Source organism: Haliotis cracherodii, unplaced genomic scaffold (assembly GCF_022045235.1).
Source record: "Haliotis cracherodii isolate W230 unplaced genomic scaffold, xgHalCrac1.p SCAF_4, whole genome shotgun sequence".
NCBI classification, from domain to species: domain Eukaryota; kingdom Metazoa; phylum Mollusca; class Gastropoda; order Lepetellida; family Haliotidae; genus Haliotis; species Haliotis cracherodii.
The window spans coordinates 41172634-41460991 of NW_027266297.1; the positions used below are offsets into that span (position 1 = coordinate 41172634).

General features: G+C 38.6%; 9 protein-coding genes across 9 annotated transcripts; 7 read left to right on the forward strand and 2 right to left on the reverse strand.

The window, feature by feature from the left end:
* The first annotated feature begins 22956 nt into the window (after window positions 1–22956).
* Window positions 22957–24838, forward strand: LOC139479421 (uncharacterized). Its single transcript, XM_071262273.1, has 2 exons — window positions 22957–23385; window positions 24623–24838. The coding sequence occupies exons 1-2, from the start codon at window positions 22957–22959 to the stop codon at window positions 24836–24838; spliced, it is 645 nt and encodes a 214-aa protein (XP_071118374.1).
* Window positions 24839–25703: 865 nt separating this feature from the next.
* LOC139479422 (uncharacterized protein F54H12.2-like) lies at window positions 25704–27086 on the forward strand. The gene has a single exon (XM_071262274.1). The coding sequence runs from the start codon at window positions 25704–25706 to the stop codon at window positions 27084–27086; it is 1383 nt and encodes a 460-aa protein (XP_071118375.1).
* Window positions 27087–60133: 33047 nt separating this feature from the next.
* Window positions 60134–126423, forward strand: LOC139480090 (general transcription factor 3C polypeptide 3-like). Its single transcript, XM_071263102.1, has 26 exons — window positions 60134–60251; window positions 60813–60978; window positions 62438–62692; window positions 63482–63561; window positions 64503–64629; window positions 65069–65145; window positions 66281–66395; window positions 67653–67819; window positions 70131–70218; window positions 71211–71269; window positions 72015–72127; window positions 72761–72848; window positions 74506–74652; window positions 75266–75446; window positions 77166–77321; window positions 78723–78803; window positions 81384–81463; window positions 82485–82589; window positions 83168–83254; window positions 84440–84538; window positions 85891–85966; window positions 87272–87396; window positions 88390–88477; window positions 91584–91654; window positions 92067–92178; window positions 124218–126423. The coding sequence occupies exons 1-25, from the start codon at window positions 60135–60137 to the stop codon at window positions 92175–92177; spliced, it is 2859 nt and encodes a 952-aa protein (XP_071119203.1). The 5' UTR covers window position 60134; the 3' UTR covers window position 92178; window positions 124218–126423.
* LOC139479423 (serine-aspartate repeat-containing protein I-like) lies at window positions 116509–116950 on the forward strand. Its single transcript, XM_071262276.1, has 2 exons — window positions 116509–116693; window positions 116740–116950. Exons 1-2 carry the CDS (start codon window positions 116509–116511, stop codon window positions 116948–116950), a joined length of 396 nt encoding a protein of 131 aa, XP_071118377.1.
* A 1019-nt stretch (window positions 126424–127442) lies between the features above and the next one.
* Window positions 127443–151914, reverse strand: LOC139479107 (protein DEK-like). The gene is made up of 12 exons (XM_071261872.1): window positions 151823–151914; window positions 150179–150413; window positions 147386–147541; window positions 146916–146992; window positions 146081–146175; window positions 144293–144435; window positions 142714–142940; window positions 140210–140351; window positions 138316–138386; window positions 137860–137943; window positions 136205–136273; window positions 127443–129221 (listed from the first exon to the last, which is right to left on the reverse strand). Exons 1-12 carry the CDS (start codon window positions 151862–151864, stop codon window positions 129210–129212), a joined length of 1353 nt encoding a protein of 450 aa, XP_071117973.1. The 5' UTR covers window positions 151865–151914; the 3' UTR covers window positions 127443–129209.
* Window positions 151915–152136: 222 nt separating this feature from the next.
* LOC139478455 (probable E3 ubiquitin-protein ligase RNF144A) lies at window positions 152137–203053 on the forward strand. The gene is made up of 9 exons (XM_071260917.1): window positions 152137–152262; window positions 177499–177657; window positions 186546–186650; window positions 189688–189748; window positions 190038–190165; window positions 190722–190816; window positions 192221–192365; window positions 194026–194115; window positions 194718–203053. The coding sequence occupies exons 2-9, from the start codon at window positions 177517–177519 to the stop codon at window positions 194859–194861; spliced, it is 909 nt and encodes a 302-aa protein (XP_071117018.1). The 5' UTR covers window positions 152137–152262; window positions 177499–177516; the 3' UTR covers window positions 194862–203053.
* Window positions 203054–205066: 2013 nt separating this feature from the next.
* LOC139478821 (ribonucleoside-diphosphate reductase small chain-like) lies at window positions 205067–209249 on the reverse strand. Its single transcript, XM_071261481.1, has 8 exons — window positions 209060–209249; window positions 208553–208615; window positions 207814–207843; window positions 207363–207647; window positions 206864–206997; window positions 206428–206656; window positions 205847–206065; window positions 205067–205507 (listed from the first exon to the last, which is right to left on the reverse strand). Exons 1-8 carry the CDS (start codon window positions 209153–209155, stop codon window positions 205352–205354), a joined length of 1212 nt encoding a protein of 403 aa, XP_071117582.1. The 5' UTR covers window positions 209156–209249; the 3' UTR covers window positions 205067–205351.
* A 551-nt stretch (window positions 209250–209800) lies between these two features.
* LOC139479801 (O(6)-methylguanine-induced apoptosis 2-like) lies at window positions 209801–218034 on the forward strand. The gene is made up of 9 exons (XM_071262680.1): window positions 209801–209903; window positions 210857–210978; window positions 212234–212332; window positions 212915–213094; window positions 214234–214348; window positions 214823–214926; window positions 215598–215662; window positions 215921–216117; window positions 216692–218034. The coding sequence occupies exons 1-9, from the start codon at window positions 209804–209806 to the stop codon at window positions 216757–216759; spliced, it is 1050 nt and encodes a 349-aa protein (XP_071118781.1). The 5' UTR covers window positions 209801–209803; the 3' UTR covers window positions 216760–218034.
* Window positions 218035–223880: 5846 nt separating this feature from the next.
* LOC139480240 (micronuclear linker histone polyprotein-like) lies at window positions 223881–225512 on the forward strand. Its single transcript, XM_071263279.1, has one exon. It carries the CDS (start codon window positions 224340–224342, stop codon window positions 225510–225512), a length of 1173 nt encoding a protein of 390 aa, XP_071119380.1. The 5' UTR covers window positions 223881–224339.
* Window positions 225513–288358: the final 62846 nt, after the last annotated feature.

A 288358-nucleotide genomic window follows, 5' to 3' on the forward strand; every position in this document is an offset into this window, starting at 1 on the left:
AAAAGTGAAAGCAATCCTTCAAATGCCTACACCTACAGATGTTCAAGGTGTCCAACGTGTGATTGGGATGGTTACATATCTATCCAAGTTCCTCAGAGACTTGTCAGATCTGTGCGAACCGATACAACAATTGACAAAGAAAGGAATCCTTTGGAATTGGACACACGAAAATGATGCTGCATTAGACTCTATCAAGCGAGCTGTCACTCAAGCGCCTGTTCTCAAGTACTTCAACAGTCGTGAAGAAGTCTTTCTTCAAAGTGACGCATCAGAAACAGGACTTGGAGCTACTCTACTTCAAGAGGGACAACCAGTAGCATATGCTAGCAGAGCTCTTACTCCCACAGAAAGAAACTATGCTCAAATTGAGAAAGAGTTCCTGAGCATCCTGTTCGGATTCACTAGATTCCACCAGTATCTCTATGGACGCAAAGTACAAATCGAAAGTGACCATAAGCCTTTAGAGACTATACACAAGAAACCTCTGGTCACAGCTCCCAAGCGTCTTCAACGCATGCTTCTCACCTTGCAGAAGTATGACTATACCATCACATACAAGAAAGGCAAGGAAATGTATCTTGCCGACACCCTGTCTCGCGCATACATGACAGAGACAGAAGAAGCTGTGGATGTAGAGTTGGAAACAGAACAAATCAACATGTTAGACTACCTGCCTGTGTCTAATGAAAGACTCACTGAAATCCAACGTGCAACCGCTCTGGATGAAACCCACCAGGTTGTAGCCAAGATGGTACAAGTAGGATGGCCCGAGACAAAGAGTGACATACCTAATCTTGCAACACCATATTTCCATGTGAGGGATGAACTTAGTGTTCAAGATGGAATTCTGTTTCGTGGAAACAGATGTGTTGTACCAATAGCATTCCGATCTGACATTCTCAAACGTCTACATAATGCTCACACTGGCATAGAATCAACCAGGCAGAGGGCCCGTGAATGTGTTTATTGGCCTAATATGAATGCTGAAATCAAAGACTTCATATCCAAATGTGAAGTTTGCCGGATCTATGATTCCAAGCAAGCCAAGAAACATCTGTTGCCATTGTATGAAGGCGACCAAGTGCGCATTCAACCAATCAGACTAGGTGATCATGAATGGAAAAAAGGCACAGTAAACAAACAAGTTAACATCAGATCATATGAAGTTAACCTTGATGATGGTCAAACACTAAGGAGAAATAGACGTCACTTGAGACCAGAACCTTTTACACCTCATGAACCTGAACCAGCATCTCAACATTCTCAAGCACCAGCCATTATACAAGCACCAGAGCCAGGTACAGACCAGTCACTGAAACAACCGTCTCCCAAGAAATTTAAACAGTCACAGACGCAGCCATCGGTGACAACAACAAGAAGTAACAACAGCTCATCACCGAGAATCACGAGAAGTGGTAGAGTTTCAAGACCACCTGCACACTTGAAAGACTTTAACATGAAAGTGTGAACATGACTTAAATTTTGTGTATCTATTAAGTGCTGGGTGCACATCAATTTAATTTCATGGACTTTAATCTTATTTACAGGCATATGTTTCTTTATTTCATCAGTGACTTTAATAGGAACAGTGACATTAATGTGAACAGTTTCACACTCCCTATTATCTCATTGACTTTAATTGTTTTCTAAAAAAGGGAGATGTTACGATATGCAATATTCATCTCGTGCATCACGTCCCCAAATACGTCAATGGGACATCACGTGATTCCATGTACCGACTTCCGGAGTAAAACCAACCTCAAGCAGACGCCTCCTGTGATCCTTAAGTTATGCATCATTCTCGAATACAACAAAACGCATAACGAAACAACAAACAACTATCCACAAGCCTGTACGACAAAAGGGATGACTTCCCCTTCCATAGATAAATTTAAGGGAGAAGAAGTTCAAATACAGTTAGGTTGTGGTGAGTATTTTAGGTTTAGTGATGTTACTGTACATCGGTAAGGTCAGGTTTCTGGAATAGCTGGGCCTTGTGTCATGGCCACAATGGTTTATTGCCTATTAATAAACATCAAAAGATCAGATGGGTTGTGGTCTACATATCAATATGTGTACTTCCTGAAAACTTGAAATTCGGATCAACAGACTCATAAAACATCTTATCCACCTAAATAGAAAAGGTCATGTCCTACTTGAGTCAATCAAACCCACCTGAGACGAGTGAAGATCGAGGGGAGAATAGGTCTTCAGCAACCCATACTCGCCGTATAAGACGACTATGCTTGCCCTAAGAGGCAACTAACGGGATCGGGTGGTCCGGCTCGCTGACTTGGTTGATACATGTCATTGATCCCTATTGCGTAGGTCGATGCTCATGATGTCAATCACTGGATTGTCTGGTCCAGGCTCGATTATTTACAGACCACCGTCATATAGCTGGAATATTGCTGAGCGCGGCGTTAAACAACAACACATAAACAAACAAACCCATCTGAAAAGCAAAGAATTGAGGACCATGATTCCGCAAAACCCACCTGAACAAAGGAGTGTGGTGTGACTCCACGTCAGATTTCCAAGGCAAGTTGTGTTGGCGGTCACTTCATCAGTGGAAATGTCCAGGTAACCATGGATACATGTGTATGTCCTGACACTTCCAACGAGCTTCAGACCATCACTGACGTTGGCGTTCCCGACAGATGGAGGTGCACGGGGACAACTCGGTGTAACTGCAACTTTTGCTGGAATGTATATCAACTCCACTTCATGGGGATTTAATTTTACGTTGAGTTTAGTTTTGGATTGTGATCGGGAGGTGTGAGTAACGCATTACTGATTCAATCCAAAATGTTTTTGGAGCTTAAGTTTTGCTCATACCAAGGTCATACTTTCTGAATAGTAAATAGGAGCCCTACTTTAAGGTTCAATCCTACTTGACGAGTAACAAATACCTTTAGAGTATTCGACCCGTGGATCGATGCTCATGATATCAATCACTGGATTGTCTGGTCCGATTATTTACAGACCGCCGTCATATAGCTGGAATATTGGTGAATGCGTCGTGAAACAACCAACCAACCAACCAACTTAAGAGTATCCGGGTACGACTTCTTTAAGTGGCATTTAGAAGTTGGTGTGATGAAGTAAGACGAGTTCTATGGATGAACAACTTCTTTATTGTAGATCCTAACACCTAACACCTTTATCAAGCAAGTGATCATCACTTGCTTTATAAAGGTGTTAGGATCTACACCGAAACGTCGCACTAATTGTAATAAAGAAGTTGTTCATCCATAGAACTCGTCTTACTTTATCCGGGTACGGCTCCTCTACCCAGGAACAAATTATCCCAAGAGTAACGTATTATTTGCATGCTGAACAACTGTAAGAACAATTACAACAGCGACACTCTTTAAAATTCGGACTAATACTTGGTCTCTCACACCACGCACTTAGCAATTAACATTTTTGATATATATATATATATATATATATATATATATATATATATATATATATATACGTGCTGACATGTTTACAAAAGGCGGGATTAATGTACGAAAAAAAACCAAACAATATCATGACCATCATGACTACGATATTTGCTGGCAACTTGGGACTATGGAGACTTACAATATTTTTGAATGGACCGCAACATCACCCTTTTAATGTTGGCGATTGTTACAAGTTTAGCTACCGATTTAAAAAACATATAACTCTTTACATCAAAATCTATGATTTTTTTCTGTAACTTTCAAAAAGTTAATGATTAAAGGTGAATTAACATTGCTAAAATTGTCCTTGTTTTTACACTGAAATATACTCAACAATAAAAGTTCCTGTGACACCAATATTTTATTGTATTTTTCAAACAAGTAAAGTTTTGTTTTCAATATTGTAGTACATGTATGGAATCAAGTCACAAAAACGCCACTGCTACAGAAAAGCATGCATTTCTATGCAAAAGTTGACTTTTATGCAAACCCCATGCATTTCACTACCCAAGAATTGGTAGAAAAACATGCATTGTTTAGCATCATGCTGACAACAACCACTCAGAAAAACAACAAAATTACGCAATTATTCAACATTACGAAATGCAACGCCTATCCAAAAATGAGCGCCTGCGAGCCATTGGTATGCCTGAAACAGGATCGAGTCAACGTGATGTTGCAAGACAATTTAACGTCCACAGAAACACCATTTGGTATTTGTGGTAACGTTGGCAACAGACAAATGCAGTCGGAGACCATCCTCGGAGCGGCAGGCCACGCAAAACCAATAATCGACAAGACAACAGGATTCGAACAACACACCTACGAAATCGATTCTAGCCAGCAACAGTAACTGCAAGACGCATCCCTGGCCTTCGACGAATAGCTTCACAAACCGTACGTCGTCGCCTCAGATGTGCAGGGGTTGTCGCCAGAAGACCCGCCAGACGTCCCATTTTGACAGGAAACCAGCGTCAAGCACGTCTACAGTTGTTTAGACAGCGTCTACGCTGGACGGCCATGCAGTGGGGACAAGCTCTGTTCACTCACGAGTATCGTTTTCACCTAAGCCACAGCGATGGGCGGATTCGAGTGTACCGACGTCGAGGTGAACGTTACGTCAATCATTGTGCCATGGAAGAAGATCGGTTCGGGGGCGGCAGCGTTATGGTATGGGGTGGGATTAAGCAAGACAGAGGTCCCGTTTGATAGTGCTACCGCGACGAGATCATAGGCCCTATTGTTTTGCCGTTTTGGCGTCGTCATGGCCCAGGCATTACCTTTCAACATGACAACGCCCGGCCTCATTCATATTGCTCGACGTCTTCAGGAATCTCTTCAACAAAACAACGTGAATGTCATCTCCTGGCCGGCTCGCTCCCCTGATCTCTCACCAATCGAGCATATGTGGGATGAGATGGATCGACGTCAACCACGTGTTCCACGGACACTCCAGGAACTTCGAAACATGCTCCAACAGATATGGACAGATATCACACAGGACCTTGTGCGACGCCTGATCCATTCCATGAGACGAAGATGTGTAGCTTGCATCGCAACCAGAGGTGGACACACACGCTATTGATTTGTAAATTGACATTTTGGCATGTTCATGTTTTTGTTATGAAATCACGCATTTTCTGAAGTCAGGTTGGCAAATTAAACCATTTGAACACTTACATGAGTCTTTTATCTGTTGCAAACCGAAATTGTTTCAGCTTTGATAAAAAAAACATATCTTTGCATTAAATCTTATTCAATGTCACAGGAACGTTTGTTGTTCAGTATATTTATCCCTTGTAATGGAAAAACAATATAGTCAAGAATGACATGCCTGACTGTGATTCTTTCATCACAAGGGAAACAAAACAGAGGATCCGCATGTTTCAATTAATATTAATGAGTATATGAGCTGTTGCCAATACGAAATCGTTGCATAATGACCTCATCAAATCTGGACTGACAACCCAAGTAGGTGTAACCAATAGTGGTTTTAATTTCATGTAATTTGTTATTGTTTACATGGGTTTAAGGATTGGCCTCTGCAGTGAAAATAGAGCTATTGTCTGATACTCTAGCCTGTATTATTTTTGAACAAAAGATAGTGGTACTTGCTTCTTTGTCCCCGTTCTTTCCCCCATCAGTAAAGTTTGAACAGTGAGTGCCGTATTTATTTCTTAATTATACATATTCTTTTTGATATACTGTTGATTTGTGTCAGATTTTATAATACGTAACAGGGAAATGTCTACTTCTTGCCTATTCAAGTGCTAGGGAGGAATAGAGTGAATGAGTTAGTTGGGTTTAACGCCGCTTTTAACAGTATTCAGTACTGACGGATATCAAAGTTATCTGATTTTTTCACGTATGTTTCTTGTAAACTAAATGATAATGGTTTAAAATCTTGTGGTCATAACTGAAGATCACGAATCTGCAATTGAATGGATCTGCTCATGGAAGTATACAACAGAGGGCATTAAGCGTGTGGAGGGGCCATTCCCATGCTCTGGGAGGGTAGGAGAGACACGGGTTGTGGAAGAAGAGGGCGTCTCGAGATGCGGAAGTGCCCTGCCCTATCTTCTTTTGACAGATTGATGTCTCTTTACACATTCCACTAAAGGTGAACCTTCTCTGAGTCTAGTGACCTATCTAACCACACAGATACGTTGGATGCCCTGGGAGACAGCAAATGGTTACGTTTGAAAGGACTTCTGTCCTCAGCTTCAATAACCAAGCATATTGGCCTTGAATCGGAAACTACTGGAGAAAGATGTCTTTTTTATAAGCTTTTGCAGAACCAGAGTGTAAGGTATGAGCCATGATAGAGTAATGGGTTTCAGCAACCCTTCACCCCACCCGCCACCAAGTATCCACAAGGACAAACACTGAGTGAGTTGGGTTTAACGCCGCTTTTAACAGTATTCCAGTTATATCGCTGCGTGTCAGCTAAATGCGGAAGGAAAGCCTGAGGTTATGCAGGTCTCAGATGTTTAGCACTTCGGTGAAACCCACGAGCACGGTTCTGGTGCTGACAAACCAAGAAACACAATCGGGGCAAACCGGGATTCGAACCAACAACCACAAGTTTCTGGCGTGCCCAAGGGACGCAACTCTGCACGGCGAATCGCGGCGCCTTAGACGAATAGGCCACCCGTGCCCCCACAAGGACAAACAAACCAGCCTGCAACACCAGGGCTACAGGGGTGGTATACTCCACAAACATAGACTTGGATAGCAAAGAGATCTGAAAGAAGTTCCAGACTGGTTCGACCTATGCTATTTTTTCTTGAAAAAAAACAAGAATTCAGAGGTCCACATCACCAGGTTGGCCCATGAACCACCGTGAAGTAAGGGTCGAAGTGGTGTGTTGGGCAAACGGAACACATGTCCCTGGTTCCAGTGTCCTCAGCCACCAGACTTCCGTCCTCCACCAACACAGGGGCGCACCCCACGGCAAACAGGTTGCCCAATTCGGTCGCCTTTCACGAATGACAATCCGGTGCTGGTGACACATCTAACCTCGGGTCCCTACGGGGCTTGTACCTAAGAATATAGTCAAGAATTTAGTGATATACAGTATCACAATGAATGAGGGAAATCCATTTGTCTAAATTGTTTTTAAATTTGTGTCTCAGGAAGAAAATGACTTTGAAGTTTCCACTTTTTCTTTGAATATCTTTTAAGAATACGTTTTTCTAACATATGCCACTAATTATAACAGAATATAGACTTCCATGTTGCAGATAGGATTTGTGATCTTAACAATCATCGGATGTGATGTGTTGAGAGGATCTCATTTGGGTTCGTGATTTTTTTACAATTGATCAATGACCATACTGAGCATTGGTGCTTGGTGGTTCCAAAGTTAACAGTTTATTATTAGAGGAAACTGGCAGTGAATACTTGTGAACATCATTTAGATAGGATTTCTTTAGGATTTAATTCTTTTTTTCTCTGGGGAAGTCATTCAACCAGTTCATGCATTGTATGCCAAAACCGACCAGACTTCGTTAGAATCCGTGTTTATCTGTGGACTTCACAAGTGACGATGGATAATATTAATTGTATTATAGTTTGTCAATTTGTAAATAAAATTGTCAAATATGTTGTTCATGTATTCAATGTGTGGAAGAGTCCATGTGGGGAAATGTATTAGGAAGAATGTATTATGTTTTCACGTCAACATGTTAGTTAAGTCCTAACTTTAATAAAACATGAATTTATTTGTCATGTGTGTCCTCACTGAACGTGATAATGCACATGTTGATCATGTCATATTCAGTTTCCTTTTTTGATGAGCGGTGTTTGCAAAGCGCTCACATAATATAATTAATGGGCGATCTTTTTGTTCCAAAGGACAATAACTCTCCTTTTGAAACGGTCCAACCTGTCTCTACCGTCTGGTTCACGGATCAATGTGTGCTGCGACAACTAGTTACATGTAGAGACGGAGTCAAGCTAAAACGTTACCTTCTTGCACCGTCATCAAAACAAATCCGTTCATTTCTGAATTTGTTTCAAAAACACATATTTCAAGTGATTATAAGTTTACAGTAGAAACATTTGTTTACCAGTCTGGGATAACATCACGTCGGTGAAATTATGCAAACTCATTCTATTTATCAGCTTTTGTGTTATTTTTCACACAACTGCTGCAGCATTGAAATATAACAAATACCTTCCATTCTACCGTGGACTTCAAAGTAATAAAATTTGAGATACGCCTACATTTGCAGCACACGGACATTTTTGACAGGTCTTTACCATGGATCTATAATTATTATACATCCGTGCCTTTATAAATAATTATAAAATAGATATGGTTCAAAATAAATCAAATGGTTTTCAATGTCACTTTTATATCAACATTTTGTTTTTCATCTAATTGCATGGTATATTATTTATTTTGACAATATTTTCTAGGAATATACCAAATGAAAAGCTACCATGCATCAAACCACCAGTCAGTTAGTCAAAGGGACTTTTTCGTTCATATATTCAGACACAGCCTCTTCAACCAGCTTGGCATATAAGATGGAAATCATTCTGGCTGCATTCTTACCATGTCGTTAATTCAACTGGAATGTCAACTTGAAAGTAACACTATATTGTCAGTGCTCACGAATTGAATAATTCACCACCTGCCTGTTCACAGAGGTAATAAAATATGTTTCACCTGTAATCGTTAAATCAAGACTGGCAGCGATGGTGGTACAGATGGGGAGTCCTGTTCTGGATACCGTGCACTCTTCATCTTCACCACACGTCACTCCTGAACAGGAGCCGAGGATTGACTAAAGCGGACAAAAACACCGAAACTGTAGGATTGACACTTGTAATTTCGACCCGTGAAGATCCAGGGTAGAATAGGTCTTCAGCAACACATGCTTGCCGTAAAAGGCGACTAACGGGTTGGGTGGTCAGGCTCGCTGACTTGGTTGATGCATGTCATTGATCCCAATTGCGTGGATCGATGCTCATGATGTCAAACACTGTCTGGTCAAGACTCGATTATTTTACAGACCGCCGTCATATAGCTGGAATATTGCTGAGTGCGGCGTTAAACAACAAACAACCAAACAGTGATGACATCGGGGGTTCCAAACACGACAACGCTTGTCCGACTCAATTTTCAGACTCAGTCAAAGCAATGAGGTGTGAAAACTCAGAGTAAAGCTCATAGCATGGGATTTTATCACGCATCTGGTTCACAAATGACTTGTCATGTGTAGTACATTCCTCTCAGTATCAACCATGAAGGTCTTTGATGGTGAAACCTTGAATAAAAAACATAGTTGTTTGCAAAATCGGTCTTCAATGAGAAATGCAATACTCAAAGGTACCTACATGCCTAATACCCCATTCACATGCACACTACACCCGTGAAGATCCGGGGTCTTTAGCAACCCTTGCTTGCCGTAAAATACGACTATGCTTGTAAGAGTCGATTAACGGGATCGGGTGGTCAGGCTCGCTGACTTCGTTGATGCATGTCATCGTATCCCAATGCTCATGACATCAATCACTGGATTGCAGGTCCAAACTGAATTATTTACAGACCGCTGTCATACAGCTGGAATATTACTGAGTGCGGCGTTAAACAACAAACAAACAACAATTGTTTGAGTGTAAGGGACATGTACTGCAAAAACAACTCGTCATGAAATGTCACTCCTCTAACATCTTGACATCAAGCCATGCAAGTATAAATGTGAAGTAAATCCTTTGAAATTCAGTATTTGTGTGTAATTACAGACCACCCTTGTGTAGCTGAAATATTACTGAGTGCGGCGTTAAACAACAAACAAAAGCTAAAATATTACTGAGTGCGGCGTTAAACAACACACAAAAGCTGAAATATTACTGAGTGCGGCGTTAAACAACACAAAAAAGCTGAAATATTACTTAGGGCGGCGTTAAACAACACACAAAAGCTGAAATATTACTGAGGGCGGCGTTAAACAACACACAAAAGCTGAAATATTACTCAGTGCCGCAAACAACAAACAAAAGCTGAAATATTACTCAGTGCCGCAAACAACAAACAAAAGCTGAAATATTACTGAGTGCGGCGTTAAACAACAAACAAACAAAAGGATGTTAAACCTACCAGTTTTATATAAATACTACAGCTGCGTCATAAAACGAGAATACTAATTTCGTGAAACCAACCTAGAAATATAACCGGAACGAAGCGGGATTTGCAAAAACAGAGACTGCATTTACTATTGAATCTCTTATTAATGTTCACAACTTACACCAGTGACAAAAGCAGCTCGATAATGTGATGTGTGAAAATTTCTTCTCTTCTGGTGAAGCATAGCTATTTTTGTCAAGCACTTATTAGGACGTCTATTATTTTTGGTAAGATCCCAGGCCCCAAACGAATATCAAATGGTCGGTCCCTTACTGCCTTAATATGTGTTATTTACCACGCATGCTACATATGTAATATCTAAAATAACTGTCATCACCGCTTAAATATTATTTCAGTTGTACTTACCCTATATGTCTCAGTCGTTTACCACTGTGCTGATATGCATGTGCATAGCTATGGTGCTGACAAACAAAGGATCGATATCAAATTTTGATGACAGACTGCAAGGGCGGTCGGGTAGCCTAGTGGGTAAAGCGTTCGCTCGTCACACCGAAAACCCGGGTTCGATTCTCGACATGGGTACAGTGTGTGAAGCCCATTTCTGGTGTTCCCTGCCGCGGTATTGCTGGAATATTGCTAAAAGCGGCTTAAAACCATACTAACTCACTCACTGATAGACTGCATCTATCTTAGAGATGAAATAAAAGCGACAAAACTCTTTTCCATATTCAAAAGAAATCTCTGCCAAAACAGAGTTGATGTACGATTCCGATTGTATCATGAGCATGTTTCTATGAATCACTATCAAATGGTGATGTTACAAGGAGATCGCGAAGGTTAGCGTTTCCTGTCCCACCGATGGTACCCGTCACAAACATATGCAAAGGTAAGTCGATTTTTCACCTGAAAAACACGGGAACATATCCTTCACATTTCTACAATAAGCAACACTTAGTCTGAATAGTTAAGTAGTCTCCAAGTAAAGCGCATCTCACAATGACGACTCATAAAATTCTGAACTCAGTGTTAAGTGGTCTTAACTATACGTTACCTCAGGCCACATGCTGATGTCACTGTGGATCCACCCGGGGCTGGAGACGAGATCCCCGGGGGCAGAGCTGCTGTTGTGGTTGTGACGATGACATTCCAGAGATTGAGGTTCGAACCCGACGGACTGACAGCGAGAGTGAGCGTGGCATGTTGCCACACACTCCATCAGTGAGGGGGCGGATTTGACGTCGTACACATGGTTGACGAGGTACGTGTCTTGGACGTTCGCATTGTGAACACACAGCGTTAGAATCTGTTTACAATATATAACAAATATCAACACAGATTTGACCTCCCTACCCAACATGATGTCTCAAACTAACTCAAGTACTCAAGGGCGGTTTTATCCAGAACAGATGAGAATGTGCGTCATTGAAAGCCTGGTGGAAAGTTTGGCTGTACATCATTTAATAGTACTCAGTTTCAGCTCCTATTGACATCTCTGTGTTCATTATTCAGACGTTAAGGTAATACAAGAAGATATCATTATTTGGAAAATAAATACTTAATGTTAAGGGAGACCAGATAAAGAGTGCTGGAATCGACAAAATGAGCTCGGATAATCATGTGGGATCTGTAAGGATGCCCTCTGACAATAACAAACTGTAACCATTTTCATCACGATATTGTAAATAAAAGCTTCAGTTACACTTCTGGGCCAAATTACCTTGTTTTGACTTTGCCAACCATAGCAGAAATTCCGATTTATATGCATACAGAAACAGATCAGTAAGTGTGAGTGAGTTGGGTTTAACGCCGCTTTTAACAGTATTCAAGTAACAGTATCACGGCGTGTCAGTTGAATGTGGGAGGAAAACCCACTTCGGTGAAACCAACTAGCAAGGATATGGTGCTGACATACCTAGAAACATAATCGGGGCAACCCGGGATTCGAACCCACAATCATAGGTTTCTGGTGTGCCCAAGGGACGCAACTATGCACCGCGAATCGCGGCGCCTTAGACGACTGGGCCACCCGTGCCACAAAACCAACTAATGTATACACCTACATGGGTTGCAGATTTGAAGAGGTCATATGACGATGACGATGTTTTGGCCACAGTAGATATACACATGAATATTTGTTGAAAGTTTAGGATGTTCCATTCAGAATCTCTTGAGATTAAAGATTCAGTGGACTTTAAGTGCTTTTTGAATGCATTGATTTTTCCATCACAAGGCATAAATATTTATGTGTCGTCACATTTTAACACTTTCTCACTCAGATTCCAGTCCCGTCGTGCGGAACACCATGGTTGGTTGTCTGTTGTTTAACGCCTCACTCGGCAATATTCCAGCTATATGGTGGCGGTTTGTAAATAATCGAGTCTGGACCAGACAATCCAGTAATTGACTTCATGAGCATCGATCCAAGCAATGGGACACGATGACATGCATTAACCAATTCAGCGAGCCTGACCACCTGATCCCGTTAGTCGACTCTTACGACAAGCATAGTCGCCTTTTACGGAAAGCATGGGTTGCTGAAGACCTATTCTACCCCGGATCCTTCAGGTTCCATATGTGTCCCAGGCTCAGGATGATATGACATGCACTTGCAGTATGCCGCATATGCATTTGACCGGATAGTCAGGCTCGCTGACTTTTTTGATGCATGCCATCGTATCCTAATTGCGTGGATCGATGCTCATGATGTCAAACACTGGATTGTCTGGTCCAGACTCGATTATTTACAGACAGCCGTCTGGAATATTGCTGATTGCGGCGTTAAACAAACAAACAAACAAACCTTGAACGATACTATTCCTTGCAAATTTGCGTAGCATTCATCCAATGTCCGTATATGAAAAAAAATCGCATTTTTGGATTTGGTTTGTTGTTCCAGCTATATGACGGCTCTCGGTAAATAATCAAGTCTTGACCAGACAACCCACGCAATTGGGATCGATGACATGCATCAACCAAGTCAGCGAGCCTGATCACCCGATCCCGTTAGTCGCCTTTTACGACAAGCATAGTCGCCTTTTACGGCAAGCATGGATTGCTGAAGAGCTATTCTACCCCGGCTCTTCACGGGTCGTATTTATGGAACAGATTCTGAAAAACCCGATGAATACATAATGTCAGCGGGTAGTCTGCTGGGACATATCATCCACTAGTCGACTTGGATTACTGGCGCAATATTCCAGATTTATGACGGCAGTCGAGTGTGGACAAGACTATTCAGTGATTGACATCATGAGCATCGATCCACGCAATTGGGATTTGATGACATGCATCAACCAAGTCAGCGAGCCCGACCACCCGATCCCGACCCCGTTAGTCGCCTCTTTCGACACGCATTGTCGCCTTTAACGGTAAGCATGGGTCACTGAGACCTATTCTAGCCCGGATCTTCACGGGTCTACGATCATCATAGGGTTTATTTCTTTTTTGAGTAACACTAATAAAAATAGCAGTATTAGTATCGCTATTATCATTACTGTTACTCCACTGCGCGACATTGGTGCTACTTATTTTCTTTAAAACATATGTTCTTGAGAAAAGTACAGTGGAAATGTCAATCACTTGATTGGTTGGTCCAGACTCGATTATTTACACACCGCCGTCATATAGCTTAAAAAAAACAACTGCTGAGTGCCGCGTTAAACAACAAACACGCCTCGGAGGCGGTTCACTGTTAGTGAAATGTGCACCGAGACAACAATCTGAAAATCTCTTGAAATGAAAGCAGTTTGTGAATACACCAGTTGTTGTCTCAGTGCAAAAGACAGTGAACTCCTGCAGAGGCAGAGTAAGAGACAGAGCTCGTTGTCTTTCTTACATGAGTGAGGAGGAAATTGCAGCTGAGCTGAAAAATCAAGGAACAACTGCTGTGAATCGATTTGCCAAAAAGAAAGATGATGGCACTATCTCAAAACTGAACACATACCTATTTACATTTGCACTCTCTTCTATTACAAAGAGTATAAAAGCTGGATACTTCAACATCGGAGTGGAGGTATACGTACCAAATCCACTCCGATGCGACAAATGTGAACAGTTTGGTCACAGGGCCAAGCTTTGCCGTTACGACACGGTTAGTGTCCCATGAGCTCATGAGGGCTCTGAGTGCTCCAACAGCATCAAGAGGGCTAACTGCCTCATCAAAATCCTCTCCCTCATACTATTGTGAAACAAAAAAATTAAAAATCAAACACACTACCAATATTTCATACTTTGAAGCTTGAAAAGATGGTGCCTCTTCCTACTAATTCAACTTTAACATATTCAGCTGTAGACAGATATTGTAACACCTGCAGTTGATCCATCACCACCAGAAATTGTCCCTGAAAAAAAAATGCAATTGAAAAAAAGGCCAGGGCCATCCAGCATTTGGAGGTGCCTTCAAGTCAGTCATCATATATAAAGGTTCACAATCAGTTTGAACCTTTGTAGATGGAGGTCAGTCCTTCACTCCCGGAATATAGCCATAGATTCTAGGGAAATCTGCCCCATTTCTCATGCAAAGCAGCAGTCAATTCATTGAGCGTATGGACAGAAGGGTCTCTTTGTCGAACACGACGGCCTAAAATGGGACAGAATGGGATAGAATTCCTCAGAATTAAATCCAGAGATTGTTCCAAAGAATGAGGAAGCGTCTTGAAGAAGTTGTTCAGGTTCAGGGAGGTTAAACAAGATACTGATGGAAAGTCAATATTTGGACTTGCAGGATATAGTTCTTCAATTCCTTGAAGCAGAAGTGTGCATGGTACTAACAGTTAAGTCTGTGCAACAAAAGTGACATTCGTAATGTTTTGGATGAAATTAATTCATTTTCCAAATCTGTAACATCTAAAAACATACACATTATTTCATGGTAATCTTGGCTATGTTCCTCCTCAACCCTTTCTTTCACTAAATAATTTATTTGGCATGGAAATCCTTTACACATTTCATGCACTAGTTCATTAAAGTTGCTCAGTCTGAGAATATACGGTTGTTGCTAAACTAATTTCCATGTGCATATTTTAATGAGCAAGATCAACTTGTTATAAGACAATATAATTCATATAATTTCTTCTCTCAAAAGCTACTGGAAGGTCTTGAATCTGAGTGAAGCAGGGCGTGATCCACAGCCCTGTTCCTCTGATTACTCCACTACAAGCTGTTGCTCATTTGTGACCAACTCGTGTTATTCCGGGACAAGCTTCCTGCAGGTTACGGAAAGGGGCGAGTGGTGACGAATGGTTGTTGCTGTCTGTGTGACCTTGCACATTGTGTTTACTTTGTGCTCTGTCTATATTCCTCCGATTTCTTCTCTACAGCATGTTGATTTCGAGGCCCTCTACCTACGCCTTGCATCATCATGGGTGATTTAAATGGACACAAAAGAAAACTATTAATTATGAATCAGAAAATGGGGAATTCGAGATTGTAATGAAATATGTTCTTTTCATGAGCAGTAGTAGATATTTAAGATGTATCCATCCTCACATCCTCATTTGATGACGTCACAGGTGCACCTACTAACCTCACGTGACTGATGACGTCACATAACCTTGACCTTGTGTGTGTCTGTGTGTGTGGGGGGGGGGGTTGTGTGTGATCAATGACCTCATGTAACCTTGACCAATAACCTCGTATAACAGTTGTACCAACTTGTATAAACACACGATAGTTTTGAAAGGAAACACTTAAATCAAGGAGCGCGTATTTGAAACGTCTCCAGTTACTCAGATTATTTTTTATCAGTTGTATCAACAAGGCATTCCCGGACAGTTGAAAGGAAAAACACTTGTGTAAACATGAGGGTGTTTTGAAAGGAAATACTTAAATCAAAGAGCGCGTATTTGAAACGTCTCCAGTTACTGTTAGTCGAGTGAGTGAAGCTACAGATTATTTTTTATCAGTTGTATCAACAAGGCATTCCCGGACAGTTGAAAGGAAAAGCACTTGTGTAAACACGAGGCTGTTTTGAAAGGAAATACTTAAATCAACGAGGGTGTGTTAGAAACGTCACCAGTTACTGTTATTCGAATGAAGCTACAGATTATTTTTTATCAGTTGTATCAACAAGGCATTCCCGGACAGTTGAAAGGAAAAACACTTGTGTAAACACGAGGCTGTTTTGAAAGGAAATACTTAAATCAACGAGGGCGTGTTAGAAAGGTCTCCAGTTACTGTTATTCGAGTGAACCTGCAGATTATTTTTTATCACTTGTATCAACAAGGCATTCCCGGACAGTTGAAAGGAAAAAACACTTGTGTAAACACGATGCTGTTTTGAAAAGGGAACTACTCATATCAACAAGGCCGTCTCCAGTTAATGTTTGAGAAAGGTCACATGTATATGAAGACAAATATATGAATAAATGCAGGAGTTGGTGATAGTTTTTTTCATTTACCATGGAGGAGTCAGCAATACACACATCCATGCCTCGTTCCACCTCAGCCGACTCATGGAAGCTCTTTGGGAAAAGAATACCCAAAACAGAAGCTGTCATGTGGACCGCATTGCTCAGTTCACATACTACCTAACCCAAAAATCAAATCTAAAAAAGAGCCACCCTTAACCCGCATGTGTCATATGAATAAACAAGCCAGTGCTTTTCATTTTATTACAGTTGAGCGTTTTAGACACACAGAACAAGTTAAATATTTTTTTCCCTGCTGTTGAGATGGATGACTGATTCCCTCCCCAGCACAGTTGAAAGGAAACACTTGTGTAAACACGACTGTTGTGAAAGTAAATACTTGAAAAACAAGTGCGTTTCTGAGACCGTCTCTAGTTACCGCTTCTCGAGCCCTACTGTAATTTGAATACACCTGGGTTTTTTACCCTATAAATAACAGTGTTGTGACCTAAAATACTGCATTTGGTCTCTCTTGGTTCATGAATGAACATTGTGCTTATTCTCCATACCAAAGGACTTTTTGGTCTCAATTTGGGGGAGATATATTTTCTGTGTGAAGGTAAGACTTTAATTCTTTTATTAATAGACCATATCTTTTTGTAAATGTATTTTAATAAAACGTTTTAGGTTATTACAAGCATTTCATATGATTGTTTCAATTTTTTTTAAAAACATTATCTTAGGATGTGTTATAATTGTGAAATCATCATGTTGTCTTCATTAGTCTACACAGACATACCAATCTATTTTTATTTATTTTTTATTATTTATTTCAGAAAGATAAAAAGTATTCCAAGAACATTGTTTGCTAGACTTTATGTAAAAACAAAATAATGTCTACCCCATTTAAAACACATGTGTATACATGTGTTTTGTCAAAATTCCTACAGCAACAAACAGAACATTGTTAGACATCAGAGAGATTGTGGCCCAGCTTCCAAACATTTTGATTGTCAAATATGTTCCAAATCATTCAACCGTAGTGACAACTTACAAAGACACATAAAAAGTCAACACAAAAATCCACAACCATCTACTTCTACTTCTACCTTTACTTTTACTTGTCATACATGTTCGACCACTTTCCCATCAGTGAAAAATCTCACTAAACACAGGAGACAAACCCATTCAAATCAACAAAGTGGTGGAGGGGCTGCAGCTAAACGTAGGAAAACTAATGTAGATAATCAACAGTCATGTTCCAGACAAGCAATAAATGAAAATGTCAGGGAATTTGATTTTATTCCTCAGGGCCAAGAGGGAAATGATCCCTACTATTATTTTGTGAAAATTCAACCTGACATGATTCATCACTTGAAAACAGAAATTGAAACAAAACATAGTATCAAGTGGGGACTTTGTACCCAATTTAGATTCAGCAAAACAAACTCAGATGGTCTGACTACATTTAGTGAGCCTTACTTTAGAACCAAAATGTCTCCAGCCACCCAAGCTGAAGATTTGGATGGGTTGTACACTGAAGTCATAAATACAATCATGAAACTAATGGACAATTACGAAGGAGATAGTTCAAACTTAAACTTTGAAACTGTGTTGAGCGTGAAATTATCCGTGGTTAAATTTCAACCCTTTCGCGGAAGTTCATATCTTCCCCTCCCCCCTTTGTTAGAGAAAAAGCGCTGCCTGTTAGACATTAAAAATGTGGACAACAATTTCTGTTTTGCCTATTGCGTTTTGGCTCATCTGTTCCCCGTTCAGTCTCAACTGGTCAGAGAACAAGTGAGTCACTACAAGGACAAACTACATGAGTTAGATTTGAAAGGGTGTGAATTTCCTATGAGCCTCAGTCATATTTCAAAATTTGAAAAAACAAACAATGTAAGTATCAATGTCTATGGTTTTGACGAAGATGAGAATCAACAGCATGTCATCTTTCCTTTACGAATCAGTTCAGTAACTTCCGAAGTACCCAAAGATCGTCACATCGATCTCCTCCTGTTAACTCAAGAAGTAGAGGAGGAAGACGAACCGCCGCTGTCTCATTATGTTCTGATCTCAAGTTTGTCAGCTTTGGTCAGAAAAGCTGGCGATAGTAACAACAAATTCATTTGTCGAAAATGTTTGTGGTCTTTCACAACTGAAGACAGGCTACAAAAGCATACCCCCTACTGTTATCACAAAGCACAGTGAATTAAAATGCCGGAACCAAACAAAGCTTTTCGAACATTTGGGTTGGGCCACTATGCCAAAACAGTCAAAGTCCCTTTTGTGATCTACTGCGATTTTGAATCCGTGTTGTCACCTTTAGAACATAATGAGACATCGGGGAGGAGAGGAAGTCACCACATCCATGAGCACATTCCTTGCGGTTACAGTTATCAAATTGTAGGTCGGGAACCGACATGAACACATTTCCATTGAGAACCTATAGCGGGGAACAGGCTTCAGAGCATTTCATAACGCATCTTTTGGACATGCGTCATGGACATCTTAAATCATCCCGTGCCCATGACATTAACAGATGAGGAAAAGTTAGCTTTTGTTTCGAAAACCCATTGCTATCTTTGCGGGGAGAAAGTACAGCAGAATGAGCGACACATCGATCACGATCATTTGACGGGTCGAGTCAGGGGTCTTTGTCACAATTACTGCAACGTCAACTACAACGAAGCCAAATTTGTCAATGTCATTTGTCACAATGCTTCGAGGTATGACAATCATTTGATTCTTCAAGCAGCAGAACTGTTTGCCGATCGAAAGTTGACGTGCATAGGTCAAAATTCGGAACACTTCATCATGTTTCAAATAGACCAACTTCGTTTCTTGGACAGTTTCAAATTTTTAAACACCAGCTTACAAAATTTGGCCAACAATTTGAGAAGCAAAGGAGAAGAAGAATTTGTCTATTTGGCAAAGAACTTTCCCGAACATGTGGCATTGCTGACTCGAAAGTTACCCTACTTTTATGAGTATGTGGACAGTTTTGAAAAATTAGATCGAACAGAATTTCCGAGTCTTGACGACTTTTATTCTTCTTTATCGGAAGACACCATTTCTGAACGAGACTATGCCTTCGCCTGTCACATTTGGGAGACTTTCAAAATTACATCGGTGAAACAGTTCTTTGAATTGTACGTTGCCGTAGACACTTTGATTTTGACCGAAGTGTTCGAAGCATTCCGTGACATGTGTCTGAGCTACTACAGATTGGACCTGTGTCAGTACTTTACTCTCCCGGGGATGGCCATGGATGCTTGTCTTTTGATGATGGGGGTGAGCTTAGATCTTATGACTGATCCAGATATGTACAACTTTGTCTCAAACGCAGTGAGAGGAGGCGTGGCGAGTATCAAACATCGCCACGCTCAAGCCAATAACAAACACATGTCCGATTTCGACCCGTCCAAACCCAAATCTCACCTGATGTACTTTGACATTAACAATTTGTATGGTGCAGCCATGAGTTGTCCTTTACCTCAAGGTCATTTTGACTGGGTAGACGAAACAGAAATAGAGTCTATTGATTGGTTGCAACTCGACCCCAAAGGTAGCGTGGGTTACATTGTAGAGTGTGATTTGGAATATCAACGTCACCTTCATTCTGTCCATCAGTCTCTGCCCCTCGCTCCCACCAAAGAAAGCATTCCCTTTGAAGATATGTCCCCCTATCATAGAAAATTGCTCGCAGAGCTTGGTATCAAAGGGGTGAAAGCCACGGGAACCAAACTTTTTGGCACATTGAAAGACAAAGAAAATTATATCATTTACTTTGCTACTTTGCAGCAATATTTACAATTGGGTTTGAAACTGAAAAAAGTACACAAAGTTTTGAAATTTACTCAGTCCAAATGGATGAAGCCCTACATTGACTTTAACACTCAGAAACGAAAAGAAGCCACGGATGACTTTTCGAAAGATTTGTTTAAACTGCTCTCAAATGCCGTGTATGGGAAACAGTTGCAAAATGTAAGAAATTACAAACAAATTGAATTGATTGCAACCGAGGAAAGACTGCGAAGGTTTTTATCAAAATCCAATTTCAAAAGTGTAAACATCTTTTCGGAAAATTTGGTCGTGGTATGCATGGAAAAGGTGTCTGTGACTTTGAACCAACCCGTCGCCGTGGGCTTCACCATTTTGGAACACGCAAAAAGACTTCTTTATGACTTTCACTACAATGTCATGTTGAAGGAATACGATAGTGACAATGTCAGGGTCCTCATGACAGACACGGGTAGCTTGTTTTATCAAATCTGGTCCCCCGTGGGTACTCCTGTCTGCGATCCTCAAGACTTTATGTCAGCTAACGCCCACCTCTTTGACACCTCAAACTATCCCGTAGACCACCCACTTCATTCCATGGAAAGACACAAAGTCATCGGTTTGATGAAAGATGAAGTGGGTGGCAAAACCATCAGAGAGTTTGTCGGACTTCGTCCCAAAAACTATAGTTTTATTTTTGACAAAACTCCCGGTGAAAGGGTAGAGAAATGCACTGCTAAAGGTGTGCAGAAAGCTTTTGTCCGAAACCATCTGCGTCACCGGATGTTTAAAGATTGTCTTTTTAAACACCAACAAAACATGGCAACATTTCATCAAACTCGATCCATTCATAACACACTCTTGACAGTCAAAGTGACCAAATTGGGTTTAACTCCTCAAGATGATAAGCGATACTTGCTGGCAGATGGCATCGAATCTCGACCCTATGGATTCAACCCTATTTAGAACTTTGTAACTAACATTCCCCATTCCAAGAAAATTAAAAAAATGAGATCGTCTAGCAAACAATGACCACATCCACGAAATGATGAAACCTCTGGAGTGTTCCTCGATACGTGAAAGGTAGTAAACACATTTCATTTTTGTTGTTTTTAAAATACTTTTGGAAAAATATGTTGTGAAATAAATTTTAAAAAACCAGTTAGTAACGAAAGCTAGAAAAATAATGGCAGAAACAAAATAGGTTTGACATCAACACATAGAAAAAAATTGGTTTGACATAAAACTGAAAATAGATTTTATCAAATGAAAAAAAACAAAAAAAAACCAAACAAATAAAATAAAACACTAGAAATATGTTTGAGAGTAACAAAATATGTTTGATAAAAAAAATCAAAACTCATACAGAAAAAAAAAGGTCCAGGATATAAAGTTTAAAAAAAATTAAAAAATGTGTTTTCTATAAACAGGATGAGTGGACGAGCAACGTCCTACCACTACAGGGTGAGAGGGGGAAGAGGAGAACTTATCCGAGATGGGGCACAATCGAGACGATCTCTCCTTGCTGCTTATCTTGCTGGACGTCGATCTCTGGAGAGAACCCTGAGAACTCATCGTCAACGGAATAGCACATCAGTGGATATATTAACAGGACCTTTCACTATTAGCGTTCGGGAAGTGAGTATTCCCGAACCAAATCATAATCTTCGATCAAACAGAGAACAATTTGAAATGGTCCTTGAAAAGCTTTACTTGGACCGCCTACGTGTCAAAGTGAATGAATTGTGCAATAGTAATTGTTATTGGTGTGGTGAGATAAATCACCCATCGCAACGCAATCATCAGTGTTTGATGATGGAGCCGGATGAACGTGTGATGATGTACTTTGACGATGCTTTAGAAGCTGTGTCCCATGGCAACATCCTCGAAGAGGCGAGGACACAAAAGAATTCTTCTGGAGTTGACTTCCTGGACATTCAAAACCTGCCTTATGAGAATGTTGATGACTTGAACAGACATTTTTTAACTTCTAGTAGGAAGGAACAATTGGAGGCCAAATTGATTGAGATCATATGATGAGATCATGAAAGTATTCATTTACGTATCATAAATTGATGAAATAATGCATAGTCAGTAAATTGATTTGATATATTGTAAATAAATAATATGTCTGTTACTCAGTGTGATAAAAGTTAGAATAAAAGAATAATGTGTTCTTTTCATGCGTGTTTGTCTCTCTTTGTCGAATGGATTATGAACAAGAGATAACAGAATGGTTATCAGAGAGAGTTTGAATAGTATTCAACCCATAAATATACTACATAAACACCCACTCAACAACCAATGAAATGTTTTTTTCATGTAGATCCAATCATCAAAGGTTTTCATGAACACGTGATCAACAAACTAACCAACCAACCAATGAATATGAAATAATAGAATAGTGTCATGCTCGTCATTGCACTTAAATCACACGCATTTCATCCTGTACCTTCAGAGACTCGAGTTGTGTCAGAAAAAACACGGTTACTGTATCATGGCACCAAGGTTAGTGTTCACTCCATTTTGATTTACAATTAACATAGCTAATGTCTTTTAAGTTGTTAATCATAGTTTTAGTGTTCACTCGACATAGCTATTGCCTTTTAATTTGTTAATGCTGGTATTTGTCACTTTTTGGTTTTTAAAGAAAAAAAAGAAAAAAATAAATAACAGAGCTGTCACAGAAATTCTAAATTCGGTCATTCTATCTTTAAACAGAGTGGGAAGAAAAGACAAATCTACTTTCTATTGCTGGAAGCAGGTCGTGAAAATGCCACACACCCTAAACGAGGCAGTCATTCGTCAATCTCACAAATGGTTTCCAAGTCAAGACGAATGCGTGAAGGATGCCAAGCGCAAGTTTGAAGACGAATTCAACATCACGAAGCGAGTCATCATCAAGAAATCTTGCTGGGCACTGTCCGCGGACGAGGTTGCTATGGCGGAGAAGATGAAACTCGTGGAAAACCTATTGACTCTATGCTACTGTATTCAAGTCACCAAGATAATCAAACGACTGTCTCGTGAACTGTGTTTCGGGTGCATGTTCGATGCGGAAGGTGAACGGGACCACACCTGCAACATGTCTGAACAACAACTGGTGGAGAAATACTTTAACATGACATCATCCGACGTAGACGATGGAGAGGTGCACGAAAGCTGTAGAAAACTGCTGCTAGAAGACCCGAGTTTTCCAGATGTGAGGGACTTTAACTTGGTCCCGTATCTATGCAAGGACTATCGTGACTCTCAATTTAAAACGTCTCAATGGAAGGAGGGATTGAAAGAACACGTCGAGAAAATGTAAAAGTTAGACAAAAGAATGTGAATGTACATTTTTTTTAAAATAACCTTTTGACAACTGTATGGTGAGATGTTTTCTCGAACGTTATGTTTGTTTGTTTATTTCAATTATGATATTGAAAATAAAAATCAATGTTGAAAATTTGTTTTGTTTTGTATTTCATCTTCAGACACGCATAGATGACAATGATATAAAACGAAACATCATCCATTATATTCTATCATTACACGATGAGCTCGAGAGAGATAACTTCTGACAAAGTACTGGAAGATTATTATTTCACTCCCAGAAATCCGGGGGCGTTTTGGGGTCCGAGTAAACTCAAAAAGGTGTTGAAAGGTCAGTTGAAAGGTCAGTTGAAAGTTCCAGCGAGGGGTGTCAGACGGTTTGTCAACAATCAAGATGCTTACAGTTTACACAAACCCGTCAGATACCGTTTCAAACGAATGAAAGTCAGAGTGAATTCTATCCATGAAATGTTTGACGTGGATTTGGCCGACCTGTCTAGGTTTACGAAGTGGAACGATGGTGTGAGATACTTGCTGGTGGCCATCGACATATTGAGCCGCTTTGCATTCGCCCTTCCGTTAAACAATAAGAAACCAGAAACCGTCTTGAAAGCTTTCAAACAAATCCTCGAGCAGCAACGTCCCGAGAAAGTGAGAGTAGATGGTGGAAGCGAATTTAAGGGCGCGTTCAAGACGTTTTTACAAAAACCAAAGATAAAACTCACCATAGCTCGCAACGAAAACATCAAAAGTAATTACGTGGAACGTTTCAACAGAACACTGAAATCGCTGATCACCAGATACATGACCCACAATAACACCAAACATTATCTGGACGTTCTGGCGGATTTAGTATCCAATTATAATCATACCCTACATTCGTCTCTAGCCCGTCTCTCTCCAGCAGATGTCGATAAAACCAACGAAGTGAAAGTGTGGAATCACATCTATCTGGAAAACCTCTGAGAAAAGTCAAACCCGTCATCAAGAAATACTTATTTAAATTGGGCGACCTGGTTCGCATCTCATACCTCAGGAAACCTTTCAGCAAGGAACTCGATCTCAAGTGGACGGAAGAACTGTTTAAAGTGGCCTAACGTTACAAGAAACAAACCTTCCCTCAGTACAAGCTGAAAGATTTTCACGACGAACCCCTGGAAGGCAGCTTTTACGCGAGCGAACTGCAGAAGGTCGACAAAACTGCGGATGTCTTGTGGCAGGTGGAGAAAATTCTGAAGAGAAAAAAGGTGAAAGGGAAAACCTACGCTCTCGTACGTTGGCTCGGCTGGCCTTCGTCTTTTGATTCCTACGTAGAAGAGAGCGAACTGAAAGACCTCTAAAAACAAAACAAAAAAAACAATGGAAAAGTACATCTTTCTGAAAAGCACAGATTCCAATACGACAGCCTTTCCGGAGAATTCCCCTTACCACTTCCGCGTCAAATTAAATCAAAGGTTAACCTTCGACGGATTCTGGACGGTGTCTTTGGTCGAGCTCAATTTTGGAAAGCTGAATCTGACAAATATCGCCGGTGGCGACCCCTATGTGGACGTGTTATGCAACTTAGGCAACAGTTCGTTGGTGGGGGAAACTCAACTGGCCTTATTGAGATGCATCGATCTGAGACAGGGACCTACGTACACTTTTGGTACCGAATTTAACATTCGTATCAAATTGAAAGAAACCGACAATATCGAGTTGTATTTAAAGTCGGCAAATACCTCCATGCCTTCATTCTTAACGGAGGAGACCTATGCCACACTTCATTTGAGACGTTATCCTTTCGTGGAGTAGCAGTAGTACTGTGACCATGGATTCGTCTTCACGTCCGCTGTACTTTCCCGACTACGCCAAGTTTAAACATTACTTTGACAAAAAGAGGTCGTCTAGACTAGTCAATGGGAAATTACAAAGGATGGTGATCCAACCCCATCGACCGACAGCAGCAGCAGCAGCACAAACAGCACAACGGTCAGATACATCTAAGATGGCCGTTCAAATGACTTCCGAATCCCAGAGCGAGGTTGACAGGGCAGAGCCTCAAGACAAGAGGGTGAAGGCTTTAAAACGAAAGGCAGGAGTCAAATGCGTCACTACGAAGAAAATTCGTCGAACTGACAACATCAACGCCACACCTTCCAAGACGGCGAAAGTGCCCAAGTGTACCCCGGTGAAAGAAGACGATATCTTTAGTTAAAAGTAATCATGGCTCTGTTGAACGATAAAGAATCCGAAGAGCTGGTGCCAGAAACTTTGAACCTCTTCACTCTACCCCCTTATCAGACTAGCGTTCAGAAACATTACTTCGTCAACGTGCGCCCTTTGAGTCAAATCAACGATTCAACGCCTTTGGAATTTCACGTGTCCAATTCCGGAGGCGACTACGTCGATCTGAAGCGCACCCGTCTGCACCTCAAAGTCAAAGTCACTCAAACGGACAGTACAGCTTTGGCAGAAGATGAAAATGTGGCCCCCGTGAATCTGTTTTTGCAGTCACTTTTTTCTCAAGTGACGGTCTACCTGCAGAATCAGCTGGTGTCTTCCACCAACAACCATTACGCTTACAAAAGTATGATGAAGACCCTGTTGGAGTATGAACATGAGGCCAAGAGCACTCAGTTGACCACGCAGCTGTTCTACAAGGACGTAGCCGAACAAAACTCTGACCTGGAGAGCAGCAACGTCACCGGATCTATCAACGGCGGAATGTCATCGAGAGCCTCCTACATAGCGGACAGCAAAGTACTGACCATGTCGGGACCCATCTACGAAGATATCTTCGACGTTAACCGGTACAGATTGGATCCTAAATTCTGCTTGATGAGCAACGTGACCGAGCACGAATTCAAAGTTCAGATCTTGGACGCCTACCTGCAGGTGTGCAAAGTCAAAGTCAACCCCGCCCTGATCTTGGCTCACAACGAACTCTTCGTAAAGTCCAACGCCCTCTACCCATACACCAAAACCGAGGTCAAGGTCACCAGCATCCCCACCAGCCAGCAGACGCACTCCATCGACAACGTGTCCAACCCGGTGGCCAACAGATACATCGTGGGACTGGTGGAGAGCGCCAGTTTGAACGGGTCGTATACCAGAAACCCCTTTAATTTCAAGTCCTCCATGCTAAAAAAAGTGACCCTGTACGTCGACGGCATCAGTGTGCCGAGTCAACCCACAGAGGCGGACGATGTCGAGTCTTACGTCAACATGCTCGACGGCATGGATCTCTGGAAGAAGGACGAAGGAAACGCCATCACCAGAAGCGACTTTCTCTTGGGGAGCGCCTTGTTCGTCTTCGACCTGGACAAGATGTGCGAAGATTCGGAGTACCTGAACCTGGTGAAATCGGGCACAGTCAGGCTGGAACTGGAATTTAAATCGGCACTGATCAATCCTCTCAGTTGCGTTGTCTTGACGTGTTCGTCAAGTAAGCGAGGCGATGAAGGCTTCTCAGTGGATGTGCGCCATACAGTGCGACTCGAGCTTACAGAGACACGTGTTAGGCGTTTATGCAAAAGATACTTTACCCGTGCTCCCCCCTTCTTTGCTGAAAAAGGGAGTCGGTCTCATCGTCAATACAGATGTTAGACAAAACAGAGGTCGCCACTGGATTGCTGTGTATCTCCGAGGAAACAACAGAGCAGAACTGTTTGACAGTTTGGCAGAACCAGTTGACGTTGTATTCGATCATTATTTAAAGTCCTACGTCGGTTCTTACACTCGCAATATTCCACAGTTACAATCTACAGATTCCAAGGGGTGTGGGCTTTACTGCTTGAATTTTTTACTGTGTATATTTAAAGATCATTTAAGATTGAACCAGATTGTCCATCAGTTTGATGTCAATGAATTACAATGGAATGACGCCTTTGTCACTAGTATCATTTGTAACTACTTCAAATACTGCACTCATGTGAGCACTCCTTGTATTGATTTTTAAAAATATTACTGTGCTTGTAAAAAAATAAAAAAAATAAAAAGTGGTTCAATTCCAATCATATCTTTGTTGTGTATAAATAACTTTGACCGGTAGCCATTCAGATCAGTTCTGAGGTCGACAGCGGTAGCGATAACATGGAAGAAAAGAAGTGCCTGATACCTTTTCACACACCAGCTACCATATCAGTGTTAGGTGGAACTTCAAGCGGGAAAAACGTTTTGGACCGCTCGACTCTTAAAACAAGCCGATACCACGTTTGATCCGCCGCCCAACCTGATTATTTACTGTTACGCCGTCTGGCAAGATGTCTACAATGACATGGAAAGAACCATTCCAAATATTCGATTTCAAGATTCACTACCTACAGAAGACCAGCTAAAATCTTATTCATCAGAGTCGGGCAAACGATGTCTTCTCGTGACAGATGACTTCATGCAGCAAGTTTGCAAAAATCAGTTGTTTTTACATCTTTACACCACGCTATCGCATCATCTGGGGATTTCCGTCATCAACATGCAACAATCCGCCTATCCCAAAGGAGAATGCAACAGAACCATGTCTCTGAACACCCATTACTTCGTTCTGCTATCCAACCCGCGTTCAGCGCACGAATACAAAATTTTGGCATCGCAAATATTTCCGGGACAGGCAAAATATTTTGCGGAATCCTTTCAAGATGCCGTTGGGGGGGAAAATTATGGGTATCTCGTTTTGGATGTTTCGCCTTGTACTGATCTGCAGTATGGTCGTTTGCGCACTGGAATATTTCCCGATGAAGTGTGTACGGTGTACTTGCCCCAGTGATGTTACTAAACAACAACAAAAAAGGTGATTTTGCACCGGAGTTCCAACATTTCACTTTCAACCCTCGAAGCGAGCAGACCTTTTTCGTCGTCGTCGTCATTATGGATGTATGTGGAAGATTTGACGACGTAGTTCCAGACTGCGCCAAAGCAGACCTCTGTACTGAGGTGTATGGACAAAAGTTTAGTGACAGACTAAAGACTTTTGACAAGTGGCCACTGCAGATGAAGCAGTCACCAACATCCATGGCTAAGGCCGGATTTATATACACTGGGCAATCTGATAAAGCCTACTGTTTCAAGTGCAAGCTACGCGTTCATCGTTGGATACCAGAAGATGATCCGATGACCGAACATTTCCGACTCTCTCCTCACTGTAGCTATATCCACATGGTGGACAAGCCCCAAAGTCAACAAGAAAGGTTAGACCAAACAAAAATGCTATAAAACGACATCGGTCAACGCACGCTGGAACATTTGTGAGCGACCATCTCAACATGAGTGAGCTACTAGAAAAACACGTGACTTTTCTTCTGATGTTGAACCAAGCTAATGCCGGACAAAGAAAAGCTTTGTTGAAACACGCGTAGGGCGACCAGTTTATGGCAGTGATAACTCTGATATTTAACATTCTGAGAGGAAACATACACTTACCGGATGAGGATAAAATACGACTGTCGCAACACAAGAAGTACATTCGTATCTTGACCATCAAGACGATCGGCCGACGCGTCAAACGGGAGTTGTTAATCACGCATCATTCGATTCTACCCATTTGCATAAGATCCTATCGATCCCACCTCTCAACCCTTCATGATGAGCAAGCCGATGATTCTTCTGACAAGGGATACCTACCAGAGACTGATGTCCGAAAGGAAGAAGAACAAAAGAAGAAGAAGAAGATGATGATGATGACAGCCAATTGGATAGCGAATCAAAATCATCGGACACCGGCACCTCCTCAGACAGCAAATGAATCGGAGGACGACAACACATCGACAAGGGATGGTCGAGATGAAAACCAACCCGTTAACAACAATGACTTTTTGTTGCGAGTTCCCGATCATCTTCTCAAAAACATTAGTTCTAAAAGAACTATAGGAAAACTAATGTCTTTGTTTCTATTTCTCAAACATAAAATTGTCACGGGTCACTTAACAGTGACGGGTAATCTGGAAATTGTGTTGCCAAATGGAAACGTGTTAAAAGATTCAAACCTCACGAAGCTGATTCGTTATTACACTCTAGACCCTTCTTCCGAGTCAAAAAGACCAACGGGTTACAAGGAGTTTCGCAAATTGCTACTCAGTTTAGGTGTACCGAAGAAGCATCTTGTGAGGAGAAATCACCATAGAAACCCAGAAAACAAGCGTGTGAAAAGACTGTACATAAAACGCAAATCTGTGCTTGGCGTGCCCGGAGGAGACTTTAGAAAATTGGAATCTTTGTAAAACTGTTTAGGGTTAAATATCATTGTTTAATCACGTTTGTATTCATGCATCGAATAAATATTCTTGATGCGAATGTATTGCCATTTTGTTTTGTTTTTTAACATATACCAAAACCTGATACAAAACAGTCGATTAAACCTTGTGATATTTGCTGCAAGAGGTTGTGAGTTAAAAGGTGATGAACACTTCGATGTGACATGGTGAAATAATTGAAAAAATATACAATAATTGGTATCAATAAACTCTTGATTTGGTAAAATATAATGTATGTCACTTAGCATGGATTATTTAAATTTTCCAACTCGCAGACGAACTCGCATTATTATTTTCGTTCAAAATCAAAATGGATGTATTTAATAAATCCCAAATAGTATGTACGGATGTTAATCAGGTGCTATTCGATAACTAAACTACGGAAAGGTACATATGAAAATCATGCACACATTGCTGAGATGATCTTCTGACTTCTACATCTATTTTGGAAGATATTAGACATAAACATAACAATTAATGAAAATTATTCTTATAACTGCAAAGGAATACGAATATATACACTAGCTCATACTGTAAGTATGGTCAAGGGTCAAATGCATTCGGGCAGTGTTTGAAGTAAAATGCTCGAATTCCAACTCGTGAAATAGTCGTTCACTGGTTTCTCCAGTAATTACAAATACTCTGAATGAAGCATAATAGACACATACTTGGGAAGACATCCTCTCTCCGAATTTAATTTCTCGTGCAAAACGTTGTATTCTCCCACCGAATATCATGTTTCCCACTTGATTTTGTTATAACGCACAGAGGCGAGGTTTCCAGCAAACACCCCTGAAATTAATGCTAGGCGTCTTATAGTGAGGGTAATACGGCCTTTGTTTACTCGGTTGTGCGGCTCCACGTGCTCTCATCGAGGTGAGGTGAGGTGAAATGGGATTTAACGCCGCGTCCAAGATTATTGCACTTATATAGCGACGTGCATGTACGTGTGTGTGTTTGTGTGGCTGCTTGTACTAGTCCGGACTGATGCCGATTTATAGTGCTAGCTCACTGAAATACCATGCCGCAGTTTAACATGAATACCCCACTCAGACACAGTATACTGACTCCGAGCCGACCAGTCCTTGTTTTAGCCCCTTAATGCCGAGCGCCAGACAGGGTAACAACAAGTACCATCTTTTAACGTATTTTGGTATGACGCGGCCGGGGATTGAACCCCGGACCTTTCGCTCTCCGGGCGGACGCTCTACCACTAGACCACGGAGGCGGTCTGCTCTCATCGAAGCCCAACGGAGAGCTAGCGATACGGTCGCTTTGGTGTATAAATAGATATATATTGTCATGGAACTCACTGTCGCAGGTGCAGTAGCATATCTATATACTTATGCAAAACAATATGTAAAGCGCACCCTCCGATTAGTTGCATTAGTCAGTTCTGTACTGATTTCTGATGCCTGTAAGAAGCGGTGTTATGCTGACTCACCACTGTGCCGCAGTGTGAGCGATGATCTGTTGATAAAACTCTTCCCCTTACCGCTATTTAAAATGAACATTTAATTACAGTTGTATTTGTAATGGTATTCTTTTCTAATGTTTGATGCTTTCAATAACTAAAATTTTAAAAAAGAAGATTATTGAATCAGATTTTAGTGACATAAATGTATAAGAATTGCGTTGATGTAAGTTCACTCAACATATATGTTTGGTTCATATAAAAACACTTGTTTGAAGGAAAGTATTATCTCAAAAGTCGTGTCGTACAATGAAAATAGACACGAGAAACGTTGTTTGTTTGTTTTTGTGTGGTTCAAATGGCTTAGCAACGGCATCGGATTATCCCACAATAGTCTAATAAACTTCTATAGTAAGCAGCTAAGATTTTGTTTGTATAATTGAACAATAAAATGTTTTACCTTCATCTCATGGTGAAAATCCCGCTCTCCAAATATGATGTGACACTTTTAAGTCCCTGGATCCATCATATGTTTCCCATAATGTTCTATAAATGTCGGTTGCTGCTGATGTTGTTTATTTAAATATGTCTAAAACTTTCAATTAAAAATAAAAGAGTGAAAACCAAAATGCTTGTCGAAGAAAAAAAGATTACTTAAATGACAATTTGTAAGCTTTCAAGTATGATCTACTTGGTGTTTCCCGTCTTGAAAGAAAGACAAATAAAAAAAATACATCACATTATTGTCGAGGTAGTCTTGAATTTTCTTCTATAGAAATATTATTAAATGGAGGAACAATTGCCACGGGTTTGTTTGAATTTTGATTAATAATTCGATTGGTTCCTTCGTTACTGTCTATAAGATATTTACAAATTTCATTAGTTCGAAAGTCAGATGCGATCATTGATTTTTCCAGTACACGTTCACCTTCTAAATAGTGCCCATGTCCTCTTCCCATTACTCGTCGAATCAAATCGTTATCGACACGGAAACTCATATCATTTTTGAATTTATCAATTCTTTTTTGGGGTACACCAAGCAAATCGTACTTAGAAATGATCTCCCTTTCAGCCATGTTTTCAAACAAAATGTATTAAGATATAATCAAAAATTATTTCAACAAACTTAATGAAATTTTAAAAAATAAACACAATAAAAATGATAAACAACAACAGATTTGACTCCAAGGACGCAAGTTCACGAAGTAATGTTTCTGAACTGAGAATGAATATGCTGGTTACAAACCCCAGTCTTGTACGATCCTTTGGAAAATAAACACACGCACACACATACACCGTTTTTGCTGAAATATCTGTGGCCTCTCTATTTAAATAAAATAAAAGTTCAAGTTTTGATGAACGTCTTGAAAAACGACCACACACACACACACACGCAGAGAGAGAGAGAGAGAGAGAGGGGCACGCCATGATTATATCACAGGATGAATAAGTGAAAACGTTATATTATACTTTCTTTGTGAAAAACAACTCTTGCAATGCTTAGGAAAGCATTCTGTTCCTAAAATCGCAAATTTAATACGCTCTCTGCAATGAGTTTGCTGAGTGTCCCACGCCTATTGTATATACATATGTATACACCACATGTTTGACATTCGCCAACTACCGTATTTTCCTCAATATCAGAAGCCGGTCTGTATTAGAGTTCTATTGTAAGTAATAGTTGGGTTTTTTTGGCTTTTAGTTTTTCTTCAGCTGTTCAGAGCTTCAAATAGAGGAAATACGGTAAGCTGCAGCTTTCGAGAGCCGTATAGAATATCGGGAGACATTGCACTGCAGCGTATATGTCATATGTTTTGTTTTGTTTTTTGTTGGTTGTTTTTTGGGGTGTTTATAGCTATATTGGGTATACTGTTTCAAACCTATGTGTTCGTGTAAATAAACGTCTGATGTGTTTTCCGAAATGTTGCGAATTGGAAGCTCATTGTTGCTCCCTACCGACGAAATGATCTTGACATTGCATCCACATCCCTAGAACTTGAGACCAGCAAAACTTTACATCTGTACATCTCATATATTTGAGATGGGTGGCGACAAAGTGCATTTCTTCTCGACACATGCATAATAATACGTTTTGCGTATATATTAAATAAAATTTAGGGAATTTTCTTTGAAAAGAGGGAATTTGCGAATTATGGCGTTCACACTAATCTTTCATGATACTACATCGAATTTCAGGTTTCAAATTGGGAATGATCCTCGAGGTCTGAGTAATCAGATTTTAGACTTTAATGTATCTCGTCCAGTGAAGGATATTTTCATCTACTTCCTGTCCGAAATTGACAGTTTCCAACAGAAAAGTTTCTCCATGGCATACAACGCCCAATTATCACTCGCCATCGATGACACGTTATTCATTTGTGACAGGCAAATGAAAACACTATCTGTTCAAACCACGGGATATAACCATGTCGCTCTGTTGGATGTTAGGGAGCGACCATTTGATTTCTATGGGGGGGGGCGGAAGTATTTACAAATGAATAGTTTGTTGGAGATAATCAGTAAAATAAATAGAATGTTTACTACTGTGAGAAAAATGAATAGTTTGTTTCCAGATATAATTTTGCATGTCATTGCAACATTTATCTATTAAATTAAAGAATTATTCCAGCATTATAAACGTAAAAAATTTCCGCCGCCTTCGGCGCAACATCACTATTACTTTAATCTTATTTGTTGCTATTTCTGTATATGAAGTTAATGGCTTCAGTTCAGCACATTTTGCTATTTAAATGCATGTACAAATATTCAGGCGTCCAATTTAACAATTTCCAAAAAGAAATAACCAAGCTACAATGTTGTAAAAGAACACTGATAAATGTTGAACATATTTATATTGTGGTTTGTTTGAGGAATGGTTTGAAATACAAATAAACCATATGTATTAAATGAAAAGGTATCGGTATGAACAATTTTCACCAAAATCCTTCAAATAAAACTATATTATATGATCTTTGGATATGACCTGGTCATAAGTGTTTCTGTTGTGATGAAACATCTATTTGAACACGTCAATGCACACCATCATCCTTTGCTGGAGAGACACGTCTTGCTCTGTTTTTGCTGTATACATTGTCTGATTACAGTGTTCGTATGTTTCAGTTCTACTGTTCCGACATTTGTGTCTAGTGACAAAGCCTGTCCGAACATTCTCTTCAAGACTGTTCACCATTGATTCCCCACCAGTAGTGTACATAGAGATAGACAATTGTCCTCTCACCAGATACCCCAATGTTATTCAGATGAATGAACGAGTATATACATTATTTGCTTTAGTGTATGGCAATGGGGGTCATTTCGTGGGATGTGTGTGTGTGCCAGGCAAGGGTTGGTACAGTTACGATGGCTTGGAAGTATACCACCGATACGGGCCGGGACTAAAGAAACAGCTATTACCGCGTCCTCCACCAGGCTACAAACAGGACTACTGTATTTATGTCAGGGAATGAAAAAGACTATTATAACGGGTGTTCTATAGCTGTTCATGTTATAATACACCACAGGCTGCATTTGCTGAAATATGATTGCATATTTTACTCTATAATAAAATTGCAAATTTACCATCTGAAATGAATAGTTTGTTCAGCTGTATGTTACAAAAAAATAGTTTGTTAGAAATGGCTTCAGAAAAAAATAGTTTGCTGAGAAAACAACTCCCCCCCCCCCCCCCCCCCCCCCCCCCCCCCCCCCCCCCCTAGAAATCAAATGGTCGCTCCCTTAGTGATCTCAAGGAAGCCGTTGAGCAGATCATTTCAAGCGTCACAACACTCCAACTTACCGAGTTTCGCAACAGATTTTTTCATTTGAATTAAGGTAAGTTTTCAAGATTACTCCAGTTGGATTATTAAAAAACACGTTTAACACCTGATATGAAATTTCATACAGGTTTTATTTGTCAAATAACAAGTTTCGATTTCGATATAAGCTGTCTAAATAAGCTCTAAGGTTCCCAGTCTCCTGCTCAGTTCATTCACTGACTTTCAACTTGAGACAATAGACTGTTTTTTGTTTTAAGATATAGTGAGTGAGTGAGTGAGTTGGATTTTAACGCCACTTTTAACAGTATTCCAGTTATATCGCGGCGTGTCAGCTTAATGTGGGAGGAAAGCCAAGTGATGCAGGTCTCGGACGTTTACCACTTCGGTGAAACCTACGAGCTAGGGTATGGTGCCGACAAACCTAGAAACATAATCGGGGCGAACCGGGATTCGAACCCACATTTTTCTGGCGTGCCCAAGGGACGCAACTCTGCACAGCGACTGGGCCAACCGTGCCCCCCGTTTTAAGACATAAAAAACAAACAGGTCAAAGAAGATTACATAGTTCTTTAATAAAAAAAACGAACAATGACATACATTTCACTGTCATATCCCTTATCAACGTAAAGTGCATGATTTAAGATTATATAGTTTTTTCCGTCTCTCCTCGATTTACCGAGAAATCCACCTCTATTGAATACACAGTTCTATGATTACAGCTATCTTCTACTGCTAGATTCCGATAAGTTTTTTCCTGGAAGTTCACAGGGGGGATTCGTCATCTATTGAATACACAGTTCTATGATTACAGGCCTCTTCTACTGCTAACGTCTGTAAGTTTTTTCATGAAAGTTCACAGGGAAATCCTCTTTCTCTATTGAGCTGTAGATACTGGTCACTGAAAATAAAAAGAAGTAAGCAATGCATTAAATCAGTATAGAACAACAACAGAACCAACAGATAATTGTTCAAACACTCATTCTTTCAAAACAATATTTATTCTGTGATCTAATATATTATGAAACTAAGTACCTAGATTGGTATTGTATGGGCTGAATCACAAGTTCATTGCTGCGTTACTAAGCAAACTCATTAAGGGTTGTTAATGTAATCACATTAAGTTAGCTCATTTACTCAGTGATAAAACGATTGTGTGACTAACCTACATACGTCAATGCATGTATTAACTCATGGATGAGAAATTGTGATATCATGGACATGTGAACTAGTTAGGCAATCAATAATTTCTAACCTGTCCATGCACGAGTGTTCGATTTGAAAGGTAGTTATTGCTTTCAACAGTAGTCCACAAGATCAACTACAACTATGAAACTTAATCCTACATCGATGAAATATTTGTCAAATATTATACCTACATATAAAATAAAAATTCCTATTATCTTTCAATTTAATTCTTTCTTGTTAATTGTATGCACACAATTAGGTCTTGCATGAGTGGTTGACCTGCGTCATCGTAGTGTTTTGTCGTCATGGTCACAGATAGCCACGACCAAAGCTCATAGCACGCAGAGTTCTAAAATTCCATCAAATAGTTTAGCATGCGTATTATTATTATATATCACCTTTGGTTGAGAACAGTGAAACGTTGCACCATTTCGCAATATAGACATTGTCATCCATAATAGTAAATCTATCTTGACAAAGAAACATAATTCTACATTGACTATACAGAAAATTAAATACTTTTTAAATGTTAGTATAGTAACAGATGTGATTGATAATGCGTGTTGACTTAAGAGTAGAATAAAACCAGTCCATTATCATAAATAATTGAAAAATAATTCTCACCTCACTCTGACTTTGACTCTGTTCTCCCATAGAGATACGTCTGTCTTCGACGCATTTGAAGAACTTCAGGATGTTGAATTTCCTGTTGTTTTTGGAAGTACCCTGTCCTGTGAATACCATGTGAGTGGAATCTTCAAGGGCATCCAAGTATTGATGGTTCAGGAGAACATCAAATCTGTTATCACCTCCTTTCTTCTCGACAGTCGATAGAATAGTCTTGCAAACATCTTCATCGTGGATTTTGAAAGTTTCAGAGGACAAGATCTCTAACACTATGTTTTTGGGTAGATCACTCACTTTGCATCGGATTGTACATTCCTGGAGACCACCGTTATCGTCTAGCTTAGACATAAGCTCTTCCTTTGAAACAATAACGACTTCAGGTTTAAAGACCTTGTTGCTGACGATGATACCATCAACTTCTGTTGACGTCCGCTTTAGAGACTTTGCCATAATTAGAGGATGATGGTGATAGTGTTTAGGCGTGGATCAGATAGAATGTGTTGAGACTTACTTACTTACTTACTTTGGAGATTTAACGTGCGCTTTCCGACTGATGCGTATTTCGCACACGGGCCCGGCCAGGCCATTTAATGTGTTTCCGAAAGGGGCGAGGGTGGTCTGTGCAACCCAAGAGGGGGCTTTAGGGGTTGCTTATATAGAATTTGGGAATTTTGAGATTTGGAATAGATGCTGATGGGGTTGGGGAGGAGAACTAAGGGAGCTGGGTATGGTGGATGATTGTTTGTTTATGTGATTTTGATTTGGTAGGTTATTATGGTTTTAGATGCGTTTTATTAGTTCCGTTTTTATTAAGAATACGCCTAAGGCCTTGAAGTTTTCTAGTTTATTTTGTGGGTTTAGTATTGCTTCTAGAGTGAGAGCCTTGTTTAGATTGAGGGTGGTTTGTAATGCGGTTCGATGTGTTAGGTAGTGTGTGCAGTGGATGAGTGCGTGTTCTGGGGTTTCTGGTTGTTTGCAGTGTGGGCAGTTACCTGTAGTGTGTTTTTTAAATTTTTTTAGGTGGTTATTTAGGTTGGTGTGTCCTGTTTGGAGTTTAGTGATTACTCTGTCGATTTGTTTTGATGGATGGAGAATTTTTGGTTTGGTTAGTGGTTTGCTGAGCACTCTTTTGATTTTGCTATTTGAGTTTAGATATAGGTTATGCCATTTTTTTGTGATTTTTTGTTTGTTTACACTTTTAATTTCTGATTTTGAGATGGGTAAGTTTAAGCTTATTTCTGGGATTTTAAGGGATAGTTTAGCTGCTTTATCGGCGTTTTCATTACCGTATATTCCTACGTGGGCGGGTATCCACAAGAAGGTTATTTGTTTGCCTGCTTTTGTTAGGTCGTTGGAGCTTTTAAGTATTTGATTTATTAATTTAGGTCGGTTTTTGGTATTTTTGTTTTGGAGGGCTTGTAGTCCACTTAGGGAGTCAGTAAGTATTAGGATTTTTTGGTTGTTTTTGGATTCTTGATTGTGGAGGGCTGAGGCCATGCCCATTAGTTCGGCCGTGAATATTGATTGGTTATTTGGGAGTCGGAAGGATTGTGTGGTTTTAGTTGGTTGTGTGGTATGGACTCCGAAACCCGTGTGTTTGGAGGTCGGATCTGAGGATCCGTCCGTGTAAATGTGACACCAATTTGGCCAATTTTTGTGTATGTATGCTAGTGTGGTAGTTTTAGCTATGTTTGGGTCGGTTTGTTTATTTATTTGGCTAGCTAGTGTTGTGTCTATTTTGGGTATTTTAAGTTTAGGGGTGAAGATATTTGATTGTTTGCAGTTTTGTTTAAGATTTTTAATTTGGTGTTCATTTAGGTAGTTTGTTATTCTTTGGGATATTGGGGTAAGTAAGGGGTGTTTACGAGCTAGAGCTTGGTTTTTAGGGCTGATGTTTTGGTTTATTAAGTTTTGGATGAGAGGGTTTGATTGGGACGCGGCCCAGAAATTTAAGCTTAGCTGTTCCCTGCGTAGACTTAGTGGCATTTCTCCTGTTAAGGCCTGAAGTGAGGTGTAGGAGGTGCCATGTTGGGTGCGTGTAATGAGTTTGAGAGCCTGATATTGTATTGAGTCAAGTTTTTTGGATAGAGAGTTGTTTAGGGTGTTGTATATGGCGCAGCCGTAGTCTAGTTTTGATCTAATTAGGGATATGTAGAGAGAGAGGAGAGTATCTTTGGAGGCTCCCCAGTTAGAGCCAGTTAGGCATCTTAGGGTGTTTAGGTCTTTACTGCATTTAGTTGTTAGGTTTTGGATGTGAGCATCCCAGGTGAGATGTTCATCGAAAATAAGTCCTAAGAATTTGGTTTGTTTTTGAAATTTGATTGTTTGGTTGTTTAGCTGGAGGATTGGGGAGGCGGGTTTCATGTTTTTATGTTTGAATACTATTCCTGTTGTTTTTTCTGAGTTAAGGGAGAAGCCCCATTTGTCAGCCCATTGTTGTATTTTATTAAGAGATTTTTGGAGTAGATTTGTGGCCATTTTCATGCTTTTAGTGCGGATCCAGATGGCTCCATCATCCGCGAATTTTGATGTGTTTACTTTAGGGGATAGACCCTCGAATAGATCGTTTATCATTATATTGAAGAGGGTGGGGCTGAGGATACTGCCCTGTGGAGTGCCATTTTCTAGGGGACATTGGTCCGATAGAGTTTGGTCTATACACACGGTTATTTTACGATTGTTTAGGAAGTCCTGGATGTAGTTTATTATCTGACCTTTGAGTCCTATTTTTTTAAGTTTTTGTATTAGCCCATCGTGCCATACCATGTCGAAAGCTTTAGAGAAGTCTAAGAAGATGCCTGTGGTATATTGTTTATTTAGTTGTCCTGTCTTAATATCTTGTTCTAGTCGGGCGAGGTTATCTAGGGTTGAGCGGCCAGGAGTGAAACCGCTTTGATCTGGGTTTATGGTGTTATTTTGGGTTAAGTAATGTTGTAATCTATTTTTAGCCATTGATTCCATTACTTTACATAAGTTTGAAGTTAGGGATATTGGTCTATATGAGTTAGCTTGATTAGCTGGTTTATTAGGTTTAGGGATTGGTATGACTAGGGCCTGTTTCCAGGGTGTAGGAACCTGTCCGTTTAGGTAGATGAGATTGTATAGTTTGAGTAGTGCCTGGAGCAGTTTTAGGGGGAGTTTTTTAATTATTTGGTAAGAGGTTAGGTCTAATCCTGGGGCTGTGCCCTTTTTCCTGTTTTGGATTACGTAGAGGAGCTCCTCCATTGTGTAGGGTTGATTTATTTCTAGATTGTTATTGTTTGGTTCTTTTGTGGGTTTGTTTTCTGTTTTAAGTTTATCTTGGAATTTTTGGCTGAAGTTGCTGTTACTGCTAACGGCCGAAAAGTGGTTGGCGAGATTATTTGCTTTTTGGGCGGGGTTGGTTGAGTTGTTAATGTTAGGGGTTTTGTTATGTCGTTTTAAGCCTCTAATGGCGTGGATTTTGCGCCAGACCGTTCTGGCATCTGTACGGTTATTTATACCTTCGCAGAATTTTTTCCAGTCTCTACTTTTGGCTATTTGGACTAGTTTTTGAACCTGGTGGTTTAGTTCGTGGGCTATGTTTAAATATTTGTAGTCGCGTTTTGCTTTATTGAAGGCTGATTTACGTTTTCGTCTAGTCTGTTCTATTTCCTCATTCCACCATGGTACCGTCGGTTTGCCTGTCTTAGATACTTTGAAGGGGATGGAGGTTTTGGCTGCGTTTATTATATAGTCTGTTAGGTTTTTACAATAGGTTTCTGGATCATTATTTTCTATTTCGTTTAAGTTAGCTTCGTTGCAGATATCTTGGAATTGGTCCCAGTTAGCTTTGTTGTAATGGAATTTTGGTTCTTGGTTTTCTGTTTGGATTGGTACGTTTGTATTTCCTATGGTTATGTTTATGGGGAAGTGGTCGCTACCTAGCGGGACGTCGTGCACTTCCCATTGAGTGCTTTGGGCTAGATCTGCGGTGCATATGGTTAGGTCGATAGCCGACATTTTTTGGTTTATCTTATCGTACCTCGTGGGTTGGTTGCTATTAAGGAGTACTAGGTCGTTTGTTTCTATCCATTCGGAGATTAATTTGCCATGAGTATCTATTTTATCATCTATGCTCCATGTAGGATGGTGAGCGTTAAAGTCTCCTAGGAATATAGTAGATTTATCGCTTATTTTGAGTAGTTTGTTTAGATCCTCAGGTTGGACTTTTTGTTCCGCCCAGTGGTAAATATTTATGATGTTTATGTTTCGGTTATTTAATGTGATTTTAATGCCGTTGGCTTCTAGGTTTGGCGTGTCTATTTTTATTTCTTCGTAATTTATATCTTCCCTGATAAATATGATTAGTCCTCCTGCGGCTCTTCTTGTTTTCGGTTTAGCTCTGTCAGTTCTAACTGAGTTGTAGTTAGGTAGTGTGAATTTCGATTTTTTTGAGAATTTGGTTTCCTGTATACAAGCAATGTGAGGGCCTTTATTTAGTTTAAATTTAGTTTTTAGTTCATGGCCGTGGGAGGTGAGTCCGTTGGCGTTCCACTGAAAAATATTTAGTCCTTCGAATATTGGGTTCGGGTGATTGGTGATTTAGTTTTTAGTTTTTATTTTATTCGGTGAGTTCTTTTAGATGGAGGTTAAAGAGGAAGAAGGGAAGATCGGTTAATTTTAGATTGAAAGCTACTTTGTGGAAGGATTCCATACTAGCTTTTGGTGAGTTTTGACTATGCATATATGCTAGGAGTAAGGTGAGGTTATTTAGGTTTGGGGTGTTGGCTGGTTGGGAAGTTTGGTTTGTTTTAGTTGGAGTAGTGTCTATTGTTTCCTCAGTAGTGGAGAAATCTTCGTCATGGGTTGGATTAGGTTTAGCTGGTTGAGTTTCCATGGGGGAGGCATGTGATGTGGAGGGTTGTGAAGGTGTTGGCGGGATGGGTGTAGCTGATGTTTTCTTAGTGTTTGTGTTTTGTTGTTGTGCTTGCTTGTTGGAGAGCGTTGTTGCCATATGGGCTGTAGGGTGCTTGGATGAGGGTCGTGTTGTGGTGGTCATTTTGAGGTTTGTTTTGCATGCGGGGGTTGATGTTTTGGGAGGGTTCGTGGTTGGTTGAGTGGCTGCTTGTGTGTGTGAGGTGGGTGCGGTTTCTCGGTAGGGGTCCCAGACAGAGCTGTCGGTTATGGGTGTGGTGTTTGTTTGTGGGATGGTGTTTGGGTGTGGTGTAGGGAGGAGTGGTTTAGATGCAGGTGTAGCAAATTTTCGTGTTTGGATTTTAGCCGTTTCTATGTTTATGTGTTTGTTGGCCTGCTGGGTGAGTGTGTGTCTGTGTGGGCATTGGTTTGAAAGTGAAGTGTGTTGGGTGGATTTGCAGTGGATGCACCAGGGTGTGCATGTGCCTGGGCAGTCTGTTTGTGCGCATTTTTTACATTTAGTTTTAGGGTAGGTGCATTGGGAAGCAGTGTGGTTGTATTTGAGGCACTTTGAACATTGCTTAACCTGCTTTATATAGGGTTTGACTTCTAAGTTTGTGTGGGCTCCGAAGGATATGTGTTTGGGGGCTTCAGGGAATTTAGCGGTTTTTTTAAAGTTGATTATGACAATGGAGGTTGGGACCGTTTTTCCGTTTCTAGTTGAGGTTATTCTGCGCGTGCTGGTGATTAGGGGTTGAGGGTTTTGGTCTTGGTTTATGTTAGCTTCTAGAGAGTATAATTGTAAGTCCTCAGTTGTTTCCCTTGGGTTAACCCTTATTACGCCTCGGGTATATTGTTGCCAATTAGGTGTTTGTTTGATTACCGTGACGTGGAATATTTGAGTTATTTTATTTGCTGCGTTGTAAGATTCTCGGTTAGGAAAGATTATCTGGTATCCTTTGTTGGCTTTTTTAATATTGTTGTAATTTATTTTTTGTCTTTTGAACCAAAGTCCTATTTTGTCTGCCGAAAGTTCTAGTGAGAGAGTGGTGCCTGAGCCTGCTGAGAAGAAGTAGAGGGCGAAGGTGGTGAGGAAGGCGGCCGGGGAGGGTGTTGGCGATGGAGGTGGAGTGGATGTGTCGAGTTTGCGTTTTTTGGTGTTTTGTGGTGGCGAGTTAGCTGGTTTGGTTGGGGTGGTGTATGTCGTGTTTTCGCCATACTCGGTCGGGACGATGTTTTCGAGTGACCTCCCAGAAGTGTTGTGCGCTTCCGCAGGCGTGGGTGAGTAAGGAGCTGGAATGTCTGCGAGTGTGGCGTTGCGGGTGTCAGTCATATTGTTTGGGTGTTGTGTTGGAGAGCGTGTGTTGTGGTGAGTGGTGGTGGTTTTGGGGAGGTGAGTTGGTTTGTTGTTTTTACTTGGTGATTTGTGTTTAGGAGGCGGAGGAGGTTGCGGTGGTTATTTGTTGTTGGTTTTAGTAGGAGGGTTTGGGAAATGGATTATTTATTGAAGATTAAGTTTGATTCTGGAAGGCTGGGATAAGGTGAGGCAAGTGGAAAGCGGGGATTAAGAGATATTTAGTCGAAGGAGTGGAGGTATGTGAGTGGTGGGCGTGGGTGGTGAGTAGGAAAGAGCGAGCGTTGTGTTTAGGAGAAGGGGGGATTAGGTGTTTTTTGCTTTTAGGAGTTGGGTCAAAGGGTGTGTTTGAGTGGTGGGCGTGGGTGTGAGTAGAAATGAGTGCGAGCTGTGTTAGGGAGATTGGGTAGGATAAGGTGTTGGTTATTTAGTGTTGTTGTTTTTTAAGGATTTAGGGGTTTTATGATTAATTCGGTGAGAGTGATTTTAAGAGTATGTGAATAAGGATAACGTGATAATTACCGATGATGGAGTTTCCTTGGCTGGCTATCAGGCAATGCTCTGTGCTGGCTTGGGAAGTGTTGCTCGCTGGGAGTACAAACTGCAACTGATTGTCTGGCCAAGACTCGTTTATTTTCAAACCGCTGTCCTGTAGCTGGAACACTGCTAGGTTCGGCGTTAAACAACAAACAAACAAACGGTGAGAGTGATTGTAAGAGTATGTGAATAAGGCTGAAAGGATGACGTGATAATTACCGATGTTGGAGTTCTCCTTGGCTGGCTATCAGGCAATGCTCTGTGCTGGCTTGGGAGGTGTTGCTCGCTTGGGGTACAAACTGCAACTGTGTTGAGACTTGAAATATACGTTATTTATACTCTTTCTTGTTTTTGTTTTTTTTCTTCTTCCCACAGGGGTTATTTACTTGATGGGAGTGTCACAGTAGTTTCAGATACGCTGTTGTTAATATGAGCAGTTCCCTTTTCAAAACAGTCTCGTGTTTACACGAGTGTTGTTGTTTTTTTTCCTTTCAACTGTCCGTATACGTCTTGTTGATACAGCTGTTAAAATATAATCTGTAGGTTCACTCGAATAACAGTAACTAGAGACGTTACAAATACGCCCCCGTTGATTTAAGTATTTCCTTTCAAAACAATCTCGTGTTTACACAAGTGTTTTTCCTTTCAACTGTCCGGGAATGCCTTGTTGATACAACTGATAAAAAATAATCTGAGTAACTGGAGACGTTTCAAATACGCGCTCGTTGATTTAAGTATTTCCTTTCAAAACAATCGTGTGTTTATACAAGTGTTTTTCCTTTCAACTGTCCGGAAATGGCTTGTTGATACAACTGTTATACAAGGTTATTGGTCAAGGTTACACGAGCTCATTGATCGCATGACAAACCCCCACCCCCTCAAAATGTATGTACTATAACTGTCTAACTTAATTTAGTCGCAATATTCCCAAATTCTATATAAGCAACCCCTAAAGCCCCCTCTTGGGTTGCACAGACCACCCTCGCCCCTTTCGGAAACACATTAAATGGCCAGGCCGGGCCCGTGTGCGAAATACGCATCAGTCGGAAAGCGCACGTTAAATCTCCAAAGTAAGTAAGTAAGTAAGTTAGTCGCAATATGGCTGAAATATTGCCGATGTGACTTCCCCCGTAGATGGAAAGGTCACAGAGGATTTGATACCATTTACAATCACAATTTTTGGTCTGTTTACAAGAAACGATTTATCCATTTAATAACTTTTGAATTAACCGACATATTAGATCATTGAGTGAGTGAGGCTGTGTGGTATTAAAAGCGGAAAAGTCAAGAAACAAGATCCGTACAAATGAACTGGAAGTTTCAAGATTTTTGTATGTATTGTTTATCAGTGTAAGAGTGGCATCCTCGACTCCTCTCCCGGCTCTGTGGGCAAACTGACGTGGGTCAAGTGAATGTTATGTCTGTCTAAAAGGTAAATCTTTAACAATACGTTCCAGGCATTTTATAGGTATGGATGTTAAGGCAAGGTATCAGTAATTATCAACAGACGGATTTGGGAATATTTTGAAATATTGTACATGGCTTAAATTTCTTTACTTTTAATTATCATGAACTCGTCATACAACATGTAATTTAAAGCACTGCGCTTGCAGTTTAGGATTCATCCATTACATATTACAAGTATGAAAGAAATGCATCCATAACTGCACCTTCAACGCATATATTTGGATTTGATGAATATTTATATTGTTGAAAAGACAATCAAATCAAGTTAAACGGTATACAATTTAGTTATATTTTTGTGTGTGTTTAAAGCATGCGTTTTTTTAAAAACCGTAACAGCATAATATCCTCCCCAAAGCCCTACATCTCATAACCCCTTTAGCATGTAACAAAGTTCACAGCTGAGTACACAAATAATCCCTGCCTGTTACCTTTTCAATTAAATGGATTAACCGATGCAAAAAAGGCTGTGTGTGAATATTAATCATGGCAAAATAAATTGAACATTTTAATCATCAAGCACATAGATTTAACTTATTGTTTCTGCGTAAGCACATACATGTCCACAGTATGATCTTTCAATCGATTATCCAAGTTTGATTAGATGACCTACAGCATCCAAGAATTGGATGGGTGTTTCTTTTAGCCCCATGTTATTAGCAAATAATGTGAAAACAGGCATATGTGCTCTTAGCATTGGCAAAATTTGATAATTGTATAGTTATTATGACAAACTAAAATAGTATCATAAAGTTAAGATCCGGGGTATAACATCCAGCATAATCTGTGTAATGTGCGCATGTCCGAACTAAGTTGTGACGTCCTTCGACCTTGTAGCAAGGGAGATAACCAGTAATTCCTAAGCTCCTTTACTGTGCGTGAATGGGATATCGCTGTGAGGAGCTTGAATTCCTATAGAACTCGGAAAATTCTACACGATATGTGGAGTTTGAGTTAATGCACTGTATGGAGCTCATACAAGGGACCTTACTCTTGCTGGCATAAAATAACGCGATTATCTCCCTTAGACCATCAATTGCATTGATCGCGCTGCACGGCTTGCCGCCTTCACAACACAACCGCGCTCGCGGGTTAATCTTTCCATGACGTTTACATAAACGTTACTTCTATCTTGATTCATTGTTCGTTATTTACGTACGTCTATCAGGATCATACGACGATATTTTATGTAACATAAACAGGAGCGGTCGGGTAGCCTAGTGGTTAAAGCGTTCGCTCGAACGCCGAAGACCCGGGTTCGATTCCCGACATGGGTACAATGCGTGAAGCCCATTTCTGGTGTCCCTCGCCATGATATTGCTGGAATATTGCTAGAAGCGGCGTAAAAACATTCTCATAATCGCACAATCCCGTATCACATAAATGATTAGATCAGAGCTTTGAGGACACAATATATTTTTCTGTATTATGGCAGGTAATGTACAGACGACATTGTGTATATTTTATTATTTACCGATCTAAAGCCATACAGTTAGTAAAACAGTTAGGTGTTTGAAACGCAGAATATAGCTGCTACAAGATATATGGTCACACCCAGTGTCAGTACTATATAAAAAGAATGTTTAAAGGATCCTTTTATATAATACTGACAGTGGGTGTGACATATCTCTTGTACCTGCTATCTTTTGCGTTACAAGCACATTTGGTTTGTAGCAGTAGGTTGGTTGGTTGGTTTGTTGTTTAACGCCGCACTCAGCAATATTCCAGCTATATGACGGCGGTTTGTAGCAGTAGGGGAGTCTTTACTTATTTTGATGTTTCTCATCTCCAAGGTTTTCCCAGAGAGAGGCGTGCAGTCAGGAAAGGAAGAAAAATGGTTCATTTTTGCAGAATACCTTTTCAAGGCTTTGACAATTTAAACATATGGAGAGCAAGCTGAACCGAGTTTTATACATGTTGTTGAAAAAGATCTATTGATTTATTAAACATGGGATGTTGTTTTGGTGTTTTTTAATTTGAATCAGAATGTCTTGAATCTTCTTGAAATGAGACACTAATTCAAAGCACGCACTGGTGTTTATTTCCAATACTGGTAAGTGCCCGGTAAGTGTTGCAATTGGCCACCCTGTCGGTTTCGTATATATTTGTATGAAGTATGAAATGACAAAATATCGAAACGAATAGACTGAATCACTGTACATGTTACTAAGGGGATCAGGCGTATATATGTGGATGAAGGGAAGCTTGAACAGGCTGTTGGTTGGAGTCAAGCTTTTTGTGGTAAAAAGTCGCATTAACTCTCTTATCGCTGACAGAATCACCGAAGGTAGTTGTCGGGGGATTTCAAAAGAGGTAGTAATTAGTAATGTCTACATTAACGACCAACCCCGAACTTCACAAACAACAGAGGTGCATCTGTGACTGCAACTGTGGCAGGTTTTCATGCCGTGTCCATAAAGGATTGTCAAACATCAACACAGCTCCCCGCTTTTTATATGAAATATGGTGGAGGCAAATCCTATCGCGTAACACAGAAATAAAAGTGGCAAAGAGTTGCTTCCCTTTCAACTTTCAACAGTTCCCTTAAAGAACGCGTACTGTCATTTATATTCTCTTTGAAAAAGGCAGGGGATCATGAAATTAATTATAATTATGTTAATACCAAGCATTAGAACAAAGATAACATGCCATGCAAGAGCGTTTATGTCTGGAAAACTTAACACCAAAACACATCCTGTTGTTTGCACGTGCTCCACGCAATTGGGTGTCAAGGAAGGTCAATTAATCTCTGTGGACCATTATTTCTGTCTGTCCCAGTGATTCTGCTTACCAAACAGTTATGAGTTACTTGATTTTATTCATTGTTTGTGTATGAACAAGCGACGCGGTGTCTGCAAAGCGCCGAGCGTCAAAGGGCTATTGGCATGCTGGAAACTAGCAGAAGTCAGCTTGCAGTGGCCAATACGTTCAATGTTTCACGCTCAATGATTGGCAGACTCTGGAACAGCTCCCAACAAGCCCAAAATGTTGACGATCGAACACGTTCAGGGCATCCCAGGTCAACGACAAGAGCACAGGCTTCATGAAATCGAGTGAGTGAGTATGGTTTAACGCCACTTTTAGCAATATTCCAGCAATATCACGGGCTTCACACATTGTACCCATGTCGGGAATCGAACCTGGGTCTTCGGGGTGACGAGCGAACGCTTTAACCACTAGGCTTCCCATTTAATGCCAAAAGTGAAAGAATGTTTGGCAAATCGTGGCGTTATTACGCACTACTGATTAGGGCTGCAACGATACAGGAAGGTCAAGATACGATACGCATCTCGATATTCTGGTCACGATACGATACGTATCTCGATACGCAATGATAAATAAAACAAGACTTAAAGCATGTCAAGATTGAACCTTTCATGATTTTGGAACAGTCAAAATTATTTTATAATAACAAGACTACTGAAGTTGGAACTTTCTCTAACTTTCCTTAAAAACAATTCAAAGTTCAAACACCAGAAAATAATTAATGTACTCCACCGGTGATAAAACTTCAAAGAATTTTATCAGGAATAATATATTTCAATATCGTGTTACCTTAGTTGCAGCTTTTACTATATATATATATATATATATATTTCAAATTATAAGAACCACAAGTGTAGCATTTTGGCACTGGTGATTGCTGTTGCAGGATATTTTTACGTATGGAACAATTTGATCAGTCACCCTAGGGACTTCCCGTGCTACATGTATTTCGATTGTGAAAACGTTATGTTGACATATATTCGCCAAATTGCCACACACATGACTTTTAAGGAGTCAAAGTATGGCATTTTTAATATATGTATCCATTCTCTAGCAACTGAAGTTCGTTTCACTACGTCAAAAGCGGTAATCTGACCGTGGTTGCAGTATCTCTTCACACACGATTTCACATAACTTAATGAAAACAATATTAAATGAAATTTTGAATAAAATTAATAAAATATATTACAAACACAAGTCCAGATATATAATGAACACGTTTTAATAACAAGATAGTATAGTAATGGTATTTAATTGCGTACTTCAGTTCGGATTTGCTGACAGGTATTTCCGGTGTTATGTGCTTGCGGGGATCAGCTGATAATGTTTTTTGAGATGGGGAAAAACATGTCGGTGTAAAACCTGAGCTTATTAAAAATGTAAGTACGTTTTGGGGAGCCATGCGTTACCGCGCGCTATAACCAAGTTAGCGGTTTATTGAAAGGCACAATAGCGAGGAAACGCTTTACTTGAGATTTGCGTTCCGTATCGTGGCGTATCGATAAATGGGCCCACGTGTATCGTATATCGTATCGTGGGTCAAGTATCCAAGAATTGGATGGGTGTTTGTTTTAGCCCCATGTTATTAGCAAATAATGTGAAAACAGGCATATGTGCTCTTAGCATTGGCAAAATTTGATAATTGTTTAGTTATTATGACAAACTCAAATAGTATCATAAAGTTAAGATCCGGAGTATAGTCCAGCATAATCTGTGTAATGTGCACATGTCCTAACTAAGTTGTGACGTCCTTCGACCTTGTAGCAAGGGAGATAACCAGTAATTCCTAAGCTCCTTTACTGTGCGTGAATGGGATATCGCTGTGAGGAGCTTGAATTCCTATAGAACTCGGAAAATTCTACACGATATGTGGAGTTTGAGTTAATGCACTGTATGGAGCTCATACAAGGGACCTTACTCTTGCTGGCATAAAATAACGCGATTATCTCCCTTAGACCATCAATTGCATTGATCGCGCTGCACGGCTTGCCGCCTTCACAACACAACCGCGCTCGCGGGTTAATCTTTCCATGACGTTTACATAAATGTTACTTCTAACTTGATTCATTGTTCGTTATTTACGTACGTCTATCAGGATCATACGACGATATTTTATGTAACATAAACAGGAGCGGTCGGGTAGCCTAGTGGTTAAAGCGTTCGCTCGAACGCCGAAGACCCGGGTTCGATTCCCGACATGGGTACAATGCGTGAAGCCCATTTCTGGTGTCCCCTGCCATGATATTGCTGGAATATTGCTAGAAGCGGCGTAAAAACATTCTCATAATCGCACAATCCCGTATCACATTAATGATTAGATCAGAGCTTTGAGGACACAATATATTTTTCTGTATTATGGCAGGTAATGTACAGACGACATTGTGTATATTTTATTATTTACCGATCTAAAGCCATGCAGTTAGTAAAACAGGTGTTTGAAACGCAGAATATAGCAGCTACAAGATACATGGTCACACCCAGTGTCAGTACTATATAAAAAGAATGTTTAAAGGATCCTTTTATATAATACTGACACTGGGTGTGACATATCTCTTGTACCTGCTATCTTTTGCGTTACAAGCACATTTGGTTTGTAGCAGTAGGGGAGTCTTTACTTATTTTGATGTTTCTCATCTCCAAGGTTTTCCCAGAGAGAGGCGTGCAGTCAGGAAAGGAAGAAAAATGGTTCATTTTTGCAGAATACCTTTTCAAGGCTTTGACAATTTAAACATATGGAGAGCAAGCTGAACCGAGTTTTATACATGTTGTTGAAAAAGATCTGTTGATTTATTAAACATGGGATGTTGTTTTGGTGTTTTTTAATTTGAATCAGAATGTCTTGAATCTTCTTGAAATGAGACACTAATTCAAAGCACGCACTGGTGTTTATTTCCAAAACTGGTAAGTGCCCGGTAAGTGTTGCAATTGGTTTCGTATATATTTGTATGAAGTATGAAATGACAAAATATCGAAACGAATAGACTGAATCAATGTACATGTTACTAAGGGGATCAGGCGTATATATGTGGATGAAGGGAAGCTTGAACAGGCTGTTGGTTGGAGTCAAGCTTTTTGTGGTAAAAAGTCGCATTAACTCTCTTATCGCTGACAGAATCACGGAAGGTAGTTGTCGGGGGATTTCAAAAGAGGTAGTAATTAGTAATGTCTACATTAACGACCAACCCCGAACTTCACAAACAACAGAGGTGCATCTGTGACTGCAACTGTGGCAGGTTTTCATGCCGTGTCCATAAAGGTTTGTCAAACATCAACACAGCTCCCCGCTTTTTATATGAAATATGGTGGAGGCAAATCCTATCGCGTAACACAGAAATAAAAGTGGCAAAGAGTTGCTTCCCTTTCAACTTTCAACAGTTCCCTTAAAGAACGCGTACTGTCATTTATATTCTCTTTGAAAAAGGCAGGGGATCATGAAATTAATTATAATTATGTTAATACCAAGCATTAGAACAAAGATAACATGCCACGCAAGAGCGTTTATGTCTGGAAAACTTAACACCAAAACACATCCTGTTGTTTGCACGTGCTCCACGCAATTGGGTGTCGAGGAAGGTCAATTAATCTCTGTGGACCATTATTTCTGTCTGTCCCAGTGATTCTGCTTACCAAACAGTTATGAGTTACTTGATTTTATTCATTGTTTGTGTATGAACAAGCGACGCGGTGTCTGCAAAGCGCCGAGCGTCAAAGGGCTATTGGCATGCTGGAAACTAGCAGAAATCAGCTTGCAGTGGCCAATACGTTCAATGTTTCACGCTCAATGATTGGCAGACTCTGGAACAGCTCCCAACAAGCCCAAAATGTTGACGATCGAACACGTTCAGGGCATCCCAGGTCAACGACAAGAGCACAGGCTTCATGAAATCGAGTGAGTGAGTATGGTTTAACGCCACTTTTAGCAATATTCCAGCAATATCACGGGCTTCACACATTGTACCCATGTCGGGAATCGAACCTGGGTCTTCGGGGTGACGAGCGAACGCTTTAACCACTAGGCTACCCATTTAATGCCAAAAGTGAAAGAATGTTTGGCAAATCGTGGCGTTATTACGCACTACTGATTAGGGCTGCAACGATACAGGAAGGTCAAGATACGATACGCATCTCGATATTCTGGTCACGATACGATACGTATCTCGATACGCAATGATAAATAAAACAAGACTTAAAGCATGTCAAGATTGAACCTTTCATGATTTTGGAACAGTCAAAATTATTTTATAATAACAAGACTACTGAAGTTGGAACTTTCTCTAACTTTCCTTAAAAACAATTCAAAGTTCAAACACCAGAAAATAATTAATGTACTCCACCAGTGATAAAACTTCAAAGAATTTGATCAGGAATAATATATTTCAATATCGTGTTACCTTAGTTGCAGCTTTTACTATATATATATATATATATATTTCAAATTATAAGAACCACAAGTGTAGCATTTTGGCACTGGTGATTGCTGTTGCAGGATATTTTTACGTATGGAACAATTTGATCAGTCACCCTAGGGACTTCCCGTGCTACATGTATTTCGATTGTGAAAACGTTATGTTGACATATATTCGCCAAATTGCCACACACATGACTTTTAAGGAGTCAAAGTATGGCATTTTTAATATATGTATCCATTCTCTAGCAACTAAAGTTCGTTTCACTACGTCAAAAGCGGTAATCTGACCGTGGTTGCAGTATCTCTTCACACACGATTTCACATAACTTAATGAAACAATATTAAATGAAATTTTGAATAAAATTAATAAAATATATTACAAACACAAGTCCAGATATATAATGAACACGTTTTAATAACAAGATAGTATAGTAATGGTATTTAATTGCGTACTTCAGTTCGGATTTGCTGACAGGTATTTCCGGTGTTATGTGCTTGCGGGGATCAGCTGATAATGTTTTTTGAGATGGGGAAAAACATGTCGGTGTAAAACCTGAGCTTATTAAAAATGTAAGTACGTTTTGGGGAGCCATGCGTTACCGCGCGCTATAACCAAGTTAGCGGTTTATTGAAAGGCACAATAGCGAGGAAACGCTTTACTTGAGATTTGCGTTCCGTATCGTGGCGTATCGATAAATGGGCCCACGTGTATCGTATATCGTATCGTGGGTCAAGTATCCAAGAATTGGATGGGTGTTTGTTTTAGCCCCATGTTATTAGCAAATAATGTGAAAACAGGCATATGTGCTCTTAGCATTGGCAAAATTTGATAATTGTTTAGTTATTATGACAAACTCAAATAGTATCATAAAGTTAAGATCCGGGGTATAGTCCAGCATAATCTGTGTAATGTGCACATGTCCTAACTAAGTTGTGACGTCCTTCGACCTTGTAGCAAGGGAGATAACCAGTAATTCCTAAGCTCCTTTACTGTGCGTGAATGGGATATCGCTGTGAGGAGCTTGAATTCCTATAGAACTCGGAAAATTCTACACGATATGTGGAGTTTGAGTTAATGCACTGTATGGAGCTCATACAAGGGACCTTACTCTTGCTGGCATAAAATAACGCGATTATCTCCCTTAGACCATCAATTGCATTGATCGCGCTGCACGGCTTGCCGCCTTCACAACACAACCGCGCTCGCGGGTTAATCTTTCCATGACGTTTACATAAACGTTACTTCTAACTTGATTCATTGTTCGTTATTTACGTACGTCTATCAGGATCATACGACGATATTTTATGTAACATAAACAGGAGCGGTCGGGTAGCCTAGTGGTTAAAGCGTTCGCTCGAACGCCGAAGACCCGGGTTCGATTCCCGACATGGGTACAATGCGTGAAGCCCATTTCTGGTGTCCCTCGCCATGATATTGCTGGAATATTGCTAGAAGCGGCGTAAAAACATTCTCATAATCGCATAATCCCGTATCACATTAATGATTAGATCAGAGCTTTGAGGACACAATATATTTTTCTGTATTATGGCAGGTAATGTACAGACGACATTGTGTATATTTTATTATTTACCGATCTAAAGCCATGCAGTTAGTAAAACAGGTGTTTGAAACGCAGAATATAGCAGCTACAAGATACATGGTCACACCCAGTGTCAGTACTATATAAAAAGAATGTTTAAAGGATCCTTTTATATAATACTGACAGTGGGTGTGACATATCTCTTGTACCTGCTATCTTTTGCGTTACAAGCACATTTGGTTTGTAGCAGTAGGGGAGTCTTTACTTATTTTGATGTTTCTCATCTCCAAGGTTTTCCCAGAGAGAGGCGTGCAGTCAGGAAAGGAAGAAAAATGGTTCATTTTTGCAGAATACCTTTTCAAGGCTTTGACAATTTAAACATATGGAGAGCAAGCTGAACCGAGTTTTATACATGTTGTTGAAAAAGATCTGTTGATTTATTAAACATGGGATGTTGTTTTGGTGTTTTTTAATTTGAATCAGAATGTCTTGAATCTTCTTGAAATGAGACACTAATTCAAAGCACGCACTGGTGTTTATTTCCAAAACTAGTAAGTGCCCGGTAAGTGTTGCAATTGGTTTCGTATATATTTGTATGAAGTATGAAATGACAAAATATCGAAACGAATAGACTGAATCAATGTACATGTTACTAAGGGGATCAGGCGTATATATGTGGATGAAGGGAAGCTTGAACAGGCTGTTGGTTGGAGTCAAGCTTTTTGTGGTAAAAAGTCGCATTAACTCTCTTATCGCTGACAGAATCACCGAAGGTAGTTGTCGGGGGATTTCAAAAGAGGTAGTAATTAGTAATGTCTACATTAACGACCAACCCCGAACTTCACAAACAACAGAGGTGCATCTGTGACTGCAACTGTCGCAGGTTTTCATGCCGTGTCCATAAAGGTTTGTCAAACATCAACACAGCTCCCCGCTTTTTATATGAAATATGGTGGAGGCAAATCCTATCGCGTAACACAGAAATAAAAGTGGCAAAGAGTTGCTTCCCTTTCAACTTTCAACAGTTCCCTTAAAGAACGCGTACTGTCATTTATATTCTCCTTGAAAAAGGCAGGGGATCATGAAATTAATTATAATTATGTTAATACCAAGCATTAGAACAAAGATAACATGCCATGCAAGAGCGTTTATGTCTGGAAAACTTAACACCAAAACACATCCTGTTGTTTGCACGTGCTCCACGCAATTGGGTGTCAAGGAAGGTCAATTAATCTCTGTGGACCATTATTTCTGTCTGTCCCAGTGATTCTGCTTACCAAACAGTTATGAGTTACTTGATTTTATTCATTGTTTGTGTATGAACAAGCGACGCGGTGTCTGCAAAGCGCCGAGCGTCAAAGGGCTATTGGCATGCTGGAAACTAGCAGAAATCAGCTTGCAGTGGCCAATACGTTCAATGTTTCACGCTCAATGATTGGCAGACTCTGGAACAGCTCCCAACAAGCCCAAAATGTTGACGATCGAACACGTTCAGGGCATCCCAGGTCAACGACAAGAGCACAGGCTTCATGAAATCGAGTGAGTGAGTATGGTTTAACGCCACTTTTAGCAATATTCCAGCAATATCACGGGCTTCACACATTGTACCCATGTCGGGAATCGAACCTGGGTCTTCGGGGTGACGAGCGAACGCTTTAACCACTAGGCTACCCATTTAATGCCAAAAGTGAAAGAATGTTTGGCAAATCGTGGCGTTATTACGCACTACTGATTAGGGCTGCAACGATACAGGAAGGTCACGATACGATACGCATCTCGATATTCTGGTCACGATACGATACGTATCTCGATACGCAATGATAAATAAAACAAGACTTAAAGCATGTCAAGATTGAACCTTTCATGATTTTGGAACAGTCAAAATTATTTTATAATAACAAGACTACTGAAGTTGGAACTTTCTCTAACTTTCCTTAAAAACAATTCAAAGTTCAAACACCAGAAAATAATTAATGTACTCCACCGGTGATAAAACTTCAAAGAATTTGATCAGGAATAATATATTTCAATATCGTGTTACCTTAGTTGCAGCTTTTACTATATATATATATATATATATTTCAAATTATAAGAACCACAAGTGTAGCATTTTGGCACTGGTGATTGCTGTCGCAGGATATTTTTACGTATGGAACAATTTGATCAGTCACCCTAGGGACTTCCCGTGCTACATGTATTTCGATTGTGAAAACGTTATGTTGACATATATTCGCCAAATTGCCACACACATGACTTTTAAGGAGTCAAAGTATGGCATTTTTAATATATGTATCCATTCTCTAGCAACTAAAGTTCGTTTCACTACGTCAAAAGCGGTAATCTGACCGTGGTTGCAGTATCTCTTCACACACGATTTCACATAACTTAATGAAAACAATATTAAATGAAATTTTGAATAAAATTAATAAAATATATTACAAACACAAGTCCAGATATATAATGAACACGTTTTAATAACAAGATAGTATAGTAATGGTATTTAATTGCGTACTTCAGTTCGGATTTGCTGACAGGTATTTCCGGTGTTATGTGCTTGCGGGGATCAGCTGATAATGTTTTTTGAGATGGGGAAAAACATGTCGGTGTAAAACCTGAGCTTATTAAAAATGTAAGTACGTTTTGGGGAGCCATGCGTTACCGCGCGCTATAACCAAGTTAGCGGTTTATTGAAAGGCACAATAGCGAGGAAACGCTTTACTTGAGATTTGCGTTCCGTATCGTGGCGTATCGATAAATGGGCCCACGTGTATCGTATATCGTATCGTGGGTCAAGTATCCAAGAATTGGATGGGTGTTTGTTTTAGCCCCATGTTATTAGCAAATAATGTGAAAACAGGCATATGTGCTCTTAGCATTGGCAAAATTTGATAATTGTTTAGTTATTATGACAAACTCAAATAGTATCATAAAGTTAAGATCCGGGGTATAGTCCAGCATAATCTGTGTAATGTGCACATGTCCGAACTAAGTCATGACGTCCTTCGACCTTGTAGCAAGGGAGATAACCAGTAATTCCTAAGCTCCTTTACTGTGCGTGAATGGGATATCGCTGTGAGGAGCTTGAATTCCTATAGAACTCGGAAAATTCTACACGATATGTGGAGTTTGAGTTAATGCACTGTATGGAGCTCATACAAGGGACCTTACTCTTGCTGGCATAAAATAACGCGATTATCTCCCTTAGACCATCAATTGCATTGATCGCGCTGCACGGCTTGCCGCCTTCACAACACAACCGCGCTCGCGGGTTAATCTTTCCATGACGTTTACATAAATGTTACTTCTATCTTGATTCATTGTTCGTTATTTACGTACGTCTATCAGGATCATACGACGATATTTTAAGTAACATAAACAGGAGCGGTCGGGTAGCCTAGTGGTTAAAGCGTTCGCTCGAACGCCGAAGACCCGGGTTCGATTCCCGACATGGGTACAATGCGTGAAGCCCATTTCTGGTGTCCCCTGCCATGATATTGCTGGAATATTGCTAGAAGCGGCGTAAAAACATTCTCATAATCGCATAATCCCGTATCACATTAATGATTAGATCAGAGCTTTGAGGACACAATATATTTTTCTGTATTATGGCAGGTAATGTACAGACGACATTGTGTATATTTTATTATTTACCGATCTAAAGCCATGCAGTTAGTAAAACAGGTGTTTGAAACGCAGAATATAGCAGCTACAAGATACATGGTCACACCCAGTGTCAGTACTATATAAAAAGAATGTTTAAAGGATCCTTTTATATAATACTGACAGTGGGTGTGACATATCTCTTGTACCTGCTATCTTTTGCGTTACAAGCACATTTGGTTTGTAGCAGTAGGGGAGTCTTTACTTATTTTGATGTTTCTCATCTCCAAGGTTTTCCCAGAGAGAGGCGTGCAGTCAGGAAAGGAAGAAAAATGGTTCATTTTTGCAGAATACCTTTTCAAGGCTTTGACAATTTAAACATATGGAGAGCAAGCTGAACCGAGTTTTATACATGTTGTTGAAAAAGATCTGTTGATTTATTAAACATGGGATGTTGTTTTGGTGTTTTTTAATTTGAATCAGAATGTCTTGAATCTTCTTGAAATGAGACACTAATTCAAAGCACGCACTGGTGTTTATTTCCAATACTGGTAAGTACCCGGTAAGTGTTGGCCACCCTATCGGTTTCATATATATTTGTATGAAGTATGAAATGACAAAATATCGTGACTGAATCACTGTACATGTTACTAAGGGGATCAGGCGTATATATGTGGATGAAGGGAAGCTTGAACAGGCTGTTGGTTGGAGTCAAGCTTTTTGTGGTAAAAAGTCGCATTAACTCTCTTATCGCTGACAGAATCACCGAAGGTAGTTGTAGGGGGATTTCAAAAGAGGTAGTAATTAGTAATGTCTACATTAACGACCAACCCCGAACTTCACAAACAACAGAGGTGCATCTGTGACTGCAACTGTCGCAGGTTTTCATGCCGTGTCCATAAAGGTTTGTCAAACATCAACACAGCTCCCCGCTTTTTATATGAAATATGGTGGAGGCAAATCCTATCGCGTAACACAGAAATAAAAGTGGCAAAGAGTTGCTTCCCTTTCAACTTTCAACAGTTCCCTTAAACTTACTTACTTACTTACGTTTGGAGATTTAACGTGCGCTTTCCGACTGGAGTGTATTTTGCACACGGGCCCGGTCGGGCCATTTAGCGTGGTTTTGAAGGGAAAATTGGTGTGGCAACCAGAGGGGGGTTTTAGTGGTTGCTTATATAAGTTTTGGAGATTTTGAAATTTGGAATGCATGCCTAGGGGTGTGGTAGTGTAGTCCCTTAAAGAACGCGTACTGTCATTTATATTCTCTTTGAAAAAGGCAGGGGATCATGAAATTAATTATATGTTAATACCAAGCATTAGAACAAAGATAACATGCCATGCAAGAGCGTTTATGTCTGGAAAACTTAACACCAAAACACATCCTATTGTTTGCACGTGCTCCACGCAATTGGGTGTCAAGGAAGGCAATTAATCTCTGTGGACCATTATTTCTGTCTGTCCCAGTGATTCTGCTTATCAAACAGTTGTGAGTTACTTGATTTTATTCATTGTTTGTGTATGAACAAGCGACGCGGTGTCTGCAAAGCGCCGAGCGTCAAAGGACGATTGGCATGCTGGAAACTAGCAGAAGTCAGCTTGCAGTGGCCAATACGTTCAATGTTTCACGCTCAATGATTGGCAGACTATTGAACAGCTCCCAACAAGCCCAAAATGTTGACGATCGAACACGTTCAGGGCATCAGGGCATCCCAGGTCAACGACAAGAGCACAGGCTTCATGAAATCGAGTGAGTGAGTATGGTTTAACGCCACTTTTAGCAATATTCCAGCAATATCACGGCGGGGGACACCAGAAATGGGCTTCACACATTGTACCCATGTCGGGAATCGAACCTGGATCTTCGGGGTGACGAGCGAACGCTTTAACCACTAGGCTACCCATTTAATGCCAAAAGTGAAAGAATGTTTGGCAAATCGTGGCGTTATTACGCACTACTGATCCAAAAACATCAACTTTATAAATTACCCATCTCACCCCTATCGTCCTTCCGGATTGTTGGCAGTCAAAACATCTACTGTCATACCCAATTCGTTCATTATTATCATACAAGATTTACTAGAAACTAATGTCTCATAATTTTGGGAATTTTAATTGGTTTCCGCGTATCCCCAATTTTATTAAAGAGTATATATATGCGACCGACCCGTGAAGACCCGGGGTAGAATAGGTCTTCAGCAACCCATGCTTGCCGTAAAAGTCGACTATGCTTGTTGTAAGAGGCGACTAACAAAATCGGGTGATCAGACTTGCTGACTTGGTTGATGCATGTCATCGATCCCAATGGATCTATATTCCTGATATCAATCACTGGATTGTCTGTTCCAGACTCGATTATTTACAGACCGCCGTCATATAAGTGGAAACTTGATGAGTGCGGCGTTAAATTACAAACAAACAAACAATATATGCGGCCTTGGTTTTCAAACCATTGTGAAACTTGATACATTTTGCAAGAAGCGACATACGATACCGGTGCTTGGTCAATTCACTGTTACACGCGATGATCATTTAAATGACATACCATTCACTGCTTCACGAGATTATACACCATATGTCATATTAGTCTATTCACTGCGAAAATTGTTACTACCCCCAAATTCGTTTAATATGTAATGCAACACTCCTTCGTATGTACTTTATGTCACCAAGGTACAATTATTAAACAAGCGAAATATCTCTTGTGTCCTTAAGACTGCAGATCAATCCAAAGCATCTGATTTACTCGAATGATTTTATGGAGTTTTCATTTGTACATTCTCACGCGTTCTCTGGAAATTTGTGTGTGTGGTTAACGGTAAGGAATTCAAGTGAGTTACGTCCCTTGGAGTGTTTACCATCATGGCGGAGGAAGCACCTGCCGGCGCGAAAGAGAAGGAGCAAGCTGAGTTATTTCGCTACTTGCAGGGGGAAATATCGTATTCACAATATCAGAAATGGAAGGAAATGAAATTGAAAGTTTGTAGTTTCTGCATATTTAAAAGAGAAAATATGACATTCGAACAATATCTGAGTAACATGAGTAATGACTTGACAGTAAATGTTTTTTTGTATTCGTTTTGAATGAGAGTTTATGAAACATTATCTAAAGATCAGATCAGATCAGTGTCAATGTCATTTTGATAACATTCACGAAGGCCTTGATTGTAATGAGTGACCTATGTCACATTTGCTTGGACAACAATCTAACTTAAGTCATGTCCCTTTTTATGTTCACTCAAACTAGTTCATATTTTCCTTTTGAATATCCTGAGATATATATTTAGCAATATGCCTGGATGTACCTTTGAAACTCTAAATATATGTATGTCATAATCTAAGTTTCTCCAACTAGAAATAATTCTCTAATGCCAAGGCTATGGTTATTGTAGTCCCTGATGCGTTTCATTTGTTTGTTTTCGATCTGGAATGCTTATGCAAAACTAGTCCAAAAATATGCCAGCTTAATACTGATGTTGAGAAATCTAATGTCACGATTATTCACAAATTTAAACTTGAATGTCTTTCTGTTCTTGTCAGACCGGTGGATTGATAGAGGAATCAGAAGATGACATCACTATGTCTGAGCCCCAGCCTGGGACGTCATCGTGTGAGCTGCTCGACTCCCCATCAAAGATGGCTGGCAAGGAGTGGATGGATCTCTTCTCAGCAGCTGAATCTGAGCTCACTGTTCAGTATATCACTGGTACACATGTTTATTGTTTAAAGCACATGTGCTGAAGATTTAGTTTTGTTCAAGACAAGACCTGTTAATTTTCAGGAAATGTAACAGCTGAAAATATTCGAAATCATTTATCCTTCACAATATGTTATTGTTACTTTTGGATATAATGTTTGTTTGCTTAAAACTCTAATTGACTAATGTGAGTTATTAAGCATGATAAGGGTAACGCTATTTTTCAGGGCATTATCATTTGCAGAAGCCTGAGGTCTTCCATTAACTGCCTGACGAAGGAGGGCAGTTGAACAGACTTAGGGCTTCTGCAAATGAAAATGCCCTGAAAAATAGCATGACCGTTATTATTGCTAAAATGGATAGAACTTGTTATCAAATAAACAAACAATATCGGTTTTGAAACATTTTGTGCAATCAACGCGAAATTCACTGACCCACGTTTACAAAAATGGAAACGTCATAGAACAAACCAGATGACATCACTATTGAGCGTGAAAATGGCCCGTCGTCAAGCAATATGAGGGCATTATCAAGTGTCAGTGGCCCGCTTATCTCTGATAACATTCTGGCGGTTTCATGATAAATCTATCCATTTTAGCTATAATAAATGGTAATGATACCATGATTACTGTACATGCTGTTAATTCTTTTATTGTTAAGATTCTTGGGAGCCATTATCAGAGCACAGAAGAATGCATAATTTGTGTTAAATTTCTAAAACATGTAACACTATGTCACACTCTTAATATAAGGACTTAGTACCTCACTCTGGAGGGTTTAGCATAACATACAGGCTTAGAACTGTGAACAATATAACCATGTCTTTGTCATGTTTATAATCATCATCATTGTTTGCAAAGATTTGTGAGGAATGGAGAGTCCTTATTTATCATCCTCTCGGGTTAAATTACCTAAAAAAATAAGGGATATTGTATCTTATTTGTCTTGTTAAATTAAGTTTACCTACATATAAATCTATGGTTCTACAAGGTACATTTAACTTGTTACATACAAAATGAAGGTACAGTCATAGTGACAACGATCATGCTTACCAGAAAAGGATTCCTCAAGGGCTGCCACACCTGATGTGGCAATGAAAAAAATCTTGAAAAGTGTACATACATATGTATTACAGAATAGAAAGGTTTGAAATAGCGATTAAAATGTAAATACAATTGCTATTTTCTCTCTTTTCTATCACTTAATGCATTAAATGTAAACATGGTAAATAAGCATACTTGTAAATTAAGGGTAAAATCCATTAATGGTTCATCCAAGTTGTGTTACTTGTATTTAATCCTTTTCATGTAAATAAAATAAGTTTAAACTAGGCGTCTTTTTGACAGTGGTCATCCTTGGGTCCCTCCCCAGAACTCTTTCAAAGAGTCCCTTGTACTCACAGATAGACCGACCCAGGTAAACCCTAGATACACAAGAAATATGATAACGAGATATTCCTCCCTTCCAGGTAAGATTACGTTTGAAGAATTCAGCAACAAGATGGAGAACCGACAACAAGAGGCTGGGGAGGAGGATGACGACATCGAGATGACCGGAGTGTCATATGACCCCTCCAAAGTCGTAGTAAAGAAGGAGCCTGTGGAGGGAGAAGAAGAGGAGGAGGAGGAAGAAGAAGCAGTGGGAAGTGATGAGGAAATGATGTATGAAGACGACACCAATGATAAAGATTGGGTGCCTTCAGCATCAGAACACTACTCCGAGTGTGAGTGTCTGGAGGTTCTTAAGGCAGAGATGAGGCTACCAGAACATGATCATTTAGTTGTAAACAAAGATCTTCTAATGCAGATTTCCAGGCTTTTATTATTAAATTCCTTTGTTTATGGATCTGCCAACCCAAAATTTCACAAATACGAAATATAATTGAAGATCCAAGAACAGGTAGTGAGTGAGTGACAATGGTTTTACGCCGCTTTTAGCAATATTCCAGCAACATCACGGCGGGGGACACCAGAAATGGGCTTCACACATTGTACCCATGTCAGGATTCGAACCTGGGTCTTCAGCGTAACCAGCGAACGCTTTAACCACTAGGCTACCCGACTGCCCCCCAAGAACAGGGATAAGGGGAAGTGAAGGAACTTAATGAACCATATATATGGCTTTACCTGATGATGATCATGACATGTTATCCCAAGTTTTGACCAACTCCATGGTCTAGTAGATAGACGGTTTGCGGGAAAGAGGAAGGTCTGTGGTTTGATGTCCTGGCTGTGTCATACCAAAAGATATTAAAAGATGGTACTTTTTGTTTCCCTGCCTTGTGCTTGTCATAATGGGGATAAATCAAGGACTGGCCACCTTTGTTGATACACTGTGGGGTTCCCGTGTTAAATTGCAGCAAGATGTGGACAAGCAACCACGTACATGTACACGTTGATATATAAGTGCAATAATCTTAGACGTGACATTAACACCTCACACCTGTACCAAGTTTGATGCCAGGATGTTTTGGGAATTGAGCCAGATATTCAGTGATACTCTCATCTTGCAGCAAGCACTACTCCGACAACGAAAAAGGAGAAAATGAAGAAGAAGAAGAAACTACCTTTGCAAAAAGAAAAGAAAAAGAGGGTATGTGAGAAATACGCCCAAGACTACATATATGTGCCACAGGTTGAAGTCAGAATGTTCACTTTCTTTTTTGAAAGACTGTGAGAGTATTTCCTGATGCAGGCCATTACTGAAACCCAATTACAGTGTCATATCATGTGTATTATATAGTGGATAGTGTTGTCAATAAGATACACCAATCAGACAAACTTGGTATTACAACCCGATAAATATGCCGATGAGGTCGCCAATACACCAATCAATATCAGTTTATTCAGTAATCACTTGCTTAACAGTCCCTATTAGTTTTATGTGGGTTTTCCAATGTGTGGATGTGGTGAAACAAGTAGGCACTGTATTATATATTTTATTAATTATTAGAATGACATACAATAAAGAGATTGTTTAGATACCCTTGTGTGTTATATATTAGGTTTCTCACCAAGACTTGCATGATGCAATATGTTTTTAATATATGAAACACACTCAGCTTATAATCGCTGAATGTAGTGGATGCCAATTTGATAGGTGAGAAGTGGCCATATGACAGCCATGTCGACTTAGGTAAAGAATTCCATGCGTATTTTTAGCACCACCCAAATTGTTTTTGGAAATAAAGTCTTAAGTCAAGTAATCAGAAGGGAATAGGCATTAACATCTTCCTGAGGCAAGGGAGTTAACTGACTATAAAAGTTCAGTTTCCAACCTTGCCAAACTAGACTTGTAAATAGGAGGGACATAACTAATAATAGCCACTGGTGGCGCTACGATTGAACCCAGAAATTCCATTCTAGTTCGGCAAGGGTGGAAACTGGGCTTTTACAAACAGTGCCTAGGGAAACAAACAGTGCCTTTAACTCCAGTGCCTAGGGAAGATGAAGCAGTAATTGTATTTTGTGTCCTCGTGTTAAATAGGCCTATATGAGCATCACTGTGATTGGTGTGTTGGTTTCCTGTTTCAGACACGCAGAATGAGGAAGAATGAGGTGCCGAAACATCTGCAGGGCCTGATGGGAGAGGCCAACCTGAGATTTGCCCGTGGGGAGAAGGAGGAGGCCATCAAGATGTGCATGGAGATTATACGATTGGGTTCGTACGTTAAATCAATCTGTCCCAACTTGTAGTTGTCAGCCACATTGATATTGTTGTCAGCTGTATCACGGGGAGCTTTAGTAGACAGTCTTTATTGAAAAGTCCTTACATGCTGCCTTCAAAGCCTATTGAAATGTATAATGTGCCTTGAAAGGCCTTTAATGTAAAAACAAATTTGAATAGAATGGCATGAAGCATACCCCATTTTCGTATGATGGTGTTTGTGAGGTTTTTGATTATATATGTGTGGCTATGTGTGACAAATCTGCTGCCAGTCACCAAGAATGGACATCAACTGCTGTACCTATGTAGGAAATCGAATCCTGGCCTAGGCGTGATGAGCCAATGCTTGAAGTTTAACCACTAGGCTACCACACTGCCCCTGTAAACACAATGTACAACTGTGGTTAACAGGCACTTTCCGTTTTGTCTTCAGCCCCAAACGCCTACCTGCCTTTCCAGACACTGGGCATGATCTATGAGGAGATGGAGCAGCTGGAGAAGGCCATGCAGGTTGATATGAGAGCTCTGACAGTAACACATGTAGCTCTGACAGTAACACATGTAGCTCTGATAGTAACATGTAGCTCTGACAGTAACATGTAGCTCTGACAGTAACATGTAGCTTTGACAGTAACATGTAGCTCTGACAGTAACATGTAGCTTTGACAGTAACATGTAGCTCTGACAGTAACACATGTAGGTCTGACATTTACACATGTAGCTCTGACAGTAACATGTAGCTATGCCAGTAACATGTAGCTCTGACAGTAACACATGTAGCTCTGATAGTAACTTGTAGCTCTGACAGTAACGCATGTAGCTCTGACAGTAACACATGTAGCTCTGACAACAACACATGTAGCTCTGACAGTAACATGTAGCTCTGACAGTAACACATGTAGCTCTGACAGTAGCGCGTGTAGCTCTGACAACAACACATGTAGCTCTGACAGTAACACATTTAGCTCTGACAGTAACACATGTAGCTCTGGCAGAAACATGTAGCTCTGACAGTAACACATGTAGCTCAGACAGTAACATGTAGCTCTGACAGTAACGCATGTAGATCTGCCAGTAACATGTAGCTCTGCCAGTAACACATGTAGCTCTGACAGTAACATGTAGCTCTGACAGTAACATGTAGCTCTGCCAGTAACACATTTAGCTCTGACAGTAACACATTTAGCTCTGACAGTAATATAAGTAGCTCTAGCTAAAGTAACACATGTAGCTCTGACAGTAACACATGTAACTCTGACAGTAACACATGTGGTGAGTGAGTATGGTTTTATGCTGCTTTTAGCAATATTCCAGCAATATCACGGCGGTGGACCCTAGAAATGGGCTTCACACATTTTACCCATGTCGGGCGAACGCTTCAACCACCAGGCTACCCGACCGCCCAGTAACACATGTAACTCAAACAGTAGTACTGAAAGTAACATGTAGCTCTGACACTTACATTATGACAGGAACCATCTTTCACATTTAAATCCTCTTTACACCTTGGTCCAGGAATAACATCTTTATGTTAAGATCCAAGGCGACAAGTTGGATCTGACAGACAAGGCAGTAATGCCTCGTTTTAAAGTCATGAATTCATGGGTTAGTTGAAAATGTCTCATGAATGTTGTTTTGATTTAAGTTTTTCCTGATCGCTGCTCATCTGCGTCCTGACGACAGTGAAGAGTGGGTGAGACTGGCAGAACTCTCACTGGAGCAGAACAACACCAAACAGGCAGTGCTCTGCTTCAACAAGGGTGAGATGAGATGAAGGACAGACAACTGTCCTCAGGCACAACTTGGAAATAGTTTGTGTGACAAAGTAGACACAGTTTATGGATAACAACTTCTTTATTTACTGTAAAGGAGATGTTGTGGTACAGATACTTATACTGTTGTCAAGCAAACGTCGCTTTTACAATAAATACAAAAGTTGTTATCCATAAATAGATACTTATACCGTTGTGAAGCAAACATCGCTTTTATAACAGATAAAGAAAATGTTATCCATGAATAGATGCTCATACCGTTGTCAAGCAAACATCCCTTTTATAACAGATAAAGAAGTTGTTATCCATAAGTTGTGTCAACTTCTAAGTAATGCCTATCAAACAATTCAGTTTGTGTGAATGATTTCCTCTTCTCAGTGTTGAAAAGGTATACTACAGGAGTTAATAAGCAGAAATAAATTGTTTTCATAAATCACTTCCCTGTGTCATAATGTCTGACATGTTGTTTTTAGGTCCAATTCATTGCTCATGCAATCAGCTATTGGAAAAATTAAATTTGTTCGTTGTTAGTTCGTTCCTTCGTTCATTCCTTTGTTTGTTGTAAAAAAGAATGTGAAAGAATCATCCAACTTGGAATGACTGTTCAAAGAGTTATCTCCCTTCCCATATGAATCTTCAAGCTCCTTCCCAGCGCGTGACACCTTCGTTACACTCTCGGTAACATCGCTGCCACCAGTGTGGGCGCGGCCATTTCAAGAATCTTGAAATTTGCCCTCCAACCCCATATGTAGTAACGTTTATACTTTTGTTTATGTCTTTGGGAATGCCATCATATTTCAATTTGAAAAGGTTTACGACTGACCATGTTTTCCAGACGAATTTACTTTGTTGTTTTGATAATCAGATTGGTTCGAGATTGCAGACTAACGGAAAATCAACCAACTTCTTCCTTACATTCTTATTATATCAATAACACGATAGTTTTAATGAAACAGAAATTCAAACTGACAAACGAAGAAAGTAATTTAGCAGCGATAAGTGTATTCGGCGCACGTCAGTCGACACTTGTTTGTAAACATAACGGTCATTCGGTTGCGAGTTCAACTCCAAGCATGGTTGTGGCCACCTATTCACAGTGGGGAGTTTTGACTGGTGGCAGCGATAGTATAGAGAGCTCCGGGAACGTACTATCGCTGTGAGGAGCTTGATGAATCTTCAGATATGTGAACAGACTACAACACATCTGTGATGTCATTTACAACCCATGTATGTTCCTGTCTCCAGCTGTCAGGTATGCCCCAGACAACTCGGACTGCATCTGGCAGCGGAGTCACCTGTACGAACAGCTCGGGGAACACAAGAAGGCCTTGGAGGGATACCAGCTCATCCTCAAACTCCTCCCCGACGATGACGGAGAGAAGTATCTGCAGCTTGCCAGGAACATCACCAAGGTAACGGGTCCCAATTGTTGTCAGCTTTACTTCCAGGAAAAATAATACTCACCAAGTTGATTGTTATAGATTTCGGTTACAGAATAGACCAACAGGAACGACAGTTTTTTCCCCTGGCCTTTCTTCATCTATATTGAAATTATCCCCCAGGGTCACCTCTTTCTGCAGATACCATACTGTTGGGGATTTTCAATATGGGTCTTGAAGTTTAAGGGGTAACTGATAAACAGTTAAAAATCACTGAAAGTTTTGATTTTTTCATTACCTCAAACGGCTGTTTTGGGCTGTTTTTTTATTTTATTTTAGTGACTCTATCGAATGCACATTTCCAAGAGCTTTCCATGTATCTAAAACAAATGGTATGGTTTCCAAAAGGGGTCACATGACCAGCTCTTAGTGCCTTATGATCAGAAATTATGTTTGATCCTGGTTTCTATGATATAATTTAGTTTGGGTGTTGGTCAATACCAAGTAATTTTTGGTACAACTACAAAGTCATAAAAAAGAATGACTGAACTTTTCATATAGTAATTGACCATTTGCATGGTAAAGGTGGCCAAGTGGTCTCAGGTGCTGATCTGTGCAGCTCAAGGATCTGCTTGTGGGTTCGAATCCCAGGTTCACCCCGATTATGATCTCTGATTTGTCAGCACCATACTCCTTGGTTCCACCAAAGGACTTAATGTACATGTCCTGTGTCACTTAATGTTCGTGTCCTGTGTCACTTAATGTTCATGTCCTGTGTCACTTAAAGTACATGTCCTGTGTCACTTAAAGTACATGTCCTGTGTCACTTAAAATACATGTCCTGTGTCACTTAAAATACATGTCCTGTGTCACTTAAAGTACAGGTCCTGTGTCACTTAATGTACATGTCCTGTGTCACTTGATGTACATGTCCTGTGTCACTTAAAATACATGTCCTGTGTCACTTAAAGTACAGGTCCTGTGTCACTTAAAATACATGTCCTGTGTCACTTAAAGTACATGTCCTGTGTCTCTTAAAGTACATGTCCTGTGTCACTTAAAGTACATGTCCTGTGTCTCTTAAAGTACATGTCCTGTGTCTCTTAAAGTACATGTCCTGTGTCACTTAATGTACATGTCCTGTGTCACTTAAAGTACATGTCCTGTGTCACTTAAAATACATGTCCTGTGTCACTTAAAATACATGTCCTGTGTCACTTAAAGTACATGTCCTGTGTCACTTAAAATACATGTCCTGTGTCACTTAATGTACATGTCCTGTGTCACTTAAAGTACATGTCCTGTGTCACTTAAAATACATGTCCTGTGTCACTTAATGTACATGTCCTGTGTCACTTAAAATACATGTCCTGTTTCACTTAATGTACATGTCCTGTGTCACTTAAAGTACATGTCCTGTGTCACTTAAAATACTTGTCCTGTGTCACTTTAAGTACATGTCCTGTGTCACTTAAAATACATGTCCTGTGTCACTTAATGTACATGTCCTGTGTCACTTAAAATACATGTCCTGTTTCACTTAATGTACATGTCCTGTGTCACTTAAAGTACATGTCCTGTGTCACTTAAAATACATGTCCTGTGTCACTTTAAGTACATGTCCTGTGTCACTTAAAATACATGTCCTGTGTCACTTAAAGTACATCTCCTGTGTCACTTAAAGTACATGTCCTGTGTCTCTTAATGTACATGTCCTGTGTCACTTAATGTTCGTGTCCTGTGTCACTTAATGTTCATGTCCTGTGTCACTTAAAGTACATGTCCTGTGTCACTTAAAGTACATGTCCTGTGTCACTTAAAATACATGTCCTGTGTCACTTAAAATACATGTCCTGTGTCACTTAAAGTACAGGTCCTGTGTCACTTAATGTACATGTCCTGTGTCACTTGATGTACATGTCCTGTGTCACTTAAAATACATGTCCTGTGTCACTTAAAGTACAGGTCCTGTGTCGCTTAAAATACATGTCCTGTGTCACTTAAAGTACATGTCCTGTGTCTCTTAAAGTACATGTCCTGTGTCACTTAAAGTACATGTCCTGTGTCTCTTAAAGTACATGTCCTGTGTCTCTTAAAGTACATGTCCTGTGTCACTTAATGTACATGTCCTGTGTCACTTAAAGTACATGTCCTGTGTCACTTAAAATACATGTCCTGTGTCACTTAAAGTACATGTCCTGTGTCACTTGTCGTCCCTCATTAAGCTTGCTCCACGGGACACAACTGAAAAACTGTTCAAACGTGACAGTAGATCCAACTCTCTCATGTCAGAGTTTCAGTAGATTGGGCATTCTGATGCTTGTATGCTGATCGTTTCTTCCAGAGTTTCCACGAGATTGGAGAGACTATGCTGTCCATCAACACCATGAAGAATGCTCTCCACAAACACCCCAATCTCATAACATCAGAGGGTAAGTCACACCTATGTACAAATTTGTATTTGAAAATACTGTGTTCCTTAAGCTGAGAATGGTCTCAGCTATGGTGTCTCTAACAGTTTGCTCACAGAATTCTGATCTGATTTTAAACAAGGCCGCTAAGGCAGCCATATTGGAAATGTGAGTTCTGTGTGTATCAGTATGAAATTTGACATGCAGTCAGTATGATGTAAATGATGTATGTAGAAGAACATTCCCATTTTGATTATGCATATATTGATATTTTACCAAACTACGACCTCTAACCTTCAGCTACCCGGTTTATCCAATGTTAATGTAGTTTCGATACTCCCCTGTGACTTCAGGATTGATGAAGCTAAAATTCTGTGTATATGATTATCATGATTATAGCAATGGCGTCTCTAAAATATGCTCATAGAATTTTTATCCAATTTTATACATGGCAGCCATGTTGAACGTGTCATGTTTTACCTTACTTGACGCTACACAGTGCTATAGGTGTTGCGTCAGGTAGCAGCATTCCCGTTTACCGGTAATTACCAGTCTTTTATTGGTTTAATTAGACTTGGACCAGTAATTAATGTGTTTACCAGTCCCTGTGGAGTACCTTATGAATCTTTGTTGTTGAACAAAACATTGGTGATATTTGTATGAATACATTTTTCGAACAAAGTCAGCTTGTCTGTTACCATCAGGGTTTCCCCTTGTCTATTTCTAAGTTAAATTTCCATTTGTAGCGACTTTGTCTCAAAATATTTAAAAAAAAGAGAAATTTGTGACTGAAGTTTGTGTGAATGACATATAAATCAAACCAAGTTACTTCAGAGATAACGTCTTTGCACTGAACATGATGTTGAAAGAAATTTTTATGACTATAGTTAATGTGTCATGGCTGGTGGGTATTGCAACACAGCCTTCCAATTGTGGGTGTTCTCCACTTGTTTTGAGTGGTTTACATTTAATTTCACTGAGATTCAAACTACCCTGACTTGCCCTGTTTCCAGATGTCAACCTTCTGCTGGAGCTTCAGATGGCAGAAAGGTTGTTTCTGGAGTCAATAGAGGTACGTCCCCAGCATACTTAATTATGTTGCCCATTGTCATTTAACAGCCTTATTAATGAAACTGAAACATCTATAGCCAATTTTTTTTGATACAATAAATCAAATTATATAGGTCACTGGTACCTGTACATACAGAATTAGATTTTGTCAATTTATTGTCAAAAGATAAATTGGACACAAGTAGTGAAATTTACTTGATTTTCTCCCAGAAATAGCGAGGAAATGATGGTTCAACACCAAGTGGTGGAGGGATATACTGGGGTCACAGTTTTAATTTGCAAGAGCACTGTAAAGAAAAGACATTTCAGGTCAAATAGATTTTTGCACCAGCTTCCAGATTTTTTAACACATCAAACTATTCCTAGTGTGTCGTTCTGCTGGGGTAGCTAGGCATGGTCTCCATGGTAACAGGTCTGTCTTACATCAAGCTGCACTTTTCTTTGATAGAGTTATAGATTTGTAACTTTCTAAAGAAATAATAAATAATAAATAATAAATAAATTTCTCCCTCCCTACCCAGTCAGTTTTGAAAAGTTTATGAGAAATATTTTTTTTTAATTGGTGTTAAGTTGTGTTGTTAAGAAGTCTGGTGCAGAATAGATCCCAAGTACATAATACTTGTCTTTAATAGTTGTAATGTGTGACCTGCCTGCATACATTGATGCTCATGTTATCGACCACTGGTTTGACTTGCTTATTTACAGGCCACCATGAATGTCCTCACTGTATGTTGTGTTGTGTGTAGGTGTTGGTCAGTCACTGTGGTGTGGAGGTCTTGATGCCTAACACTGTTGTGTGGAACTCGGAGAGCCCAGAGACCCCTGTTGACCCTCAAGACAAAGCTAAATCACCACTCAGGTAAAACTTCACTTCTTGACATCAGCTATTTAATGGGGTGGATGTTGCTGCTTCAGGTTGGGTAAAGATGCATGGTGTTAATGGGGTACTTGCCTAGGGGTCATGGGTGGCCCATTTGTCCATGAGTCACATCGCTGTGAGAGTTGTGCCCGATACCCATGATCATTGGTTCGAGTCCCAGATTTGTTTTGGTTTGTAGGCACCAAATCAGTACTCATGGGTTTTACCAAAGTGGTAAATATCGAAGACTTGCAACTCACTCACTCACTCACTCACTCACTCACTCACTCACTCACTCACTCACTCACTCACTCACTCACTCACTCACTCACTCACTCTCACTCACTCACTCACTCACTCACTCACTCACTCACTCACTCACTCCTTGTGGTGAGAGTCAATTCACATATAATGTTGAAAATAAGACAATGATAAATTATTAACCCACCAGTGGAAGCTATTAATAGTCAGCATATTGTGTTATACTTAACAACAAATGATTTATCTTGCCATTGATGCATTGTCGTCACCTGACAATGTCAATACTTGCATCCATCATTGTACCATTGTGTTGAACTGATCCCAGCCTGACCTCTGTTGGATGAAAATCCTCACTGTTGGTTTTCTCCGCAGTTGTTTTACCCCTGACCTCCTGCCGATTGATCTCCGAGTGAAACTCATTATCTGCCTGGTCAACCTCAACTACGTCAAAGTGGCCAAGGTATGGGAATGTGTTATCACAATATGAAAAAATGTCTGACACCTTCAGGGATAATTCTTGTGTTTTAAGCCCCTAAATTTGAAAAAAGGCCCACATTTTCAAATCAATGGGGCATTTTAACATTGTGCAGTATGGGCAAGTGTGGTTGTATCTCTGAAATATTTGAAATTTTCACATACAGAGCTCATGTCACTTCCTAGAGTGAACCCTGCACCTTATGGACACGTATCGTAAGCAATCCCATGTACACTGCAGACAGTCCATGTTATTAAATTCTGACCATCTTGAAATTAGTACTGTATTTGTACATGTTGTAAGTTGGTCACCATCTCAATTTGTCCTGGTATTTTTTTGGTGTTTGAATTTCCAATCCAGTTTTGTTTTCTAGTCTTTTTAAACTTGAGCTTTATTTCCTAAAATAAACGACAAAATATTAACAGAAAGATGTTCAAAAACACTATGATATATTATTTAATTTCTTTTGAAAAAAGTTAGCAAAGGTTGAAACTTCGGGATGCATTTGAGACCTTTAGACAATTGAGTGGTGGTGCTAATAACATGTTGCTGCTGTAGGGTGTGTGTAGATGGTGTTAGTGACGTGTATGTTGCTGCTGCAGGGCGTGTGGGGATGGTGTTAGTGACGTGAATGATGCTGCTGCAGGGTGTGTGTAGATGGTGTTAGTGACGTGTATGTTGCTGCTGCAGGGTGTGTAGATGGTGTTAGTGGCGTGTATGTTGCTGCTGCAGGGTGTGTGTGGATGGTGTAAGTGACGTGAATGTTGCTGCTGCAGGGTGTGTGTAGATGGTGTTAGTGACGTGTATGTTGCTGCTGCAGGGTGTGTAGATGGTGTTAGTCAGGTGTATGTTGCTGCTGCAGGGTGTGTGTGGATGGTGTAAGTGACGTGAATGTTGCTGCTGCAGGGTGTGTGTAGATGGTGTTAGTGACGTGAATGTTGCTGCTGCAGGGTGTGTAGATGGTGTTAGTGACGTGAATGATGCTGCTGCAGGGTGTGTGTGGATGGTGTAAGTGACGTGAATGTTGCTGCTGCACGGTGTGTAGATGGTGTTAGTGACGTGTATGTTGCTGCTGCAGGGTGTGTGTAGATGGTGTTAGTGACGTGTATGTTGCTGCTGCAGGGTGTGTAGATGGTGTTAGTCAGGTGTATGTTGCTGCTGCAGGGTGTGTGTGGATGGTGTAAGTGACGTGAATGTTGCTGCTGCAGGGTGTGTGTGGATGGTGTTAGTGACGTGAATGTTGCTGCTGCAGGGTGTGTAGATGGTGTTAGTGACGTGAATGATGCTGCTGCAGGGTGTGTGTGGATGGTGTAAGTGACGTGAATGTTGCTGCTGCAGGGTGTGTAGATGGTGTTAGTGACGTGTATGTTGCTGCTGCAGGGTGTGTAGATGGTGTTAGTGACGTGTATGTTGCTGCTGTAGGGTGTGTGTAGATGGTGTTAGTGATGTGTATGTTGCTGCTGCAGGGTGTGTGTAGATGGTGTTAGTGACGTGTATGTTGCTGCTGCAGGGTGTGTGTGGATGATGTTAGTGACGTGAATGTTGCTGCTGCAGGGTGTGTATAGATGGTGTTAGTGACTTGAATGTTGCTGCTGCAGGGTGTGTGTAGATGGTGTTAATGAAGTGTATGTTGCTGCTGCAGGGCGTGTGTCATCCCCTGCTAGTCGAGGATGTAGAGGAGACTGGTGATCTCTACTTTGATGTTGCTGAAGCCTACATGGAGAACGGCCATTACACAGAAGCCAAACCAATACTGAAAACACTGGTCAGCTCAGAACACTTCAACAAGGTATGTGTGATGATATGGACACACTGTGACATGGTGGATTGTAAGCTCATTTGTAATTAAACTACAGGGCTCATGGGCAGCCTGGTGGTTTTAAGACACTTAAAGTCACTATGCAGAGTTGTATCCCTTACCTGTGCCAGGATCCCAGATTCAAAGTAGAATACATTCTCACTAAAAGCAAATCTTTGGCTCCCAAAATATCTCTTTGCCTAAAGGTCTCTTCAATTATCACCTGAGTGAACTTTGAGCACCAAGCCCAAATGAAGGATGCACGTGTTCTTCACAAATTTGATGTTAGCTTTTATTACTGTAGCCTCATGATTTGTAAATTTATTGACAAAAGAAAAACAAGCTCTGTTTCAGTGAAGATGTTATTGGCACTTCAGATAAAGAGCTTCTGTATTTTATGAAGATGCAAGTCTGTTGTTGATTATAGTCAGATATTTCAAATATGCTGCTCTGAATGCTTCGAGAACTAATGAGCCATGATTCTGATTGGCTGATCAGAAAAACTGATGATGAATAAGAAACTGATCACAGTTACTTTTTCTCTGAGCAGTCAGTCGTAGTACCCTGCATTGACTGCACAGTGCCCTGTTGTGTGTTCATGTAGGCGGCTGTGTGGCTGAAGTATGGGGAGTGCCTCAACTCCCTGGGGGAGCTGCAGGGGGCGGTGGAGGCCTACACCCAGTGTGTGGAGAAGGCACCAGGACACTTTGGGGCCAGGGTGTCTCTGTCCGCTCTGCAGCAGCAGCTGGGCAAGCATGAAGAGGCTCTCCAGGTACTCTCCAGAGGTAGGTGCCTTGTCAGATACGTCTGAAGGGGATGTGAATAGGATGAGTTAAAGTGCATACCTTGTCTAAGATCGTCAAATTCTGTCCTTGGAGACTAAATGTCCAAGGAGTAGTGTTATGATGTTCCATGGTGTACCGAGAACTACTTTGTTGTGTGTAATCTTTAAAACAAGAAAAGGTTTGCAGCAATCATTATGTTCAGCGGCAAATGTTTTTCATGGCAAAACTGAAAATGTGGTATTTCATATCTGTTACTTAACACTGAGCTGAAATCTCATTTTTAACCGGACTGAGTATTATTGTAGCATCACAGGGATAAGGGTTGTAGTGTCACCTGGCCCAGTGTTGTGACTTACAGTGTTGTAGTGACACCTGACCCAGTGTTGTAGTGACACCTGACCCAGTGTTGTAGTGACACCTGACCCAGTGTTGTAGTGACACCTGACCCAGTGTTGTAGTGACACCTGACTCAGTGTTGTAGTGACACCTGACCCAGTGTTGTAGTGACACCTGACCCAGTGTTGTAGTGACACCTGACCCAGTGTTGTAGTGACACCTGACCCAGTGTTGTGACTTACAGTGTTGTAGTGACGCCTGACTCAGTGTTGTAGTAACACCTGACCCAGTGTTGTAGTGACACCTGACCCAGTGTTGTAATGACACCTGACTCAGTGTTGTAGTGACGCCTGACTCAGTGTTGTAGTAACACCTGACCTAGTGTTGTACTGACACCTGACCCAGTGTTGTAGTGACACCTGACCCAGTGTTTTTACTTACAGTGTTGTAGTGACACCTGACTCAGTGTTGTAGTGACACCTGACCTAGTGTTGTAGTGACACCTGACCCAGTGTTGTAGTGACAGCTGACCCAGTGTTGTAGTGACACCTGACTCAGTGTTTTGACTGACAGTGTTGTGACACCCGACCCAGTGTTGTAGTGACACCTGACCCAGTGTTGTAGTGACACCTGACCCAGTGTTGTAGTGACACCTGACCCAGTGTTTTGACTTACAGTGTTGTAGTGACACCTGACTCAGTGTTGTAGTAACACCTGACCTAGTGTTGTACTGACACCTGACCCAGTGTTGTAGTGTCACCTGGCCCAGTGTTGTGACTTACAGTATTGTAGTGACACCTGACTCAGTGTTGTAGTAACACCTGACCCAGTGTTGTGGTGACACCTGACCCAGTGTTGTAGTGACACCTGACCCAGTGTTGTAGTGACACCTGACCCAGTGTTGTAGTGACACCTGACCCAGTGTTGTGACTTACAGTGTTGTAGTGACGCCTGACTCAGTGTTGTAGTAACACCTGACCTAGTGTTGTACTGACACCTGACCCAGTGTTGTAGTGACACCTGACCCAGTGTTTTGACTTACAGTGTTGTAGTGACACATGACTCAGTGTTATAGTAACACCTGACCTAGTGTTGTAGTGACACCTGACCCAGTGTTGTAGTGACAGCTGACCCAGTGTTGTAGTGACACCTGACTCAGTGTTTTGACTGACAGTGTTGTGACACCCGACCCAGTGTTGTAGTGACACCTGACCCAGTGTTGTAGTGACACCTGACCCAGTGTTGTAGTGACACCCGACCCAGTGTTGTAGTGACACCTGACCCAGTGTTGTAGTGACACCTGACCCAGTGTTGTCGTGACACCTGACCCAGTGTTGTAGTGACACCTGACTCAGTGTTTTGACTGACCTGTATGTCCCTCAGATGAGCAGGACGACCTGTCTGAGGATGACCAGATGCTGCTGTTACACAAGTGCCACCTGCTGCACTCCCAGAACAAGGTGATGGAGTTCCACACCTGCTGCCAGAAACTTCTCTTCAGCAGCTTCCTGTCCCGCTGTAACGCCAACTTCATGAAAAGTAAGTCACATGGTTAGGAGGAATAAGTCACTGTCCAGTAAGATGTTCCTGAAGAGTAAGTCACAGTCTCCTGTCTGCTGAAAGTAAGTCACAGTCTCCTGTCTGCTGAGTGTAAGTCACATGGTTAGGAGGAATAAGTCACTGTCCAGTAAGATGTCCCTAAAGAGTAGGTCACAGTCTCCTGTCTGCTGAGTGTAAGTCACAGTCTCCTGTCTGCTGAGTGTAGGTCACAGTCTCCTGTCTGCTGAGAGTAGGTCACAGTCTCCTGTCTGTCGAGTGTAAGTCACAGTCTCCTGTCTGCTGAGAGTAAGTCACAGTCTCCTGTCCGCTGAGAGTAGGTCAAGTCTCCTGTCTGCTGAGTGTAAGTCACTGTCCAGTAAGATGTTCCTAAAGAGTAAGTCACAGTCTCCTGTCTGCTGAGAGCAAGTCACAGTCTCCTGTCTGCTGAGAGTAGGTCACACTCTCCTGTCTGCTGAGTGTAAGTCACTGTCCAGTAAGATGTTCCTGAAGAGTAAGTCACAGTCTCCTGTCTGCTGAGAGTAAGTCACAGTCTCCTGTCCGCTGAGAGTAGGTCAAGTCTCCTGTCTGCTGAGTGTAAGTCACTGTCCAGTAAGATGTTCCTAAAGAGTAAGTCACAGTCTCCTGTCTGCTGAGAGTAAGTCACAGTCTCCTGTCTGCTGAGAGTAGGTCACACTCTCCTGTCTGCTGAGTGTAAGTCACTGTCCAGTAAGATGTTCCTGAAGAGTAAGTCACAGTCTCCTGTCTGCTGAGAGTAAGTCACAGTCTCCTGTCTGCTGAGAGTAGGTCACAGTCTCCTGTCTGCTGAGTGTAAGTCACTGTCCAGTAAGATGTTCCTGAAGAGTAGGTCACAGTCTCCTGTCTCCTGAGTGTAAGTCACTGTCCAGTATGATGTTCCTGAAGAGTAAGTCACAGTCTCCTGTCTGCAGAGTGTAAGTCACAGTCTCCTGTCTGCAGAGTGTAAGTCACTGTCCAGTAAGATGTTCCTGAAGAGTAAGTCACAGTCTCCTGTCTGCTGAGAGTAAGTCACAGTCTCCTGTCTGCTGAGAGTAGGTCACAGTCTCCTGTCTGCAGAGAGTAGATCACAGTCTCCTGTCTGCTGAGAGTAGATCACAGTCTCCTGTCTGCAGAGAGTAGATCACAGTCTCCTGTCTGCAGAGAGTAAGTCACATATCAGTCATGTCTGTCAAGTCCAGAAACTATGCAGTTACTCACTATGTCCTGGAAACAATATCAAGACAAATCCTTTTAAAAGCATCTGTGTCACAATCAATCACACAATGTAATAGTAAGATTAAAAAACTCTCAAAGCTACCATCTAATTCAAAATATAAGATTTCAAATAGGATATTTTTCTTTAAGTCTGACTCTCATCAATTTCAGTTGTTTTCTCTTATCGAACTCACAAGCACCGAGCTGATGCCTTGAGGACATTCATCGCATATCAGGATAAAACTGGAAAAGGTAAGTTTTCAGCGTTAGAAATTGGCACTAGTCCTATAGTCCTTGACAAACTGCCCAATGGTAGTAGAAATTTGCCCTTTTTAAGGGTTTTGCTATATGTTATCATTATAAGGACTAGTGGACGGAAACTGTTCGTTTCTAACCCTGGGTTTTTGTATCTTCAGATTGCAAGTTAATTTGCATTAATGATTTTCTTGTAACAGCTGGTAATATTCAAAAAATTTTATGTCCACCTAGTTACAGATACTGGTGCTCGGCAGTAAGGACTGTCTGGCTCAGAGTCAATATAGTATGTTTCATTGGTGTTAAACTGTGGCATGGCATCTCACTGGGCTAACATTTAAAACAGATATAAGCAGCTACACGCATGCATGGTGTACAAGGGAAATAATTCTGAATTGTTGTCTCCACAGTATGAAGGATATCTGCTGGTCAATTGTCAGATATTTAACCTTTTCTAAGACAAGTATTTGTGAAATCTAGATTATTTAATCTAACCTTGAAATTGGTAACAGGAGGTTAGTGTGTCTTTTTTTTGTGCTGGCTGTGATTATTAGCTGCCCTGTGAAATGGAGCTGCTTTGAGTCTTTGTTAAAATATGACTGCTACCGATATTTTTCTGAATACTGCAACACAAAGATTATTGACATCAGAGATTATTCTTCCAAGGACTACTTCCAAATGTCCCCAGGAAATAAGTTTTGCACATGTCAAGGTCAAGGTCATGACATAGAAAATAGTTTGTGGTTACCTTTTTGAATTTTTTTTTCTGCATTTTATAACATTAATTTTTTTAACTTATCCTGCATTACTCCGTATTGCATCTACTGCTGTCTTTTGACAGAGAGACAAACTATGTGAGATCCAGCTGCTGAAGAAAGTCATGACGTCACACCAAAACACATATCTGCTTTGTCACCTCCACGGACGGACGTACTTTGTATCCCTTGTGGAAATTAAAGCTTATTGTTTTTATATTTTGCGTGTTTCTACATTCAATCACATCTGAAGGTATGCCCACCGGCCATGCCGCCTGATAAAGATGCAATACGGAGTAATGCAGGATAAGTTAAAAAAATTAGTAAAATCTGAATATTTTTTACATTTGTATACTTATCCTGCATTACAAAGTCTAAGTGCCCTCCCTTTCGCTACGCTACCTCCCCACGAAGTTTCAGATGTTATGTTTAAAGCAGTTATGTGTTTTGGTGTGACATCATGACTTCCGGGTCACGTGCCGACTGTGAGAGGGCACTGCCTCCTGGAGTGGTTGGGACAACTTTCTTCAGCAGCTGGATCTCACACAGTTCGTCTCTCTGTCAAAGACAGCAGTAAATGCAATAGGGAGTAATGCAGGATAAGTATACAAATGTAAAAAAATATTTACATTTTACTAAACTTGGCATATGCATCTACCTTCTCTTGGATCGGGCACTGAATAGAATAGGTTTAGGCCAAGGTGAAGCTGAGCATTCAGCTTTTTGTAAAACATAGCATACGTGCATGAATCTTTACAAGTCCTACAAATTGTACGACGTTGAATTTCTATCAAAACTCATGGTCATCTTTAGTTTTTTTTGTGAAACATGGTTGTATAATTTATTGCCAGTTAGTCTTGCACATTTGCTTTTTACAATCCTGAGACTTGGGTCATTGTTGGATCTGAAGAAGTTGTCTTGATTAAGGTCAGTGTCTTGAAGTAATGTTTTTGGACTGGAAGTACATTGTGGTGCATTAAGACTTGGATAAAACATTCATTTATACGAAAACATCATCATTATCATGATTATCTAACTGGCTCCCATTTGCCCTTTGCTATTTCTATTCTTTTACCTATCAGTGCTAATTACCCCCAGCCTCCGGTTTGTCCATTGCTCCATTGCCAGTTACCAATCAGTGATAATTTAGTCCTAGCTTCCAGTTGTCCATAACTATCAGCGCTAATTACTGTAAAGTGTTGGCTAATTAGCTATTGCTAATCACCTATCAGCCCCAATTACCGGCTGGCTTCCCTTGTTAAGTTTCCACCTGTTGTTATCTTATTACTTTTGTTGTTCTTACATGTACATATATATGCTCTCTGCCTCATAGCATTCATTCACCTGATGAAGGAGTAAGCTTATACTCTGAAACATTGTGTTCCTCATAATAAGGAAGTTGAGATCCATAAATTCTCCTCCTTATGTGTATCACTTCTAAATGCCTTTCAAAGACTTGATTTCTATGTCATTGTTGGTATTTTAAAGCAAACTGGTAAAAATGTGTCTATTTACATGTATTTACCTTAATTTCAAACTTGTAGCAACTCCACTTTTCCATAAGCAATATGTGACGTGCTGTGATTTGGGAAATAAAACACATTTTATTTGCTATATACAACATTATATCTTTGATGATTTGACTTTGCAACTTTGCATATTGGCAAGAGATTGACTAGAACTATGTTGTGAAAGGATTCCCGACTCACAACAGTTGAGTTGTGCGTTGAACACAAGATCATACCAGCAGCTATCATTGACACCTGTAGTCCACCCAGAGGACCATTTATCACTGTAAGGTTGACTCTCTGATACTTCTCAGATAACATCCAAACAATGGCTGCCACCACAGAGGGCAAGAAGATGGTCAAAGTGGATGATCTCTGGGATATTTACAAGCAGGTAATCTATTGGTAGTATTAGTATGTCATATTTGACTGCCCCTGTCAGGATTCCTGGGCAGGATACGTCCACAGTACATCATGTTTGTCTAAAATGTTGACTATAATGCGGACCGAGTGTTCAGGCTCTGGAACCATGGTGTTGTGTTTCATTATACCCTGATTGTGTGGCTTGTTGCTGTCAACCACTGGATGTTCTGGCCCAGACAGTAATATGGCTGTGGAATAACTGATATGGCTGTGATGTAGCCAGAATGTAGGTGCGATGTAGGTGGAATATAGCTGTGATATACTGGTAGCTGTGATATAGCTGGAATATGGCTTGGATATGTCTGGACTATGGCTGTGATGTAGCTTGGGCTGGCTAAAATGATTGATAATCAGAATTATCGTCGATGGGAAGAAATATGAACTGTTATCGAAATGAAACTGTTGTCAGCGATAATAACTCACATAAACTATTACGATGAAATAAAGTTTAAGTGTTACCCAAATAGACTTGGCTTTGTCAATGTCTAAGAAGGAAAGCAACTGTTTCTGTTACATGTCAAATGCCCACAAAGTAATCCATGCATAAATGTGTCACTGCTCACCAGTGGCGTGAAATCTGTTGATTTCTTTCGGGACTTTCTTTCATATTTGCTTTAAGTTCCTTCTTCCTATATTTAGCGATAATTGATCAATATTTAGTTACCGATTATCGTTCTCTATGATCTATATCGATAGCCAGCCCTAGATTTACCTGTGATGTAGCTGGACTATTGCTGGTATGATTGGAATATGGTTGTGATATGATGTGAAATATACTCGGAATATAACTGTGATATAGCTGGAATATAGCTATGATATAGCTGGAATATGGGTGTAACATAGCTGTGCTATAGCTGTAATATAGCTGGAATATAGCTGGAATATAACTGTGATATTACTGGAATACAGCTGTAATGTGGCTGTGATTTATGATGGCATGCTGCTAAAGATGTATGACAGTGGGAACCAACCTGATTGCACTCTGTCCACAGCTGTTTGAGTCGCTGGTGCAACACGATAAGTACGAGAACCTGCTGGAGATCACGACCCTGGGACTGGCCTGTCCTCAGTTCATGAATGACCCAGTCAAGGTCAAGGTAGGAACACTGTCCAGCTCAATTCCAGATAAAATGTAACTAGCCCCTCTTGAAAGTTGCAGGCCTGTATTTGTGAATACATTCCTAGATGATTATTAAAGTTATTCTTGGGTTTAACATTTACAGCTTTATAATCACAAAGGTAGCTCTTGCTCTGACGTGGGGCGGTCGGGCAGCCTAGTGGTTAAAGCGTTCGCTCGCCACGCCGAAGACCCGGGTTCGACTCCCGACATGGGTACAATGTGTGAAGCCCATTTCTGGTGTCCCCCGCCATGATGTTGCTGGAATATTGCTAAAAGCGGTGTAAAACCATACTCACTCACTCACTTGCTCTGACGTTAGTAAGTTACAAATTAATGTCTGATTCAACATTGTCAGTGTAGCAATGAAATTTTCTACTGACAATCAGACAGTTGAGAATACATTTCACCTATTGTGACAGAAGTGTTACAAACCTCGGGATAGCGGGCAGGCATGTATTTCTGTCACTGGTTCAACACAGTGTTAAACTCCCTCACTTCAATGCTCCAGTGTAGCCAGTGCCATGACAATGTGTGTACAAACCATCTCTCCTGCAGGAATCTGACTTCATGTGTCTGACGGCCTGCATGTTGATGAAGAATGGACAGTTTGCCTACAACTTTGTCAAAGATGAATGTATGAAGGTGAGGTGATTGCCATGTTTCTAAAAAAATATCTTTCGTGACAGTATTTGATGTCCTTACAGTCTGTGTTGGTCCAGAAGAGCAAGTCATAGAATAACTTCTTTGATAGGCATTTAGAAGTCGGAGTACTAAGTAAGGATAAGAATTAATGGATGAACAACTTCTTTATTATTAAGAGCGACATTTTGGTGTAGGTTCTAACACCGTTATCAAGCAAGTGATATACAGAGTATGGTTGACAAGTATCTATACAGGTAGGAGGCTATGTTTATACAGTAGAGTAGATATCAGATGTAGTTATACTGAAGTGGAGAAGACTGTTATGTACACACAAGGGTAGTAACAGCAATCATCAGTGAAGTCAGTGACATAAACAGAGAATGAAGCCAGTAATATAAATAGCAGGATTATGGCAGATTGGGGTCTTTGATGAGTTGCTGGTATACCCTCGGCATACCATCAACATTGCGTCCTACCTGTATATATACTTGTCAACCATATGTCTGTATACGTTGCTCTTAATTGTATAAAGAAGTTGTTCATCCATACATTCTTATCCTTACTAAGTCATAGAATGGTTTGTGAGTAACCAATGATGGATGAGCAATAATGTTATCTGTGAGTGGTGTACAGCAGAGCCTTTCATTACGATATATTACTCATTGAATTTTAGGAACAAAAAGACTGAAATATCACCCCCTCAGCTTCAGCTGACCGATCAGAAATAGAATCACTAAAATGCTTTGTGTCTTGCCTTGCTTCTTACTTGATGAAAGTTTTAAAATAGTTATACATGACAACATTAAATAAAAAACAGGAAGCTATAACAAATTTGAGACTGCCGAAATTAACCATTCTGCATCTGTTGCATGTTGGAAATAGATTTCTCAGCTTGTGAATCACATATACTACTCAAAAGAAGTTGAGGAACACCCAATTCTTTCAAGTCACTGTTGTTGATGTATCATGGCATGAGAGATTAACTATGTTAATATGAAATAATCTGGTGTTCTTTAACTTCTTTTGATTAGTATATATTGACAGCTTATGTCCACATTTGCCTTGAAACTGTTTGTTTTAAACAAAATATAATCTAAAATCTGCTTTACATTTTTATGTATTTCTTTCCTGAAACACATTAATTTTTTGTGGCCAGACCTTATATGATGTATTATTGCATTTCAGAATTTAGAGAACAATCAGGCATGGAACCTGTTTGGCCAGGTCATGTCATTTGCAATGGATATCCGACATAATCGATTTGCCCTCAGACTCTGTCTCAAGGTGAGGACTTAATGTCATTAATCAAACTTGGAGTTTGAATGTATGGTTGAATACACCGTATCTGTTTTAGATACTGATACAGTTGATATATGTAGGGTAGTTTGCAATTAGTGCATTTGAGCTCATCTTCATCAAGAAGTCATGAAATCTGTGATAAATTTCTTTTATTTGTTAATTGTAATGAATTTCTAGGAAATGATACGGTTTAGTCTGAATGATGAAAGATCTGTTATAGTTAAGTGTCTAAAGTTGGGACCAGGAACCTGACATATATTTTTAATTTGAGTGGTGGGCTGGTTTTCTTTCAATGTCATATTTGATGACTGATGTTATTAACAATGCAATGTAATGCACCTAAAACAGTGTCTTGTTGGAGGTTTAAGGTCCCAAACATTTTGCTGGATCACTCAACACATATCATGTCAGTAACTTGGTGTCTGACCTTGTGCTATACTTATTAACATAATAAAATTATAGTCACCAAATTATACCAGTAAGATGAGTAAGTGATGTTTTCCTTCCTTTTTAAACTTCTAATTTAAGTATTGCAGCAAAATAACTCATAATTGTCTTGGCATCAGCTTTTGATTTTACTGGAACACTGTTACACAGTGAGTGAATTGTTGCGAAATATGAAGAAACTGCTGAGATGAATGGTGCGAGAGATTCCAGAAGTATACCATGAAGGAAGCTAGGTACATGCAGATGAAGCATAGAGCACTGGCACTGTGTAGTTCAAATTAATTGGTATGTGACATGTACATAAACAAAGGCAAGCCCACTATGCAAACCAGTTATGTCAGACAATTTTAGTGTCTGTTGCTGTTACAGTGTTTACTAGTAGAAACACGATGTCGTAGAGTATGGTCTAATGTCACAATTTTGTATATATATTTTTAATAACAGATTTTTGTAGGCATTTAGACGTTGCAAGAACATGAAGACTTCTTTATTGCTTGTTTCAGTGTTCCTGGGCTACCTCTTGCCCTTCTAGGGGCAGTCGGGTACCCTAGTGGTTAAAGCATTCGCTCGTCACGCCGAAGACCTGGGTTCGATTCCCGACATGGGTACAATGTGTGAAGCCCATTCCTGGTGTCCCCCGCCGTGATATTGCTGGAATATTGCTAAAAGCGGCGTAAAACCATACTCACTCACTCACTCTTACCCTTCTAGGCTGAACACACCTGATGAAGTGTCAAGAAGTTGCCCTCAAACATCACTACAAACAATAAAGTTGTTATCCATAAGATGTATGATTTTAATGCTTTTGCTTTTTTTATTTCATTCAGGATTGATCCTTAGTAAAACCAATTATCATCTTGTATTTAACCAATTCCTGTCACCACTTCCAGCATCCCGAGGTACGAGCTCTTGGCATCATCAATGGCCACAACAGTCTCATCAGTGGTACTTACAAGCACTCGCTAGGTAAGTCTACAATCTTTGCTGAACTCACAATAGGAGTCACTGAGAGAAGGGTGGTTTATTCCATCGTCAGTGGCCATGGTAGCTTGGAAAGTGATTATGCAAACAGGTGGTTGAAGGTGTGAGCATCTCAGGCTTTGTCAGAGGTTATAACTTTAGTCTCCAGATGGTAATCCTTCAAAATACTATTCAGAAGATAAACATTATATCATATGTGTTTTCAGGTTTGTGGGTATATTTAGTATTTGATATGTCCTGTGGGGATCTGTGTAAGAATATAGGTCCCCAACAACCTATGCTTGTCATAAGAGACAACTAAACGGATTGGGTGGTCAGACTGATGACTTGGTTGATTGCTTGTCATCCTATCCTAATTGCATGCATGCACAATATGCTCATAACGTTGATCACTGAGTTGTCTGGTCAACCAGAAATTTACAGACACTAGCTGGAATATGCCATGTCAGCGTTAAACAACAAATATATTCCATATTCTAATAGGTCCAAGTAACCTATGGTAGCTGTATGCAATGACTAAAATGGATGTTGTCAGACTCAAGTTACTCGGTTGTGTGTCATCGTACCCCTCATAACATCAACCACTGATTTGTCTGGCCAAGACAAGATTATTTGAGGCAGCAATATAGCATGATATAGCTGTAATATTGCTAGCTGTGGAGTAAAAGAAATTTACTCACTTCCCATTATTGGATTTGTGGGAATTTTCTTTGAGCATGTCATATGTTGATAGTATTAGGCTTACAGTTGCAATTTGTAAAACATAGATATTTAAAGCAAAAGACTTCTGTCAAGTTCAGGAGAAGTCTCTTTTGTAATGCATTGATGACGCTGCATGATCAATGGTATATTACAGTGTAGTCATGGCAACAGTGTATAAAACTGCTGATGGTTCTGTCTGCAGGGGAGTATATATGGCAGTGTTGTCAGGGTAACAGTATATCTAACTGCTGATGGTTCTGTCTGCAGGGGAGTATATGACAGTGTTGTCAGGGTAACAGTATATATAACTGTTGATGGTTCTATCTGCAGAGGAGTATATATGGCAGTGTTGTCAGGGTAACAGTATATATAACTGCTGATGGTTCTGTCTGCAGGGGAGTATATATGGCAGTGTTGTCAGGGTAACAGTATATCTAAATGCTGATGGTTCTGCCTGCAGGGGAGTATATATGGCAGTGTTGTCAGGGTAACAGTGTATATAACTGCTGATGGTTCTGTCTGCAGAGGAGTATATGGCAGTGTTGTCAGGGTAACAGTATATCTAACTGCTGATGGTTCTGTCTGCAGGGGAGTATATGGCAGTGTTCCGGCAGACTCCGAGGGATCCCCTCATCAGCCTGTGTATAGGGCTCTGCTTCATCCACATGGTGTGTCAGAAGTTCACCACCAAGAAACACTACCTCTTCACACAGGTCAGTCGACACTTACCATAGTACTTTCATTTTATCTGTTAGCTTTAGGTTTCACATGTTTAATTTCAAAAGTTCCATAACACCTGAAAATCACGTAACACATGATGCTTGTCAACGTTGTAATTACGAAACTGGTGATAATCCCTAAATTCTCTTGTTCCTGTACTCAAACAGGCATGCCATGTCTCACTCTGTAATGCAATGGTGTCATCCAACAATGGATAATAGGCATCACCACTTCTGTCTTGTTAATACATAACGCAAAGTCAAACTGTACATTGTTTCGCTTCTAGGGTTTAGTTTTTGCTTTGGGAAAAACTCATTGTCTGTGTGTATAATACGCACTGCCCTCTTTATATGTGTTTTATTTTGGAAAAGTGTGTCATACACACAAGATGTCACCCTGCCAAATACCATTGGTCAAATTTAGCACTGAGTGAACTATCGTCTTGCAAGAAAATTATTCACAGATGTTGTAATGTTCAAAACATTTCCAGCCTTCAAACCCGATTTATCAAATCAGATTACAGCACACATGCTAAACTCTCAGCTAAAAGTATCCTTTCTCCCAAACAAAAGTGTTCAATATTTACAACATGCAGTAGTATCAGAATACTGCAAGCAAATCTCCTTGTGATAGGGGCACTGATATATGGAAGTCCTTTCTAGCACAATTACTTTAAAATTACAACCCTATGACAATATCACTTAGAACTGGTCGTAAGAGGTGACCAAATAGATCAGGTGGTCAGACTCTGTGGCTTGCTTGATTGCATTTCATCATACTCCGATGACATGGATTGTAGCTCACATTATCAGTCACTGGATTGTCTGGTCCAGATTCAAGTATTTTCAGGTCGCCATCCTAAGGCTGGAAAGTGGCATTAAACAACAAACAAACAAAAAACAAATACTAGATGTCCGTTTGTTTGAATGAGAGGAGTATCTGTATCAAGAGATGGGATGTAATGTTGTGTTCTGTCTAATTGACAGGGTCTGGCGTTCCTCAACAACTATGTGGAACTTCGGGGAGAGTGCCAGGAAACCCTCTACAACCTGGGTCGGGCCATGCATCAGCTTGGTGAGTCAGTCCACTTGTCACTCAGTTTGCCAGTGTTCAAAAGTAAGGGGTCTTTGAGTCCTGGATGTTTGCACCGACAGTATTTGAGTTTAGGGACCCCTAAGGGTTAACCTTTTGACATTTGGGCCCTTGACTTCTTGCTTTCACATACCGTTTGTTGTGTTTTTTGGTTTCGTGGTGAGCTATATGTTGATATACTCATGTGATATACTCTGTGTCTGATGTACTAATGTGACCTGTGAAAACATTAGGATCGCTGACTTGGTTGAAGCATGTTATCGATCCCAATTGCATGGATCGATGCTCATGATATAAAACACTGGATTGTCTGGTCTAGACTCAATTTTTAACAGACTGCCCGAGTGCGGCGTAAAACAACAAACTAACTAACCAACCAACCAACCAGCATCTGGATCTGATATACTCCGTTTTTGATATTCTCATGTGATGTAAGCAGTGTCTGATATACTCAGGGTCAGATATACTCATGTAATGTAAGCAGTGTCAGATATACTCATGTGATGTAAGCAGTGTCAGATATACTCATGTGATGTAAGCAGTGTCAGATATACTCATGTGATGTAAGCAGTGTCAGATATAATCATGTGATGTAAGCAGTGTCAGATATACTCATGTGATGTAAGTAGTGTCAGATATACTCAAGGTCAGATATACTCATGTGATGTAAGCAGTGTCAGATATACTCATGTGATGTAAGCAGTGTATGATATACTCAGTGTCAGATATACTCAGGGTCAGATATACTCATGTGATGTAAGCAGTGTCTGATATACTCAGGGTCAGATATACTCATGTGATGTAAGCAGTGTCTGATATACTCATGTGATGTAAGCAGTGTCAGATATACTCATGTGATGTAAGCAGTGTCAGATATACTCATGTGATGTAAGCAGTGTCAGATATACTCAAGGTCAGATATACTCATGTGATGTAAGCAGTGTCAGATATACTCATGTGATGTAAGCAGTGTCTGATATACTCAGTGTCAGATATACTCAGGGTCAGATATACTCATGTGATGTAAGCAGTGTCTGATATGCTCAGGGTCAGATATAATCATGTGATGTAAGCAGTGTCAGATATACTCATGTGATGTAAGCAGTGTCTGATATACTCAAGGTCAGATATACTCATGTGATGTAAGCAGTGTCAGATATACTCATGTGATGTAAGCAGTGTCTGATATACTCAAGGTCAGATATACTCAGGGTCAGATATACTCATGTGATGTAAGCAGTGTCTGATATACTCAGTGTCAGATATACTCAGGGTCAGATATACTCATGTGATGTAAGCAGTGTCTGATATACTCAGGGTCAGATATACTCGTGTGATGTAAGCAGTGTCTGATATACTCAAGGTCAAATATACTCAGGGTCCGATATACTCATGTGATGTAAGCAGTGTCTGATATACTCAGGGTCAGATATACTCATGTGATGTAAGCAGTATCAGATATACTCATGTGATGTAAGCAGTGTCAGATATACTCATGTGATGTAAGCAGTGTCAGATATACTCATGTGATGTAAGCAGTGTCTGATATACTCAAGGTCAGATATACTCATGTGATGTAAGCAGTGTCAGATATACTCAGTGTCAGATATACTCAGGGTCAGATATACTCATGTGATGTAAGCAGTGTCTGATATACTCAGTGTCAGATATACTCAGGGTCAGATATACTCATGTGATGTAAGCAGTGTCTGATATACTCAGGGTCAGATATACTCATGATGTAAGCAGTGTCTGATATACTCAGGGTCAGATATACTCATGTGATGTAAGCAGTGTCAGATATACTCAGGGTCAGATATACTGATGATGTAAGCAGTGTCTGATATACTCAAGGTCAGATATACTTAAGGTCAGATATACTCAGGGTCAGATATACTCATGTGATGTAAGCAGGGTCAGATATACTCATGTGATGTAAGCAGTGTCTGATATACTCAGGGTCAGATATACTCATGTGATGTAAGCAGTGTCTGATATACTCAGGGTCAGATATACTTAAGGTCAGATATACTCAGGGTCAGATATACTCATGTGATGTAAGCAGGGTCAGATATACTCATGTGATGTAAGCAGTGTCTGATATATTCAGGGTCAGATATATTCATGTGATGTAAGCAGTGTCTGATATACTCATGTGATGTAAGCAGTGTCAGATATACTCATGTGATGTAAGCAGGGTCAGATATACTCATGTGATGTAAGCAGTGTCTGATATACTCATGTGATGTAAGCAGTGTCTGATATACTCATGTGATGTAAGCAGGGTCAGATATACTCATGTGATGTAAGCAGTGTCTGATATACTCAGGGTCAGATATACTCATGTGATGTAAGCAGGGTCAGATATACTCATGTGATGTAAGCAGTGTCTGATATACTCAGGGTCAGATATACTCATGTGATGTAAGCAGTGTCTGATATACTCAAGGTCAGATATAATCATGTGATGTGAGCAGTGTCTGATATACTCAAGGTCAGATATACTCATGTGATGTAAGCAGTGTCTGATATAATCAGGGTCAGATATACTTATGTGATGTAAGCAGTGTCTGATATATTCAGGGTCAGATATATTCATGTGATGTAAGCAGTGTCTGATATACTCAGTGTCAGATATACTCAGGGTCAGATATACTCATGTGATGTAAGCAGTGTCTGATATACTCAGTGTCAGATATAATCATGTGATGTAAGCAGTGTCAGATATACTCATGTGATGAAAGCAGTGTCTTATATACTCAGTGTCAGATATACTTAGGGTCAGATATAATCATGTGATGTAAGCAGTGTCTGGTATACTCAGGGTCAGATATACTCATGTGATTTAAGCAGTGTTTGATATAAACAGGGTCTTATATACCAATGCGATGTACTAAGTATCTGATATACTCAGTGTCTGATATACTTATGTGATAAATTCTGTATCTGATAAATGTCTATGATAAACTCTGTAAAGTCTTTGATAATCATTTAGAAGTTGGATGATCCTGAAGACATGAAACTTGTTATGGATACCAACTGTGCTGTTACCTCCTGGAACCCCATGTTTCACTTGCTTTGTCCACAGAGCTGAAGTATGCAGCTGTGTACTACTACAAGAAGGCTCTGGCATGTCCTCCCATCATTAAACATGATAAGGTGAGCTACAGGCAGCAATTCTGTCAACTTACCTATGTACTCAGTAATATATGACAAATATGTTGTAAATATGTTGTATATACATGTATATTTTTTCAAGATAAGATTTTTTGTAAAGCAAGTTAATAAACAGGCTGAACGTAATAAAGTAACATAATTATCTTTGACACATTATAGTATTCAGATTTGTTCATTTCTGTAAAATGGAGAAAAAAAATAATTTGTTATAAATTTTGAAAAAGTTGAACTTTGAAAATCTGTAAGAAGACCAGGAGAGATGAAGGAATTTCTGTGACTTTGATTTGTTCATGGCATAGATTTGAAAAATCTAGTTCAACTTTTAATATTGAAAAAAAGTTTTCAAATGTTTTGAATAACCAGGGACTGTCTGACTTGAATCTGTTGTTTGCAGGGCATATTTGACCTGAGCATGGAGATCGCCCACAACCTGGCACTCATCTACATGAAAAGTGGCTCTCACGACCTCGCCCGCATGGTGGTAGAGCAGTACTGCGTCATTTGAGGTGAGGGGCTTGTGTTCTCCTGACACTGTGTACCATGGAACATTGTCACATATATCTTGACACTGTACCAAGGTAATCTATGTCCTAACACTATGTATCATGGTAATATATATCCTGACACTGTGTACCATGGTAATATGTCTCCTGACACTATGTACCATGGTAATATATATCCTGACACTGTGTACCATGGAACATTGTCACATATATCTTGACACTGTACCAAGGTAATCTATGTCCTAACACTATGTATCATGGTAATATATATCCTGACACTGTGTACCATGGTAATATGTCTCCTGACACTATGTACCATGGTAATATATATCCTGACACTGTGTACCATGGAACATTGTCACATATATCTTGACACTGTACCAAGGTAATCTATGTCCTAACACTATGTATCATGGTAATATATATCCTGACACTGTGTACCATGGTAATATATATCCTGACACTGTGTACCATGGTAATATATATCCTGACACTGTGTACCAAGGTACTATATATCCTGACACTGTACCATGGTAATATATATCCTGACACTGTGTACCATGGTAATATATATCCTGACACTGTGTACATAGTAATATATATCTTGGCACTGTGTACCAAGGTAATATATATCCTGACACTGTGTACCATTGTAATATATATCCTGACACTGTGTACATAGTAATATATATCTTGACACTGTGTACCAAGGTAATATATATCCTGACATTGTGTACCATGGTAATATATATCCTGACAGTGTGTACCAAGGTAATATATATCCTGACACTGTACCATGGTAATATATATCCTGACACTGTGTACCATGGTAATATATATACTGACACTGTGTACCATGGTAATATATATCTTGACACTGTACCAAGGTAATATATATCTTGACACTGTGTACCAAGGTAATATATATCTTGACACTGTGTACCATAGTAATATATATCCTGACACTGTGTACCATGGTAATATATATCCTGACACTGTGTACCATAGTAATATATATCTTGACAATGTATACCATAGTAATATATATCCTGACACTGTGTACCAAGGTAATATATATCTTGACAATGTGTACCATAGTTATATATATCCTGACACTGTGTACCATGGTAATATATATCCTGACATTGTGTACCATGGTAATATATATCCTGACAATGTGTACCATGGTAATATATATCCTGACACTGTGTACCAAGATAATATATATCCCGACACTGTGTACCATGCTTTCTATCAATGCTTTCAGTGGTTCCAGTATTAAACTAATTAGACTCATTCACTAGATCCCACATGTGTATATGTTGCACTTTGGTTGACTAACGGTTGATTGCTCCAGGTACATAATATTTACATTGCAGAATTCAGATAGATGATGGGGTTTCAAGATCATTTCTTTGCTTCCTTTCAACTCTGTCTATGCTGCAAAATGTAGACCAACCTATTGTTAATGTCTGTGTACTGTGTGACGGCAGCTGTCTAAACAGCCAGGATCCAGTCACACAGTATGCACTTGTAAATAGCAGTGTTGTCAGGTTGATTCATCATCAGTGTTTCTGTTACTGACCAGAAATATAACTGGGACTGGCAGTTGCAGTTGGTCCTGGGACAAATATTGTTAAAATGTATATGATTATTACTAATATTCTGCCATGTAAAATAAGCACAAATTTCATGATCTTTGTTAACAATGTGAGAGGTACAACCCGCATATATGTATGACTTAATCATCCTGCACTGAATACAAAGGTCTCTTGTCATTGGCTAATAATATCTTGGGTTTTATTCTTACGACAAACTGGTTTGAGAGTATATTGCAAATGCATATGAAATGGCAGAAATATCAATGCCAACGTTGCTCTCTTCCTTTCTTAGTTGCAAAAGTATGGCAAGTTTGTAAGTGATGATACTAAGGTGTTTGATGTTCTTTTTTCAGTAATTAGAGTGTTGTAATCTGGACTGGTGAAAAGTTGCCAGGATGGGTATCTATTCTTCCAACAAAAAAAAGGGAACTGATGAAAAGATAGTGAAGGTGTAATGATGATAATGTCTACAATGAATTTTGGGTGTGTAATTAATATCTGGTGTGTCGTCCATGTTGGGCCACGTTGGTGGGTGTCAGAGATGATTGGTGACAACCTGGTGGTCTGGCGTTGTCATCTGGAGAATAGATAGACTGAGGTGGTGAAGTGAGGCGAAATGGGCCTTGACGTCGCTTTAAATATCATTAATTAGCAACATGCATGCGTCTGTCTGTCTGTCTGTTTAGGGAATGGAGACTTGGTAGTGTTCTCTGTCGCTTTTGCATGTGCCCCGTCGCGAGCTGATCTTTGCAGTGCATGTTTCACGGCTCTTTAGAATGTTTTGTCAAAGTGTAAGATTAGAGATGTGTTTTAAGTAGGGGAATATCCTCGTAGCTCTCCATTCCTGCGGGTAAGGAATGGAGAGTTACTTGGACATTCCCCTCTATGGGTTTAGTCTGCAAGAGATTTATATGCCCTTCATTCAGACCAGTCAGGCGGCATAACCCCAGCAGTGATTGATACAGAAGGAAATGTGGTTTATTGGGACACTGTCCAGGGAAGTGTTTCATTGATGGAGAGATATCCAACAACTGTTACATCTTCCTGTGGCCTGCATCATGGAGTCGGAGTCAGAGTCGAGTGAGCTCACCAATTAGACGTCATCTTTTAGAGATTATTTTGTTTAGTGATCAGGAAGCCCAATGTGGAATGTGTTGGAGAGCGCTCATGTTTCTTCTGAATGTGTCTGTAAACTAAGGTCAATTACAAGAGGGTCAATGTAGGAACGGAATCCTTACAGGGATTTATCTAGACCTGCGAAGAGGCCAAAATTCAAACCTGTCTCTGCAGCAGTTGTCAAACTTCCCAAATTGGAATTAAAGATTTCCTAATTCATCATAGTTATGCTGTTATAGTTGTAACTAATGTTATGACTTTGTAGTGGGGACTTGTATTTCACTTATAACAGGGCCAACACAGAGGAAGAGACCTAATGCTTAGTTTATTGCAGTGGATTCAAGGTTAAAATACCTCTGAATTTTAGGAAAATAAGACCCTTAAGAAATCTTTTTAAACAAGATAGCATGCGTTCCAAAAATGCCTTAAATGGCACTTAATTTAGAATTATAGATAAATCCCTGCCTTAAGTTGTGTTTTTACATGAACCCTACCCAGCTTACTGACAATATGACTTTGGTCAATATTAATTACTGGTAGGTCAATGGTCACTTAATCATGTTTATCAGAATTGGCCTGGTACTCTTGGACAAATATTGATAGACTACTGCTGGTATGGGCTTAACGTGGTTGTATGGTTGTTATCAGGTGTCCAGCCCCCAATCTAGAACAATTGCTAGAATCACAGCTATATTGATGGTAATAAGAACTGCCATTTTTTTGTCATCATGTACATCTTAAATCTATACTTTGTGAGTGAATGAATCTTGTTTGATGCTGTAGTGATTAATATTCCAGCTGTTTCCCAGCAGCTTGTAAATGATCATAAAAACCATAAATGACATAAAGCCTGAGCATTGATCCAGTCCTGATTAAGCCCTGGGGACTTATTTTAGCCCAGGTCGCTGTGGGTTCATGTGTATCTATTCTGAATGTACAGATGATATTTCAAGTGTGCATAGTGGTATGTTTACGACCAAGCAGACCCACAGAGGGTCCTAACAAAGTAGCTCTTTCATGTGGGCAAGGTAATTTCCAGAGATGGAGATGCACAGTAGGATTGAAGACAAAGATCATTATACAGAATATATTCTAATAAGTGCCCAGGCAAAGAATAGAGGACCTGCTTTTATTATTTCAAGATTACTGATAAACATAAAATATCACTATTGATAATTCTTTTTGCAGTGTAATTTTTTTCTGTTTTTGCTATGCAGTGCTTAAGGTGGATAGTGCTAAACGGGGACAATTAATCCTTGCTCTGATATTTAGACCAGGGAGAAGAAATCAGTTAAATTGAACATTTTGGAGTCCACACACAGCTGAATAGAGGCACATGATTATTTCAATTTTTAATTGCTTCAGACATAGTGCTTATTAGTGACTGGCATTTATAGGTGTCCTTGAAATGAAAACTTAATTATTATTTTTTATGTTCTGGAACAAATTGATACACACACATGCACACACATACACACACATACACACACAGGCTTACATACACACACATACACACCAGATACACTACAAACACCAGGCAGGCACACATACCACATCAGACACATATCACATCACAGACACACACACACACACACACACACACACAGATAGACACCACACCATACACATCACACACACACACACACAGAGATAAACACTACACCATACACAGATAGACACCACACCATACACATCACACAAACACACACACACACACACACAGATAGACACACACACCACAGAGAAACACTACAAACACCACACTCACACACATACTATATCAGACACACACATACCACATCACAGACACACACCACACACATAGACACACACCACAACACACACACCACACACACACACAACATACACATCTCTCTCTCACACACACACACACACACAGATAGACACACACATCTCTCTCTCTCACACACACACACACAACATACAAATCTCTTGCACACAAACACACACAACATACACATCTCTCTCTCTCACACACACACAACATACAAATCTCTTGCACACAAACACACACACACACAACATACACATCTCTCTCTCTCACACACACACACAACATACAAATCTCTTTTGCACACACACACACACCATACACATCTCTTGCACACAAACACACACCCACATACCACATCACAGACACGCACCACACACATAAACACACATCACAACACACACACACACACACACACACACACACACACACACACACACACACACACACACACACACACAGAATTTCAAATAGTCAGTCCCTTATTAGAGGCAATATGGTAGTGCAGTTGTGTAGTGGTCACATTGTGGTAATCTCTGAAATAGCTCCCTAACATCATGTGTAGCTGTGACAAAGAAGGGAGTTAATTACTCTGGCCTGTGAAGTATTGTGAGACTGCCAGACTGCCATTTCTCCTGTAAGGACAGGGGTCAGGCTGTCTGGGGCTGACAGGGACTGTGGCGGAGTGGAGTGGCTACAGGTGCCACACACAGACGGAGTGGGAGGAGGGATATGAGGCTGACAAAGACAGAGGCGAAGCTGAGGAGATAATCTTTTTGATGTATTTCGGGTTCAAGATTGTAGCTCCAGTTGACAATGAGCTCAGAGTTATCTGGGGCTATAAATGCATGATTTGATTAATGTAGCTGGATAGTGAAGGCTGTATTGATGCAAACCCAGAAAATGGATCGGAGTTGGGGTGACAATGCTGCATTCATTCTTTGTCAACCATAATAGATTAGCTTGGATGAACTTAAGAGATCCGAAGCTGTTTTCCACTGCTATAGCAAGGGATTGTGATGCCAGGCTGTAGAGGAGAAATCAGTTGTATGGAGTTAGAGATGGGTTGAAAATGGGTGGGTTGTTTGGGGGTTAACTCCGTACTCCAAACTCAATAAATTATTTTAAAACATAAAGATGGTACTTGTTGTTACCCTGCCTTGTGCTCGGCATCATGGGGATGAAACAAGGACTGGTCAGCTCGGAGTCAGTATACTGCGTGTGAGTGGAGTATCCATGTTAAAACTGTGGCATGTTATCTCAGTGGGCTAGCACTATAAAACCGTCATAAGGACAGGTACAAGCAGCCACACACAAAAATTCACAGAGAAACATGTGCATGCACATCGCTATAAATATGTAATAATTTTCAACAAGATGTTAAACCCCATTTCACCTCACCTCACAAGAAACTTGTAAGAAAGTTGGAAACAAAATCTGAAAAGCACTTTGTTTTTTATTCCATCAAAAGCAGACTTAGGTGTTGGCAAAAAATACATATTCATACAATATGTTAAGCTGCAAGACTGATGAGACTGACTTAATAAACACTGCGAACATGGTAATATATTCAGATAACGTTTGGAGCACACAACTAAAAGAGTCTGTGATGTATTCCACACACATTAGCTTTCTCACTATTGACTACAATGGTTCACAAATCTGTGAACCAAGAAAGAAGACACCTCTGACCTTATGGTCTAATTAGGAGAGTTGTTTTTCAACAATGAGTGAGGATTTCAAATAAAACAGTCCACCCTTATGAACAGTATTGGGTAAATTTCTTCTGATTTTTCCAATCTGACACCATGTAACTCTAGATATGCTGGTAGGACATGGGAACAGCCTTGAAAGTCAGTATCTAGTCTGAATGTCTCTAATAAGCAATTTATATGCTGTCTCCTTCAGCTTCTGATTGGTATCTGAAAGACACTGAGGTCAAAGGATGAGTGTCCTTCAGTGGCTCTTTAATTAGTTGTCTGGGAGACAGGATGCACTCACCTTCACAGCCCCGTGGCTAACTTCATCGGAGGTGATCACAGGAAAGGGAGAGTGAGGGCAAATTAAAATGTTTGTTGGTGGCAGTTGTGTCAATGACAGATACTACGAAATATATAGCGTCCTGTTTCGTGTGTTTATATCTATTATATTTTTTGTGAAATCCATATTTTTAGTGTCGCCGCCATGATATCGCCTGAATATTGATGTGGCGTAAAACCATACACACTCACTTTTTTCTTTTAATCTGTTAGTAATCGCATTCAATTATGGATGATGATATTTTTAATTGTATTTTGTAATTATTTAGTTGCAATGTTGTGCAGAATGATTTTCTTCAGAAGAATATGATTAAAATTTAAAAATGGCTGTCAGTAGTGTTTGCTTCTCATAAAATGTTACTTCTTTGAATGGCGAGAAATTTTGCTTTGAAAATTTAAGATTAATTGTGCCTAACTAGTTCTGATGGCTTGTCAAACAAAGGAGGGAAAGGGCAAAGAGAAACTTGAAAAAAAAACCATGATATGGTGTAATGGTGCAGGAAGTGGGATTCAATGTTCTGTTCAAGTGACTTCAAAATAAATCAATGCAGTGTGTATTCCAGGCTCTTTATTCAATGCTGATTAGGAAAGTCTGCAGCCATATTTAAATTCAAATCATTGGAGGTAGGATAATAGTTTTAAGGTTGGTTTGTCCATTGTAAAATAAAATAACATTTTCTTGTACTGTAGACATCATCTCCTGAGAAACCACTTTCCCAAAGAAGCTGAAACTTTACATTTGTTACCACCATTGATGACACCTGAATTTGTTCATAACTCCAGTGTTCTGACAAGAAACTGAACAATTGGGAAAGGGACCTCTTCAGCATAATTACTTTGGGTCATTTTCAATACTTATGGGGCCACACTCTGAGAGATCATAGGAGGCACAGGTGGCCCAGTCATCTAAGGCACCGTGATTAGCTGTGCAGAGTTGCGTCCCTTGGGCATGCCAGAAACCTATGATTGTGGGTTCGAATCCCAGTTCGCATGATTATGTTTCTAGGTTTGTCTGCATCCGTGCTCTTGGGTTTCACCAAAGTGGTAAACTTCTTCCCACATTAAGCTGACATGCCGCAATATAACTGAAATACTGTTAAAAGCGGCGTTAAATCTCACTCACTCACTAACTCACTCACTCACTCACTCACTCACTGAGCGATCATATAAAACTTATGTACCCTTAGTATGCTGGTTATGGATACAGAATCGTCGTCCACAAGTAATGTTAGCAATACAAAGAAATTTCACTGGGCATCTTTCTCAGATAATACGTATTGCAGCAACAACGTGCGATGCCATATATTTAGCCTCAACAGTTTGTTTGTAATCACTGTCTCTTCGAGGTACTCATTATTAAATATAAAATGGCTTTGTGATTCAATTAGATTTCACATGATTTATGAAATGCTGAAAACTTCTACCTTTCTCAGTTTTTCTGCCTTTCCTCAGTCTGATACCATGGTCACTCTCAGTTGTTAATGCCAGTCCAATAACCAAAACCAACCGCTGTAGACACTTTGCTTCTTTTATTCTTCCTCAGCTTACACCACTCACACAATAACAACCTGTCACGCCGGCCGGCACATGCTCACACACTTTCTCACAACACGAGATTTTCCCAGCAGCCCCACTTCCAACATGCGCAGTGGGACTAGCTTAGCAGACGACATATCAACATTCAATACATATTTTTTTTATTTTTTTTTCTTCTTCATTACTTGCGAGCACAGAAGTCAGTGTCAAACTTTATTCATAAAAATCTGTAAAGATATTATAAAATATTTTCAAATATACTTTAGGACATTTTAACTTATATTTAAAAGAATACAATGTACACAGGCATGTGAAAAGCAACTCAGGGATAGACTTCCCAGAGATCTTCCCAGAGGCCTCACTTCCGACATGCGCAGTGGGACTAGCTTAGCAGACGATATATCGACATCAGGTGAGCCATGTGACACGTTCTGTGTATCGCTAACATAACTTGTGGTCGGCGATTCTGCGATAAGCGATGAGTCAAGTTAAACAACAACAAACAAACATAATACCAGATACCTGTGGTCTCTGTCTCTGTCAATGATACAAGTTTATGATGGAAAAAAGTTTGCTATCATAATTTTTTAAAACTTATCTATGTATCTCTCAAACGATAAAGTCATGTATCATTAAAAAGAAACGTTACATAAGTATTTGCTTGTATGAGAAACGTTAAAATTTAGCGATTACAATATTGATGACAGTTTAGGTGGTGTTCCAGATGATGGATAATGGGAGCCTGAGTGGTAGTCCAGATTCTTAATGGGAGCTTGATAATAAAATGATAAAATGTTTGTCTTTTGGATTGAATACTCCTATTAAATGCATGCATACAGTCCATGGCACAACTGCAAATATAATGGTATTATTTGGTTGGTTGTTTTTTTTACGCTGCACTCAGCAATATTCCAGCTATATGACGGCGGTCTGTAAATAATCATGTCTGGACCAGACAATCCAGTGATTGACATCATGAGCATCAATCCACGCAATTGGGATCGATGACATGCATCAACCAAGTCAGCGAGCCTGACCACCCGATCCTATTAGTCGCCTCTTACAACTAGCATAGTTGCCTTTTAGGGCAAGCATGGGTTGCTGAAGACCTATTCTACTCCGGATCTTCATGGGTCGTATATTATTTGGAGTTGATTACGGTTAATACAAAACTGACAGTCTTCGGTATGAAGGGACCATTTCGACATTTAAACATTCTGATTTGTTTGAGCAATGTTGTACTGTTTTCGATTTAGCAAGGTTACCTTTACTAATAACAGGATATATACAGATGAGTACACAGTAACTTCCTCATAATTATTGTTTTATGGTAAAAAGAAAACACACAACAATGTCAGGACACATTTTCTCAATTCTATTCATACCATTCTTTGACAAGGCACTACACCGTCAATTTTAAAGCTATTCTGTTCATTTCTTTTTTATTTTGGAGGGATGACATTGTAGATTATGAATCCATTCTAAACTAAATACCAACCATGTGGTCCCTTTTGCCTTCCCCATTTGTGAAAGTCATTGATCATACTTGTATGTGGATTCAAAAGGAACTTCTTGTGCCTGAAATTGACAGTAGGCTATCAGCCCTGACATGTATATTGATAACTAGCACACCTGGTGTCTCGCATTGTGTTACACAGAATATGTTTTTAATCTAGACACTGAAATACACGCACACACCGTAGTCGATATCATACATCAATGCCATATGTTATTGTTAATATTCACATTAATTTAGACTGGTACACTCTTTTGTCTCGTCCCACATTCAATTTAAATGTTTTATCATATTTTTTACCTTATTAATCATATCTTTTTCAGTGTGTCAGGATGTTGAGCTAGCAAAGCCTATTATCCTAAGATAATATACACACAAACCTGTTGCAGAGTTTTACAAAAACCTTTCCCGGTAATACTAGCCGAAATAGTGTTTTGTCAGAGGATCATTATCACCATGTTGCGTCAAGGAAGAGTTTCCCTGATTATTAATATGACCAAAATATTCCCAATTCCACACCAGAAATAATATTCTTCAGAAACATGTTTTACACTACTCCCCATCTTTAATCCCAGAAATAAGTCAAATAGCATCTCCCTGAAAAGTGAGAAGATGAGAAAAGCTAAGCCAGTGGCGTTGTGTCAACATCAAGGGTTTCAGTGCAAGGATTAGCAACCGAAAGACAGTTTCCTACGCTGAATCATCATTCTGGTACTGGATGTAACAAAGTATCAATACTGTCGTACATGGATCTCCGTCTATCACTAGGCTCATTACCAGCAATGGGTGATAAATGGTTTAGCTGTATTGTTTGAAGGATACATTGCTGCCTCCAGCTAGCTATTTCTCAAACATATTGACCAGTTCCTGAAGCTTTGTTCCAAATTACCCCTGTATTGGATCAGTCTTGTTGCCTTTATTTTTTGATTAAGTTACAAAAGATTACCCAGCGGGTCTCTGTGCAATGGTTCTCCATAAGCTGCTACTAATCCTCTGTGATTAAAGGTATATCTGCCTGCAGTCCTTTGAATATTCTATTTGGACATGTGATGTGAGAGATTGGGTTCGGATGGAGGAAGAAAACCTATTTGGCGATTTGAGCTAATTTGGATGAAAGGACTGTTTTTTGTGAAACCTTGATGTTGGGAATATCGGTGATATTTTTAGATTTGTTTTCTCTCCTATGCTGGCATTTCGACATGATGATGGTTCTGTAGATGATGACACAGGAGGTGCTGTACTTAGTTATATTATACCTATATAGATATATTAAATGGTTTAGTTTTGTTACCTTTGTAGAAAGTTTAAATGTTTATTGACATGTGATATATGAATTATTAATTTATTTCTCTTCTAACATTTTTAATAAACTCAAGTTTTCCAATGACACGATGTTTTCCCCAATCTCAGAAAACATTATCAGCTGATAACCGCAATCACGTAACACCGGAAGGGCCTTTTGTGATATTTACTGTGCATGCTATGATATATATGCGTGTGTGCGTGCATGCTTGTGTGTGCTATTTTATTTTTATACATATATAACATATTGATATATATATTGGCACTAATATTCCGAGGATTTGCCACAGTGATGTGTTTCAGAGATGCCATGAAACATCATTTTGTCATTGGGATATTTACCATTGGCACCATGAAACAAAGACTTGTCATTGGGACAGGGCTTCGGTCCTACCCTCACTGAAGCACATGTAACACATGTGGTGTCTCCTTGTGCAAGTGACTTTGTTCAAAATATGCCTCTGTTCACCCAGCAGTGAATGGGCACCTGGTACAATGAGATGGTAATATGACTGTTAACCTTCTTGTGCCTCACAGCCAGCTTTGGTTGTATACTCCCCGGGGTGCTGAGAATGAAAATAAAGTGCACACTGATCCATTGACCAGGGCGTATAATTTTCAAATGGTGTATACAGTCATTGTGAAGCATTGGCACTATGATGTTATATGTATTTATATTATATTATACCTATATAGATATATTAAATGGTTTAGTTTTGTTACCTTTGTAGAAAGTTTAAATGTTTATTGACATGTGATATATGAATTATTAATTTATTTCTCTTCTTGGTTCTGTTACGTTGATGTTACAAGGTTAATAGAAAACAAAGGTACTGCTGAAACTGTTACATTTAAGCGATGATAGATGTTTAGCCTTACTCACTAAGGATCACCAAGCCACCCACTCACTCACAAACCCACCTACTAACTCACCCACTCATTCGCTGCAAATAAGATATATTACTTTTGATCCAAGACCTATTTGTTTATTATTTGTGAAACTAAATTAAAAGCCTATTCATGTTCTATTTGTTGCATTTAAAAAAACAACAAGAGACGATGCATGTATATTTCATTAAACTTTCAACATTGACAAGTTTAAAACATATCATTCCCATATTTGCTATCAATCACTCAGGGTTTCTCTCAAAACTTGAAGCTGTTGATAAAAACAAGAGAAATACTTTCAAATTTTGTTTCATCTTTTGTGTAAACATATGGTCAGTAGGTATTAAGAGATAAATAAATTATAATTCATTGTCGTTATGGCCAAGATCCTAAATAAGTATTTAAGCAGTTTAATATCTTAAAATAATTGTGTCAGGACATGCATGAAAACAATTTGTGATATATTTTATTGCTAAACAGGGTTTGAAGACTTCCTGGTGATTAAAAAAGCTAAAATATTTTTTTTCACTTTCCTGAGTTTTACAGTCAGCGGATCCATAAACCAATTGATTAAAGAAAAAACGCCTCTAATGATTGCTGAAATATTGTGTTTGAAAGCAGCCGTCAGGCTTAACAAAATTGATACTTTGTCAACAAAACAGGAAGTGTAATGCCTGACCACACAACCGGGGACACAAAATATCAGATGTCAGCATAATATCCAAAATAATCACAGCATGCTCCACAAATAGCTTTGATAAAACATTCTCAGCTGTTACACTAACTGACTTTAATCTCTTTGCAAATGCAAAATAAAATTAAAAAATGTAGCAAAAGTTGATAAATATGTTTGAAGTTGATTTCAAGCACTAACCACACTTTATGGTTTAAAGCTCAAACAATAATCACTTCCTTTGTAAATCATCTCCTTGGGAAAAGGTTCCTGATGCATGTCACAATCAATCCAGTCTTCTGTCACCCACATTACAGTGTTGGCCTTGTTACTCCTCTCTCCTGGTCAGCACTGTTAATTGTGGACTGAGACACAGGTCTCTCAACATGTAATAAGGTCTCATAAGCCGTGGGTTTGTAGATTTGCTTACTTGAACACTTCTACACATGCTCGTGGGTTGTGGTAGACGTACAAGTCCTGCATCACTTCAGGCTATCCTCCCACTTCAAGCTGACACACCATGATATTACTGAAATACACTTCAAAGCTGTGTTAAACTCAACTAGCTTGTCACTCATGAACGAATGAACAAATGAACGATATTTACCATTGGCCAAGGGACATAAGAATTCATGATTGTGTATACCCAACGATAGCAACTAATTTTTAGCTCACTAGTCCTTATAATTATAACATATAGTAAAACCCTTTAACAATGGCAATTGTTTAGTAGTTCTTATGATTCTTTAACCATTGGGCAGATTTCGAAGGACTGTAGGACTAGAGCCAATTTCTATCGCTGATACTAGAAGCGATATATGTTACCCTTTTGCAGGGGTCCGGAAAATACGACTTTTCACACGCATTAGAAGTTGTTACGTAAGTTATTGCGCGCTTCAGTTATAGTGTGTGGTAAAACATGGCTTCCAAAATTTACTAACATTTTTAATAAACTCAAGTTTTCCAATGACACGATGTTTTCCCCAATCTCAGAAAACATTATCAGCTGATAACCGCAATCACGTAACACCGGAAGGGCCTTTTGTGATATTTACTGTGCATGCTATGATATATATGCGTGTGTGCGTGCATGCTTGTGTGTGCTATTTTATTTTTATACATATATAACATATTGATATATATATTGGCACTAATATTCCGAGGATTTGCCACAGTGATGTGTTTCAGAGATGCCATGAAACATCATTTTGTCATTGGGATATTTACCATTGGCACCATGAAACAAAGACTTGTCATTGGGACAGGGCTTCGGTCCTACCCTCACTGAAGCACATGTAACACATGTGGTGTCTCCTTGTGCAAGTGACTTTGTTCAAAATATGCCTCTGTTCACCCAGCAGTGAATGGGCACCTGGTACAATGAGATGGTAATATGACTGTTAACCTTCTTGTGCCTCACAGCCAGCCTTGGTTGTATACTCCCCGGGGAGCTGAGAATGAAAATAAAGTGCACACTGATCCATTGACCGGGCGTATAATTTTCAAATGGTGTATACAGTCATTGTGAAGCATTGGCGCTATGATGTATATGTATTTGTCATTGTGAAATTATCATTGATGCTGGGATATGTGACCTAGGCTTTATGGAAGGGGCGGTCGGGTAGCCTAGTGGTTAAAGCGTCACGCCGAAGACCCGGGTTTGATTCCCGACATGGGTACAATGTGTGAAGCCCATTTCTGGTGTTCCCCGCCGTGATATTGCTGGGATATTGCTAAAAGCGGCGTAAAACCATACTCACTCACTCTATGGAAAGATGCAGTTTGAGTGTGAAAATGAAGTTGGCTGATAATGGTAAATATACTCCCTCCCACAAGCTGCATGGGGCTATGGTTATTGGTAAACTGGTAGCCTATGCAGTTCAGACGGTGTCCTACTTTGGGCCAGGAAAAGATTGGTTAAATACTAAAGTTGGGTGTTTTGCTTGTTGAAGAGTGTTATTTGGTGACTTGGCTATTGCAACCTCACCAGATGTTCCGTTTGATTTTGTTAGCGCATAATCATGATGCAGCAGCTGTGGGTGACTGTCACAGATTACAGACTTGGTGTTTAATTGCTTTACATTGACAAATGAGATATTTGTTTTCCACAGTTGAATGAGATATTTGTTTTCCACAGTTGAATGAGTTCTTCATTCTGTTATGTTTCTTGGTTGTTGTTTTCCATATATTGTTATGTGTTCTTTATAATCAAATTGATTGGTAGAAGAGAATTTGATTGACAGAAATCCTATTACAGATTGTAAACAATGTTTAAGCCACTGAGCAATGATGACACACAATCATCCTTCTCACAGAGGGGGCACGCGTGGCCCAGTCGTCTAAGGCGCCGCGATTCGCTGTGCAGAGTTACGTCCCTTGGACACGCCAGAAACCTATGATTGTGGGTTCGAATCCCGGTTCGCCTCGATTATGTTTCTAGGTTTTTCAGCACCATACCCGTGCTCGTGGGTTTCACCGAAGTGGTAAACGTCTGAAACCTGCATCACTTCGGGCTTTCCTCCCACATTAAGCTGACACGCCATGATATGACTGAAATACTTTTAAAAGCGGTGTTAAACCCACTCACTCACTCACTCCAACAGGCGTACGAGTCGTATTGAAAAAAGCCACTTGTGGCCATTGGACAGCCAATATCAAATTTGGCATATGTGTATGTGTAGTGGGCCTGAAGATATGTCTTCTCTTTTTCACTGCAATTTTGCCTTGATTTGACCTTTGAACTTCGACCATGCCCAAATGGCCATTACTCAGTCAGTTCTAATTTCTAATGAAATTTGATGTAAGTGTAGTTGTGAGTGGGGCTCAACATGTATCTTCCATTTTGTTTTACCTTGTTTTGACCATGGTCTTAAATCCTCTCAAAAGGCATATTTGGTTCTGTAAACTTATTCCCCACTGACATTGCCAGGCTGAGGAAGCTGAACTTAGTGGGTTTGTTTCTCCTTGTGATTATATACAGTCAAGTCCCATTAATCTGCATATGATTGTGTTGGATTAACAAGTATGTCGGATAAACGAAATTAAGTAGTATCAATGTTCATGATAAAAAAGTGGACAATTACACGATGGATAACGATACAAACACGTATTATAAAATGAAAAATGATTATTTGATTTTAATAAGATTGAGGTAATCTAAGCATGTGATTAATCCTGTTTTCTTCATTTAAAACATTAATTGTTTATTGTTAGGCAAGTTTATCTCTGCAGCTGTTGTAATATGCAGCTACCAGCCGACTCATCTCGCATCAAAACATGGGCTGTGTACTCGCGGGCAGATGACCACAGAGTACGCTGATCACTGTGTCGGTTAAACAAGACTGATTAATGAGTGATTTCGGTAATTTGTTGCAAATAAGGTGTGTCGGAGTGTGAGACTGTCGGATTAACGGGTCTAAATAGCACTGATTTAATCGGTTCCCATCATTAGTGTCAGATATAGCTGATTGTCGGAATAACGAGTGTCAGGTTAACGGGACTTGACTATATTTGGTTCAAACAATTAGATTTTAGAATCATTTATCTTTTGTAATTTGCAGGTAATACTTAAATACTTAACCGACTGCAACTTTTGTTGAGTGATTGTCTTTGTTTGTTGGCATATCGAACTGTTCACTTTATCTACAGGTGAGCTACAGTGTCATGGACCTATTTTTATAATCTAATCTTTTACCCCAAAGATAATTAGATAGAATATTGCCGCTAGCAGCTATAAGTTGGAAAATATTTGCTCTCTTCACTTCAAATTCATTATCTTCTGTTATCCACTAAGCAAATGTAAGTCATCATTTTATTATTATTCATGCACTCAATTTATCCCTACTTTTCTTTTAAGATATTAAGTGTACTGTTGTCTAACTGGGGTGAAATTTTACCCATATGGCTTTCCACAAACATTAATTTCATTTTTTAAAATAAAAATTTAAACACTTTTAAACAAAATGTAACTCAAGTTATGCTGCATGGAACATCATGTCAGCCATATATAACAACATGTAGGGAGTCAAGCCTGGGTCTTTGTCGTGATGAGCCAGTGCTTTAGCCTCTAGCAGAGGTTTATCTAAACCTGCGCAGGGGCTGAAAAGTTGGCCCAAAGTCTGAAGTTTAATTTCAAACAATGGAATAAAAAGAATTGCCATGTCGTGTTATTATAGATTATAGCAGTAACTAATGTTTATGGCTTTCCAGATGTGACTGCATTTCACTGATAACAGGACCAATAAACAGAAAGAGGTTTAATGTTTAGTTTCACTTTTTTTGCATTATTGAAATATTAAAATACCCATGAATTTCAGAAAATATGGACTGAACAAGCCAGGGGTGCTTAGTTTGGAATCATAGATAAATCCCTCACTAGGCTATCACACCAGCCCCAGAACAACATTTGAGCCCCTATAATATTAGAACATGGACATGGGTGGTAACTAATCACTCGTTCTTGATGTCGTGAATAAAATGTGTTTGGAAAAAAAAGAAAGAAATAGAAGGGATAGCTCCTCTTTTCTGAGAAAATAATTGAAGCACTGTGTCTCTAACAAAAGTCCCACATACAGCACAATTTCATTAAAAACAGATCTTTACTCCAATGCGATACCTCTTTGCATGGAGGCCTCAAAAACCTTTCATAGGAGGTTGCCTCAGGCTGAACTTTCCTATCAGCCAATCAGCATCAAGGCTTCTAAAGTGAACAAAGCAATTAGACCAGTATATCAGAAAATGAATATACATGCATGCAATATAATAAAGGCAACACTATTATTTTGGGATGCTGACTTCTGATTGGCTCAAGGACACATGCATCATTCATTTAAATTGGGCAGTCAAAGTTATCATGGTTCCCCAGACACTACCATGTATGGAGGGGTTGTCAGATCTTCACGCAGAGACTTGTCGTATCGTAGTAAAACATGTGATTTAAAATAAGATTACATAGATACATAGAGAAGCATTTGTGTTGTCATGGTGTGTCAGTTACAGTAGTAATTTCCAAACCAAAAACGTTCTTGTTTAGGAAACATATTATCAGGTCACGATGTGGAGCACGACAGTTGAAATCATGATCCAGTGTCTTGATTCACCATATACATTTGGAAATTTGGGTTCTGTAGCCTCAAGCTTTAATGGGCTGACTCTATTTCAAACTCTGACTGTCATTGCTTGTACTTACATATAAGCTATACTGGTTTCAATTCCAATGTGATATTCAGTCTTTAATAATTGCCTCTGACTGTCAAAATTCCGCAATGGAAACTACTCTGAAATAAATTAACTGTGTAGATACATGACCACATTATAAAAGACCATATTTTCATTGAGGCTCAAAACTAAATGAAGAAATGAAATGAACAATGCCGTGAGGCTTAGAATGACTGATTGCTTGTCTGTTGTTTTGTATGTGTGGTTATTGTTTTAAAGAGAAAACTAAATTGATTACATATACTAAATCTTTTCAATGAGTTTCTTTTAATTGATTGTATTCTGATCAGGCCAGATTTAAGTTGTAAATTGAATTGTATATATCCACTGGCAAGAAAAACAAAATTTATATTTAAATACTGATATATATGGGAAGCAATAAAGAGCCTCACTTTGAAGAAGTCAATTGCTGAAGAGTGAAAACACATAATAATAAGTTTTCTGTTTTCTTTCATTCCAAACATTTCCTTCTTTTCTATCATTCCTCATTTCCCCCTACAAATCTTTCAAGGGATCTTTTTTTATAGATTTGGTTTTTGTTTTAATTGTAAGCACAGTTAGGACACTGAGGTTTTGGAAACAAGATGCCTGTCTTGCTCGTTTGGTTTGTTACTATCTAGTCCGGCTCTGTTACCTTGAGTACAGAAACGCATTCATTAAATGGAAAACTCAATTGTTTGAAAACAGCACGTGTAAATACCCAATGAAGCTTTTTCAGCATGCGTACTACTGAGCTAATTTCCAAAACACAATAACGAGATAATTTACTTTCCGAGTCAAGCCAATATTTATGAACCATATACATCTAACATATTATTTCATTTTTTAATATTTTTTTAAATCTCGAAATGCTTACTCATTTTGGGAAAAACCCAATAGAATGATGAATAGATGAGTGAAAAAGTATTGGTTACCCAATGAAAATTGTAATAACCCAATTAAAATAGAAACCTTCGAGTAAAAACTCAATTGCTCAAAAAGTTATCTGGAGCTCTGCTTAAGTTTCCCCCAGTATGTACAAGGGACCAGTCAATGAAGACACTGCAACTTGCTGCACAGATTTGCATCTCGTAGGTGTACCAGTTTCTTGTGGTAGTGAGTTCCAATCCCAGCTTTGCCCTGATTCTGATTTTAAGTTTGTCAGCCCCAAACCCATGCTCAATGTGACAGGTTTCATCAAGATGGATAATGTCCAAGAGCTGGATCTCTTCGGGCTACCTTTCCACATCAGCTGAAAAGCCATGATATAACTGAAATACTGTTCACTCACTTACTCACTCAATGTTTGTTCACTGTTGTTTGGCATGTAACAGGTTGATGAGTGTTCTGCCACTTCTGAAAGTGTTGTTCTCAGACATTCTGCAACCCAGAGCCAACTCCCACTAGTATAGAAACTGTGGCAGATCGCTATAATCAGACTTGTGGCATAGACACTTGAAGATGATTTATATGTTTGCCAGCAATGTAATATAAAGCCTTATTGCCTGGCGCCAATGTCCATTTGGTTGGAGATACTGGTGGACAATGGAGCCGGCTGGTAATCACCTACGTCCCCATTGGTCCCCATTGATTAAGATGAGTAGAGACTTGGTGTGTGACTGCAGAGGGCTGTGAGTGGGACTACACTATTACAAGGAGTAGTGGCTCTGAGGACATGATGGATTGTGCAAGTTTGCCTGGCGTACAAGGTCAGTTTGGTGTGGGGATGCTTGTAGAGGAAATGTTCAATGTTGTTGATGTCAGTGTTGTATGTTGTGCTGAGAGTTGAGGATGAAGGATGTGTATGGTGCATGGTGTAGATCAGTGTCACACAGAGTTGTGCCCTTTACTTGATGCTGGTTGTGACAGTTGGCGAAATTTAGGATCTTAGTGTCGATTGATTGGGGATTTTGTATTCACTGACTGAACTGGGGAACTTATGGTCACAAACTGAATTGCAGATCTGGTAAGTTACTAAAGTGGGCATCTTGGCACAGTGGTCACCAACTAATCTGGGTTTCTTGTAACTAAATTGGGAATCTTGTAGCTAACTAAATTGGGAATCTTGTAGCTAACTAAATTGGGAATCTTGTAGCTAACTAAATTGGGAATCTTGTGAATAACTGAACTGAGGATTAATGTATTCACTCGTAATGCCAAGGCCCGGGTTTGATTCCCACATGGGTACACTATGTTACGGGATAGTACATCGACAGTTTGGGTGTTTTTAAATCACGCATGAAATATTTCCTGAGTGTGACTTTACACCTTTAGTTCATGTGTGATTCAATTCTCAAACCAAAATAAAGCACAGTACAGCAAAGTCGACAACCCCGAGCGCTGCACAGAAGAACTGGATTTAGTCATGATATTATTAAAGGCAAATTGATGTGAAAGCTTGTGTGTTTTTCTTATGTATGAGTTACAAAATACTAACTGCCAGCTTGACTGGATTAGAAGCCAGTGTTTATCAAAGCCTAGTTTACATTATAAATGCCTCAGTTGAATGAAGCCAATCACTCTCCTACCCAGAGCCAGCCTGGTACCACAATCACATCCTTCACAGTCCATTCAATATATTGCATATGTTTTTCTTCTGTTTAATTTGAGACAAGTCAAAACTATTTCCATTTGCGTATATATCCTCCACATGCTGTCATGGAAGCCCTTACGGCTAGCGATATGGTTACTTTGATGTGTAAAGCTATATTGTCAGTGACTGCACTGTTGCAGTTGTAGTAGCATATCAATATAATTATGCAAAACAATATGTAAAGCACACAGAAAGGCTTGCATTAGGCCAGTCTTTTTTATTTTAGAATAACTGTCTTTGTTTACAAACAAGAGAAAAGCCTGTTCACAAGATAAGCCTACACCCAACAGTGTGGTCACAGGAGGCAGAAACTTCTCTCGTGGAATAATCAGAGCAGAGCTGAGTAAGCTTGGAGTTTATTGGCTATTGTTTGCAAACAATGCCTTAGAATGGTCGACATACTGGCCCTTTATAGGGAAACACTGCTCCAACTTTGAAAGTATTTAAATATGGATCAGCGTTTTCGCAGAATCATAATTTGCTTATTATGGACTATAATTTTGACTGGTTTGACTTGTATAAAGGAATAATATCCTATACATCTGCAGCTGTACAGAGAAACTTGTCGACATACTGGCCCTTTATAGGGAAACACTGCTCCAACTTTGAAAGTATTCAAATATGGATCAGCGTTTTCGCAGAATCACAATTTGCTTATTATGGACTATAATTTTGACTGGTTTGACTTGTATAAAGGAATAATATCCTATACATCTGCAGCTGTACAGAGAAACTTGTCGACATACTGGCCCTTTATAGGGAAACACTGCTCCAACTTTGAAAGTATTTAAATATGGATCAGCGTTTTCGCAGAATCACAATTTGCTTATTATGGACTATAATTTTGACTGGTTTGACTTGTATAAAGGAATAATATCCTATACATCTGCAGCTGTACAGAGAAACTTGTCGACATACTGGCCCTTCATAGGGAAACAGTGCTCCAACTTTGAAAGTATTTAAATATGGATCAGCGTTTTCGCAGAATCACAATTTGCTTATTATGGACTATAATTTTGACTGGTTTGACTTGTATAAAGGAATAATATCCTATACATCTGCAGCTGTACAGAGAAACTTGTTTGATGTCACATGTCTTTGTATGAATGTACTATTTAAAATATATATTGTGTTTCAGGATATTCGTCTCACAACTGATCACATAAGTTTGTTTCAAGTGTTTTACATAGGTGTCATATGTCTCATTGGTCAGACAGCACACATTACCACTACGTTCATGATGTCCATCGTTCTTTAAATAAAGTAGCAATGAATTAACATAATATCGGCTAATCCATTGAACAAAGTATGTTGTTTTTACATGGTCACTTCATGTCCAAATATTGATGTATTCCGTTTGCTTTAGTTAACGTACATATATAACCAATTACTTTTGACATATCCACTCTGAGAGGTAACAGTCATTAATCAATCTATGTATTATCGTTTAATCCTTGGAACAATGTTTTTTGTAATTCAACTGATCATTCCTCTCTTGTTGCGCTGCTAGGTACATTTTACATAACATGTGGTATATACACCACATCAGACTTGGATTTATCACCCAATCTTAGAATGAATAATTACCCAAAACGATGAGAAATGTCAAATTCGAACCACTGACTGCTATATATCCTTGACACCCTCAGAGGCAGGGGTAAACAGAGTCTTTTTGCATTGACTTTGTAAGGTAATCTGACTGGTTCGACCACTAATTATACCTGTTATAAAGTCATCAACTGAGCACCAAGTGAATGAAGACAAAAACACAGGTGTGGGTTTATGCCAGGTAACATCATCCAATCAAACGTGAGGATTCAAGGGGATTCCCCCTTGCTGTCAAAGAGGTCCCCAAATTGCAATCTCTCTAGTCCGAAGCCCGAATTTGTAAGGAAGCTGATGCTAATTGGCAGTCAGTGATTATGGGGGCTAATTAAAATGTTGATGGCTAGGAGTTGTTTTCCTTTAAGCTCATTTCTAGCGTCCCCCGCCATGATATTTCTACAATATTGCTAAAGGTGGCATAAAACCATACTCACTCGCTCATGCACTCACTCACTGAAACCTTTTAAACCTAAGTGACACATTCACTTCTCTGAAGCCGTTGCCTTTGGTTTCCATCCAATAATGGCCAGACTCCCCAAAGTGACTGACTTCAAGGACCATCTAACCAGCCTTTTGGTCATTGTTGTTTGTTCCCCTTTCAAGTGAGGCTATAAGAATGTAGCTTATCAAGTTAAAGATGCTCAGGTGCTTTGTTAAATCCATAAATACCAAATGTTAATCTCATTGTAGTAACCATCTTCTGTAGCTTCTCATATCTCAAGGCACAAATAATCAGCCCAATAACTGTGGTGGCGAGGCCTGTAAGCGATGAAAGGCCTGACTTAATAGACATCAGAAAATGTGTCTGATTTTCATCCCAGCTCCATCCATGTGATGTTATATACTGCATTAGAAAGCTATTAATCCTAGTGAGGGACAGGATTATTCCTGCGTTGTGATTAGCCGCATTACCCCGAAGATTAGCAAACATGACCCTGAGGATGCTGATGATGAACAGAAGCCACATCAAACAAGTTAATGCACTCAGGCAAACATACTTGATGATACTTGTGAAAATGTAAATTTGCGAATTTGCCAGTAGGAGAGAAAATCTGTCCACTGTCAGAGGAAAAATGGGGAAAAGGCTGTGGTGAGCTGGTTGTGTTTCAATGTAAAAATATTCTTTAGACAGGATGGGACTCAATTTGAAGTTTTTGGGAACTTTGCCAGAGGTCTACAGTATATCAGCTAAAATATTACCTCACAATGCTTTTGGACTGGTCTTAGGGGTACATCGGTGGACTAGCGATGTTAGTGCTGTGAAAACTTAGTCACTTGGAAGTGTCAGGATCTGCTTGTGGTTTTCGAATCAGGAATTCTTGGTTTGTCAGCAGCATACACATGCTCCTGGATGGTATCCACCTACAACCTTTGTCGATTTTGCTTTCGCTCCTACATCAAGCTAAGAGATAAATCTAGTTTATCTTGCTACATTTAACTGGGGTCGATTCTGATATGGTTATGATGTATGAATCCCATTTTATAATGTTCTGCTGATATGGCTGATATATTGTTACAACAGCTAAGACTATTTACATTTACATAGTGTACTTAAACAAAGAAAAGTTTGAATAAGTCATAGGGCTGATAGTATTTGTGTATTTACCTTCAAACCATTGCAAGTCATGAAAGTTATGCTATGTATATAGCCATGCATGGTAGGATGCGGTCAAGGATGAGGTCATGGATGCAGACAAGGATGTAGTGATGACATGCAGACAAGGATGTAGTGATGACATGCAGACAAGGATGTAGTGATGACATGCAGACAAGAATGTAGTCATGGATACAGACAAGGATGTAGTGATGACATGCAGACAAGGATGTAGTGATGACATGCAGACAAGGATGTAGTGATGACATGCAGACAAGAATGTAGTCATGGATACAGACAAGGATGTAGTGATGACATGCAGACAAGGATGTAGTGATGACATGCAGACAAGGATGTAGTGATGACATGCAGACAAGGATGTAGTGATGACATGCAGACAAGGATGTAGTGATGACATGCAGACAAGGATGTAGTGATGACATGCAGACAAGAATGTAGTCATGGATACAGACAAGGATGTAGTGATGACATGCAGACAAGGATGTAGTGATGACATGCAGACAAGGATGTAGTGATGACATGCAGACAAGGATGTAGTGATGACATGCAGACAAGGATGTAGTGATGACATGCAGACAAGGATGTAGTGATGACATGCAGACAAGGATGTAGTGATGACATGCAGACAAGAATGTAGTCATGGATGCAGACAAGAATGTAGTCATGGATGCAGAAAAGGATGTAGTGATGACATGCAGACAAGGATGTAGTGATGACATGCAGACAAGGATGTAGTGATGACATGCAGACAAGAATGTAGTCATGGATACAGACAAGGATGTAGTGATGACATGCAGACAAGGATGTAGTGATGACATGCAGACAAGGATGTAGTGATGACATGCAGACAAGAATGTAGTCATGGATACAGACAAGGATGCTGACACGACTGCAGTCACGGCTGCAGACAAGGATGTAGTCAAGGATGCAGACAAGGATGCAGACAAGAATGTAGTCATGGATGCAGACAAGGATGCTGACATGACTGCAGTCACGGCTGCAGACAAGGATGTAGTCAAGGATGCAGACAAGGATGCTGACAGGGAGTGAATAAGTGAGTTAATATTTAACGTCACATCGGCAGTATTTCAGCCATATCGTGACGAGTGCTGACACAGATGCTGACATAGATGTGGTCATGGATGTAGTCATGGATGCGGACAAGGATGTAGTCATGGATGCAGACAAGGATGTAGTCATGGATGCGGACAAGGATGTAGTCATGGATGCGGACAAGGATGTAGTCATGGATGCAGACAAGGATGTAGTCATGGATGCGGACAAGGATGCTGACAGGGAGTGAGTTAATATTTAACGTCACATCGGCAGTATTTCAGCCATATTGTGACGAGTGCTGACACAGATGCCGACATAGATGTGGTCATGGATGTAGTCATGGATGCGGACAAGGATGTAGTCATGGATGCAGACAAGGATGTAGTCATGGATGCAGACAAGGATGTAGTCATGGATGCGGACAAGGATGTAGTCATGGATGCGGACAAGGATGCAGTCATGGATGCAGACAAGGATGTAGTCATGGATGCGGACAAGGATGTAGTCATGGATGCGGACAAGGATGTGGTCATGGATGCGGACAAGGATGTAGTCATGGATGCAGACAAGGATGTAGTCATGGATGCGGACAAGGATGTAGTCATGGATGCAGACAAGGATGTAGTCATGGATGCGGACAAGGTTGTAGTCATGGATGCGGACAAGGTTGTAGTCAAGGATTCAAGGATGCAGTCACGGATGCAGACAAGGATTCAGACATGAATGCAGTCAAGGATGCTATTATATAATACTATTAATGAATGAGAAATTGTGGGTTTTTTTTAATTTCATCTTCTGAATACAAATTTGGTGTCCAGGTAGCTGATGATGTGATGATTTTATTTCTTCATTTGAACTTTTTTTTCAATAAATGAAACCAAAAGGTTATATTTTAGGAAGTTATTGAGTTTGGTGTTTATAGTCGCTGGTCTGGCAATTGTTTCTTAAGATGTCGTGATATTTTCTGAGACTCACAAACGCTTGCATTAAAAGTCAAGAATATCAACCAGCAGTCTGTAAAAATCTTGTCTGGACCAGGCAAACTAGTGACTTAATACATCCGCACTGATTTTTAAAATAGTTGTTGTTGAATATAAGTTGCTCTGCCTTACACTTATGAAACGTTTTGATGAAAATCTAAAAATTAATTTTTTGTGGCAATACATATAAGGTAACAGGATTCAGGGCACCTTTTTATGGATAACAACTTCTTTTATTCTTCGTGACATTTCAGAGCTACTTCTTGGGTCTCAATAAAAGTTGTTATCTATAACAAAGAGTGTCATGTATTCATGTTCTTCGAACTTCTAAATGCCTATCAAAGACATCAGTGAGCAGGTAGGGTTAGCTTCTAATTCTGTTGGTGTCCTCAGTAGAGGTGGCCCTGACTCCAGCCAATGAATACAGGAGGGTATTGGAGGCTATTGGTTTATTGATCAGTTTGCAAGTGACGCTCGGGCGTGGATATGTTGTAGCTAGTGTTGAAGAGATGCAGGCCATGGATATCTGATAGCACCAGTTTGGTTTAAACAGGTAATTTGTTTTGTATTGATCCCGTCAATGTTAATTTGCCTGATCAAATGTTTGGCTTGATGGGCCGGTGACTGTAATGACAGAGTTGTTGTGGGATCCGATTGTGCACGCTTCCAGGACTTTAGATATCTTTTAGGTGTGGTTAGGGGCCGATCATTCATATTCTAAAGGGGATGTGATTTTTATATGTGGCAGAATATTTTTGTCAATCAGCGCTTCATAACATACAATGTTTTCACTGTATGGAGGAGCCAAATATTTTGTTAACTCACAACAAATTAGTGAAGTATTTATCCAGCCTGTCTAGTGAATGATTTGTTTTTTGGTGTAAAAGCTGTGGACAACTTATTTTTTTCTAGCATTTTAAAGATTAGCATTTAACATTTAACAGATTATTCTTTTTAACCCCCACCCCTGCAAATATCAAATGGCCTGCCCCTTATGGACAAATTTGTGATTGGGTTTAAAAAATACATTTCCATTGAATTTAAGTGTGAGGTAAGTGAATTGGAATATCATGATTGACTAGTCAATCATTGCTTTAAGTGGTAGGCCTATATCTCTGAACTGCCCGTAGGGAATTGACATTTTGGTGTTTGAATTTGATGCAGTGATTGCTTGGTGAGGTGGAACAATATGTAGCTTCCTGTCCTTCAGCCTGCAGGGCCAGTGGTTTAAGTGTACTTATAGCAGGTTAGTGTAGGTCTGTAAACTTTGGACTACTCTGAAACTGGATTTTGGGAGAGCCTGGATCTTTGATGAGATTATTGTATTTAACTCTCAAAAACATTGGGTTTTGTTTTGTTTTGTTTTGTTTTGAAATTGAGCACACAAAAAAGGTCACAATGTCCTTGTCAGAAGCATGACCAAGAAAGTTGAAGGTTTGCTGAACTTCATTTGAATGATGACTAATAGAAGATTCAGGTTTTTTCTAGGCATGGTGGCCAAGTCATCTAAAGCACCATGATTTGCTCTCCAGAGTTGCCTCTATTAGGGTGCCAGAAACCTATGATTGTGGGTCCAAATCCTAGTTTGCCCTGATATTGGTTCTAGGCCGCTGTAATGTGGCACTATATAGCCGGAATATTGCTGAGTGTGGTGTTAAGAAGAAACAAAATGTCTTTGATAAGTTGGTTTACAAAATAATTGGTCCGAAATTCAATGTATCTAGGTTGATTGTCTCTGTACACTTATTGTACAAATCGTTGCTCATAATATCAATCACTGGTTTGTCTGGTCTAGACTCAATTATTTACAGGCTGCTATCAGATAGCTGGAATATTGGTGGTTTGGGTTATTGGTGAGAGTGTCTTGAATTACATAAAGTTGCAATTATTATTATGTTGATCGACATACATGTGTCATTTACCAATTTCTGAAACTAAAGATTGTTTTTAGAAAAGTATTCACTTTCATCAAATCAATCCATCCATCAGAGTATCTCACTTGAGGCTAATCCAGGTTATCTTATCTGTATCTCCATCTGATGTTTTCCAGACAGCTGTTGTATGCCTCATGTGAACACCCTTCCTGCTGGGGGATGGGGTGTGGTGTTTTGTTTTGAATTAGATTGTCCCAGATTGGCGGTGGGGGGAATATTTGAATGAGAGTATCTGCTGGGGGGAGAACAGATGAAAGAAGAGAAATGTTCCAGCTGTTGCTGTAGGTATTTGCTGTGTCTGAACATACCAGCAGAGATGGTGTGAGATTGAAGGACAGCACAACACGTACCTGATAGTTGTGTGTGTACTGATGCAGTTTATTGTGGTTGTCTGCTCTTGTCCAGCTTTTTCACTGATTGGATTATGAGTGACAGCCTGGAGCGGTCAAGGGTTCGATTCAGGTTGGATTATGAGTGACAGTCTGGAGTGGTCAAGGTTTCGATTTAGGTTGGATTATGAGTGACAGTCTGGAGCGGTCAAGGGTTCGATTCAGGTTGGATTATGAGTGACAGTCTGGAGTGGTCAAGGTTTCGATTTAGGTTGGATTATGAGTGACAGTCTGGAGCGGTCAAGGTTTCGATTTAGGTTGGATTATGACTGACAGTCTGGAGTGGTCAAAGATTTGATTCAGGTTGGACTATGACTGACAGTCTGGAGTGGTCAAAAATTTGATTCAGGTTTGATTATGACTGACAGTCTGGAGTGGTCAAAGATTTGATTCAGGTTGGATTATGACTGACAGTCTGGAGTGGTCAAAGATTCAATTCAGGTTGGATTATGACTGACAGTCTGGAGTGGTCAAAGATTCGATTCAGGTTGGACTATGACTGACAGTCTGGAGTGGTCAAAGATTTGATTCAGGTTGGATTATGACTGACAGTCTGGAGTGGTCAAAGATTCGATTCAGGTTGGATTATGACTGACAGTCTGGAGTGGTCAAAGATTCGATTCAGGTTGGATTATGACTGACAGTCTGGAGTGGTCAAGGGTTCGATTCAGGTTGGATTATGAGTGACAGTCTGGAGTGGTCAAAGATTCGATTCAAGTTGGATTATGAGTGACAGTCTGGAGTGGTCAAAGATTCGATTCAGGTTGGATTATGACTGACAGTCTGGAGTGGTCAAAGATTCGATTCAGGTTGGATTATGACTGACAGTCTGGAGTGGTCAAAGATTCGATTCAGGTTGGATTATGACTGACAGTCTGGAGTGGTCAAAGATTTGATTCAGGTTGGATTATGACTGACAGTCTGGAGTGGTCAAAGATTCGATTCAGGTTGGATGCTGTTTAGATGGGTAGGATCTGTAATGGGTGCTGTGCGTTAATGCAATTGCTCTATGAAAGAATATATGATATATATAATATATTATGAAAGAATTGAATGTTATTTAACTTCTTTTGAGTTTGAGTTGTATAAAATAAAAATAGTATAACTAAATTTTTTGTCTGATTGCTCCATGTTTGATTGCCCTGTTAAAATAGGTCTCCATCAACCTTTACTGGTTGTAAGAGGCAACTAAATGGTTTGGGTGGCCTGGTGACTTGGTTAATTGTATATCATTGTATATTGACACGTAGATTAATGTACACAATACCAAATAGTACCGGTAGGCAAATTTAGAAACAGTTAAGTTTTTACCCTAATGATTTATCAAATTCTGTTGATGTGGGTGCTGCAAAACTCTTACTAAGATAACTTTCTGAAAGCCTTCTGAGTTTCTCAGAAGTAAATAAAAATAATAATAATAATAATCATAATAATAAACTGACAGACATAGACAAACTCATGCCAAATACAAAGAAAAAAATAGAGCTGTATGAATTTATTTCTATTTATATTGTGACTGATCCAAGCTAGTAGATGGATGCTCATGATGTCAGTCACTGGATTGTCTGGTCCAGACTTAATGATTTACAGACCACCGTCATATGGATGGAATGTTGCTGAGTGAGTCGTTAAAGTCTAAGGGTTAAACAGCAAAGAAAGAAACAAACTTTCATCGACGTTTGAACAAATTTCTCTACTGCTTGATCTCTGAAAACAAATATAACTTGTGGATAGTTTTAATAAGCACCAACCTTTGTCAATTTTCTAAGCACCAATCTTTATATGTTGGCATGGAAGCTAGGCTTGTCTTTACATTTATCGTTGTGTAGCTTAAACTATTGAATACACAAATTTGGAAGAGAAAAATAAATAGTGCTTTCTAAATATATATAGTATCCACTTTTCGCTTTGGTCAACCCACAAATATGGCTGTGGAGCTGGTAGTATGAATCATGGGTTCAAACCCAATCTGACAGTGAAACATTTCAAGCTACCTCTGATAATGAGATATATACTGCATGGAGGGAGACCACACTTTAAAGCTACTTTAGAGGGATTTTTTTATATGGATCATACAGGTTTGAGAGGCCTTGAATATAGATTCTGCCTTGAAAGTGGATGCCTTGTACTTTTCTTATTAATCACAACATCTTTTCACAGTTTGAAAAACATCTGGTTGAAATCTTTTAAGAACTTTAAAGAAAACAATTAAGATACGAGTTATGGTCAGTAACAATAGAGTTATCTCCCTTCCATTGATTGTCTGCTTTTGTTAAGTGTTGATATGTAATGTTATGATATGTTAATATGTAACAAATTAATCACAAAGCCACTGTTTTCATGTGTAAATGGTGGGATGGTCTTAATGGTAGAGGTACATGATATGCTGACATGCTATGGTATAACTGAAATACTGTTTAAAGACAGCATTCAATTCCCTCACTCATTCACTCCAGCCATAATAAGCTGGAACAGTGATGTAACTGTAATATTCAGACAAACTCATTCACTGGATGTGACCCGTGAAGATCCGGGAAAGAATAGGTCTTCAGCAACCCATGCTTGCCGTGAAAGGCGACTATGCTTGTCGTAAGAGGCAACTAACGGGATAATTTAGTCCAGCTCATTGACTAGGTTGATGCATATCATAGTATCCCAATTGCGTAGATCAGTGCTCATGATATTAATCACTGGATTGTCTGGTCGAGATTCTATTATTTAATGACCGATGTCATATAGCGGGAATATAACTGAGTGTGGCATTAAACAACAAACATTCACTGGATGTAATTTCTGAACATTTCCTACTTTTGTGAAACTTCCAATCTCTTAATAATTTGAATGAATATGTTTCCCAGGAGTGCATCAATAAACAGGATGGGTATCCTAGTCTAAATTGGCACAACTGGTCACTCACAGTTAGACCATACGAGATCTACATCACACATACAGCAAGTTTGTTATTTATCAACACACTGAGCAATATGATCGTGGCCTGGACCAGGCTTTTCAGTGATTGCTATTATTAGCAGTGAGCATAGGTTTCTGGGTACCAATTCTAACCTGGAACCTTTTGGTATTAACCTGCATTTCTTCTTACAGACCATTTAGAAGCTGCACATTCATGACGAAATGGTTAAACAATAGTCTGAAAGATGACGCTTCATATATTGTTTTTATTCAATTGTCAGAGGCTAAGGAATGAGTAAACTTTGACGGATTCTGTCTAGGGGATTACAAATAGCATTAGTTGAACTTGCTGAAGTAACATTTTTCATGAACAACAAGAAGGTCACAATGCTAGACTGGACTGTTGCTCCTGGTTCATCACTGGCCTGCCGGGTCGAGCCCCCATTATTTACCACAAGATGTGATATACCGGGTAGAGTCAGGAGGATTTTTCAGTCACTGCTTCACAAAATAAATTTTGTTCTGTGTAAGGAAGTGCCAAACAAATGATTTGAGTATTTCATCGATTAGTTTAAAATGTAAATCAAAAACGTCCCAGCCTCCCCCAACCAAGAATATATTTAAATGGTCCCAAAGTGGTTTACTGTGTATCTTTTTAGATTTTAACCCATAGGACATGATCATGGTAAAAAATACTGTATTGAAAAATATTGTAATGTTGCCAAGATTCTGGTGTCAGCTCAGGTTGAAAACAATGTGCTTGACTTGCACCAAATGAACAGCCCAAGTCAGACAGGTTTGTCAGAAGTCTAGTCTGCTCCCATCCACTTAGGTAATGAAGATTGTCATGCTGCCCGTCATGCTGCCCATTATATCTCCACATACAGACACTCCTGCCCACGCGGATCATATCAGATTTAAACTTTATTGATTACACAATTAGCAGCTGGTGGGAATGTTCTTGGTGCGTTATAATACTGAAGATATTATCCAAATATTGAATTATTTGTCTGATAGTTTTGTACATATGGTATGTAGTGCCAGATTGTATTTTCTTTTCTACATGTCTAGCTTATTTTTCAGAAAGTAAAATAAATTATTAAGGCTACTATAAATTATTATTAGATATTCATCCCCATCATGTGATGCGACATGTGAAGTGGGAGACATTTTATCGAAACAAAGTTGTCAAGGCATCTGTTTACATTAATTGTCTATGGATATGATACACTTTTGAATCATTAAGGTTTCCTTGTTTTTTTTAATCATTTACAATACTTATGTTATATTTTGTGTTTCAGGCATGACATGACAATGCTGACATTCCTTGAGTGATGGCTGTCGTGCATCAGGAGGAAAGTTAATAATGTCCCTTGAGTTTCACGGAGTCAAACAGCCAAGATCAGCTCTACACTGTCCAGCTACTGTACAGGAACATGGCTTCAGTCAAAAGATGAAAGAGATTGATTACATGCAAGACGATATCTGTAGTTTCATAGTAGTGTTGTGAACAGGAATGGAGCAAGTGAACTGATATTATCTGGATCCAGAAAATTGTTATTCAAACATGGACCAGTTTCAGAAGCACCTAACTCTCTACATTGTAGTTTCTCATGGAATCTGTGGCTTGCAAACTTTCACCAGATTGTGTGTGGGAATAAATTCATCATGAAACTACCAAGTCCAGATCTGACACTAACTGATCTATCAAAATCAAGCTTACTAAACCATACCCTCAGACCTGTGTTTCTCAACCAATCAACAATGGAATTAGTAGAACAGGGGCTGACGTCTGCTCCTTTGAACCAATCAGATCCGGTACTCAAGGGCAAGGGATCCATAGACGCACTCCTCTACATCATAATTGTGCTGAGTTTTTATGCTTTCAGCATTGTGGTGCTAATGATCAAGTATATTCGGCGTGAAAAAGAGGAAGCCAATTTACGAGAATATTACCATGAGTATGTTTCTCGGGACAAGTTTCACTCACCCAGGTTTCAGAACAGGCTGAAGATGAATGAAATGCTCAGGAATAACAATCTGTCCTTGAATTTGAGTCCTCAGAGGCCAAACGGGACCGACTTGGAAGGATCTGAGCATCCAGAAGCAGAGAGACTTCTCAACAGACGTGAAACCCCAGTTTAAGCATTTAATAATTATAATACATGTTTTGTATAATTATGTTTTGTATCAGCAGAATGTTGGTAAAATGAAATGCTACCATGTCAGTTCCTTCATTACTATAATTTCCCCAAATTCACAAGGAACTTTATCTCACCTTACATTAAAATACTACTAGCAATTAAATTCTGGAAAAATATATGTCGTATATAAACATTTCAGGCTGTCAGCATAAACCATGAAATTTACGATCTTTCAACTGTTATTTTTTCACCTAAATAATATTCTTATAAGAGCCCACTATTTCTTATTTTGAGAGCACCCTGGACGCTTATTATGTCGAATACGGTAATTAGTTTATTTAGACCTGAGGGATGTTTCATCTGAACTTTTTAACTCTTTTGGAAACCGTTTGTATCCAGAATGTTTTGGTGTGCAGTTTTCATGTTAAAATGAAACTACAGTGCTCAAGTGTTAACATGTACAGATGTGGTGTATGTGTGTATGTCTATAGATCCTGTGTCATTGTCTCAATATACATATTTAATTATGTCTGGCGTCTTCTTGTATAAGCCAAAAGGAAGAGTGTTTCAATAATTCATCATGGTTGACATTTAGAAGTTGGCAGATGTATGGATTTCAACTTATGTATTTTTGAATACATGACACTTTCAATATGGAAACTTTTATTGCAAAAACAATCAGAACTACTTCTTGTCCCTTCATCAGGAGAATACTGAGTTATATAGGGTTAAAATATATCAGTAAATATAAGATATGTTTGCACAAGGTAGGATTAATGTATAAAGATAACTCATTGGCTTCGTCATTATATTGACAACGGGAGAGAAGCCAGTTAAGTACAATGAAGGTGTGGTGATGGGGCTGACACTGTGGTAACGCTAACAATGAGGTAATTGAGATGTTTGCGATTGATGGCATGATTAAAGCACAGTGGAGTACATAATGGGTAGGTAATAAAAGAAGTCATCCATTAAATAGTGTCATGTATTCATGTTCTTCCAACTTCTAAATGCTTATCAAAGCCTTGACATATTCTTTATCATCTTCCCAAGGCAAGCGTGTCCACTAGCTCATATGAAAGCCTAGTTTCTACCCACATTTCTTGGGTCGACCCTGGCGCCACCTCGCTTAGATCATGAGTTGTGCCCCTTTTAATGAAAGATATCCAGTCAGATCGCTGTTCTTATCTCGTATAGCTTCACAAAGATAGTGACGACCTAGTCAATCAGATAACGAAAACATTGATGATTTCATTCCTGACACAAAAACCTTGGCAATCGTTGAGGGTTTAACAGATGAAAAAGACATTTGTGTCAACAAAGACAGGCAGCAGCAGATCACTTTCATAGACGTACCAGTCTTGGATGTTGATGTGAAACATTCTCTGATTGGACTATCGATTTGTGTGATTGTCCAATCATATTGAGCAAAGGAAAGTGGGCTTGATGTGGCAAGGGGGGAAACAAGACTTGGTTAAAAAGGCTAGTGGATGCTTTTGCCTCGGGAAGAAAAAGTGATTCTTTATACCCTTGGGGATACTTTTGGCCCCTTCATCAGGTGAATGATGCATTCCAAGCAGAGATGTGGGAAATGAAGCCAAGAAACATTATACATACAACTAAAAATTTTGAAATCCATACATGTTGTGTATCAATACATTCATAACTTATGACTGGGCAGGGAGTGAGTGGATCAATGGCTTTTGACAGTGTTCCACTCATATTGGTCATATATCAAAAGATTCTGTTGTGAATGTGAATGAAACCCAAAAACATTTCAAGACATGGTTCAGTCTTCAGGGATCCTGGGTTCGATAATGAACTGGGTGCTCAGGGGGCATCAGTTTTGTTTGTTTGTTGTTTAATGCTGCACTCAGCAATATTCCAGCTATATGTCAGCACTCTGTAAATAATCAAACCTCGACCAGACAGTCCAGTGATTGACATGAGCATTGATCTACTCAATTTGGATACCAACATCAACCAAGTTGGTGAACCTGACCACCCAATCCCGTTAGTCGCCTCTTACGACAAGCATGGCTTTCTGAAGACCAATTCTAACCCAGAATCTTCACGGGACTTTGGGCATCAGTGACATTGGTTGATTGTGTGTCATCATACCCCAACAGCGTGTATTGGTGCTCACAATATCAATAGAGTCATCTGGTTCAGATGCTGCTGGTTGTACCAAGGGAATTCCACATCAGCCTCTACGACTTTGTTGATAGAGTCTCATCTTACCCCGAGGACATTTCTCATAATATATCACTGGATTATCTGAAACAGCCTTGTCTATTTCCAGGCCACTGTCATACACAGGAATATGGCATTTAACAACAAACTAACAGCAAACTATCACAAACATTTCTCAAAATTTAAACCATTTTATTTCATAACATCAGAGATTTCAACATGTTGTTTCTATTTTCGTGATCATGTTTGGTCGTTAACTTTTAAAGCATTGACTTCATTTTGTAGAAAATTCCTAGCTACTTATATTTCATTTAACAGAAAATAAAATAAATATTAGACAGATACAAGAACTAGACTACAGGGGAAGCTCTTACACAATGAAGAGAATATTCAGCAAAACTCTTGATAATGACCAAGAGACAGAACCTGTTTAACAAACCGGGTATACTGTAATTAAAGCTTGGCTTCAAAGACAGCAGTAAACCATACAGACACTAAACACTACATACCAGAAAACTATACAATCAATCCCATATTGTGGCCCAACTTCAGCCTCAGATGATCCTAGTCAAACCGTACTGTGCCATCATTCACAATAATTCAACCCCTACTCAACAAGAAGATGATGATATAACTCTGATGTTGTGAGTATAAATTCCTGTTGCACTTGCCACTAAGGTATACATATGTTAAAGGTAATCATCAAGTGATGACAAAAGGCTAGAAGACTTAAAATAACATGTGACCTAAATCTGCCACAATGGAATGCCCTTTTCGCACAGGAAACTGTTTCACATTGAATACTACTCAAAAGAAGTTAAAAAAAACCACCTGATTCTTTTACACTACTAAAGTTAATCTGTCACGGCATGACAGATAACAAAAATAATAAGAAAGAATCTTCTTTTGAGTTGTATACATGAACACCTTGTGTTCTTAAAACAGCACATATTTATAAGCCTCGTTTGCGATTAAGCAGCACTTGATGGCTACCTTTAAGTGCCCTGCGTTGAACATGGTTCACTGCTAAACCAAGCATAACAAATCTAAAGAAAAGGAATTGAGCAGAACTTGTGCAGTCTAATTCTTAATTCATGGAAATACATGCTATAAAGGACCTTATGAATGATTACACCAAGGTTTGAGGTTAACCAAGTTAACCACCGTAAGCAGGTTTAGGCTTGGAACACACTGAGGCACATTTCTTATTTGTAAACTTTACAACTTGTATTGGTATATTTCTCACAGTGCTTGAAATCAACAACTGTAACAAGGTAAATGGGAAATACAAATTAACAATGTATATGAAAGATGTGATTTTGTTCATCAATCAAATCTTAACGATTAGGAATAAACCCTTTGGCTTTTAGATCATTTGTTTCATGTAAAGAATCGCACTAAAAAGATACATGAGATTCATAAAAAATAGCTTCACAAGAGTCAATTTCACACAATGAGTGTCAATTGAAGATGGAGTGTGTCAATTGCAAGCACTGTTTGTTCTCCATGAGATCGGAACAAACGACATTAACAAGACAGACACCTAGTCTCTCCCATTGCCTGGAAACGTATTAAAACCATGGGTGTGGCTGAAGCACATGATCATCATCATCATCACATATATTACAATTCCAATAAAACACATTAAAATCGACAATGGGTGATAATAGTGGCATCGATGAGAGTAAAAGCTGGAAATTCAAAATGAAGCTAAGATTGTGATGATGAAAAATAAAATCTAGGTGACATGTTCCATGATAAATGTCTATACAAGGATCTACCGAAGGCTCCAACATTCACTAGTGGTGAGTCAGTGTGGTTCGGCCCTACTCAGTTATGCAATGATTTCCAACACACTCATGGAGCTGCTGTCTTCACAGAATTGTCCGGCCCTCCTGCGTGTGTACGTTTCATTATGATTGGCTGCCATTTCACCAACGTCCTTCCTCACTGCTCTCATGATATAAGCTGAAAACAAAATCAGTTCGTTTGTGGTTGAAAATAGTTATAAAAATCGTTCAGAGTTGCAAGAATCAACAAAAGGTATTAAGAAAATGTTATTTATTTCTAATTTACTATATTTCTTTAAAGAAAATAAACAACTAGCTTTATTAATATCCTCAGTACTATTACAGTTAATTACATTACTATTACATTAATTTTGTTCATTGAAATTATTTTAAACATAGAGATTTCAATCATAAATTCAGGCAATTAGGAACATCTAGGATAATTTTGGTTTAAAATGTATTATTTAAATCACTTCCAACATGACTTTATGGTCACAATGAAAATAATTAGTAAAATCTAAATATTTTTTACATTTGTATACTTATCCTGCATTACTCCTTAATGCATTCACTGCTTACTTACGACAACTAGAAGGACAGCCTGCGAAGGTCCTGGGTGAAGAAATAAAGTTGTTGTTCTCAAGTCCCAATCAGTGGCCTTCCGTCGCTGTCCTGTGACCTTGATGACACCTAAGGTCATCTTCACATCACTGCCTGTCGCCCAAGCTCTTAGAAAAACATACTTTTGAGGTTTCTGAAGCCAAAGTGGGGAGGCAAGTCTTACGACGGGTGGGCCTTAAGCGTAGTAATGCAGGATAAGTATACAAATGTAAAAAATATTTAGATTTTACTAAATTTTTTACTTATCCTGCATTACTCCTTAATGCATCTGTATCGGACGGTTTGGAGGTGGGTAAACCTTCAGAATACAGAAACCTCAATAATTCACACCCTACAATACGACACCAGTTGGTCGATAAACCGTGAAGCGGAAAAGTTCAGAAAGGAAACAAAACGCCATTACGGTAGGGTTGTTCAAAAATCAAAAAGATTGAACATAGGAATTAAAGAGAAATTCCCTATATATACACGCAAAGTAATAAAGAAAATAATAGCTATTCAGCTAATTCTTTACTTACTACGTCATCGAGCCGTCGCTGACAAACAAGATTGTCTAATATTCTTCCACTGGCGGCGACTGAGTGACTGCACATGGAAGTTGACTGGCTCTGTATAGGGCGAGTTCATTACTTGCGTCAGGGGTTGGCAACCTACAGGATAACAACCAGAGGGCCAAACTTCAAACGTTTTCGACATCCCCGAGAGCCCCAACGCGAAGGTTATGACTAACGAAAATATGTGTCGAATCTCCAGAAATATCCTTCCGTGATTGTTCCAAAACCACAAGTGCCGTGTTGAGTCCTGGTAAGGCTGACACCTTGAGATCTTGAGGGTAATTCGCTCTCGGCGAGTTCCGTTTGGCGATCTCGTATGTCTGAAGGATTACTGCACGTAACCATAGAGATATGGTGTTTGCAATCATGCGACTAACTTCGGTCGTTGACAAAGTAAATACGGGTATCAATGACGGCTTCCTCGAACTCCTCGTCGAACTCCTAGTCTTGGAGCGTCGAATGAAAACTCGAACTGCTCGCACCGAGCCCAGGAGAACTTCACCATGTACGATTCCCACACTAGTCGATATCGGTGGGATGGTGAAGGAACGGTCGGGTTGGCCCGGTAGTAGATTTTAGCAATAAAATCCCAGCATAACCCTAGATGTCCCGTTCTAAGCGTCCCATGCTCAAAACGGATCCGGGTTGAGTCGATCACATGTAGTTCGCTCACCCGTACCGCCATTGCTAATGCCAAGAGAAACCATTGTTTCCTTGGTGATGTCCAAGCTCCTCACAGCGATAGCCCGTTCGCGGAGCTCTCTATACTATACCGAGAGTGTAACGAAGGTGTCACGCGATGGGAAGGAGCTTGAAAATGAGGATGCAATGAGGGGCTCGAAGGGGGCCCTCGCAAACCTCGAAGTACCACGTTCAAGTCCCAATCAGGTGGCTGGAACTTGGCCTTCTGATCCTCAAGCCTGAATGAGCATAATATGGCCTGTAGTTCCGTGACCTTAATCACATTGTGATTTTCCGGAAACGGCCAACACTAAGATAATTGCAGCCAATTACGTAGTAATGGTGCTACCTTCCAAGTGTTTTTGGGTACGCAATGTAGGAGGTATTCCTCTAGGAATTGTGACGCAATCGTAGGGTCTTGATTCTTTTCTTCCCTGTAAAAAGTCTCAAGTGATCCCCACTTGTCATCGTCGTCTCTGGGAGAGTAACAATGAATTAAAGCTATAGCTTTGCTGCCCGTGTCGAAATAACCCTTCGCACTTAAACGCCTTTTAAAGACGAACCATGCGTGCAGACGTTGGGTGAGGCAATTTTCTGTTGAGGGTGGATGAGTAGGTTGGACCACTGTGAGAGGGGTAGTGAATCGTTTTAGATTTTTCCGAGCTTGACGAACTACCCTCTCGCCGGTTACCAGGGTGCGACCAAAGGAGAGATCGAGATACCTTGTCTCCTTGATCCCCTGTATCACCTTGGGAAGTAAAAGTGGTGGCAGAAAAGTGTTAGTTTTTTTTTTGCCCTTCCCAAGTGATACTGAACTCGTCCACCGCCCAAGTCTGCGGATCCGGCAACGGGGAGATATACGTCATGAGTTGGTGGCCTAGGCAAGTAATAAACAAGTCAATGTTTGGTTGCCTGAATTCCTGAAGCAGTAACTGGAATGCTTCTGTGAGAAATTTCCACTCGGTGGGAGCCACCCTGTCTGGACGTGATAAAGTATCGGCCAGTCTGTTTCTACATCCGGGGATGTGCTGAACTATGAACTTTAGTCACAGCCGATCCACTAGATGGAACAAATCTGAATGTCCTTAGAAGTAAAGAGTGGGAGTGTGTTGTTCCCCGATTGCACAGGCACCACACCACAGTGCTGTTGTCTGTGGATATTGCGAGTCGGGCTAACTGTAGTTGATTCTGCCAATGTGATATAGCCAGAATTAAAGCTTCCAACTCCAAGTTGTTTGTGTGCCACTTCCATTGAGCGCCGGGCCATAGCCCTGAGTTTATCTGGTCTTGTAAGTGAAGACCCCACCCCTGAAAGGGGCCGTCCACAAACAGGTGTGTATTCGGGGAAAACCCGAATAAAGAGATTCCGCAGACATTCAACGCCACAAATTGAGGCAAGGCTCTAGCTTAGTCGGTAGAGTGATGGCCTTGAGTGGATCCTGACTCCTGATGTAAGGGTTCAGGAAAAAATTGAATTGGTCGCAGTTGTAAGCGGCCCATGCTGATTAACCCTAGCAACACTTGCCACTGGCGAAGTGTGTGTGGTTGGTGTAGAGTAGATGACAAAAGAAGTAGAAACTTGTGCCATCTGTCCCTCGGTACAGATAGGATATCCTGGTCTGTCTTGAACAGGTCTCCTATGAACTGAAGTCAATAGGAAGGAGAATACTCCCGACTTCGTCTCGTTGATTGTCTATCCCAGTTATTGACATGTGTTGATGATACAGTAGATCGCCCTACATCTACGACTCGAACCAAGTGTTCGTCACGTGTAGATAGTTATTGGCTTCATTACTCCTGTAAATAGCCATAAGTGTCACTGACATGTCAAATGGGAAATACTACCATTGGTAGTGAACCTCAATGAACTGGACCTGAAAAGTCTACGGTTGGGATGGATAGTCGAGACTGATCAAGAGTCAAACGTTCGTTGAACACAGAGATTGTGGATCATTCTCATCTTGTCTGGGTCCTTCATGAGTACCAGGTAGGTGTGAGGATAAAACCCCGGTGTAAAAACTGGGTTGTGAACCCACTCTACAGCTCTTCTTACCAACAGTATATCAATGTTGGATTTTCCCAATCAAACTGTGGTCAACGGTGGGGTTATCTCTACCCGTATACGGACACCATGATATAGTGCGATAAGTACGAAATCGTCCTTGAGACTTGTCTCTGCCACTCCCTTCTCAGTAAGGGAATGCTGGTCTTCCCTGAGAAACGCGCGTCAAGGCTTATAATTCCCTGACTTGCCAGCCCGCTTGGACTTTCCAAGCTTTTTGGGAACTTGACGTGCGTGTCTGCGATCTGTTCGTTGAACAGGGGAGTAGATGACCAAGGTTGACGTAATAGACTGCCCTTGAAACCAGCATCTCAGTTGGAAACGCTATAAAGTCTTGGGTGTAACGGTAATCTCCGTCAGAACGGTCTCAAGATGAATTTTCCTGTGGTCAAACTGACGCTGTAGGAAAAACACGATAGTTTGAAAGTGATCTATTCAGATAGGGTTATCCTCTAATAGATTCTGATCCACTGCAAACATTGACGATATTGGTCGCTTAAATGACGGAGCAAAAGTGAGTTTTGGAGAAGTCTTCCTCCAATGACCTCGTGGTGTCCCTCTTATTTACCCTGTTATCAGGGGAGGGCGTTACTGACACGAGATGGTTTGCTTCCCAATCGGGTACATGTGCTAAGCTGATCATGTGCCGGTTACGTAACCGAGTACACTGTAAGCCTTGGGCTAACGTCATTGTAGAGACCTTGATTGGTACGCAGACGCTGCGCTCAGCGCAGGTCTGGAATGTTGGAACAGCGCTAAGCTGATCGTGCGACGTTTGCGTAATAGGAGCGCATTGGGTAGCAGTCAGACGCTGCGCTCGGCGCAGGTCTATGCTGGATATGTTGGAACAGTGCTAAGCTGATCGTGCGTCGCTTGCGTGATAGGAGCGCTTGGGTAGCAGTCAGACGCTGCGCTCGGCGCATGTCTATGCTGGATATGTTGGAACAGCGCTAAGCTGATCGTGCCTCGCTTGCATAATAGAAGTGCTTGGGTTGTAGTCAAGTGCTGCGCTCGGCGCAGATAAATCAGACACAAAGCTCAAAAGTATTGACTGGATCAAGGCTTGCGTCTAATCTACCCCCATCATAGCATCTTGATACGCTGGTGCTGTCGCCGACCTCACAGATTAACATACATGTATCTGGAAGTGTCCGGCGGCTGAAAAAATAAGAGCAGTTACGATACTCACAAAATCCTCCGGTATTGTTGATTTCGGTGGATGGTGTACTTCTGCAGTCACAGGCGTCATAATACCTGCTGATAATAACAGTTGGGTGGTAATGACCGAACCATGTCATTCGCTATTCTGCGATAGTGACATTCCTCTCGTCTCACGACGGAATAACTGCAAAATATGATTGTGAGTAATCTGCTTTTATATAGTAAACTCGTTGGATTAGAGATTTACACAAAAATTACATTTTGAATTTGGGCGAGCACATCTACATGCATGCCTAGGACCGTGGATAAAGAGCTTTGGGCGAATATTCCACGACAATATGTACACCACGCAAACATAAGTTACGCAATTAAACCATTGAAGAAATGGTACTGGAAGAATGCCGTAGAATTGAACAGTAATCTATCGGCAAAAATACGAATTCCAAGGGTATACAATATTTTTATATACGCAATTCAATGTAAACCAAGGCTATTTACATTTAGAGATTGGAGAGCACATCTGCTCGCAAACCAACCAACGTGGATGATAATCTTTGTAAGGTTTTTTTCCACGACAATTAGTACAATGCTCAAAGGTATGTTACACAATTAAACCCTTGTTGATGAGACAATACTGGAAGAGTGCCGAAGAATTTGAACTCTAATCTATCGGCAAAATTATGAGTTGCAAAGGTATACAATCTTTTTGTATGCGCAACTAAATGTAAACCAAGGGTATTTATATTTTCATTTAGGGTTTGGAGAGCACATCTGCGTACAGACCAAACAACGTGGATGATAATCTTGTAAGATTTTTCCCACGACAATTAGTACCACGCTCAATCATAAGTTACACAATTACGCCATTGTTGATGAAGCGGTACTGGAATAATGCCATAGAATTGAACAATAATCTATCGGCAAAACTACAAGTTGCAAGAGTATACAATAGTTCATATACGCAACTCAATGTAAACCAAAAAGACCAACAAAAACATATTCAATTGCATAAACATAGGTACGCAATAAAAGAATTGTTGATAAAGCGGGACTGGAAGAATGCCGTAGATTCGGCAACCATATTTTTAACGAGTTGAAAAAGTATACAATAATTTGAGTATACGCAACTCACTGTTACGCCAAAGCTAGTAGTATTTAAGAACATAAGAATATGTTATACATACGTAGCTGAGAATTGTAAACAATATGACTACCTTGGCAGGCAAACGATTGTAACACAATTCAAAATGGCGGCGAACAACAATATTTTGGCGGGAAAAAAGACAAGAGTCTTTACACGCCTAATTAATTCACATAAAACTACACAACATGGTGAAAGTAATATGAAAAGAATACATCACCCATCGCAGATCAATTTTTAAGATTGTAGACAAACTGAAGGTATAAAATTAATCCAAAAGGAGAGCTCCGCTTGGACACGTCCTAGCTGTGCTGCGACAAGCAGTGATGTCAAGATGACCTTAGGTGTCATCAAGGTCACAGGACAGCGACGGAAGGCCACTGATTGGGACTTGAGAACAACAACTTTATTTCTTCACCCAGGACCTTCGCAGGCTGTCCTTCTAGTTGTCGTAAGTAAGCAGTGAATGCATTAAGGAGTAATGCAGGATAAGTAAAAAATATCATCTTTCCATTGCATTTAATTACCCAAACTCTTCAAAATCTTCGAACAAAACTTCCTCCTATCACAAGCTAAAGCAAGTGATCATAAATTGACAATTAACTGGCTGTACATGTAACCATGCTGTGTTCTAAATTAAAAATGAAAATCAAGGGGTCCTTGTGATTGCCATAATGTTAACAATTTAAGATTCAGGGGTCCATAGACACCATGATAGATACAAATACTTTTGCAGCAAGTTTCAAGGACCCCATGGACCCCCCTTCATTTTCGAACTCTGCACTGTCACTGAGTTCTAGAGGTCAATAAATAGTCAAAATTACTGACAATAAATTTTGAATTTGGTAAAAATAAATTATTTCACTTTTTCGTGTTGGCTTATTACACAGGTCATGTCGACAAAGTATCAGAGCAAGTCACAAATTGAAGTAATGGTATACCTGTTTGACTGTGTTTTTGATGAATTCTTTTTTGTCTGACAAATCAAATTCTGGATACTTTGCATAAACCTGAAAAACACCAAGGAGTTAAGGTCTTGATGAAATCTTGCAACAAAGCTCCACAGGAGCAAGGTTTCATTCATTCAGTGCCCATCTCAGGGATGGAGTGAGTAAGTGAGTATGGTTTTACGCTCCTTTTAGCAATATTCCAGCAATATCATGGCGGGGGACACAGATGGAGTGAGTGAGTGAGTTGGGTTTAACGCCGCTTTTAACATAATTCCAGTTATATCAGGGCATATCAGCATAATGTGGGAGGAAAGCCCGAAGTGATGCAGGTCTTAGATGTTTACCACCACGAGCACGGGTATGGTGCTGGAAACCTTGAAACATAATCGGGGCGAACTGGGATTCGAACCCACAATCATAGGTTTCGGTGTCCAGGGGACACAACTCTGCACAGCGAATTGCGGCGCCTTAAACAACTGGGCCACCCGTGCCTCCTGGACACAGATGGAAATTAACCAAGAACACCTACTAGCTTGAATAGTGACAACCTATAGCAATATCCTCCCAAAATTCTACTGGCCCTTAAAATACCTTTAACATGAACAAAACTGGTCGGTGCTAGCCCAGTTAGTGCTAATTTCCATCCCTGCCATATTTTGTTTGTTGGTTTGGTTGTTTGTTGTTTAACGCCGCACTCAGCAATATTCCAGCTATATGACAGCGGTCTGTGAACAAGATTCATCAGAAGATGACAAACAGTTATTGAGCTATCAAAACAATACCATGGAATTGAGATTCAGAACTTTGAATTCTATGTCAGGTACACACCACTATGAATCAGAGTCAAAATCAACAGAAAAAATATACATTAAAAGAATTCATAAATAGGAAAAGGCACCAGCTGACATCCCAGACCACGATGAAAGAGTAAGCATGTGCTCCGAAACGTTGTGTCCCTCATAACAAAGAAGTAAACATCCATAAATTTTCTTCCCTCTGGTCTTTGTGTGTGCAAAGTTTCATGAAAGAACACCTATTAGTTTTAGAGATGTGATCCAACCAAACACCACTATGGACAGAGTCAAAGTCAGGAAATCCGATGACTAAGAGTCGTATAACTCAGCACAGTGGATTTCAGCCGGCCTAACGCCCATAAATTGTCAAGTCTGATATTACAATATGAACCTCATTGAACATGTATTTTTTTCCGATTGGAACAAGATGGCGATCATTTTGAGTTAAGGTGAGGTGAAATGGGGTTTAACGTCACATCCAAGATTATTGCACTTCTATAGCAATGTGCATGTGTGTGTGTGTGTGTGTGTGTGTGTGTGTGTGTGGCTGCTTGTACTAGTACCTTAATGGAGAGCGCCAGACTGGATAACAACAAGTACCATCTTTTAACGTCTTTTGGTATGACGCGACCAGGGATCAAACCCCGGACCTTTCGTTCTCCAGGCGGACGCTCTACCACTAGACCACAAAGGCAGTCCATTTTGAGTTTAAAAACAACAGTAAACCAGTCTGGAATCAAGTCTCTTCAACTGCACAACATGACAGAATATTTGCATTCATTTTCAGTTACAACCAGCATATCTATATAAAGCTGGACACTTCCATCTGGTATACTAATCTATTTCGCTCACCTGTTTTACAACTGTTTTCATCGTCACCTCCTCCAAATTGGCACCATCTAAAATTTTCTTAACAACATCACGCAATTCATCATTCTGTAAAAAGAAAGAAAAGTATTGGAATCAAAATGGGATAAATTAGTAGATAACATACTGTGTTTTCATATAGTAGAGAAGCGTGGAGTTTCAAATTCTAAACTTGGTGTAGTTAAATCTACAGGTAAACAAGCAGTGTACTGAATACAGTATGTTACCTCCATTCTACCATGGCGAGGTGAAATGGGATTTAATGATAAAATTTTACATTGGTTGCAATGTTACAATACAATGTTAAATGCCCTTGAATTGAGAACATTTAATTCTGTTGAACAAGATAGCAATATTTTCCTAATTTGCCAGCCAAGAACACTAATTTTAGAATCCTTAATAATTCTGTGCACTAAATGTTTACTATAGAGGAAATCTCACATTTGGTGGTCCTGTTTTCTTTGAAGCTAATGTTTCGTCTTCTGAATCCTCCTCGTCCGATTCTGATTCAACTGTAAAGAAACCATACTATAATGACACTGCAGATATACACAACAACAGAACTGATCTGATTGAAACAGTGTCTCACATGTTTACCTATAACCAGCTGTGTCAACTGATAGGGCCAATGCCAAGGGAGCGCTAAGAATAGGACAATATACAAGGCCACAGTGAAATAAAGTTAGAGGGAATACAACAATAGAAAGTAACATATAGCAAAAACACTTTACAAATTTCTACTAGTCCTTATGGTACCTTAACTATTGGGCAGCTTGGCAAGGACTGTAGGACTAGTGCCAATTTCTATTGCTGGAATACACTGCCATTTCCCCAGGAAGTTGAGGGGTAGAGATTCAATGAGGAGGTGAAACCTACAATACACAAAACTAGATAGTGATGGAGAAAAGATGCAATAAATAGCTACTACTTCTGTGTACTTGAAATGATGGCAGCTGGAAGCCATGGGTTCAAGACCTCATAAAATTATGTAATACAAACAGTCAATCATAGATTTATTTGTATGATGATTGACCTTTTTAATTCTGTTGACCATAAACGCTCACGAAGTCGCCCAAAGCTTATTCAACTGTTTGCTTTGTCTTGTGAGTTGAATATCCTTACAGAAAATCTCAGTTTATGCAGGTTATAAGAAGTTTCAACTTGATGAGAATTTCTAATCTGTCTGTATACAAAAGACGTTATTGAGCAACAATACTATGGAATTGGGATTCGGAACCTTGTATTTAAGTCAGGTACACACCCATTTGGACAGAATCAAAGTAAAACCGAAATAACAAACCGAGAAAAATTAAATTCTAAAATCCCTCAATAACAAAAGGCACCAGTTGACAATCTGGTCTTTGTGTGTGCACAGTTTTAAGAAAGAGTACACAGTAGTTTTAGAGATGCATCTGGACAAACACACCACTATGAGTGAGTGAGCGAGTTGGGTTTAACACTGCTTTTAACAGTATTTCAGTTATATCACGACATAACAGCTTATATATGGGAGAAGCCCTAAGTGATGCAGGTCTCAGACGATTACCACTTCAGTGAAACCCACTTGCACGGGTATGGTGCTGACAAACTTAGAAACAAAATTGGGGCGAACGGGGATTCAAAAACCCACAATCAAACGTTTCTGGCGTGCCCAAGGTTCGCAACTCTGCACAGCGAATCGCGGTGCCTTAGACGACTGGTCCCCTTGTGTCCCCAACACCACTAAGAGAGTCACCACAGAGTCAAAGTCAAACTTGGTGCCATGGAAACAAGGAACATAAAATTTTGAAAGTTCCCTAAACAGCAAAAAGGCAACACTTCAGCCCTTGGTTAATACATGTACCAGGTTTGGATGAAAAGTCATTCATGGTTTTCAAGTTGTGCTCTAGAAACAAAATCCATCCCCCCCATTTTGAGAGTAAGTCCAAACTGTTTCCATGGAAATCAAGAAATATAAAAATGCCAAAAAGCTGTAAATGGCAAAAGGCACCACTTCAGGGTCTGTTTGATATATCTGCCAATTTATTTTTGAAAAATATGGAACAGTTTTCGAGTTGTGCTCTGGAAACGAAATGATAACTGATGGACTATAAGGGAATAGCAAGTAGGCTGTCAACTGAAGCTAGGGGAATTTGTGTTAAAATGACATTGATATGTTCAACAGATTTGAGAAAAAAAGACACTTTTAATGCAATGCTAATTGGATGGATGGACAAAGGCCTATAACATAAGCCCACAGATCCATGTTTCTACTTTCATTGGCCAAAATCAAGATGCTTTTTGCCTGGTGAAGCACACTGATCATGGTTATGGTTTTCAGTGTACACATTCTCACCTTTCTTCTTCTTTGATTCTTTCTTCTCTGCTTTCTTGGCTGCCTTCTCTTTCTTCTCCTTCTTGTCATTTTCCTTCTTCTCTCTTTTCTCTTCTTTAGGCTTTTTGGGTGTTTCCAACTTTGCCTTTTTCTTTTTAGGAACCTGAAAACAATCACAAGTAGACTGAATTAGCAGACACTGTATGATGAGTGAGTGGGCTGTAAGCAGGGATGGAAACCTAAGAATTAAATTATTATGGCTTAACATTCACTTGTATGCACTTCTTGGCAGTCATATTTGGGCAATAGAGGACCACAATTGATATAATAAAATCCTCTCAACATTAGGGATATTACATGGACCGCTTGATATCAAGCTCAATTTTGATCACTGAAAATATCAAGAGACATGAAAAATTACAATGCCATTACACATACTTGGTCTAACAGTTTTACCAGCATCTCAACAATGTGTGAATTTGATATGAGTTGTCTCCCTTAGACCAGAGTTTTTAGAGTTGAGTGGTGCAGCCAAGATTATTGCACTTATATAGCGACATGCATATCTGTATGTATGTCTGCATGTACTAGTCCGGTTTCATAGTGCTAGCCAAACTGAGATGCCATCAGACCTGTTTACACCCAACTTGCCATACCAGTAGTACTGTAAGAATCTGTCAGTAGTCTTTTTTTACCAACATGCAAAACGGGAGTATGAGGAGAGGGATGAAGAAAGTCTCCTTGCCTCAGCTGCAGCTTGCATTTCCCCAAGATAGTTTCCATGGGGTAAGATGGACACAGGTAGATTGCTGTGAAACATGTCTGACTTGTATTGACGTAGGCGATCGCATCTTATAGATAAAAGGATTGTGCTTTCTAATGAATAGTGGCTACAGTCTGGGAAACCATGCTCTGCTTTGCCACAAAGGAGCTATTACCCAGATCACTTTGTCTAGTAGAGTCCATGGCAAGAACGCTGAGGCAAACCAGCATTCCAAGCCATCAATAGGGCTTCTACTTGGTACTGGGCTTACGTAGGCTGGAAGATGGTTGTTTAGAAAAGTTGAAAAGAGATGCGATACCTGAGATGTGAGGTATCCCACAATGACGTTATACAGCTGAAGGCTTCTGGATGTAATGAACATTCTGTTGTCACTATCCACATGGTGAGCAAGGTTGTCAGATAGAATATGTCTTACTTCCATCCAACAACTGATGGAGTCTGCCAACTGCCAAGGCAAACAATCATGCAGTCTCCATCATGAATGAGCTCGACTTGCTCTCTCATTGCTTCTGTATGTAAGCTACTATTGTGGTGTTGTCCGTTGCTAAGAGGAGATAGTTGGGTTTTCCAATTCCTGGGAGCATAGAAAATTGCCCTATTTCTAGGCAGCATATGTGAAGGTTCTTTTCAAAAGTGTTCCAAAGACCTTGAACCAGGTACCCATTCCTGCTGGTGGTCAGAGGCATATTACAAAATATGTGTAACATGTGTTCAGTGAGCTTGAGCTGAGACATAAACATAACCTCGACTGACCAGGGACTGCTCCTGAGCGGACCTGGAAAAACGACCTGTTGTCTCTGGGTCCATAGCAGCTGAGATCGTTACCTGGTTATCGTGTGAACTTCTCTTGGCCTGTTCCCATTGGTGTTGCTTCAACCACTCCACCACAGTGGATAAGGTCATCAGATGAGAATCAAAATTGATTCCATCGTTGTCTTCTGTGTGTAAAAACATCTGTTCTTGAAGATCCATAGGTTGGGCCTGAATTGTCACGGATGCAGTAGGAGTTTTAGGCGTTCCCTATCCAGATAGTGTTTCAGCTGGAGTAGCAATAGAGGGTGAAAAATAACGTCTGCTATCTTCCTCCTACCCTTCTTGATGGAGTCATATAGCTTGTTGAAGGTAGGGATGTGCATGACTCACGGTGAGTCTTTACTGTGTAGAAGGTGTCTCAGAATTCCCATCAAGTCGGATGGGGATCCCCCGTAATCATGAACTTCCCTTGATTTACAGGCTGGAGGAGAGACCGAGGACACCATCTTGGACTCACACAAACACACAAGCACACACTAATATTTTCGTGAGTATCAGTTAATAATTATCTTTTCTAAAGTGTTGAATCAGTAAACAATAGATAAACAACTAATTATCTTAATTTTAATTATCTAGTGTGACTACATAACCCTATGTTCTTGAAATAAAACTCAGTTGAAAAGCTGAATCTAGCACACGGGAGAGAGTGACATGTTGATCGCAGTCCTATTGCTTGACCACTAGTAATGTGTGGTTGACAGTGAATAGGACTTCCGTTGAAAATTCTGAAGATAAGTTTTATTCAATTGCAGCCCAAATGCAGGATTTCATACAAAATGAAAATTATTTGCATTGATCTAATTAAGACATCATGTCTTTTCTTTTGTATAGCAGGGACTTTATTTAAACCCCTAACATTTTCAAAACCATTTACAGTTAAAGCAGTTAAAAGACAAACAAATAAATTCCACATTTCAACCCTAAGTACCTCTTCCTCGCTCTCTTCCTCCTCTTCTACATCCCCATCTTCATCTGCATCATCGTCATCATCCTTATCATTTTCCTCAGGCTCCTCATCATCTTCATCCTCATCCTCCTCATTCTCAGACTCCACGTCTTCTTTTGATGTTTTCTTCTTTTTCTTCTTTCCCTCTTTCTTTTCTGCTCGCTTCCGTTTCACTCCCTTGTCTCGCCTCTCCTTCGATGCCCGACCCCCTAAAACACCAATCAACATTTAGAAAACAAAGCATATAGCATCTGCTAAAACCGTTGTGTGCAAACGCTAAATGGGAGCCCACTGAGATACCATGCTAAGTTTAACATGATTACTACACCCAGACAGTCATCTTTCCGAGGCAAGCGAGTTAACTGACTATGAAAGTCCAGTTTCCACCCTTGCCAAACTAGGATGAAATTATGGAGTTACATTTTGGCTGGACTAACGAGTCTATGATTAGTCCAATCAAAATCTCGTAACAAAATCAAAATCCGGTTCATAAACTGCTGTGCAGATTTCAGTCGTTTGCAGGATTTGCGATGCATTTGTAACATAAACTTAGCGTCAATTTTTTCAAATCTTTTCATGTTTTTAATCAAGATGTTCACATGATTTGATGGACCTCGAGAAGTAAGAACTGTTTTACAACAATATAGATCTTGATTATCAATAAGATTGTCTTGACTGGGTGTTTGAAGTAAATGCAAGTGATATCAAATGTGGAATCTGAGGAGTCAGCAGGAGGGACATAGAAAGGACATAACTCGTAATAGTCACTGGTGGTGCTACGATTGAGCCCAGAAATTCAAGCCTAGTTCCGCAAGGGTGGAAACTGGGGTTTCACACAATGGGACACAGTTAGTATACTTAGCCCCTTAACGCCGAGTGCCATGCAAGGTAACTACAAGTACCATCTTTTAACGTCTTTTGGTATGACCCAGGCGGGGATCTTCTGCTCTCCGGGCAGACACTATCACTAGCCCCCGGTGGTCTGTTGGGATACGATGACATGCATCAAACCAAGTGAGCAAGCCTGACCACCCAATCCTGTTGGTCAACGCTTATGACAAGCATAGGTTGCTGAAGACCTATTCTAACACGGATCTTACTGGGTAGACAGTATGGTATTACCTGAATACCAGAATACTGCAATGTTTTTCAAACAATATTTTCAAATTATGTTTCACTTCAAAATTAAATGACAAAACAGTGGAAACATAGAAGTGATATTTCTCTCACGTTATATCCCCTGTATCCGTAATGACAGCTACTGACCGTGCTAAGTAGTTTATACTTTAGTATGTAGAAAAAAGGATCCCCACATACAAGCAGTGTCAATCACTGTCAAACACTTTGGCTCCGAATATATCACAATACATTCGTCTCGATTGCAATACAATATTCTTTGCCAATACACAACCCTAGTATATGCATCAGGTATGAGCAACAATCCATCACAAACAATTACACACAATGATAGACAGCTCTCCAACAAGCATGTGATACTGGAGATATATATTCTGTCTGACATCTCTATAGGTGTGTGCAATACAAAAATTAAGCACTGTACGTTTTTTGGGCTCCGGTACTTTCCTGCCAGAGTCTGATGGGTGCATGAGGAAGTCCATTACCCTCCCTACCACGTCGTCCTTGACCCCTGACCTCTCCAGGTCAAGCACCTCACAGATTGTCTTCAACACTGGGAGCGTTAACCTGAAACCAAACCATCACACTTGGAAAATAATCAAGGATATCTTACCCATGGAGGATAAGCCAGAGATGATTGTTAATTTGATTCTTCAAATAATATTCTTACATCTTCAGTCAAACCAATCTCTACCAGATCCTCAAATCACTTAAACACCAAAACTGTACGGACAGGAAGCAAAATCAGGGTTTACCATTTCCTTAATTTGAGAATGAGTGCATATAATTTACATTGTGAGTCCTTGGGCTGTTATTACTTGCCCGTGAAAAGATCACCTGTTTAATAAACACACTGCTGTATCACACATTGTGTAATAGCAAAGCGTGTGCTTATTTACTGCGGGAACAAGTTCCACTAACAAACACTGATCTGATTTTATTGAGAATGAGACACAACAGACGATGCATTTGATCAATTACTATGTAAACAGCTAACATGCAACTCAAAACATGTTACAGTTGTTGTTGTTTAACGCCGTACTCAGCAATATTCCAACTGTATGACAGCGGTCTGTAAATAATCGAGTCTGGACAAGACAATCCAGTGATTGATATCATGAGCATCGATCCACGCAATTGGGATATGATGACATGCATCAATCAAGTCAGCGAGCCTGACCACCCGATCCCGAGCCTCTTACGACAAGCAGAGTCGATTTTTATGGCAAGCATGGGTTGCTGAAAACCTATTCTACCCCGGATCTTCACAGGTCTACATGTTAAAGAACACCCATAATTGGAAGTTGCAATACCCACCAGCATTGACAGATTAACTTTAGTCATATGAAAAAATCAGGTGGTTCTTAACTTCTTTTGAGTAGTATAATTAGATCTACTTTATATTTGTATGATTATTGCAGTTGTATCAAATCTGTAAATCAAAAAGTAGCAAGCGTATAGTCAACGAAGTCATCTATATCCCCCATCCATTTTAACATGTTATGGTTCCAAACCAGGTAACTGACCCAACATTTCTCTTAGCCCATGTCAAAATAGCTGCAATGGAAATTATGAAATAAACATTTCTAAAACTCCTTAATATCAAATGGCATCAGTTCAGTATATGCTTTATATATAGACATGCAATGTCTGACAAGGAAATATTTAATAGTCTATTTGTTATACTCCATAAGTGAACCCACCCTATATTTAAACTTAAATCCAACTTGTTGCCATGGAAATGTAAAAAATAAAAATTTCTAAAATTCCTAAAAAGCAAAAGGCACCAGTTCAGCATGAGTTTGATAGGCATGCAAAGTTTCGTAGAGAAATATTTCACGGTTTCTGAATTATGCTCCAGAAACGATTTTGGGATGCACAGAACCTTTTCCAATATCCCCCGCCAACTTTATTAACAAGAGGATAACAAGAGGATAACAAGAGTCATCAGAAGATGACAAATCTCCCACTTCGGCTCCCACTATGGCAAAAGGCACCACTTCGGTCTCTGGTTAATACATCTGACAAGTTTTCCACGTTTTCATGATATGCTCCTGAAATGAAATACAGACAAGACGACTAGATGATGACTAAACAACCCCCCCCCCCCCCCCCGGGATAAAATGGTCACAGTGGCACCTAAACACTGCCCTGTGGCCCTCTTGAAAACAACACACATTCCAATCTCTGCACCAGTAAAAATATCTCTTACTTGCCAATGATAGCAACTCTCTTGTCATACTCCTTGTCTTCTTTTGAAAAGGAAAACCCACAAAACTGTCGCAGATTCTTTTTGACTTCCTGTGACTGAAACAAAACTGTACATCTTTAACAAAAATTTATTCAATACCTTTTTAAAATTAAGTCTAGTTTATTTTATTTAATGCCACATAAAACAATTTTTCAGCTATCATAAAAATAAAGGCCTACAAAAATTTAATCCGGGCAGAACAAAGCAGTGTTTGATAGCTTGGGACAACATTATATGCCATCAGGCTACAATGCTACATCGAATCCCAATTTTATTCAACTGTGACAACAAGAATGAAGCTCTATTCTGACTCTGAATCTCCACAGATATTTTCAATATAGTATCATAATCACTTGTTTAGGTCAAGATAACCTGTTGACAGGGCTTGTTTGATGTTTAACGCTGAACTATGCAATATTTCAGCTGTATGATTGCAATCTGTAAGTAGTGGAGTCTGGAGCAGACAGTTCAATTACTAATTTATATATATCACTATGAGCATGAATCCATGCTGCTGGGTCATGCTGACACACTATCAACCATGTCCTGATCATGACCACCTGATCCTTTGTCACGTCTTATAACAAACATAGGTTGCTGGGGACCAATTCCAATCCAGAATCCCCAAGGGGCCTATTGACAGGATTGTATTATCATAGTTACAACAGATGCTAGAATATAGCTGACAAATAAGAGGGCTGAAATGTCCGTCCTCACTGTTATTGTATACAACACCTGAGAGACATGTTTGCTTACATTTCCAGAGCAGCAAGAATGTTGCTGTAGAAATACTCACGGTTCCTTTCTTTCCAAAAACTATTCGATGTAACGTCTTCAAGTCATCTGCTTTCAAGTGTGCAATTTTGAATTCAACTGAAAAGAATACAGTAAATCTTACAGGAATTTCAGTGGAGACAAATGACATAGGACATCCTTTTGTATCGCTATCAAATTTGAAAATCATTTACAGAACAAGTTGGTTGACAATCAGTCAACACCATCAATGTCCTTGAAAATGAACCGATCAGAAACCTTGTCTTATTTAAAACATGATTATCAAACTATCGTGTATAAATTCCAACATGTCCAAACCGACTTTGTATAAATGACATCTTTACATCACATTTGAAGTAAGCAAGCATAAGTACATCATAGATCAAAATGATTTAAATTAATGAATGAGTATGTTATTACTTGATCATGTTGATGTAGGCTACACGTAAAAGTGCAATCCTATATTGAAGTTATTGAGTGTGCAGCACTTACTTCTAGGGCATTCTCCAAGCTTGGCACCACTTCCTTCAGGCACATCAACCTTCTTCCTGTGCTGAGGGGCAAAGGTCATGGTCATCGCCAACCTTTCTACTTTCTTCTTCTCTCTCTTCCCAGATTCAATCACTACAGGCCTTTCCAACAATCCCACTAGAAGCCAATCAAAAAAAATCATTTCAAGTACTTCTATCATGTTACAAGGTGAGTTGAAATGGAGTTTAACATCAAGTTTAAGGTTATTGCACTTATATAGCGACGTGTCACACAGTGTGGCGCGGTGCTGTGCGTGTGGCTAGTTTCTTGTACTAGTCCAGACTTATGCCGATTTTGAAGTGCTAGCCCACTGAGATACCATGCCACAGTTTTACATGAATACCCCACTCAGACATAGCATACTGACTCCGAGCCGACCAGTACTTGTTTCAGCCCCTTAATGCCGAACGCCAGGCAGGGTAACAACAAGTTCAATCTTTTAACATCTCATTGTATGACACGGCCAGGGATCAAATCCCCAACTTTCCCCTTTCTGGGCAGATGCTATTTCTAACAAGTTGAAACATCTCAAACAAAAATTTCAAGGTGTCATTGAGCCACTCAGCTTCCATATCCAAGGCCGAGTTTCTATGGCCTGAACAGGGATAGAAATTTGCACAAGCCCATGTCAGTTTGTCCATGTTAAAGGTATCCTGAATGCTTGTAGACCTTCAGGAGTGCCAAGATAAGATGTTATTACCATTCAAGCTCCAGTAAACTTTTCAGAATAACTTCTAAAGATGGAAGGTATAGACTGTTGTTTTAGCTAAAAACATTGTAAAATTCTGGTAATTTCTTAGTTCAGTAAGAAGAATTCACCAGCATTTTCAGTGTCTGGGTTGTAAAAATAAACCTGACTTGAATGACCTGTTAAGACTGTCAGCATGGTCAAACAAGTTAAATATTTCATTTCTGTTGTCCAATGAGTTTCCACTGAAGACAAAGGGTGGCTTAGGTATTTCAATTTCTTTCTTCTCTAAATGCGACATTTGGGTTCAGATGCTGGTACCTTTATCATGTTTATCACTTGCTTGAAAAGTACGAAGAAGTTGAAATCGTATCAACTGCATCTTCATTGAAATACAGCTTCTAATATGCCATTTAAACATGCTAAAGACAGTATTAATCTTAGTTCATGTATTCTTTTCATTGTAGTGGAGTGATAGCATGGAGTTTGGAAGGTCAAACTTCTGATTCATGTGATTAGTTTATTTGTTAGTCTTCCCTTAACAATACAAACATCCCTGGGGTGCAATTTGTTGAAAAGAATTTTGAATTGTACCTCCGGTCCAGATCCAGACTTAACAGAAATTGTCTCAACATACAAGCTTAGCACCAAGACAATCAAACCCAGTGTTTCTGGTGGCATTTTATCTGCCGGTCATGTGGGCTGCTAGTAAACCAAAATATCGGTCCTGGCTTACATTTGGTTTCAACAACAGGTGACGTCACTCGAGTGCAACGGAAGTTTATAGACGAGGCAATAGAGATCATTCTGCTGTTGAAGACATCCACTACTGGTATGAACACAAATTTAAGTTCTGATTCACTATTATCAGCAATGTCCTCTTAACTGTTTGAAAATAAGGTACAGGAGGATATTAAAATTGATATAAAAACATTGTAATGTGTTGATTCAGAGTTTTCGGGGTTTTTTTTATTTCAGAAGGAGTTAATATGCAACAGCAAGGGTATGAGAGTTGGGCTCATTGGCCTGCATATTTAATACCATCAGCTTGTCCTGACGTCTTTGATTGAGGTGTTTTGAGAGAAGCAGCATGAACACAACTCTGTAAGCAAACCCACGTTCAGTTGGTACACTGCTGACTGGAACAATGACTGAGTATGGTTTTACGACGCTTTTAGCAATATTCCAGGAATATCATGGCAGGGTACACCAGAAATGGGCTTCACACATTGTACCAATGTCGGAAATCGAACCCGGGTCTTTGGCGTGACCAGCAAACACTTTAACCACTAGGCTACCCGACCGTCTCGACTGGAACAGTGAGGGTTACGGATGCTAAAACAGTGGCGTCTGGATTTGCTCAAAACTAATAGTACCAAGGCCAGCGATAGTACTTTTGAATCTACCAAAATCATTCCTAGCGCGGTCACCATTGGTTATCTCTGTGATGTCATTATCATGTCAACCAATCACAGACATCTTCTGATGCCATTTTAACATAATGTCAAGTATGCTTTCTGATAATCTAGCTTCTATACACCAGCATATATGAAGTTATTGATGTTTGTCACTGTAGATCACATAAAAACCCAAAACATCACTGTCGCAGTGATGGACAATTATTTTATTATTGGCTCAAATTATGCATTGTTTTTAGCACCAGGATTGCTAATGGAAAGTTATAGAAAATTAAGTGATTTAATGTTTACAGTGATTAACAGGATATGACAGGCTTTTTTTAATGGAAACTTCTGCTGGACACAGGGGCCGTCAACCCTCAAATTTTCAAGCCCCAGTCAATATCCGGAATACTCCGGAGAACAGAAACACTGAAAACTCATACTTTTACACTGACTTGTGACAATCGTAGTGCTCAGATCACTATGTTGAATAGGGGCCTGGTCTATAAAAACCAGATACATTCAAATCTGGACAAGCAGATTTTAACAAATGGTTTGCCTATGAAATCTTTTCAATGTCCATGTCCCTGTGGATGCTGCAAGTTCTTAATCCCCCATTCTCACTTGTAGTTTGTAACAAAAGTGAAAAAAGGTATTATAACTTACATGGCAGTTCTTCCTCTTCTTCCTCATCTTCTTCTTCTTTTTCCACCTTTTTTCTCTTCTTTGGAGACTTCTTCGGGGATGCTTCCAATGGCTCAGGCTTTGATTCAGGTTTTTCTTCCATTTCTTCCTCTTCCTCTTCTTTCGTGTCAGCTTCTTCTAATTCTTTTGAATCTTCAAGTTCGTCCATTTCTTCTTCGTCTTTCAACTTATCGGCCTCTTCTTCTACATCTTCCTTCTGTGAAAGAGGAAACAATATGTCTCACACATAACATTCCCAAGCAAAATTCTAGTCTAGGGACAAAACCATGACAAAAATGTTTCTATATCAACTGTTGATAAACTTGAACATAGAACATAACTGGTTTCAAAGACCAACGGTCTCAGCTGGTGTGCAACTTTGTTTAAAATCTGAACATAATTACCCAAATCATTTATTATTAATGATTAAGCTAATCACTTGCAAGTCCTTGCAGTTCTCAGAAAGCAGTAATTTCCATGCGTCAGATTAACATAATCTACAATCTAAGTATAATACAAATGAAACATACTTTCATGCATCAATATACCTTTAACCCTGTCAAGCCTAACCTTAACAAACATCACAGAGCGCCATATAAGCTATGCATAACATACACAAAATAAATCACCATATCCCAGTTAATTTGTAGTCGCTTACGTGTAAATATGCATAGAAAATTTTAAAAACCAATGTTATAACACAAATGCCGAATTACTCAATGTAACCTTTTCAGATTGCATGCACTTGTCTTTAGTGATGGATTTGCATCACATATATGGTACTTACTAGCCCTTTTTATCTTGGAATACAAACTACAGTTCCCTTAAAACTCCTAATTTTTTATTAAAAATTGGCATTTTCCTGAACTAGAGGAGCTTGTCCCCTAACCTTCAATCTTTTTTAATTGTGTACCAAAATAGTGATCAACATTCCCTTCATGCAGTGTTTGTGCATTAATTGCTTACTTTTTCACACAATATTTTATACACAATCATCACATTACAATCAGATACCTACAAATAGTAAAAGCTCACAGCAAAATATTAATCTTCTCTCATAAACAACCTGTAGGAGACTGGCATGACAAAATATGAGTGTTAAAAGCATCAGCAACTTGCAAAATGGAGTTCACACCAGCTCCAAATTTTGTTCAAAGAAGTAAACAACAGACTATGTCATACTTTTATGTACAATTTTTCGAAAAGCTTGAGCGTTGTAGAAACACTTGGCGGGTTAATTGTTTCTAGATTCTAATGATATAGTGTTCGTGCATCATTCCTATGAACAATACAGATCAATTCATGTCGCTTGGTTAAAATCCTATCGACGCAAAAACAAAACAGAAAAGGCAACTTAATTCAGATCAACGCGTAATAATAACATCAAGTAATGGTTCCTCGTTTCCTGACATAGGAAACTGATCGTCTTGCTACATAAGATAACATGCGTAGTTCTCCAAAATAATGTGTTGAAAATAAAAACAACGTGTTGACGGCGTGTGGCAATGTGTCGATTTTAACTAACGATATCTCAGAAACCACCATGGCATATTATACCAAACTCGGTTTCTGTATTCACATATTTGTATAAAATAAAATGCACTTGAAGACAAGCCCATTTAATACCTCCTTTTGAGGGGCAACATCGGTTTTTTCGGTGTCAGACATTACGATTTTCGACTGAAATGGCGGCAAAATGGCGTACAAATTGAAATCAACCAATGAGCACCAAGTTTACAATTTACCCACCCTAAAGGTCAAGGTCACAGCATAATAATTTTTCTTTTATTTTACAATTATTGTTTTAAATATATATTAAATCATATTTTCCACATATCATTGTCGTAAGTCAAGGATATAAGGCGATTAGTTGCTATTTTTATGATGATATGGCATGTTTTGCCAAATCTCGCCAGAACGAGATTCCCACAGCCCAAACACTGAAAAGAAGGTGTCGAGTCCGAAGAAACGAAATGTTAACCAGGCCTAATATTGCGATATTTCAACCAACATGAGAATACAATGGAATTCTTTTTACTGGAATATATAATTTCAAGTACCTGAGGGTAAGTTGTAACATTATGACATATACGTGTATCCAAAATGTAATGGCAAATGTTATTTTCAGATGTTGATAATGTCACGAAACAGTACTTATAATTTTGTCGATGACAGTTAAGTGATCAAAGTAAGACCATGCCGGTATGATTTATTAGTATCGGTTTTGTTCAATAAAGAGATATGAAGGTATGTGTAGTATAAGATAGATTTGCTGCTCGAATTTCCACAGGTTAATGTCATGACTGGCAAACATCAAAATAATCACAACACACGTTTTAACAAAACATGCTGTCAAAAACTACTTCCAAAGGAACAAAAGTCATGTTTTAAATAACAGGGATGTAACTTTGCACTAGCTCACTAGCACAAGTCTAATGTTAAAGGTATCTGAAGAACAAATAGAAAATATTCTTTCACATATTTTGGTCTGTGTCGTACTGTCTATATATTATCACTTTTCATGATTGTAGATGTTTCAAGTTAGTTACATCTCGCATAATAGTAAAGTCTGTTTGACAAAATGTCACAGGCATAGTCGACCTAACCTTATTTTGATACTACATATTTTGAAAGAAATAAAGGCCAAAATAATAAATGTGTTTGTTTCTGTCAGTATTGCCAGTATGCATGACTTTCTTGCCCTAAGATAAAACCTTGCAAAACAAATCAGCTATGATTTTTGTTGTGATATTGAAAGTATGAACCAACATGGTCCAACTAACCTATAACATGATGTTTGCATGTGTTCAACATCAATTTGACATTTACAATTACAAACATGTTCTCCATCTCTGATTTATTGATCCATTTGTCATCATTAGTTAACATTGTTTGAGTCACATCGTGTTGTTTATTTTATGTCTGCATGAACATGATGAAGGCAAGCATTACAATCCTCTGAATAGTGAATGACAATATTTTGTTGATGTAAACAGGTTACTATACATCAATTAGCTGGCTGTAACAAATTAATCTAATGTAAATTTGTAATTTGAAGAAAATCTATACAATTTTTATCAAGTTTCGATTTTCTATGCATGCTCATAATGTAAACAATCAGGTGGTGATCATTTGGTAAACAACACTTTTTATTTGTGACAGTGACCATGGTTCTGTGGTAAGTGTTGGCTAGTAAGTTAGATTAACACATTAGCCTAGCGTCCATGTGGCCATGTGAGTTCAATCCTCCACCCAGTGCTAACTGAAATAAAAAAAAGTAAAGTGTAGTTCTTCCAAGAAAAAGAAGTTCAAACGGTGGACTTACATTTTGTCTCTGAAATAAAAACACTTTAAGATTTGTTTTCTTTAATTGTCTTTTCATGATATATGTATAATAGAAAGGAGTCCAGAAAATCTCTTCATTTTCATTCCGGAAACTGAAAATAATGTTGGATATCTTTGTTTCAAGGTGTATATGAGATATTATTCACATGGGTCAATCATGGGTCAAGCTGTCAATAAGACTTTATTCATTTGCAGTATCATCCAGTAAATCTAACAGATCTTGTCCATGTTGACAGATCACACTCAATGGCTGGCTTGTAACCAAAAATGTGTCGCACTGGTACTTAACCCACAAGAGTGAATTGCAAGATCACTAGTGTGGAAATATCATGATCATGATGTCTGACACGCTCCATGTGGTATGTTAGATTGTCAAATAGGTAAATATTCTCTTGAAACTGAAATCACAAAAATTTGAAATCCTAGTGATATACATGATATTCTGGTATTTATTTAGACAGAATACATCATAATTCCGTCATTCATCACACCCTAGTGCATTTTATTTTAGCTTATTTTTCAAAGTTGTTTTTTATGTGAAGATGTGCCACTGTTTAACATTTTACTGATATGTTTTTAGTAACACAGATATTACAAGAACCTCTATATATTGATACTACAGTTAATGTTTGTATAATGATGATGTGTGATGGTGTTACAAAAGTTTGACCTGTAACTCCATCCATGAAGCTTATTTCATTTGAAACACTGGTGTGTGGAGGTGGACATTTTAATATGTATTTGGATGTACAAATGGACCTATTCAGACAATGAAAGAAAGTAAGAATACCCTTATAACATGTATGAGTCAATGAGAAAGGACATAATTGGCATTTTAGCTTTTAAAAGTGTTATCATTGAAAAAAGGCCTTGAAACTACTAAAGGCATTCATATTGGTGGATTGGGGATGAGGAAAATCAGATCCAGACTTGCCTGACTTGCCCAACTCATTGCCTGCAATTGCTGGACAAACACAAATAACAGCTTTAGTTGTTTGTAGAGAACCTTCACAATGTGACTTGTAACATTGCTGTGGTAAATTGTGATAAATACTTGTAATAAGTACTAAATATAGTGTAAAATTGTTTGTATGACCAATCCAACCGAAGTCAGTGTACATGTATATTGTTTAATTCATTATTCCGGGAAAAAACACAGAGTTATGAAAACTGATTTATCAACATCAAAATGAAAATTGCAGGCAGTAAACAATTCACAATGACATTGCTTACTCATTCTGTTATAATGGAAAAATCATGAGGACCAGATGATTCCTGAAGTAGAATCAACAAGCCCCAAAGGGCTTCCAGAATCAGCAGATATGAGTGATTTTTTCTGACTTCATACCATGTTATACTTGATCATGTTGACATATAATTTCTGTATCGTTTTGCATAATGACCGGTATTATTCGTGGCCTCAATTTTACACATTCAGAATGGCCAGTGAATTCCTCAATATCAGCTGCAACAACAAGTGCATGATCATCATCGTCATAATGGTTTTGAATGTGATAAAGCACTATTTTCAGACAATACTCTGAACCAGTAGAATTTGCCTCTGGAAATTGAATTGTGAATTTTTACTGTTTACTTTTCCATGGACAAGTTTTAAATTGTGATCCTTCCACACACTACATATGAGTCCGAACATCTGTTCAACACATTCAAGTGTGATTTTATTTTTATGAAGTTAATTTTAACCGCAGTAATTATCTGCATGGTGTGACCTGAACATGACAAATGGACTGTTAAAATTCAGCAGTGCTCAGCATGCCTGAGCTGCCATAGATACATGATACGTCACATGATGTATCAGAATTCCAGATAAGCTGTGTAATGGCATAAAATATGCAAAACCAATCCTCATTAACCGATTAGGTTTTAAATGCTTGCATACAAATATGAACATCCCGAGGTAACCACTGTACCAACTGTTATTATAATATGAAATATGGTGTTTGTGCAGCCTGTCCTTTGCTGGACCCAGGTCCTGTTATGGGGATTTGTTTTGGTTGCACCATGTGCACATTTAGATGTAATATGTAGGTAGTCATTAAGCCTAGGGGGCACAGGTGGCTCAGTTGTCTAAGGCACCGCAATTCGCTGTGCAGAGTCGCATCCCTTAGGCACGCCAGAAACCGATGATTGTGGGCTCGAATCCCAGTTCGCCCCGATAATGTGTCTAGGTTTGTCAGCACCATACCTGCACTCATGGGTTTGACGGAATTGGTAAACATCTAAGACCTGTATCACGTCAGGCTTTCCTCCCACATTAAGCTGACACGCCGTGATAATGACTGGAATACTGTTAAAAGCAGCGTTAAATACAACTCACTCACTCCCTCCATAAAGCCTAGATGGTATGCCATACAGGTCCCTGACTGCCTGGGACATTTATCTTTAGCATAGGGCAGTGACAACATGGACAAAGATCACTTGACTTTCATGCTAAATTTCCAATACATCTCATCATACATGGGGATTTTCTATTTGGACCTGAAATTTAGGGATGGGTCACCATGTGGAAAATCTGGACTGTCACACATAATTGATTGCATATTTGGTCAGAATAGAAATCTCAGTTCTAACATGTCAACTGCAATTGAATTAGTTTCAGTGATTCAGTCGCAATCTCTCATGTCCTATAAAACATTCAGTGCAAGTTATTTGAATAAACAATATTGTGAGAAACAACACAACAAACCTTTCTCTTATGTAACAACTAGTCTTTGGCCCAAGGCTTGGGACGCAAGTTGGAAAACAATATTCTCCACATGACTGCGAAGTCGGTGTAGCTAAACATATTGCAGCTAACATACTTACGGACAATGACTTGATGGCCCTGATATATATGCTCATCACCATGTCGGTTTTTGAGGTGTACAGATGACTGTACATTAACATGTTTGTTGTGTTTTGACTGATTGCTTGTTATTTTACACTGTACTCAAATATGATGGAAGTCTGGAAATAATAAAGTCAGGACCAAACAATCCAGTGATTGACATGTGATGAGCATTGATCTACGTAATTGCAATACGATGACATGTATCAACCAAGTCGGTGAGTCTGACCACTTGATCCTGACCACCTGATCCTGTTAGTTGCCCCAAGCATAGGTTGCTGAAGACCAGATCTAACCTTGATCGTCCCAGGCAGGACATTAAAAAAAATTAAGATAATCTGAACTACAAATGTACAAAAATGATTTGGCCTAAAATTATTATGTAGTATTTGAAATCAAGGAGTCCTGTGAGTCTTAATTTTAGGGTCATGACAAGGACCTTAGACTATTATGCTTAATGTCAAACACTAATGTAACGTGTTTGACATTTTTGAGACTGATAAAAATTCCATTTATTTTTCACAAGGTCACTGATTTCTTTTGCGAATTATTCACGAATCATGTCAATGAATATGGTAATATTGTTTAAAAAGAGCAAACAGTGACAAATGGAATGAGTAAACAAACACATTCTTGTTTTGTAAATGGCTCTACCTTGGAGTGCAAGGGGTTGGAAGACACAACTTTAAAAAGTTAATGGGCCTGTTAGGATTAAACTAGGAGTTTCCAGTGAATGATAGTGATTATGTTGGCCAATAGTCAGTGATGCACTGCAATCTCATAATGATCAGTTCTTTTACTCTGATCCAATCGTTCTCTGCATGAACATCGGAGGACATCGTCATTATTTTGTCCATAGAATTTCGAGTCAGGTGAACCCTGAGGAGAACTTTGACCACCCAGTCTAAATGAAAGATGCAAGTTTTTCTTATCCAATTAGGTGTCAGCTTTCAAAAACAATTCTGCTTCATTTCTTAACTGCCTCAATTCGGAAATTTTGATTTGTACAAATGAAAACCCACAGTGAACACAAATAGTCCTTTGAGGGTTCTTCCATTTGGCTGAAGAGGTCATGGCACTCAGAAACAAAGTACAAATATCAGATGTGCTTGTCTGAATGTTTCTCTCATTCGTACCAGGAATTTAGAAGCCTTGACGCTGATTGGATGACTTGAAATTTCACCTTACGTGACCTATGGCGGTGTCCCTGATCTTCACCTAAAGAGGTATAATCTAATCAGAGTAATCTAAATTAAATGAGATTGTGGTGCTCTGAGGTTGTGGGATTGTACTTACAGTCATCTATACTCTTTACACAGTAGTAATAAATTGTCCCACTAGGCTTTCCCTAGCTGCAGGCCTGTGAAGATCCGGGTTGGACTAGGTCTTCAGTGACCCATGCTTGCTGTAAAAGGTGACTATGCTTGTCGTAAGAGGCAACTAACAGGATTGGGTGGTCAGACTCGCTGACTTGGTTGATGCATGTCATCAATCCCAATTGCGTGGATGGATGCTCATGATATTAATCACTGGATTGTCTCCTCCAGACTCAATTATTTACAGACTGCCATCATATAGCTGTAATATTGCTGAGTGCGGCGTTAAACAACAAACCAACCAACAACCAAATCTCTAGCTGCAAATGTCATTTTTGTATCACTCAATTCCGGGAAATTCAAACTTTCAGTAGTTCAGTAATGATTTCCTTTATTATGGGTGTCATCAGTTGCATGTTGAAGATAGTAAAATGGCAAACAAGACATTAACTTAAAAATACAATGAGATACATCAACATGGTGCTATAGGTGAAATGTGGGAGTGAGTTTGGTTTACTCTTTGAACAGTGTTTCAGTTATATCACAGGGAACCATCTTAATGTGGAAGTCAAGCCTTCCAGCTAAATTTAGCACTATAAGAAAGTTTACAGACTTACACTTTGTCACTTTTGGTCATAATACTTTCTGTATTACAGAAAAAGCAATGACATCAACCTTGAAGACACACCAGCACCATCTGAACATGCTGAAGGCAATATATCGACATATTTTCATGAACATGATGCCTGTTGACACTTGAATCATTTATCATCATACATATGGGTTTGGGTTTTTTTTGTAACTGAGGTTAATCTTGTACTTGTTCTAAGATAACACGGTGTATTCAGTCTTCTAGCATATCTGGAATAGCACCAGTTTCAATCAGAACAAAAAGTCAACTCTGGCATATGCAGGCGATTTTCTACATTTACATTTAATTTTCAACTCAAATAATGACATCAGAAATATTGACCGAGGCATCCTGACATGCAGAGGCTCCTGGTGTTCAACAGACATGTTCTGTAAGAGCAGTCCTGCATGAGATATTGAATATGAATGGCCATTATATAAAACAGATCACTGTGCAGTTCTGTCTGGAATCAATGCTGATGTGTTTTGTAATTATGGTAATGAGCTGCAAAGTGGGCCGCCTAAATGCATGGTGAGGTGATGGACCGATTTATCCATGTCTTCACTAGTGCTAAGATGTTGTGTTCTTCAGAGAGGAACTTCACAGACTGACATTAATCATAATTCTTTTTAGAAAGTTGGGGTTGAGTATTTCTCAACAAGACTAGTTTGGAATTAAAGTCCTTGCTCTGTTTATGCACTTGTCCAATGCAATTGTCAATTATTTGTATCTCGTTATTCAACATGGTTAAGGCAGGTGAAGACAACAAGAGTTATTTCATAGATAACAGGGGCCACGAGTGGCCCAGTCATCTAAGGCGCCGCAGTTCGCTGTGCAGAGTTGCATCCCTTGGGCATGCCAGAAACAAATGATTGTGCGTTTGAATCCCAGTTTATCACGATTGTGTTTCTAGGTTTGTCTGCACCATACCCGTGCTCGTGGGTTTCACCGAAGTGGTAAACGTCTAAGACCTGCATCACTTCAGGCTTTCCTCCCACATTAAGTTGACATGCCGTGATATTACTGGAATATTGTTAAAAGCGGCGTTAAACATAACTCACTCACAGGGAAGACTGCATCTGTTTTGTGTAACTTGATAGAAAACAAACTGGTCCTTGCCAATTTTTACTAGTCTCAAACTAGCTAGCCAGTGGTTGCTTCTAACACTGTAAGTGTCAAATATTTTATTGTCGTTTAAGCTGAGCACATAAGTTAGCATGTACCTAGTACCATTGTACTACAATGATTCTATGATTATGAAACAACATAGAGGGACAGTGGACATCTGAACTAATGGTCCCATGGTCCGTGACCAACAGAATATCAGAGGGCCAACTGTTTTCATGGTAATTTAGGCAGGAAATCTTTTTGAAAAAACAACAACCGGTAGTGGTTTCATGTTTTTTTTATCTGGAATTCCTATTCAGAGTTTGCTTAAATGAAACAAGATATACTTATTTATAGATAAATAGTTTAGGTTGAAATATGAATATTAGGTTTTTTTTATAATTGTAATTGTATTGTAACATGTGGAGCAAGATGTACATTTTTCTAGAGGCTTTGTTTGGTGTAGCTTGTAGTGGAAGAGAACAACTTATATGATAAATAAACAGCAGATAATATTAATAAATGAGCAATGAATGAAGGGATACTGATACAAAAGTTCGCAAGGTGGTACAAGAGATGTGTAAATAGTGAGTGGTTAGAATAGCGCTGCTTTGACATTTCTAAACATGCTAACAGATGCAACTCAGCACAGCACATTGTGTCACGTTCGATAATTGGGCCACATTTCCCCCAGTATGTAATGAAGATTATATATATTATGACATATATATTCATAAGCATGAAAAGGTCAACAGGAGTAAAACAACATGCCAACAAACTATCTCCTAATTGGTCTTGTCTTATGAGATATTTCAGCATGTCAAGAAACACAACAGGGAGCGATATGAACAAGTTTACACTTTCGTCAATAACAGAGAAAATCCCGGGTAACACTTGATACAGTTTCAGGCTGTTATTCGTGCCTATTTGTCTGTATAATAAGACAGCTAGGACCTTATTGATTGGGCAATCTATAAGGGAGATAGACCATGAAACAAGCTTTGCTATACATCATGATACATTGGATGGCGGGTACACCAATATGGCCGCTGCCAGTAATGGAAGAAATGTAATCTATCAAAGTGCATATTGTGCTGTTTCCTGCCATACGCTCCTCATGGCCAGTTTTGATTGACATGTCATTTACGACAGTTTGTTGAATCATGTCAGGGAGAAATGTGATAAATGTGTGTGTTTTTCACGACATTATCAATCTCAGTGAGTGATTTTGGATTGGCTTTGTTCTTTTTATGATCATGATGTAAATTATTTTTTGTATAAATTTACAGAGATTGGGAAATGTTTCAAAGATGTTATTTGATGTGTTGTTTGTTTGATTTTCACAACAAAATATTTGGGATTACCATGATTGATATGAAGATGGGAAAGAGTTAAAAAAATTCATATATGATCCACATGGCCAGATTAAAATCTGATATTGAGAGATGTTTGGGCTTGTAGACAGAATTCTTTTTTGTAAAGTTTGATTAGAAGGATAAAATGTAATCAGCAGAAAGAACTTGCAATTCCCAGAAGTGTCTATGTCTAAATACTTTATTTGCGTAAGTCATTTTACACATGGGGAAAGAAATAAAACAAATGAGAATTCTGTTGCCATTGGGATGCTTTGAAAACATTTTGCAGAGGATGCTGCATAGTTTTTATGAGCAAGTGGTGTGTGGTCGTGGTCCCTACGCACATTTCTCAATCAGCTCCTTCAAAGCCCCTCATAAACACTCCCAACACCTTCCAAAAAGCTATCATAGCGCTTCAGATGTGGAAAAGCCTGTAACTGCTATGGGGAATTGAGTTGGTTCTATATGGGATGGATCCTTTAATCGTAGTGTTTCGGGCCTGGGGCTTCGGTAATGCTTGGCATCAGGTCATGAGTGGCCAAAGCATCCGACTGCTCTTTAATTTATGTTACAGAACCATAAGAACCTGACTGATTGCAATCGGAAACCAATCATGTTACATGTAAGGCCAAGAAAAAAAGCAATTTAAGGCTGAATCATTTGCAGTGAGTTGACATGGATGAATCTTGTTTCAACTAGTTAGTTAAAACTCATTTGATGTGATGGTGAAATTTAACCTGATGCATACAATTGAATAGCCTGAATCGTGATAAAATATGGACATCCTCAAAAAGCCTTAATGTCTTCAAGCTCTCAGTCATGTGACTAGACCTTTAACATGAGTGAGTGAATATAGTTTTACTCCACTTTTAGCAATATTCCAGCAATTATCACAGCAAGGAGCACAGAAATGGGCTGCACACATTGTACATGTGAGAAATTTAACCCGTTTCTTAGGTATGACGAGTGAACGCTGTAGCCACTGGGCTTCTCCACAGTCCCTTTAACATTGGACAAACTGATGTGGACCAGCAGGTGGTATTTTGTATTTGATTGATATTTCTTCCTACTAATATTGTCTTCTTTGACCCAATACATATAAATGGTCATGAAATAAGCTAGTTTTTGTTGGATGGACATATGTTAAGGTGTTCCCACTTACAAGTTTGATTCAAACATGTTACCAGTAAACATGACAAACGCCAGGAAGTTCAGTCATCTGCATGCTTCATCTGCATGCTTCATCTGCGTTTGTGGCAGGTAAAATTATAAAATACTATGTATCCCACCTTGGAGAGAAATACAATTTTCAGCGGGAGAATGTATCCCTTATAACCCTCTACTAGCAAGACAGGTTGCACGTGGATTTCTGAGAGGGAGAATAAATCCCTTATAACCCGCTTCAAAGCAAAAAGCAGCACACTTTTTCCCTGAGTCAATATAAGTCACATGACATAGCACAAGTTAACCTCAGTTCAATCAAACAGCTGTTTTCTATCAATTTTCTATTTGTTTTAATACTTTTGTTTTACAGTGTCATATAAAAACATGACGGTAAGATAAATATGTTGTGGCAGTATCACGAGGGGTGTATGTGGTTTTGCATCCCTTGTTAGGTTTTCTACCACTCGCCTCCGGCTTGTATAAAACGTGACGTGGGACGCATTAAACTACACGTACCCCTTGTGCATGTTGTGATGTGCTACAACTTATATTTTACCATGGTATACATGGGCATATACATTATGGAGAATTTTAAAGGCAGACTGCATACAAGATTGCTGAAATGTCATTTGTGATATCTTCTAAACAATTGTCACATGATAAGGAGCATGTTTCTCTTATCACTGAACAAAGAAGAAATACATTGTAATGTTTGTGATGCAAAAGTGCTTACACTACTAAATGTTATCTTAAGTGATGCACATAATAAGGGTAAGTTTTATGTAGCAGTATATATTGTAAGTTTATTTCTGATGAATGTTAGTGGCAACAAATCAAACATAGAATGTCATTAGCCTTGGTGGCAAGGTTTTTATGTAGTAGCATGCCCACAGCAGCTTGTCATAGAGTGACATCCCCTTTTGTTATGGTCGTTTGCAGTCGCAGATTCACTTCCGGGACTGACTTGATTGTTTGGTGATATATTTTGTTTATTATTCATTGATTCTTTGTGGTTATTTATTGATTTCACGGTTTGTTCTGTACGTACTGATTCAGTTTCAACTTGGGAATCAACATGTAACAGTAAGTAGATATCGTCGGGTACCCTATTTTCGAACAGCCCTATTGAAAGCGATTTGTCACGATATAACGAGAGGTAAGACGTCATCAAGACTGTCGAAATTGAGAGTGCAAGTTCAGCCTGTCCACATTGGGTTCATGTGTAGTACTGTACACCTGTCAGAACATTCCGTCATCATTCAGAATTTTGGTGCCCGTGTCATGATGAAAAGGAAGAGTGAAATAGTGTTAACATATATTCACATTTTGGGAATAGGTTTCAAACTTTCAATTACTTTTTGAGTTTTAAAGCCAACCTCCAAGACTTTTGTTGAGAACTGTGTGCCAAAACACATGGAAACACCACCAAAATAACAAAACAATCAGACGTTCGAAAATAGGTGACGTCACTCGACTGCAGTGACGTTTTCAGACAAGGCAATGGATGTCACGTCATGGTGATTGAGGATTTATTTTCTTTCAGAAAGAATTTTATTGTTGAAGAAAACACCTACTGATATGGAGCAGAATTTGAGTTTTGATTCACTTATCCCTCAAAATATCAGCAATGCCATCTTAACGGTTTGAAAATAGGGTACGTCAGCATATATTGGTAATTTTTTATGCAACTTTCCCTCTTTTCGTCAACTTCGAATGTCAGCTAATCGACAAAGAAAACCTTTATGTGCTCCCCTATGTTTTTTTCAAACCAAACCCACTTTGCAGGACCTCATAAGCTTTGTTGAGCCGAAAAGGTGTTCAGTACAGCTTTTTGTCCCTGACACAAACTAGAAGGAAGATCTGGTGGTTGCCACTTGTGACCTGACAATCGTCATCCTTCCGTCAAAGTGGATCGTTGATCATGCTATCAACCGTGGTTTGTCTAGCCCAGACTTGATTGCTTACAAGCTGATGTGATAATGCTGGAATATTGCTGACTGATGTAAAATAGTGTACACTGCCTTAAACTTACTGTTTTACACTTTAGTCAGCGATATTCCACCTACATCACAGCAGCCTGTAAATAATCTAGTCAGAGCCAGGCAAACCAGTAGTTGAATGCTTGATCAACAGCCCATACTTTCAGGGACAATGACATACTCAGCCACCGAATCTGACCTCTGGATCTTCACTTGCAGCCCGATTGTCTTGTAAGCTGTTAAAACAAGAGTCATTGTATACATACATTGTCTTCAGAATGTGAGGGTGACCATTGCCCTGGATGGCCATCCTCCTCATGTAACAGGGAAAAGGTGAAATAAAATGTTTAAAAAATAAATAAAATAAAAGTCATTAACGCAAAGTCATCTACCTGTAAAGTGACAAGTTCAGGCTAGTAGACTCAAAAGTTTGAGACAGCACTTATGTGAGCCTCTATGACAAGTAGGTGCTGTGAACTTACTCTGACCTGGGATACCCACAGGGCAAATATGTTCTCTGTTCCAACAGCCCAGGTTGGATTCCAATTATTTTTGGCAGTTTTGACACAAGGATTTGACTCTTTTCATGGCCAGTTTTCCTAAGACCCTACCAACCTATAATATATTTTTTACTATCAGACATAATATATATGATGATCGGACCAGAAGACCAATTCAGCACAGGATTAGAGGGTCCACATACTGATTTGACAGGCGTGGTTGTATTATCACTGCCATGCATCACCGAGTAAACTGTTAAGCTGATCAATTAACTATGTGGTGGTTCATGTGCGTGGCCAATTAACATGGTCGTTAATACTCCTGAGACACTGCTTTCATGATGGGATAAAAGGGTTGTGATTAACAAGCATGTGAAATTATAGATAATCTGAGTGGATTAGTGATCACAGGATGTGGAATCTGTTAATACAAACTGTTCCCTTAGCAGAATTAATGTGTGAATAGGTCCTGTTTACCATGTTTAACATGTTTACAGGATTTGATATTGATTCATCAATTAGTTTAGGGCATTCACAGATTGTCAGGAAGGTTTTTGCCATTTTGAAACAATGTTTATGCGATTTGTTATAAGGAAGAACTAAGGATTCAAGCATAATCTTTTTTGCAAATGTTTGTGTAATTGGTAATGACAAAGTCATAAAATATTCAAAACGTCTTGGAACATGCTCTAAATTGTCCTAACTGCAAAATTTACAAGGTTGTCAAAGATGAAACTTCTGGTGTTCAGTTTCAATATTTAAAATCTGTCAGCTTTGTATGGCCCCAAAAGTTTTTTTAGTAATGGGACTTTTGTGCTATAATACATGGTCATCTGAAGTTGCAGTGTTGCACCAAGGCCATCAGTGTGATCTTTCATAAAATGGACCATCAATATTATAATATGCTTGCTTTTCATGACTTATGGGTGATATTTCTTGATCAGTAGAGTTAATCTGTCTACCCCAGAAGGCTCTTTTCATGCTTGTATGATGACTGCATCACCTTGATTTGACACCTCAGCTGCTTCATCGCTATGGCAACCAGAAAATATGATATATGCATATGAACATGATGAAGTTAGACCTCATGTAAATTCTGCATGGATAAGAAAGGATTGATCAGCTGGGATTTAGTATATTTCTGTAAAAACGGTTCTGATTGGCTTTGACTGAAATGATGTGGAAGTAAGAGTGCAGCAAACAACGGTGAAAAGCGTTACCTTATTACAATTGATCCTGATGTATAAATATTTTGAACCACAATACCTTTCCAAGAATGTGGGACTAACTGGTATAGCATATAATCTTCGTGCATCAAAAATGTTTTTATCTGACCTTGTGTTACAGAGACTGTTTTAGGATTATTATTAGCTGAGCTTACTAGACCCAAATCCATTTATCTTGACTCGGGGTTAAAGTAGATGACTGTCATCTTTACTGAGGTTCAGTAAACCTTTTCTTGGAGGTCATAGGTGAATTGTGCGATGTCCATCATCCTGTAGCCTCGGTGCAACACAGAAGATGTCAGTACATTGTGTGGAGAAGCAGAGAGTTTTATACCTCTGCTATAATGTTCCAGTTAGAATTGGTGCCCACAGCAACCCATGTTGGTCCCAAGAGGCGACTTAACAGATCGAGTGGTCAAGCTTGGTGACTTGGTTAAAAGCATGTCAGTGTACCCAGACAGCTTGGATTGTTGTTCATATTCACGGGATTGCCTCGTCCAGACTTGATCATAAGCCAACTGCAATCATATAACTGTAATGTTGATGATTGCATCAGAAAACACACATTTTATTGTTTTTCCTATCACCACAGTGTCTGCCTTCATTTGGTGTAGACGGCCTCCTTGGTCTTGAGGTAGAGTGTCCGCCAGGAGTGCAGAAGGTCCGGGGTTTGATCCCCGGCCACATCATACCGAAAGAGGTTAAAAGATGGTACTTGTTACCTTGTCTGGCACTTGGCATTAAGGGGCTAAAACAAGGACTGGTCGGCTTGGAGTCACTATACTGTGTCTGAGTGGGGTATTCATGTTAAACTGCGGCATGGTATCTCAGTGAGCTAGCACTATATATCGGGATCAGTCCCGACTAGTACACGTAGCCACACACACACATGTGCATGCACATCGCTATGTATGTGCAATGATCTTGGACGCGATGTTAAACCCAATTTCACCTCACCTGCACGTCGCTATATAAATGCAATAATCTTGGACGTGACGTTATACCCAATTCCACCTCACTTCGTTTTGGTGTGAAAAATATACTGGCATTGATTTTGTCCATATCTCTTGAATCAAGCCAAGATCTTTAAAAAATGAGAGATGTAATGAGAACAAAATACTGAGCTGAGGTTTTGTTTTTTCTACATGGAAATATCACATATGCTTTGACTGGGTTAAGAGATATTGGATCAACTAAATACACAGCATAGCTTGACTCCTACTTGAAATGCTTTGCCATTGATTCTGACATTACTGCCATAGTTTATCAACAAGGGCAGTCAGAGACCAACAGTCCTTGAGTCAATAGTGTAATAGAGCAGTGGTTTAGATATCGTGTTGGTGGCCTGTTGATAAATGGCCTCTGCACTATCATGATCACAACATCCAGTGTGGGAGGATAGGATTTAGACATCATACGTGTTTCATCTCTGTGTCCTGGGAGCAAGGAATTGTGTTATGTTTATCAGCGAATGATCTCAGAATTTGTGGTGTGTTTATCAGAGGCAAGAACAATATGTTATGTGGTAACTGCTTTTTGTTTTGAGAGAGGCTGTCATTGTGTTTTGGAGGATGGCATTGGGTGGTTGTTTGTGGTTGATATTTGTGTGTGGATTGTGATTTTTGATTCTGAAGCTGATTTGTTTGATCTAGATCTGATTTACTCTTAACGTCTGCATCTAACCACCAGCCTGAAGCCTAAATCTACCATATATGTTGTTGGGTCAGTAAAACTTATTATATAATTAGTTCTATGTAGGAAATCTTTTTAACAGGTTGAAAATCTTTCTGAAAATGAGAGGTCAGGGTTTGAAATTATCATTTCCACTTGACGTTTGTTTTTTGACTCCCACTTTTACCTTTGGGAAGACGGTAAGTCTGTAGCAGATGCAAGAGGAACCAATTTGAAACTTTGTACATGATTCCAACAGTGACGTCTCACAGAATTCTGATCTGAATTGAAACGTCCTCCATAACAGATTTGAAACTTGATATACAGTGTGTCTGGGGTCAACTGCAGTGTTTCGGTCTCCGCTTCGGTGGTTTGCTCATATATAGACTTGCACACACTCATATATAGGCAGGCAAACGCTCATATACAGCTATGCACACGCTAGCATGCTGAAGTCCGTTCGGGGGGCATTACTGAGCCAAATTTTAGGACTCTGAAAATGAGTGGGACGGCCTCTGGGTTTATGATAGAAAGTGAAGCCATATTCTTGTGGAGTCGACTTTATGTTGTTTGCAGGCGGGACATAAATGACGTAAGACGTCATATGTCTGATCATGTGACATTACTTATATCAGTTATATGGACTTGTTACAATAAACGCCACTACCCTTGTAGTACGTTTTGCGACTGGTAAGTCTTTCATTATTTGTTACTTTTTAAGAAAAAAAGTAGGATTGTGTATGATGATTGGTATGGATTGTGCAGGGATAAGGGGAGACTTTTGAACTGGTTAGAGGATGTAGTTGTGATAGGACAGCATGGAGGGCCTTGCTGTAAGTGTGGGAATGGTGAGATGAACAGGAGGAGGGACAGCAGTAGGAGTGAGGGATGTGTGTGGCGGTATAGCAACAGGCGGTGTCATTATAAGATTTCTGTGAAGCTTTCTTCCTGGTTTTGCAATTCTGATTTGTCCATTCCTGACATTTTGAAAATTACTTTTTATTGGGTTTACAGGTCTAGAGAAGAACTTGTTAAAGTTTACCAGTAGTTGAAACTTGGTTCTGATCACACTTTTGTTGATTGGTACAACTTTTGCAGGGAAGTTTGTTTTGGAATTTTGGCATGAGAGAATGAGGCTATTGGGGGACCTGGAATAGAGGTAGAAATAGATGAGTTGAAATATGTGAAAAGGCAGTTTCACAGGGGAAGGAGAGTAGGTGGTGTTTGGTGGCATTGAAAAACGTTCTAGGAAAATGTTCATCACTGCTGTCGAGAAATGAAATTGTGAAACATTGTTGGAAGGCTTGTGACTGTTTGGAATCTTTGGAAGGGATGGGGATAAGTTCATAAGAAAGTTAATCATAGTGTAGAATTTGTAAATTCAGAAACAGGGCCTTGTCCAAATAAAATAGAATTAACTTGGAGAGCAGTGAAGGCATCTTAGTGCCAATGCATGGAAGGAATAAACGGAAAGGAATGTATGATGCATGTAGTTATTTTGTGGAGTACATTAACAGAAAATAATATTTCAGTTTGTTAAGTTCATCAGCCTTGTGTACAATCCATATAAAAAAGAATCTGAAAAAGAAAATGAACTGGAAAATTGTTTTGATGGATCAACAGATCTTATTGAACTGGGGGAGAATTCATCACCTCAAGTGATCTATTTGATTGATTGAGTTAGGAAATATTCTATAATATATACATATGCATTCATTAATGAACTTACCATTGTGCAATTTATTTGAGCAAATCCACCCCACCCCACCCCACCCCACCCCACCCTTTTACGCCCTGTTTCTTACTTTGAAATATCAGTAACACCACCCCCCTCCCCCCTTTTTAAAAATATTTTTATATATTTTTTTATAACTTTAACATATCGTCAGCATTGGGAAGAAAAAAAGGCGGCCTACAAATCCTCTTGCTTCGACTGTAAGTAACAAACTACATGTGCATGGAACTTCCGGTTTGGGTTGAAAATGTGAAACCTCAAGCTCGCATTCTTACATTTTCAACCAAAACATCATAGTAGTGTTTTATCCTTAAAGGGCAAGTTCACACGGAAATGAACCTTTTTTTCTTGTACTTTTTCCACATTAAAAGTGTTAACATAGAAGTGTCATAGACAAAAATATAAAAACATCATATTTAATTAACATATTTTTTGCACTAAAACGATTTATATTTTTCACATTTACCAAGTGTTCTATTTCCATAACAAAAACACCATGGCTTATGTCCCTTGCAATATGACGTCATTGGTGCCAATTGATAAACATTATGACGTCATCATGCTTTGTTAGAGCCGCTTCACGTGGTGTAGGTATAGTTTTGTGATTCTAGCATCTCAGATGCCAGCCAGAATTGTGTTATGCTGAGTTACCACTGCGCCGGAGTGTGTCGTAGACCATGTTGTTTTACCGCAAACTGGTCCTTGATATCTTTTGCGTTGAGAATAGACAGGGACCCAGTTGAATTGGCACCAATTACGTCATAATCTAAGGGGGATAACTCAGGCCTATTTCGCTCGTAAAACGAAGGCCTCATAACGGCATATCACTTTCACACTATTGTGAGCTTCCTACTTTCACTGTGAAAAAAAATGAGTGTATGTTTTCAAACACAGATACTAACTAATTCTAAAATTGCGTTTTGTTTAGAAAAAGAAAGAAAGTGATTTTTGCGTGTACACTTCCCCTTTAACTTCACTTCTGACCAAAACATTCATAAAGTCTGATATCAATGAGCGAAACAAATTGCCATGTCAAAATATGTTCTTCCATCCACAAACTGAAATATGACTTTTACAATCAATCCTTATTTCTATTATCTTCCTTAATGGACAAATCGTAAACAGGATATGACACACAGGGAAGGAAATAGGGGTGGTATTTGAACATACATGAGCTGAATATGATGAGAAGCCCAATGTGAAGACTATGGTCCTGGCAGAACATGTGTTGGAGCTGAACTGTTAGTTCCTATTGATTTCTAACATCAGGGGAGGAAGTGGAACATCGCCAAAACTGATCTCACACTCATAAAAAAACTGTTTCGTGTTCAAGGATGACCGAAATGACTGAGTGGGATGTAACTTTTATGAGGGACTCACTTCAGATAGGCAGATCCTGAAATCAGAAAATCAATTTTAAAATACAATTCTCCCTCCATGATTTCAAGACGATGAACAGGGCTAGCAGGACAAGCTGACATCGGCAAAAGTCACCTAATTGTCGACCTTACCATAATGTTCAAAAGAAATTACATATAATTGTTTTTGCATGTGCGCAAATCTGCTCTGAACCATTGTCTGGCTGATCTCATGACAACTGGTTATTTTCAAAGATCTATTTACTCTGCGCCTGCGCTGTTTCCAAATTCAAGTATCGTTTGTCTATTCTCTCTTAGTCCAGATATTTAGACATGCTGGAGTAAATGGGGATTGTGTAATATAATATGACTGGAAGTTCAATAAGGAGGGAGATATTGATGCTGGTGTACCGGTATTAACTCAACGCAACTAAGGTATGAGTGTGGCATGGCACGTTGTCTATCCTGTCCTTTTGGTTATTTCTGATGAGCCTGAAACGGAGCACTATAATGTGACTGATGTGTTCAGTGCATTAAGTACAAAAATCATTATCTAGGTTGTATTTGTAACAGCACAGGAAATCGTCCTTTTATAAAAATTACACTTAGACAAGATCATCTCATTACATTAATTGTACTCTGCAATAGATTCAAATATGCGCCTGTTATCCTGTCTCTATGTAACAGGAAGGTGATTTTCAACATCTTTTGTAAAAAACGTCTCTTACGCAACCTGCCTGGAAGCAGGGTGTCCTTTGAAAGGTATGACCCAGGTGGCAAACATTAAGTTGGGCTCGGCAACACCAGGGACAGGCTGTACCCAGGAGACCCAGCATCCGCCAATGTGACCTACCTTGGAATAGCTCTACAGGCAGAATGGCCAGCAATACCAGGGGCAACCATACGCAAGTTAATTAACAGTATGCCATCAACCAAAATTCCTTTTATAGACCTTTATCATTACACCTTCCCTATCATTCCATCAGTTCTCTTATATTTTGTCGGTAGTATATGTTTGTTCCATCACATGCATTATGAGGAAGAACACAACTCCTGTTGTGTCAACTCTTAAAGTAGTTTCAGAAGCCATCAGTTGTTAAGGAAAGTGGTTCATCCCCCAAACAAATTATGTCACTTACATGTTCCAGGGATTACTCATGATTGTGAAACAGTAAGTTGCCCTCATTACATTTGTCACAGTCATGTTATCTTTATATATTATTTCAGTTGGCCGATTTTGTAAACTCTCACAATGACATCTTTGCATTGGAAAAAATAATGAAAATAAAAATGAGGTGGGGGCGTGGAAATGTATGCACTCATAATACACAAGGAAATATTATCATTAGAAATATAATCCTAATGGTGTACTTCTTTTGCATGTTCAGAGCAGTGTTATGACCTTCAGATCAATTGTCAAGGGTGATGATGACATGCCAAGAGATAAATGTCATCCAAGGTGTGGTTACATTTAGGATTACTATGACTTATGAGTATGTTTGTTTCCTTACTATGTTTATTTAATGATAGCGGTATTGATTTGTACAGATTCTAGGCTTATCTTAACACTGAAAGGTTTATACAAGACTTAGGGATCATTCAGATGTTCATTCAAAATTCTTGTGTTATTTAAGGCTATTGACCTTATGGCATTTTGTCCTGAGGCAGATCCAGGGGACTGGGGCCCGCACATTGAAGTGTCTTGTTCACAACTTAAAATGGTAAGTTCAGTGGGTCTGTGAATCAGACAGGGATGTACATGGGTTCAGTGATACGAAGGCACTTTGTGCCAAAAGCTTTTGAATCTTCAAGCTCAAACCTGGGCCTTGGTATCAATTTTTTGTTGTTATATTATAGACAGTTCAGCTTCTACTAGACCAAACAGAACTTTACTACACTTGGGATTCAGACTTGGCTGAAGTCAAAGACTGTGAAGGTATTTTTGGGTGTGTGGGTGTGTTTTGGTGTGGATTGGGAGTATGAGCATCTATTATGATGTTTTTAAGGGAGGGGAATGGGTTCGTATGCTATCAAAATGGATATGAAAATAAATGAATCCCATGGGATGGACAATGCCTGCACTGGACAACATTTGATGAAGCTGAACAATGAGTAGGTGGCATGAAGGAAATTAACAATAATACAAACACAAACTCTGGTCATTGCAGCACAAGGCTACCTTTGTTGTAAAAACTGTCAGGTCTGTGTTATGTTATATATCTCTAACATCACTTTGTGCGATAGGAAAATGCGAAAAGTGAGAAATACATCATGACAATGTTTGGGGAACTGATTTTTCCAGTCCACCAGGGAACAGTGTTTGAAAGTAACATGTAGTCTTTCACATGGACTACTGCTCCATAAATACTATCACATAACATAGACTTCTAGCCATCAGTAGTGCTGGAGCATGTAATCAGTCCTTCGATCGCTCTGAACAGTCAAGACAATTACCATCATCGATATGGAATTTATGAAATTGAAAATGTGGCTTTTGTTTGGGGTAAAATGATACAGCAAGGTCACGATACAATACATATCACAATACATAGCTCATGATCTGCATATATATATGTAGAATCATGGTAACTTTTTAACTATAAATATTTCAGAGCCTGTTCAAAAGGTAGAGCTAGCTGTAGTCACATGTTCGTAGTGGCTATATTTAGTAATGAACAGGAAACCCTAATTACAACACGTTTTGTGATATTTGACTGATGAATATGCTGGGTGTCATTTTAACGAGTAGTAAGTAATTTCATTTAGCAAGTGTATGATCTTGTATCGATGCAGCAAAACATGGATGTGTATTCAATCGTCACATGGAAACTCGCGATGCTTTGGTGCACGCATGTTTTCGTTTCACCCCTAGTTTTTGTATTGTGGTGCCGTCAAGATGCTAGACAATCTATATCCATATTCAAGAGGAGCCAAACAATTTTTGAGGGACACAAAACAGGATATCAACTGATCGAGCATGCCGATTGTCCAGTGAACTACCATATTTGACGTAATAAGCGCCCAGGGCATTATTTGCTAAAATGTTGGCTAGTGAACAATCTCAATTAGGACCCCTTCCGATTGATCAATGTACATAAGACTTATTTATTCGTGTATAATACGCACTCATGTGTTATACAATGTTATATGCACCCTTAATTATCTGTCGTATATAAACATTTCGGGCTGTCGGCATAAACCACGAAATTTACGATCTTTCACTAAAATAGTATTCTAATAAGACCCCCCTAATTTTGAGAGCGCCCTGGGCACTTATTACGGCGAATATGGTATGTATTATTATTTTTTAAATTGTTTATATACTTTTCATTTTTTTTTTCATTTTTCAGGAACAGAATAGTTTGGTTTTTTTAAATCTCTCGCTCTGTCTTGCTCTCTCTTCTCTCTCTCCCCAACCCGACCCCTGAAATCAGCCTCTTATGCTTGTAATGAAAACAAAAGAAGAGGAAGACTTGCTGTTCCACAAAGGCTGTGAATGGGCACAGCAGGACTGATACTTTGTTTCCTGTAGCTGATAAACAAAGCAAATGCATGTTGCTGATATATCTGGAGTTGAGTAGACATTAAGCAAGTTGAGTATGTGCCGGGATATCGGTTACAACGCTGACATTGATGAAAGAATGAGTTTTGAAATCAAATTGTTCAAATTGATTATGCATTGTCGAGTCAGATAACATTATTTGCAAGCTCAAGGTGAATGCGGAATTCATTTGGCAGTCAAAATAACAGCAGTTAGATTGATGCTGGTCTCATGGGTCACAGAGAGTTTTCAAATTGAATTACAAGATTGAATTACATTGCAAAGTTATCTTTGTTCTGGTCTTAGATCTAAGTAAATGTCTTATACTTGGCATGTACTTATGAATTAAATCCATCACTGTGGTAAATAACATCGGGGAAAATATTTCTGGGGGACTTTAAAAATATTCACCTCTTGTCATGAGACAAATGATAATTGGGTGTTTAGTATGTGAGACCAGGGCCCTACTCAACTGAAGCGATCTTAGCACTAAGACTTTCATACTTAGACATAGTCTTACGCTAGTTGTGGTGCTAAGACAGCTTTGTGGAACAGGTCCCTGGATGTTTACAACCCGATCATAGTGTTACGAGTGTCGTAACATTATGTTAAGGTATGGTAATTACTCATACAGTCATAGTGCTAAGATCACGAGAGTCTTTTTCACAAAGCGATCTTAGCATTACACCTCTCATAAGTCTGTCTGACAGTATGTGTGCTTAGTAATGATCATCTTACAGAGATTCCAACATTTACAATTTTGGCGTAAAGTTAAGATTTCGAGCCTTTCATAACGTTTTATCCTTGTCGTCCAAGGAATTAAGTTTTTTGTCATTTCTTTTTTCACGAGTTACATTACATAGTAAATTGTTGCTGCACCAGTGACATGAAGCATTCTACTGTGAGACTATGATGATCATTGAGAGTCATGCTTTCAAATCACATAGTGTTGAAACATCCATTACTTGCTGATTCAATGTTTCTGATTGGTTGTAATGTTAAAACATACTCAATTCATTTTATTGGTTGATTTTTTCAGGTGCAGACAGGGAACTAATTCCTTGTACAGAAATGTTACTTTGGAAGTTTAAACACTACTTTGTCATAAGGAAAATAAGGATTTGATTATTGTTATGGATAAATTTCATGAATGTCTGGAGCTTACACCATGTGTTTCACTTATGTCTAGGCCTAACAAAACTGTCGAAGCAGAAGCCCACATCTTGGTACTGTTGACATTACTTTTTTTCAAAAGAAATTATGCTTTTTCACCCCACTGATTACTTCAAAATTTCAGCTAGGGTTAGCATCTCTGGTCTTAGCATTTAGATCACTTGAGAATGGGGCACTGGTTGATTGTGTGTCATTATGCTGTGATGGTGTGGGCCATTGCTCGAATGCAGTCTACTGCTGGTTTACCTGGCTCACGCTCTATCACAGACAACTAACGTAGGCCACATGGATGGCTGTTATTAATGACAGTAACTAGCAAAAACAACATTTACATTCCAAAAACAACATTGCATTCCTAATACAATATCTTGTATGGTTACTATCAGTCGAAGTAATAGTCCATCCCTATTGGGACTGGGCAATTTTAGAGCTACAACTGTTTAAGTCAGAAATAAGTAAAGAATTCAAGTTACAATTGTCTTAGCACAGACATGGTTTTGTGGAGCAGAATACGCCACCAGTATTTTGAACATGAACAACAGGCCCTAAAGGACACGCCACTAACATCACTGTGTGCAATAATCTTGAATGCGACGTTGAACCCCATATCACCTCACCACCTATTCATTTTCACTATTACCACAAAAAGTTTGACATACATGTGGTCATACCAAGAACATGCACATCTTCTTGTTCCTGGTACTGGTAGATGTGAGATCCTTCATACTGACAGTTTACAGGAGATAGTTTACAAGATAACACAAGGAAGTTCTGAACATATAACAAGAAAATATACGTACTGGATGTTTACAAATAATATATTGGCCAGCGAACAATCCCGATTGATCAATGTACATAAGACTTATTTATTCGTGTATAATATGCACTTGTGTGCTATATGCAATTATTGGCAATTAAATTCTGGATAATACATCTGTCATGTATATACGCACTCACTCACTCTTTTGTATCATTTCAGGCTGTCAGCATCAACCATGAAATTTTCGATCTTTCAACTCTGTTTTTGGAGATTTTTTTCTCACCAACATTATATTCTATTAAGAGCCCCTTATTTCTAATTTTGAGAGTGCCCTTGGCGCTTATTACGTCGAATACAGTATATATTTTAATATATTAATGCGTACATGAATGTCAGTCTAGGGAATTATCTGTAAAATTGATGAAGTCATTGGGAAACCCCCAGCTTTTTTTACCTCCAACACAAGCTGAGGCCCTCTTAACTAAGATTTGTGTCATAAGTAAGATAACGTTGTGATAGGTTTTAAGACAGCATCAAGAATAGCTCTTATGGCAATCATAATTTTAGTCACAAGTCGCTGATATTTATCTTAAATAAGGCAGCTTCGTGAATATGCCTCCGGGTAAGATATACACTCAGAAAGCATAAGTTAAATACCAGTCTATTATACTCTCATGTTAAACTGAAACATCTAAATATAATAAAGAATCATCACTGACAATGCATGTATGTTGCTGTAACCTAGTTTCAGTCCTGTAATTAGTTTCAAGTCCTACTGAACTTGCATACTTCATGTTGGACATACAAGTGTAACTGTAACCAATGGTAACAGAGCAACATAGCAGCTACTTAGAGAATGATAGATAAGTGCAGTGCTTATAGGGCCAATGCACTCTAAAGCTAATTACTCTTGTCAAGTATTTGATTATTACGTTGTTAAATAATCTTATTTGTTTGCAGCATTGTTGGAATAAATATTTCTTGGTCCACAGATTTTATTGAGATAATATATTGGCCCTTTAAGGATCAGATATGAAGAATGAATTAAATACAATAATTTGCCAGATAATGACAGTTAAGAAGTCCTTGTACATTTGTCTTCATCAGTTCATTGGCATCATAAATATCTTATCCACCTTTCCCTGTTGTTTTTTTTCTTTCTGTGAATCCATCAAATTAGTGATTAAGTATCTTGGAAAGGAATAAACTTTTAATATCTTAAATGACATTAAATTTATGTCAAGGTGATGGACATGTATATTGAAGGTTTAACATTTAATGTGGATTAAAAAAATCCATTTAATCAGCATTCAGTCATACAGAGATTCAGTGAAGCAGATCAAATTCATTTCTTTGCCCTATAAACTTGGTACATATTGTTCCCACCATATGAGAAACATTCTGCAGGTAATGACATATTTGCCCCATCAATATCATAATGACTTCTCCATGTTTCCCCATCAAGTTACCAATAAGCACCAGCTGATGACAGTCATTCTGAGTGTACACAGATATCAACTCTTGGTGTATTTTATGAGCCATGAAATACTGCTTCATTTTGCTATTGTTTCAATGTGCATTTTCTACTTTCAGAGCAGTTTGCTGCCTGCAATGATGGCGACGTATTCAGCGTCGCGGAGCTCGGTTGACTTGGCAATCGACCCCCTGATCACATGCAAGCTGTGCCTGATGGAGTGTCTCCTGCCAGAGATGTATGAGCTGCATGACTGCAAGTGTCTGTACTGTGAGTCGGTAAGTTGAACATGCATCTACTAGCCTAATGATTCTATGTCTGCCAGGGTTGATAACTACAATGGCTGTTTGAGTATAATATATTATTAAATTTAAATGTATTTTGGTTGTATGCTGATTTCTTGACTCATTTGGGACGATGGGTAGCATAATGGTTCAAGCGTTCGCTCATCACACCAAAGGCCTGAGTTTGATTCCCCACATTGGTAGAATGTGCAGGGCTCGATATAAGGCACTTCATTTAACTTGCACCAGGTGCATATTGACGTGAACACCTACTGGCACTCCAGTCCAAATCCCTTCAATTTATTAAAGTGGTAACATAGGCCAGTCTTCTGCCAGTGTCACATAAATTGCTGTAGTGCTGTAAAACATCATTTGAACATGTGCACTTGATCTTGAAGTACCTCCAGTTCAATGTCATCAAGAGCCAGAAAGCATGACAAATTAAACATAACACAGAGATTAGTGATGTAGTATGGTAAATAAAGCTTTGGAGGTACTGAGTGTGTTCAAGGATGGATGTTGTGTGGACAAGTAAGGGTCAGTCAGACTCAGATTAGAATTTTTTTACTTACACTAAAAACATAAATATTAGATTGCATTTATCAATGATTGCTTGCATTGGTGCATGTTTCATAAAGCTACTTCAAGCTCTGATGTGTGAGGCCCATATACAGCACCCCCCATCATGATATTTCTGGCATTTTGCAAAAATCTGTGTTCTACCAAACTCATTCACTCATGACTCACCTTTAGCTCACCTGAACATTCAGTCCAATTGTGATTTTGGCATGGTGTGTTGTCCGTCCATATGTTCGTCCGTCTCCTCTGAAACCACAAGGCCTTTGAAGCTGTTCTTTACAAAGATAATCTTAGCTATGGCAGTGTTCAAGAAAACATGGGGGGAAACTTTCAGGGCCCTCTCTGAGAGATCATATAAAACTTAAAACCTAGTATGTATCACCTGAATACCTAGTTCTTACATTATTATGTTGTAATAAATTCTATTAGGACATATGAAAGAAGTTGCAAATTCAAAAGAAAAAATGGGCAATGTGCAGATAACTCTCCAGTGAACCGATTGCTTTATTCTGTAAAGAAAGGTTCAAAAGCATATTATTATACTCTATGCTCTTCTGAAGGTAATTGTATATCTAAGTCTAAGTGGCAAGCTGAGTTCTTATCTAGTCTTCATTGACATTGTATTTTCTTTAATCCCTTTAATCAAGGCAGGAAATAAAACTGAGGTGGTTTCAATGCAGGATAATCCATAGGATTTTACCAACTAACATTTGTCTCTGCAAAATCAAAGTTAAGGACTCTGATTTATGTTCATTTTGTAATGAAGAGTGAGTCCATCTCACACTTGTGACTTTGTACAAATTTCTGGTCACAGTTTATGACATGGTTGTCAGGAGGATGTAATCACATTCATAACCTTAATCTTACATTCAAATTAATTTTAAAAAATTTGTAAAATGGATGTTATGACTGCTCTGTTTGATCCTCTTCATCATCTCATCAAAATATTTCTTGTATAAATGTAAGATAAAAAATTACCTACCATGTTTTGTACATTTTAAGAATCATTTAAAAATGAGATACTATATTGAAAATCCTTTTCATTTTAGCAAAAATGGTTATAATAAGTTTTATACCAAATGGGCAAATTGGAATAAGAACACACACTAAATACAACATGGTATTGGTTTTCACATGTTTAGCTCTGTAGTTCCCCTGGCTACAGAGATACATATGTAACAGGGATACAGGAATAAAAATATCAATTAAGCAAACAACAAGAAAACCTTAAAACCTGATACAGATGTTGTTGATGCAGAATCACTGTCCACAAATAAAGTTAGCGATCACAGAATGTTTCACATGGCTTCTCTCTCAGACGTAAAGTTATCAATTGCAGCACCAACGTCTGATTTCTGATATTAAGTGTCAATTCGAAGCAGAAACATAGTTACAATTACCAGAAGAAGGTCTAGGCTATTTGTCAAGGAAAATGTTTTTTTTCGTTTTGTTTTTTTGATTGATCTATCTCTGCAACTTTTCCATCTGTCTGCTCTCGTATATTCCTATTTGGCCTTGATTTCTTAGTTACAGTAAAGAACAAATGCGACTCATCCATAATGACTACTATATTTGCAAAAATGTGTAAGTTTGACTGACTGGACCATTTTTGCCCATTACTCAGCCATTTCTATTATGTAATTTCATATGAAGTAAGTATACAGTTTTCAGAGTAAAATATCATAGGGATAGAGACTTTGGTGTATGTGCTTTTCTGCTGTAATCTTTGACATTCACTGAAATACCAATTTATCTTGTTTCACTGTACTTTTGACATTATCTCTGAAACCACTTGAGGGGCGGTGGGGTAGCCTAGTGGTTAAAGTGTTGGCTTGTCTTGTCGAAGACCTGGATTTAATTCCCCACATGGGTACAATGTGTCAAGCCCATTTCTGGTGTCCCCTGTCGTGCTGGAATATTGCTAAAAGTGGTGTAAAACTCACTCACTCACTCACTCACTGAAACCTCTTAATTTATGGAGCTGAAATTGTGTATATGTCTCTATATTTCCAAGAGAATTCTACATATGAATCCTACTAATGTAGGGTGTTTATCATAAGAGAATGCAGATTTAGTCCACTGAGTAATCAAGAATGCACTGGCTGTAGTATTTTGTTTTTTAACCCCAAATTGTCTTCCGGAGATTTGGTTCAGTACAATTTCATTTTAACATATGGATGCTTTAATCTGAGATTACAAGATGGAAATAAGTTTTCTCAGACCTGGGCTTCAGACTAGTGGCTTAATGCATAGACTGATTCAGTATGACATTAAAAAACGGAAATCTGTTGTAATATTTGACAGCGAAGCCTTGTTGGCCTTGTAAACAGTTTATTGTCACAGGCTATATCTTTCTCTGATTAAGATGATTTATGCCACTAGAATCTAAAAGATTGTCCGACCATATCGAATGAACATACAGTTATGCTATGATCTTTTCCATCATGTGGTAGCTGGAGTAAATAGTGCCTGCCACTTAAAGTTAATGGTGAACTATGCTGGAGCTATGGCCACCTGAAACATATTGGTACATGGCAAAGTGTATCATTAGTGACAGTTTGGTATTTTAGATTAGTAGCAGGCCCTACATTTTAATCAATCTAAGAGCTTTTAACAAACCTTTTCATGATGATTTTTCCACTGCAGAACATGATACTGCTTCTAAATTCCAATCATGGAACTATATTTGGTTTGTTGTAAATGTAACTGTTGTCGTCACTAGGACCTCTCGTGTGTTAATAGCTCTTCTGTTTCAGATTTGCTATAAGAAATGTTAAAGGTTTTGCAACTATTTGATCTCTTAGAAGTCATTTTGTTCTTGTGTTCAATTTCATCCGTTTTTTCCATGTTTACCAATTAATGGGTTATGCGGTAAATATTGATCTTCATGAGAGTGATGCTGTTTTAACTGTAGGTTAGAGTTACAGGGACATAACGTAGGTGGGCAGATCTCATGGGAGCTTGGGTTGGGTCAGGCTGGTCTTTGGCTTGGTGGTGCTGGTGCCATCGAATTGATTTGCGTCAGGCCATAATAAATTATTAGATTTTCATTCCCTCCCACCTAACACATTAACAACCTACCTCACTTCATTTTATTGTCCTATAGTTTCTACAGACAAAAGAAAATTACAATGCTCCCTTCTTTCTCTTCTTGATGCAATACACTATGTTTTTTGGCCTCCCAAACATTCATGCTTCATGTGATTGTATCCATCCATCGACATCTGTTGTCATTTGATGTAAACAGATTCCTTGTATGGTTTGTTTGTACAAAATAAGCTAATGAAAATAAGTTACCTCCTACTTAACATATTTTTAGCAAGAACAATAATTATTTTTTTAGGTTATTATCAGATTTACCTTTGGTGGCATACCAGGAACCCGAGCTTGACAATGTTGGTCCAGTGTATATGTGACCCTTGCATTTCTGGCTCAGCCTATTGTTTTACAGGTTTATATGTTATTATTACAATTACTGTTTTCAATACTAATAAACAGTGTTGATGAACTTTGATTGTTTTAACAAAAATGCATTTCGAATAACAATATTAAGTTTATTTACAAACAATACATTTCGATTAACAATATTAAGTTTATTTACAAACATTACATATTATAAACATTCATATAGCTACAAATACAAGCTCAAGCTTAATTTAATCTATTTATGTAACATTATTTTACATTTATATTTAAAGATACCTAACATTTCACTTACTGTTATGAAAACAAACATGAAACAATGGAGGTTACTCTAACCTTATGACCACAAATATAACAAAGTCACATCAGTGGCTCAAAGAGAATGCCATTTGACTATAATTTTCAGCAATATGTTCACAGTTAAATTACAGATACTTATCAATACAATAATGCTTCTAAACAAGGAAACATTAAACAAAATCTAGTGCTACGAGACACAGTGGGAATGCTTCACATAGGTCACATTGTTTCACATTGGACTGGCCCACTAAAACCCCAGACACGTCCCCAATAGATCATCTGTGTCATGTTCTCTGACAGAAAGTATATGTCAGACACCCAGCACCTACCAATGTGGCCCAGCTTGGTGTAGCTCTTCAGGTGGAATGGCGAGTAATACCAAGGCTTCATCAGCAGTACGCCATGAAGGTGTCGTGCATGTATCACCCAAGATGGTGGACATACCAGATATTGATTGATCTACAGAAATTTATCGTCATAACAACTTCTCTATCTTTTTATCAGTTCCCATATTTTTTAATTGTTGATTTTACACCATCAGATAGGAAGTTTAATATTAATATTGTACATCCATTGTAATTTTGATGGACCCTGTGCCACACAATCCACATTCTTGCACAATGTTCAATTTTAGGATCTTATAGAAATGATCGTCTGAAAAATAAATTGGCAACAGGGGTTAACATGGTTAATGAACATTCTTGGGGTACCAGAAATTTACCTGGGTCTATCTATTTTTGAGTCAGAGGACTTTCAATAGTATATTTTGGAGGCCAAACGCGTTGACAATGGAGTTCAAGTCTGACAACTTGTGGCACACTCAGGGATTTATCTACACCTACTCAGACGCAGATATTCAACCAAAATCAGAACTTTTAGAACAATTCCCAGATTTGAAGTTTTTATAATGATTTTTCCAATTTTGCCTGTCAAGGGTATTTGGTTTGGAATCCTCAATAAATCCGGGTGCTTCTCTTGGTTACAAGAATTTTACTGATGCTCAGATGCCTTAGTCTTATTATGAATAGTGATTGCAATCATAGATTGAAGCAAAAAAAGACAATCACACACAGAACTTTGAGGGAATTACTTGCCAGATAAAAATATTTAACATGCAATCTACAATCTTGGTACATTTAAGGTTTCAAACAAATACACTCTTTTTGCATCCCTCAGACTTGCTAAGTACATTATTTATCCCTATTCTCAGTTTGTATGCCCTGGGATTCTGTCACTTAGATGGATTGTTCTGTATCAGTCTGGGACTTCAGCCAAATTTCTTCTTCACAAAAGCTAATCAAAGTCCATATATAACACTAAAATTTACTTGAAATGATGTCAAGATATTGAGATAGTGCTGGTAGAATCACAATCTCATTAAAATCAGATCTTAGTTCTCGCTATCGGTGTATAAAGATCTGAGGACATCCCATTACGGGTCAGGTCAGAACGACCTTTCGCGAACTTTGACCAACCACTGAAACGACCAAACATTAGCCAATTAGAAAGCAGCTTTCTCGAACTTTACAGTACTGGCAACTTCCATTTCAGAATACGCTTTAAATTTATGTTAGCACAGTTATCGATTAAAATTGTGAAAACTGAACAAACGAACATTCCGTAATGTCTAATATATGGCTGAAATTGTATGACAGTACTTCCCATGTACTGTGCAACGCCTCCTCCATTCAAATGTTTGACCCACGGAAGCGAGATAACAATAATTTTGACGGAGTCAGTCGGAATACCCCGTGTTAACGTTTTCGAGGTTGCATGATCAGAAAACACATTCCGACTGTCAATTTCACGATCTGGTAAGCAACGCTCTGATTGGTCGGATGAAAGGTCGTTTTGATGTGACTCGAAATGGGATGTCCTCAGATCTTTGTTTAGCGATAGCGAGAACTAAGATCTGATTTTAATGAGATTGGTAGAATCACAAATCTTTGTCAACCCATGAAGATCCAGGTAGAGAATAGGTTGTCAGCAACCCATACTTGCCGTAAGAGGCAACTATACTTGTCGTAAGAGACGACAAGTCACAACAGAATAGGGTGGTCAGGCTCGCTGACTTGGTTGTCAATCACTCGATTGTCCCTCTCCAGACTCGATTATGTACAAACCGCCATCACATAGCTGGAATATTGCTTAGTGCAGCATCATACAACAAATACAAATGTTTGGCATGGACTGTAGGCAGTCAACTGTGTTTTGGGGCAAGGAACCAAGCCCTCAGTGTCAACTTATTAGGGATTATTACGTAATCAAATTCAGGTATTGCCAACCTTTTCATCACAAACACATACGGTATTTGCATGTATGCACAGCCTTGACATGCAAATGATGAATAAAAAGTAAAATTAATGCTTAATGATTGCACATGTATGCCATTTATTCAGGAATTATTGGGATATACAGATATATGTAGCATGGTTAATTTTACAGGTATGTAACTTCGTTCTACATTGAAAACACATTATGATTGTCTCCATTCTATTCTGCAACCATTTAAAGTGAACTCTTTGCTGTTTGTGAGTTAAGCTGGATGGATTGAGTTTTAAGTGTTTGGAGTGGGTTGTGGATCTAAATAAATGAAACTCCAATTACCGTATTCGACATAATAAGGGCCCAGGGGGCTCTCAAAATTAGAAATAGGGGGCCAATTTAGAATATTATTTTGGTGAAAAACAACAGAGTTGATCGTAAATTTTATGGTTTATGCTGACAGCCTGAAATGTTAATATATGACAGATATATTTTTCCAGAATTTAATTGCCCATAATTAAGGGTGCATATATGCATATAACAAACATATTATGCACAAATAAATAGTCTTGCATACATTTATCAATCGGAAGGGGTGCCAATTGGGATTGTTCACTAGCCAATATATCAGCAAATATCGCCGTGGGCGCTTATTAGGGCAGGGCGCTTATTACGTCGAATACGGTATACCCATTTGTTCACACTATTATTCCTCACTCACATCATTATGTCTTACTCACACGTATGATTGGCACTGAAAGTGTGAACACAAAAACTTTGTAAACCACCATGAAGTGGACATGCATGAAGAAAATTTTGTTCCACATAGTACATCATAGGGATGTACATAAGCACGCGTTTTGGTATTACACAATGTGTAATACAGCTGTATGTTTATTAAACGGGTGATCTCTTCACGGGCAAGTAATGAATCTCTAAACTGCATATATGCCATTTTGTATGGAAAACCCAGTCATTAGACAGAATAGAGTTTATCGACTCACCCACAATGGTAAAGGAGGACAACTGACAACTGACTTATACCCATCAACAAGACACTGAGTCAGGTCAACTATTCTGTATGTCATATAATAAGAAACAAACAAGTTTACATACTGTACTGTGGTTTCACATCCAAAACACGACCATTACAGTTATGAGGAATTAAAAAAATAGTTTGTACTTGCTTATTGATAACGATGCAAGATCAACTTCGACAATCGTGCAAAGTTTGCCTACGATGCACCAGTGAATCGTGTCATCACTTGAACATCAGTATAATGACACCACACTGCTTACCTTGACACTAAAGATATGTCATAGTTGGATATAGAAAATTGCCAAATTTCAAGCTCTCTGTTTTACTTAAGACTTTTTCATTGTCGATTCCTATTGTGATTTCTTCAATCATCTATTGACACACATACTTTGAAATATTTTAGTACCATATTGTCTTGAGTACAGTGCGCACACGAGTATAATGCACACACACCTCTAGTGGATTCAGTATTTTGGAATATATAATTGGAATATAATGCGCAGAAAAAAATTACCCCTTCAGCGAATTCCGGTAAACGAACGAACGAACTGCAAATCTGCATTTGTTACATATAATTGTACATATAATTATTTCAAAATGCCTACCTATAATGACTGAGAAAGAAGTACTTTTCTATAAATAGTGCAGCCATGACACCCCTACTTTTCTATAAATTCTGCAGCTGTTAAATTTACTGTTTCAATCAGAGGTTATTTTGATGTGATATCTGATTGACCAGTAATTTCAAAAATTCATGGTAGAATAGATTTTGTATACAAAACGCTGATCAGTTTGCAGCTAGTGAGCAGCCACCTGTGACTGGATTGTTTTATATATACAACAATACTTGTGCAGTTAAATGATCAAATTTGTCTAAAGACTCATTGGGTCAAGACCTGGCATGGACATGTCTTGCAAGAATATAGGTCACCTGAGCATCCTATACTTAGGCAGCTGTATGGATCGGGTACTCAGGCTTGGTGACTTGGTTGATTGCATGTGGAACAATGGTCATGATGTCAATCTCTGGATTGTCTGGTGCATGCTGGAATATTTACAGGCTGCGCGTTAGACAACAAACAAACACTGGACCAAGTGAATGTATCTGACATATCTATTTGAATATGTATTGGATTCAAATGATGATCTTTGATTCCAGTATGTCAGTGATGTTGTGAATAGTTTGTCTCTTGGTATCAAAAGGGACTGCCCTTATTAGTGAAGTTGTCATGTTTATATTACTGGTATGTAAATGTATATGTGTATTGCATTGCAGTGTGTACGGCAGTACCTGACAGTGATGATCACTGAGGGCAATGTATCTGAGATCACCTGTCCCGATGCTCAGTGCAAGAAGCAAGGCAAGATTGAAGGTCCAGAGGTGAGCACAGGGAGCCTCAGTAATCCAGATACTCCCAATCCATGACAAGAGAATCATACGTGTGTTTTTGATAACATGACTGAATGACTGTAGGTAGTGAATCAGTACACCCTAGTAACACAGGTGTAGTGAATCAGTACACCCCTAATATCACAGATGGTAGTGAATCAGTATGCCCTAATAACACAGGAGTAGTGAATAAGTATGCCCTTATAATACAGGTGTAGTGAATCAGTATGCCCTTATAACACAGGTGTAGTGAATCAGTATGCCCTTATAACACAGGTGTAGTGAATCAGTATGCCCTTATAACACAGGTGTAGTGAATCAGTACACCCTAATAACACAGGTGTAGTGAATCGGTACACCCTAATAACACAGGTGGTAGTGAATCTGTACTCCTAAAAACACAGGTGTAGTTATTCAGTACACCCTAATAACACAGGTGTAGTAAATCAGTACACCCCTAATAACAGAGGTGGTAGTGAATCTGTACACCCTAATAACACAGGTGTAGTAAATCAATATGCCCTAATAACACAGGTGTAGTGAATCAGTACACCCTAATAACACAGGTGGTAGTGAACCAGTTCACCCTAATAACACAGGTGGTAGTGAATCAGTTTACCCTAAAAACACAGGTGTAGTAAATCTGTACACCCTAATAACACAGGTGTAGTAAATCAATATGCCCTAATAACACAGGTGTAGTGAATCAGTACACCCTAATAACACAGGTGTAGTGAATCTGTACACCCTAATAACACAGGTGTAGTGAATCAGTATGCCCTTATAACACAGGTGTAGTGAATCAGTACACCCTAATAACACAGGTGTAGTGAATCAGTTCACCCTAATAACACAGGTGGTAGTGAATCAGTTCACCCTAATAACACAGGTATGGGGAATCAATATGCCCTAATAACACAGGTGTAGTGAATCAGTACACCCGAATAACACAGGTGTAGTGAATCTGTACACCCTAATAACACAGGTGTAGTGAATCAGTATGCCCTTATAACACAGGTGTAGTGAATCAGTACACCCTAATAACACAGGTGGTAGTGAATCAGTTAACCCTAAAAACACAGGTGGTAGTGAGTCAGTTCACCCTAATAACACAGGTGTAGTGAATCTGTACACCCTAATAACACAGGTGTAGTAAATCAATATGCCCTAATAACACAGGTGTAGTGAATCTGTACACCCTAATAACACATGTGTAGTAAATCAATATGCCCTAATAACACAGGTGTAGTGAATCAGTACACCCTAATAACACAGGTGGTAGTGAATCAGTTCACCCTAATAACACAGGTGTAGTGAATCAGTACACCCCTAATATCACAGATGGTAGTGAATCAGTATGCCCTAATAACACAGGAGTAGTGAATAAGTATGCCCTTATAACACAGGAGTAGTGAATCAGTATGCCCTTATAACACAGGTGTAGTGAATCAATATGCCCTTATAACACAGGTGTAGTGAATCAGTATGCCCTTATAACACAGGTGTAGTGAATCAGTACACCCTAATAACACAGGTGTAGTGAATCGGTACACCCTAATAACACAGGTGGTAGTGAATCTGTACACTCCTAAAAACACAGGTGTAGTTATTCAGTACACCCTAATAACACAAGTGTAGTAAATCAGTACACCCCTAATAACAGAGGTGGTAGTGAATCAGTACACCCTAGTAACACAGGTGTAGTGAATCAATATGCCCTAATAACACAGGTGTAGTGAATCAGTACACCCGAATAACACAGGTGTAGTGAATCTGTACACCCTAATAACACAGGTGTAGTGAATCAGTATGCCCTTATAACACAGGTGCAGTGAATCAGTACACCCTAATAACACAGGTGGTAGTGAATCAGTTCACCCTAATAACACAGGTGTAGTGAATCTGTACACCCTAATAACACAGGTATAGTAAATCAATATGCCCTAATAACAGAGGTGGTAGTGAATCTGTACACCCTAATAACACAGGTGTAGTAAATCAATATGCCCTAATAACACAGGTGTAGTGAATCAATACACCCTAATAACACAGGTGGTAGTGAATCAGTTCACCCTAATAACACAGGTGGTAGTGAATCAGTTAACCCTAAAAACACAGGTGTAGTAAATCTGTACACCCTAATAACACATGTGTAGTAAATCAATATGCCCTAATAACACAGGTGTAGTGAATCAGTACACCCTAATAACACAGTTGGTAGTGAATCAGTTCACCCTAATAACACAGGTGGTAGTGAATCAGTTCACCCTAATAACACAGGTGTAGTAAATCAGTTCACCCTAGTAACACAGGTGGTAGTGAATCAGTACACCCTAATAACACAGGTGGTAGTGAATCAGTACACCCTAATAACACAGGTGGTAGTGAATCAGTTCACCCTAATAACACAGGTGGTAGTGAATCAGTTTACCCTAAAAACACAGGTGTAGTAAATCTGTACACCCTAATAACACATGTGTAGTAAATCAATATGCCCTAATAACACAGGTGTAGTGAATCAGTACACCCTAATAACACAGTTGGTAGTGAATCAGTTCACCCTAATAACACAGGTGGTAGTGAATCAGTTCACCCTAATAACACAGGTGTAGTAAATCAGTTCACCCTAGTAACACAGGTGGTAGTGAATCTGTACACCCTAATAACACAGGTGGTAGTGAATCTGTACACCCTTAATAACACAGGTAGTGGTGAATCAGTACACTCCTAAAAACACAGGTGTAGTTAATCATTATATTTCTAATAACACAGGTGGTAGTTGACGTTTTGCCCCATTCCTTGGCCCCATCACATTACATTTCCGGAGCATAACTCCTAAACCGTTCCATATTTCTTCAGGAAACTTTGTATACACATCAGCCATGTGCTGAGCTGATGCTTTAGCTATTCAGGATTGTTTTCATTTTCTATTTCAATTCAATAGGGAGCTACCTCCATCAGAAAACTGGATAGTATTTCACACACCTGAAAACCTGGTGAGGAAGTTATTTTTGAGTTTTTGTTTCAGATAAAAAAAATGGTAGACCACACCACATTTGAGAGGTACCAAAGATTACGGTATTTGAGGGGTAAGTAGGTTTTCCTGGACATTTTTGCGTTATGTCTTGAGACCAACATGTCAAAACATGTAAAAAATCTCATAAATCTCATCTTAGTGAGTTAAGTTTCGGGTTGAAAGGGTGAGTTGTTTGGCATTGGATGAGACAGTTGAGGCAGATGATAGGTGAGTCCACAGACTTTACACATTGAACCCATGTGGGCAATGGAACCCAGGTCTTCAAGGTGACAAGTGAATGCTTTAACTACTAGGCTACCCACCAAAATGTTGTCTGATTATTTTGATATGTTGTATTACAGAGGTTGACATGGACCCCAACCGTACCTTCTGTCCCGAGGCTGGCTGTGAAACAGTCTGCCATGTTTGCTCAAGTCCCACACCTCCACCGGAGGAGAACGTCCATCCTTCGCCTGTCCAGTGTCCAACAGTACGTTTATCACATTTACTACATTTTGGCCATGACAAGATTTTGAAATGTTTCTCACATTTAAAACATGCTGTCTTTGTTCAGGGTGATCAAAATATAGTTTTCATATTCGTTATTTTATTGAGTTATCTTTCCTTGCCTCAGTTGCTATTGTCACTTGCTGGGTTTGAAGTAGTTTTTTGCTTTCTCTGAAGAGAATAGGCCTGGTCATTTTGAAAATAGATAATTGATGAGACAAATTGTTTTCATGGCCTTATTATATTTGGATTGGTTAAGAAATGTATGATCTGAAACATGGAATAACGTTCATCAATAAACAACAAACAAAAGCCTATCAAAAGCTTAACTCACATATACTAAATTTAATATAACAGTTTGCTCAATTTATCCTTTCACTTTGTATAATTTGTTATATTATGGGGGCATTATTTCTTCGAAGAATGTTCCATGATTTAAAGGAAGACTATTTTTTTAATGGCTGTTCAAATGTCTATGATTTTGACCTCATCATGGTAGTTGAAAGATAGTTGAAATGGCAGCTCTTCTCTTTTTGCAGTGTGGTCTGAAGTTTTGTTCAATATGTAAATCCAAATGGCATGCTGCCAAAACTTGTGATGAGGTGATGGCGTCTGGCAGACAGGAAGATATTGGGTGAGTTGTCTCATTATTTGCAGCGATGTTGCGAGAGACAAATGGCATTAGGACATTTTCATGGTAGATTTTTCAACTTTGTTTAGACGTTCTTCTATATCATTACCAAATTTAAACAAAATCTATATGCACAGGCTATGAGTTTCTAAGTGTGTCAGACTCACAGGGGAACATAGCCATGGTCACCATATATTCAGGGCTGTCTTTTCTTACATCAAGCCAGCATGACATTTGGCTCTTGTTTACTTTTAACGATTTGTAACCTAACAAATCACTCCCTACCCTTTCCATTTTGAAAAAGTCGTGAGAAACAAGAATGTTTAAAGCCGTCTTAGCACTTCAGACCTATAATCATGGAAGTCGTAGCAACTTGGTTGACCAGGTCCCATATTTTAATGGTGTCAAGAGTTAAACTTGAGGGCTCAAGTTTTGTGTGAACCATGTACTGATTATTGTCATGACACAGTGCTAGGTTTCCTCAGGGATAACTTTTCAGATTAAACCAAAGTGTTAATTAAATTCTGTATGTGTGATCTTTAAATGTAACTTGTCTATCATAAGCCACTGGATATTATGTTTTGATACCTCTGATTGACCAATCAAAATTGAGTATTTTCCAAATCCAAGGCAGAATATCAGATTTATATGAACCCCAAAATAAATGTGACAAACACATGGAAAATGATGAACACGTGAACATGCTTAATGCACAGTGAGATTCACAAAATAGATTTGGGTTTTTTAGAAATGAACCAGGGTATTACCAATATCAATGATGGGGACATACTTTTTATTGACAATTGCTTATTATTACTTGCCCGTGAAGAGGTCACTCGTTTTATAAACATACAGCAGTATTACACATTGTGTAATACCAAAGCGTAATCTTTTGTACTGTGGGAACAAGTTTCATGAACAAATATTGAAAGCTCTCAACATCTCTTGTCTTATTCAACAACATTGCATGTGGAGATGATAGACCACTGAGAGGAGCTATTCACACATGACTGAAATTCCGTACAAGTTATAAATGGTACATAATAAATAAAATGCTAAACTCGCTCCCTTCTAATACCAATGTTACGAAACTCATGATTAGTTCTGGTATGTGGTATTCTATATTTATCTCTTAGGTGAAATGACAATTCATCGAGTTTGATGATGGATCAAAAATATTTTTTCCAGTTGGTGCTTTAATTCCAAAGGGCAAACCTTAGCATTTTTATGAGTGCTCTGTGGCACACCTCAGCCCAAAATACACTCTGTCCAGGAACTTGTATTACTCATACTGTTAATCACTGATGTGGCTGGCCGGTACTAATGACAGGCTGCTGTGCTATAGCTGACTGCAATGATATTCATTCATCACATGATATGTCTGCGAATATTGCCCTTGTTTTGCAGCATTCCATTCAGCAGTGCAGAAGATGCGAAGATCAAGCGTTGCCCCGTCTGCCATGTGCCTATAGAGAGAAATGATGGCTGTGCACAGATGATGTGTAAGAGATGCAAACATGTGTTCTGCTGGTACTGCCTTGCATCTCTAGATGTAAGTTACACCCAATTATACCCTTTTTATTTGTTCGCTTAATGCTACACCCAGCAGTATTCCAGCTATATGACAGGAACCTGTAAATAATCAAATCTAGATGAGACAACTCAGTGCTGGATATGAGATGAGAAATGCCCATTGCAGTCTGGGTACGATGATGTGTTAACAAGAGTACATATGTTGCCAGGGACCAGTTTCAAAAGTTCATTGTAGGATAAAAAGAACTCAATTACTTCAGATTTGTCACATTCCTCTTCCATCCCCACAAAATGTGTATTAATGCTGACATATTCCTCAAAGAGTTCTTTTGTAAAGCAATTCCTAGGACCTATTTGTTACAGATATGTATTGTATTTGAGTATGTCAGGTTGACTGCTATTTATCTCCACTCATTTATATACTTGATACCTCTTATGCCATTCATTTTGACATAAAGAAATGATATTTAGTAGAGCCGTTATTTATTCACTTGACCTTTTAATCCTCTGAAAAGTTGAATATGTCAGATGGAAAACTTGTGGAACTGTTAAACCTCTCAACCCCAAATTTAAGGAATTAAGATTTTTTTTTGTTTTATCTGGGAGGGCAGTCATAACAACAAAGAGTTACAACAGCCATAGTGCTAAGATCGCTTTGTGGAACAAAGCCCTGTATTGAGAATAATTAACTTTTTTTCTAACATAGTGGTGTAAGGGAGATAACTCTCCTTCCGGAAGTACTTGTGGTGTAATGATAGCATGTGAGTCATATCTGTTGAGAGTTGTAAGTATAAAATATGTGTTTGGTTGTCTTGTCTGTTGTCATAGGTTTTTAGGAAGGATTGTGTGTGTAGAGAAGATTGTTTGTCAGTTAAATGATGAATGCTAACGAATACATTAACTTGAAGCAGTGAGTTCTGTTGTCGATCAATAGGTAAGCTTACTATGCTGCATTCAAACTGCGAGTCTTCGCTCTAGCTGATATATTTTTTCACGGGTTCATAATTCTATATACACCGATTCACAAAATGGCGCTTGGTTGTTGATGGCAACATATAACGATCATTATGAGATTGAAAAAAGACAAGAGAAACAGCTTCCCACATTATGAAAGTGGATGACTGGTTTGTTAAATCTTATATTAGAAATAATAATGACTTTTTCAATACATGTATAATTACAACGTTTTTCATCTTATATTATTGAATATTTGCGAGTACCGGCACATGTCTTGCAGTCCCGACTTCGCAGTGTTTTTTGCCTTTCACTTCCTGTTTCGGCTTATCTGAAGGTCATATCATTTTCTTTCGTATTTCAATGGTCAAGTTAATACCTCGGCTTATCTACGGGGTCGGCTTATCTGCGGTCATATACGGTATTTAAAAAAAATAGATGATTTTGTCCATCTGCCAAAATGCGAACATAATGTGTTGCAACACATCTCATTGCACTAAGTGCACCTGTTAACGACTGGATTAGAATAGAGCCAATGCTGTCTATGCAACCAGATTGGATCAGGTGGTCAGGCTTGGTGACTTGGTTGATTGCATGTGTAAAAATGTATTATTTGACACCTCCAGCTAACAACGTTTCCAGACATCAAATACTCCATAAGAACCAGTCAATGTTTATCTCCTGAATATAATGGTCCTAAGATCTGGTTGTTGAATTTCTTACAGGATGACTTTCTGTTGCGGCATTACGACAAGGGGCCATGTAAAAACAAACTGGGACATTCCAGAGCCTCTGTGATATGGCATAGAACACAGGTGCTGTATCCTTTATCACAAATATATCAGTTTTGTGAGCTATATATGGACGTTACATAATGTTTAAAGACCTGTCTGTAAAATCAAATGAAGAGAAAAGTTTTAAAAGCCTGCAATGAAAATTGACTGAAAGCTAACATTTTATTCTTTTGAAAACTTCCAAGTTTTGAACTTACAACACCAAATGGTGTAAATAGGATAATAACAAATGAAGTGACTAGGATATGTTAAAAAAGCTGTTTCTATTTGGAAAGAAAGGTCTTGATGAAAGCTTCTACTTTTAGCAAATAGTTTACATTATATTTTGTTGTCAAAGACTTGCTTATATTTAGTTCTTTTCCTCAACTTTGAGAACAGGATGAAACTTAATGTTATAATGCTACGTTGTATTTCTTGATAATATGTACAAAGGTCTCAAGCTACTGTTTTAGTTATCAACTCAAAATTTGATCTCTTGGTTTTCTTTTCATTCTCTTTGATGATGGAATGTGTCCCAGACATGGAAAGTGTCAAGTTTTCATGTATCGTATCGGTATCTTACTATCAATATGTCTCTTATCACAATAAAGTAAAACTTATTCATGCTCTGTCTTCTCTTTCAGGTGGTAGGCATTTTCGCAGGTTTCGGCGTGCTGCTCCTGGTGGCATCTCCCTTCCTCCTACTTGCTGCACCATGCATCTTGTGCTGCAAGTGCAAGATGTGCAAGTGCTGCGAAGATGAGGAAGGGGATGGCCTCGCCACTTGACGGGGGATGCCATCGCTGGGGAGAAGTCATTTTGGAGAATTGTCAAGCCAAATTATTATAGAAGCAGAATATATATGTATGAAAAAATGACATTGAAATATCCTCTTTTTGTAATTGTATGGGAGTTCAAAGTGAAATTTGAATTATTTCAAGATGGGTGAGACTGGGAAATGGAAATGAGACGTGGCAATATTGAGATGTCACCAAGCAGGGAGAAGTCAGTGTGCTGGTTTGCAGTGTCACATTCCCAAATGGGTGATCTCAATGGCAAATCATGGTACAACAGTAATCTGAGAGTATAAATACTATTGTTTAACAAAGACTGATTGTAATTAGGCTTCTGGCCAGTTCAAAGGCCAATTCTCACTCACATTGATGTTCCTGGAAATGGCCTTGAACAAATCCCCTTCCACATGATCAACCCTCTTGTTGGAGTTGAATATCCTTGAATCTTTAACCATGGTAACAAGGTAAACAGAAGAGCCAAAACTGAGCCATGTTTTCTAATGCAGATGGTGGGATGTCAGGTCAGATATATGGCCTTTGAAAATGCTTGCCTTCGATCTTGTGACTGAAATTCTGTATGGACCTGTATTATGGCCAAAGGGGATATTTTCCTGTATTATGGCCAAAGGAATTTTTTTTCCCTGTGATCACAGTTTGACTGTATCTTCATGGTTCAACCAATATGCTGGTCTACTAGACAAATGCCGGTAAATGGTAATTAGGACCAGTAATATTTTATTCAAGGCCTGGCTTTTGAAAAATATGAAATGCCAAGACTCCTTTTTTACTTTTAACTCAATATAGGAGCTTAATTTGGCAGAATATTTTCTTTATAAATGTATGCATGTTTTGTAGTTTTGGAGCCAAATTTTGTTGTACCACTGTTTCTGGTTTATCACTGGCTACCTGACAAAACTATATTTGAGGTCTTAGGCAGCCTTAGAAATTGGCACTAGTCCTATAGTCCTTGCCAACTGCCCAATAGTTAAGGTATCATAAGGACTAGTAGAAATTGGCCCTTTTTAAGGGTTTTGCTATATGTTATCATTATAAGGACTAGTGGACAAAAACTGTTAGTTTCTACTGCTGTTAGGAGTGTTTTTTCTCTCAGATTACTGATGCAGCTGTTGGAGTTCAGCTTGTATAAAATGTACAAATATATAATAATATTTAGTGTGAAACTGTAAGAACCCTAGCTGGAACTGTGATGTCATGTTCATTAACAACGTTGTCTGTCTGGTCAGGACCTTGTAGAAAGTGAGTGTTACTGATAGTTTGGTATTAATGCTACATATACTGCTCAACTTTTGTTAGGGAAATCAGCTAACCCAGTGTAGGATTTGAGGGTCGATTTAGGTGTATGACATGATTTTGTGTCATAACTGCCAATTATTGCGCTTGATCTTGTTCTGCAGGGGTTGTCATATGTGTATGTTTGGTAGAGTTACAGTTGTCTTTGCGCTAAGATTGTTGGACTGAACAAGCTATGAACTCATTTCCACTAAGCTGTCTATGCATTAAGTTAATTATAACGCCTATACTTTGACATAGCTTTACGATACTCATAGCATACATCTACTCTATGGAAAAAGGCCTTAAGCTCCATTCCATTAAGCAATCCTATTATTATAACTATCATGATGTGTTTGGTAGTTACAGAACCACCCTCTCATGACAAAGATGGTTTTATGGAACAAGGCCATAGGCTTTGTTCAGTGAAGTGTCTGTGTCTATAAATATGTGCTGTTTTGGTGTTCCGACAGTCATAGCACTAAGGTTACTTTGTGGAAAGGGGCCTTTTGTCTTTTGGTGGTCCTTCTACCATACTTTCAACACTGACTTAGCGCTAAGATTGCTGTACATGGACATTACGGAGAATGCAAGGGAATTTACTTTAGTGGTACCCCACTTATCCGGACCCTTATCCAAACCTCGCCTACTGAACAATATTGATCTGAAATGAAATAAATAATACTTACAATTCTGCTTTAGAAAGTGGTCAGATGTAACAAGTATTATATTTGGGATAACACTTTCTTAGTAAAGTACAGATTCTCATATTTTTGGGGGTTGTGACCCATCCAGGATTCGAACCCACACTGCCAGAGTGAGGCACCTAATCGCCAGCACACGAAGTCAGTGATCCAACCACTCAGGCTTCCAAAAAAGTCTGACAACTGGTAGTTAAGATCATACACTTAATGATCACTATGTTAAGTAGTTACATGTGAGTTGGGCAGTCATTGTCATTTGGCACTGAGTGAGCTTTGAGATTATCCCATAAATTAAGGTGCAAAAAACAGGTGACTGCGTGTATGCACACTGTACATTGTATCAGTCAACATGGCAAGTCAACATGCTAGGTAGAAACGAAATGTAGTGACAGCTGGGGAAAAGAAAGAAAGCTGTCAGTGTAAAAATACTACTCCTAAACTAGCCTTGACTTTTTGAGTAAAACGCTTTGGCAGTAAAGATATTATATGTTAGAAGAAAGATATTATGCATTACCCTTATATATAATAATAGAGTTGTTTATGTCTCAAGAGAATTTAGGTAGGGGAGGTAAGTCTGGTCAGTTATTACAAGGGACTCTGATATCAAGAAACTTGTTTTTCCTGACAATATTTTAGAAAAAAGTGTCCGGTTAAGCAAGGTTCAACTGTTTTGTTTATTTGTGGTTGCCAGTTGATTTCCCTACAAGTTGCATAGTATGTATGATGAATGATTGTTTGAAATGTTTTCTAAATATGTGACAATGTTAGAAATGTTTTTAAACACTGGTTGTTTGGAATCTGTCATGCCTTGTGATTTTATGAATACAACGGACATGCTTGGATATGTTGTGGACAAGGAAGGATTGAGTTGAGAAGTTTGTGTTCATATATAATCAGTTGTCTCTTATCAACTGTGATGTTACTTGTAAGTTTCTCATTCTGCCTCCTAATCTACAGGGTTGCATTTACCAGTAAACTCAATAAACATACTTATGGTCGGGTCCCATTGTCTTGTAGCGATGTTGGAAACTTTGATGAAGAAAGCAGCTAATGCTGACATTTTCAGAGTTATATTTTATTGTAAATCCTTCAAAATATTCTGGGGCCGATGAACCTCTGACTTGAATAAACGATAGGTCATATTTTAGTGTACAAAATTTAGTTGTGTTATGCTCCTTTTCAATACGTCCGGTGTAGTTTCAAATTTTCTGAATTGTTTGAGTCAACAGTCATATGGCAAGGGTGTTGGAATACAGAATGCGAGAAACAAACAAAATGCTTTATTGTAAAAAAATCTCCTGAATAAAATTAACGCCTGTTTGAAATAATTGCCGGGTCTCTGGACATTGCCAAATAACTAAAACGCTGGATGTTTATTCAAGGATTTACGGTAATAATAAAAAAGGTTTAAGTTATCTTTAAAATAATGGCAAGAATCAGTTTCAGAAACAAAATGTGAAAGTCAATGGGTCCTTGTCAAAACTGTTTCGTTCAATTTTGAAAATTACAGGGGTTACTAGATAATATTATCTATGAAAGCAGATTTCCAAGGACCCCTCCCCCATAATTTTTTGCCTGAAAATATTTGGAAAATTGGTGGGTAGTGTCCCTTCCTATTTTTAAATTTGTGCTGCAATATTTAACAGTTGCTTCACTTGCTTGAGGACACAAATTCAGTGTCTCCAAATTTCTCTATAACTGATTTTATTCAATTCTGCAACTTTAATGTGATAATCATATATGATATAATGAACTGACAGGAAGAACATCAAGCTTCAGGTTATGGGACTCTGCTGTAATATTGGGTAAAGAGATATATGCCTGGGCATATAGTTCCTAACCCAATTTCACTGACACTGATAACAATCTGTATGCAAATGCAGATGATCATCAAACTTTGTCAACCCGCACTTTTCATCCTCAGAATATTTAACATATCGTACTTTGTGATACAAAATGAATTATTTGGTCGCTGTGTTGAACACAGAATTATTACAATGTAGTGTTCAGTTTTGTTGTTGAATGTTTGCTTCATGTATTTATTTTGTTTTTTGTTGTGATATACTTGTGGTTTTAGCATTTAGTGCTGTATTGGTCTTAGAAATGAGATTTTGATTCAATTCCATAGCTATTTATGCACTTCCCCGTTGTTTTCTTCTGTTAGCTCACCTGGCTCAAAGGCAGTATGAGCTGATGTTGGGTTACTTTTACATCTGTCATCTGCAAACATTTCATGTTTTCTATTTTTCATCAGAACTGCTAGATTGATTTAGATGACTTATTTTCAAGGCATCAATTTCGAGTACTGTATCCACCCTGCTCCAATATGCACCTTCGACTAACTTCTTGACCAATCTGGATTAATACGTGCATTTTATTCAAGTGCCCTGTACTAAGACTACATGAACATGAATGCCCAAAATGATTTAGTAAAGAGGTGCTATTATGCACACAGACACAGGTTCATTCCCAAAGCGAACACATCACCACCTGAAATGACACTCAGTGGTGCGACTCAAGCAGTGACTCCTCGAACTGTTCTTGCCATAAAAGGCAGCTATGCTTGTTGTAAGAGGCGACTAATGGGAGCGGGAGATCAGGCTCGCTGACTTGGTTTATGTATGTCATTGTATACCAAATGCAAAGATCAATGCTCATGATGTCAATCACTGGATTGTCTGGTCCAGACTTGATTATTTAAAGACCCCCGTCATATAGCTGGACTATTGCTGAGTGCTTATTATGGCAAATACAGTAGTTTTTTAAAAATTCAGGTTGTTTTTTGTTTTTTTAAATATTGAAAATCTGCTGAGAATCCACAAGACCTTAAAAGGTAAATCCTTGTAGGGATGATACTAACCACAAGTGGTTTCACGTCTCAACAAGGCATCATCATTCACTATCCATGTTGTAGAACATGGTTTGGTCTTTTAGATGTGAGCCATGTGAGCTACAGAGCCTTTTCTTACATTTTACCGTCCTACTTCATTGAACACTAACAAAGTTTCATAAGGTTTGTGAGAATTTGGTTGAAGTCAGAGAAACAAAGGTTGTTCTAACAGGCAACTTGAATTTAACTCAATCTGTTTACAAGAACAGTAATAGCCACTGTTGTTGATTTGAACTGGTTTACATTGTTTTCAGTTTTGTTAAGACTCGACTGCTTGTAGCCTTTGTCAGGACAGGACAAATCACTTTGATAGAAGCCTGTATACAACGAAAATGTTGTCTGTTAATTTATTGAAAAATTATTTTGTTTTGTTCTAAATTTACATTCTCATGACACACTTCATTTGAAGATTTTTACAGATTTGGGTTTGAAATTGAACTTAACAGAGATCTATTTATTCCATGCGTGTTTCATGAAACTGTTGTATTGAGGTGTCATAAGTGTTATTTTGAACTTCTTTAATGATTACTGTTACAAAGAGAACTCAATTTTGAGTGAAGTCAGTATTGAAGAACAACTTTTTCTCATGGGTAAGGTGCTAAATAAGCTGAAAAATCAAATATTTGATTCTTAGGTAAATCTAAATACATATTGTTTTTGTTCCAAAGCACCAGTGAATGCTGTGTTGTGGGATTTTGATGGTCCCTTAGAGCCTCTGTAATATCTAATACTTGGACAAACACTTATTTTATGTATGCCTTGTGTTCAGTGGTATATAAGATATGTTTCTTGTTAGTGATTATGTTTTCAGGCTATAGACTTTGTGTTCAGTGGTATTTAAACATTTTTCAGTGTTCCTGTTTTATTCTAATGCTTGTTGTGGATGTATTATATCTACATTTTAGCTCAACTGAGAGACAAAATAATCCCTGAAGCACTACCACATGCCAAAAGGTTCTGATGTTTGGAAGGTATATTTGTCAGGGAGTATTGTTTGGTTTGCCTTTCTGGAGACGTTTAATGCATTTGTTAACCATTTATTAATATCATTTGTTGTTAATTACTTCTAATGTATCCATGCACTTACAAAAAATAACTTGTATCTGGAAAAAAATACATATTGAAGAAAAAATATGGAATTTTTGCAGAAATTATCATTCCTCATTTTAGAAACATAAGTACTTGTACATGTTTATGGAGGAATTTTATGATAGATGGGTATTATATTACCATTAACTGATAAAGGTCCAATATTGTATATAGTCATGTTTTGGTGAGATATTAATGTTCAAACAAGACTAGCTCATTTTTATAATACTAATGCCAGCAATGCATAGCTAGGCATAGTATGTATCTATAATCTTTTGCTTTTTTAAATTGTTCTATAATTCATTCACAAGAAGTTGTGTGGGAATTTTCTACTTTGTTTACATGAAAAAACTAATTCAGCATTCATTCCATCTGCCAGTCATTCTTTCCACTTTCGTTTTTCAACTTTCATCTCTCAGTATTTAAAACTATGCTCAAAGGCTGAAGTAACAGTCATCATGTATAATTATGCTTTACATCTCTTTTGTAAAACTGAATTTGAAACTTTGAAACCTGGAGGCTAAGAGGTGCACTCATCAGCCTATTCCTTACATGCAATTGTGGGATATCTGGAATATTGTCAAAGGTGCATAAAATACTCTTCAGTCCATTAAAATGCGAGTACACATTGAATTATCAAAAAAAAGGTCACGGTCTTTACAAAATAACAATATAATATATGAGAAGATGGCCATATTTATTTTTGCCTTGAAGTATTTTTTTTCTATTTCAGAGGTAATACACACTACACTATTCAATCATAAATGCATCTACTGTTATTCATGCAGAGAGAAAATGAGGAAATTGTGACCCCTCAAAATGTTTTTTTATTATCCAAACAACATAATACTGAAAGGATGTATTGTAAGATTATGTAAGTATGACAGAATCTCAAAGACATCGTTTATGACTGTTTCAAACAATGAAGAAGGGAGATTAATTATAAACATGTCCTACAAGCTTGTAATATGAGTACATTCTTGGACTTATCCCTTCTAAGTTCAAAAGTTTGATGTATATAAACAAATAATTCTTCTCCTATTTTTCTTCAGATTAAACTTAATGTTATGAGTGAGTTATCCTGTGCCATAGGTCTTGTTCTAAAGGAAGAATAGATGTTGAAAGTGTGTGTCATTTGTAGCTTGTGTTGACTGTACTGTGTGTTCACATTGCAAGCTGTTGTTCAATACTGTACTTGTCACTGTAAACAGTGCAGCTATTTTCACTGTGTTTGAATCAGTGTTTTCAGACTCTATTCAGTTACCTTGCATGTTATGAGAAACTCTGGAAACCTCACATTTAAAAACTTTAAAAATCTTGTGTTGAATTGCTCAACTAAAAGTCACCCACTTTGAAAATGACACATCTATGAAATCTCTGATGTTCCCAAGATGTTTCATTGTACTACAATTCCATGTCAAGCATCTTCATGATTCTGACTTTCATGACATTATGCTATAAAAAGTTTCCCATTAGCTCATTTTACACTTAAGAGGATGTCTCTATACTCAAAAGACTGAAAACTAGATAATCGTGTTGTCACAGTAACATGGAAGCAACAGAATGCTTTGGTTACAACCTGGACATTTATAGAATCAATACTAACAAACTCGTCTGTAACATTCTGTTCAATACCATTACAGTAACAGAAAAAAAACAATTACAAAAAATGATGCCAAAAAACGAGATTAAATTGGCAGTTTGCAAAACCAAGACTTTTTGTTTCACTACAGAAAAAAATAATGAGAATCACTTTTTACCTACCTGGTATTCATGGACTAAGAAATATGTTATAGATATGAAACATTATTAGCATTTGGCAGAAGGGGTAAAAGTACATCGACACTACATAATGGTCAGCTGTGATATATTTTCTTTCGAGTGTTTCTTTCGTTCTAGTCTTGTGTTTCTTCTAGTTGTTTTTATCTCCTTTTAGCCGGAACAAAAATCAGCATTCCACAAGTTCAATGTATCCACGTTTTTTAAAATCTTTTTTTTTTGCAGACACAAATATATTTAAAGAGTCCAAACTTATATTGGTATGCAATTAATCATCAACTAGAGGGAGAGCATTAAATCCTGGATACTCATAACAGCTAGTCCTGTATACTAATGATTTCAGTTTTTGTTGGCGTGTTGACTCATGTAATGTCATTGCAGTTGAACATTGTATACATATACCATGTGACTTGTACCAAATAAATGATTGATTTTTCAGGAAATGTCTTGTTTTTATATGTAATTAGGAGGTAAATTTGTTTCCTGATTTACAGGTGTTGAGTATTTGATGCTACACAAATACTGAATGGAAAGTCTGTCTCTTTCTATTGAAACTGTCAGACAGCATGATGTAATGAATGATAAATGTTTATCAAAATATCATGGTGTAACATGTATACAAATGTTCATATAACTACAGAACAGCAGGTAATATATATTAGGATCCAGGAAAATGCACATACAAAATATTAGTAGTTTCAGTTATGGCATTTAGATAGATGCTAGCCTAAGGTAACAAGAACCTATGTACCATACATACTATTCAGTAAGACAAAAGTTATGTCTACATAGTTTTATAGATTGCCTATTGAACTATTTTATTTAAATAAATCGGTCATCACCTATATTAGAATAGCATTGAGCAAATACTCTAGACTCGATAAGGTTTGGCCCCTTTGGTCTGTTGTGATATAATCTCTTCCCACGCACCCAGTAAACATCAACAGGATTTGTGCCAGTCCAACAGACATTGACCGTAGGGCACACATTGTATCAACAAGCAATAATATTCCATTTATTGTTCTAAATTTTAGTTAAATACATAGAGAAGCAAGATGTTAGGCCGTACATTTTATAGATATTGTTCATTGTCCTTGTAAATAAAATTGTAATTAGTCGAACATCAGACACACAACCATAATATAAACTATGTAGACATAACTTTGGTCTTATTGAATAGTATGTCTAGGAGATGTGTTCTGGTTACCTTAGGCTAGCATCTATCTAAATGCTATAACTGAAACTAATATTTTGTATGTGCATTTTACCTAATATGTATTACTTGCTAAACTATAATTATATGAAATGTTTAAATGTTGTACCATGATAACTCATAAAAGCACTTGTGGATCTAATTATGACACTTGGTATAATTGTTATATCATGATAACTTAAGAACTTGAAATCAGGCCTCAATTATTTATTTTTTACCAAGTAGCCATATGGCTACAAGTTTGTCTTTTTCCAGGTACCCAGTGATAATATCAAAAAGTCAAACCAAAAGCCTTTGAAATTATCTTTTATTGAATAACTACTACCTGTGCAAGTCATAGCACCAGTCTTGGAATTGGATCTTAGTGGAAACTGTACTTAAGTTTTGTTATTTGTGTGACTCTAACAATGATGCAATTTATGTAGGTTATATATTATATAGGTATATCCTTGCTTATCCAATAAAATACTAATTACATTACATAATATTTATGTTTTCCGGTTCATTGTTGACTTAGGAATTATTTGTGAGTACAGACATGTTTATTTTTATGTCAACATATGTGTAGCAATAGAATTTAGTCGCCACAAGATATTTTTCAAGTTAGTCATTTGGCTACCTCTGAATTTTAGACAGTAGATAAATTGAGATTTAGGTTCCATTGGCGACCATTTCTAGTCACGTTTTTAATCGCACCAGTCCATCCAAATACCACAACAGTTGAAGATAGATATCCTGCTCGAACAGTTTGTATACTAGCTCAAAGCCAGTTCATGTTCCATCCATTAATTGCTAATTGTAAGGCATGTAAACAGCAAGTACAATATTTTAATATTTCGTTTTGTGGTCAGAGGATTGAAGCAACCTTTCACTCCAGACAAATCCTGTGTCCACAAGGGCACAGGTGGTTCACAGGTGCCCACGACACCTACTTATCAAAAACATTTATAGGTAGATGGAATAGTCAAGGATGCAATCCCACTTGTGCAAGAATTTCCCAGACTTAAAATAAGCACTCCAACCCTAAGATTGTTTGCATCACCAGAAAAGAGACTTCACATGCAGACAGATGCATTTCAGTGACAAAGGCACATCACATGCTAGTAACATCAATCCTAGAGAAGGTTGGAGAGAGTATTCAATTCATTTACATAATTACACCACAATTATAATATAGTGGCACTCACATTGTTATTCATAACCCTCATTCCTGTGGTGAAAACTTACACAAATACTTATTAATATAAATTTTTATTAACAATTATACATAAAAAAGGGTACTAAAACAGTTAACTAAAACAAGACATACATGCAACTTAAAAAACACTAAATAACTTATTTTCCACACATTTTCAACGAATTTTAAAATCATTAAAAATGGCTGTGTTCCAATCAATGATTAAAAAAGTATTAAAAATAGTTTGCTGAATTCAATTGTCTCTGATGTATTCATGACGGTGGTGAGATTATGAGCACAGTTGAGGTCTTGATTCATGAACAGGTCTTTTGATTCCAATGTTTAGAAATCAGCATCCAATGTGAACTGATGGTTAGCAGATCCTCCGGACATCACACCCATTCTTTGATATTCACCAACTCGCTTTTCAAAAAAGTTTGTTTTTCCTTCCAAGGAAATGTGTTCCATAAAGTCAAAGGGATTTTCTGAACTGTACACCTGCCAAACAACAATAATTAGTACCAATGTCTGGTATGTTTATAGAGCATGTATCAATGTTATACATTCAAAAGAATGTGCAACAAAACTGTTGTGGAAATAATTTTATATAATACTTCATAATAGATAAAAGATTTCTAGTGCATCCTCCATATACTGAAAAGAAAAAAGTTAAGGATCCTTTCATATTACTAGTTAACCGTTATGCCATGCCACGTTGTTTTAGCATACAATATTACGTAAGACATCAAATAAGTGTAGCAGATGTATAACTGAAAATGCCAAGATGCAAGAAAAGCTGTGTTCATATCTTTTTACTTTACGCTGACATTTCCTTACCTTTTCACACTGAAGTTCAACAAGAAGTCTGTCAGCTACAAATTCGATGTATTGCTTCATGAGATCACAGTTCATGCCGATGAGGTTTACAGGCAGTGCCTGTGTGAGGAATTCTTGCTCAATTGTAACAGCTTCCTTGACTATTTCATAGATTCTTTCTTGGGAAGGCTTGTTGTTCAAGTGGCGGAACATCAGACAGGCAAAATCACAGTGGAGACCCTTAAACAATAAATCCAGCAAATATTAGTTATGATCTTAATTATTTGTACGCCAACTTAAAAAGATTTCTTTTTAATCATTTGATTTCCATATACTGGTGTTAAAATGACATTTGGTTGTCACAAAATACAAATATTGAACATAAGATTAAAAGTAATTTCTTAAAATAGTTGATTTGAGCAAAATGAGTTTATGCAAATATCAGTACTGAAAGGGTAATTATTTGTATTGTTTTCATGATAACTGTTTTCAAAGAAAAATATTTTTCCAGTTTGGCAGTCCAGAAAAGTAATGTATTAAATTGTCACAATACTACCACTTTGCTGAAGAAACAAATTTTGTTTTTAGGGAAAGTAGCTTACCTCATCTCTGCTGATGAGCTCATTGCTGAATGTGAGACCAGGCATGATGCCACGCTTCTTTAGCCAGAAGATAGCAGCGAAAGACCCAGAGAAGAAGATTCCTTCTACAGAAGCGAATGCCACAACTCTTTCTCCATATGAAGCCAAATCATCATTCATAAAGCGCATAGCCCAGTCAGCCTTCTTCTTGACACATGGCATGGTCTCAATGGCATTGAACAGGAAATCTCTGCAAGAATACAGTAGAATTGTATAATGCACTAGTATGTAGAATATATATGCACCAACATTAAAGAAACAGCTAGACTGTCAGTATTACAGAGCAACAAAATAATATGCCAAGAAGAATGCCAACAAGAGTGACTGGAAATGTTTAAATGATAGTCGTAATGATTAGTTTTTATATTCAAAATCTAAAATATGTTGGTACCCGCACCTTTCTGCTGCATCTTTGATGTAGGTGTCGATGAGTAGGCTGTACATTTCACTGTGGATATTCTCCATGGCAATCTGGAAGCCATAGAAACACCTGGCTTCTGTCACCTGGACTTCCTGTGTGAAGCGTTCAACCTGAAGAATATAAAAGGTGGATTCATTTATAACATGCAAGTTTGTCAAGACACTCAACGTTTGATGTGTTCACACTGTAACTTTAGAATACTTAATCAGTAACAAAAATTGTCGACAATACAACACAAGCTCTGAGCTCTTATAACCATTCTGAATCAGGAATCAGTCTGCTGGTGGTGTGGCCTAGATTTTATAACAATTGCTTGGACAGCACACAATTGACCCTGAATCACTTGCAATTTAGCAATTAGCACAAACAAGGTTTTACAGTTTGGGTATATTGAACAGACATTTCCTGCTAACTGGGCCCAAATATTGGTCTCTGATCAGTCATCTTTAACTTATAATTCAGTTAACTGGCTTACCAAGTTCTCATTAACAATGCCATCACTTGCGGCAAAGAAAGCTAAGACATGAGAGATGAAATGTTTCTCATCATCCTTGAGCGTCTCCCAGTGGACAAGGTCCTTGGACAGATCAACCTCTTCAGCAGTCCAGAAAGAAGCCTCTGCCTTCTTGTACATCTGCCAAATGTCGTGGTACTTAATGGGGAATATCACAAAGCGGTTGGGATTATCACGGAGGAGGGGCTCATCTTCTTTCTTGAATAAGTTCAGCTTTTTCTTGTGTGTTGGTGCTTTTTTGATTGGCTGTAAAAAGAATGTATTTATGAGCAAAGGGAAAACAGTCATCCGACTATTTTGGCTTCCAACAAATTATTTTAACTCAAACTTTCAATATGATTGTATCTGTATCTATTAACTTCTGTCCATCTGTCCAATTCAAACCTTGGGATGTGCGATCCTCAGTTCTTACCTCATTGGTTCCATTTGTTGTTATAATATTCTGGAAAAAGAATAACAATAATTAGAAATAGTTTTTATTCATACTTCAAGTTCATCGCATCTAATAAACTTTTAATAAAGAAATAGTCAGACCCTGTTATCTCGAACCATGTCTCTGGTCCATACCACCTTGCTATATAAATACGACTGCTTTTCTTGAACATTGGCCGCAGGTGAAGTGAGGACATACAGAAGCCTTACTAAATGTTGAAGAAAAAACTTCACAGCCATTGTGTATATAAACTATTTACCCAAATCAAGTACACCTACATGAACTTAACATTGAGGAATTCCAAATCAACAAAAATTGAAAATAGTTTTCAAACTATCGACCCAACATGGGGGGCCAAAACCCATAAACAAAATATACAAAAACATCTGGTCTTAAAGACTAATTTCAAGGTCAGGCATCACATGTAAACATCCAAAGCTTTTGAACTATGAGAACTTAAACGAGTAAGTAAAGCTGCCCTGAAATGCTATCTTTATCAAAGAAAGGAAACCTTCAAATTGTACAGAATCTACGTTCAGAAAGAAAAGTTCAATTATTAAAAATATTGGTTCGTTCATTCAGCAAATTAATTAAGTTATTAAAGGAAGGAATTTAGCAAATGCTTTACATCGTTACAGATTCGCATACTAATCATATACCCTTCAGATATACTCACGATAAAATGCATGCACATTGACAATTAGAAGAAAATACAAACCTGTTTCTGACTCTCTCCCAAGACCTTGATCTTCTTCACAGATACTGAATCTTTGTTTGGAACCTGAAAAGCGTTTAATTTTGAGGTTATGGGAAAACATACAGACAAAAGACGCCCCATTGTCACTCGCGCCAAAAAAATTCTTTGTTCATATTGTCTGAGCAAACAATGTGAAATTGCGAAAACATATATTATCCACAAATCAACTTTCAATCTCGTAAGCAAGACGTAGTCCCAGTTATCAAATGATTAGGACACGTTTCCCATGTTTCTCTCATCAGAAGCAGACGTCTTTTCAGAATCATCAGACAACAAAAACTTTGGGGAAATCAAAAATCTTTACAATAAATTAATAAGTATTACATTTGGAATGGACCATCTGACTATATTTTGTATAAAATTGGCTACCAGATCATAACTTGGAAAAATTTCAATTTGCACGAAAGCTAAGAGTGACGCCCATCTTCGCGCCAAATGTCAAACATTGAATTTTAGTGGTAAACATACCTCATTTTCGTCATGAATCTTCGTTCTTCCGAGCTGTGATGAAATGTCAGCGTCCTTGATGACAATTTTGGTTTTTGGTAGGTGTGAGGACAACATGGTAAAAGTTTCAAGTAAAACGTTACAAAACCAAACTAAAATATTTGCCACAAAAGATACAAACACACTCTCTACCAGAATTTCAAGAGTCAATGACAAAAATCCGGGAAAAGATGTTCATAAACTCGCGCGCCGGACGGTTATAGCCAATAGGATTTGATTTTACAATATGCGGACCAGCTGTCTTGCTTCGAATTCAATGATTGGACACTTGTGGTATAATCCAAAGGGGTGTCAGGTTCTATGTGCCATATACATTGTCATTTCGTCAGGTTGTCTCTTTAATTTGATAATATATTATTCGATATGGATTTATAGGGACATTTTCATGCATTTGTAGAAGGTCAAATCATTTGAATGTATGCATTTAATATGTCTAGCTAAGTGACCACCCCTATCGCCTGGACGAGTATATTTTGGTCCTCAGCAACGAAGTAGTACCCTGATTCAATTAATACGCGAGATCAAAGGTTACATAAAATCTGATTTGTTTAAAATTTACATTATTTGTAAATATTCCATAATATTATTATTTCTTTTATTTCTAAATAGCATCTTTCACCAAAGTAGGAGAGGGATGAAAGCTGAACTGTTACAATGAATATGGAACTATTTAGGTGGGAGTAACTTCCGGGAGGAAGTTGTTTCATGGCAGAATGTTTAGACATGGCTGACAGCATCAAAGTGATTGACGAAGATTATGTTAGGAGGATTCATAGTAGAAATCCTTCTGGACACATCCACAAAGGTATATGACTTATCAAGTGAAAATCATTTCCAAGCATTTTATTGAGGTTTTTGCCCCTTTTCCCCAGAAACAGCCGTGAGCCACGTGCCTTGAATCAGCCTGTCCACAGTCATGTTTACATCCTACAGTCTACTTTTATATTTGGCTATTACAGTATAACCCCCGTTTTCTATGTTATTTTTGAATATTGATTTTTATGTTATGAAGAGACGAGTTAGGGCCCCAATTTTATTTTATGGATGGCGTCAGTAGCCATACCTATGCCTTCCTAGTTCTTTACTATGATCCATGTTATCCTTACAGTGCTACCTCCCACACTTTACATAGACAAAATCACCCAACAGATTATAAAAGCTGTATGCATACTCATGAATACAACATCTGACAACTGGAGATGGTCCTCACCACTGTGTATCATATCGATTAAGGAAGTGGGGTTCCGGACCAGTGTGCTAAATGTCATCACAATCTCTCGTCTATGTCCATTGACTAAAGTCATGACTCGTAATCTTAGTAAGTGTCCATCACCTTTTGACCCTTTCCATTCTGTTCCGTAACGTCGTAGTCATGGCTAAGTAAATTTGAACTAAGTTCAACAATGTGGATGTAGCTCAGTCGGTTGGCTGTCGGGCTAACAATCTGAAGGTTGTGTGTTCGAGTCCGACTGATTCTCCAAAACACTGTTTGCCTGTCTTTGAGACATTTCACCTACAACAGATTGTCCTGAGTAAAAGTTATAGAACTGTATACTAAAGTTTCTCCATCAAGGGTTCCCCTGTCAAGATATCTTCAACAAAGATGTACAGTAATTGAATTCCTTACTTGTTTTAAAAAAATTGGATTTGTTTTGTAAGGATGTATTGTTATGATATTTACATGCAATTGCACTCCCATATTTCTTTTTCTTTTAAGAAACAAGTTCTGATCTGCTACATGAATAACTCTTTTACTAGGTCATGGCGTCGTTGCAGCAAATGCCTCTATTCCAACAAGGTTCCAGACAATCGTCACAGACAACTCTGACAAGAAGGGGTTCCTCAGCAGGGCCAAAAGATTCCAGTCTGATTCCAATATTGTAAGTTCAGTTAACAAGATCTCTACTTGTTACTACTTATCCATGTAGTTCAATATCTGTGTGTGTCTCTAAGAAAATCAATCTCCGGCTAAACCCTGTCAATAATCACCAGTGACTTTAAGGGATGGTGTAAATCCGGCTGGGGTCCATGCAGGTAGCAAAGGTTCCGTAATTCCCAAAGTCCCCAGTATGGTGGCCAAACTTTGGTTGCTGGTGATATATGACCCACTTCGAATAGTTAGATTTTATGGTTACATACTAGTTATAAATCTCTATCTGTGATAATCTGGTGCTTTTACTGTCCTTTGTCGACATGTTTTATTCTAAATTTATGTATTATTAATGTATAGCTTCTCATCACAATATGGCTGAAATATTGCCAATGTGACGTTAAATATTTACACACTCAATTACTCTAAGAAAATTACTTCTTGAGTCATTGCTTTGTAATGTGTGTACTGGTCAAAATCAGAATATTTACATCTTGCTAGGAAACGGTCAATAACTATCATGTACATTTGGTTAGGACATCAAACATACAGTTTACAATCTCATTTGATAATTTTTATGGCCAACATTAAAGAGTTTGAGAAATCTATAAACATTACCTGATGACTGACCTTAACCAGTTAACAGAACTATGTTACTCTCATTTTTTAATTGAAACAATATTATCGGTTATCTTAAAAATAATGCCAACAAATATTTGTCATATTTGAAGAAATGCTGCTAGAGAGCAGAAACTAATTCCTAGTTGCTATTGTTGTTTTGAAATTGTTTTTAGACAAGCAAAAATCATCTAAGATGCTCTTCAAATGTTAGCACTTTTCAAGGCAGTATTTATCAAAGCTTAGTGTGGACAGACAGCCAAGTCAGTAAAGACCTCATTTCCTACTTTCCTTGCACCTTAATATAACTGAAATACAGTCCCAAGTAGCATTAATCCAAACAAACTCCCTCATTCAAAACTTAGATCAAACCCTATGTTCTAACAAGTAGTGCTAAGACACAAGGGTGGCCCAGTTATCTAAGGCACTGAAGTATCCGTGCAGAGTTGATTGTCCTGATTATGTTTCTAGGTTTTTCAGGAGTACAACATGCATGTGGGTTTCACCGAAGTGGTAAATATCTTAAATTTGCATCACATCAAGCTGACATGTTATGCTATTACTGAAGTACTGTTCAAAGCAGCATTAAACCAAATTCACACACTTTGTGATACATTTCTTCTCATGGATTTTTGTATTTTTTCCAGACTGAAGCCCCTGGGCCAGGAAGTTATGTACAGCACAATAAAGTTGATAATATGAGTACATCCTTCTCTAAGAAAGGAACAGGAGGATTTGCTTCTAAGGTAGGCAGTTGTGTAAACTCTACTGTAAATTGGGGTGGGGTGGGGTGGTTTTTTTTGGCAGATATTGATAAAATAATGAAGACTCATTCAGGTGTTTTCAAGATGGCTGTAGCTCCCTGACCGTATGAAATGCTTTATCTAAATAGAAGTGATCAAATTCAAGATGCACACAATGGGCTGATAAGCAATGGGGGTGCTTTGTAAAGATAATCCCGATGATTTTCTATAGTACTTGCAGGGTAATCTGGGTCTATCCTCGGGTGTCTCAGGTTATAATTTTGGGGTCTTAGGTTAAACACTTGATGCCTTCATGCAGCCACATGTGGCACACTAGACTTCAAAGAATGTTAATGATGTCATAACATTGCACATTCTCAGAAGGTCTGCACTACTATGGACATGATATAAGGTGAAACATGATTTAGTGATTGGGTGAGGAAGACATACTTCTGATTGTTTTTTAAATTTTTCTTTTCATTTTTTAGGAACAATAGTTGATTATAATGATTATGCACTTATCTTTGGTCATTTTCATGGAACAATTGATAGTGTTGTTATGTTTTTTTGTCCGAATGTTTTCAGTCAAAGCGAGGTATAAAGTATCACCTATCCAGTGCACCTGGGCCAGGGATATATGCTTTACAGAGTACACTAGTCACCAAGAAAGACTTCAACAAAGCTCCCACCTCAAGTGTTTTCCATAAGCCAATAGCTCAGAGGACAAGCAAGCTGAATGGTGTTCCTGCTCCAAACTCTTATAACGTATGTACACAGGGTTGTGTGTTTCATTTTGAAATGCTTAATGATGAAGTATGCTCCCTGTTCTGATGCCTGTGTCAGGTGCCTATTTCTGATGACTGATATGAAACTGTAGTCTATCATACAGACCCTGAAACAAATATATCCAATACAGCCCAGACAGCCTAGTCTAGATTACTGCATCTGAAAATTAAGATAGTGAAACTAATAAACTGTGAGTCTCAGTTTCTTTATGTGTCTGATAATTTAGACAGGGTGGTAGGGTAGCCTAGTGGTGAAAGAATTTGCATGTCATGCTAAAGACTCCAGCTTGATTTCTCACCCAGGTACAATGCATGAAGCCTGTTTCGGATGTTTTCCCACAGTGATATTGTTGGAATACAGCGGGGCACTCAGATTTGTCTGTGTAATGCAGAGCTCCAAATAACCTTTTGAGCAATTAGTTTTTACTCTATTATTTGGGTTATTATATATAACTATATAACTGTTCTAAATATATAGGCTTGACTCAGAAAGTAAATTAACTCAAAATTTTGCTTCGGAAATTAGCTCCGTTGTATGCATGCTGAAAAAGCTTCATTGGGTATTTACGCGAACTGTTTTTATACATTTGAGTTTTTAATTCAATGCATGCTTTTCTGTACGCAAGATAATTGAAAGTAATTGGGTTTTGAATATTTTTGGGGAGTATTTTAAGCAAATACGCAGCATATGCTAATGTAAATTTAACCCATTCTTTTGTCATGCTTGTATTACATATAAAAAGTATATATTTTTACATTTCATTCTTCATATAAAGATATTGTTCAGCTATATTGTGATGAATGATTATTGGTGATGACTGAAACCAGTTACCCAGTAACAATACCATGATCTAATTGTAAGTGTCCAAATCAATTGTGAAGAAATTTATTCCGTAATTCACAGAATCGATACATGATTAGATACAAACAATCATCAATTATATGACATCACAAGCTTTTTGAAGAAATGTGTTGTTTCAAAGTTTAAAATAAGAAAACATTATTTGTAAACCTGTTATGATGGTGATAACTAATAACTAAAGTATAACTAATGATTATTCAAGCCCAAAACCCATGAAGTCAACTGATTCTCAACTGTAGGATATTCTGTTGTTGCAGGTGTTGAAATACAAACCAGGGAAGGTCAACAATGTTAGTGCTGACTCAGCATTCAAGTCGCAGTCCAAGAGAGATATGTTGAACACCAAGGAGGCAGCATCATTGCCTGCACCATGTGAGTTATCTTACTTTATATTAGCGTATTCCAGTTTGTGTCTCTGTCAGGTTGCTAATATATCGGAAATTAACTGAAGTTTCATTCATAAAGAATGTATAATAAGACCATGACAAACTTTACATGCTAATGAGACAAATGGTGCATCTCGCGTCATGGATCTGTGATGCGTTCATGAGCATCGGTTCACTCAACATACCAGTATGTTCATGGGTGGATCGAACCAATGTAATATCACTTAAATATGAATAAGTCTTCATGTATTAACCAACATGTATGGTATTCACGTTTCTTTTGACAGTGAATATATGTAAAGGATCTGTTAGTGTAGAAAGGGTTATAGGATATTACACAAGCTTCAAATAAATGTAGAAATATGGTCGAAATGCTGTCCAGGTGCAGTGTGACAGATATCAGTAATGACCGAAGATTTGAATGTTATATTGTGTGTGACCATGTTGACCTTCCATACAGGGCAGTACCAAGTAAAGGATGACCTGCTTCACGGATCTGTGAAGGCTCCGGTGTCAAGTTTCCGCTCCAGGACTCGAAGACAGATGCAAGCAGATCCTCAAGCTGTAAGCTGATGTTTATTTCGTCCAGATTAAGTTGGTGTTTTGCGGGTCATTCTCAGAAAAAATAACCAAGGAGAGGCAGCGAAAAAATCAAATCCATGGTTTCAAAGGTTTAGTCTTTGGTGCAGTGTTTTGAATAAATTAAACATGGTTGACAGACTAGGATCTCATCGGAGCAATATCCCCCAGTTATGATAATAAGTGTGGTTTTTGAATGATGGATTATATCTGACAGGGCCCTGTTCCACAAGGCAGTCTTAGCGCCACGATGGTTGTAAACCAATGTTAAAGTATGGGAGTTACGATCACCTTTGCACTAAGAATGCTTTGTGGAATGGGGCCATTGTCTCTCCTCTTTACATTTTTCGCAGTGGCAAGGTGTCAGGTATATATCAAACTCTTGACTTATGCTAAATATTTATTGTGTGACAATGTATTTTACAGGTTTATTTTTTATTGCCTTGAATATTAAAACAGTGTTTGCAACATGAATTGTCAATCAGATAGAAGACATGAATGATTACTTTTGACTTCCATGGAATAACAGACAGGCATCTATTTGGAACACTGCTCTCATTCTATATTTTCTTAATCCATGACTGTTTACCCAATACCATTTTTTCAAGATGCTAGAATTGCTTAGAAAGGTTAAAAGTTGAATTATCTATTGACAGGTTCCTGGACCAGGCACATATTTCTCATCAGGAGACAGAGAACAAGTCAATAAGCAACTATTTCCGTAAGTTATATGTCTGGTTGTAAGTGAAAGGGAAATATTTGGATTATCTCCCCTTGACCATGTCTGACGTGATACTCATACACAGAATCAGAAGTCAAGTCATTACTGTATTTTTATACTCGGATCATATTTCAAATAAATGTTCTTAGATTTTGAATGTATTAAAGCAGTAACTAATCAAAATTAATTTGATTTTCATAATTGACAAAAAATGTCTATAGAGAGACTTTTATATGCAAATAATCTTAATTTTTGCAGGAAGAAGCATTATTTGTGTATCTCAGCCCCAGCAATGCCCCTCCCCCCTGCCCCACCCTCCCCTGGGCCTGGTAGCTATGAGATGGTGGACTACGAGGGGCCCTCCAAGCACTATATGTCTAGTGCAGCATTTGTGTCAGCATCCAATAGGTGGACAGGAGATGCGACCATGTTAACTGTGGATTTGCCAGGACCAGGTAATACAGACTCAGTATTGTTCATTTCGTGTCTAACAATTTTTGTAGTCGCTAATGAAGACGGTGAAAGCTTTCAATTTGGTACATTTAATAAAATATGTTCCTCGCTAACATTAGATTTTCAGTGGTGAAAATTTGTGATGATTTGAGGACATGAAAGTTGTTGAAACTTTAAGAATTCATAAGTATTAGCTATAGAATGGATCATATCACTGAGTTATATTTTAGTAAGTCCAGAGAATTAATTATATTTTTTCATACCGTTTGACAGTTTTATGCCTATTTTTCCATTGTTTTGTTTGTATGTGAAATGGACAGAAGTAAAGTTAAAAGGCTTTTGATTTCCAAAATTAATTTACTCATTTTTTTATGAGCTTGTAGTTCAATCTCCAAAACGTTTGATGTGATGGGCTGGTTTCTTTTATACACAAACAAGTTCAGGTGCAAATAGGGTCAGTTCGAAGGGAGACAACTCTTCCAGTATTGTTACTATGTTTGTAATCGTTTGGGAAATTTGAACTTCCATTAGCATTTTGTGTGTTCACTACTTGATTACTTTCTTTTACCCTTGCAGCTCACTATCGGCCACTGACAGTCGGAAAACAGTCATTCATTTACAATTCAGCAGGAAAGTGGATATAGGATTCATGCATTTAATTGGTTGAATCTTACTTATCTACAAGTTTGTTCACCCTCAAATCCGTCCAGTATTAAAATCATTCTATTTTTAAGATGAATCAATAGGCTTAAGAGGAGGAATGCCACTTTGGTGGACATTGTACCTTTTATGAAGATGCATTGTGATAGTAGCCTTTAACTATCTTTCACAAATTCCAGTAATATTCACAGGCAAAATGACAAATACTTTTGTCCTTGGTAACAATTTCAGTGTTAACATTATTTATATTCTCTGATCATATATGTCATTCGATTTTAGGAATTATTGCCACAAATTATTTTGTTACTGCCACAAAGTTTAGTGTTATTTTGAGAGTAACACTCTACATTCTTTTCCCTAAGTTTCTTGATTGTGAACTCTTATCATCAGAATGTTATTGTCAGTTTTTTCATAAATTCATGAAAACAAAAGGGATGTGTATAATTGTGTTGATGCAAATGTTTTTGCTCCTTCCAAGATAGCTTTCCAAAGAATCTGGATTTGTATTAACACTTCCGAAACCAGCATTGTTTTGTGTCAATTTGACAAATTATTCATATATTTTTAGCATTGAACCTTTTAATGTGGATGTACATAATAGTGAATATATTACAGAATTGTTATATCTACATGTTTATATATTTATTATTTTCTATCCTTTCTAGGCTAACTGTGATACTGTTATAGTTGTTGTGGTGTATATATTTTTACATCAACTTTCATACATACAAGTTCCTGAACACTCAGTCTCTTTGTCTTGCTATTAATGCCTTACATTTATATTGGAACAAGTTGGAACAATGTAACACTATAGGCGATAACCTACTCTCTAACACTTTTTTTATTTGATTGTCACATTTGACTTTTACAGAGCCTGTAAGGCCATTCAAATATATATACTGAACACAAAATTTATAGGTTTAAAAATTCATTGGATTATCCTGAAATTCAATAAGTTCAGTTTCTTGAAAAATCAGGATTCTGCCCATCTGAATCTTACCCATTAGGTACCACTTGCAATAAGTGTCTGCTTGAACATGACTAATGTCAGTGACATAAATGGAGTGTTAAACCGTATGGAGTTCATTCCTATGATATTAATTCAGAGAATTTGAATACAGTAGAAATTAAGTCTTTGAAAGGCATTTAGAAGTGATACACATAAGGAAGAGAATTTATGGATGTCAACTTCTTTATTATGAGGAACATAATGTTTCAGAGTATATACTTATTCCCTTATCAGGTGTTGAAGATGAAGAAGTAAGCATATACTCCGAAATGTTGTGTTCCTCATAATAAAGAAGTTGACATCCATAAATTCTCTTCCTTAGTAGAAATGATGTTACAATTTTTATGTTTACATAATATTGTAGTGAAAATATGATTATCAAAAGGCAAATGTCAGTTGTTGAGTTAAAATACAATCCCTTGGATATATCACCATATCAGAACTCTAAGAATTTTGTGTTGTTTATGAAGACAATAAATTTTGATTAATATGAATTCTGAAAGTGTCTCTTTATTTGCGTTAGAAATGAATATTACAGTTATAAAGTTATTTTGCACAATATACTCCTCAAAACAAGTTATAGAACTCACAATTGGAAGGATGTGTGTCGTCATACCAACCAGCCATGACAGCTCAACTGTAGTCTATGAAAGAATTGGATCTTCTAAGCATTTTTTAGTAGTATAATAAGACCAGTACGTTTAGTTCATCTACAATTTGGTGTATAGTTCTCGTACTAACCCAGTTTTGAAAAAAATGGAGAGTGAATATTGTTTGAGAATCCTTTTCACAGCTGAACGAGCAAAATCTTCAATGCTATTGTAATATGATTTACAAACTAAACGGACAATGATGTTGAATTACACCAGTTAATTTATAATATATTTAGGCTAGGTCTTTACCTTCTATAACTTATTTCATGAATTTTTTAAGAAACCTAAATCAATACTGACAATTTTTTTTAATTATATTCGAACATCTCACCTAATAATATTCCATGCAGTTTACGAACAGTTTACATAATTTCTGGGTGTTCCAGTGTGCTTTGTGTTTGAATAATCCTTGACACTATATTTCGTTAGTAGTAATTCAAGTGTCTGTTGGTGGCACTTTCGCGACCCTACCTAATCCTTAACTTTACCTTGATTGCATAATCTTCCAGACTCAAATTAAACTGGTCATTAAGAAGACAATATGGCTGCTCCATGTTGTAAGGCAGCCGTCATGCTGTGTCAATAGCATCGATTGTTGTTGCCACGTGTTAATTGCGCTTGACGTGGTGGTGTCAGTTGGCATATAGACTTGAAATTGTCCTCGCGAGATAATACCTACGTTTTAATGCTCTCAGTCCCTCGTAAAATAATTTATTTAATCTTTAGAGACAGCATATATGACATCATTTATATTTTGCTTTTTGCTTTTGTTAGGTATGTGATAAATGAACCATAATTGTCAGTTTCGGTTTGATCTATTTCTACATGTGCTTGTTACGATGTCAAGACAAGATTTTTGCGTCAAGTTGGGGCAATCATGTCTTTTGTGTGTAATATCACGACCCTTTGGTGATATTACTAGAAAGGACGTAAGCAATTAGCGTAACCGCCTTAAACCCGATAGCAGGTGTGATGTGCCGTGGTGAGCAGACGACAATCTGTTCATTTCTGTTTCGAAGATAGTTTACAGGTCTGTCACATAGTTGTTTGGGGATATTCACATGGAAAAAAAAGAACTCCCCCATTTTATCTATGCTGAACTTACACGTATTTTAAAAATGTTTACTTATGGTATTTAACTCAACTGTAAATGTCAAATATACTACCGATGACTGCTGGCATATCATTGCAAGAAAACTATCTGTTATTGCAGAGCCACACGTATGGACTCATATCATATAACGCAGAGATGCCTCTGAAAGGAAATTAGCAATCATGTCACAAGATAACCAATTTCAGTTTCTGTATTTGTGTGTGGATATGTATTAATGTAGCCACGCTACAGATATATCAGATATATCTACATATAATGTTTATTATAAACATGTTAAAGAAGATTGAGGATATACACGAATGTGTCTTGGCCAATAGCCTGTTGGTTAAAGCGTTCGTTCGTCACACTGAAGGCCCAGGTTCGATTTCCCACATGGGTACAATGATTGAATCCCATTTCTGATATTTGTAAAAGCAATGTAAAACCATACTCACTCACTCACTAAGTTACTGACCCGTGAAGATCCGGGGTAGAATAGGTCTTCAGGAACCCTTTCTTGCTGTAAAAGGCTTCTGTTTGTCGTAAGAGGCGACTAACGGGATCGGGTGGTCAGACTCGCTGACTTGGTTGATGCATGTCATCGCATGTCAATTGTGTGGATCGATGCTCATGTCAATCACTGGATTGTCTGACCCAGACTCGATTATTTACAGACCGCCGTCTTATAGCTGGAATATTGCTGAGTGCGGCGTTTTAAACAAACAAACAAACACAAAGGGTTGTTTGAGGTTTTACGCCACTTTTAAAAATATTGCAGCAATATCACGGGGGGTGGTAGCAATTGTGGGTTCCGAGGTTGTATCCATGTAGGAATCGGCCCTGGAGTTTCCTTGTGATTAGCTCACTCCTTTACCACAAGGCTATCAGACCCCAAGGAACTCATTAAGGGGGTCATAAGCGTATGTAAGTTATTGGTTCATGTACAGATATATGTAACATAACACAATATATTTATGAACCATCTGCATGACGAGCAGGACACAGCTAACAAAGCGGTCAAATAAAGCGCTGCAAGACGCTGTGCACAGTTGCGTTCCTCAGCCGCGTCAGGGTCCGCAGATCATTGGTGTCGAATACCTTGTTTACCATCAGGAATGCGTCATAGAAGCTAACGTTCCTCGCACTTTTCGTCCATTAGTTTAATGAATACACAAGTTGTAGAAGTTGTATGATATAGCAATAATCATCAATAGCATTTTACAATCTCATTACAATCAGATCTTAGTGTGCGCTACCGCTACAAAATGTTTAGCGAGAACTAAGATATTACTTAATGAGATTGAACATTTCAGTCATTATCACAGTGTCCTTGGATCCCAGATCCACTTTTTTTAAACGAGTGCACAAGCACGGGTATGGTGCTGATGAACCAAGAACCGTTATCGTACGAATTTGCATACGAGCGGATCCTGCATGAAAATGAACGCAGTGCTGTTGGCCTACATTCTTATCCCAATGGGACCCGTGGCCCGTGTGACTTCTTCTACAGAGTGGCCAATAGTGTAACCCACGCTCTATACGTACACTATTGTTTCCTCTTTTACTCAGCAATAATGAGTTTTTAACGACTAAAACGTCTTTCAAAACGCAACTGATAATTAATTCAAGACAAATATAGCTCTACAAAAATGTTTGACATGTGTTTGAAGTTTTCATTGGAGTAAAAAGCAAACATTAATACACGTCCTATCCCCTGGCACTGATCACAGTTTTAATTGAGCCATTTTGAAGACGATGACAGTTTGAAAGTACAGTTCAGTGATTGTCAAAGTTAAACGGTGTCATCAATGCACCTCTAACACAATCAGAGCTCCACAACAATCAAACGCATTCCTAAACTGAAAAAAAGCTTCGGTGTCAGGACTTTGCCGTTCGAACGCTTTTGTAGAAATACAGCCCACCTCAGCGAAACCCCAACTCTAGAATTTTGAATAGTTTTTGTGACAGTGGTGTTAACAAAAGGAGCAGATTCGAGACAGACTTTACGCCTTCGCGTGGGGCCCAAACCTACAAGAAGTCGTCTGATGCTTTCGGTTTATGAAACAAGAACCGAGCATGCGTAAAACGATCTTTCATTTTCACCTAACGCCTGTTTGTCACGAAATAATATGATACATCGATCATAATCCCGTTGATTGATTCTAACCTATCAGTGGTAGTAATTGTAACTCCCTTAATCCAAACGCCATTTTATATAGCTCAATAACTATATAGATTTCTTTTGTACCGAATGGTTTTCGCCATCTAATCTTGAAAATGTATACGTAACGCTGCCTGCGCATTTTTGATGTGCCCCATTGCTTAATACACACTTGATGAAATGTATTTATTGCTTAATTCCAATTCACAATGCATCGGAGTCGATAACGTATTCACGAGGCATCACGATTAATTCACATCACACACCCTTTGTCGGAACTCTTCAAGAAAGCATAAAAGAAAATGTAATGAATTTACGGGAAAGAGTAAGGTTTCCCCAACTTCAATGGTTACTGGTTGTGCTAGCAACAATTAAGCTGATGGTACAGGCACTTGTAGTATGTGGAAGGTACGGGTGGTCATGTCACACGTCGCAATTCGTTGTGCACAGTTTCTTCCCTTTGTCGTGTGAGGATCTGATGATCTTGTTTTGAATACAAGATTGGTACTATTGTGATCCCCTGTGGGGGGGGGGGGGGGGGGGGGGGGGGTACATAGAAGGGACATAACTCTTAATGGTGGCGCTAGTCGGAAAATCCTGCCGAGTTCAGCAAGGGTGGAAATTTGGGTTTTAAAGTCAGTTAACTCCCTTGCATGCACCAGGATGAAGTCATTATGGCTACTGCACGGCCATTATCATTTATAGATTATAGTTTTGTGTTCGAAAGGACGAGGTTCACGCGTTTACTTGTGACATTTAAGCTAACTTATACAAGACGGTGTTCAAGGGTACAGCCATTAATGTTATATGCAACAGACAAGATATAATAATGTGGTAAAGTTTAATATTGCGTCCAAAAATATTGCACTTATATACCGTGTGAGTGTGTGTGTGCGTGCGTGCGTGCGTGCGTGGGTGCTTGTAGTAGTCCGGACTAATGCAGGCTTTATAGCGCTAGCCCACTGAGATACCATGCCGCAGTTTAACATGGATACCCCACTCAGACACAGCATCCTGACTCCGCGCAGACCAGTCTTTGTCTTTGCCATTTACTGCCAAACACTGGACAATGAAAGCAACAATACCCCATTTTAACGTCTTTTGGTATGACGTGGTGGAAGATTAAACCCACGACCCTCCGCTCTCCGGGCGGGCCCTCTTTCCACTTATATAACCACGGAGGCTGTCTGCTTGTTATATAGCTCAATGGTGGACGTAAAACAAGTATAACATCTAGGATTGATTGTCACAACCTCGCATGTTGTGGGTGAGTTTGGTTTAACGTCACAATAATTCGGCGATATCACGGCGTGTCAGCTTAATGTGGGAGGAGAGCCCTTAGTGATGAGTGAGTGAGTTTGATTTTACGCCGCTTTTAGCAATATTCCAGCAATATCACGGCGGGGTACACCATAAATGGGCTTCACACATTGTACCCATGTCGGGAATCGAACCCGGGTCTTCGGCGTGATGAGCGAACGCTTTAACCACCTGGCTTCCCGACCGCCCCTCTAAGTGATGAAGGTCTTAGACCTTTACAACTTTGGTAAAAGCAACGAGCAAGGAAGGGTATGGTGCTGACAAACCTTGAAACAATCAGGCCATTCAGATTCAAACCCATGATCATAGATTTCTGTCACACACCAAAGGGAGGTAACGTTGCCCAAGAGATGTATATCGAATCGGAAGAATATGTTGTTTCACTAAGAATGCCTTTTGTTACACAAATAATATCTACACTGGTTAACGTAGAAAATGACACAGTTTATGATTTGTTTCTCTGCCGAAATCATCCATCTCGTTGTCAATATCACCATTTCTGGTATTCGCCGCCTTGATATTACTGGAATACTGTTAAAAGCGGGGTAAAACCTAACTCACTCACTCACTGGATATATGTTCTACAGATAAAGTTTTCTTTCACCTTATCAATCAAACTATGAAACAAATATCACATTGTACCAGTCATTTCTCCAACATGGAATAACGTTGCTGTTATCTCTACATTGACTAATGTACCAACACTGGAATACTCAAACCTGAGTACCAGTCACCAACCCTAGTTCTAACCAAACAGCGCACCAATATTAAAGTCCCATACCACGTGACAATAGACGGGCTATGTATATTGACTCGACAACAGAAAGCAGTATGTGAATCGTGTGTTAGCCTCGAGTGGTGGTGTGTTTAGGCAGAGATTATCAGTTCATCAAGCTGTACTGGTCAACTGCGGAGCAGACAACACTTCAGTGAAAACGCAGACCACACTCTCATTTTCACTGGATCTTTTTCAAATGAAGCATTATTTGAAGGAAAATGTTATTTCCGAAAGTGACATTATCACTCAAGTGAATTAAGCCTTCTCGCAACTTTGTGTACACTCCGACGTTGGTACTAAACGCATAAACCGAGGGACGAACTTTGTGCAAAGGTTAATCCACTGATCGCTGAAATAACCAGATTGGGCTTGTATGAAAGGAGTCGTACAAAAGGTACAACGATTACCAGGTAATCCAATGTGATAGACTGGTATTGCTGACTCGGGCGTGAGCGCAGCCTATACCTCCAGCGACGACTGTTTCCGCAGGCGTTGTTTATAAGAACTATGCTTAATTAAGCCTAGGCATTGCTGTGCATTTGCTACCAATATGAAATTTTCTTCCGAAGAAAGTCACTCCCCATTTTCCAGCAAATCGGGATCCGCTATGGATGGAAAAAGACCTAAGATCCTTGTAAATAACTTTATGACCGACAATTCTCCAGGCAGGCAAAGAACAAAGTCAGTCTTGTTCAGTGCGGATGAACAAAATGACAACTTGCTAGACAAGTATATTGATAACAGTGCGGCCTCTCAATGTCCAGTAGACAACAACAGACGCCGTTCTAAAGGAACTGTTTCTAATGGTTCCCGATCAACGTATAGAAAAGGTTCCGATTCCGTGTCCTCGGAGAAAAAAGACAACTTCAGGTCCTCAACTCCGAAGTCCTTGTCTTCAAGTCGAAATAGCGTGTCCTCCTCGCGACGAATTTCTGTGAAATCAGAAGACCCGAAGAGCTCTTCACGTGCTTCGGTACAAAGATCAGAAAGCATGTCGTCTGATTCAACAGAGGAGAGCAATTCTCTCAATCTTTCGACAAATTCCAATAGTATTGCGTCTGCCTGGGAGGTATTCGGGGATCACGTGAAAAACGTGCACGAAACCTCGGACTATGTGTGCCGGAAGTCGCGAGTTTCCTTTCAAGCAAGTGACACTTTTCAGAAGACAATGAAGGACCTTTTTGGTATGCCAGTATACGGGATGGAACCAGAGGTTCCTAAATTCAAATCGAAGGTAGGTAACTTGGGAAGCGTCGCATCTAGACTCATTGCTACTACTCGGAGAAGGCGAAAGGCCACAAGCGAGGAAGAGAAGCGGCTCGCTTTGGAAGCTGCCAAACCCAGCAAGACTGTTGTAGAAAACGCCAGGAGAGGTTGGAGAATAATCAGAAGACACGTCAATGAAACTATTGCGGAGAAGAAGGGGAGTAGTGCTGCATTCAACTGGTCAATGTTGACACAGACTGTACGAGGGCTTACCGACATGCAGCGAGCGCGCATTGATCTGTACAAAAGATACGGTATCATCCCAACCGTGCAACCAGATGGGACTACCGCTCATGTGAACACAATGCTCAGTGAAAGAGCTCGTGCTGCGTCTGCTAATAGTTCTACCCCCAGTACGACTCCCCCCATCCGTCCCAAGGCCAAGAATTTAGTTTCGAAGCAGGCGACACATTCAAGAAGGATTGAAAACCACTTGCGGAGACCCAGGGTTTCTTGAGAGTACCCTACGGTAAATCTTAAGAATACTGGTGTGAGATTTGGCTAAAGGACAAATGGGGGTATTAAATGATCGAAAAATTGTTCAATCATGAGATCGGATTGAAGTGTATTCAATTGAGCATCATTCATTACTCCCTTTGTTCATCGCGTTACAACATGAATATGTTTTATTGAACTGTGTCGGAATCCGTGCCGGAACCTTGACGGTGGGGATGACTGGAAGATTAATTCTCAATCCATAGAATTGTGGATGTGTGTGCATGAACCTAACGATGAATTAGTTGATCGTGCCATTCTCAAGAGATCAGGTTTATGCTTGCTGGACACAAGTATTGTCTGAAACACCCGTGAATTACACCTGTTTCACACGATAACCGTTGATAACAAAGTCCAAGAACTAGCGCTTACGAGGCGGATTTTCAAATAAAGGAGGGAGGGTACCCAAGTCTTGAAGTGAACAAAAACATTTGCCAGGTTGACACCTGAATCCGTCAGTGGATTTGTCTGGTCCTGTAGCCCTCGCATCAAACTAACTTTCGTATTTTGATTCTCTTGTTCCCCTTAAACAAGAAATGATGTGAAGGGCTATGGATCTGGTGTGTTGGTCGACACGCATCAGGTGTTCCTTCTCGGAGTGAAGCTACTATAGGACACTTCCCCAGCTATCGTACATCTCCTCCACAGTCCAGTGTGGAGGTCAGTGACGTGATGGGGCAAGGAACGTCGTCGGCTCCGGTCATAACGAGATCCACGGATCTTCAAAATAAGTTCGTTTTACTTCAAATATGTCGTGTATTTCTACTCCCCGGGATAATTATTTGGTCGTTTCAAACGACGTTTCGTTATATCCGATTCGTTACATCAGGAGATGGCGGTGTCGAGATTAAATTGTTCTGGAACTAACGGTACTTCTCCGGGACACACGCGCAGGGTGTGTGTCATTTGAATACAAGCAGATGCCATTGCGATCAAACACAACCGTGGTCTCAAATACATACTGTATTACAACTATACCTCTAACATAACCTTCTATTTCGATAACTAACACATTCGGATAGCTGGAAAAGAGATGCCTCTGTCGATCATCAAGTACTATAATGTGTTTTGCAACCGGGAGGACATTGCTGTTACATGTGCTGATATTGTGACTTATCATCTACTAAATGCTCAGCTAATACACAAACGTGAGTCTACATCACCTTTTATAACAATAAATAAAATGTCTTAAATGTTTATACGTGTAATCCTCTTTTACAAGTACTTGTTTAACCTATGGAGTGTTCTTAAGCGCATGTACATGCTCGATATGTTATGGAAAGTAATCGGGATAAAAACACACTGATACGAACTTCCAGAAATAAAAATAGTCATTGTGTTATGTCTGCGAGGGACACATAGTAACGTTGAAAGCATGAGTCTAACTCGCATCCAGTTTATGGAATACCCAACGATTGTAACATCTATCTATTTTCACGATTGAACACCTGGATTTTCGAATTAACGCAGGGACTTGATTAAACAACGGGTTTGTTTGTTTTTTATGTACAAAACTTTCCCCATTATTATCTTTGCGATTAAACACCGAGGTTAAAGAGTGTTTGAACAAAATATTCGGCAGGGAGTTTAATCGAGAGAAATACGGAAGTTGAAACCTTATTTGGAGTTGCTTTGTTGTTTGTACACGTGTTCCACATCGAACGATTTCAGGTATCGTTTTGGAAAGGATGTTGTGACAAAAGTAAAACGGTCAGGAGGATTATTTTATCCTGAAATATTTTTTACATGTTCAATTCCACTTAAGAAAGGTTATATAAAGTTGTCAAATGCACTATTAATGTGGAATCATTTATTGGCGTTTTACCAAAATCCAAAATCATTTAAATCAAGTTATTCATATGAACACCGTTCAATGTATAAACTGCTTCAATTATTTCAATCCAAAAATGTTAATGTATTGACAAAACTGTTAATACAATTGCATTGTATACTTTAAAATAAGGCCATCATATAACGCTGTGAACCCTCTTTATTCTTGTTGTAATAGCCTTGAGTGTAATAATATTCGCGTACATCCAGTGTCGAGAAGACGACCATGTCCTGTTAATATAAATACATAGATAAGATTTATTCCTTCTATATTTTCATAAACCACGAACGCCTATGCATCATTGGAATATTTGATATATGTCTATATGACACTACCGATACCTCATTAAAATTGGTATAAGAACACGGTGTTCGTGCAGGTGGTTGCAAAGATTCTTATATGAGGGCTGGTCAGAAAGTTCTGAGCCTAACAAACAAAACCAACAATTGTGGAAGTGTTTTTAATGTTATTTTTCAACATAATCTCCGTGCTTTTTCAATACATTTCTCATATCGATAGTGAAGCTTTTCAATTCCAGCCTGGAAAAAGTTTTCTGAAGCCAGCTTGAAAAACCCATTCACGGCAGTTTTGAGGTTATCGTTATCGTCATAGCGCTTTCCAAGAAGGTGTTCTTTAAGTTTATGAAACAGGTTGAAATCACTTGGTGCCAGGTCTGGCGAGTATGGAGGGCGAGGAAGCTCTTCAAACCCACATTGTCGCACAGCAGCCTTTGCAAGTCCAGAAGTGTGAGAAGAGGCATTGTCATGAAGTATTAGAACACCAGCAGTCAGCATTCCTCGCCGCTTTTCTTCGATAGAATATCTCTGTCGATGAAGCAAATCAGCATAGTAGGCACCAGTAATCGTGCTACTGGTAGAACAGGACATGCTTACCCTTTTCGCAAAGATCTGGTGTCATCACTGATTTTTAGTAATCCATTCATATAACTTTCTTTTACGCCCTATGGAATTTGTTTCGGCTGATATTCGAGACGAAACAGTAAGCTTAGTTGTAAAACATGTACTTATAAAGAATCTATATGAAAAATCACAACAAACGTTTTTCGTCAGAATAATAAATACATGATCGGATTAAAACATGGGTATTTTTATATAATATTGTTAGCGGTGCATAACTATTTATCAAGGGCACATATGTCATAGCTTGTTTCTAAATCCAATCGCACAGTAGCTATATGGCCAGTTTGTGTAACCCCGCACATGCTTGAATAGATCAGCAAATATGACAAGGAATAAAGTATCGACCACTGACCTCGAGTTTGACCACTGGACTAACACCAAAGCGCCAGATCCCATTAAGAATCGGAGTCAGTGATGCAGGTAGAAGTAGGTAAATACGGTTTATGTGCAATGGTTAGATAACTAACTGAAGCTATTATACACACATTATATATAATGTATACTGTATTATACACACATTTTGTATATTGTATAGTGTATTGAAGGACTTATTACGTGAAAGTCTGGTTATAACATCGGCACATAAATTTGGCAATGGAAATGAAGGGAAGACAAAAACATCTATTGTCAATGGGCGAAGCAGGCATAGTGCTGTTGGGCATTTATTATCCAACGTTTGCGAAAAAAAGGTTATAACAAAATCCGCTGAATGACAACATACGTTTAATCACAACCAGATTACAAATTATGTGAAGAGATGTTTTCAATCTGCCTCTAACACAGACACAGGTGTGCACATATTGCACGTGCAAAACGTGCCTCACTCGTTCCGAAATTCAACAGCCTGTTTTCGGATCCGTTGCCTCCACGGGCCAAATGCCTCTTGTACAAGCGGCACATCCAGTTTTACCCTTCTAAGACAGTGCTTAATTGATTACCATTTCCAACTTGGTAGCGATTGTCAAGTTATAATAAAAACTACTTTATATATGTATTTCTAACAATTAGGTGATATCCGTTGTCCATATTGAATGTCCTGTTGAAATATTAACAGGATATTGAAACGTCTGTTGAGCAAAACATGCTTCGAGGTATGGGCGGGTCCTCCATCATGGTTGTCACTTTGCCTTAATATGTGTGTAAAACCCTAGCGAGCATATTCATAGACACGTTCCTATGGTCTGTTTAAATCCAGGCATGAATAAGACGTGTTTTCTTGTTGAGCGTTGGCGCAACGTTCTCATGGTGCGTCTGTGTCATTCCAGATGTATGCCTGTTTCATACTGCCAGCCCACTGAGATACCATGTCGCAGTTAACATGGATACCCCAATAAGACAGTATATCGACTCCGAATCAACCACTCCTTGTGTTATCCCTAATGCCGAGCGGTCAGGCAGGATAACAAGGTTTTACAGTATGGTAATTATTGTTTGATTAGATGAACTTCATAGGAACACTACTGCTTCAGTTATTGTGAATAGTGGTTAAACTCTGAGTGCGGTTTTCGAGTATGATATCGTAGATAAAGTCATGGGCCCCGTCGGGTTCAATGGTAAAGTATGGGGCGTCTTAGACGTCTAGTCTTAGAACTGAACATATTTTACGGACAAAACAGTTGTTAAAACAGTTGTTAAAACAGTTGTTAAATTATAGTTATAAAATATAATAATTACTGATACTGCAGTAATCTAGACTAGCTAAGTATTATAGACTTGCACGGGCTGTATTGGACACATTTGTTTCAGGGTCTGTATGACGGACAAGGGTCATCTTATAAGGGATATTTTTGTTTAACTATGCTGCTTCATATTGGGCACACTCGGGTCTTACACTGAGCTTGTAACACAATGTTTATAGTGCGACCGATATTCATCAATATTGATCAATACTGATCGATGTTCTATATTTAGATGTCTTCTATTATTACAAGAGAGCCGAGAATAGATCACGATTAAGGTGTTCCATATCGGTAGATGTTGGAGCCATATGGTAAATACTGTTGGTGGCCTAATCTTCATCACTTCTTGCCTGCGCCCCAAACACCCGGTACAAATCGAGCGCTCATTGAAAGCGCTGCTTAATTCCCCAAACGAGGCTTCCGATATTGTTCTATTTTAAGCGTCACGGCTTTCCCATAGTTCCTTGTTTTTCGAATTGTGTTCAATCAAGACGTTGTAGTGATTGTGATGACAATGATGTCGTGTGTAAGAAGGTCTCACCCCATTTGTGTGACATCTTAATATCACAAAGGTCACGATTGACTTCCCCAATGTCCAATGCATGTTACCTAAGAGGTAAAATGGATTAGTCCCGATCATATCCCATTTGTCAGACACCTCACGAAAATATAAAACATAATAAACCAAAAGGCTTTAATAGTCACACAAATAATTCAAATAATTTAACTGTCTGGATTTTAGCTGGAGAGAAAGGTTGGCATATAATGGCTGAGCATGCGTCTTGGGGTGACTCAGGAGACGACGATAGGCAGTAATGGTACGACTGGGCATCAGAGCATACACAAGAGGATAACATCTCATATGTTCTGACAAGCCATCTCTACTCCACTGTTTAACAACTGAGGTGTCTGACAAATGGGGTATGACCTGTAAGTAGGGAAATTCCGTTCTCAGGTATTTATGTCACGTGTTACTTATGGTCTTCCAGCCTTTGGGAATCGGTCGATGGCTGCCTTCAGACATTAAACCACCACCTTAAGACACGCACCCCTGTTATTATAATTGCGTCTTCCTCGTGCTGCTGCAAATCTTTTTTCAACTTACAATCACCATCCCCACGCCACGGGCGTTAAGTAACAATGCTGAATTCAACACCTATAGTATACACTCCATGGAGAAATGTGTACCGTGCCTAGCTCACAAAATTCGACTTAAGGTGAGGTGAATCACGGTTCATAACACAGATATTGACATTAAAACTTCGCTCTCGAAATCTTATCTCTCTCGGACCAAAGGTTGAACAACGCTCCGTGATCGTTCACGATGAGAGATCACACACAGACACTCCGAATGACATGCAATCGAAACATACCGGATGATTACTAATACACCTCTGATTGATCAAGTAGCCATGTTGGAAAACATAGCTGGGCATATGTATATATATGTTTCTAATTTTGAGTAGATGAAATGACGTTATATATGAGTTGGATTTGTATTTTTGTAGGTTATGTTAGTTTCTTTTGCCTATGCATGGTCTTTTGCCTCTTGGCTTCCTATGAAGACCAAAAAATAAATGTTTTATGATCATTCCGATTTTTTTAAAAATTTTAAACTGCTTAAAACTCGCACATTTTCTATCTAATTACATTCACAACCTTTGCTTTTCGTCGAAGTTATTCAGGAAAATAAAGTGACGAGGCTAGTCGACATCATGTAGAGGAGATCATACAATATAAACAAGCACTTGCCTTTCCAAATAGCCACTTTAAGGTTTAAATCTCTCGTAAGAAGGCCGGGGTCGACCCCTCCCCTCTCGACCTCTATGTGCTGTGTTTGCCGTATCCACCTATATAGCTTTGTTTGTTTCTAATACAAACACGCCTAGAGCACTAAGTTAACACCCCCTTCAGACGAAAGAATAGAAGTAATGATAAAAGTAAACTGTTCGAGGATTGTTGTGAAGATATGTTTTAAAATGGTTTTCATGTGTTATGAAGTGCAGTCGTGATAACATAAAAAATACACATGTAGTTAAAATTGATCGACTATTTGCGAAGTCGAATCTTTGTTTATAACACAGCTGTGTCCAGTTTGTTTCCTTATGTCTAATTAGGTGCTTGACCTATTGACCCTTGTTTGTTGAAAAAAACTATGGGTTTGTTAAATATATAATTTGAAAATGTGTATTTGTGAATCGGTTTTTAGCAAATCCTTCACTAAAAAAGTCGCTGAGACGATGTGCATGGTGGCAGTTTCTGATTGTTTTTTTAACGCCGCTTTCAGCAATATTTAAGATATATGACTGCGGTCTACAAATAATCATGGCATGACCAGACAATCCAGTGATTGTCATCATGAGCATCGATCTACTCATTTGGGATACAATGATATGCATCAAATAAGTCAGCCAGCCTGACTACACGACCACGCTACTCGCCTCTTACTACAAGCATGGGTTGCTGAAGACGAACTCTAACCCGGATCTTCGTTGTAATTTGTGATATGTGTGCGACTGATATATGGTCTTTGTGTAATTAAGGTAAGATAAGAGATGCGTATTTTATGGACGTACCTAAACTAATCAGGCAGCTTGTCTTACTTGACCAATTAACGCTTATCTCCACCAACCAACTACACTCGCATGTACATTTTGTTTTGTTCCCGACGATTCTATATTTACGAAAAATAATCTGAGAAATTCTGCCAATTTCATAGGCAGAAAGGTTGAATTATCTAAGCTTGTGTTTTGCAAAGCATGATATATATATTTACAATAAGATGCTACACTCACGCTTAGTGTCTGAAAATGTTTTAAATTGGAAAAAAAGGAGCCAAGTGAGATCGGGAACCTGTGGAACATCTAGACTTGCTTCATTTAGAGCTATAGCATTACAGGAAGCGCTGGGCGGAAGGGAAAATAATATGGTTCAGGGACTATTAGACAGACTTCATAAGATACTAAACCTGGTGAATACTTGGTATGTCTCAGAGTAATGCAATACACACTCTACGAAGGACAACTAAGATTATTTAACACATTTAGAAAATTTAGAAATACTGTTTCATGTAGAATATATGGTAAGGGGTGCTTCACCTATGCTACAATATTTAGTGAGTGAGATGGATTTAACAACGCTTTGAACATTAATTATTAGATATCCTGTCATTTATTTGTATAGCGTACTTTCCAATTAATAACTGCTCAAAAGCGCTCAGACCATGATAGATCTTATTGTAACCCCGGTCACTGGATCAGTGTGCGCTGGATTTTCATTCTCAGCTCCCTAGGGAGTATACAACCCAAGCAGCCAATGAGACGCTTTAGAAGGTAAACAGTCACATTACCATCTCCAGTTTTATAACGGAGCGTCAGCTTGAATATTGAGTCCAAATGAAAGCGAGAAATTGTAAAATAATGAGTGAGTTGGGTTTAACGCCCCTTTTTAATGTATTCCAGTTATATCACGGCGTGTCAGTTAATATGGGAGGAAAGCCCGAAGTGATGCAGGTCTCAGACGTTTACCACTTCGGTTAATCCCACAAGCACGGGTATGGTGCTGACAAACCAAGAAACATAATTGGCGCGAACCGGGATTCGTACCAATGGTTTTGATCGTATTGCTCGCTTACAATCACTGGCTTGAACATTGCAAACCACGGCGAAAAAAACAACAAGCACTCACTCACCCTGAGAACGAGTGACGAGCATGTTTCTTGTGTGCCAATACATGAATGTCCCGATGATTTACAGACAATACATTTATCAGAATGTAAATATACACCACGTGATCAAATGGTGATGCCTCATTGGCCAAGAAGCACGTTAAACGCCAAATGTCACATGGTGTACAAGAAGTACGTGCAGCATACAATATGTTTATCCGAATTTGAATGAAAGACGTTGTCTCATTGGACAAGAGATTAAGCTGCGTTTAATTAGAAATGGGCTTCCATCAGCATACATATACAATCAGACATATTCGAGGCATGATTTATGACAATTTACCAGCATTCAGGCCATGTTCATATACACTCGAGGGCAAGATCGGGTATGTATTTATAACCTATTGATAAGAATCCTCTTATAAAAGGTTATGATACAATGAATCACTAAGTCATAAATACACACTGTTGTTCCAAAGGTTTCAACAAACAAAAACTTTGTCTTTATTGTGCCTTGCCGATAAATGAGATAGAGCACATATTTATTACCTGCTTGATGTTTCTATCGTACATTATGTTTTGGGTGGCTCAGTCGCCTGGAGGGCAGCAATTCGCTGTGCAGAGTTGCGTCCTTATGTGTGCCAGAAAACAATGGTCATGGGTTCGAATCCCAAAATTCGCCCCGATTATGTTTGTAGGTATGTCAGCACCATATCCGCAATTGTGCGTTCCTCTTCTCGAGGCAAGGGAGTTAACTGACTCTTTAAGTTACGATCGAGCCATGATTTTCAGCCAAGTTCGGCAAGGCTGTCAGTTAACTCCCTTGTCTAGGGAAGATGGTGTTTCACCTAAAGTGATGAACGTCTAAAACCGCCACACTTTGAGCTTTCCGTAATATAAGTGAAATATTTTTCAAAGCGGCGTTAAACCAAACTCACTCATCACTACCGGATGTCTTTTCCACAATATTTTATTGTGTGTATACGAACTCCCTGTCGTGACAATGCTATGCTATGCTATGCTATGCTATGCTATGCTATGCTATGCTATGCTATGCTATGCTATGCTAGAACTGGTCGCCAACTACGTGTGCTGGTCGTACGAGGTAAGGGTGTTAAAGCTTGGTGACTTTATTGATGACGTATTGTCATACCCCGACGACGTGGATCGTTGCTCACAATATCAATCACTGGATTGTCTGGCCCAGACCGAGTGCGGCGTTAAACAAGACACACAAACACATATACACACGCACAAACAAACACACACACACATGCACACACACCACTGCGGTGCAGTATGTGAGGCATTAAGCCACATTCATTCGCACACATTTTAGTGCTTGACGGGGGCGATGGGTAGCCTAGTAGTTTAAGCGTTCGCTCGTCACACTGACGACCAGGGTTCAATTCCCCTCATGGGCACAATGTGTTGAGCCCATTTCTGTTGTCCCCTACCCCAATAACAGCGGCGTAACCATACTCACTCACTTATTTGATGCTGTACAGAGAATAATTTTATATGAACCGCCTTCAGTCTCTAACAGATCAATGTTTAGTCTCATCTGATAACTGACTCCGTTCTACGTTCATGTTCAAGTGCACAAAAGTTGTCACATGATCGCGTTTTCATATTTCAATATGTGAAATGCATGTTACACTCAACTTAACAAATTGCTTTATCACGCAAAATCAATCTCCAATTTGCACATGAAATGCCATCGACCCTCATCGATCCACGGATTGCGTGCCGCGACGGTGGGAACGGTCGGTCGTTTGTACCGATACATCGATTCTCCCTTTGTCTCCCTCAATCGTATCCCCATCTCGACTAACGCCACACAGAATACAAGGCCCATCAATCACCTCAATTGTGACACCATCCCCGAAGAGACAGGTGTCTAGTTCTACTAAACATCGGTTTCCACTTCAGATGAGCTGCGTACTAGAAACGATATAGTTACTTCCTTAATTACCCTGTTACTCTGTAAACAAACAGAGTTGATTGTTCATTGGGTAAAATAGTAACATATCAATAATGTTGTTAAATGCGTTATATATGAATTCTGTCCGATTTAATTGTATTCGTTAGTCCATCAGTTAAGTTTTGTTCGTTTCGTTGTTTGTAATTATGAAAATATACCATTACTAAACATTTTTCTTTGCCATAATATACTACCAGAACTCGATGTAGAATTTGACGTTATTATCGAGTGGAACATAAGACAGAAATACATACAATTATTATATTTATCAGAATAACGCTTGATGATTTTATTAATAAATACCTCTGCATTTTCGATTAATCAGTGTAATATATCCCCATTGTATTACGATCCCTATTCGAAGTCACGAGAGACGCTGGGGGAGCCAAGTGGTAAAAGCGTTCGCTCGTCAAGCTGAAGACCTGCATGGTTTCGATTCCCCAAAAATATGCACTGCTGGAATTCCATTTCTGGTGTGGAACTGAGCACAGGGTATTTGCTCTTACAGGATAGAGATATAATGCACTTGACAATCGAGGGAGGGGTGTGGGGGGTGGGGGGGTGGGGGGGGGTGGTCGCAAAATCGTGTTAAAACTTTCTGATATTTCCAGTGGTGCACGTGATGCTGGATATGAACGCAACGTCATGTTGGATGTTTCAACGAAGTTCCAATGAAGGAGACACTAGTGAGTGAGTGAGTGAGTGAGTGAGTGAGTGAGTGAGTTCGGTTTAACGCCGCTTTGAACATTATTTCAGTTGTATCGCGGCGTGTCTGCTTAAAGTGGGAGGAAAGCCCGAAGTGATGCAGGTGCCAGATGTCAACCACTTCGGTGAAAACCACGAGCACGGGCATGGTGCTGACAATCCTAGAAACATAATCGTGGCGAAAACTTTGCATAGCGAATTGCAGCGCCTTATACGACTGTTGTTTAAACACGTAGTTCTTCGAGTATTAAACAAGGACCGTTTATGATTTTTTTTCACATGCTAGTTTTTTACTATTTGATTTGCATGAAGAGTTGTGAAATGTGCATATGATATATTGAAAACCTTAAGATTGATCACTAGCTCCCAACCTAATCACTATCTATGTGACAATAATATATTCATGTCAAACTAGTAGCTTCATACTTTCGACAGTTCATTATTTATGTTATGAAAGAGATGTCATTATCTCACAACCAGCAGATATGTGTAATTATTTCAACCTTAAACTTGATCATTACCGTGTATATTTCACCGACGAGGAAAGCCATTCGCACAATGCCAGCTGTCAAACTTTTTTCATCCATAGCCAGAGTTCTATATCCACATGGGTTTACTCAAGGGTATCGACTCCAGCATGTGTAAGTTGAACCCGCTGTTCTAAACGTTTATGTCTAAATTATACGCAAGGTTAGCGAACGTATTGGGAAATAGACAAGGTCTGTTGTAAATTTCAGGCGTTGACACCTTGAAATATACACCAAACAATACCCTACCGAGTGAATATATTGTTCATATTACCAAATCGATTTACGTGACGAGTAATGTTAAATTACCTCCCCCCCCCCCTTTCCCCCTCCAATTTAAAACTTTAATAATATAATCAATGATTCAGCGTATGTCCCATAGTTTCAAAAGACTATAACATAGCGTCAATATTGCTGACGGCGTTATACAATATTCTATTTTAATAACTAAGGTCCTGGGTGGTGGGGTAGCCTAGTGGTTAAGCGTTAGCTCGTCACGCCGAAGGCCCAGGTTCGATTCCCCACATGGGCACAACGCGTGAAGCCTATTTCTGGAATATTTCTATAAATCTATACTCACTCGTTAATAACGCAATTAAAATAGTTTCAACCGCTGTTTATATCACCATTGCCCGTTTTCACCTCTTACAGACTATTCTCCGTATTTTTCGACCCAAGGTGATTTTGTATAAACAGGTCGAAATTAAGTCGCTGACAATACACAGTTATTGTAATAGACATAGAGTGTTTGTCAACCACTCGACGACATGGCGTATGTCAACACATGGCAGGAGTAATGTGAATGTCAATATAAGCGAGAGTTGTTCCTCCCTCTGTCATCCGGGTTATCAAAGACGGGTGGTGTGTATTTCAAAGAAGTTGTAAACAGGAATATTGGACTGAGTTTGGAAAACAGGTCCCTTTGTAAGATCCGACGTTAGTTCGGAAACGAGATTCGAGTTGTCAATATCATTCATAACGATGTTTTGGACGGGTGTTCACCTTGAACAGGGGTCAACAGGTGAAGAAAGAATAACGGTTAATTGTTTCTGAATTGGGAGTTCAAGTAACCTGCTTTAGATATACACATATAACGGTCTGATATTTGCAATGGCGCACGTGATTCTGCATGTAAACGTACGTCACGTCGGTTGTTTCAGCGAAGCTACAATGGAGGGGACACGGATTTATACCGTTTTCTTAACGTACTGTCTCCATCTAGTGAGTGAGTGAGTGAGTGAGTTGAGTTTAACGCCGCTTTAAACAGTATTCCAGTTATATCGCTGCGTGTCAGCTTAATGTTGGAGTAGAGCCCGAAGTGATGCAGGTCTCCGACGTTTACCACTTCGGTGAAACCCACGGGCACGGGTATGGTGCTGGCAAACCTAGAAACATAATCGGGGCGAACCGGGATTCGAACCCACAATCATAGGTTTCTGACGTGCCCAAGAGACGCAACTCTGCACAGCGAATCGCGGCGCCTTAGACAACTGGGCCACCCGTGCCCCCTCTTCATCTGATGGTTGGCGACCAAAATGAAACTCAGAATTTTGACTCTTGCATTCAAGTGGCACAGATGATTAATCACAACTCTAGTGAAGGAGTTACGCCGCGTTTAGCAATATCCCAACTATATCACGGAGGGTTCACCATAAATGGGCTTCACACAGCTCACCCATGTGGGGGACTCGAACCCAGGCCTTCGGCGTGGCAAGCGAACATTTTAACCACTTGGCTCCCCCACCACCCCAACTCTGAAAAAAATACAAATTCATTTCATAAAAAGAAGGTGAAATGTCAATGGTACGAAAGTAATTTTTTCATGTGAATATAATTGTCATTGTCGTTTATACTTACGTTATACTGCCTGTGTGTGAATGCTTGTTCCACATGCTTCATTAGCAACAGTTATTACATAAATATTACTTTGTTGAAATATGCCCCGTTTTTTTAAGTTTAAGCGCGAAGTAAATGTATCGAATATCGTATGAATCTGATCTTATGGGTGAGTGAATGTTGTTTTAAGCTGCAGTAAATAATATATCAGATTTATCAAGGTGTCCTGTAAATACACAAACAAGTCAGGAATACGAGAGACAGAAAAGATGAACAACGACCCACCCAAGGCCTGACCTCCAGATTCCATATACTCGGCCCTTACGTTGTCACTCGACCAAACAACGGGCTGCCCTGGGCCTATTCTAACCCGGGTATCACCTCGGAGTTACAAAATCAAGAAATGGTTTTCATTAAACGTTTTTTAATAGAGTTATATGAAGTGTCACATCGGTTCCTAAACGTTCAGCGATGTGTGTTTGTGGTTAGACTAAACACATGATCGACAGAAACAGGCGTTGCACATCTAAACTATGTGTGGAATAGAACCCAAGAAGTCTATGCGACGAAAGAACACGACAACTACTGTGCTACCGAACGACAACAATAACACACACAAAATTGTGACTCATAATAGGCGTTTGAGGAATTCCTTCCTCTTTTTTGACATCAATGATACGTGAGGTAAAACATGTCTCTCGTTTAGTTTTACGCTGGAACGTGCTGCACTGCTCGCTGGAGTGATATATTGATCACCTGGATCTATTTCAAATAGTCACAGTAACACGTAAGGATAGATCGTTTCCTTTGAAGACTTAAAGACAAAAACAAAACCTATATACATGTACCAAACTGATCCAATGAATGTATAATTAGTATTTCAGTGCTACATATTTCCTATGGCTTTGATATACATTTTTCCATTTAAAAATGTTGTATCAAACGTTTGTTTTCTACACTTTTTTAGGATTTGGTATACATTGAGAATTATACATTGGATTTCCTTCTTTGTTATTCAGGGCTGCCTGCTACTGGCAGTGTTCGCTGATCACGCCCAAACTTGAGTTTGATTCCCCATACACATGGGAACAGTTTATATAGCCCATTGTTTCACTCACTCACTCACTCACTCACTCACTCACTCCAGTATGACCTGTCAATCATGACCCTTATTACGAGTACGTTAACATTTCAATAACATGTATAATTTCCTATAATTTACCTTTCCTTAACACATATGTTAAAAAACCCCTGGAAGATTTGCATTTTAAATGCATTGCAAGTCCCTTTAAGAATTCATGTCGCAATACATCCCTTCCCAATCTGATAGGCTGTACAAAGAGAATAGGTTACCTTGTTCTCGGGAATAAAACGCGCCATATTTGATATCTCTGCAATATTGTTGTACAGTTAAAAAACGAAACTTACAGAGAAATAGTTCATGTAAACAGACCGAACAATGTTTTGTTGTATTCGCCTGGGCGATGTGATATCGTTTAACAATGCACTTTGATCATTGCTATGTGTTTGAAAAGCGCGACGCGAATGGGAATGGAGTATATGTCCACAATGCAAGCATAAATTCGAATTTAAAAATTTAAAAAAGATAGACCTGCTTACTGTAGAGGTTATATAAACACAGCGACCATGTAGGAGCAGAGGAAATGAGCTTTAGAAGTCTATAATCAATATTCTATTTATTAAACACAAACTCGTCGGAACAACTGGTGGTATTGTGATGTATTGTGTATACAAAAGGCGCGAAGTGAGGTGAAATGGGGTTTAACGTCGCGTTCAAGGTTATTTCGCTTACATAGTGACGTGCATGCATGTGTGTGTGAGCGTGCATGCGTGCTAGTGTGTGTGTGTGTGACTGCTAGTCCGGAGTAATGGCGGTTTTATAGTGCTAGCCCATTGAGATACCCTGTCGTAGTTTTTAACGTGGATACCCCACTCACACCATATACCGACTGAATGCAATCTGGTAACATCTTGCATGATCGACCTGAAACACGATCATTTTCGAATAAGAGTACTCTTCACAGTGACACTCGTGACTTGTCTACTAAAGAACAATCTGCTGCTTTAGGTCCCGTGTGTTAACATTGCTTGTTTCCGACAAAATATATGAAGTTTGTGATTAATTTCTTAATCAGCATAAAGTTACATATTAAATAGAATAGACATTTCGCTTTAACATAGTTTTAATCGCGATAAAGATTCTAACCAGCTTTTGAAAAGAAATTTAATTTTGAAAAATAGGATCGCGGGTTAGTCTTAATATAACGTGACCATATTGCACTAAACCTGAGATTGTTGTGAAGGTTGATATTATAGTCCATCTTCAGCATCTAATACATTTTGGAGATCTTTCTTTTTTTTATCTGATAGATATATAGGAATGTCACATTCACGACGCCATTATTGTGCATACAAAAGGGACCGGGTTCAGTCAATAAAATTAATATCCCAAAAGGACAGGTGTTAGAATTATATATCTATCTATGTAATCCCGTGTTTATTAGATCGTCTAAAGCGTGAACCATGCGTTATACATTACAAGGTATTCAGATACGAAAATACCTTTCATCACTTTACAAGACAAGAAAGTACGAAACTGTGTCAATCATATTCACGTGACACCGTATACGACAATACCCGGATTACCAAACCATAAAGCCCTAAGACGGGATACAAGCATATAACGAGTGTCCATTCAGAGAGCAGCGTTTATTACGGTTTGATCATCTCCGCGTGTGGGGGAGCTGACTTAATTATCACACCACCAAGCCTTGTAAGATAGTGTCGTATTATCATGATACTATTCAGTGACTGGCGCAAAGTCGCCCTCAAGTTAATGACATTATAACATTCTTGATTGTCTGCTTTCGACTGCATTGAGGTCTGGTTACAAATTTCTTCTGTGTCATGAGGACACTAGGGGATATTACTGCCAGGGGGCGTGGTCAATTGTGTTTCTTTCGGTCAATGCTGCATCCGCGCACGAAGCCCCTGCGTTTTTATATAAATTGAAAAGAGTTAAAAATTTGGTGGTGGAAAACATGTTTGATCTGCGTCACTTTGAACTTTCCTGCCAAAACACCACGATGGCCTAGAGGATAGAGCTTCTGCCTGGAGAGCGGGAGGTCGGTGGTTCGATCCCAGGCCGCGTCATACCAAAAGACGTTAAAAGATTATGCTTATTGTTAACCTGCCTGACGCCCGGCATTAAAGGGAATAAAACACTGGTCAGCTCGGAGTCCGTATAATGTGGCAGTGTGGGGTATCCATTATAAACTTAGTGGGCTAGCACTATAAACCCCATCTTCAAGAGGCAAGTGAGTTAACTGACTATAAAAGTCCAGTTTCCACCCTTGCCGAACTAGGCTGGTATTATGGAGTTACATTTTGGCTGGACTAACGAGTCTATGCATGGTCCAATCAGAATCGCACAACGAAATCGAAATCCGAATCGTAATCGGTCGTGCAGATTTCGGTCGATTGCAGGATTTGTAAAACATGTGCACCGCTCACTCTTTGTCAACAGATATTTTCCAAATCTTTTCATGTTTTTAATCCAGGTGCTCAAGTGATTTTTAAGACCTGTTTTATCACAATATAGATCTTGATTGTTATCGATCAGATTTTGTTTGAAGCAAATGCAAGTGATACCAGAAACCTGATTGGTCCATAGGAGAGGCTTAGAAGGGACATAACTCATAATAACCACTGGTAGCGCTACGATTAAGCCTAGGCAAGGGTGGAAACTGGACTTTTAAAGTCAGTTAACTCTCTTGCCTCGGGAAGATGTATAAAACCGTTTATTCCGGATTTGTACAAGCACACACACACACGTGCGCGTCCCTATACATATAAGTGCAATAATGTTGACCAGGTTGACAAACCATTTCACACCACTTCCCTTGAATGTTGAAATTGAAGAATGGAAATTAAACCAGCAAACAAGTTCTTCCCAATTCCGAACAGAAGTGTGCCCTTTTGGCGACGGCAACGACTCGGTCAAAGTAATATTGCGATACCTTTATGCAAATTGAAATTGGATTCATTGTACAAAATGAACACACAACTATAAAGGAGGACTGAATTTAGGCGTGTCTATATTTGTTTTGAATTTCCTGTTCTCTAGATTCTATACTTATAAGTCATTTACTCTTAACATCTTGACAGGGAGTTAGTGAGTGAATATTGTTTAAGGTACTGTCGATATCATTTTTTCGTGTGATTTATTCCACTTCCATTGCGACGTGCAGTGTGTGTGTGTGTGTGTGTGTGTGTGTGTGTGTGTGTGTGTGTGTGTGTGTGTGTGTGTGTGTGTGTGTGTGTGTGTGTGTGTGTGTGTGTGTGTGCGTGCTTGCGTGTGTGCGTGCTTGCGTGTGTGTGTGTGTGCTTGTGCTAATCAAGACATAGTTTATGCCGGTTTTATTTTAACTTGCAGCAGTTTAACATGGATACCCCACTCGGACACAGTATGCTGACTCCGAGCCGACCAGTCCTTGTTTTATCCCCTTAATGCCGAGCGCCAGGCAGGGTAACAAGAAGTATCATCTGTGGTCGTTTTTGTTTGGATCGAACCACCGACCTTCCGCTCTCCGGCCAGACGCTTTATCCACAAGACCACGGTGGCGGTTTAATTTATTATGTCCTAACGGAGAGAAAGTGTGAAATATATGTTTGAATAAAAAAAGATGAAAGTTTCGATACAAATACATTTTCAGGATCTCACACCTGGGTATATTACCTAGTAACTTACTTACACAATTACATATCATGTTTAAGTTCTGCCATATTTAGAATACAAGAAGTACTATCTGGAGTAATTGAAATACCGAGTTCGCGACCTGGGCGCGAAAGTGTAAGGCGTCGCTAGTCTATGGCATTGTTGTGGCTGACCCCGATACAGTATTTAGTGAGTTTTATTCTAATATTATTGAGTCTCTGGGCAGAGAGATAAACGCAAGCTTACACAAAATTGCATTCAGAGCCACTGCGAGTTGGGACACACCTTCCCGTCCCATCAACACAATGTGTGATTGATTCTACATGCCTCTAGCTCTCCGCACGCCCATCTCCATTGGGTATTGTGTAGTTTGGTCATAGAATGCATTGCTTCGTAAATGTCTGGTAGCGTTGTCAGCGTAATGACAAAATAATACCTGTCTTGATGTATACATAAACTAAAACTTGTTACATTATCAGAGATAGTGTGCGTGAGAGTGTGAGTGTGTGTAAGTTTGTGAGACCGTCAATGTGTGTGTGTGTGTGTGTGTGAGAGAGAGAGAGAGAGGGGGGGGGGGGGATAACATTTGTTTAGCTCGTCTACGTAAATTGTATTGTTACTGATGTTGTTCACGTAGCTTTTCAAAGTATACCCGTACTTCACAAGACAATACGAATGTGTTCATTGTGCACCCCTATACTGAAGCGCTAGTGGTGATTCAGGGGCAGGTCGAATAGAGTCGGTCAATGAGGCGTGGGTGGTTTCAATGTGTGACCTGGCTAACTGTGTATAAGGGGATCGTGGTCTCATGCTATCAGCCACTGGTTTGCCTGACCCATACTCTAATATGTACAGACACTCGTGACAGCCGTCTATGGAGTAAACAATATTCCATCACTCACTCCCACTGAAGCACGTTTTATGTTTACTTTGCAAAATTCATGATTTTGATTAGTCATGGGTTTCAAATCACAATAATCGCATCTGATTCGAACAGTTTATTTGGAGTAAGCATCACTGAAACTGGTAGTTATAGAAAAATACGTCTTGAAAAATAAATATAAACAACTGGTTCCAAAATACTGAGGGCGGGGGAGTTGCCCTGTGGTCAAAGCGTTCACTCGTCACGCTAAATGCCCGAGTTCGATTCCCCACATGGGTACAATGTGTGAAGCCCATTTCTGATGCCCCCGCCGTGATATTGCCAGAATATTGCTAAAAGCGGCGTAAAACCATACACACACTCCAATATGCTAGGCGTTCAGATCCAAATTCAGTTTAGCAACATAGCTCTGCATTGAAAACAAGCCGTGTATATCTAAAACAAATTATTAACGATTCCACGGTTCTATTAAACCACTGATGTATTATCAGATATTTCCGCATGAACTTAATCTAACATTTAAATACATTATTTCTTTCAATTTGGTCATGAATATATAGGCAACATCTATTGAAAAAGTCCATACAAACTTTTGTAAAAATGTTTTACAAATTGGCTCCAGATCCCCAAACAAAGATGTTTTAACTGAGTGTGGGCGTTATCCGCTATATTTATTTGCAAATGTCAGATTACTTGCATTTTGGATCAGGCTTCTCCGTCAACAAACACACGGATACACCAAGAAGTGTTATGAAATGTTCAAAAGATTAGACGAATCGGGTGATGAAAACTGGATCTCGAAAGTACGGAAAATGCTTTGCAAATATGGTTTTGGTTATGTGTGGGTAGCCCAGTCAATTGATAACAGAAACTACTTCTTAGAATTATTTCAGCAACGATGTAAAGATGTATACTTCCAAGAGTGGAGCCATGAGTGAGTGAGTTGGGTTTAACGCCGCTTTGAACAGTATTCCAGTCATATCACGGCGTGTGTGGAGCCATGAAATATCCATATCAATATACTTAAAATTCTACTCAATGATTAAACATGAGTACAATCCCGAGAAATACTTATTTATCAATAATGCAGGTTTACGGAGATGCCTCACAAAGCTACGTTGTAATATTCATGGTTTCAGTGTAAATTCTTATAGAAAGTACCAAACACCAGACACATCTTGTCATTATTGTAACGCACAAGTTGAAGATGAACTCCATGTCGTGTTGGTATGTCCGGCTTATAACCATTAACGTTTTAAATATCTTCCAACTTATTATTATTATCAACCAAATATGTACAAATTTGTTGAACATGGTTGATTATGATAAGTTACTTAAGCTCTGCATTTTCCTTGATAAAGTCTTTAAAATAAGAAATAATATGAATGTATTGCGAAAGAAAATAGAATCATGTTAGTGGCGCCGTATCATTATATTGTCCCATTTTTTACACATGTTGTACTGTTGGCCTTATGGCCATTTATACGGAATAAATGACTGACTGATATAGGCAACAGTGGAACGCCATTCCTTACATAATCCATTGCACTTCATCCGCGAACATTTTTCTTACAAAACACAATATCAAACACGCTGTGCAACGTACACCGATCCATTCGTACACCACGTCGTGTTTAATCAAGTGGAGTAATAAATGGAACTCTTATTGTTTACATTCAGTCGATACAAAACATTTGTAAATGTCGAAGAATTGCAGAAAACAGTCGCGGTTGTGAACCCAGGGGCTTTATTAATCTATCAGCGGCAGAGTTGTCATGGTAACCTTTGTTTCACCTGCTATGATTTATTTTGATGACTTTAAGGTTTATTGTAGTTGTGTAATTGAGCGGTGTGATTTCTGGTATTGTATATCCGTTGTCATGGTTTCATTCCGTCGATTTTTAGTCAGATTGGTTTACATGGTGATTGATTGTGGGATTTGATTAAACTAACCACTCATCCATGCGTTGTCGAACAATCAACAGTTGCATAGGGTTATATATGTTATTTATCACTTTTTTGTAATTCACACATGTTCTTTTCTTGTGATATTTTCCGTTAAATCTGAAGTACAGCTAGACTACTTCTCCCGTGATAACTTGGTCAGTAGAATTTGTATTTCCACAACGACATGTTGTCCTACGCCAGGAATGTTGCTGACTGCGGCGTAAAACACTCCCATATTTTATAAAAAGACTGTCCCCGAAAATTCTTTTAAAAAATATTTATGCTTCATGTTCATATTTTGGCTCGTAAATTTATTGTTTTTAAGCTGTAATTGAAAAAAATATATATCTGGTCTCATTACAAAATCCCAACATTATACACAACTACTACGAACACGTCCTGACTACCTCTACCACCGTGACACACAACCACTACATACACGACCGTGACTACCTCTACCACCGTGACACACAACCACTACATACACGACCGTGACTACCTCTACCACCGTGACACACAACCACTACATACACGACCCTGACTACCTCTACCACCGTGACACACAACCACTACATACACGACCGTGACTACCTCTACCACCGTGACACACAACCACTACATACACGACCGTGACTACCTCTACCACCGTGACACACAACCACTACATACACGACCGTGACTACCTCCACCACCATTACACACAACCACTACACATACGACCGTGACTACATCTACAACCATTACACACAACCACTACATACACGACCGTGACTACCTCCACCACCATTACACACAACCACTACACATACGACCGTGACTACCTCCACCACCATTACACACAACCACTACATACACGACCCTGACTACCTCTACCACCATTACACACAACCACTACCTACATGAACGTGACTACCTCTACCACCATTACACACAACCACTACATACACGACCGTGACTACCTCTACCACTATTACACACAACCACTACACATACGACCGTGACTACATCTACCACCGTGACACACAACCACTACATACATGAACGTGACTACCTCTACCACCGTGACACACAACCACTACATACACGACCCTGACTAGCTCTATCCCCATTACACACAACCACTACCTACACGGCCGTGACTACATCTACCACCATTACACACAACCACTACATACATGAACGTGACTACCTCTACCACCATTACACACAACCACTACATACACGACCCTGACTAGCTCTATCCCCATTACACACAACCACTACCTACACGGCCGTGACTACCTCTACCACCATTACACACAACCACTACCTACACGACCGTGACTACCTCTGCCACATGACACACAACCACTACATACACGACCGTGACAACCTATACCAACATTACACACCACCACGTTAACGACCGTGACTACCTCTACCAACATTACACACCACCACGTGAACGAACGTGACTACCTCTACCAACATCCTATTGAAAGACAACCTGTAATACTGCTTACAATGTACAAGGCCACAATAACTTAACACCTCTGCTGATATCAAGCATCACTAATCTGACTACTTCCCCACCGTCACACTTCCACGCTGTTTGCATACTACTACTGTAGATATACTGTACTAAAACTAATATTACAATAAATATTTCGTTAAAACAACAGACCGCCTCCGTGGTTTAGTGGTAGAGCGTCCGCCCGGCTAGTGGAAGGTCCGGGGTTCGATTCCCGACCGCGTCATACCAAAAGACGTTAAAAGATGGTACTTGTTGTTACCCTGTCTGGCGCTCGGCATGAACGGGCTAAAACAAGGTCTGGTCGGCTCGGAGTCCTTATACGGTGTCTGAGTGGGTTACTCATGTTAAGCTGCGGCATGGTATCTCTCTATAAATCGGCATTAGTCCGGATTAGTACAAGGAGCCACACACACGCACGTGCATGCACGTCGCTATATAAGTGCAATAATCTTGGACGCGACGTTAAACCCAATTTCACCTCACCTCACCTATTAAAACAACAACTACGACAACTGCTTCTACTGCTACTCATGTCCGTCTACAATATTTCACATTGTAAACCTTTACTGCTTTACGATAACTAAACAACTACATGTACTACGACCATTATTGCAATAATAATACGATGGCGACAACTCCTACTGCAACTATAACTACTACCACTACTACTACTACTACTACTACCACCACCACCACCACCACCACCACCACCACTTCCACGCATACTATTTTAATACAGTTTGACAACACATTCCAGCCGGGGTGGTCAGGTTCAGTCAGATACGGTGTTCACATTGGCAAGTAGTTTGATAGACATGATGACAAAGTCAACTGAAGACCGCCCACTCCTCTTTCATCGAGCCAGATGTACTTAACAAATCTTTGTGAATCATAATTTAACCCCCACGTGTAGTTTAAACTTTGCGTAGTTTAAGGGCCTGTCGAGGGTTGAGCTCTGAAATACGAGAGCAGTATACACCTGGACTGTGCGAACTTTTGCAGCACTATGAAGTCAGAATGGAGAACCGGATGAGATTGGCAGAACTGATATTAGCTAAACTATTAGCTAATCTGCAAAACGATTGTACTATTCATTTGGAAACTAATCAACACTTGTCCGAGTGTTATGTGATGTGTTTATTGTCTAACGCTGACTCGCAATATTCCAGCTATACGACGGCGGTCTGAAAATAATAGTCTGGACCAGACAAACCAGTGATTGGTATTATGAGCAACGATCCACGACGTTGTGTGACGATGACACGCCATCGAGCAAGTCAACACTTTAACAATGCGTCCGATCGTCTCGTATTTGCTGAGATGAATGTCATCATCAGCGGATTACATATACGCCTTGAAAAAGGTTTATCGCCATCGCTTCTTTGTTTTCATGTTTCTCAACCTTCATGTATCTATGGAAATATCCACATCACACTGATCAGATGTTGATAAATGATGCCATCGAAAATATTACATGTTCCCCAGATGATCGCCATTAAGTTTTGAGGCACACCTAATGATCCAAAGAATCAGAGGAAGCATTTGGATGGGTCGTCACATAACTATTGCCGTGAAACGGATACAAAACATGGCAGTAGATTTCCGTTTCACTATTTCAATCGGTACGTCACTATGCTCAAATAGCTATTGCCGTGGAACAGATACAAAACATGGGGGTAGATTTCCGTTTCTCTATTTCAATCGGTACGTCACTATGCTCAAATAACTATTGCCGTGGAACAGATACAAAACATGGCATTAGATTTCCGTTTCACTACTCCAATTTGTATGTAACCTGGTAAAAAAAAGAAATCTGTTTAGCCTGCAAATTCATACAGGATACAATATTTGTAAAATTATTATTGTATATAGTAAGGAGTCCTTAACCTTTTTCCAGACGCATATAAGTATCTGCTGCAAGCAACTTCGTGTGTCTTGTCGTAACGTAAACACTCACAATAACACGACGACTTCTACTATCTCTTATCGCGTGTGTGGGAGTAAGTAGGTTATATAGCTTCATTATATATCACATAGAATTCCAGTGGGCTGAAATGTCTGTACAACAGAAAACCACTTGCAAATAATTCAGTCAAGATGCGGTGCATGATATTTTCAGTCTATTTGTGAAATTCTCGTCTCACCACTGAGCACCTGGGCTGAAGAAGGGGTCAAGTATAACCAACAGATATTAAACCACTGTCTTTGTCTTAAAATTTATAGTGTTTTGTTAACGTTCATTGTGAACTGAAGAATGTGTATGACTGACCTGCCCTTACTCTTTATCGATTGTTAGTGGGTGAAGGATATGTTTAAATTTTGAGTAGTCACTGGTTTTGCGTGCTTTTAGGCCAGTTACAATTATAATCTTGTTTCTTGTGGCCCTTTTGGGTAAAGGGAGCGTATATTTCTTTAATTTTATTTTTTTGCAGGTTACAAATTAATAAAGCATCCAAATCTCATTAAAATCAGATCTTAGTTTTCGCTACCACTATTGTTTAGCGATAGCGAGAACTAAGATCTGATTTTAATGAGATTGTAAAGCATCCTTGAGCCTAATGTATCATGTGACTCTTTGGGCCACACCCTCTATGGCTCCAAGTATAGGACGAGGCGGTTAGGATCATTTGCGCATCCGACAACCTATAGTTGGTATGGCGCGTGCACACTACCCGAATTTGAGTTGAAAAATCTCTTTTTAACAGTGCTTAAAAGTGAAAAAAATATTAGGTGTCGTCAGCACGTTTAGGGACGGGTAGGTCATAAGAAAGGTCAGTCCCAGTCATGCATGCAGTAATCTAAAAACTAACTTAAATTTTTTTAGAAAATCACATCTATGGTTCATCAAGTCCTCGAATGTCATAAGTTACATTAGATTTCGTAGATTGTTATCCGATGAGTTTTCCAAATTTGGCCCAAAAAAGGAAGATCATGTTATTGTTCTATATTATCACCAAACTCAGGTGTCAGTGTCAGTGAATTCCTTTTAAAGCAGTACATAGAATTATATTCTGTCGACTAAAACAATTAACTAATTCATGCTTTTGGGTCCAATAGTATTTGTTCTAAATAGTTGATTCACGTAATGATATATAAATCGCACTGTACGTTTGAAAAGAAAATCACGGAGTATGAGCACTTGGAACTTTTCCCCAATCCTATTGATAGTCAATAAATGTTTCAATATCATTCTAGATTAGATTTATATGTAATTCTCTTTCAACAAGGTAACAAAAATCATTCATTACGATAAAAATAAATTACATATAAAACATGAATTGGTCACGGAAAGCGAATGCGGATTCGGTTTGCACTATTTTGAATGTAGAGCTCACCAATTCACGTTCGTCAATCTTAATTTGACGTCCTTATAAACAAGGCAAGTTTCTTTTGCGCGATTTTCACTTGTACGAGCACGCAGATGCACTGAATATACATGCAAGCAATCCTACACCTGTATGATATGCATGAGGATGTCTTTTCTCGTCAAAGATCCCAAACCAACTGCCTCCTACCCCACACCGCGAACGACAGTGCAGTAATAACGGGGCTAGTAACGCCCTCTTGTACCCAGTGAAACCTTGACAGTGAATTTGAAACCATTGTTCAAGTTCTCTGTGGGGGATAACAATGACTTGCAACAAACAACTGGGACCATGTCGGAAACATAATAAATCCGGAATCTGAACAACAAAATATACATATCAATATACCCCATGGGCAGCGATAGTGGTATGTGTGGCGAGATTGTATGACGCTTGGCCGAACTCCACTGTTTTCGTTTCAGGGGCAGAACCGTTCAAAACCGAGATGTTGTCTTACATCTAACAGGGACGGTCGCGTGGTAACGGTGGTGTCAAAATTGAATTAGTTGCTAAATTTTGATGTACATAGTTGTTTCTTATAAATTGGTAGTGTATAATTGTTACCTGAGATTGTCAGTGGCTGTATCCCCGAAGTAGGTTTAAGTATCAAATTATTGTCGCCCTGAGAGGGTGTCATAAGTCCCACTGTTGTAATTACCACTACCACGGTTGTAATTACTGAAGCCTTTTGGGGCCATCTGGGTTGTTTTCTGGAAATTTCAAGACAGTAATTTGAAATTTCAAGACACATACATTGAAATTTCAAGTTAAAATCTTAAAATTTAAACTTAGTATCTTGAAATTTCAACATAGCATCTTGAAATTTCAACAAAGCGTCTTGAAATTTCAACTTAATATAGATTTCAACTTAGCATCTTTACATTTTAACAAAGTAACTTCAAATTTCAACATAATAAGTTGAAATTTCAAGTTATAATCTTAACATTTCAACTTATCTTGAAATTTCAACTTAGTATGAATCTTAAAATTTCAGCTTAGCATCTTGAAATTTGAACATGGTCCCCGACTCCCTTGTATGGTTGCCTAGATTTGGTTGGTGGCGATCTATAGCCGGTTTTATATTGTATCGTCTAATAATTGTTACATTTTAAGCTCTAATACTAGCTTTAAATACAATCTTTGATAATCTAGTTATTGTACTGTCCTTCAACGACAGGCTTTAAACACTCTCAATATATTCATTATCAATGTTTAAATTTATCTCGTCACAATATGAATTGAACGTTGAATTTTAACTCAAACAGGAACAGGTGTAACGCCATCACGTGCGTTGTCATATCACGTGCAGCACGTGCAAAACGCTTACACATACTTTCGGATATGTGCTGTGCGGCGTGTTGTAGACTTGGGCGGGTTTGTCTTTAAATGTGACGTCATCAATATTTGTTGACATTATTGCCCTGAATAAACCGACCAGTCCTGTACAATTTTAGTCATATAATGCGTTAATATGCACCTATTTGGCGTGGGCATCTAGTACAATGAAACACAACAGCCGTGCCATTGATGAAAATCCACAACAAAAGACCTATTCTACCTCCGAGTTCTCGCCGAAAGACCTGCTTTTGCGGTCTTTAACAGTGAATTCTGTGCTCACCGATACTTAGGTATTCTATCCATATTGTGGATATGTAAACATCATGTGAATTTTAAACATTAACGGGTCGATTGAGTGGTCGGGTTGTTCAAGCGTCCGCTCGTCACGCCGAAGACTTATCCTGGTGTTTCCGGCCATGATATTGCCCGAAAACTGCTTTGAGCAGTGTAAAACTATATTCGATCACTCTGATGGTAACCGAAGCCCATGTTGTGGACAACCGTCGAAAACGACCCTCTCTACTATAATGAACAATCTCAAGTGAGCAGTTATATGGTTCCTCGTAATCCTATGGCTGCACTAGCTGGTGTACTGGACAAAGATTCTTTCACGATGTTTATAGAATACGCACGTGCAAACAAAGGAATAAAACAATCATAGTGGTTAATGTAGAAAGTTTGCTGAAGCTAGGATACATAATATTGTAAACATGGATCGAACAAAAACTCTACCCAAAATTTATGTTTCACCATGATTCTATAGAAACGTCAAAAATAAGAAAATTAAGAATCTTCAAACTAGCAAAAGGCACAAGTACATTGTGGTAAATGTGTGTAGAAAGTTTGGTGAAGCTAGGGTGCATAGTTAAAAAGATATAGGCCGTACAAAACACCCACCCTAAAAGTTTAAGTTTCTTAATGTGTCCATGGAAACGGCAAAAATAAAAAAGTTCAGAATCCTCAAACTAGCAAAAGGCACAAGTACTCATTGTGTTTAATGTGTGCAGCAAGTTTGGTGAAGCTAGGGTGCATGGTTAAAAAGATATGGGCCGTACAAAACACCCACCCTAAAAGTTTAAGTTTCTAATGTTTCCATGGAAACGGCAAAAATTAAAAAGTTCAGAATCTTCAAACTAGCAAAATGCACAAGTACTCATTGTGTTTAATGTGTGTAGCAAGTTTGGTGAAGCTAGGGTGCATGGTTAAAAAGATATGGGCCGTACAAAACACCCACCCTAAAAGTTTAAGTTTCTAATGTGTCCATGGAAACGGCAAAAATTAAAAAGTTCAGAATCTTCAAACTAGCAAAAGGCACAAGTACTCATTGTGGTAAATGTGTGTAGCAAGTTTGGTGAAACTAGGGTGCATGGTTAAAAAGTTATGGGCCGTACAAAAGCTCGGACGGAAGGACGGACGGACGAACGGAACGCTATATACCCCCGATTTACTTCGTAAACGGGGGTATAATAAATGGTTTTAAATCGTGACGCCTTTCCAGTTGGTTAATCACATAACCCCCTTATGGAGCTGACAGACCAAAGATTATAATCGGGGCGAATCTGGGATTCGAACCTATGAACAGCGGCTACAGGACGCAATTCAAACCATGGAAATCCAAGAATATGCTGTTGAACCAAATGGTAATAATTGGGTAGGAACGATCCTTTACATAATGAAATTAATGGTATTGAAGTAGGACTCAAACACAGTGAATATGGTTCAATACTTATTTATTTTATAACATACTGTATAAGTAAAATATATTTATGTTTTTTTAAACATATAAATATAAAAAATAGCACCTGGGACATCAAAAATTCGGAAACAATTTATGTATAGTGTTTAACAATTGTAAATATATAAATTTATAAATACTAGTATATATCATTTATGGGATTTGAGCAAAATAGTTATCATTATGAAAGTATGATTATGACAAATGTGTAAACCGTATTTAATATAAATATTTTATCTTCTCAGGATACAATAAATATCTATCACAGAACTAGCTTTTGCATGTTGTTAATTTAAAACTGGCAAACAATAAACTTAGATGTTAAAGTTCCTCCTTTATCAAATCACCCTACATTTATATCTTAACAGATTAATGTTATTGTTTTATTTTGATAATTGGATTACGTTTATTTGGTTGGGATTTGGTGATAATACAAGCAGAATGTATGTTGTTTCTAATCATAATATCATTCGTTGGGAAACCCTACACACAAAATTTGTTACAGTTAGTGCTGTGATTGAAATTATTAACACATTTAAGTTACAGATTATGAGCTGTGTGATTTTGATTAAGAAGTTTCTGGTTCATAAAAAAGGTAACATTTTTAAAGGATAAATTATTCCAATTCTAAACATTTAGTTTTGGTGTGAAATTATACTTAATTTAGTTAAATCCTATTCGACATGGACTGCTTAGGGATTACCAACTAAAATGTATGTTAGCACTGAATTGCAGATGAAGTTTACATGCATTTGATAAACACCCTGAACGTGCTCAACCCTTCTTTATGTTAAATCTAAACACCTATATCATGTTTCTTTGTTAACCTATGGATTTTTTTATTTCATAAAATTTAATGAAATAGGTCATCCTAAAACCGAATGATAATGAATTTGGAATACAGTAGATGCTTCAATGCTTTACATACACGTGTTTGGATTTATTTGTATTACAATAACATTACATCTAAAAATATGAATTATTTATTCCTCGATCCTAATAGCGAATAATGATAAATTTGGAATGAACTAAATACTTAAAAAATAAATTATATACACATATAATCGCAATATAATCTATATCTGTATAGATATTATCTTAAATCTACTTACTACATATCTTTTGAAAAATATATTTATTCCTATTACCATGTCTTTGCAAAGTATTGATCAAATATGTTCCTTTTATATCTACGTTAGAACATTTTACTTTCAAGTCTATTGTTCTATTTGTTTATGTTCGAAAATGTCCAAAATAGTATTAGTATTTTACTTCTAAATCTACATTAGAACATACTATGTCTAAGTCTACTATTATCTTTTCTTATGTCCGAAAATGTCCAAAATAGTTTTGTTTTTATTTTACACGCGGACTTTCTTTGCCCCGGCCAGTGCTGGTGCTGGCTTAGACACATCAGAGGCTGCCTGGCGTCTCTTGAGAGGTCGCCGACGTTTCCTGGGAGTCTCCGTCGGAGTTTCCAGGGGAGTCTCGTCGTCGCTGTCGGTCCCGAAGACCTCCCTGACCAGCTCAGCAAAACGACGTCGCTCCGCCTTGCGGAGAGCACGCCTCCTCTTTCTCGACTCCTGCTCCTGCTCCGAGTCTTCGTCGAAACATGCCTGGGAATAAATGTATAGAGTTTGGTTTGACGCCTCTTTGGGTAAGTAATTCATTTATATAACATCAGCTTGATGTGATGAGGAAAGCCCCATATTCATCTAAACAAAGACGTATATAGATGCTTATGTACGTCTTGATCTTTATAAGGCATGCTGTTAGAATAGCGAATGTTTTGTTGGGTTTACCAATAGAAACGCATTTCGCTTACATAGCCTGCTATTTTGTTCCCGATCCCGTCATATAAAAACAATATACAGGGTGACTGCCCTTGTCAAGAATCGAGTTAGTGAGTGAGTCGTGATTTTGATGCCACTATAATCAGTATATTCAATTAAATCAAGGCATGGCAGCTCAATGTGGCAGGCAAACCCGAAGTGATACGTGTCGTAGAAACACGTACTTGCATATAACCTATGCGTTTGAGGAAAGCTTCACATTGGTTGTGAAGATACGTGGCAATATTACAATAATCAATGACCTCTCGGAATACTGTATCTACTGAGAAGACTAAGACTTCATTCAGTTTAAACAAATACTGAACGAAGAAGGGTATACCCAACACTACCCTAGCTATAAAATGGCGGCTAAATAATGGAGTTTGGACCAGACAAATCAATGATTGATAGTGAGTCTAAAGTCCGATGCTGTTTGGGTATATTGATATGCGATCAACCAAGCCTTACAACCCGATCCATTTAGTTGCCTCTGACAAGCATGTCACTTCGGGCATATTGTAACCGGGGGGAAAAGATGTGATATTGCCAAAATGCAGTCGAAATACTTTTGAACAAATGCATTACCCGCACGCTAATTATTTTACTGTATTTATCAAAGGACACTTATTATAATGTAAGGGCCTAGACTTGATATGGGCACCAGGACGTGAACCAAGTACACCTATTGACAGCCGTTCATCAATGAAAGTATTCGGACAAACTTACTAAAAAAACTACTTTAATAAAATGTACTACTCTATACCGTCATGTAGATGGTGACTATTCATAGCACTAAAGACTGATTAATGGTTTAAGCAACATCCCAGTTATATCAGGATAGCATGTTAAACTGAGCCAGGAAAACCAGCGGTTGATAGCGTAAGGTATCGGTCTTCAATGTGACAGCCCGATCCTCATCAATCGGCTCTTACAACTAACATGGGTTACAGGGGCCCTACACAGCGTGCGAGTAAAGATCGTTGACTATGATATATGATCGTTACAAATATGCCTATCGTAATTCTATGTCAAAATCATATGTAGCGAAATAGAAATACATTCTGACAACAGCTCTTAAATTCTACACGATGGGGCAATGTCGATATGAATTAAGTTTCCTACCTTCCTCTTGGTCGCCATCTTGGGGGGCTCGGTCATATTGAGCTTGCCGAAGCACCTGATGAGGCGACGGGGAGCGCGGGCACGAGGACGTGGTGGGCCAATGCTGAGGCGGCTGAATGGTTCGACGAGGTCATCAACCTTTCTCCTCTTGTTGCTCTTGCCCTTGCCCTTGCCAGTGTAGGGTACGGGGGCAGGGGGCGGTGGAAGCAAGGCCTCGTCGTCTGAATCGCTGCTGGTGTCATCACTCTGGAACAAAGATGGCAGACAATGAAACTGAGGAGTGAGCCCGAGGTGGTGTATGTCTTAGACGTTTTCTAATTTGGTAAAGCCCAGGGGTATGATGCTGACAAACCTATAACCACAAAAGGGTCTGGGTGAATCTGGGATTCGAAACTACGATCATAGGTTTCTGATACGCTTACGTGATCAACTCTGCGAAACACCCATGTTACTGAAGAACTGAGTTGGGGTTTTTCATGTATACTGGCGAATATGACCTATGGATAATTTATTTTGAGGTTTCACTACCTCTCTATTTAAAATTTAAGTTTTATCGTCGGATGTTACTACAAAATTTGGGGGCGGTCGGGTAGCCCAGTGGTTAAAGCGTTCTCTCGTCACGCCGAAGACCCGGTTCGATTCCCGACATGGGTACAATGTGTGAAGCCCATTTCTGGTGTCCCCCGCCGTGATATTGCTGAAAAATTGCTAAAAGCGGCGTAAAACCACACTCACTCATTCATTACTACAAAATTTCACTTTCAACTGGTATGATATTTACCTCATCCTCGTTGTACCATACCCTGAGACCTCGAGCCTGCAACATAATAATCAAGGAATATCAATTATGTTACTCACAGAAGACATGCCCGGATACAGTCAAATTTTACGTTTTACCCCAAATACAACAACTAATGAGAGAGAGAGGACAGTACAAACACCCAACACAATCATATAACAAAACACCAAACATGACAGATAAAAGCTGGCTTTGTGCCTGGATGTTTTCCCCGAGTTTAGGAACACTGTGACCTCTTGTGCTTCTTCAGCAAAAGCTACCCAGAGAAACAGTTTCACAACCAGATTCGTTATCACGATTGTGATGAAACTAATGATACACTTCAGCAATGTCAAAATTCACAATTTTGATATGCTCTTCAACAAAATAATTTTAGTATTTATTTACTGAAAATTATTTAGTTGACAATATCAAATCGATTCTTGCAAATACCAAAGCATTTAAAAGAATGATATAGTTTCTTGTAAATGTCCACTGATAAATTTGTGTAAATTCACAGTTAAAATATTTTGCGCTTAACTGTGGGCATGCGTTTTCGGAGTCATGCGGCTTTTGGCCTAGCCAATATTCACTTAATTGTGTTGTAAAACACTCATAATACTACTGTGTTGACGTATGACTTAACAGATTTCACATAAATCATCAACATTCGTCATCAATAAGCCAATATCATTTCAAAGTTATCCTGCCAAGAATTCTGGGAATTTTGTCAGGGATAAATGTTTTCTTCCGTCAATGCTTCTATTCTCTATGAAAGTAGGAACCGTACAATTCTGTGTTTTCACAACATATTTGCAGCAAATCCCACGTGTCCAGATTGGCAGTAAAATATTTTTCAGTTTAAGACTACTTGTTTACAGTATTTTCAGTCGGTCCCTGAGACCCTTTTATACTCATTTAAGGGTCCAGAAAACAGTCCAAGACCAACAAGTAATCATTTTACCTACTTTATATTTAATATCGTGTCTGAGATATAAAAATAACAAAGACATGATAAATGCTGTGTCTTCAAGAACAACCTACCTGAGGACCGTATCTAGTGATCTTAAGTCTCTTCTCAAGGTCAGGGTCAAAGGTGACAGCCGAGGAGGTGCCGGGAGTTTCTTCCAGGCAGGAAGATGACGATCCATGAGCAGCTGAGCCGTATCCTGAACTGGAGGATGATCCTGAGCTGCAACTTGAGCTGGCAGCTGATCCAGAGCTTGATCCATATGCAGAGGTGGTGGGGGATCCAGAGGAGCATGGAGATGTCTCAGCACTTGGTCCAGACTGAAACATACAATATGTGGCCACAGTGAGCAATGTCAGGTTGTGTGGAGGACAATGAAAATGGGGTTACAATAATGTGATACATGTTACACAGGTTAACATTTACAGATTAAAAAAAAATGTATTTCATAACCAGGAATTTCAGGTGCCTTTTGAAAAACCATTTTGGGCTTGTTTATTTTGCACCTTAGAATGTGCCCCATCTTGGCCAACTTTTCTGAATTGTGTGGTCCAAGACGACAAAGCTGGTGGTCCAAGCTAACTAACCTTGTGGTCCAAGCTAACTAACCTTGTGGTCCAAGATTGAGGAATGATCCACTTCTTGAGTGGGGTAGTCTGAGACATCGTCTTCCTCACTGCTAGAATCCTCGTCCTCAGAGGAGCTGCTGGATGAACTGCTGGATGAGCTGCTGGATGAGCTAGAGGAGCTGTTTGATGAGCTGTCAGAGCCGCTGTCGGATGAGCTGTCGGAACCGTTACATTTGGCACATGAGCTGCTGGTGCACGTGCTGCTTGAAGATGATGAGGCATCAGCCCAGTCTGAGTCTGAGCTGCTCTCCGAGTCTGATGACGGCAGAGCCACAGTAGCAGGGTTCACTTCAGTCTGTAACGAGATGCAAGAGGAATGTCTGCTGAGGTTCATATGATATATGCAATACACAAATACATACTATTTTATACTGCATTTCATTACAACTTTTTAAAGAACCTTTACGTCTGAGGACCTGACATCTTAGTTTAAGTTTTCATATAAATCCCTTCAAAACCGATAAATGGACATCAAAGGTGTTTTCAAAAGTGTCAGCATGTAACTTTACCTTGTTCTGAGAATCAGTTGAAGCTACCTCAGTCTGACGTGAAGGGGAGACAACCTGCTCTGAGCTGAATCTATCAATCGCTCTAGGGGAGACAACCTCTTCTTCCTCATCTGATGACGGCAGAGGAGCAGCCGCAACCTGCTTCATGGAGACGGAGAAAACCTGCAGAGAGAAAAAAAGGCAATGGTTAACATGTCCGTACTGTTCTAGCCAGATATGTGTAAATGCAACAAATGACAAATATATATATAAAAATGCATTCCAAGTTTCTCTTTTAACACCCTATAAACAATCCAAGTTGAACTTACATTATTTTATATTCGTCTTATTCAGTACCTGAACGTGTTCAGGCTTAGGCATTTCTCCGAACTCGGACAGCAGGGGCGCTCGATCACTCATGGGGCGTCGAAACAGACGAGGGTCCCGGGGGGACACATGGTCACTGAGGGCGCACAGCTTGTGTCGGTAGATTGAGACATGGCGTGGTTTGCTTGGGTAGACGCCAAGCTGGAAGCTCAGATCCGCAGGCAGTGACTTGTCCGGAAGGCTGAAGGAGACTCCGTCGGCGAGGACCGGGGGTCCAACACCAGGAGAGGTCCATCCTGAAAGCAGAGAGACAGGAACTGGTGAACGAAATTGATATGTGTTGAGTGAGTTGGGTGTAACTCGTCATCAAATGGGGATGTGACGATACGATTCAAACCCTCGAATAACGGATTTTGACACGCAAGCAAACAAAGTTGCGTAATCGTAGATCACCGGTTTGCTTATATGCTTGACCGCCTGAATGTTAAAATAATGGCAACCAGTGTGTTACAGTCAGAATTATTACATATGTTCGTCGCTTAACACCGCAAGCCAATCTCATTAAAATCAGACCTTAGTTCTCGCTATAATAATCAATGGGTCCATCCTTTATCAAATATTGTGACCACAAGATATTAAACTGTTTACTATATTTCTACAAGAATTGTAAAATGTTTTAAAATATAACCCGTGCCATGTACCCCGTTGGTGGACGATTATCCTTATACGATTATCCTGTTAATTCTATACCAAGAGAGCTTTCTTCGCATCTTTTATGGTATAATTTTGAGACAAGATGATGAGAAATATCAAAGACAAACAAGTAGCCATGACGTCAAATAGAATTGTGTCATTTTCTTAGTAATTAATTACATTTGATGATACTGCTAGTGATCCAATTAGATAGGTGCAACATTAGTCAAATTACACAACCTTCTCTTTTCCGATCTTAGGAAAATGTGCGTGAGAAAAATAACCTCGGCATCCAATGATTACAGTAGTGCGATATTACGTGCGCGTGTCCCTATGACGACGGTCTTAGATTTAGACTTAGCTAAGATTTTGCTAAGACCGTTTCAAGATCCAGTCTTAGGCCGAATCTTAGCTAAGCAAAATCTTAAAAACTTAAGACAATATTCGTGCTTAGCAAAATTTGAGCTAAGACCACTTTCATGATCCCGGGCCCTGATTTTAATGAAATTACACCGCAAGCCAGCTTATGGGGGCGGCCTATAAATAATCGAATCTGCACCAGCCAAACAGTGACCGATCTTATGTGCAACGACCTACACCGTCGGGGTACAAGGACTCTTTAGAATTTCCCCTATGGGAAACCATTGCATATTGAAAATGCTTTTCCGCACCCAAAATCGACTAAAATAGGATACAACTTTTGGTTGGTCCTACCGATTTCGGCTGCAAAAATACCAGTAAACTCTGAACGTAAGGAAGAATGGCTCGTAGTAAGTGACTATGCTTTTTTTTCGCCAATTGTAGCATTATTTGAACCACATAAAAGTTTCACAGTGTGCCCATATCGGGAATCAAACCTATTCCATCGGCCTGTCAGCGGACGCTTTAACCACGAGGCCATATTTCAATGAAACATAAAGGTTATTGTATGGAAGGGTATGTAGCAAATGAATGGTGGTATATTGTGGGTTCTTTTAGGACATAGCAGTCATTAGACATGCAGCTTTATCACAGAAGCCTGTAATAATCGTGCCTGTTACTGACATGCCAATACTTGATAAATGCCAGGGTAGAATTTTATTAACAGCCCCAAAGGAGCTTATGATCTGGGGTAGATATAAATCAAAAAGCAACAAAAAAGAATTTGTGCAGGAGTAGATTCATATTTACAGTATAAAAGGAATTGATGCAAAATCGAATATATATATATATCGGTACATCACGTTACACAAAACAACAGGGTCATGTTGCATGATGTAATTATGAAGTAATGAATTATTATGCCGGGCCTTCACTTGTCTGTTTATCTGTTAAAATAGCACTGTGGCGGATACGATCATCATTGTTAGTGTTAGTTAAAAATCAGTTTGTGTAGCTCGGTATTCTGTATATATCATTTTATTTGGCATGAAGTTGGAGTTTTATGGGGGGTTGTTAGTTTGGGGAGAGAGAGAGAGAGAGAGAGAGAGAGAGAGAGAGAGAGAGAGAGAGAGAGAGAGAGAGAGAGAGAGAGAGAGAGAGAGAGAGAGAGAGAGAGAGAGAGATTTACAAGCTAGTTTCAGAGTTTCATATAGGTTCATATCATAGGTCATTGACTATTTGCCATACAAAGTGAAACTGTCAAAATATGTTTTTATATTTTTTTGAATGTTACAAGAGAATGTCCTACCAAAAGATAACATCGAGACAATGTCCTCACGCCATTTGTCTCAAGTATTTCTTAGTTTAAAGAGTAGGACTGCCTTTAGGATATGTACCTTGACATGTAAATGTATTTACACTTAAAACCTGAAAAAGCTATTTTTTTTTCTCTTCATAAGAGGTTTGCAGTGGCGCCATACATACAATGTAATATATGAATAATTATTTAAACAGTTAGTACTTACTCTGTATTATTTTTGTTGTTTTATTTTCTCATTTTTTTCTGACTTATCGGTCATGTAAAATATTTAATAATTGAAAGCATTTTAAGTTCACCTTACTGCCAGATTTTGATTTTGTTTCTAGACTGTGGCATATCTAATTTTGGTTGGAGGTGTGAAATACTCTATTCAACCACAATCTCCCATGGCGTATATTAAAACACAACTCTACATGCCTTTCACATCAATTATGAAATTTGGTGGATTTCACCCATTTTAGAGAAGATTTGATGATAAATGTTTTCCCTGATCTAATTCAGCACAATTATTTCACAATAGCCATAATGATATCAGGTAATTTATCTTACCAACAGCGACATTTATTGTGTTTATCTGACCTTTCCTGGTACAGTTTCCCTAAAATATGCCAACACAACTGAGCCTATTTTCGGGCTATATTCATGATTAAAGTGATTCCGAGGCCCCAGTTGTTGAAAACAACACCAGGGGAGTTGTCAGTACTACACATTTGCACTAGCCCCAGTCAGCTGATGTAATGTTAACCCAATTGAAAGGTGTCCTAAGGGCTACTATAATGTCATCTGTTGTATATGGGGTGTTGTAATTGTCCTTCTGTTATCACTAATGGGGCCAATAACTGTTCAAGGTTAGGTTGCATCTCTGGGCTGTAACACCCTGTTTACAACATGTGATACTCGGCAAGGGGGTGTATGAGTCGTACCTACAACTTGCACACTAAAACCAAGAACGTTACATGCATTGCCAGCACATAATTTCTTTATTTCTTTGAGCACAACATTCACATGACGAAGCATGAACTAAATAAAATACAAAACAAAGAAACATAGCTGAGAGAGAGAGAGAGAGAGAGAGAGAGAGAGAGAGAGAGAGAGAGAGAGAAGTTTGCAACGACAGACTCATTTCCATGTATATCAATATGTTTCTGAATCACAGATATCCTTTAGCTATCATGAATTAAAGTTATCTCAATACATATGAGTATCAGACTGCCCTTCCCTTTTAAAGCTATTACCGTTAGTGTCCAATATGACAAAGCTAAGTGAGTAAAAATCCCCAAAAAAACGCGAAGAGGCTATAATCGCTCTCATAAGACATGGTCACATCTCAAACAATTACCAAAAATGTGAACAGTGCATAAAAATAGAGACTTGTGTAAGTACATTCTATCCCACAGGTATATATGTGGAGTGTAGCTTTCATCTTCTACTGCATCAATTTTGTATCTTATTGCACTAACATTGAAAGAAATTAGGTGGCTTCATATAAAGGTATCTGAAGAGGAAAGAATCCAAGTCACAATTTCTTTCAAGGGAATCAACAATTTTGAAGCGATGTCTCTCAACATAATGGGGTTAGAGCCCAAAACCAGAGAGTGTAAATAAATGGCAGCCAACTATGATATATTGTGTAATGTTGTAATGTATACAACAGGGAAATGTCGAAAGATTCGGTGTTGTGCTATTTTGTGTTGACTCGGTTTTGTGCTGTTGTGTCGATTACTTTAGTTTTAGTCAATTAAATCATGAAGTGTAGTACAAGTGGGCACGTCAGGTTATAAAGTTGAGATTGTCGATAGTCATTACAAGCCCCTCATATCGTATATCTACATATATTTAAGGTGGACTTAAGGAAATAAGAGGAAAATGAAACAGTAAGGCAAAGCGAAGGATAGACAAAGAAAAGAGACATCGTGACAAGTAAAACGAATGTGAATTAAAGAAAGGAAGGAAATACCTGTGACAGACGAGAACATAGGGAAAGCAAGAGAGGAGCAAATAAATGTGCTTGAAATCAGTAAAGTCGCAGTACTTTGCAACGCAAAAGCTGTATGATATAATCAGAGATTTCCGTTCACAATGAACAAAGATGGCTGACTGAAACCACTGTTGCTAGGTTACCGCATTTCATAGCATATCACGCGAGATCTGGTTGGACTGAAAACCTGAACGGGAAAGCTTTTCCGGTACTTCCGGTTCTACTTATACCCATTAAAAGTTGAATACCTTTCCACTAGTCCTTATAATTATAACATATAGCAAAACCCTTAAAATTGGCCAATTTCTACTAGTCTTTAGGATACCTTTACCATTGGGCAGTTTGGTAAGGACGACAGGACCACTGCCAATTTCTAACACTGCAAATATCTCATTGCTTACTATTTTATCACTATTAAACTGTGGTGGGAAGTTTTGTTTCAATTGATATAACGTTTTTCTGATGGTTATTGTTGTATTTCAACATTTGTATTAGTAATTTTGGGAACCGTGTTGGGGAAATAACCCCTTTGACGTTTACCGGTGATGATGATGGTCCAACGAGGGTTACTTCCCCTCAGGGAGAAAAAAGATGTTGTCGAACAAGGAAGCTCGGGGCTTGGTGATTATAAGCGCCCAACAAGCGTCACAAAACTGATAAATCATCGTTTTGATGAAAGGCGTTGTCTACATCTGCACTAAGCTACACGGGATACACGTATATGTCAGTTCCCTTTGTAAATCTTTTCTTGAAATATTGCAACAACGAACTTATTATAATGTGGCTGAACAGTTGGGCCAAACGTTCGTTTCACCTCATCATGACTAAATTTCAGACAGAATAATTTGTGAAAAGTTCAATCCTGAAGCCCGAAAGTGACCCAGGAGTGAATTTTGCTTCCGAATTTAGGATGAAATTAATGCTCATTTTATCAAGAGTTGTTATTCATGTACATGTGTGATAATGAAACGCAATGGTTAAACTGTTTTTATTTTGATTTGCTACAATGAAATCACATAGGTAGGAACTGGTGTTGAAATGTAAACTCTCTAAACTTAGGAGCACATTCTGTCATTCTTAACACAATTGCATCAGGGAAAGGGACAGTGGCTTTATACTGCTTAGGGTTATTTCTTTACTAGTTCACCAGTATTTTTGTCACGATAATTACTAAGTCAAGTATAAATGGTATCAGTCTGAGATTTTGAAAGTCCATTTATTGATATAATAATACACTGAACATTATGCCAAAAGGCTAGATGACTCAATCGGTTTGGGCACAGCCAGCAGTAAGATTCAGAAAACATCTATGTCTACACCGAAGAAATGCAGCTCAGTGTTAGTTTGCCATTTTTACGGTTAGTAGCCCAATCTGCCCACTGATAATTCTTAAATATCAATTAGAACATGCTACGAAATTCAAAAGTGAGACAACATAAACCCTGCTTACTTTGAGGATGAATGCATCCTATATAAAATATTAACCAGGGTTAGAAATTGTCACTTGTCCTATAGTCCTTGCCAAACTGCCCAATAGTTAAGGTATCATAAAGACGAGTAAATATTTGCCATTTCAAAGGTTTTGCTATATGTTATCATTTTAAGGACGAGTGGACTAAAACTGTTAGTTTATATCCCTGTTAACCGAACGTTTGTTGATTTTTTAAAAGATATTTTATTGTTTATCCATGTTGTGCAAATGTTGTTCGTGAATATAGTGAATGTCTTTTATTTAAAAGGGGAGTTTGATCAGCCTAAACGTTTAAAATGAGCTCACATATTCTAAATGTGCAAAATGCAGGATGCATGATAGATACTGTCATGTCATATGAACATTCCTCCAAATATATGTTTGGAAACGATTATAATACTATCGTCATGTGCAACAATGTGAAATATTTATAACTGACATCACACTGTTGGCATTACGATAGTATTAGAATCTATGACCAACATTTAAAGGAGTGTTCATAACACAATCTTCATATCTATCACCTGCCAGTATTATATTGAATAGCAACAGTGTTCGAGGATACCTTGAAATTGGAATCAAACGGATTTATTCCAATAGACTCACCGTGCAAATGTATTTACAGATTGATAATCATAAAACAGTTCACTCAATGTTTTCGTTGTTTACAATAACACCTAAATCGGGAAAGTATTATTATTCTTTCATTAATTTGAAGATTATCCAAAAATATACAAAATTAAATTGTGTATCATAACTATGAACATGACCATGGTCCGCATAGGTTAATAAATATAATGATCTATCCTTATAAGTCTATCCTTACCTGTTTTCATCAACTGGATTCAATGATCATGCAAGTAAATGCATTACCAAATGCCAATTTTACTGTTTTTAACGCCACAAGCCACAAACTTATCTATGAAATTTAAAAAAACCACGAGCTTTCACACAAATGTGAAACAAAATAATTAAAATATATTATCATAGACGTTTTCTGAATCTAGGAGAAATTTGATATTCGAAGGTTTGTTGAGAGATAACATGGTGTCTGATAGATACTGGCTAGTATTTTTAAAGGTTATCCATGCTTATTTTTATGATTCGTGTATAACTATACGTAATGAATATATTACAATTGTTCTATCACGTTTGTATTCCAGCCCGTGAAAAGTATTTCTGGGGATATCTGCTTTTGGAGTCAGGGATGCAACTTGGCAATATACCTTGTTTAATGTTATATGTATCCTTAGGGGTCGTACAATGTCAGGCTAAACATTTAGAAGTGTCGTTCTATGTCATCACTCTGAGTCAAATTGTGTAATGTTACATGTATCATAAGGTATCCTGGTCAAAGAAAGTGTGTTCATTCTGTAGCTGGTGTGACTACATCAACATGAATTATACACAACTAGATAAAAGCTAACTTAGCATAACTAACATAATTAGGAATATAATAACTCACTTAAACAATTTTATCCAGAATTTAGTATACAATAATTCAATCAGTGAAACCCAACTGAAAGTTATCCTCAGGGCTAGTAGAATTTCAGGAATTATGTTGGCTATGATAGCAGGGTTAGAAATTGGCAATAGTCCCGTAGTCCTTACCAAACTGCCCAATAGTTAAGGTATCATAAGGACTAGTAGAATTTTGCCCTTTTTAAGGGTTTTGCTATATGTTGTTATTATAAGGACTAGTGGATCAAACCTGTTAGTTTCTACCGCTGCAATATCTGTTTCAGGTTAGGTTGCACCCCTGGGTTGCAATGCCCTCTTTACAGCATGTGATACTCGGCAAGGGCAGCGGGAGAAACTAACAGGTTTGATCCACTAGTCTATATAATGACAACATATAGCAAAACCCTTAAAAGGGGCAAATTTCTACTAGTCCTTATGATATCTTAACTATTGGGCAGTTTGGCAAGGACTACAGGACCAGTGCCAATTTCTAACGCTGAAGGGTATGCATGAGTCGTACCTACAACTTGAAATTCAAAATCGAGGTCACGTTATTACCAGAGTTGTTTGCAACGACAGAATCATTTATATCAAAATGTATCACAGATATCCTTTACCTCATAAATTCAAGTTATCACACTGAATAAGATGAGGCCTTTTCCAAGTTATACCCTTGGTATCATAAAGAGAAGAAGGTGGAAACCCTTACTAACGTTCATACATTAGTCATACATCCCAAACAATTTTAAAAATAATTATATATAATTCCATACAGTTCATAAAAATAGAGACATATGTAAGTACACACTAACCCACGGGATCTTGCAAGGAAGAAAATATTTTGGCTCATAGCAAAGGTTAAAAAATATCTAGTTTTGCAGATACAAAATCCAAATTCTCCCCCCTTCCAAATATCAAATGATCTGTCTCTATTGACTAAGGTATCTCAAGAGGAAGAAAGCTCATCATCTTTGAAAAATTCATATTTCTTTCAGGGGAATCAACAACCCTAAAACCAGGTAGGGGAGTATAAATAACATAGATTTAGTGCAAAATACCGACAACCATCTGTAATATATTTTGGGGTTTGTTTCTAAAATTATGTACACTACAGAGAAATGTCGGAAGACGGCTGTTGTGCTATTTTGTGTTGATAAGCGGGCCTACAACAGTTTTTAGTCAATTAAATAATGAAGTCTCAAGTGTAGTACAAGTGGTCACACCACCAGATATACGGTTTACATTGTGGGATTATCATTACAAACCATGGGCCCCAAACCTTCCACAGCATATTTATCTACGTTTATTGAAGGTGGACAGGATGAAATAGGAATGGCGAAGAAAAGGCAAGGCAAAGTGACATAATGACAAGTAAAACGAAGGTGACATAGAGAAAGGAAGGAAATACCTGAGAAAGACGACAACATAGGGAAAGCAAGAGGGCAGCAGCAAATAAATGTGCTTGAAATCAGTAAAATCGCAGTACTTTGCAACGCAAAATCTGTATGAAAAATCAGATATGTCCGTTCACAATGAACAAAGATGGCTGATTTAGATCACTGTTGCTAGGTTGCTGCCTTTCTAGTATATCACGCGAGATTAGGTTGGACTGAAAACCTGAACGGGAAAACTTTTCCGGTACTTCCGGTTCTACCACTCAGTCCCGCCTAATGTCTCCCCATTCATATATTTTGGTTTTAAATGTTCATTTGTGTCTTGCTAAGCTTTATCAAAATCTTAGTACAAATATCTCGACACGTATATGTCAGTTCCCTTTGTAAATCTTTTCTTGAAATTTTGCAACAACGAAGTTATTATAATGTGGCTGAACAGTTGGGCCAAACGTTCATTTCACCTCATCATGACTAAATTTCAGACAGAATAATATGTGAAAAGTTCAATCCTGAAGCCCGAAAGTGATCCAGGAGTGAATTTTGCTTCCGAATTTAGGATGAAATTAATGCTCATTTTATCAAGAGTTGTTATTTATGTACATGTGTGATAATGAAACGCAATGGTTAAACTGTTTTTATTTTGATTTGCTACAATGAAATCATACTGCTTATACTGCTAAGGGTTATTTCTTTACTAGTTCACCAGTATTTTTGTCACGATAATTACTAAGTCAAGTATAAATGGTATCAGTCTGAGATTTTGAAAGTCCATTTATTGATATAATAATACACTGGGTTAGAAATTGGCACTAGTCCCGTAGTCCTTGCCAAACTGCCCAATAGTTAAGGTATCATAAAGACGAGTAAATATTTGCCCTTTTCAAGGGTTTTGCTATATGTTATCATTTTAAGGACGAGTGGACTAAAACTGTTAGTTTATATCCCTGTTAACTGAACGTTTGTTGATTTTTTAAAAGATATTTTATTGTTTATCCATGTTGTGCAAATGTTGTTCGTGAATATAGTGAATGTCTTTTATTTAAAAGGGGAGTTTGATCAGCCTCACCGTTTAAAATGAGCTCACATATTCTAAAAGTGCAAAATGCAGGATGCATGATAGATACTGTCATGTCATATGAACATTCCTCCAAATATATGTTTGGAAACGATTATAATACTATCGTCATGTGCAACAATGTGAAATATTTATAACTGACATCACACTGTTGGCATTACGATAGTATTAGAATCTTTTACCAACATTTTAAGGAGTGTTCATATCACAATCTTCATATCTATCACCTGCCAGTATTATATTGAATAGCAACAGTGTTCGAGGATACCTTGAAATTGGAATCAAACGGATTTATTCCAATAGACTCACCGTGCAAATGTATTTACAGATTGATAATCATAAAACAGTTCACTCAATGTTTTCGTTGTTTACAATAACACCTAAATCGGGAAAGTATTATTATTCTTTCATTAATTTGAAGATTATCCAAAAATATACAAAATTAAATTGTGTATCATAACTATGAACATGACCATGGTCCGCAAAGGTTAATAAATATAATGATCTATCCTTATAAGTCTATCCTTACCTGTTTTCATCAACTGGATTCAATGATCATGCAAGTAAATGCATTACCAAATGCCAATTTTACTGTTTTTAATGCCACAAGCCACAAACTTATCTATGAAATTTTTAAAAAAAACTACGAACTTTCACACAAATGTGAAACAAAATAATGAAAATATATTATTATAGACGTTTTCTGAATCTAGGAGAAAATTGATATTCGAAGGTTTGTTGAGAGATAACATGGTGTCTGATAGATACTGGCTAGTATTTTTAAAGGTTATCCATGCTTATTTTTTTATGCTTCGTGTATAACTATACGTAATGAATATATTACAATTGTTCTATCACGTTTGTATTCCAGCCCGTGAAAAGTATTTTTGGGGATATCTGCTTTTGGAGTCAGGGATGCAACTTGGCAATATACCTTGTTTAATGTTATATGTATCCTTAGGGGTCGTACAATGTCAGGCTAAACATTTAGTAGTGTCGTTCTATGTCATCACTCTGAGTCAAATTGTGTAATGTTACATGTATCATAAGGTATCCTGGTCAAAGAAATACCTTTGGATAGGGTGTCCTAACTATCACTAATGGGACCAATACAGCGTTAGAAATTGGCACTAGTCCCGTAGTCCTTGCCAAACTGCCCAATAGTTAAGGTATCATAAGGACTAGTAGAATTTTGCCCTTTTTAAGGGTTTTGCTATATGTTGTCATTATAAGGACTAGTGGATCAAACCTGTTAGTTTCTACCGCTGCAATATCTGTTTCAGGTTAGGTTGCACCCCTGGGTTGCAATGCCCTCTTTACAGCATGTGATACTCGGCAAGGGCAGTGGGAGAAACTAACAGGTTTGATCCACTAGTCTATATAATGACAACATATAGCAAAACCCTTAAAAGGGGCAAATTTCTACTAGTCCTTATGATATCTTAACTATTGGGCAGTTTGGCAAGGACTTCAGGACCAGTGCCAATTTCTAACGCTGAAGGGTATGCATGAGTCGTACCTACAACTTGAAATTCAAAATCGAGGTCACGTTATTACCAGAGTTGTTTGCAACGACAGAATCATTTATATCAAAATGTATCACAGATATCCTTTACCTCATAAATTCAAGTTATCACACTGAATAAGATGAGGCCTTTTCCAAGTTATACCCTTGGTATCATAAAGAGAAGAAGGTGGAAACCCTTACTAACGTTCATACATTAGTCATACATCCCAAACAATTTTAAAAATAATTATATATAATTCCATACAGTTCATAAAAATAGAGACATATGTAAGTACACACTAACCCACGGGATCTTGCAAGGAAGAAAATATTTTGGCTCATAGCAAAGGTTAAAAAATATCTAGTTTTGCAGATACAAAATCCAAATTCTCCCCCCTTCCAAATATCAAATGATCTGTCTCTATTGACTAAGTGTATCTCAAGAGGAAGAAAGCTCATCATTTTTGAAAAATTCATATTTCTTTCAGGGGAATCAACAACCCTAAAACCAGGTAGGGGAGTATAAATAACATAGATTTAGTGCAAAACTAAATACCGACAACCATCTGTAATATATTTTGGGGTTTGTTTCTAAAATTATGTACACTACAGAGAAATGTCGGAAGACGGCTGTTGTGCTATTTTGTGTTGATAAGCGGGCCTACAACAGTTTTTAGTCAATTAAATAATGAAGTCTCAAGTGAAGTACAAGTGGTCACACCACCAGATATACAGTTTACATTGTGGGATTATAATTACAAACCATGGGCCCCAAACCTTCCACAGCATATTTATCTACGTTTATTGAAGGTGGACAGGATGAAATAGGAATGGCGAAGAAAAGGCAAGGCAAAGCGACATAATGACAAGTAAAACGAAGGTAACATAGAGAAAGGAAGGAAATACCTGAGAAAGACGAGAACATAGGGAAAGCAAGAGGGCAGCAGCAAATAAATGTGCTTGAAATCAGTAAAATCGCAGTACTTTGCAACGCAAAATCTGTATGAAAAATCAGATATGTCCGTTCACAATGAACAAAGATGGCTGATTTAGATCACTGTTGCTAGGTTGCTGCCTTTCTAGTATATCACGCGAGATTAGGTTGGACTGAAAACCTGAACGGGAAAACTTTTCCGGTACTTCCGGTTCTACCACTAAGTCCCGCCTAATGTCTCCCCATTCATATATTTCGGTTTTAAATGTTCATTTGTGTCTTGCTAAGCTTTATCAAAATCTTAGTACAAATATCTCGACACGTATATGTCAGTTCCCTTTGTAAATCTTTTCTTGACATTTTGCAACAACGAAGTTATTATAATGTGGCTGAACAGTTGGGCCAAACGTTCATTTCACCTCATCATGACTAAATTTCAGACAGAATAATTTGTGAAAAGTTCAATCCTGAAGCCCGAAAGTGATCCAGGAGTGAATTTTGCTTCCGAATTTAGGATGAAATTAATGCTCATTTTATCAAGAGTTGTTATTTATGTACATGTGTGATAATGAAACGCAATGGTTAAATGTTTTTATTTTGATTTGCTACAATGAAATCATACTGCTTATACTGCTAAGGGTTATTTCTTTACTAGTTCACCAGTATTTTTGTCACGATAATTACTAAGTCAAGTATAAATGGTATCAGTCTGAGATTTTGAAAGTCCATTTATTGATATAATAATACACTGGGTTAGAAATTGTCACTTGTCCTATAGTCCTTGCCAAACTGCCCAATAGTTAAGGTATCATAAAGACGAGTAAATATTTGCCCTTTTCAAGGGTTTTGCTATATGTTATCATTTTAAGGACGAGTGGACTAAAACTGTTAGTTTATATCCCTGTTAACTGAACGTTTGTTGATTTTTTAAAAGATATTTTATTGTTTATCCATGTTGTGCAAATGTTGTTCGTGAATATAGTGAATGTCTTTTATTTAAAAGGGGAGTTTGATCAGCCTCACCGTTTAAAATGAGCTCACATATTCTAAAAGTGCAAAATGCAGGATGCATGATAGATACTGTCATGTCATATGAACATTCCTCCAAATATATGTTTGGAAACGATTATAATACTATCGTCATGTGCAACAATGTGAAATATTTATAACTGACATCACACTGTTGGCATTACGATAGTATTAGAATCTTTTACCAACATTTTAAGGAGTGTTCATATCACAATCTTCATATCTATCACCTGCCAGTACTATATTGAATAGCAACAGTGTTCGAGGATACCTTGAAATTGGAATCAAACGGATTTATTCCAATAGACTCACCGTGCAAATGTATTTACAGATTGATAATCATAAAACAGTTCACTCAATGTTTTCGTTGTTTACAATAACACCTAAATCGGGAAAGTATTATTATTCTTTCATTAATTTGAAGATTATCCAAAAATATACAAAATTAAATTGTGTATCATAACTATGAACATGACCATGGTCCACAAAGGTTAATAAATATAATGATCTATCCTTATAAGTCTATCCTTACCTGTTTTCATCAACTGGATTCAATGATCATGCAAGTAAATGCATTACCAAATGCCAATTTTACTGTTTTTAATGCCACAAGCCACAAACTTATCTATGAAATTTTTAAAAAAAACTACGAACTTTCACACAAATGTGAAACAAAATAATGAAAATATATTATTATAGACGTTTTCTGAATCTAGGAGAAAATTGATATTCGAAGGTTTGTTGAGAGATAACATGGTGTCTGATAGATACTGGCTAGTATTTTTAAAGGTTATCCATACTTATTTTTTTATGCTTCGTGTATAACTATACGTAATGAATATATTACAATTGTTCTATCACGTTTGTATTCCAGCCCGTGAAAAGTATTTTTGGGGATATCTGCTTTTGGAGTCAGGGATGCAACTTGGCAATATACCTTGTTTAATGTTATATGTATCCTTAGGGGTCGTACAATGTCAGGCTAAACATTTAGTAGTGTCGTTCTATGTCATCACTCTGAGTCAAATTGTGTAATGTTACATGTATCATAAGGTATCCTGGTCAAAGAAAGTGTGTTCATTCTGTAGCTGGTGTGACTACATCAACATGAATTATACACAACTAGATAAAAGCTAACTTAGCATAACTAACATAATTAGGAACATAATAACTTACTTAAACAATTTTATCCAGAATTTAGTATACAATAATTCAATCAGTGAAACCTAACTGAAAGTTATCCTCAGGGCTGGTAGAATTTCAGGAATTGTGTTGGCTATGATAGCAGGGTTAGAAATTGGCACTAGTCCTATAGTTCTTACCAAACTGCCCAATAGTAAAGGTATCCTAAGGACTAGTAGAATTTCGACATTTTTAAAGGTTTTGCTATATGCTATCATTATAAGGACCAGTGGACTGAAACTGTTAGTTTCTACCGCTGGATAGGGTGTCCTAACTATCACTAATGGGACCAATACAGCGTTAGAAATTGGCACTAGTCCCGTAGTCCTCGCCAAACTGCCCAATAGTTAAGGTATCATAAGGACTAGTAGAATTTTGCCCTTTTTAAGGGTTTTGCTATATGTTGTCATTTTAAGGACTAGTGGATCAAACCTGTTAGTTTCTACCGCTGCAATATCTGTTTCAGGTTAGGTTGCACCCCTGGGTTGCAATGCCCTCTTTACAGCATGTGATACTCGGCAAGGGCAGCGGGAGAAACTAACAGGTTTGATCCACTAGTCTATATAATGATAACATATAGCAAAACCCTTAAAAGGGGCAAATTTCTACTAGTCCTTATGGTATCTTAACTATTGGGCAGTTTGGCAAGGACTTCAGGACCAGTGCCAATTTCTAACGCTGAAGGGTATGCATGAGTCGTACCTACAACTTGAAATTCAAAATCGAGGTCACGTTATTACCAGAGTTGTTTGCAACGACAGAATCATTTATATCAAAATGTATCACAGATATCCTTTACCTCATAAATTCAAGTTATCACACTGAATAAGATGAGGCCTTTTCCAAGTTATACCCTTGGTATCATAAAGAGAAGAAGGTGGAAACCCTTACTAACGTTCATACATTAGTCATACATCCCAAACAATTTTAAAAATAATTATATATAATTCCATACAGTTCATAAAAATAGAGACAAATGTAAGTACACACTAACCCACGGGATCTTGCAAGGAAGAAAATATTTTGGCTCATAGCAAAGGTTAAAAAATATCTAGTTTTGCAGATACAAAATCCAAATTCTCCCCCCTTCCAAATATCAAATGATCTGTCTCTATTGACTAAGGTATCTCAAGAGGAAGAAAGCTCATCATTTTTGAAAAATTCATATTTCTTTCAGGGGAATCAACAACCCTAAAACCAGGTAGGGGAGTATAAATAACATAGATTTAGTGCAAAACTAAACACTGACAACCATCTGTAATATATTTTGGGGTTTGTTTCTAAAATTATGTACACTACAGAGAAATGTCGGAAGACGGGTGTTGTGCTATTTCGTGTTGATAAGCGGGCCTACAACAGTTTTAGTCAATTAAATAATGAAGTCTCAAGTGTAGTACAAGTGGTCACACCACCAGATATACAGATGACATTGTGGGATTATCATTACAAACCTTGGGCCCCAAACCTTCCACAGCATATTTATCTACGTTTATTGAAGGTGGACAGGATGAAATAGGAATGGCGAAGAAAAGGCAAGGCAAAGCGACATAATGACAAGTAAAACGAAGGTAACATAGAGAAAGGAAGGAAATACCTGAGAAAGACGAGAACATAGGGAAAGCAAGAGGGCAGCAGCAAATAAATGTGCTTGAAATCAGTAAAATCGCAGTACTTTGCAACGCAAAATCTGTATGAAAAATCAGATATGTCCGTTCACAATGAACAAAGATGGCTGATTTAGATCACTGTTGCTAGGTTGCTGCCTTTCTAGTATATCACGCGAGATTAGGTTGGACTGAAAACCTGAACGGGAAAACTTTTCCGGTACTTCCGGTTCTACCACTAAGTCCCGCCTAATGTCTCCCCATTCATATATTTCGGTTTTAAATGTTCATTTGTGTCTTGCTAAGCTTTATCAAAATCTTAGTACAAATATCTCGACACGTATATGTCAGTTCCCTTTGTAAATCTTTTCTTGAAATATTGCAACAACGAACTTATTATAATGTGGCTGAACAGTTGGGCCAAACGTTCATTTCACCTCATCATGACTAAATTTCAGACAGAATAATTTGTGAAAAGTTCAATCCTGAAGCCCGAAAGTGACCCAGGAGTGAATTTTGCTTCCGAATTTAGGATGAAATTAATGCTCATTTTATCAAGAGTTGTTATTCATGTACATGTGTGATAATGAAACGCAATGGTTAAACTGTTTTTATTTTGATTTGCTACAATGAAATCACATAGGTAGGAACTGGTGTTGAAATGTAAACTCTCTAAACTTAGGAGCACATTCTGTCATTCTTAACACAATTGCATCAGGGAAAGGGACAGTGGCTTTATACTGCTTAGGGTTATTTTTTTACTAGTTCACCAGTATTTTTGTCACGATAATTACTAAGTCAAGTATAAATGGTATCAGTCTGAGATTTTGAAAGTCCTTTTATTGATATAATAATACACTGAACATTATGCCAAAAGGCTAGATGACTCAATCGGTTTGGGCACAGCCAGCAGTAAGATTCAGAAAACATCTATGTCTACACCGAAGAAATGCAGCTCAGTGTTAGTTTGCCATTTTTACGGTTAGTAGCCCAATCTGCCCACTGACAATTCTTCAATATCAATTAGAACATGCTACGAAATCAAAAGTGAGACAACATAAACCCTGCTTACTTTGAGGATGAATGCATCCTACATAAAATATTAACCAGGGTTAGAAATTGTCACTTGTCCTATAGTCCTTGCCAAACTGCCCAATAGTTAAGGTATCATAAAGACGAGTAGATATTTGCCCTTTTCAAGGGTTTTGCTATATGTTATCATTTTAAGGACGAGTGGACTAAAACTGTTAGTTTATATCCCTGTTAACCGAACGTTTGTTGATTTTTTAAAAGATATTTTATTGTTTATCCATGTTGTGCAAATGTTGTTCGTGAATATAGTGAATGTCTTTTATTTAAAAGGGGAGTTTGATCAGCCTCACCGTTTAAAATGAGCTCACATATACTAAAAGTGCAAAATGCAGGATGCATGATAGATACTGTCATGTCATATGAACACTCCTCCAAATATATGTTTGGAAACGATTATAATACTATCGTCATGTGCAACAATGTGAAATATTTATAACTGACATCACACTGTTGGCATTACGATAGTATTAGAATCTATGACCAACATTTAAAGGAGTGTTCATAACACAATCTTCATATCTATCACCTGCCAGTATTATATTGAATAGCAACAGTGTTCGAGGATACCTTGAAATTGGAATCAAACGGATTTATTCCAATAGACTCACCGTGCAAATGTATTTACAGATTGATAATCATAAAACAGTTCACTCAATGTTTTCGTTGTTTACAATAACACCTAAATCGGGAAAGTATTATTATTCTTTCATTAATTTGAAGATTATCCAAAAATATACAAAATTAAATTGTGTATCATAACTATGAACATGACCATGGTCCGCATAGGTTAATAAATATAATGATCTATCCTTATAAGTCTATCCTTACCTGTTTTCATCAACTGGATTCAATGATCATGCAAGTAAATGCATTACCAAATGCCAATTTTACTGTTTTTAATGCCACAAGCCACAAACTTATCTATGAAATTTAAAAAGAACACGAGCTTTCACACAAATGTGAAACAAAATAATGAAAATATATTATTATAGACGTTTTCTGAATCTAGGAGAAAATTGTTATTCGAAGGTTTGTTGAGAGATAACATGGTGTCTGATAGATACTGGCTAGTATTTTTAAAGGTTATCCATACTTATTTTTATGATTCGTGTATAACTATACGTAATGAATATATTACAATTGTTCTATCACGTTTGTATTCCAGCCCGTAAAAAGTATTTCTGGGGATATCTGCTTTTGGAGTCAGGGATGCAACTTGGCAATATACCTTGTTTAATGTTATATGTATCCTTAAGGGTCGTACAATGTCAGGCTAAACATTTAGAAGTGTCATTCTATGTCATCACTCTGAGTCAAATTGTGTAATGTTACATGTATCATAAGGTATCCTGGTCAAAGAAAGTGTGTTCATTCTGTAGCTGGTGTGACTACATCAACATGAATTATACACAACTTGATAAAAGCTAACTTAGCATAACTAACATAATTAGGAATATAATAACTTACTTAAACAATTTTATCCAGAATTGAGTATACAATAATTCAATCAGTGAAACCCAACTGAAAGTTATCCTCAGGGCTAGTAGAATTTCAGGAATTGTGTTGGCTATGATAGCAGGGTTAGAAATTGGCAATAGTCCCGTAGTCCTTACCAAACTGCCCAATAGTTAAGGTATCCTAAGGACTAGTAGAATTTTGACATTTTTAAAGGTTTTGCTATATGCTATCATTATAAGGACCAGTGGACTGAAACTGTTAGTTTCTACCGCTGGATAGGGTGTCCTAACTATCACTAATGGGACCAATACAGCGTTAGAAATTGGCACTAGTCCCGTAGTCCTTGCCAAACTGCCCAATAGCTAAGGTATCATAAGGACTAGTAGAATTTTGCCCTTTTTAAGGGTTTTGCTATATGTTGTCATTATAAGGACTAGTGGATCAAACCTGTTAGTTTCTACCGCTGCAATATCTGTTTCAGGTTAGGTTGCACCCCTGGATTGCAATGCCCTCTTTACAGCATGTGATACTCGGCAAGGGCAGCGGGAGAAACTAACAGGTTTGATCCACTAGTCTATATAATGATAACATATAGCAAAACCCTTAAAAGGGGCAAATTTCTACTAGTCCTTATGATATCTTAACTATTGGGCAGTTTGGCAAGGACTACAGGACCAGTGCCAATTTCTAACGCTGAAGGGTATGCATGAGTCGTACCTACAACTTGAAATTCAAAATCGAGGTCACGTTATTACCAGAGTTGTTTGCAACGACAGAATCATTTATATCAAAATGTATCACAGATATCCTTTACCTCATAAATTCAAGTTATCACACTGAATAAGATGAGGCCTTTTCCAAGTTATACCCTTGGTATCATAAAGAGAAGAAGGTGGAAACCCTTACTAACGTTCATACATTAGTCATACATCCCAAACAATTTTAAAAATAATTATATATAATTCCATACAGTTCATAAAAATAGAGACATATGTAAGTACACACTAACCCACGGGATCTTGCAAGGAAGAAAATATTTTGGCTCATAGCAAAGGTTAAAAAATATCTAGTTTTGCAGATACAAAATCCAAATTCTCCCCCCTTCCAAATATCAAATGATCTGTCTCTATTGACTAAGGTATCTCAAGAGGAAGAAAGCTCATCATTTTTGAAAAATTCATATTTCTTTCAGGGGAATCAACAACCCTAAAACCAGGTAGGGGAATATAAATAACATAGATTTAGTGCAAAACTAAACACTGACAACCATCTATAATATATTTTGGGGTTTGTTTCTAAAATTATGTACACTACAGAGAAATGTCGGAAGACGGGTGTTGTGCTATTTCGTGTTGATAAGCGGGCCTACAACAGTTTTTAGTCAATTAAATAATGAAGTCTCAAGTGTAGTACAAGTGGTCACACCACCAGATATACAGATGACATTGTGGGATTATCATTACAAACCTTGGGCCCCAAACCTTCCACAGCATATTTATCTACGTTTATTGAAGGTGGACAGGATGAAATAGGAATGGCGAAGAAAAGGCAAGGCAAAGCGACATAATGACAAGTAAAACGAAGGTAACATAGAGAAAGGAAGGAAATACCTGAGAAAGACGAGAACATAGGGAAAGCAAGAGGGCAGCAGCAAATAAATGTGCTTGAAATCAGTAAAATCGCAGTACTTTGCAACGCAAAATCTGTATGAAAAATCAGATATGTCCGTTCACAATGAACAAAGATGGCTGATTTAGATCACTGTTGCTAGGTTGCTGCCTTTCTAGTATATCACGCGAGATTAGGTTGGACTGAAAACCTGAACGGGAAAACTTTTCCGGTACTTCCGGTTCTACCACTAAGTCCCGCCTAATGTCTCCCCATTCATATATTTCGGTTTTAAATGTTCATTTGTGTCTTGCTAAGCTTTATCAAAATCTTAGTACAAATATCTCGACACGTATATGTCAGTTCCCTTTGTAAATCTTTTCTTGAAATATTGCAACAACGAACTTATTATAATGTGGCTGAACAGTTGGGCCAAACGTTCATTTCACCTCATCATGACTAAATTTCAGACAGAATAATTTGTGAAAAGTTCAATCCTGAAGCCCGAAAGTGACCCAGGAGTGAATTTTGCTTCCGAATTTAGGATGAAATTAATGCTCATTTTATCAAGAGTTGTTATTCATGTACATGTGTGATAATGAAACGCAATGGTTAAACTGTTTTTATTTTGATTTGCTACAATGAAATCACATAGGTAGGAACTGGTGTTGAAATGTAAACTCTCTAAACTTAGGAGCACATTCTGTCATTCTTAACACAATTGCATCAGGGAAAGGGACAGTGGCTTTATACTGCTTAGGGTTATTTTTTTACTAGTTCACCAGTATTTTTGTCACGATAATTACTAAGTCAAGTATAAATGGTATCAGTCTGAGATTTTGAAAGTCCTTTTATTGATATAATAATACACTGAACATTATGCCAAAAGGCTAGATGACTCAATCGGTTTGGGCACAGCCAGCAGTAAGATTCAGAAAACATCTATGTCTACACCGAAGAAATGCAGCTCAGTGTTAGTTTGCCATTTTTACGGTTAGTAGCCCAATCTGCCCACTGACAATTCTTCAATATCAATTAGAACATGCTACGAAATCAAAAGTGAGACAACATAAACCCTGCTTACTTTGAGGATGAATGCATCCTACATAAAATATTAACCAGGGTTAGAAATTGTCACTTGTCCTATAGTCCTTGCCAAACTGCCCAATAGTTAAGGTATCATAAAGACGAGTAGATATTTGCCCTTTTCAAGGGTTTTGCTATATGTTATCATTTTAAGGACGAGTGGACTAAAACTGTTAGTTTATATCCCTGTTAACCGAACGTTTGTTGATTTTTTAAAAGATATTTTATTGTTTATCCATGTTGTGCAAATGTTGTTCGTGAATATAGTGAATGTCTTTTATTTAAAAGGGGAGTTTGATCAGCCTCACCGTTTAAAATGAGCTCACATATACTAAAAGTGCAAAATGCAGGATGCATGATAGATACTGTCATGTCATATGAACACTCCTCCAAATATATGTTTGGAAACGATTATAATACTATCGTCATGTGCAACAATGTGAAATATTTATAACTGACATCACACTGTTGGCATTACGATAGTATTAGAATCTATGACCAACATTTAAAGGAGTGTTCATAACACAATCTTCATATCTATCACCTGCCAGTATTATATTGAATAGCAACAGTGTTCGAGGATACCTTGAAATTGGAATCAAACGGATTTATTCCAATAGACTCACCGTGCAAATGTATTTACAGATTGATAATCATAAAACAGTTCACTCAATGTTTTCGTTGTTTACAATAACACCTAAATCGGGAAAGTATTATTATTCTTTCATTAATTTGAAGATTATCCAAAAATATACAAAATTAAATTGTGTATCATAACTATGAACATGACCATGGTCCGCATAGGTTAATAAATATAATGATCTATCCTTATAAGTCTATCCTTACCTGTTTTCATCAACTGGATTCAATGATCATGCAAGTAAATGCATTACCAAATGCCAATTTTACTGTTTTTAATGCCACAAGCCACAAACTTATCTATGAAATTTAAAAAGAACACGAGCTTTCACACAAATGTGAAACAAAATAATGAAAATATATTATTATAGACGTTTTCTGAATCTAGGAGAAAATTGTTATTCGAAGGTTTGTTGAGAGATAACATGGTGTCTGATAGATACTGGCTAGTATTTTTAAAGGTTATCCATACTTATTTTTATGATTCGTGTATAACTATACGTAATGAATATATTACAATTGTTCTATCACGTTTGTATTCCAGCCCGTAAAAAGTATTTCTGGGGATATCTGCTTTTGGAGTCAGGGATGCAACTTGGCAATATACCTTGTTTAATGTTATATGTATCCTTAAGGGTCGTACAATGTCAGGCTAAACATTTAGAAGTGTCATTCTATGTCATCACTCTGAGTCAAATTGTGTAATGTTACATGTATCATAAGGTATCCTGGTCAAAGAAAGTGTGTTCATTCTGTAGCTGGTGTGACTACATCAACATGAATTATACACAACTTGATAAAAGCTAACTTAGCATAACTAACATAATTAGGAATATAATAACTTACTTAAACAATTTTATCCAGAATTGAGTATACAATAATTCAATCAGTGAAACCCAACTGAAAGTTATCCTCAGGGCTAGTAGAATTTCAGGAATTGTGTTGGCTATGATAGCAGGGTTAGAAATTGGCAATAGTCCCGTAGTCCTTACCAAACTGCCCAATAGTTAAGGTATCCTAAGGACTAGTAGAATTTTGACATTTTTAAAGGTTTTGCTATATGCTATCATTATAAGGACCAGTGGACTGAAACTGTTAGTTTCTACCGCTGGATAGGGTGTCCTAACTATCACTAATGGGACCAATACAGCGTTAGAAATTGGCACTAGTCCCGTAGTCCTTGCCAAACTGCCCAATAGCTAAGGTATCATAAGGACTAGTAGAATTTTGCCCTTTTTAAGGGTTTTGCTATATGTTGTCATTATAAGGACTAGTGGATCAAACCTGTTAGTTTCTACCGCTGCAATATCTGTTTCAGGTTAGGTTGCACCCCTGGATTGCAATGCCCTCTTTACAGCATGTGATACTCGGCAAGGGCAGCGGGAGAAACTAACAGGTTTGATCCACTAGTCTATATAATGATAACATATAGCAAAACCCTTAAAAGGGGCAAATTTCTACTAGTCCTTATGATATCTTAACTATTGGGCAGTTTGGCAAGGACTACAGGACCAGTGCCAATTTCTAACGCTGAAGGGTATGCATGAGTCGTACCTACAACTTGAAATTCAAAATCGAGGTCACGTTATTACCAGAGTTGTTTGCAACGACAGAATCATTTATATCAAAATGTATCACAGATATCCTTTACCTCATAAATTCAAGTTATCACACTGAATAAGATGAGGCCTTTTCCAAGTTATACCCTTGGTATCATAAAGAGAAGAAGGTGGAAACCCTTACTAACGTTCATACATTAGTCATACATCCCAAACAATTTTAAAAATAATTATATATAATTCCATACAGTTCATAAAAATAGAGACATATGTAAGTACACACTAACCCACGGGATCTTGCAAGGAAGAAAATATTTTGGCTCATAGCAAAGGTTAAAAAATATCTAGTTTTGCAGATACAAAATCCAAATTCTCCCCCCTTCCAAATATCAAATGATCTGTCTCTATTGACTAAGGTATCTCAAGAGGAAGAAAGCTCATCATTTTTGAAAAATTCATATTTCTTTCAGGGGAATCAACAACCCTAAAACCAGGTAGGGGAGTATAAATAACATAGATTTAGTGCAAAACTAAACACTGACAACCATCTATAATATATTTTGGGGTTTGTTTCTAAAATTATGTACACTACAGAGAAATGTCGGAAGACGGGTGTTGTGCTATTTCGTGTTGATAAGCGGGCCTACAACAGTTTTTAGTCAATTAAATAATGAAGTCTCAAGTGTAGTACAAGTGGTCACACCACCAGATATACAGATGACATTGTGGGATTATCATTACAAACCTTGGGCCCCAAACCTTCCACAGCATATTTATCTACGTTTATTGAAGGTGGACAGGATGAAATAGGAATGGCGAAGAAAAGGCAAGGCAAAGCGACATAATGACAAGTAAAACGAAGGTAACATAGAGAAAGGAAGGAAATACCTGAGAAAGACGAGAACATAGGGAAAGCAAGAGGGCAGCAGCAAATAAATGTGCTTGAAATCAGTAAAATCGCAGTACTTTGCAACGCAAAATCTGTATGAAAAATCAGATATGTCCGTTCACAATGAACAAAGATGGCTGATTTAGATCACTGTTGCTAGGTTGCTGCCTTTCTAGTATATCACGCGAGATTAGGTTGGACTGAAAACCTGAACGGGAAAACTTTTCCGGTACTTCCGGTTCTACCACTAAGTCCCGCCTAATGTCTCCCCATTCATATATTTCAGTTTTAAATGTTCATTTGTGTCTTGCTAAGCTTTATCAAAATCTTAGTACAAATATCTCGACACGTATATGTCAGTTCCCTTTGTAAATCTTTTCTTGAAATATTGCAACAACGAACTTATTATAATGTGGCTGAACAGTTGGGCCAAACGTTCATTTCACCTCATCATGACTAAATTTCAGACAGAATAATTTGTGAAAAGTTCAATCCTGAAGCCCGAAAGTGACCCAGGAGTGAATTTTGCTTCCGAATTTAGGATGAAATTAATGCTCATTTTATCAAGAGTTGTTATTCATGTACATGTGTGATAATGAAACGCAATGGTTAAACTGTTTTTATTTTGATTTGCTACAATGAAATCACATAGGTAGGAACTGGTGTTGAAATGTAAACTCTCTAAACTTAGGAGCACATTCTGTCATTCTTAACACAATTGCATCAGGGAAAGGGACAGTGGCTTTATACTGCTTAGGGTTATTTTTTTACTAGTTCACCAGTATTTTTGTCACGATAATTACTAAGTCAAGTATAAATGGTATCAGTCTGAGATTTTGAAAGTCCTTTTATTGATATAATAATACACTGAACATTATGCCAAAAGGCTAGATGACTCAATCGGTTTGGGCACAGCCAGCAGTAAGATTCAGAAAACATCTATGTCTACACCGAAGAAATGCAGCTCAGTGTTAGTTTGCCATTTTTACGGTTAGTAGCCCAATCTGCCCACTGACAATTCTTCAATATCAATTAGAACATGCTACGAAATCAAAAGTGAGACAACATAAACCCTGCTTACTTTGAGGATGAATGCATCCTACATAAAATATTAACCAGGGTTAGAAGTTGTCACTTGTCCTATAGTCCTTGCCAAACTGCCCAATAGTTAAGGTATCATAAAGACGAGTAGATATTTGCCCTTTTCAAGGGTTTTGCTATATGTTATCATTTTAAGGACGAGTGGACTAAAACTGTTAGTTTATATCCCTGTTAACTGAACGTTTGTTGATTTTTTAAAAGATATTTTATTGTTTATCCATGTTGTGCAAATGTTGTTCGTGAATATAGTGAATGTCTTTTATTTAAAAGGGGAGTTTGATCAGCCTAAACGTTTAAAATGAGCTCACATATACTAAAAGTGCAAAATGCAGGATGCATGATAGATACTGTCATGTCATATGAACACTCCTCCAAATATATGTTTGGAAACGATTATAATACTATCGTCATGTGCAACAATGTGAAATATTTATAACTGACATCACACTGTTGGCATTACGATAGTATTAGAATCTATGACCAACATTTAAAGGAGTGTTCATAACACAATCTTCATATCTATCACCTGCCAGTATTATATTGAATAGCAACAGTGTTCGAGGATACCTTGAAATTGGAATCAAACGGATTTATTCCAATAGACTCACCGTGCAAATGTATTTACAGATTGATAATCATAAAACAGTTCACTCAATGTTTTCGTTGTTTACAATAACACCTAAATCGGGAAAGTATTATTATTCTTTCATTAATTTGAAGATTATCCAAAAATATACAAAATTAAATTGTGTATCATAACTATGAACATGACCATGGTCCGCATAGGTTAATAAATATAATGATCTATCCTTATAAGTCTATCCTTACCTGTTTTCATCAACTGGATTCAATGATCATGCAAGTAAATGCATTACCAAATGCCAATTTTACTGTTTTTAACGCCACAAGCCACAAACTTATCTATGAAATTTAAAAAGAACACGAGCTTTCACACAAATGTGAAACAAAATAATGAAAATATATTATTATAGACGTTTTCTGAATCTAGGAGAAAATTGTTATTCGAAGGTTTGTTGAGAGATAACATGGTGTCTGATAGATACTGGCTAGTATTTTTAAAGGTTATCCATACTTATTTTTATGATTCGTGTATAACTATACGTAATGAATATATTACAATTGTTCTATCACGTTTGTATTCCAGCCCGTGAAAAGTATTTTTGGGGATATCTGCTTTTGGAGTCAGGGATGCAACTTGGCAATATACCTTGTTTAATGTTATATGTATCCTTAGGGGTCGTACAATGTCAGGCTAAACATTTAGAAGTGTCGTTCTATGTCATCACTCTGAGTCAAATTGTGTAATGTTACATGTATCATAAGGTATCCTGGTCAAAGAAAGTGTGTTCATTCTGTAGCTGGTGTGACTACATCAACATGAATTATACACAACTAGATAAAAGCTAACTTAGCATAACTAACATAATTAGGAATATAATAACTCACTTAAACAATTTTATCCAGACCTGAAACAGATATTGCAGACCTGAAACAGATATTGCAGCGGTAGAAACTAACAGGTTTGATCCACTAGTCTATATAATGATAACATATAGCAAAACCCTTAAAAGGGGCAAATTTCTACTAGTCCTTATGGTATCTTAACTATTGGGCAGTTTGGCAAGGACTTCAGGACCAGTGCCAATTTCTAACGCTGAAGGGTATGCATGAGTCGTACCTACAACTTGAAATTCAAAATCGAGGTCACGTTATTACCAGAGTTGTTTGCAACGACAGAATCATTTATATCAAAATGTATCACAGATATCCTTTACCTCATAAATTCAAGTTATCACACTGAATAAGATGAGGCCTTTTCCAAGTTATACCCTTGGTATCATAAAGAGAAGAAGGTGGAAACCCTTACTAACGTTCATACATTAGTCATACATCCCAAACAATTTTAAAAATAATTATATATAATTCCATACAGTTCATAAAAATAGAGACATATGTAAGTACACACTAACCCACGGGATCTTGCAAGGAAGAAAATATTTTGGCTCATAGCAAAGGTTAAAAAATATCTAGTTTTGCAGATACAAAATCCAAATTCTCCCCCCTTCCAAATATCAAATGATCTGTCTCTATTGACTAAGGTATCTCAAGAGGAAGAAAGCTCATCATCTTTGAAAAATTCATATTTCTTTCAGGGGAATCAACAACCCTAAAACCAGGTAGGGGAGTATAAATAACATAGATTTAGTGCAAAATACCGACAACCATCTGTAATATATTTTGGGGTTTGTTTCTAAAATTATGTACACTACAGAGAAATGTCGGAAGACGGCTGTTGTGCTATTTTGTGTTGATAAGCGGGCCTACAACAGTTTTTAGTCAATTAAATAATGAAGTCTCAAGTGAAGTACAAGTGGTCACACCACCAGATATACAGTTTACATTGTGGGATTATAATTACAAACCATGGGCCCCAAACCTTCCACAGCATATTTATCTACGTTTATTGAAGGTGGACAGGATGAAATAGGAATGGCGAAGAAAAGGCAAGGCAAAGCGACATAATGACAAGTA

Coding starts and splice junctions, on each gene's coding strand:
- LOC139479421 (XM_071262273.1), top strand. CDS start 22,957: ATGCCACACACCCTAAACGAGGCAGTCATTCGTCAATCTCACAAATGG. Junction 23,386..24,622: donor AAGACCCGAGTTTTCCAGAT/GTGAGGGACTTT, acceptor ACCTTCCCTCAG/TACAAGCTGAAAGATTTTCA.
- LOC139479422 (XM_071262274.1), top strand. CDS start 25,704: ATGGCTCTGTTGAACGATAAAGAATCCGAAGAGCTGGTGCCAGAAACT.
- LOC139480090 (XM_071263102.1), top strand. CDS start 60,135: ATGGCGGAGGAAGCACCTGCCGGCGCGAAAGAGAAGGAGCAAGCTGAG. Junction 71,270..72,014: donor TGTTTCTGGAGTCAATAGAG/GTACGTCCCCAG, acceptor TGTTGTGTGTAG/GTGTTGGTCAGTCACTGTGG. Junction 74,653..75,265: donor GCTCAGAACACTTCAACAAG/GTATGTGTGATG, acceptor GTGTTCATGTAG/GCGGCTGTGTGGCTGAAGTA.
- LOC139479423 (XM_071262276.1), top strand. CDS start 116,509: ATGGATACAGACAAGGATGCTGACACGACTGCAGTCACGGCTGCAGAC. Junction 116,694..116,739: donor GACAAGGATGCTGACAGGGA/GTGAATAAGTGA, acceptor GCAGTATTTCAG/CCATATCGTGACGAGTGCTG.
- LOC139479107 (XM_071261872.1), bottom strand. CDS start 151,864: ATGTCTGACACCGAAAAAACCGATGTTGCCCCTCAAAAGGAG. Junction 150,414..151,822: donor ATGTTGCCCCTCAAAAGGAG/GTATTAAATGGG, acceptor CCTCTTTCACAG/AAGGAAGATGTAGAAGAAGA. Junction 146,993..147,385: donor GCTTGGAGAATGCCCTAGAA/GTAAGTGCTGCA, acceptor TATTCTTTTCAG/TTGAATTCAAAATTGCACAC.
- LOC139478455 (XM_071260917.1), top strand. CDS start 177,517: ATGATGGCGACGTATTCAGCGTCGCGGAGCTCGGTTGACTTGGCAATC. Junction 186,651..189,687: donor GCAAGATTGAAGGTCCAGAG/GTGAGCACAGGG, acceptor TTTTTGTTTCAG/ATAAAAAAAATGGTAGACCA. Junction 194,116..194,717: donor TGATATGGCATAGAACACAG/GTGCTGTATCCT, acceptor CTTCTCTTTCAG/GTGGTAGGCATTTTCGCAGG.
- LOC139478821 (XM_071261481.1), bottom strand. CDS start 209,155: ATGTTGTCCTCACACCTACCAAAAACCAAAATTGTCATCAAGGACGCT. Junction 207,844..208,552: donor TGGGAGAGAGTCAGAAACAG/GTTTGTATTTTC, acceptor TTCTTTTTCCAG/AATATTATAACAACAAATGG. Junction 205,508..205,846: donor TTGAACTTCAGTGTGAAAAG/GTAAGGAAATGT, acceptor GTTGTTTGGCAG/GTGTACAGTTCAGAAAATCC.
- LOC139479801 (XM_071262680.1), top strand. CDS start 209,804: ATGGCAGAATGTTTAGACATGGCTGACAGCATCAAAGTGATTGACGAA. Junction 209,904..210,856: donor TTCTGGACACATCCACAAAG/GTATATGACTTA, acceptor CTCTTTTACTAG/GTCATGGCGTCGTTGCAGCA. Junction 216,118..216,691: donor TGTGGATTTGCCAGGACCAG/GTAATACAGACT, acceptor TTACCCTTGCAG/CTCACTATCGGCCACTGACA.
- LOC139480240 (XM_071263279.1), top strand. CDS start 224,340: ATGAAATTTTCTTCCGAAGAAAGTCACTCCCCATTTTCCAGCAAATCG.